At 44.5% G+C, this 288358-nt stretch overlaps 4 protein-coding genes across 8 annotated transcripts in view; 1 reads left to right on the top strand and 3 right to left on the bottom strand.

Annotated features, from left to right (window-relative positions):
* Positions 1–9970, bottom strand: part of LOC139351103 (diacylglycerol kinase delta) — a 65738-nt gene extending 55768 nt beyond the window's left edge. Inside the window, exons 1-3 of the mRNA XM_070992786.1 lie at positions 9724–9970; positions 8191–8545; positions 6762–6866 (exon numbers count right to left, since the gene is read on the bottom strand). Of these exons, the coding sequence (XP_070848887.1) occupies positions 6762–6866; positions 8191–8283 (198 nt within the window). The 5' untranslated portion in view covers positions 8284–8545; positions 9724–9970. The remainder of the gene's footprint in view (positions 1–6761; positions 6867–8190; positions 8546–9723) is intronic.
* A 22160-nt stretch (positions 9971–32130) lies between these two features.
* On the top strand, positions 32131–37860 carry gpr185b (G protein-coupled receptor 185 b). Of its 2 annotated transcripts, none has more exons than XM_070992691.1 (2): positions 32131–32320; positions 34115–37860. In XM_070992691.1, the coding sequence occupies exon 2, from the start codon at positions 34117–34119 to the stop codon at positions 35185–35187; it is 1071 nt and encodes a 356-aa protein (XP_070848792.1). In that variant the 5' UTR covers positions 32131–32320; positions 34115–34116; the 3' UTR covers positions 35188–37860. The 2 variants fall into 2 exon arrangements, with proteins under 2 accessions (XP_070848792.1, XP_070848791.1); XM_070992690.1 differs by lacking the exon at positions 32131–32320 and adding an exon at positions 32910–33189 and having other exon boundaries at positions 34115–37776.
* A 7887-nt stretch (positions 37861–45747) lies between these two features.
* LOC139351045 (actin-binding protein WASF3) lies at positions 45748–81760 on the bottom strand. 4 transcript variants are annotated; one of them, XM_070992686.1, is made up of 11 exons: positions 79872–80175; positions 63224–63365; positions 60191–60325; positions 55193–55346; positions 54772–54889; positions 53611–53679; positions 53080–53124; positions 51817–51950; positions 50861–51157; positions 49890–50305; positions 45748–49379 (listed from the first exon to the last, which is right to left on the bottom strand). In XM_070992686.1, the coding sequence occupies exons 2-11, from the start codon at positions 63354–63356 to the stop codon at positions 49222–49224; spliced, it is 1659 nt and encodes a 552-aa protein (XP_070848787.1). In that variant the 5' UTR covers positions 63357–63365; positions 79872–80175; the 3' UTR covers positions 45748–49221. The 4 variants fall into 4 exon arrangements, with proteins under 4 accessions (XP_070848787.1, XP_070848786.1, XP_070848789.1 ...); XM_070992685.1 differs by having other exon boundaries at positions 63224–63368; positions 79872–80169; XM_070992688.1 differs by lacking the exon at positions 53611–53679 and having other exon boundaries at positions 63224–63368; positions 79872–81760.
* Positions 81761–83152: 1392 nt separating this feature from the next.
* htr2cl1 (5-hydroxytryptamine (serotonin) receptor 2C, G protein-coupled-like 1) lies at positions 83153–210186 on the bottom strand. The gene is made up of 9 exons (XM_070993221.1): positions 209534–210186; positions 150040–150170; positions 118433–118599; positions 112752–113871; positions 102575–102775; positions 91086–91249; positions 90836–90989; positions 88877–89112; positions 83153–88203 (listed from the first exon to the last, which is right to left on the bottom strand). The coding sequence occupies exons 4-9, from the start codon at positions 113164–113166 to the stop codon at positions 87631–87633; spliced, it is 1743 nt and encodes a 580-aa protein (XP_070849322.1). The 5' UTR covers positions 113167–113871; positions 118433–118599; positions 150040–150170; positions 209534–210186; the 3' UTR covers positions 83153–87630.
* Between the last annotated feature and the right edge of the window lie 78172 nt (positions 210187–288358).

Here is a 288358-nt window from a genome sequence, read left to right as displayed (position 1 = left end):
GAAAGGGGAGAAAGGGAGGACGGGATGATGAACAAGGGAGGTCAGAGAGGAGAGAGACGATGTAGAGATCAAGGCCGGAGGAATAAAGCACAACCAGGTGGCAGCAATGAAAGAGGAATCGAAATAAGGCGGGACACAAAAGATAAACAGTGAAAAGAGGATGAAAAAGAAGAGACAGGAAGTGAAGTGAGGTGTGAAATCGTGCCACAAAAAAAGGTTTCCTCTTTTTTTAAATTTAACATGAAGCCTCCCAAAAAAGGACAAAGTGAGTGACTTCAGTCACTTTCACGCTTTCCTGCGGTTTGCTTTCATATTTTTGGGCAAATTTCACATCCATTATTTGAACAATGGATCCAGTGATATCTGCCGTTTCCAGCTGGAGTTTGTCATCTACATTTGCACTTTAGTCTTTGGAAATGTATGAAAAAGTCAAGATTCAATCTAAAACGTCACATATTATAGTGAGGATAAACAGTAACATGTCTGAGGAAATGTTTCAAAATCGAGTTTTTAAGAAACTGTCGGTCAGTTTGTTCGAGGAAACATACTTTCTTCATGTTGAACTGAGCTTTTTAAGGACTTCCTTCTTTCCTTGAGTGTTCAGTGGTGTGTTCGAGGACTTCCTGCTTTTCTTGAGTGCGTTAAGAGATCCCTGGTTGGACAGTATGGCGTCTCGGGGGACAATGAGGTCAAATCAATAGAAACTGAGTTGGAAGGCTCCAGTTAGCAAACGCTGGTACAGACCAACTCAGTGTTTAGGCTGTGTGTGTGTGTGTGTGTGTGTGTGTGTGTGTGTGTGTGTGAATGCGCATGGTTGAATACACTCATGCGTGTATGATTAACAGCCTGCTAATTTCATTAAAGTAAATCAATAATACATGCTGTGTCCATTTTGGCAAGTTAGCCACTTTGCTATAGATTAGCTATAAAATACATCCGTGACACTGGTTATTACTGTAACTGGGGCTGCTCTGAAGGTCAATACAGGCCAATATTAATGACAACCCCGATCCCAAAAAAATCCATTCACTGCCATACATTTATCTACACAAATGCTTCCTAATGACTGCAGTTTTTAACTATACTTCCATTTCCATCCTTTATTTTAAATCACGTACATTAAAATTTTTAAATATTCTGTCCTTTAGTCTTAAATTAGAGCTTAATCTGGGAAAATTGACAAAAAAAAGTCTAATTTTATACTGTTTCACCCAATACCTTCATGATTTGACAATGACATTTAAGTTTATAAGAGTTCCCATTCAAGTTCAGTGCGAATTTTTAAGAATTTTGAGGAAAAATCAGCAAAAAAACGTGAATTAATGTGCGTTTACATCCTCAACGATTATGCAATTATCAGGGGGTGAACTTCTGCACCTTGTCCAAGCCTGAAAACTGTATTTTTTAAAACATTCAGTGCTTCAACGCAGATTTTGCTGGATGGAAAACCACCTATTAACACCGTGAATCTAAAATTGTTTGCTTTTACTGCTGATGAAGACGAGCAGCCGCTCCAGATGGACAATAACGAATAAGACTATGTCTGACACATGAAAGGCAGCTGTGTGACCTGGCTTGGTTTCGGACGGCGTTATCAACAGCACGGCAAATAAAGCCACCCTTAACGATTTAAAACATGTCTAAAAAGGGGCTTCTCAAATATTCCACACGGTAGAAAACGTTTGTTCGGCCTGAACAATGTGTTTTATGCAACCTTTGTACCAGCCACTGAGCAACGCGTCTTAAACAGTCGGGCCGCCTCCTCGACAGCCCCGTCAACCTGTTGTGAGGGTAAATATGGTGATTAGAGGCTGCTGTTTGCTGGGTGGATTTCTTATATAACTCAGCCTCCATCTCTCTCTCTCTCTCCCTCTTCCACTTACTAATTTTCTCCCTTTTGTCTATCTCCATCCCTCTCTCCCCTCGTCTCTTCCCTCTCAGTATTGACCCACACGCTACTGCAGCTGTATCACATCAAGCCGAGGGCATAAATCAAAGCGCCCAGTGCACAACGCTGGCCATCCCACACGCTCACGCACTCTCCTCAAGCCATTTCTGTTTACCGTCCCACACACACACACACACATCTATAACTCGTCCTCATCTCTATTGCAGTCAACACCCACACAGATTTCAGCACTGGGAGCGAGATGCAGATAAAAAAGAACAAATATAGCGGGGGTTTGATTCCAGAGCGGCATGCAGGAAATCCACAGGAACTGAGTTTTTAACCGCAAAAAAAAAAAAGTGTTACCTGTTGGTCAGCACTCAAAGCGCCAGAAATACGACTGGTTATATAATCTGAAGCAGTGCTGCTATTTCAGAAGAAAAGTTATCGATCGCTCACGTCTAAAAAAAGACATCAAGGTGCCGATGATCCATTAACAGTAAAATAACGTAAAAACAGAGTGATGAGGAACAGGGAGAACAACAAGATGGCCGAGTTCGATGAAGAAGAGGATGCTGAGTACCTAAATGTAAAAAATCAAATTAAAAAGTTAGAGCAAGAAAGGACACCAGAGGAGGAAGAAGAGGTGCGATGGAAACAACATGAAGGAGAACGTGCACGTCGATTAGAGCTCGCGTGATTGGCCGTTTTGAAGTCGGGGCGGCGGGCGACAAACACACACACGTAAATCACAAAACACACACAGCTCACAAAACACACACAGTTCACAGGAGCTGTTTGCTCTTCCGCCTCATTCTCTCCCCGAGTCGCCGTTGTTTTCCGCACAGCAAATGAGAGCGAGGCAAACAGGAGGAGGAGGAGGAGGAGGAGAGGATGGAAAAAGGAGGAAGAAGAAAGAGTGTGAAAGCTTATGTAACTCAGCCTGGAGAGACAGAGAAAAACAAAAAGACGGCAGGAAAATCAGAGGAAGTCACAGGTCACTGATTAGAGGAGATTCATATGTAACTTTGTCCGTAACTTTACGTTTCGTACGTAACTGAACGCTTTTCACTGCCAGTCTTTAAAATGACCGAGTGTGATGCTAAGCTACCTCAGGTTAGCTTAGCGTGAGTTTTGTGTGTGTGAACTGCTGCTGAAACACTTCAATTTCCCTTCCAGGATCAATAAAGTACTTCTTTTTCCTCCTTTCCACCATCTTCTCACTGTCTTTTAACAAGCTAAGTATCAGTTAGCAAGCTAACAATCAGTTAGCAAGTTCGCTAGCTTGCTGTCAGTTATAAATGCTACTAGAGAGATTTTTTTCCCTGGTCTTTGGTTGCTCTTATTGAATTAAACAATCCTTAGAACGAAACACCAAATTGGAGTAAACTACACAGCAGACTTGCAGAGAAAATCGAAGCTAAGAGGTCTTTTGACTGGCTAGCACATGTTCCCAGTTGGCAAGCATGTTAGCGGTTAGCTAGTTTACCAAAGACAAAGCTTGAAGCAGGTGGAAAATTCAGGTCCGGAGCATCTTACGTCTTTGTTTTTACAGTTTTACATTGTCAGTCGTGGATAAAGCCATTAACACATAATTATTACTTTAAAAAAAAAACTGCAAATTATGTATCAAAAGAGCTTCGTACACTTAAATCAAAGGTGTCTCATACACTTTAGCATTTACATACATAATTTTAGCGAATCATTTAAGTGTTGTCCAGATAACAAAGCTCTCAGTAAGTCCTCCATGGACAGAAGTGAAGACGTCTCACTGACACAAAGTCCTCTGAAGTCCCCTGCTGTAAATGTCAGACATTTAACGTGGAAATCCCTTTTCTTAATTTATGGTATTTGTCCTGAAATGGACCACAGTGAACAAACTTTCTCCTCACATGGCGGCTTTCATGATCTGCTGCATCACCGTATTGATCACCTATGCTGGACTGTGAATTATGCCGTCCTCCGCTACAATAAAGCCTCACATATCTGGATATAATGTATGCTATTGATCGGCTGTATGTGTTATGTGTTCAGTGGATTTATGGCAATGGGCACAGACACACATGGACTTGGACTTCTAACCTTATGAGGACTTCTGGTTCACTAAAGTTAGACTATAAACTATTCCAATACATAAACTATAATAATAAAATGTTGTTAGCGTTATTGGGCATTTTGCCTTTAAGTGACACATCAGCAGAGGCAGGAAGTGTGAGGACAGGGAGGATGTAACATGCAACACTGACTTGAACGGGGGGCAATGTGGTTTACGAGGTACACGTCTTAACACCTCGCAGCTCGCGCCCGTCTTTATCTAACGAATGAAACACGAGGGCTATTTGTGTCTCGTTTCCTCTGCACGGTGGGTTGGGTTCACTTCTTGTAATCTCTGCACAGACAGGCTGGTGCAAGACTGAAAGAGGCCGTTAAAAAAAGGACAGCCGTGCACAGTTTCAGACCTCGGGCCAAAAGCTTCGACAGATTCAAGACAAGAACACACACGTTAAATCCAGTCCTGCGTCTACAGGCTGTGTTTTAGAAAGTCAGGCAATTAGCAAACCTCCAAGGTCAAAGTCACTTTCATGACAGCAGCAGCATTTACAGCGCGAGCATTTACCCATGAACCTGGCAGGATGGGGGTGTGAGTTTTGGGTGAAGGCTCAACATGACACAGCAAAAAAAAAACAAAAAAACAAAACTGCACTTTAAACCCCTTCAGTCTGAAATCACGGCTATTATTCTCAAATCTCATAGAATTAACAGCAAGGAGTGACTTCAGTGAGTCTTTCCGGCTTCTGGTGAGATAAATTTCGCTTTACTGGAGCCCCGGTATCAAAAAGCTCATCTCCAAACCAAAGATATTTAATTACAGCCGACACGGACGTCCCCCAGTCTTTCAAGGTCCCTCTATCGCTGCATCTGTACAATTATTTAGGGAGTTGTGGATGAGCAGCTGAATTAATCTAATGGCGTCAGGATGTCAAGTCACAGTTGAGGAGAATTAGCACCTCCTCGACAAGTGCGCCAGCAGACTGCTGCTCCAACGAGTACGGTAACAGGCGGGGGACAAAACGAAGGGAGGCCACGCTTAACATGCGACGAAGAGGCTGTAAACAAAACGCACACACACACACACACACCGGTAAACAAATGCTCTCACCCACATGTACAAAAGCAAACAGGGATACACGAACACGCTAATCCGCTCAGGCCATTGTTGGGCATAATCCCGGAGTCGATGACTAGCTTAATCTAAATCACGTGACCGTAGGTGCACACAGTCTAATCGACACACACGCAGAAACATGAACACACAAAGAACTAATCTGAGAAATTTGATTGACAGCTGCTGAATCCAAGATCCCGAGCCGCCGCAGGCTGCAGCTTCTTACGGCCAATAGGGAGGGAGCTGCACGATGACATCACTGCAGAAGAGGTCAGAAATATGTTGTATGGCGCTGGTGTGAACTCTACTCATCGCTTTTCAACTTCAGCGCCAAATTCAGGCCAGGAAAAAGTTTTTTGACAAAAAAATCACATTTTTTTCATATATTTACTTAATACAGACATAGACAAAACCACATGTGACACACACACCAAATAAAAGGTAAACATATCACGTTGTGGTTGTGGTGTTCACCTATAATTATCTCCCCCCATCAACCAAATGCCATGCTGCCCGTGGTGTTCTCACGTCCTTATATGGGCGTGCGCATCGCCCTCAACACCACATTACGGCGAGATTAGCCAATCAATACCAGACTGATATCCTAAACCGTGATCTGCTCCAGGAACAAACATGGCATTACGGGCTGCTGTCCCCATGACGACAGGGGTTGACGGGTATCCTGTGATATTGGATTTCAACACGACGACACATGCATGATAATCATCGCACAGTCGTGTCAAATCTGTGTTTGTGCATTGAAAATAATGCATTTCTCATTGTGGATATTAGCTCATCAATAGCTAATGAGGCACACCGAGTGTGTGTGTGTGTGTGTGTGTGTGTGTGTGTGTGTGTGTGTGTGTGTGTGTGTGTGTGTTTGCCAGTAAGAGGCCAATATCAAACAATCAATACCTTCCTGTAAAACGCAGTCCGAGGGCCAACACGCAGCCATCAGCCGTCCACTGAGAGACTGTGCAATCATGTGAGATCGGCTATCAGAGATTTTAACACAACTCGTCATCACAGCGGCGGTAAGAGGCAGATTGCACCGCCAGGCCTGAACAGGAAGTCAGCTGACCTTCACAAACACAGACGAGGGTCGGATAAGGTCGAAGGTCGGACTTAAAGGTTAATAAAGTTAGACAGGAAAGAGGCGATCTGACAGAGACGAGGCAGCGAAAGACCCTTCAGTGGGCTGAGCGATGCAGCGAGCGCCCCTCAAATGACTTCCACGCACACACATCCACTCCTCTGCGAGGCGTTTAAATGTTTATAATTCCTCCTAAATAAATGAGCAGCTCCAGTGTTTAATCAGGCTTCCCGGCGCGACCCTGACGAAAACTTCCACGACTTTCCTCTAAATTCAGAGCACTTCCACGAAGCTAAATATTTCATCCCTCCCCGCTTCGCTAATGTTGCTTTTTACCTTGGCGGAGTCCTGTTTTAATATGTATAAAGTCAAAAAATTAAAAAAAAACTCTCAAAAGGGGGTTCAAAAACGTCCAGCTGAAAACCAACATCTGAACCACCAGACGACAAGAGGCGAAGCTGTAAAATAAAATTCTCTGATGTTTCCTGATTGGATGGTAATCCAGAAGCCCCGGGAAGCCTGTTTGATGGATGAAACACTGCAGAGGCTCCACACACACACACACACACACACACACACACACACACACACACACACACGCACACACACTTTACCTTGGCCCTTATCTGTCCCGAGGTCGACACTTTACGGATCAACTTGTGCGACGTCTCCTCTTGCTCCCCGTCGCTGTCTGAGGACTCCTCTCCAGCTTCTCCAGCCTGGAAGGAGAGGAAGGATGACAGGTACGACTAATGTACAGTAACAGGAGCCTTTCAAGCACAGATTTACTTCATTATACCGCCTAGACCTGATGTGAGAGGACATCACAAACCAAACTCAAGCCCTGTCATTGATTTCAGAGAAATTCAGCCTGCTGTTCACAGCCACTTCACTGCTTTTAGACCATATACCAGCACCAACTGGGTCAAATTCGCTCGAAGCGCACAGAAAAAAGCCAAAGACGAACACGTGGATCGGTCCATGAAATGATTTTGTTGCGCAGAAACAACGAATAACTCCTTCAGATCTGCGGTGTGAGATTTTACCTTCGATAAGCCTCAGCGAAACGACTTCAAAGCAGAGCCGAAGCTGCGATGTGAGACATTCTGGGCTCAAAACCTCAAGCAAATATCTCAGAAGAGACCTTAAAATGTTCTAGTAATCTTGATATTTTTACATCATTTTAATTGTTTTGGCGGCATGGCGGTCTAAAAGCTGATTATTGAGGGATAAATTAAGATAGCGGTTAATTGTTCTAATGATTGGTGCGTTTCTTCCTTTCTTCTGCGTCCTCTGTGTCTCTTTACACTGTGCATGCTGCCCCAAAAATACCAAGGACTTGACCCCCCGAGTCATCAGCGGTAGCTTGAGGCCTTCAGAGTCCTCCGTGGATCATTTCTGGGAAATCAACTTGGTTCCTCAGCCTTTAAAATTAACGTAAATCGGGAACCACTGAATGTCTGGAATCAGCTTCTCGGTCATTTTGCTCTTGCAGGTCACTTCTAACAGTCTGACCACCAAAGATGCCTTTTTTTAGACACTCACTCGCGACTCGTTGCTCTGGAAGTGAATGAATCTCTCTTGACCTGTTCGGTCTCGCACTGTAAACACACGAGTGACGCGTTTACTCACCGCTTCCTGTGCGCTGAGGAGATCTGACTGCTTACTTTGATAAACTTTGCCCCATTTGTGGTGAAGATTCAATGTCTAACGTTAAGATGTTGTGAAATTTTGCTATTTTGCAGCTGAAATCCACGAGGCCTGTGCAGTATGTCTTATTTCCCCTGCAGGATGAGTAAGAGTTGACTTTCTGTGTGCAGGAGCAGCCGAGTGCGGGGCTGCAAAACCAGTCTTGCAATTAACATGCACGTGTAAAGGAAATCTGGGGAGTCAGGAGTCTGCGTTTATGTAGCAGTGAAACCTGTGCACACGATTCAGGCAAACACAGTAAATCTCCTCTTTCCCTGCTGCAGCTCCACTTTGCCAAACAGCCATATTTTACATTGACTTTGCAGCTTTAAAAGCAGGCTGAACAGTACTTACAATATGAGTCCTCTCAGAGTCCGCCTGGGGTGACCCCAGCGACTCGCCGTGCTCTGCCACATACAGGACGTTAGGGTTCAGCTTGGAAGCCATGACGAGCTCACGGGCGAACGCAGAGGACGGAGGGAGCGGGAGGACGCCGGCGCGGTGGACGCGGAGCTGGACGCGAAGTTTGCCAGGTGTGTGTGTGGGATAGGGGGGGATAAAAGAGGAGGAGAAGAAGAGGAGAGAGCGGAGTTTGGCGAGGTGAAAGCTTGGCTAGGAGGAGGAAAGAGAGGAGAGGATGACGAATGGGACAGCAGGCTCCGGGACGCCACACTCGTCCTCTTGCCGATCTCTCTATCCGGGGCCAACTCTGGAAAAGATGGAGGAATGAATTATTGATTAGGAGAGAAAAGAGGAGGGGGGGTGGTTGGCAGCTCCCTTGCTGGAAGTTAAGGAACATATAAACAAACTGTCTTCCCCAACTCCCTCTTCTTCTGCTATTATTAATTATTCCTCTTCCTCCTCCATGGCACTCTTTCCGTTAGAGACAATGACGGCCACTTCTCCTTCTCGGTTCCTCCTCACTTACTCCTGCGCTTGTGAGAAAACACTCAGGTTTTTACAGTTTAAAGGCCTGCGTGTTTAAAACGAGCAGCCCTTTGGGCACGGTCAAGACCACCGTGACGATGAGGATGATGAAGATGAACGATGGGCATGAAAGGCAAATACATGATGGGGGGATGATGGGATTGATCCTATGGCTCACTACAGGAAGCGCGCCCTGCATTACACATGCAATAACATCTGATACGGGCGCGCTTGCGTGCTTTCATTTCGTTAACGCACGCGCCCCCGCACGTGGAACAGCCGCTGAGTCTCATGCATTTGATCCGGCGTGTTTTAGCATGCAGCGGCATTAACACACACACATACACATGTATAAATGAGTGTGTGTACAACCTGTGTGTGTGCAGGTGGGCGCGCTCGTGTGTGTGTGTGTGTGTGTGTGTGTGTGTGTGTGTGTGTGTGTGTGTGTGTGTGTGTGTGTGTGTGTGTGTGTGTTGCGTGCGTTTCCTTGATTGCGATGTGGACACAAAAACCTGCCTGCATCCCACTTCACTCCCCGATGACAGCAAACTTGAAAACACTCCTGTTTAAAGCAGGCCAAATTTAAAAATACTAACACCTGTGCGTGCACACGTTGGTTTTCTGTGTGTTTTGTGGTGTTTTTGTGGCTTTCGGGTGTGAAAAAAATGAATAAGAAAGAAAAAACGGATGCACAACAGGCTGTCGTGCGCCTCAGCCAGCTTGATCATTCATTCCGTCCGTATCGCCGTTTAGTGTAGGAGCTCTCGGCGGCAAAATAAAGATCAATATTCAATTTAACTCCCGCATATTCGTCAAATGGGCTCAGTCGGCTCAGCTGTCATAAGCGCGAACACATAAATCAGCGACCTGGACGGCCACCGTTACCGCGCGGCCACCTCCTCCGCACAAATAAACCCCCTCTGTGCTCTCATGTGTCGATAAAATATGGATATTATTTACCTTCGCCCGTTAACGTCTCCCTCCTTCTCCTCCGGCGGGGGTTAATCAGCGGCGGTGTCTCCCGCTCCTGCTGCCCGGCCTGGGTCGCTCGTCAGCCGGCGTTGGGTGCTCGCGGGCGGCCGGCGGTCAGCAGCAGCGGCGTGCGGGTCTCTCTGGTGGTGCTCGCCTTGCAGAGAGAGACGCGGTCATACGCATAGCGTCGGAGCGGATCTGAATCAGGTAGGAAGAGGAGGGAGGGAGGGAGGGGGAGGAGGAAGAGGAGGGAGCAGGGGGCGAGGAGATACAGAGAGAGAGAGAGAGAGAGAGAGAGAGAGAGAGAGAGAGAGAGAGAGAGAGAGAGAGAGAGAGATTTGAAAGCGGCCGTGATGAGTCGCCTCGAATCGCTGTTCCGAGGTTAAACTGAGAGCAAACAACGCGCGCGCACACACGCATTCGCGCGCAGAAGAGAGCGCGAGGGAGACCGAGGCTAATGTACACACGAGACAGAAACACGAGGCTAATTATCAACCAGATGCTAACAAATATAAACGGTTGAGTGAGCAGAGCGAAAAAAGTAAAAGTTCGGTCGTTTTTTTCCATTAAATTTTGCTCCTCTGAGTGCTTAACAACATTAAAGCGCTTCAAAATAGTTGATTATGGAGTTACAGCAATGCTAAGCATCAGTTAAAATGAAGAGTTAAAATCGATTAATGTCACATTCAGGTGTTTTTTCATTGAAGCGCTATGTAGAAAAATGCTGTTGTAAAAGCTCTGGTGGTCTACCGGGTCGTACCCATGGGTGGAAAAAGTGAATCCAAACGATGATTTTTAATTTGTCACATGGACAGACCAAGATGCTGTCTTTGTGGCCAAAGCTAACATAAAGATAGGACTGTAATTGAACTTTGTTTTTTTGGTGTATAGATGTATTTTTTGCTGATCAAATCACTTACTTTATATATTCTGCATATATAAGGATAGACATACTTTTTTGGAGGAATTTAAATGGTTTTTGGCTGAATGTGGCATTTGCTGATGTGCTAAATTACGCTAATTATATCGCTGTTTGATTGAGTCAATGCAGCGTAGATGTTAAAATCTGCATTTCTTTCTCAGGACTTTGGCTTAAAACTCGAATCAGGCATTTAATCAAGTGTAGTTGGTGGCCACCAAGAGATGAATCTTAAGGGTCATATGATGTTTAAAGGCACAGCTAAGGGGTCTCTCAATCAAAACAATAACAAGCTGCATGGGATCATGGGAGTTGTTGTCTTGATCGTTAAACCACCATTGCCAATGAAAATCTGATGTAACCCAGGCAGAAATCATGTTTACAGAGGAGGTATTAAAGATTTTTGACATTACTAGCCTACATTAGCTAGCTAGCTCAGGTCTTTCCTGAACCTCTTAAGTATCATCATCATCTCCCCAGAAGTTATAGCAACTAAAAGTTATATTGTGCCATTGAGGGACAACCAAATGAAACACACCTTTACCTTGAATAAAATTATGGATTCCTCCAAGTTTGAACTGAAATATTTGGAAAACTTACACACAACTACTCTGTATGCCTTTTGCTATTTCTTGTGAAATACTGGGTACTTCTATGTCCTCGGGGGTCTTAAAACCACACAAACGAAACAAACTCAGAAGAAGAAATTGCTCTTCGGTTGCCCAGCTCACCACCTATTTCTACATCGAGGCCATAACCTGTGGCGCAGGGTCACGAGTAGATTTGTTTGAAGGGATCAGAGGCCAAGATAGCTTTTAGATTAATTAAACATCTTGGACCATGCTGGGAAGTAGGTGGCTTTGGATTTTTGCATGAGAGGGATGCAAACTGCTGCTTGACTCAAATCTGGTGACATAATACTCATGCTGCAGGCAAAAACATCTATTTCACTCCAAATTCTGCACTTCTGCACTCTCGAGTCTTGATCTGCAGCCTGATTTGAGCTCGGATTTCAGCTCCCTGAGTGTGTTGTTGTTAAGGAAAGCCCACACCGAACAGAGAGACGGAGCTCCGCAAGGAAGGGAGAGAGACACCCGCTGTAATAAGGGAGAAAGAGAGAGAGAGCAACATGTGCACACTTAACACAGATACAGAAAGACAAACACACATGCACCAACGCAACACACACACTGGCACCGCTCAGTGCTGTAGTAATTTGTTTACAGTTGATTAAATATTCATGCTGAATTAGCTGTGAGCCTGCCAACAGTCACTTCATTTACACCAAGTGTGTGTGTGTGTGTGTGTGTGTGTGTGTGTGTGTGTGTGTGTGTGTCCTCCCCAACCTCCCTCCTCCACCTGCTTTTGTGTGTTTCATCAGGTTGTAACTGTCCGTCAGTGGCGAGGAAAAGGCAGACACGTGAACACACACCTGCCGGATCCCCCCCCCACCCACCCAAGCCAATCAGGTGATAGTGTTACTGTATTCAGCTCGTTCCTCTGGTTGCCCTTGGCAACGGCGGGAAGGAAGGACTGAAGGATGGAGCAGAGGAAGGGAGGAAGATGACCAAGGACGAAAATACATCTGAACAGAACGTAATTTGTGAAAACCGCAGCTTAAGGTTATTTTCTTTATTGATTTTTCTCGGGACACTGTCCATGAAATGTTAAAAAAAAAAAAAAAACGTGAGACATGCCAATCCCACTCCTCAAATTACTTGTTTTGTCCAGTGTTAAGTTAAATTTCAACCATTTCTTTATTAGATTAACCTTTTTGCAAGCTGGCTGAAATACCTGAGCAAGCACTAAATAAAGTGCTTGAATTGTTCTGCATTTCTTTTTCCTGAAAAATCACATTATTCCCCAAATCTGGAACGACAGATAAGGCTGTGTGATGAGGCAGAGGAGAGGAGGAGTAACAGGTGAAGCTCTCTCCATCACACACACCTCCTTCAAGCTCTTCCAGGGAGCTGCTAACAGGTTGTCAAATTTCCTCTCTTTGCCATCCAAGCGGTGCGCAGTGGGAGCAGCAGTCAGAGCTCTGCAATCAAAGAAAGCGATAACAAAGAGATAATTAACGGCTCCGTGTTACGTATCAAACTGAGGGCAAATTACGCCGCCGTCGTTATCATCATGCAAATACGAACATACTGCCGCACATCCTGTACTCATCTCTCACTAGCAGTTATCCTCATACCCCCGTATTTATCTCTGTAATAATGTGCAGCTAACACTTTGCTTCTGCTTTGCATTCACACACTTGTCATGACTGCTGTTTGCAGGGAAAATATTCATTATTCAGTAGTTCTGTAAATGCAACAGTATTACACATACAGCTTATTTTCTGCCCTGGTCCATCTCGACTCATTATGTCCGTATTTTGGAGTTTGGGCTTGCATGCTGCTTCAATGGCAGATGCACTCTCATTGGTCAATGGTTCGCTTTGACATGACAAGATTGATACCAGCCTCATGTCTGGACTGAAGCTAGCGTCAGCAGCTTGCTAGCTAGCTTAGCTTGGCATTAAGACTGTAAACAGGAGGAAGCAGCTAGCCTGGCTCCGTCCGAAAGTGACAAAATCAGCCTGTTAGCGCCTCTAAAGCTTAGTAATTAACACGTTTGTTGAATCTGTGCAAAACCAAAGTGAAAAACAGCAGTTCATCATTTCACAGCTAGTTATAAGCTGGACTATTTCTTGGCTCTGAACAGTTGCTAGGCAATCAGCGGCGTATCCAGGAAGCTACTGGTCATAGTTCGACACATAAACCTCTGTAAAACTACAAATTTTTGTGTTTACGAATTGGTTTTGGTACAAATTACACAAAGGAGATAGAACACCTTGATTATTGCACTTTAGAGGTGCTGTTAAGTGGAATATAGAAGCAGGCTAGCCGTTTCCCCCATCTCCAGTCTTTATGCCCAGCTAAGCTAAACAGCTACTGCTACATGTTTAGCATATTTACATAAGAGTAGTTTAGATATTTTAATCTGACTTTCTCCAAGAAACTTCCTTTAAGATGCAGTATTAAGATGCAATATTTTGACAAGATTGTGAATTATTTTTGTATGCACTAAGAGTAATTTCAGTCTTTGTGCCAAGCTAACATAGCTAGCTGCTAACGGTAGCTTCATATCGACAGCGATATCGATCTTCTCATCTAACTCCTAACAAGAGACTCAAAGTATCCTACTAGGTCTCCAGCTAAATAACCATCATCATCATCATCATCATCATCACCATCATCATCATTATAAAGTGCGTCATCAGGGAAGCCTGTCTGGTGTTATGAAACAAACTGGGCGACATAGGCCACATCGCAGATGGAAAATGCCTGAATCCCACTCTTAATCCCACTGCCATTCATGTTCTCACCACCCACCAGCAAGCCAGGCTCCTACACAGATACCTCTTCACACACACACACACACACACACACACACACACACACACAGTCTAAACCGGCATAAGGAATGGTTACATCAGATCTTAAAATAAACCTACACACAAATATTGCAAAATGAGTCATGTAAGAGCATTCACAGATGTCTGGTAGCAGCTATTTCTGTGCGGGGGAAAAATCCTCATATTCACACAGTCATTGCATAAGTTAATGTCTCTATTTTTACTGGTAAATCCCACTTTTTTAATCCCATTTTCTTATATGAATCAAAAGGACTTTCCCTTTTTGTGCACAGGCCGGAAATGACATATCCCAAAATAACATGGTTACTGCCCTTGAGCCCTTTTGTTTACAGTCATGATTCTGGTCTCTTCTGAGAGAAAACTCTCTGAGCCTCACTGCCAAGAAGACTTATGTGATATTGAAACCATTTTACAGAGGCATAAACACGGTAGAACGTAAGGTTTTTCCTTGCATATGCTTGTCTGTTATTGCTCTGGGTTTTCTAAAGCAATCACGCTGCAAAATAAGCAACTGTTGCACACAGGCTTTGTGCTTTCAAATGACGTATACTCTGTGAAGGTTGAGTGAGGATTCAGCTGCATCCTGAATAATGCAGCGAAGCCCACATATTTGTGATGATAGCGTTTAAAATAGCAGGTTTGGAGCCATGACTGAAATTGCACTGATAAAAATAGAACTAAATACACTTTTTCTGAATGCTTGGCTGATATTTTAGACATTTAAAGCTTTGAGATTAAACTGCATTTTTTTTTTTTTTATCTGCTAGGGCATCAGTGTCTGCTCTGCAAATCACTTGACCTTTTGTTCTCCTATCTGAGAAGAAATCTGAACCTTTATTTTTGTTTTTGACCAGAAAAAGAGGAATGACTAAACGGGATTTCAGTTCGACTTTAATGGTTTTTTTAACTGACCTTCTCATTGACCGTGAGACAGGCTCGGCAAAGCCCTGATATGCTTTTAAGAGGTCGTAAAAAGGTCATTAATGGGTCAGGGGAACATTATTTCAATCGATCGGCAGTCAAACCTGGGGCTTATTGATTGGGTAATTAGAGGAGCTGAAGAGATAAATGAAAAGATGAATGGTGCAGCAGTTATTCCACATCCCCTGCTAATCTGGGATCAAGCTTGTCACACTCAATCCTTATATACTTGCCTGTCAATGTATGCACCATGTGTTACTATGCTGCCACCTAGTGATTTATTCGTCCATTAAAAAAAATTATCTTGCAAATGAATCTGGAGTGTGTAGCCTCAGCATGCAGTGTAAAATCAGAGAAAGGGGTAAATAAGAGACATTGAAGAGGAAGAGCAGCTATTGGAGGCATGAAAAGCAGCGTTGAAGTCAAACGATAAGCTGTTAAAGAGCATCAATTATTAAGTGTAGTCTGCGATTTCCCCTTTGATCAGCGAGGGGGTAATCGCTGCTCGCGCTAATGAGGCTTGGGGTGGGAGGAGGGTTTAAAAAGAGAGATGTGGAGCGGCAGACGAGAGAGAGAGGGGGGTGAGACAGGTCAGAGAGAGGGGGAGACGAAATGCCTCCTGAAGAGAGGAGAGGGTGAGACGGAGAGATTAAAGGAGGCGACGGCGACAAAGAGGGAGAATATGCTTCAGCTATTCAGCGCTGTGATGTCTGTCTGTGGCGAGGATTAGAGTGATTTGCTGGATCATTATTTTGTTTATCTGAAAACTCAATATCAACCTCTCACTGCTGTTTCCCTCCACAGACACAAGCCCTTATTAAAGTTATGTCTGTCTTCCTGCATCGTCAACAATGAAACAGGTAAAAACATAATGACGGGAAATTATTTCAATATTCTTGCAGTGAAAGGCTCAAATCGAAGACTTGATGATACATTAAGTTCTGATATATAATAAATTTGAACTAACTGTGTCCATCAGATGTTACATAAATCCAATCCCAGCATATTGTTATTTGCTATTGTTTGATATTTTATCACTGGGAGAGTGCAGAATTTGCTGCTTTGTGTTGAAAATGGAGACAAAACATTGATGGCTTGAAGGAACAGCTTGATATTTTGGGAATTATCCTTTTTTGCTTTCTTGCTAAAAGAGAAGAAGACTGATACCACTCTAATGTCTGCGTGCTAAATGTGCAGCTGTAGCCCGCAGTGGTTCGCTTAGCTTAGCATAAAGACTAGAAACAGGGGGAAACAGCTAGCCTGCTCTGTCCAGAGGCAATGAAATGCACCTACCAATAATTAATGTATCATATTTCAGTAAAAATCATCATTTTAAAAAGGCTTATGTGCCAGATTATTTTCTTGGGTCTGAACTCAGAAATAGTCCTGTCTCCACTCTTTATGCTAAGCTAAGCTAACTGGCTGCTGGCATCAAAGATTACTGTGATATTATTTTGGATATGAGGTCATTGAGATTTTTTTTAATCTATTAAAGGTGCAGTGTACAGGATTTACTGTATCTTTTGGTGGAAATGCAATATATTAATATTCATAATTACCTTTTCATTAGTGTATAATGTGCTGAAAATAAGCTCTTAGTATCAACAGAGGGAGGGAAGTCAGCCATGTTTGTACAGAAGCCCTGAACGGACAAACCAAACAATGGCTCTAAAGAGCCAAAACAAATTAGGATCTTTTGAGGCTACTTCCTGTTTCTGTGGGTCTATAAAAGCGGGATTTTGTTACAAAAGCGAACATTTCAGTTTGAAGGTATTCTACTAAAACACCATTATTTTTCTCTCTTAAGCTTGGAAACACAAGTCGACAAACGATCCCGGCCGAAGGTCCTTTTAGTAGCTGATCTGGAGCTTTTCGTATCACATGATCTTCCTCAGCTCATCCTCCTCATCATGGGAGTGGAAACGCTTGAATTTCCATTTCTTTTCTGAGCGCTTTAAGGACGCCTCAGCCGCGTTGGCTCAAAAACCATTTAGACGTCTTCAAACGACCTCTGCTGAGGACGATTGTGCATAATTGAAAGCTGGTGAACAGCCACTACGCCGACCTCGAGGCGAGATTCAGAGATTAAACGGCGGATAAGTGAAATGACACTGGATGGAAAAACAGTGCACATACCTTCACGAACTGAGAGTCCGTAATACGGAGAAAAGAGGAAGGAGAAGACGACAGCGTGAATCATCAAACACAAGAGACAGAAAAAAGAAGAGAAAGGGGTGTACAGTATTTAGGGAGACAGAGGAAGAGGTGAAATGTGAGTACCTCCAGCCCTCTGCGATCTATTGAAGCTATAAATACCCCTGTGCAAATCACAGATCAGGAACATTTGAGTCATCTGCCATTTGAAGTCTGGGCTAATGCAGCAGGTTTGCTTTGAACAGCCACAAGTGCCAGACTGCACGTCAAACTTTAATAGCTTTGACTGCACATTACAGGTGAGCGACGGGAGGGAAAAGATCAGATGAATGCACGGCGTGACGGAGCTGCGGCGCAATTTAGACTTCAACAACGAGAGCAACAGCATAAACATGGCAGCGGATGGAAAGCACGCACACACACACACACACACACAAGTGGAGAAACAAAGAGGCCATTGTGTGTCTGATTGGCCAAGCTCTTCACCATATTGGTTTCCATGAGAACACAAGACCGAGCGAGCGAACAGGTGGTAACCTCAAAGAGCACAGCAACACATCCTGTTAGCTTTTACAACCGGGCTGCGTTCACGCGGCGCAAACACTGAGCTGCTAATGAAGCGACACGCTGCAACGAGACTTTTCAAAAATCACATCCACCATCAGGATCTGTCTGTCTGTCTGTCTGTCTGTCTGTCTGTCTGTCTGTCTGTCTGTCTGTCTGTCTGTCTGTCTGTCTGTCTGTCTGTCAGGCTGCTAGTACACTGCAGTACACCGAATACTTGAAGCTGCAAGAGTAGCACTGGGAGTGGCAAGAGTACCCAGAGGAGTACTTTGAATACAGAAAACTTTAAATTTGTTTGCAGGCTGTGGTGTGAAAGTACATTTACTCAGGTTTAATTTTGAGGTACTTCCACTCGCATACTGTAATAAATCTGAGTCTCTTACCAAACTCAGCAGTGGAGTTGCATTGTGGGTAATGTAGGCAACATTTCTGATTCTCCTGCATCAGGATTTAATTTATAAAACTTTTCACATCTGATTTGCACAAACTACGATTTCCATGTTTCAGAGACGGTCAAGTTCACTCATAAAAGCAAAGTAATTACAGCTCTAAGAATAACAAAACTGATTTTACAAGTTTTTCAACTACAGCAACAATTTTATGGACTGCTCGCTCCTCCAGAACAGCACTTAAATTACTTTTATGGTTGGAGTACTGTCGCCAAGGCAGTTTACCATTTAGGGAACATTTCAAACACTCCCAAAGCCGATCCACTGTTACAGTACCTGGATTCCTGGATTCCTCGTCAGTATACAAATTAAAAGTCCTCATGTTGCAGTAAAATGTTCATATCTGCTGTTTGTGGATTAATATCACTGCTGCATTCGTGTGTTTGCTGCATTTTACTGCTGTAGATGTTTCAGGTTGAGCTCATTTGAACTCCTTTATATCCTGATGGCTGCTTTAATCTACAGCAATGCATCATAATCTATAAGATCATCATATGTTTGCAGCGCGGCCGTCCTGTGAGAACCACGTCTCTCCAAAAAGCCAACTTCTCATAAGAAAAACAGCTTGTGACGATGCATCGCTTGATTATAGAACATGCTCAAACTCCGTACAGTAATGAGAGTGAAGCAGCAGTTACAGTAGAGGCAGAGGTGGAGAGATAAGCCCAGAGGTGTTAACCACAAAGACTCGCAGCGGTTTGCCTAACCTCCAGGGGGAATTAATTTACCAAGTTTTAGAAAGAGTCTGAGCAGCGGCAGTGAAGCAGAACGAGCTTTGCAAATGACTATAAATCTCTAACTGACGATCTTACTGGGTCTATTCAGTATATGTGGCTCGCTTCATGGCATTGTGTCAGTTAGATGCTAGCTTTCAAGCTGATATTTATCTAAGCGCCAGTCAATCAGACGTGCCAGCGGTTAAACAATCAGCCTCCAGACAATAAGAGCGCAGAGATGAAGAGCGAGCTCGAAAGCTGCATCGCAAATTACAAGAAGGAACAGAGAGTTTAAAAACATCACAATAAATGAGAAAGGTGAAATCTGAAAAGACTGACGCACAGTGTGATTTATATTCAGTAAATGCTGTCTGGTTAATAATACCGTGACATTTCTCTGCGTCCCTGAGGCTGCTGGGATTGAAGCATTGTGCGCAGTGACACTCGAGTGGATCTTTTAGGATGAACGGAGTGAAATTAAGGACAATCTCATCGATCGCTGGGCCACTTTGGTGCTGCAGTGTGATAAATCCACTGTGAATCCAAAGAATGAACTCACACACGTCCACAAAAAAAAAAAAAAAATCAATGACGAGCACAAAAGCTGAGGAGGAGCCGTCTTGTTTACATGAGTGATAAACGTGTCCTGCTCCTCTGCAGACGCTTTAATGTGATTGTGAACCAGCAGAGAAAGATGCTGGACTACAGAAACGCAATTAGTTTGACATCTAACCACAGTCTGGTTCATTTTAACCATGAACCTTTCTTTAACCTTTAACCTCTTTGGACTACGTCACCTGACTTCCTCCCTTGCTGCTCGTACAACCTATATGGCCATTTCTTTTGGGAGTTTGGGCTACAAAGCCAGGTCCATAAAGAAATGTTTTTTCCCACTTTGGTGCAGAAGAACTTGACTGGCCTGCACAGAGCGCCTGATCTCAACCTTATCTGATGCCTTTGAGATGAACTGGAGCACCAGCTTTGTCTGATTTTAGTTAAGTGTCCGCATACTTTCGGCCAACTTGACCACAGACTGACTGTGTGCTTTGTAAACCAATTTGTTATTTGTGGTTTTGTCACTCATTCAAGGAAGCTATTGAGAAAAAGAAACAATGCCAGGAGAAGATGGCACGATTTACTATCAGCCTGAATCATCTGAATTCAACATTACAAATTTAAAAGCTCCACATGTTCATTTCTGACAGATGGCAGATATCAGATTGACGAGGTGGCACATGTCTCAGGCTGAATGGGCAGAATGCGGATGATTCACAGGAAAAAATAAAGAAGCCGGGAGCCCCGCTCGTACGACGCGAGCCCACGAAAAGCTCGCATTTGAATACTTTAATTTGCAATGGAGGGTCATAAAGTCATCAGCTCCATGGATCCATGGTCGCATTTCAAAGTCAGATAATGAAGTAAAGGTTGTTTGAATCTCCTGTTTGGTATTACACAACTTCCAAAGCACAGCAGTAGGTGTGCCGTATGGTTGATGCATCTGTGTTATGTAACCACAGACAGCGGGGTGTGTTTATGTGTGTGTCTGTGTGCGCATGTAAGTCCACATGGCACACACCAATTAGCAGACTGAGAAAGTTGATAATTAAAACAAAACAGTCGCACATATCCAGCATCCACTGCAGGAACAGCTGGCCTGTTACACAAGCAACAACTGTTTTGTACTGTAAGTGTGTGCGTAGGTGCACAAAGGCATGCACGACAGAGACCAGCAAAAGTGTGTGAGATCACACCTTCCTCCACACACGCTAATGCACACACACACACACACTTGGACAACAGTTATATAGGCCGAGGGATGAAGAGGTGGAGCGAGAGAGAACCAAACACCACATGGAAAAAACTGCGTAAAATATCGACATATTTGCTGGATCTAAATGCTGCATGTATTGATTTAATATTTTGTCCAAATGGGACATATTGTTGGCTGGGATCAATCCCCTCAGAGGACGATTGCATGTAGACAAAATGTGGAGTGAAAACTTCGAGATTCTCCGGATGAGTTTTCGTTAAAAGTCTCAACTCAGATTCAGTTTGGTGGATTATGTTCGATAGCAGCTACCGCTACAGGCTAACGCTACAGGCTAATGCTACAGGCTAACCCCACAGCTGTCAGCTGTCAGAGCAGCTGCAGAGGGACATTCAGTGTTCCTCTCTGATCCACTTTGTTGTTGCAGCCTCTGTGGGAAGCCACAGCCTTTTAAAGTGTACAATGCACCCGAATCTCCAACAAGAAAGTGTCCAAAAATCACTCAGCAATCACTTGCAGACAGTAACTTATATCGTTCAGCAGCATTATTCTGTATCCAGACACAAATCGAATAACTAGCATGTCAGAATTGTTTTGTGTTATCTAACCTGCAGCATGCACCCCACATGCTTCAGACGCTCCTGATCCCCAAATACTCGTCTCTGGTCCTCCACACTCTTTAGCTCTGCAGGTCATGCATCATATCATCTGAAAGCTCTGTGGAAAAACAGAAACACTGGTGTAAGATCCAGGTATTAGCGACAGTTGTACCCTACTTATTGCACTGCACTGTGGGATAAGGCTTTGTAGGATGTAACAATTAAAATCGGGTATGACGCATACAGTAAGTATGAGAATCAAAGGTCAGTTGCAACCATTCGGCTAGCAAGGCGCTCCAAACAACAAAGTCTGAACATTGATCGAATGGGTGACACCATCTATCTGTGCCTTTCAAAACCATTACAAAAAAAGAAAGATTAAAGCTGAAAAATGTCCTGATGTGGGCTGAAGTTGCTACTTCATTGAGGTAGGAAGACCTTCAGCAGCATGGTTACAGTAATAACCACCGGGTTAAGGTCAGGGAAGGTCTCAAGAAACCATCATTGACTGCTGGCTGGAAGCAGTACTGATGCTGACAGGGAATAGTTACGGCTGCAGGAGGTTGAACCACTGGTCGATACGAGCGCCGCGGATGCCTTCAAACGTGTGTATTTTACTGCACTCTGCTGTAATGAAAGGACATATTGAAGTTAAAGGACAGCACTGAAACGAAGTGTGGAGATAGATCTGGCTTTGCGAGACCAGACCTTCAGCCAACGTCTCCTGTCACGGCTTAGATTTACTAAAGCCTTTAGACGGAGCCAAGAGGAGCTGCACAGCTCCACTTTTCTCTCAGACCACTTGAATTACAACATGCTGATTTTGGTTATTGTGGAGTTTTTGCCCAGCGGTGCCAAAACCGAACCTCCTTCCACAGCTTTAATGATTCTGGATCCAGCTCCAGAGCCATCGTGGAAACCTGAGGCAGCATCCCTGCTCGTGCCTCTCGATGTGAAGCGGTCTGTTAATCTTAGGAGTCGTGAGTTTCAGCAAAATCTGAACTTTCAAAATTTTTAATAATTAAGACGTACAATGACCTGAAGAAGATTCCTCGATCAGAAGACTGAACCACATTCAGCGATGGTGCTCTTACAGGTCAATGGCTTCATAAATAGCGGCCGCTGTGTGTTTACTCGTCAGGCTAATTGATTAACCGCAAGCAGAGAGATCGACTGATTGGAAAGAAATAGCTGTGGTCGATGCTGGATACAGGCTGGGGGTGAAGAGTCAAACCAACAGCTTGCCCAATGACACAGCTAATGGTCTGCAGTAGAATTGATTTAATCCAACATACGGGCAAGTTTTAAAGAGCATATCTGATCACATACTTTCTGTTATTAGTTTTTCAAGCTGAATTATGAAACGTTAATAAGAGTGTATAATCAATACAGCCTGACTTAAGTGTTTTCTTATTTAATTTATACAGTTGATTTCAGAAAGACTGAATAAAAACAGTCCCTAAAATACAGCTGAAACACAAGGGGCACACGGAGGATCCTAAACGAGTATTAATGTTTGATTACAAGTGTTTCATATAATTTCACATCATGAATTTATTCGTTTAAGTAGCTCCATGTTTGTGTGTGCGAGCCGTCGCTGCTGATTTTCTGGTTTCTTACCGTCGTTTCAGGAGATTCACGGGCTCCATGAGCCGGGCTTCAGACCTCAAGTGACACACATTAACGTTGTCTGACACGCAACTTTGATTTTTGAAGAAAGAACACACACACACACACACACACACACACACACACACACAGACGCACACACACACTGCCTTCTTCGATCAGCTTCAATGCTGTTCATTCTATGAATACGAAGAGTACGCTATTTTTATCTGACACCCCAGTGTGGCTCTCAAGTCGCCCATGTTAACAGTAACGTGGACTGACAGGCGTGTGTGTGTGAGTCTGAGTGTGTGAGTGTGTGTCAGACAGCAGTGGTGTGGCACAGCAGGGTCTTGACCCACAGCTGCTCACAGTGACAACAGCCTGTCCGATTGCATCACTGTTACACTCTCTCTCACACACACACACACACACACACACACACACACACACACACACACACACACACACACACACACACACACACACACACTTTCTATATCTCCATTTCCATCTCTGACTTCCTGTCTCTCTCAACTTCTGCTAAGTAGCTCCTTAGCTTGTGTGCTAACAAGCTAACTTGTGTGCACAACTTGTAAACCACTAACCTCATGCAGAGCTTTAATTCTGCAAAACTGTGGACTAAAACCTCAAAAACAACATCAGTTGTTTGTCTAAATGCTTAAAAAGATGCACATTTATAGTTTCCTGACAAATCACCCCACAGTGAGTTTCAATCTGTCAGGTTTTCATCTGACAAAGATTTCATGATTTGAAGTAGTTTTAGAGGCCTAAATGTGACCAAACATCAGTCAAAGAGGTGCTAATTTGAAGGCTAATCCCTTTACTAATTGATCTGTGCATTTAGGCTGCAGTATGGTGAAAGGTGGGACAGGTTAAGACGTAAAGCAGGACACAGAGTCGACCTTCACAGCTTAATTCAGACACTTTTTGTATTGTTTCAGCCAATTTCAGGATAAATTTCTCTGGCATGTTTGCGTTTTCCCTTTGTGTCCTGTGTTTGCATCCTCTGGCAGTCAGGATGCTACAGCTCGTCTTTCTCTAAAAGTGATGAGTGGGTCTCTCCTCTTTTGTTTATGGGTGTTATACAGCCTTTATTGTATTCTCAGAGAGCCGTTATTGTGTTATTTATCTCTCTTTATGTCTCTCTCTGTCGCATTTCATTCTATTCTGTCCATTTTTATCCTGGTCTTTTTTTTTTCTTCTGTCCTCAGAGCAATATTGTTCTCAATAACCCAGTCTTATATCTCAGTCTTTCCTGTCCTCCTTCTGTCAGCACACACACACTGTAGGTTTTCATCACTTTTGGGGACATTACACAGACCATAACCATAACCAATACTTGCATAACCCTGTTATGCAAGGGTTATGCATAACTGTAGCCCCAGTCTTCTCCCGAAAATGTAATGATAATGACCTGCATTGTGTCCCCACAAGTACAGCAACTCCCCAGAATGTGAGTTACACATCGGCACACACACACACACACGCACACACACACACACACACACACACACACACACACACACACAGTCGGGTTTCCTTGCTGCATCTCAGCTCGTGACAAAACACCACTGCAGCTCTCTGCAGGAAACTCCTCAAGACACATCACTCACAACAGGACACACACACACACACACACACACACACACACACACACACACACACACACACACAGTCTTGCTTCTTGTCTCAACAGGAACTGACTGGAATAGTATATCTCCAGGCAAGAAGACGTGTATGTGTGAGAGTGTGTGTGTGTGTGTGTGTGTGTGTGTGTGTGTGTGTGTGTGCGTACAGTATGTCACTCGGCTTTGTGTGGGTTCCTTTATTTCTGCTCACTGACCTCTTTCTGACTTCACACTCTTAAATCCCTCGACAAAACGAGGCTCTGCATAGACTAAAGGCCACGTTTTGTGAGTGCGCGTGTTAATGGTCGCAGCCTTCGAGGGCTGATTGGTCTTCTGTGGTCGTCCCAGGAGAAATTAGGCAGGGAGTCCATCAGCGGTGGTTGACACCTGTGCTGGCTGCTCAGCCACCGCTGGCTTCGCTCAGTCTGTCCCTCTGTTTTGTAGACGGCATGAGCTTCACTGATACTCCATATTGTTAATCTTCTAAATACATCTGTGATGTCACGTGTGGTCTCCTCCTTTTTGTCCTTCCCCTGAGCTGTGATGTGACATTATGCATCGATGAATCACAGCGCAGAAGACGCCGACAGTACATGAACGCCTCGTCAAAGCTTTATGGGATTTATGGCAATTTGGTGGGAAATATGATACCATTAATGAAGGAAATGATTGTCAGATTAATCAATAATGATTGTCAGCTGCAGCTCCTGTTGAATAAGCTACATACAAATAAAGTATGGGCTGTTTTTGTGCTGCATATTTAAATATACCAGCTCTGTATACGCGCATAAACTTCCTACCTTTAACAAGCGTGTGAACAATAAATGGGAAAAAAGGAAGAAAAAGTCCTGGATTGATGGACTGATGGGTTTCCCAGCCAGACGGGGAGTGATGAGGACAACCCAGATGGGTCCAGAGGTGAGAGGCCATCTGGTAACTGAGTGGCCCAGACAAGAGCTACTACAGCTGGCCAGCATCTGGTCACAGTGGCCCCTGGGCTCCATCCAGAGGAGCTCAGCCAGAAGCTGGAGGGCAATCACTGAAATGCCCGGGTCTGAGTCCAGCTGCTGTGACAAAGGTATGGACGGCCGAATGGACGGCCGGACGGACGGACGGGTGCAGTTGGTGGAAAGAAAAAGAGCAGAGCCAGGACTGGAGGGCATGTTGCTCTTTGCGGACAGATGGACAGACGGAGTGAGGAGGAAGGGAGGAGCAGAGCCTTGATGTCTTGAAACAGGAAAATTGTTGAAATTCCAGTGAATTTCTACTTCAGCTGGTGCAGCTTTCCTCAAAATGAATCACAATCACAACATGATTATAAAAAATGCATTGCCGGACAATAGTTGTGTATTTTTTGTTAACTGGAGTTTTAATTTAGGGTTTTATTTAATTGTCTATGATGGTTTTACTGGTGAGAATTCTCATGTTGACCTAGTTTACATCCCATTAAAGCTACTCTATGAGATTAAAAGTAGCAATTAGCTTACGGGTTGAAGGCACATCGGATTTCCCATAATTCATTTCAGCCAGAACAACCAGTAGGTGACCTTGACATAAAGCGGACTGAACCATGGGACCATAAGCAGAAACTAAAGTCAGAAACATCAGGTGCAGATGATTTCGATCTGAAGGTTGCTAACATTAGCCACCACAAGCTAACGGTCATACCAGACCAGATAGGGCTTTAACTGCAGACAGTGTGTTATTCTAACTTTCTGATGTTACTTAGTCTCATTTTAAGTGAACACACACTACGTTTTTCTAAAAGTACACTCGATTAGGTACTGACATCAGCGTATCATTAACACAAATAAAAGCGGTGCATACTGGGCATTCATTAAAGCACAGATGAATAATACAATGCAGAAAACGTTGAAGCTTAACTCTCATTTTTTTCCTCTCTTGCACTGCCAACAGATTATCAGTGCACACCTTTCTCCTCCTCCCTTTGTCTCTCTGAATCATTCCAGTTTCGTGGTGTCGATGCTGCCGTCATCATCATTACTAAGGCCCATTTAAAGACCACTCGGCGGCACACTGTGCTGAGATAATGGCCTGCATGTGCACACAATCGTGTTCATTCCTACTCACGCAGGTGGGCTCTTATTGGTCAGGTATGTACCAACTGAACAAAGTGAGGTTTAGACAAATAACAAGCGCAGCTGTTGAGAGGTTAAATTTACAGGCTTGGCAGCAACAAATGCACTTATCTCAGCAGAGTCATATTCTAGCACTACTTACTTGTATGTAAAAGAACAGCAACATCATTATCCCTGTTACCACCACTAAATCAGCAGCTGTTTACACATCCAGCAGCACTGTTAGCATTCGTTTGGCCATTTAACAAAGGTCCGACACCCACTTTTCTTCGAGCTCTGTTTGGGTCTTCACCAACTTCCCTGAGATATATCGGGCTCTTTAGCTCCTGCTTTCTCAAAAAATAACTGCCAAGGTTAACGAGAGCGGTCAGATCCAACCAAAGCACTGATGTCGCAAGATCTGAGCCAAAGGACACTAAAAAGCTCTTTAGAACTGAGGGGAACTACAAATTGGATGACAATCACTTCTCACATTACAGTTAATTAAGCAATTACTAATAGAAAAATATTGATTAGTGCTTCAGGACATGAAGAGCCCCAAAACACTCTAGACTGCTTGATTTAGGATGAAGATGCATCTCCGTGAGTTGAAAATATTTGAACTATTTGAGGTGCTAGCTAGCTACAGCTAACACCTCTTAGCTAGCACAGTGCATTGCCCGTTTGTGTCGAATAAACTCGGACTTCACAGTCACATTTAGGTAAATAATGTGAGGTGAAAAATTGCTTTGCATCCAGTCTGAACACATCGTCAATGTTGGCTGCTTAGAAATGTAAGATTTTTAATGTCTTTTAGAGCGGAGGTGGTCCAACTACTCGTCATTATCACAGCAGACACTCATTTCAAGCTTCTCTTTGATGGTGAAGAGGGACATTTTACATTTCTATCAACCAAAGGCTCTCTGTAGTCCATCAATTTGCTCTCTGGCTCTCTTTCTGACTCCCTCTCTCTCTTGACCTTTCGCTGAGACCTTTAATCAAAGCAGAGTTATGACTCCCCGGAGCCATTGCTAACTATCGAATCACATGTCCTGACTGTGCTGCAGGGATTTGGTGGGTATGAAAAGTCGGTGTCCTCCTCTTAATCCTACAGCAGCACGCTGAATAATACATGTTTTTCTCCGCTTGGGAAAGAGACCACAGCGCCACTGGTGATTGAGTGTGTGATTCAGTCTGTAACATGGCTCTGTAAGACCTCTGCTCGGGTGAAACAAGAGGAAACAAAGGAAGCACGTCACGCGACGTAAATGACGTAGGAAGAAGTGTGACAAGTTTAGCGTCAAGAAGCATCACTGCTCTGGTTCAGTGATGCAGCAGAATTAAACTTTAAAAATGACACACTGGCTCAGGTAAAAGTACGTTTTTATTAATGTAACATATTTCGGTTATGATCATGGTTAACTAACTTTTTTAAATCTGTGTATTTAGTCAGCGTTGGGTCAAATGACGTACGTGAGGAACTTGAATTCAGGTGCATACTATTGGATCATCGCCTCTTGTGGTACAAAGCGGTATTACAGGCAGGACGGCCGCAGCTAACTGGTTAGCATGCTAACTTCAGTAGATATCTGTGCGACACAATACACAGACATGTTTGACATAACGTCACAAGTGTTACGTTTTCACACTTTGTTGCCAATGTCTTTAGTAAAATTCTGGTCATATATTAAAAATCACACCTTTAAAATGCATTTTCTCTTCTATTTTTGATGTTATTATGCAACTCATTGTGGCTGCACTGCAAATACATTTCTCTTAAGAGACGTGTACGAATACGGAAAATAAAAACACGCTGCTAAACAACACAAAACGGACTGCGGCATGGAAAGGAAATATCACAATAACCTTAAAAATCCCTCCAATATTCGCATATATAACAGTTCAGGAAACTTGCTCATGTTTATCACTTAAAAGTAATTTTTTCCAGCCTCCGCTCTCAAGAATCAATGTGAGAGAAATCTCACTTAGTAAATGCTTAACTCCTACTCTTCAAATAATAATAAAACAGTAAATATCAATAAGAGGCCTCGACTTGTTCGGTGGATTTTCCTTTAAGTGTCGTACTCAAGGGAAACCCAGTGGTTGTTGCATGGAGTGTGTAGGTGTGTATGTGAGAGTGAGGGGAGGGAAGGGGAGGGGGGGGGGGGGGGGGGCAATGAGGTGGGAGTAGTATTAGTCATCCACTCTCTGGCTGCTGAGATGTTTCCAGCCAATGTGCGTACTGTATGGAGATTCAACCCAGCACAAGTCTGCTCATCCTGATGCTTTTAAGGCACCGTCGACCCCCCGTACGTCGCCTCACTTCCCCTTACTGACATGTCAGTTTGCACATCAGACGACATCATGGAAAGACGCAAGCGTGGCCGTGCGCCACTGCCCTAAATCTGAAGGAGTTACACAACTCCTCGACATGAAACGTCTGTCCTCCAGTGACTTTCATCTCAAGAGGAGATGCAGGCTGGAGGACAGAGCCCGCCGCTGGAAATGCATCAATGATGTAATACAGTTTGACTTTGGCATGCTTTGTCACCGCTGCACAAAAGAGCGCAAAGAGTGAGCATAGTAGAAATGGAATGAGACCAAGACACTCAGGGAGAAGTGAGACGGGCCGGCTTTCTGCTACAAAGCATACCAGAACAGCCAGATGATGTAACAGCTCTCAATTACCCATGGTGCCTTGCTGGAAAGATGAATGAAGTCGGACATGGGGAGGGCGTCAATGAAGACGCGCACTCACTCGCATTTCATCTGTATTCTAATCATGTGGGGTGATTCATCGTGTAACTGAAGGGAGGAGGAAGGAGTGAACCAAAAGCTCCTTTCCTCCTTCATTTACCCGCCGGCTCGTGGGATTAACAGTGAAAGAGGGGAGCTGAGGAGTGGGTGAAGTCAAAGGCTGGCAGGGTGTAGGGCGAGCGGGGCGGCCCGCGACCCTCCTGCTCTGGAGGTGCGGTGATGTAATTGAGCTCGATAGCGAGAAAAATGTGAGCTTGTGTCGTCTTCTTCACATCACGCCAGCCAGCCCGAGCGTCACGCACCCGCTCGCCTGAGAGAAAAAAGAAAATCTCAAGGAGGAGGACGTTAATGAATCCAAGCAGAGCGTTCAGTCCTGAAGGGACCTGAGCGGACCTGTGTGTCCTGCTGGTTATTAGATATCAATAGGATTAATATTCATATTAATAAGACTATACATTTTTTTTTTAGCAATTTATGACCAGTTCTTACATTGAATGCACATTATTAGTTGAAATAAACTCCATTCAGTGACTTTTCTGGAGCTTTTGTCACATGATCCTCCTCAGCAGATGCCCTGTTATCATGGAAATGCAGATGTATAAAACACAAATAAAATTTGCTGATAAATTAACTAATTTTAAAACATGTGAAAGAAATGAATTGTTTGAGTTTTTCCACAATAAAATTACACTATCTGTGTTTTAACGTTATGTTTAAAAAGCACAAAAGCAGCTAAAGTTTATTTTCGGGAAAGCTCGCGACAGGAAATTTGAGGATTTGGAGCCGCTTTTTTTGCACTGTAGCTAAAGTGAGAAGAATATATTTTAACGGGACAATAAATCATCTTTTTTCATATGTAACACACAAAAACAGAACAATAGAAAGACAGGAAAAACACGATTTTTAGCTGCTGTTCACTTTAAGACCAGGCCAGTGGTGTCTGAGACATGACGCTGTTTAACTGCAGCGCCCTCTTGAGGCCAATCAGTGGCTCGAACCACATTAACAGTAACTGTAATGACATAATTGAAAATTGTACAATCTGAGGTGAAAATGTGAGTTTGATCGTGTTATCAGGCACTCAAGAGTAAATTTATAGTCTTACTCAAGTACTGTGAGGTCTTTACTCACCAGTCGTGGAAAATACTGCAACTACATTTAATAAAGTACTGCACTTAAGTAAAATTTTGAGGCATTTCACTCATGTATTTCCAGTTTATGCTGCATTTCAGAGGGAAATGTACTTTTTACTTCACTATGTTGATTTGAAAGCTTTAATTTCTTCGGATTCAGGTTATTCATACAAAATATGAAGAAAAAAAAAACTATTTGATGGAGTTTTATAGATTAAACTATCTGACATTGTATGAATTCGCTCTAATATAACTTCAGTTTCAGCAGCTGCAACAATAACATGATGCACAAATTAATGCATCACTATTTATAATCCATTTTTAAATTTGACATTTTGCATAACTTTAAGAATATTAAAAGCTTGCACTTTTGTATTTTTACTCAAGTCAAATTTTGAATGTTTGACTTTACTTGTAAGAGAGTATTTGTACACTGTGGTACTGCTATTTCTAATAATAGAATCTAATATCAATAAAACATTGTTTACACCTGAACAAAATTAACACCATTAATCTTTCTAGAAATATTTAATTATATGGAATTAAAATGTGGCATTACAGGAGGCCTGGGCTGTCATAATATTAATATTACTGTGAGGACTACATGTGATTACCTTTGTTTTGTTAACACTTAATTAATAACCGCTGATGAGACCTAACTTCAGTCCAGCTTTGAACTCAGCGCAGCTTCGACATCCGGCCGCCGCATCTTCACTCTGAGGCCGCAGCTGACGTGAGGCAGCCCGCAGCGGACGCGCCGCTGTGTGATCGGAGCCGGTGCTCGTGGTCGGCCGCACTCCGCCGCTCTGCCTCCACGCGTGGCGACACACATGGGCCCAGCCCGTCTGTCCGTCCGTGCGTGCGTGCGTGCGTCCGTCCGTCCGTCCGTCCGTGTGTGTGTGTGTGTGTGTGCGGGAGCAATGCAGCGCTCCGACATTGCATAACCGCCATCCTCCCCGCCGCCATATAGCTGGTTTGACTGGCTGCATGCTGCGGACCAGAAGCAAACACACACGCACGCAAGCACGCACGCGGCTGCACGTGCAAGATGCAGCACCAGACCACTGAAACGCAATCCGAAATTGTATGTTTTGTTTTTGTGTTTTTTTTTCCCCACACCTGGTGGCGCAATATTTATGGCAGGAGAAACGCGGGGGGCCAGTTTCACCTTTAAGGATATTTGGGAGGAAGAAAAGCTGTCACGCGCCGCTATTGAGTGGGTCCAGTTTGATGCACTGTGCAGCTCCGTGGGCCTACCTGAGTCCAGTGCGCGTGGGATGGGATGAAAACACCACCACATACACACTATCCACATCCAACCTCAGTCAGTCATAATAATAATAACAATAATAATAATAATAATAATAATAATAATAATAATAATAATAATAATAATAATAATAAGAACAAGAAGAACAAGAACAAGAAGAAATAACAATGAAATCTAGATTGAAACAAGATTAAATGAATTCAAAACAGACGTGAATTTCTTTTCCTAAAGGTGAATTGATTAATTCATTTTCTCCGTGATTCACACACCGACCATGATGACGGTGACTGGAGGAGCGGAGACTTCTGACGTCAGACGAGGAGAATGACAAGCGCGTCCAATGAGGGGCCGAGGATGTGCAGCGCGAGGACGGAGCTTCCGACAGAAGGCTAATAACCATGCCAACCGAGGAATATAGCGCGCGCCGCTGACTGGGGAGAAAAGGGGAGAAAGAGAGGGGGGAAACCCTAAAAGAAGAAAAAAATATATTTACACACACACACACAGTGGAGGACAAAGGACTAGAGAGACATCCTGGTTTCCTGCAGCGGGGAAGAAGAAGAAGACAAGCTGGTAAATTTCTCTCTCTTTTTTGTCTCTGTGGCGTGGTCTTCCTTCCATCCCGCTTTCTCCCTCCCTCCCTCGCGCCCTCCCTCCTTCCTTCGCTCGCGCTGGCTCAGGGACTGCACTGCTGCAGCTGAATGAAACTGATCCAGGTATTTATTGTGCTCTCTGTGGCTGACACACGCGCTCCGGGCTGAGCGGCTCGTGACGGGCCTCTCTGCACGCGCGGCTGCCGCTTTGAATGAGCGGATGCTCCGGGCTGCGCGAGCTCCCGTTACCGCAGGGATGTGCGCCCCTCAGCTGCGGGGCTTTTGGCGGTGGTGACCTTCTCCGGCCGTTTGCAGTCATTGGCGTGGTGTGCGTGTGTGCGTGCGTGCGTGCGTGCACGGGAGCATGAAAGAGAGAGAGGAGGAGAGAGATGAAAATAAGGGGGCGGGGGGCGAAGGAGGGGTGCGCGGGGAGGTTGAGGTGGGAGGTGTGTGAGGGGAGAAATGTTTTTGTGAATGGAGCTCCACATCCTTTTTGGCGCGCGCGCGCCCTGGCAGCTCGGCTGGCTGAGCTAAAATTAGCCTCGTGCTGGATTTTTTCCCCCCCCCCCAGTCCGCGTGCGGCAGCAGCATATGTGGACCAGAATCCGAATGAACGGGGGTCTACGTACAAACACACGCGCGCGCGCGCTCACACACGCACGGACGGACGGACGCACGTCTGGGCACGCGCTCATACACGCCACCAGTGAATAGGACAGCAGCTACCGCCGCGTCGTGCCCCAGGACGTCATGCACCATTTTTAGAGATGCTCTAAAAATAGAATTTGTTGATGATGGATTTGACTGTGAGGAAGCTGAGCGTCTTCTTCAGCGTCCGGCATCTTCTCGGTAGGAATGCACCAGATCCAAGCTTGCGTGGCTGTTCGGTGGTTTGATGTTGTTTGGTGGTGTTTGCGGGGGTCCGTCACGTTGCTCTGAAGCCAGAGAGGAAGGAATATCACCGTCATGCGTGCGTTACTTTCACCTCTTTGTGTGCGTCTGTGCGCGTGTGTTCACACCTGCTGTTGTGCTGCCGCTAATTACCTGTCAGCATGGCGCGTGGGAGCTGCTGGTGACGTGCGTGCTTGGGGTCAAGAGCATGGTTGTTTTCATGAATGAATGAATGGATGAATGAATGAATGAATGGACGGATGGATGGAAAATGTGTATTTGTCCCCTTCATGGAGGGGATAAATGTTAACACCTTCCTCTTCCTTGTCCTTCACTACCTGCGTCCCTCCTTTGTTTTGTCCTCATCTCTTGCCTCCCGTCCTGCTTCACTCTGCCGTCTTACTCACGCTCTCCTCTTCCTCGTCATCACCCCCATCCTCCTCCTCCTCTTCCCATCTGCAAACTTGTTCTCCTCCTTTCTCTTTCATCTCTTTCCTCACATTATTATTTTTAACTCTCCTTTCCTCCTTCTCTCTTCATTCATCTTTATTTTCTGGTCACCGTTTGTCTTTTCAACCCATTTTTTGCTCTTTTCTGAACTTTTACCCTGACCCGCTGATATTTATTTTTTTCACCCTCTCCTCTCTCCTCCCTCTTTCTGAACTCCCTCTGGCTTTCTGTTGTGCATATTTCATCGTTCCTCGTCTGTTCTCTTACACATTACTGACTGCAACTTCCTGCTTCATTTCTCCTCCTCTTCCCTCCTCATTGCTCCTTTTGCTCCTCCTCTTGTCTTCATTATGTTTTACTTATCCTTCCCCTCCTTCCCCTCCTTCCCTCCTTCCCTCCTCCTCCTCCTCCTCCTCCTCTCTCGTTTCTCCAGCTATGATTCTCTCCCTGGCCGCAGCAGCAGCCATGAGTAGCGGCAGCGGCAGCAGCCTCAACTCCTCCTCCCCCCTCGACCCCTTCGACTCCTCCACCTCCTGGAGCCTGGCGGAGGACCTCTCGAACTCCTCCTCGGAGCCTGTCGTGCGAACTCTGACCCCTGACCTCCAGCCAGCGACCACGGCTGTAGCCGTCCAGGAGGTCAGCCCTTGGGATATCGCGCTCTGCGTGACGGGGACGCTCATCTCCTGCGAGAACGCTCTGGTGATCGCCGTGCTGTTCTACACTCCGACGCTCCGCGCTCCGATGTTCATCTTGATCGGATCGCTGGCGGTGGCGGATCTTCTGGCCGGCCTGGGCCTCATCTTGAACTTTGTCTTCACCTATCTGGTCGACAGCTCGGTGGAGTTTGTGACGCTGCTGTCGGTCGGACTGCTCATCTCGGCCTTCTCGGCGTCCGTCCTCAACATTCTCGCCATCACGGTGGACCGATACCTGTCGCTGTACAACGCCCTGACGTACCACACCGAACGGACGGTCACCTTCACCTACGTGATGGTGGTCTTCATCTGGGTGTCGTGTCTCACGCTGGGCTTGCTGCCGGCGCTCGGCTGGAACTGTCTGAGGGACGAGTCCACGTGCAGCATCTGCCGGCCCGTCACCAAAAACAACGCTGTGGCGCTCGCCGTCACCTTCCTGCTCGTCTTCGCCCTGATGATGCAGCTCTACCTGCAGATCTGCAAGATCGCCTTCCGCCACGCACAGCAGATCGCCGTGCAGCACCAGTTCGTGGCCATCTCCACCACCAAAGGCGTCTCCACACTGTCGGCCATCCTGTGTGCCTTCGGGGCGTGCTGGCTGCCGTTTGCCATGTACTCCATCGTGGCTGACTCCAGCTACCCCGTAATATACACCTACGCCACAGTCCTCCCCGCCACCTGCTGCTCTGTGATCAATCCCATCATCTATGCGTTCCGAAACCCGGACATCCAGAAGTCGCTGTGGATGGCCTGCTGTGGGTGCGTCCCGTCCAACCTTTCCCTCAGACCCAGGACCTCCAGTGACGTGTAGCAGGGACGGCCGGTTTCTGTCTGGCGTGACGCTTGACGCAGAGTCGGGGTCGTAGGAGGGAGAGACGGGGATGAAGAGGAGAGAGGTCGAGGGTCAAGGCTGAGGAAGGAGATTTCCTCTACTCTTCATATCAGGGCTGGGAGGCTGATGGCGAAGGCACGGCTGGCCGCGGGGAAAGCGTCTCTTGCACGGGGAGAAGGGAAGACGGTGCATGGTCAAAAAAAAAAAAAAAGATTTAACAAAGACCATGTCCTGTCTGCGGCCTGGAGAAATCCAGCGATGACGGTGGCGGCGAGAAACCAACTGCAAAAACCTGATGAAGGTATTCTCACGGTGGTTGTGGGGAGCGCGTCAGGTGACGTTTCCAACTGACCTCCTTTAGGGCGCAGGAAGTGAGGCTCACTTCTCAAGAGTAGCATATATGTGACGGCAGGTTTGAGGAAGACACGTCCTAAATCTCCGTAGGACCTGAGCTCGGGCAGCGCTGCATGGTTATGCAATCAGAGGCAGTGAAACCGTCTTAAAATACCGTCTGTGTGTTCACTGATGTGTTTGAAATTAAGTGGCGTGTGGATAAAAATATGATGAGCTAAATATACACAATGAATGACCTTGAGTATTCTCAATGAGCTATCTTTGCAGTCTTCTCCTGATAGGGAAAACAGGCACATTTCCTCCCGTGAAACACATTTTAACAACCATGTTCCCGTGATCTGATGCAGATGAAGTAATTAATGAGTTTGTAGACAGAGAGTGCAACAATAATTAACTCTTACATCGATCATTAACGAGCCCATTCTGACTTTTCCCAATGCCAACGGCACAATCTGTATTTTGTGAAACACGTTGCAGCGCATGAAGTTGGCGAGGAATGAAAAACAACTCCTAATCTACACACCATCCCTCCTCAAACACCCAAATCCGAAAACCTAATCTACCGACCTCCGCCAGTCTGCAAAAACCGGAGAGGGATTTCCATATTTAGGCCGGCGTGCGTCGTCACCGCCGTGATGAAAGCAAACCGGCTCCCTGTCGGAGGGAACCGGGTTTCTAAGCCAGCCGCGGCGCCGTGACTGTGAAGCAGAGAGAGCTGAATTCAGCACCAAGGACAGCGCCACTGCAGAGCGCCGCTACCCTGGGAATGCTCTGTGCTGCTGGGGGGTGGGGGTGCTGTAAAGTAGGCTACGCTGTTCTCCACACCATCTTGATGGGGAGCGTTAGGCGGGCTTTAAAGGACCATCCCAGCCAGGCTTTCTTTTGCTCCTTCACAGCCCGTTCAGTGTGGACGAACACGTCTAAAGAGCGGCGTTTGTTAAGGAAAAGCTCCACATTTTGAAACCACCTCCAGGTTCTGCTTGCAAACGAGACCACCAGGGGCAGTTTTAAAGAGTAGATAAATACGGCTATCAAATTAAAGGGTGAGGCCGCATTTTACAGGCTTTAATCTGCAGATGTCTTCTGGGAGTGGCAAGGTATTCACTTAAATACAGTCAAAATGAAGGCAAAAAAAGCAAAATCATTCCCAAATTGTCCTTTAGCATTCACAAGGTCCCACTGTGACCCCGTCCTTTCTATCCTCCGTCGTCCTCTTGCCTCTCGCAGCAGAAATTATGCATGCAAAAAGCAACGTATGGCCTCATGAGTGCCGGTAAAACGAGCCTGGTGACAGGGTCAAGGTGAGAGCAGCAGGCGTTTTTTACAGGAAAAGGGGACCTCGAAGTTTACCGGCATCCACGTCACGTCTTTTTCGGCCGTGCAGCTCTAAATTTAGAGATCGGGCGATGGATTCTGACTCCACTGCCTGATTGATTATCCATTAGCTCGAGCTGAGCACAATCCATAGTGAAAAGGTCATTTTTCATCTAGATTGGTTACAGTGCACGTTGTACTTCTGCAGAAACTGGACGGTTTCTACATTATTGCTGTGGCATAACGAATGTTTTCCAAGCTGATGCTTGACGATGCGTTCAGGGGCAGAGCCTTTACGAGCCAGACGCGTGCAGAAATCTGTGCTTCTGATCTAAAGCTGTAAAACATCACATGGTCTGAATTCCTCCACGCCTTCCATTTTCACTTGCAGCCTGTCAGCAGTAGCTGGATATTTCCTGCACACACACACACACACGCACACACACCCTGCCTTGAAGCAGCTCGGCCCGGGGGCCCCTCTGAAGGCTCGGCGGGTTAATGAGAAGCGAGAGTGTCGAGGTGACGCGGCGTGAAATGGAAACGCCAGGCGAGACGCGCTTTAACGTAACCTCAGGTCACGTCCACCAGGCGCCCAATCAGGGCGAAGTTATTTCCCTCAGAAAGGGCGCAGCGCGAGTTAAATCCAGCTAATGTTAATAACATCTCGGTAATAATGGCGGTGGGAATTGGCCTAATGTACGGAGGATGTAGTGAACACTGTGAGAGCGGATTTATTGCTAACCTCTATCTGCATTTAAATGATGGACGGAGATAGTTTTCACTCCGGCGTCCCTCTGCACAACCTCAGAGACGTACCATGACTAAGCTGCTGGCATGCTGCTAATATACTTGTGTGGGAGGTGTACTGGCTTTGGGAAAATGGTTCACGGAAACTGTACGGGCTGTAAAAAAAAAAAAAAAACCAAGACACTCAATACTCGAAAATACGACAGGGAGTCACTTCCAAATTCAACGCTTTCTACCAAATAAACCACAAAACAGACGACAGCGAAGAACACACTGAAGCTAAAAATGGCGCTCAGGAGACGCAGGTATTAAGATCATGTTTTTTTTCTATAGTGTAAATTAAAACGTAGAGTAGAAGTGTTTTCTATTTTTCTCGGCAGCAGCAAACAATCAGTTGTTAGCAGGACAACAGCTACACTTCTCTGTCAAGGACTTTGTTTGATCTCTTGTGTGTTTGTTTTGTTGTTTTTGGCCTTATTGGAACAAGAACTCCTTCGCAATAACGTCCAACTGTGTTTCGCTGTGTACAAAAAAAGCCACAATGGAGAAGAAGAGAGCGAGGTAGACGAGGTGATCTGCAGGATGACTCAACTCAAACTCAGTATTTCAAAGCAACAAATAGCACATTGTATTTGAGAGAGATGTGGCCTGGCTGGCCGGGGGTTTCCAAAATACACTTCAGCTGCCGTGAATCATGGAAGTAGGACAAACCCAAATATGAAGCAAATGCTCTATTTCCATTTATAGATGGCGGGTTGCAATGCCATAATGTTTTCTCTCTAAAATTAGCTTTATTTTCATGCTAACGGTAAAAAAGGGTTTATCTGAAGGTTAAACAAGCCGACCACCTCCCTCTGCCGCTCTCTCTTTTTGCTCCATCACCGCATCGATGGAGCTGCCTAATGGTGAAAAGACTTGCATCAATTATTAAGTGAAATACATTCAATTGCTCTGAAGCTGGAGAACATGAGGTGGAGGGAGTTTGGCAAGCTTGGTGAACTGCAGCACTGTGTGTGTGTGTGTGTGTGTGTGTGTGTGTGTGTGTGTGTGTGTTGGGGGTGGGGGGTCTGAACTGATCGATCCCAGAGAGTTAATTAAATCCATTTCACATAGGAATCTGATGCAGATCCTGCTGGCACACGGCTCTCCTGTATGCACAATGATGTGTGAGACTTGCTTAGTCACCTGTGGTTGGAGATGCTAGATGGGACACACAGACCAGATTAGCCGACGTTAGCGTCACGTCCGGCTCAGTTTCTCACCAATGGTTTTCTAAAAGTTAAAGAAACAGCCTGCATAGTCCGGCCCTTTAAATGCGATGTTAATGGAGAATCTGTGCTAGCTCAGCTAACGCTAACACACTGGATGTAGCTTTCAAGCAGTCTGTCTCCTTTTAAAAATGGATCAAATTGGGATCATGACCCAGACTTGGGTTGAACAGAGACAAGCTTTCTTATTTCAATGAGATCAACGCAATCAGCGGATTCGGTCAAGCTCGATGTTAGCAAACATCGGCACGCTAATTTAAAAGAAAAACTGACAGCTAGTGAGCTCGCTAGTGTTTTCTCCCTGCTAAAACTGTATTATAGGAAATATAAATATATAACTATACTGTAAGAAATGATGTACAATCCAGAGAAGATCAGAGGAAGCTGAGGGAGTTATTGTGAGCGACTAGCGTTAGCATGTTAGCGGTTAGCTCACCAAGTGTGTGTCTTAAAGGTGAGGTCAGTTTCTGGTTTTTACTTCCATCAGTGAATAAAACGTCAAAACCTGCCGTGGATAAACTTGAAAACAGGCAAAGCTTTTTTGGCGTTTTTTCCAGGGTAAACTCAACGTCGGTACTTAAAGCAGCTGCATTTTAAACCTCGCTGACGGTCCCATCTGGCATGTCCATCCAGCGATCGTTTTAACAGTTAATAACACTCATCTGTGAATATGCCACCACTCAAGTCAACCATTCCTGGGGCAGGAGTGGAGCGACCACTCACTGTGTGTGTGTGTGTGTGTGTGTGTGTGTGTGTGTGTTCTCCACCCGGGATCATAGCCAATTGTAATGAACCATAACTCAACCAACTCTCACTGTAAACACACGCAGAATTGGTTTTCTTCAGCCGCTATACAGGACTATAATTCCATTTAAAAGAAAAAAATACTGTACAAGTGAGTGTGCGTGTTATTTTTATTATGCAATGCTGTACAGAAATGTATATTTTTGTAATGTTCATCAGGGCATGAGTTACAAGACATGGTCGCTGCTGTGAGCATGTTGTGAGTGTGTGTGTGTTTCTTCCTCTTCTTCTGTGTTCTTCCTATAAACAGATGTTCCTTTTTTGGGGGAAAAGAAGTCGTGATTTGCTGAAAAAGTGCCATATTTTTCCACTTTCTAGTGTCTTATCGTTTTCGGTTGGTGTACATACACGTTTGTCAGATTCTCACGGCAGAGTCCGAGTCAGTAAATGTTAAAAATGACGACGAAAACACGCTCGGCGCCGTTACGAGCAGCGGGGTGAGGGCGGGGAACTTGACCTTGACGTTGCTGATCAGGACAGCCAATCAGAGCCGCTTCTGTGACGTCGGGCTTTAGTGATTCAGGCAGCAGAGTGAGAGATGATATCAGTAAAACGTCCACTTCCTTAAACCGGAGTCAGTTTTTTCCATGAAGCGACGCGCAGAGCGGCGGACGTCACAGAGTCAGGTTTCCAGTGACGTCATGCTGTCTGAGTCGTGTCGAGGAGAGCAGGTCGTTTCAAAGACATCCCCCTCGCTCCTTCCTCCCACTCGTCATCCTCATCTCTTCATTCCTTCACACGTCTCGCCGCTCTCCTTCCTCCTCCCTCTCGTTTCTCTTCATCTTTCTCCACCTTCATCTCCCTCTCTCTCTTTTCGCCTCCCCCCCCCTCCTCCTCTCGTCTGACATTTTTGCCATCCTCGGCCTGCAGGAAGCTCGTCGGTCAGGCTCCGTCTAAAAATAGTTCCCCTGAAAGCAGATAAAAGGAGAGAAAGGCAAAAAAAAGAGGAGGGGAGGTAGTGAAGAAGTAGAAATCGACTCCCCCTCCCCAAACGCTCACTTTGCCTCGGCAGACAGAAACGTCCTCTTCCTCTCATTCATCTCTATTTTTACACCTCCCCTCATCATCCTCTCTTTTTTGTCTTTTTGAGCACAAGCATTAACACACAGGGTTTTCGGGGGCGAGTGGCGACAGGAAACAGGCAGCACCGGCCGCCGTCGGCCGGCTAACGCTTTCTGGCGACGCTTCAGGCGAGCAGAGATTGTCAATCAAAAAAAAAAAACCATTACAGAGCTAATTTTCTATCGGACCGAGTATGGCCTTTGTAGAAAAACGTTGTTTTATGCATCGATGTTGTCGGTCCGGATGAGGAAGCAGCACGCGTGCACGAGCATCACAGGTTTTAAAACCCTCAAGGTGAGGGTGCTATTGGGTAACGATACTGTGATGTCAGAGAACTGAAGCAGTGTCCTTGAATCATGTTTTTTGTTTTTATTATTATTATTATTGTTTTCATTTGTTTCCTCCTCTTTGTGTTGTGAAAGTCAGTTACGATTAAAAAGTACAAATGCACTTTATAAGATGGACATGTTACACATTGCACTTGTAAATGTCGAATGTAAAACCTTGAAGAGAAAGATTTATTTTTACTATTGTAAATAAACGAGACGAGAGAGAAAGAGAGAGAGAGAAAAAAAAGACTGCAAAAAATAAAAAAAGTGGAGAATAATTTGCCAAATAAACTGCAAACAACAGAAGAAGAAAGTTGCCTCATGCTGTTTTTCTGTGCTGGAATGGATGCAGTGACGTCAGCGTGTGTGTGCGTGTGTGGGCGGATGTTTGCGTGACATTGTGCGCGTGTGGGTGTTATTACAAGTGTGTGTGGGCTTCGTGAGTGTGTGTGAGTCAATACCGCGGGTCAGTGTGGTGTTAAGGAAAGCCTGGCCATGAAAAAAAGATGCTGCTGAATTATTAAACCACTCCCTGCTTGCATAACAGCAGAAACGGGCGGAACAAAAAAGTAAGAAGAAGGAAAGGGAGAGATGATGAAGAGGAGGAGGACGAAGAGGGAGAATCCGGTCAGAGAAGACGCAACACACACACACACACACACACACACGCACGCACACGTGTAGATATATGAGGCCTGGAAGAGGAGAAGGAAAGGTGTGAAAAAAATCCCTCTATGTGCAGGTATGCATCCCCAAAGGACGCACACGCACACACACACACACACACACACACACACACACACACACACACACACACACACACACACACACACACACACACACTGAAGCTTCTTATTAATTAACGTTGCAGCAGGAGATTTCGGACATGACGCAGGTGAGTGAGTGTGTGAGAAAATTTAACCTTCAATCAGCCAAATTTGCTTCTGTGTCAGTGAAAGTGTGAACTACACCAGTGTGGATGTGTGTGTGCGTGTGTGTGTGTGCGTGCGTGTGTGATGATCGCCTCCTTGAATCACCTCTATGCAGCCTGTAGATTGGAGGAGAAGAGCTCCATCATGTGGCCAGATGTGAGTGCTGCAGAGACATGAGACGAGGGGAAAAGACGCAGCATCCACACACACACACACACACACACACACACACACACACACACACACACACACACACACACACACACACACACACACACACACACACACACACACCTTTTGCGTCATTACAGCGCCAACCCTCTCTCTCTCAGCCTTCCTGTCTGTCTTCCTCTGCCCCCCCATATACTCACCCCCTCCCACCCCTCCTGTCTGTCTCCCCCTCTCTCTCTCTCTCTTCTTTCTCTATGACTCACAAGGCTCTCTCTACCATCTGCTGCAGGATGCTGCAAATCACCTCCGTGTGCGTGCATGTGTTTGAAAGCAAAAAAAACAAAACAGTAGAGAAGGTGATGATATTCCTGCATCTGTTGTGTCTGACTCACGCACACATGCACGCACACATGCACGCACGCACGCGCACACCTCTTCTAAAATCTGAAATTTTAATGACCATCTGATTGAAACCTGTGAAGATCATTTCCTCCGTGTGGGCAGGAAATGATGCATCATGATCAGCACATCATTGATCTGTCCGTGTTCAGAGCTTTCCAGGAGTTATTGTCATCGTTGTCATCGTTGTCCAGCGACTGTAAGGCCTTGACGGCCCACTGAGAGACCTCTAGCTGTGAGGTTTATTGCAGGAGTTGAAGCTGAATTGAATAGAAAGCCCAATCTTTGCTTAAAAATCAATTGAGGCTGCAAACAAAACCTCTTTTAAACCTTTTTTATATAGCTAGTTTTATATCGAACTACAGCACATGCGACGGACCTCTCCGAGCCATCCACCTGCCGCCTTGGTGCTCTGCCAACAAGCTTCTTTAACAAGGTTTTCAGCTGTTTGGCAACAGACTTGCAGCAATTAGTCAACCATGTCTCCGACAATGAAGTGATTTCCCTAATGTTTTTAGAAGCGCGGCCATCAATCTTTTAAAAAACGAGGGGACGAACATCTGCTCAGACCTGCACCGAACCGTCTTTGTGAGGAAAACAGCCTTAACGGTTTCCTCTGTGTTGAATGATGCTTGTTTAGAAACTGATTCAGGAAAAGTCCTTGTTCAATCTGACCTTTAGTTACTGCCTTTGACACAATTGTCCACACAACACTGTCTCATCTCTAAAGCTGTGATTCGGCTTTTAAACTGAGTGACATAACATGACGAGGAGTTCCTCAGGGCTCAATGTTTGGGCCTCTTTTACTTAGCCTTTACATGCTTCTATTAAGCCAAATTATGCAAAAGAATGAACCCCACGATCGTAATTATGCAGACGATACTTCGCTGTGTCACAGAGAGTAACTCGTCGCTCAACTTGATAGTTTCATGACTTACCTCCCTGCGATCTTGAGTTGATTGTCGCGTCTGCAGCTGTCCCTGGGTCAAACTCTTTCACCTGAGCTTTCATCCCTGGAAACAGCAGGTTGACATAAGGCTTTAGTGTCATACTGGACCTACATACATAACAAAGTAAGTCCTTCAAGTGGGTATGCAGGTCATGTGGGTTCACCTCTACAGGTGTGTCCTAACAGTGGATCCACTGAACTCAAATCTTCAGCAGGTCATAGCCTCCTTTATACGCAGGAGTCACTGCAGCAAAAGCACTTCCTGTCCACTGCAATGAGATATACAGCCCATTTTTTTAACATGGTCATTTTTAACCTGGTGGTCTGACAGGAAGTTAGGGTTAATGAATGTTCACTGAGACGGATTATGTACCACAAAGCTAGCTGTAGCTTAATTTCCATGGTGCAGCTGTCTGAAATGAACGATAACCAGCGTGATATCGATTCAGCTCTTTGTGCACTTCATGAAAAAGTAATTAAAGACTGTAATTTAATAAGCTAAAACATGGTTTGATCTTACAGTTAATCATTCTCAGACAGTGGATATGGTCCATAAAAGTAATCAGTTCGCCATCAGTGACTCATGTTGCGGCTCCTGTGTGACGTCGTTATCAGTAAATGAATGTCTGAGACATTTAACTCCGTGTTGAATATCTCATTTGTGTCTCTACAGAAACCTGGACTCAAGCATGAACAAGTCATCTTGAAAACTGGTTTGGATTTCAGATAAATCAAGTGCTTCTTGTGTTGAAAGAGGCTCATCTGAAGCTTTTGATTCCAAAATTAGGTCCAGACTAAAATTAGATGAAAGCAGCAAAGAAGAGAAATATTTTGGACGCCTTCTTTAAACTGTATCTGATTTTTCTGACTAACACACTTCAGCTGACGGATATTTTCTCTTGTTATTTGTTTGTCTGCGGTGCTTCTTGTACTTTCCACTGACCTCTCTCACTTTCTCTCTGCTGTGTCGCCATCTGTGCTCTGAAATGACTCCTCTCTCCCAAACGGCACCCGTCGGCTCCTCCTCCAGCCTGCCAAGGCCCCGACCAGCACGGCGCTGGAACGACCCACGGCGACACCGGTGGGCTGATGATCGCTGGATTTACATCATCATCATCGAGTTGAGACGACTGATGCTGCTGAACGAATGTTATCATTTAATGTCTGTCTATCCGTCAAAGCCCTTTGGTGCACTGGTGATCTCGTGACCCCATGTTTGAAAGAAACCCTGCAAAAGTGGCTTCTATGGTGTCCCAGAGTGCAAGAAAATGCGATAAAGTGCCCTCTGGGACGCCTGTCCAGTGGAGAAAATGTGATGCAGGGCCCCCCCAGGCTGCCCTACAGGCTGCAAGCCCCCAGTTCAAGAAAGTTGGGACACTGCGTAAAACATAAATAAAGCAGAATTTGATAACTTGCTAATACTTTTTGACATAATCTCAACTGAAAACAGCACAAAGACAATATATTTAATGTTCTCTCTGATCAGCTTTATTGATTTTTGTAAATATATTCTTATTCTGAATCTGATGTAGCGACACATTTCAAACAAGTTGGGACAGGAGACACTAAAGACTGGGAAAGTAGTGGAACGCTCCACAGACACCTGGTTGGAACATTCCACAGGTAAACAGGTTGATTGGTAACAGGTGATAGCACCGTGTCAGTCAGTGCTGGTAAACACAGTTTGTTTGACTGAATTCTGTTTTTATTTGTTTTACACAATGTCCCAACTTTTGTGGGTGTGGTTTGATTGACAGTCACCCGGCAACAAACAATCCCACAACCGTCATCTGCCAATCGGTGCAAAGGAAGCACATGACCTCACCTTTCCCCAACTGAACACGCCCACTTCAGGAGAATAAACAAAAACACAAACACGGACATTTTATTATTGCATGTTAATGACGGAGCTGATTTCTGATTAAGAAAATGTGTTTTTAGGGCTTTAAGAGCTCCGAGCTTTGAAAAGAAATACAATAACAAAAGATTTCAAATCACATGTTTTCAGTATTTTCCACCAGCGTCTTTATATTAGTGGGTATATCAGATTAGTGGGTGTGCAGGAGCTTTTGTTCAACAATGTCAGCAAGAAATGATGATTCATGGTGTTCAAATATCAACATCACAGCCTAAAGTATGCGATGCAGCACAGAGGAACAAAGAATTAAAAATAAATTAAGCGTTGATGTAAAGAAAGCACAGGGTCACACTTTTGTTCACCATTTATTGTCTAGAGTTACATGCATACTTGCTTAACAGTTGGTTTTAGTGTGCAACACAGTTTTATTTTGCTTCATTGTCTATGTTATATTACCCCAAATGGATTTTACTTTACAGGCTGCCTTACCAAAAGTCTATACAACAAGATTCATTTCTCACATTTTCAACACATAATGAAGTTTTCTTACAAGCCAGAAGCCACAGATACACGAGGTACGCTTGAAGTGAAATCTTGGCCGTTTGGCGCCTCAACATATGAGGGCGTCTATTGTCTCCCAGATTTGGTAACTGTGGGAAAGTTTCCAATTTGGACAGCCACAGCTTTGTATTGGAGATAAGTGCTTGGATGTATCTATGGCTCCAGCCGTTTTCTTCGAGTTAAATTCAGCCCAGCCCTGCGGCAGATCCACATTCTTCCTGTTCAATGTGCTTTTTTTTGCTTCAATAATAACGTCCGTAAATGCAGGCTTTGCCGCAGTTCCTTGAAATCTACACCAAACAATCAGGGAGAACAACCAAGAACACATCGACGATCCACCCATCACACAGTCCGCTCTGCAGATATATTCATTTTTATTCTGTGCAGCTATTGGCTTTGCCGTTTCTGCAGCTATCATGTGGAATTTATATACAACAAAAGATCTACGTTTGAGCCCCATCCCTCCAAAATCTTGGTGTTTTCTGCAGTAAACCAACACAATAAAAGCCTCAACGACTATGCAGTCAAACTCGGTATATAAATACACCAATGAGGTTAATTACCCAGTAAACGCTGATTGATGATTCGCAGGTCAAATCCAGGTTAACATTTTGCCAAACTAGGTTGAAAGTTTGATGTTTTTAAGAACATCATGTTTCAGCAGCATTGTGACGCAGGCTGAAACTACACATTGAAATGCTAATCGTAGCTTTTTTTAATCAAGTGCTAATTTTCACTTTAAAAGCGAGTTTCGGGTCATTTAATCTAAAACAGCGCGACTGAACTTTAAGTGCATGTTTTGTTCAGATGCTCAACACAAGGAAGTCAAATTCTCTCCAGTTAACGTAAAAATTAAACAGCATCGGCGAATACGTTTCACATTGGTCTGTACCAAAATGTGCACTACCCAGAATGCCAAAAACCAAGAAAGACCTTCAGAACGTTGAAACGCCAACGCTGCTCTAGACAGAAAATTGAAAAAAAAAAAAAAAAAATGCAAACGGCTAGCAATAAATGCTGCTGGAGTCCAGTTTCATATGGGATATTTGGGTGCTTTGGTTTGAGGTTTGATTAAGAAGGTAAAAATAAAAAAATAAAAAAGGAATCATCCTCGAACTTCTTTATTTTATCCGAAACCTCGATTCTGGCCTTGAGAAGAAAACCCTAAAAGAACCCAAAGTGAACAACTCACTGCAGCACGTTGGAAAAGGAAAAACCACGTTATAAAACACTACAGTCCAATCAGCTCATACCGAGGATTAGCCAAACCTAAAAGAGATAATATACTGAATATTACTGTCGTAAGTCTCTTACACTTATGTATTTATAGGCCAGGGGCTGCATTCACGAAGCCTCTGCTGACCTAGGGTCGCACGAAGGAGCGGACACGACCTTTGACCCCGGGTCGGCGAGCCGAGCTTTGTGAGTGCGGCTCCGGTGTGGTTAAGAGTGGAAGCGTTTATATAAGACCAAATACCACAGCACACAGTCACTGGCTGAAATGTTAGGCTTCGTGTTATGAATGACTACAACAGACCAAAAAGTAAAATGGCGTAAGCTCGCTCGCGTCAGGGTTCAACGCCGCGACGTGGACACTGAAGGATGAGTACCGCCAAACTTCAACAAGGCTGGCGGTGCTTGTTTTCCCAAACCAGCGTGCACCTGGTGGGTGGCGTCTTTTGTCACAGTTTCAGCTTTTATACATTATGTTAAAAGTACGAGCTCGAAGACGGCGCTGACGTCATGAGAGTTTGGCTTCACCAAAAACACCATCAGAGAACCAGCATCGCATGTGGACACCTGCTGTGCGTCCAGTACTCAGCAGACGTTAATTTCACCACGCATGTTGAAAGCACAACACTCCTCACAAAGAAAATGAGTTCCAAAAAGAAATTAAAATCTTTTATAGGTTTTAAAATACTATACTCGTGTATTCTGAAGCATACTTGTAATTGTTTTTCTTGATATATTAATATACATATTTTTCTATCTTAATGACACTATCTGGTTAAGTAAAGAATTAAATACAAATGTAAACACGATATACAAAACGTTAAAGACAAAAACAAAAGGAGCCTAAATTAAAAACACAAGATTTGAATTGTTGTTACCTCTTAGCTTAAATTATTAGTAAAACAGGCCTGTATTTGAGTCATAATCAGAAACACACAACACGATTTTTCATCAAAATTAACTTAAGTTTTAAGCAACTGTAGAGACTTTTATCCAAAATATGAAGATTTTCAACAAGTCAAACTTGCTGTAAACACATTTCTGCAAACAGAACCTAAATCAAGAAGTCTGCTGCAAAAAGTCTTTAGCTGTTTGGCTAACTTTGCTCACTTCCTGTTTACAGGTCTACTACAACTTAAGTGGGAAGTTTACTTACAAAATCTTTGATCTGAAGGAGCTCCAAAGACTTTCATGTCTAATTTTATGCATCTTTTTGCAATATCCAACCGGATCAGATGCTAACATCAAGCTACAGCTACAGCTACAGCTACAGCTAGCCAACACGCTAGCTATTCATCTGCTAGCACGTGCACCTGTTGGAGTTCATTTCGGCGCAGGTTCTCACGTTGGTTAAGGTGACCAATGAGCCAAACCCTCACAATGACAGCGCGGTCTATTAATGAGAGTGCACATGTTTTGTAAACAGGCACGTCCCAGTGAGGCGGAGTTATCCTCTAAGGAGCCGTTTATCCCTGATTTTCCTCACTTGTTTTCATAAACTCTGTCTCAACATTTGGCAAATAAGTTAAGATTGCACTATAATTAGTTTTTCTTGTGCTATACCATTGTGTTTTGTAAACACATCCCCCCCGTGCTCACTGGGGGCCCACCTACCTACAGTTTGAGAGCCTGTAATATTGCTGATAATTATCACTCTAATACGTAGGGAGGGAGAGGTTGGTGCGTTTGTTTTTCACAGCTGAGTGTTAGTGGTTAAAACTAACCAGGGAGGGTGTTGAAATGGTGTGAACGTGAGTGTGTGTTTATCGCGCCACACACCCCGGGTGGTGAGACACACAAACCTCGAGGGTTTTTAGTACAAGAATAGGTGTCATCAGGGGCAACCGAGCAAACTGAAATGACCAACCTGCGTAAGCATGTGAATGTATGTGTGACTGAATTTGTAATGATGAACATTAAAAGTAACCAAACCCCTTCATTTCCACCTCAGAGTCTCAGCGTTTCTCCCCCTCCTGTTCGCAGTCGTCACCACCCACCGAGCCCCCGTCTTGTTTTTTTTTTTTTGTTTTTTTTAGTCAGACCACTCGTTCTCGTCGAGCTCGGAGTCGTCGTCGGACTCGCTGTACTCCACAGCGATGCGGCGCGACAGGATGGTGGCCACGTCGTTGCCGACGGGCTCCCTCTTCGCCTCCTGCTCCCTCTGCTCCTGCACCTTCCTCAGCTGGATACCTGGAGGGGGGGACGAGAGGGTGCAGGGGGGAGGATGGGAGGAGGGAGCAGGGGCGTGACCAATGTATGTTTGTATGTATGTAATGTATGTTTGCTGTCAGTCAGAATTTAAATTTCTTACTTTGATTGCTGATAATTGCTATAATATTACTATAATGACAGAATTTTTAATGAAACATCAAATTCAGCTTTTTTTGGTAAAACCTTACAAGAATGATCACCAACTTATGTCATTTAATTATCTTTTTTTAAAACTTTTTTACTAGAAGGGAGGTAAAACTTTTCTAATAATAAGGTATAATCTGTATATTAATCACTTAATTCTTATTATCCTGCTTCTCCTAAAATATATCTGAGTAACAGCAGCAGGTGGCTACTTAATAATTTTGTTTTTTATTTAAATATTAATTAAAAATAGTTACTTTTAACAGTAAACATGATGCATAACTAACTGTTCAATATGAAGTTAACTTGACCTTTGACTTCTTAAAACATTAATTACACACTGACCTCTACGTATGGCGGCCAGCAGGTCGGAGCGGGCGTCGCTCATCGGGATCATCCCCAGCATGGTGGACTTCCTCGTCGCGGGCGCCGCATCCACGGCTGACTGGCCGACGGCGGCGTGCGGCGGCGATGGGTGAGCCTGGAGGGCTGAAGGTGCCCCGGGCGGAGGGGGTGGTGGAGCTGCAGGGGGTGCGCCTGACGGGGGGTGGGCGGGGGAGGGCACGTAGTTGGCCGGGGGAGGAGGAGGGGAAGGGGAGTAGGGGCGGGTGAGGGCAGAGGAGGTGGGGGGGACAGCGGAGGCGGCGGCAGAGGGAGGGGCCGTGGTGGAGTCGAAGGCGGTCTGGGCGGAGGGGATGGTTGGGGGAGGAGGAGGAGGGGCGGGTGGGATATAGTATTCTGGGATGGTGGAGGGCTGGCCGCTGGGGGGGGGGGGAGGAAAGAAGAAAAGTGATTGTGTTGCTCATAAACTATGAAGTCTATACTTCTCTGTCTGTTTACTTGCTTTTTGTGTACTTTTTGTTCCTTTTTCTGGAAATTGACAATTGACGTCGAGAGCTGAGGGTAAATGTGTGATTTCATTAGTCTCACACTACTTGTTTGTATGGGTGTCAGGTGCAGGAGAAGTCACGAAGAGACATTTTGAAAAGGTGAGATGAGTCTGTTTTAACATTCACAGCAGCAGTCAGTTGACATTAACTTGACCTTTATAGTTTAAAAATCATGGTCTGAAGGTAAAAGCCGTGAGACTGTTAATGTGCTGAACCACTGCGAGACATTACTCACCTTTCTAAATTTAGATAGAAAAGTTTTCAGCGTCACAAATGACATTTTAGGGAAATACAAGACTAAACTGAAATCACTGAAACGTTGATGTAAACCTGAAACACAGTTCAACATGCCATTATTTTATTCTTCAATCGCAATTTTTTAACCAGAATCAACACAAAAGTTTGTATAAATAGTAGAAAACCTACCCGTGCCCGGCCCGGTACTCCTTAACCGACTGCTGCCTCGGCCCGTTGACCGTCGGATCTCCACCACCCTGGACCCCGTGTCCTGATGGGGTCCTGCCCAGGGAGGCTGCATGCCGCCCTGCAGGCGCGGGCCCTCCTGAGGGCGGGTTGGCTGGCCTGAGGCCTCGATCCAGCGACTGGGTCTGGGCCGCAGCGCTGAGGTGGTCCCTGGCATGGTGGTCGGTGGGGTGGACGGTGCTGGGGGCCTGAGTGGAGGGGTGGTTGGGACTAGCCGGGTAGGAGTCGGACGCCATTGACCTGTTGAGGGTAATGTGAGTGGGTGGGTACAGGATACAAAATATAAAACAAGTTTCTCTTTATGTGTTTTGTTACTTTGCTACATTTGTTATTTACTGTTTTTTGCAATTCAACTCTGTTTATTTAAAATTTAACAATAATTAAAAAAAGAAGAAGAAAATCGCAGAATCCTTATAATATTGGGCATAATATCAAAATGTATGAACAAATGACACTGTGAAACCCACATAAAATACAGTATAAGCTCATATGCTCTGAATTACCTTGTCCAGTAGAGGGCAGCATAGAGCTTTAAACCATAAAGGAGGTGGGCTGATATCTCTATCTCAGTTTCACAGGTGTGTGAGTGGTTGTGTAACGGTACCTGCACACTATTTATTACCATTTATAGTATTTGCAGGACAGACAAATTTTGGACATCCAGGGGGCAGAAAACGTCACCCTGAAACACCAATCCTAAAAGTCTAGACCACGAGTTTGTGTGTGTGTGCATGTGTCCCCGTAAACCGCTTACATCAACTGTTGTTGTCCTCGGTCCCTGGAGAGACAGCTCAACATACGAGCGGGTCTATGTTGTCAGGCTAGACTGTGATGAGGCAACAGGACCCTCGAGGGAAACCTCACACATATGGGGACAGCTTGAGTGTGTGTGTGTTTACCTGCTATCAGGGGACAGGGAGCCTTCTGAGGACATGCCATGGTAAGGGGAGGGGGTGAGCCTCGCGTCTGGTCTGAACTCTTTGTCGTAGGCCAGGACGTTCCACTCCTGGCGCCGGTTGCGAGCCTTACGCACCTTTAAAGGAACAACAGCGGGAAGGTGAATAATGTAAGTGACGGCGTTGTTTAAGTTCAGACTGAAAGGACCACATCTGCTGAAAGGGTTTCTGTAGCGCGTCACGCTACCTCAGGGTTCACATGCTGTGGTCTGAGGGATTCGCACAGCTGTACCTCTAACATCCCATCAGAGACAGTGCTAACAGGCACTGGAGCGTATCTCACCGTCTTTGCTTAAGTAGATTGCTGTAATGTACTTTTATTGAAGGTGGTTTTAGAGTGATTAAGTGTTCTCAATGCTGGCAACGGTCTCTGCTCTTCAATTTTATTCATAAAAAGCTGAGTTCAACGAGTTCACTGTGGGTTTAGTATCTGCATCTCATATATTCTGAAGCACCTTTATGATCCATTCAATTCAGCCATTAGCTAATGTGTAGCACCGTGTGCACAGCAGTGATGAATGAAACACAAGTAAGACTGGGTGTCTGACATTTGGTGTACAACAAAATGAGCTTCAATAAGCATAAAAACTGGTTTAAAATCTGTCATAGTTTGAAAACTGTCTTTCATGGGACACAAGAAAACTTTAATTGCTGGAAAAGCTCCATGCGGACATGAAACTGGAGTTACAACGTTCATTCGTACGTCGTCGTGAACCAGGTGGTGCTGGAAGCTTGGTGATGGAGCGACTTCTTGTGGCAAAACCAACTTGCAAAATGCTAGCGCTAGCCAGAAAATGGATTGCCAGCCAAGCTTGCTATCTGCCTGTTAGCATGCTAGCTAGCTCAACAATCAGTTAACACGTATAAATATTTGCATCATCAACTCTTCCTTTGTGGAGTACTTCATGCAGAGGCAGATGTCACAGTATACATATAAAAGGGAGCGCAACAAAGCTAATACGCTAGCTTCCTCTGTGTGGCCTCTCTGGCTCGCCGTCCCCTCAAAGGTTAGCACCGCCAGGGCAGTTTCCTGTCTGCCAACAAAGCAAATTAGCTCACCGAAATCAAATTAAATGAGACCTGGATGGATTCACTTTGTCCATGTGAGTGTATAATCACAGCGATGCTAATTTCAAGCTAGTTTCAGGGGGTGTCGACGAGGTGGTGTTGAAATGAAACAGCTGATAGTGACATGTGGGGACTGACCTTCTTCACCTCTCTGCCCGGGTCCTCCACCTGCCTCTGCTGCTCCTGGAACAGAGACAGACGCAGAAAGGTAGACAGAAGAGTGGAGACAAAGTTAGCCATTGGTTATTGATTTCTCAGGGGCAGAGGAAGAGAACAGGACCCCCACCACCAGCTCCTCCACCATGGGGTAAATTCACACTGAGCCAACACACACAAACACACCAGTCGCTATTAGACACACCGACACACACTATGGCCAACAGAGCCAAAAAAACAGGAGGCGGGAACCGAACCAAACCAAACACAGAGGGTTAGAGAGAGGGTGAGGTGGCAAGCGAACGTGACACACACATACACAAACAGAAGGGGAGGTGTGTGTGTGTGTGTGTCTTTTAATATGTTGTGTGTGCTTCCCTGTGTGTGTCTGTGTGTCTTACCTGAGGTCGTACATCCTCTATAATGGGTGAGTGTGTGTTCTGTGTTAGTGGGGTGTGCAGGGGTGAAGTGGGGGGCAAGAGAGGGCAGGTTAGGGGTCGGGGGTTGTCTTACAGAGATGGACAGGGGGCTCCTGGGTGGGGCCTGTCTGGAGTGGGGCCTGTCAGGGTGGGCCGGACAGCCCTATGGAAACATGGGAGAAAGACAAGCTGGTGCGTTAGACTGAGCAGAGGAGGAGGAGGAGGAGGAGGAGGAGGAGGAGGAGGAGGAGGAGGAGGAGGAGGAGGAAGAAGGGTGGGGTGTGTGCATTGGAAGGTGAGGTAAGAGGAGGGTGAAAAATCCTGCAGGTGAGCTTGAAGGGGTTTTATTCTGCCAAGTCTCCAGTTTGAAGGGAGGGAACGGCAAAAAAATGTGAGCAGCGTCAAATCGAACAGAAATATCGACAAAGTGCAGCAAAGGCGTACAGCAGCAGCGGTTCAGGGTGGAGGAGAGGAGCTTTTCAGACTGACTGCGAGTCCGAGGGGAACACCGATCGGCCGATGACGGATGTGGGGTTGTTGGCGACTGTCAATCAAACGCATTCAAACCTTATCTGACTCAGAAAACACTGGATTGGGTTTAAATCTAGATGCAAAACTGTTGCTTTGCGGTCCAGGGCCTTAGTCACTGTCGTTCAATAAAGGTTTTCATATTCAAAAATCTGATTTGAACACCTAATATTAAGATAGTGAATTAATCAGCAGGTTCACAATCTAAACAACACCAGACTTGCATGTAGACATTTCATTTGCATTTCATGGCAGGTCTATGTTTCGCTCATCTTGCTGAGCTTCGCTGCTTGTATCTTACTGAGACTGAACTGCAGCTGTAATATAACAGAGTGGGAGCTGCAGCACATCTCGGTCTAAATATGCTCATTATTACTCACGGCTCATTTCATTTATTGTTAAAAGACGTATTCCCCTCAGGCCGTTTATTTGTCTGCGGATAATGAGCCTGCTCAACTGCTGCTGTATCAATAACCAATTAGGCAACAAAGCAAAGCTAAATGGAGAGTACAGTAAGAGAGGAAAGCAGAAAATGAAGTAAGAGCATTAACGAAAGACACGTCGAGGCAGGAAACAACAGATCGGCAAATTAAAGCAGAAGATGAATTTTATTTTACTGTTCTGTCAAACTCACGCACATCCAGCTCAGGGCGTAGGTGCACACAAACACACACCTGCACACAAACGAACTCCACCCGCACACGCCGACACACGCGCTCGGCCGTACCTTCTGCCGTCTCTTCTCCTTGCGTTTGTCCTCGGTGGCCTGCAGCATCTTCTCCTTCCACAGGTTGAAGAAGTACGAGGGGTCGGTGTAGAACTTCAGCGCGTCCTTCTTGTCGTCCCTGCGGGGAGGCGGAAATCAACCGAGACGAAACAACAGTTACGATCTTCCAATAACGATCCAAACAGGTGCAAGTTAAAGTGATTGGCTGATCTCTTTATCGGCTGAGGCCATGGGTCATTTCTGGTTAACTCTTCTCTGAAAGCTGCTCTTCCTGCTCTCTTGCATTCATCATATGTGCTGCAAAAACTGGCCTGGTGGCTCCTCAGTGTGACTTTAAGCACAGGGTTTGGAAGAAACTGACGAAAACATAGTGTAACTGTCCTGAACTGCCGGCGCACTGCAGTCGGGCTGAGCTGCTGACCTGTAGGGGCTGAGAATGTTGAGCGGAGGAGGTTTGTCGCAGCGGTGGTACATCTCCACCACGGGGTTGGGGACGGAGGTCCTCGACACTACCTGCTGGTCCTGGATGGTGCTGCTCTTGAAGGCCTTCCTCATGTTGATGTCCTGCAGAGAGACTGGAGGGAGAGACGGACAGTACTGAAGGTGTCCTGCAAAGTTTACGCCGCTGAGTGAAGTCCAGATGTGTGGGAACGAATGAGGTCTTGTAACCCTGTCGATCAATGAGGACACAACGGCTTAAATTCAAAGTTTTGGGCCACCAGATTCAGCTTCAGCGTTGATGAAATAGTCAAGGATAACTGCAGATTCAGCTCCAGTGGGTGAATTTGAGAGTCTGGATTTGTCTTTAATAACATTATGGACACATTTTTTTTACAGTAAAAACACAAGAAGATGTGTTTTCATTGATTTTTCATTGTATTTGCAGTGTGGGAAACAGTTCTCGTGTCACTGCAGCCTGATAAAATATCTAAAATCTTCCTGCATTATTAATCTGCCTCGGTCTCCCCGTGCAATAAAGTCAGCATACACTGTTCTGTCGTCAAATACAAAAGGTAGGAAATCAGATTCAGCAGATAGAGCGACGGAGAACAAAAAGGGCTTTTCCAGACCCTCCATGTCACGGGGGTCCCTGCGGTTTGGACGCTGAGATTTATGGGTTTATGGATGGTTGAAAGGCATTCTGGGAGTGTAAGAAAATGCTTAGAGGAGCAGAAACACAGGAGATGAAATACTGAGCCTGTAAGTCCGTCCAATAAGAAACACGTCACATGCATGTAGACGAACACATGAGACTGTGCTCGCATCACACACACACACACACACACACACACACACCCTGTACATATGCAAACACTCACACACACGCTGCACATATGCAAACACGCACACACTCACAGAAGGTGATAATAGGACAACAGGGACAGATTAGATTTAGAGCTTGTTGCACCAGTTTAACAAACACAGACACACACACACACACACACACACACACACACACACACACACACACACACACACACACACACTGCAGCAGTCATGAGTGGTGTGTGTGTGCATGACCAATACAGCTAAAATCTGTGTGTGTGAGAAAGGGAGAGTGAGAGACAGACAAAGTATCAAAGCATGTGTGTCAATCCCTTAACCCCAGAGGAGGTTTAACGCTACAGTACTGCAATGCTATCCACGATCTACCAGATGGCTAAAGACACGCACGCACGCACGCACGCACGCACAGACACACAGGTTCAGTATACATCAGGCCAGTATATAATAAGGTTTAGACCGTGTTAATGCGACATATGTTCCTGGGAGTGATTTACTTGACTGAGCTGCATATGATGCAGCGTGTGTGCGTGTGTGTGCATGTGTGTAAGTCACCAGCAGGGAGTGTGTGTGTGTGTGTGTGTGTGTGTGTGTGTGTAAGTCATCAGCAGAGTGTGTTAGGTTTAACCTCTGACTGCAAAGACTTATTCCTCAAAAACTGCCGAGCGACTGGCCGTTTGATCCGTGTGTGTGTGTGTGTGTGTGTGCGTGTGTGTGTGTGTGTGTGTGTGTGTGTGTGTGTGTGCAGACTCTGCGCCCTCCTGTCTGCTCACTGTTTGATCATGCCTTCCTAAGCTTCGGTCCCTGCGGCCAAATGAATAATCCACAAAACTAGCAGCTAATGCAACTTTCATTCAGACGTGTCTTCAAAGAGACCTCGAGCTTTCCCTCTCGCTTTTTAACACACACACACACACACGCACACACACGCGCACACACTCGTTTCCAGCTCCCTCTCTCCCTCTAACCATACACACACTCTGATCTCTCCATCTCCTAAAACTCTTGTGTGTCTGACTTTAACACTCCTGTCTGCACATTTGCATGCACACAAATACGTCGATTACAGATAATTCTTCAGATTAAAGCAGATTATGGGACCTGCAGAGGTCTGACTCCCACATTTACTCCTTTCTGTCGGGCCTCACGTTCACACGAACTCATATCTTTAAAGTTTCTATCTTTTAGCAGCAGGTCAGAGACTAAACTCAGCAGCTAATGAGAGAAGTTTTTGCTGCTGAGGCTCCGGAAATGTAGAATACTTGAATATAAACCTAATTACGGTTTAATTTGGAAGTCTTTGATTTCCCTGAACCATTCGTGTCAAATGGGCTCAAACTGAGAACAATGGTTTTCTATGTATTTCATATATTTCACTGCAGACTGAAGCAAAATGCGTGTTTTTATTTCTTTGATGTAACATTTTGCAATAACTGCTGATAAAAATCGCTGAAATTTCAACTCGTTTCTCAGGAAAATGAGTTTGTTTCAACATTATTGGGATCAAGTTTTAGTTTTTTTAAATATCTAGATTCAATTTCATTTTCCCGGCTCGACTCGTCCTCCTTCTTCCTTTAGCTATTCCTCTGTTCCTTCTTTCATTTCCTCCTTCCTTCCCTTCTCTGTTTTATTTGTCCTTTCATTGTCCCCCAGTTCCTTCACTTCTTCTTCTCTCCCTTTTCTTTTCAATGTCACTCCCTTCCTTTGTTCCTTCCTTAATTTCTTCCCTCCTCACTTCCTTCCTCCTTCTTCCTTTGTCTCTTCCTTTCCTTTTCCTTTAACTGTCCCATTCTTCCACCCTTCCTTCCTTTTTTCTTCCTTCAAAAGTCTCTTCCTTTCTCCTCCTTTAACTGTCCATTCCTTCCTTCCTTCCTTCCTTCCTTCCTTCCTTCCTTCCTTCCTTCCTTCTTCAATTAATTTTCCCTCCCTTCTTCCTTTCTCCTCCTTTAATTGTCCCCTCCTTTCTTCTTCCTTCAATTTCCCCTTCCTTTCTTTCTTCTTCCTTTAACTGTCCCTTTCTTCCATCCTTCCTTTTTTCTTCCTTCAAAAGTTTCTTCCTTTCTCCTCCATTAATTGTCCCTTCCTTCCTTCCTTCCTTCCTTCCTTCCTTCCTTCCTTCCTTCCTTCCTTCCTTCCTTCCTTCCATTTTCCATTAATTTTCCCTCCCTTCTTCCTTTCTCCTCCTCTACTTGTGTCCTCCTTTCTTCTTCCTTCAATTTCCCCTTCCTTTCTTTCTTCTTCCTTTAACTGTCCCTTTCTTCCATCCTTCCTTCCTTTTTTCTTCCTTCTCTTCTTTTCTCCTCATTTAATTGTCCCTACCTTCCTTCCTTTTTCCATTAATTTTCCCTCTCTTCTTCCTTTCTCCTCCTCTACTTGTCTCCTCCTTTCTTCTTCCTTTAATTTCCCCTTCCTTCCTTTCACCATTTTTTCTAGCTTTAATTGTCCCTTCCTTTCCTCCTTTCTTCTTCCTTTAATTGTCCCTTCTTTCCTTCCTTCTTTCCTTTCATAAAACATTCATACTGTGTCGCTTCCCTGCCAGTTTGGAGACAGTGAAAGAGAGAAAAAGGGAGGAAAGAGGAGGCAGGAGTGAGGGACGAGGACAAAGAGAGAAGAAGATGCGACTGAGAAGCGAGAGAAAGACGAGTACCATTCGACACATTCGACAGAGTGAATGTCTGCTAGGAAATGAATAACAGACGAGGCTGCTTGGGCGTAGGAGGAAGAGGCATGGAGCTGGACAGAGGAGGAGAGAGGAGATGAAAGAGTGTGAGCGAGGGAGGTGGAGGAGCAGAGGAAGAGAGGAGGGGAGGATAAGACAGAGGACTGCTGAGCTTTTCCTTTTCATCCCAGTCTGTGCTGCTCTATCTGACGCTCTGTCTGAGGCCGCCGTGCTGCAGAATGACTATGCAGTATCAGCAGGGAGAGAGAGGGGGGAGGGAGGGAGGGAGGGGGAGAGGGAGGGAGAGAGAGAGAGAGAGAGAGAGAGAGAGAAACAGATGGCGAGAGAGAAAAACAGGGAGGGAAAAATAAAGGAAAAGAAACAAAAGTGGGAGGAAATAGAGAAAGGAGGAAGGAAGCTGAGGGAAAGGGGGAGAAAAAGATATTGAGGGTGGGTGAAAAGAAGGGTGATACAGAAATAATAAAAAAGGGAAAAAAAGGAGAAATGAAACAGTCAAGAGGATGGAGAGGATGGGGAAATGAAAAGAGGAGGGAGGGATGGTGGGATGGAGGAGAGAAATGAAGAAGATAAAAGAGAGAGAGGGCAATGGAAGAAGAAAAAAGGAAGGAAATAAAAGGGGAAAAGAAATAACAGGAAGAAAGGAGAGAAGAAGAGGCAGAGGAAGGAGAGAGGAGAAATGGAAGGAGAGAAGAGAGGAAAGAAGAGGAAGAACAGAGAGAAGGGAGGAAAATAAGAAGGAGGAATGGAGGGAAGAGGAAATACAAGGGGTGAAAGTGTGGTGAAGAATGGGGACCCGGGGGAGGGAGAAAAAGAAGAGGGGTGAGGAAATAAAAGAAGGAAAGTCAGAGAGAGCGATGGAAGGAGGAGAAGGAGGGAAGCAGGGAGCAAATGAGGAAGGCAGGGAGGAAAGAGGAGAAAGGGGGAGGAGGGAAGAGAAAAGACAGAATGAAAAAAAGAGAAATAAGGAGAAGAGCAGCAGATTCAAGGTTTCTCACATTTCACGTTAAAGTTCAGTCTGAGCCTCCGGGGCCACCATAGTCAGCTCTGAAATCGTCTCGTAAGCCTGACTGTGTGTGTGTGTGAGTCAGTGTGTGTGTGTGTGTGTGAATGCCTATCAATTACTGCATTAACAGAATTGACCTTCAGTGTTAGTGAACAACTTAATGATGGAGAAAATGATTCTGACTCCCACACACACACACACACACACACACACACACACACACACACACACACACACACACACACACACACACACACACACACACACACACACGAAATGTCGCCTCATATAAACAAAGATAACGGCGTAAACAGAGCAGCTGGATTTTCCCATAAATCCGTCTGCAGTGTGTTGAAGGAACACTTCATGAAACTGTCCTCTGTTTTTACGGCCACTTGTGAGGACCGACCCCCTCCACGGTCAGACATGGCCGATCATCACCCCGTCCCTACCTTCCTCCACGGTGGAGTCGAGCTGGGTGACTTTCACGGCCAGCTGGTCGACCCTCTCCTGCAGGCTGCTCATCCTCAGGTAGAAGCTGTTGGCTTCGTTAAACAGCTCCCCGAAGATGTCCTCTGCGTGGCGACCTGGACGGACAGAGAGAGACACGCGCACGGTTGGGTTTTAATCATATTCTTTCTTCCCAGGAAAAGTGCATTCACGTTGGCCAGCTGAGCCCTGCTTCATGTCTCTGATCTTCATCATTCACAGAGTTAAAACAGCAGAGAAAACGACATTTTAGTTTAGTGTTAAACAATCTGTCTGCTCACATGACCTGCAGCACTTTCCTGTAAACAAACACAGTCATCAGGGGCTACAACTATTGGCTGCTTTCATAATCAATGAATCATCTGACTTCTTCTCCATTGATCTAAAACAGTGGAAACTATTCATCGCACCTTCCCGGAGGCCAAGGTGACGTACTTAAATGACTCATTTTGAGCTAAAATACTTCATTCAAAGTGATGTTTAACAAAGAAAAGCACATTTAAGGAGCTGGTAGCAGCATCCTTTCCCCTGATTGGTTGGCACAAATGAGTTCTGCATCACCTGCATGCTTGCATCCATGGCAAATGCTAGGAGAGCAGAACAGCCAACGATCCAAAAATAGTGCCTGTCGTGGTCAAAAACACTGGACAGAACTTAAAAATTTACTCTGTTTTGTCATTTATTAATTGAAAAGTTAATTATTGAAGCGTCCAGTCAGCACAGTTTAAATCAGCTGGCTCCAAAAGCAAGTCAATCCCCATAGACCCCCATATTAAAATACCAAACTTCACAGCAGTAATATCTCCACCCACGCTTCACCTCTCTGCCCATTTTTGATTCACAACGGCTCTTCGTGAACCTACAGGTGATGTCAGAGAGACTACGTCCATATTTCACACCGTGCAACCAAAGTGAAGCGCAGCAGCGTGGAGGAATGGGTCAAAATAGCGACCTTCCTCGCCACGGGGTGAGGCGACCTTAAACAGCTGCTTCAGCGGAGCTGCACGGTGGACAACAAATCAGACTGTGTGTTTGCGCCTGCAGCCATATTCAGGTTTGTACTTTAGAAGAGAAACACTGCACAATAACAGTGTGAGCGATGAAGAAATAATGGTCATTTTATTTGGGAATAACGCAGGAAGTTGTTATCTTGGGCAGCAGGCGTAAAAGTCTGCGGGAAACACAAATTAACAGGACTTCGACATCTCTCAGTGTGATACGGGCCAAATGAAAAAGGGGGAAAAAAATCCCAAAATAGGCGAATAAAACAGGAGATGGATGAGAAGAGAAATTCACAGGGAAGGAGGTCAGCCGACACTTCCTCCTCTTCCTCCTCCCTTCGTCTGGCTCAGCAGGACAGGCTGCCTCCTGCTGTGCACCTGTCGGGCCGAATGCTTAAAAGGCCTTTCTGTCTGCAGAGGCAGACACAGAGGTGCAAATATTTAAATGTATTTACTGAGATGTGGAAGCGCAGCCTTCCTCAATAACGCCGTCACCTCTAAACCAAATCAGATGTGCAGAGATGTCCTTCGTGTCCGCTGTCAGCCCACCACGTGACAGATGGAGCAGAGGCAAGCCGTCGCTGAATTTCATTTGGACTATGGCTGCTAATTAAATTTAAACCCTCCACGTTTCCGCTGAATTATCTCTTTTCTGTCATGGGTTCGTGCTGCGCAACCCCGCCGAAAAGGCAGCGGCTTCAGCTGTGAATATCTGCATCTGCGAGTTGTTCAGGGTGAAAAAATCCAGGAGAGGTTAATAATGGCTGTAATGACTCATCAGGCTGTGTTTTTACTGTAGGTCAACCTTAATGGCTGAGTCACAGTGAGCATTTTGGCAGTGTGTTAATATGTGTTATTGGATTTCATAAAAATCCACCTTGGATCCACCTTTTTTTTTAATGGGCTGTTTGAAATTTACTTCAAACACCGCGACAGCTGCCCTCACTGCCCTGCACAATACAGAAATACGTATAGTTAGCATCAGACACGGCCATGTTAGCACTTAAAGTACATCTCCATGAACTGTTACCAAGAACGTCGCTCTGAATTCATTAGTTTTGGGTGAGATTGCTCTTAAAATGCTGAGGATGACACCTCTGGATCTGACTGCTCATGACAAATTTGGAGGGTGCAGTGTGACTGGAAACTTTGTAGGAGTCTCCGTCTCCTTCCCAGTTCAATCGAGTGTGCAGATAGATGTGACAATCCTGCCCCCCAGCTGCATGTGTCTCTTTAGGCATGCTAGTGGAACATTTCTAGGGATGACAGCGTTAGCCAGTTGGAAGAAAGCATTAGCATGCTAACATGCTAAACTACGATGGTGAACACTGTAAACAATATGTGCCGATCATCAAAATGCTACACTGTCATTGTGAGCTCATTAGCATTTAGCTCAAAGCGCCACTGTGCTAGACCTGATAACCATTAGCATGGCTGTACTTGTCGTTCTAGTGGGTGAACTGCTTTAGCTGGCAAGCCAATGGCTAACTAACCAGCCAGGTTTGCGCGAGTCAGCCCCAGACGCTCCCAGAAGCTGGAGAAGGAAGTAACGCTCTCTAAGCTAACATGGTTGCTAATGGTCAGTTAGCAAACTTCCAACTATCATACCACTTCATACTATTGACTCTTGTCTCAAAACTGTCTGTGAACCGTTGCTCTTTTGTGTGGAGAAGGTCAAACAGCTAATAAGTTACGATAGCTTCTTCTATTTTCGCTCCGTCCCATTTAAAGTTCAGCACTGTCAGGATGATCAAAATTCACCAAAGTTGAACTCAATGCAGCAAATTTGTGTGAATTTATTTCATGCCGCGAGCAAATCAACAAATCACTGAAGTCGCAGCGAAATTTAGCAGTTTTAGTCTTTGAGCTTTGGCCTCATGTCAGCTAAAATTACTCAAGACGTGCGGACAAGCAACAAAACGTCTAAATTCATTAATTTGATATGATTTTAACTCCTGAACTGCAAAAACACCACTGAACCACAGGGATACTCACTCAGACTGCCCAGCTGTTTGATGATGGCTGCCAGGGTGCTGTTGGTGACACACTCCAGCTCGCTGGTCACCCCATCTGGCAACGCCCCGCGGCACAAGTGCCTGGGCTCAATGTTCCTCTTCACTAACGGCATGCTGGTCTACTGCTGGACAAAGAGAGAGGACAGATGATTGGTTTACGGTGAGACTCGGGCGTCCATCGCTGCTACCTGTGCCGTCCCTTTATTTAAACTCCCTGCAGGAAAAATAAGCACACTGACAACATTACAGCTCCCGCACAGACAGAAAGAAAAGAAGGAAGCCGAGGAAAATTGGCGCTCAGCTGCGAGCCCTGATGGAGACGGAGGTGTCATGTCCGCCGCGGGGCGCCGTCGCTCATCGCGCTGCTTAATGTCAGCGCGGCTGCGACGAGCCAAGAGGCAAATGAGCCAGAAAGAAGTTTCTAAACGGTGCTAACGAGGCACAACTGTGGCCAGAGAGACCACGAGGGACGCAGAGGGGGAGACAAAGAGAGAAAATGTGAGGAGTTAGACGACGAGAGAGGGAATCAGCACCGACGTCTGCAGCTCTACGGAGCTTTTTAGCCACTTTTAGCTCTCATAACAGCAGTTAAACACCGAGCATGTAGCTGCTTCTGCAACACAAAAAGCATCTGCTCAAACTGTACAAGTGTATTCTGCCAAGAGATAAGCAAGCAAGCTAACTGAACTGTGCAACACTCGGGTTAAATTGTGCAACTTATAGGTTGAAATGTGCAATTTTTAGGTTACAGAGTGCAACTTCTGGGTTTAAGTCTGCAGCCTTCAGGCACTTCTTGGGCTGAAATGTCCAATTCTGAGGTTGCTGCGGATTACTTTAAGGGATTTCTGACAGCGTTTCCAACAGTTATGCAATTTGTGGAGAGCAATGATCAAATTAGAAACAGGAAGTGAACGTAGATTCGGCGTTAAATGCAGCATTAACATGTCAGAGAGAGAAAGAGCGAGGAAGAGGATGAAAGCGAGCGAACACGTGAGGGGAAGCTGCTCGGCTCCTCTCGGTTTGGAGTGAACTCTCTATGTGGGACACGCTTGTTATTTTTGGGACGTGGTTTTGTGCGTGTGCGGCACGTGTGTCTCAGAATTAAAATATGTGTGACTTCTTAGTGTGTTTGTGCGCTCTAACTGTGTGCATATGTGCACGTGGGAGGTGTGTGTGTGTGTGTGTGTGTGTGTGTGTGTGTGTTCCCAGGTCAGCGCTCTGGAAACGTGTCATTCTCACAGTCTCTCCGACGGCTCTGATGCACAATTAACATTTCCATGATGAGACGGACGAAGCCGAGACAACGGCGGTAAACAAAAACACAGCAGAGCGTGTGTTCAGTGTGAGCGGCGGGACGTGCTAACGCTGCAGCGCCAATCCTAAATCAACACACTCGTCAGACGCCTTCACGTGCGCCTTTGTTTGTTTGTCCAGGCGTGCCCACGTTAATAAAAAGTGACTGCTTTGTCCTCTTTACGTCTCTCCCTCCCGCTCTTCCTCCCTCTGACGGCTCCTGACATTCAATTACACAAACCACCTCAGATTGCGCCGACTTGTCTCAAGAGTGTGATCGCGTCTCGCCGTGTGTGTGTGTGCACGTGTGTGTGCCAATACCCCCCCCCCCCCCCCCCCAGCTGTGGTAAATAATCTAACACCAGGGCTGTTCAATAATACATAAACACTCCTCCTCTTCCTCCCCCATCGCCTCAACGGCAGCTCTTCGTCTCTTATTTGTCTCATCTGTTCGGCCCCTCCCCACATTTTTCTCGCTTTCCGCCGTTTTTTCTCGCTCCAGATCTTCTGGTTTCATTAATAAGTGAGTAAGGGTGAGTATCTCTTCCTCTGACTCCCCTGTGTCCGACAGAGTGGGTATCCCCCGTCTCTGCGCTGATCTGAGCGTGAGTTTTTGCTCAGCGCAGGATAGCGGTGGGACGGCGTGGAGGAGATGCTCATGATGTTGGTTTACATGCATGAAATGATGCGGACCCCCCCCTCTGACACACATAGCACCGACTTCTTATTGACCTCAGGCTCTTACTCTGCTCACACAAACCCTTTCAGGTCAGCTGCAGGGCAAAGTGATGCCGACCGAGTCGGAAAAGGAAACGCCTTCATGGTCCCTGCAGGACATCAAACGCAGGTTTACAGTCTGATACGTTTCTTACTCGTCTTTTAATATAAAAACAGAGCCATAGTTATTTCAGGACCACTTATTTGCAGTCTTTCCACGGGGCCACGATGCCAGACTGAGACTTGGCTGAGACACGTCAGGCTTCAATTTGTACCCCGATCAATATCAGCTGTCAGTCTTTTGTAACCTCCAAGACGTGATGAGGAGATTGGGTACGAGCGACCAGGGACCGATTTCCAGTCTGGAGGCGTAAAGAAGAAAAAAACCAACAAAAACTCACAGAATTTGTGCTCAAATTAATCATTTGTGCTCTAGATTTAGCATAATTTATCACCTTTAAGGCATTAGTCCTGTCGTGCGTTTACCTCCACACTCACTGTGCATCACTTTGATCTAATATGGTTTGTTTTCTAATTTTGGACTCAGATATTTAAATATACTTCTGCTTTTAGTTGTTAAACAAAATGTTGTTTCCTCAAGATCCCTGAAAAGATATTTTACGTGATGATGGAGCTAAAAAGGACGATGATGGTGGAAGGTGTTCAAGGTTCTGGAGGGCTTCAAACGTCCTCAAACTTACGCGAATGTGTTGGATTTTGGGGGTTTGCTGATCCAACATGCTATTAAATCAAATGATTAAATCAAGAGGGCTGCACGGTGGCGCAGCAGGTAGTGCGCGTGCCTCACAGCCGGTTCGAACCCCGGGTCAGGCGGGGCCTTTCTGTGTGAAGCTTGCATGTTCTTCCCGTGCATGCGTGGGTTCTCTCCGGGTACTCCGGCTTCCTCCCACAGACCAAAAACATGCGCATTAGGTTAATTGATGACTCTAAATTGTCCGTAGGTGTGAGTGTGAGTGTGAGTGTTTGTCTGTCTTTGTATGTGGCCCTGCAATCGGCTGGCGACCGGCTCAGGGTGTACCCCGCCTCTTGCCCATTGTAGCTGGGATAGGCTCCAGCCCCCCGTAACCCCGAAAGGGATAGGCGGTATAGATAATGGATGGATGGATGGATTAAATCAAGAACATGATTTAGCACAACATATTGTGCTCATAAATTAGATCTTTAATTACCACAAGACCTCTGGGATTCAAACAACAGGTGTGTCACGAAGACAGAAATACTGACATGATGATCTTTCTGCTGTCTTACATACAGAATCAGTTGTCTTTCACTGTGAGACACTACAAGCCTCAGATTGTCCTCCCTAACATCCTCTATCTGAGGGATCAGGCCATTTATACGCTGACCTTATGTGGTCTGATCAGTTATATTGACAGCTAAAATCACCTCAGATTGATCAAAAATGATCACATGATGGTAAATTTCATTGAGTTGACATTTTAAATGATCATTAAGTTACAGGAAGTCTTTAGTCTTGAGACTTTTTGGTACCAGGAGACTGAGAGGGAGGCAGAAAATGAACAAGAAGAAGGAGAAGAAGCGGAAAGTGTGTCGTGGAGCCATGGGAGCACGCCGAGGAATCCACTCTGCTCAAAAGTGGAACTCGACGGGGGGGTGGATGGAGGTTAAGATGGAGAGGAAACGGTGAGGTAAAGGGAGGAGGGGGAGGTCGGACGTCCCAGTGAAAACCAGAAACTTTAAAATCCAAGTAGGTCTCTGGAGGATTTATAGCAGCCCGACACAACAGAGACAGCGTTCAGGTCGAAGTTGCTGACGCTGCAGCTGCATGAGTCGCCCCATCAGAGGCTGTTAGCCGCTGGCTGCTAGCGTCTTGAAAGACAGGCGCGTACAATGCAGCAAAACCCACAATGGTTCAAGCTAATGTCAGTAAACTGCAGGAAATAGACCAGACCTGATTCCACAACAAGGTCACTGCTTCGGTCACATGGTTGAAATAAACGAGTTTTAAAGGCTCTGGTTGGCAGATTTCTTTCCTTACGGTCAGGCTAGCTGTTCCCCCTGTTTCTGGTCTTTATGCTAAGCTAAGTGACTACTGGCTGTAGCTCCTGAAAAATGTGTACCCTCATAATGGTTCAGTTTCCAACTTAAACTTTCCCATCTTAAAATATTACGTTGCTTATATTTCCCTGTTGATGTCCTACAGCTGGTGCTAAAAAATCACATCAAACGGTAAGATTGACTCTTGTTTCCACGCTGTCTTTAACACCACAGCAGCGTCATCGTTAACGGATGAGCAGACCTCCATGTTTCCCTACATAGAAAATAATGGATGCTAAGTTCACGTTCCCTCAAAGGTCACATGAACGTCAGGCCAATTAGAGCATTTCATCAGGTAGACAGTTTTTCCAACTCTCCCAACTCTGTGTGAGACGTGACTGAACTATGACAAAGCTGCAAACTGACAAGACACAACAGTCGCATCTGAGATCCAGCTTTTCATCAGAGGGTCGACTTCCTGCGGCGCCCGCGGGGACGCTTCCGCACCCGCTGGAGGCTCGGCTACGCCACGACACGACTAATGAGCTTCTCTGGGAAAACATCCAAAGTTCACGTCTTGGTCATGGCTGTTTGTCGCGCTTCTCCCTCGTCTGTATCTACAGTTAACTAAAGACTTGATCCTTCTGATCCCGAGCAGACCGCAGCCTGTTTGTGAGGAGGTGCTAGGACGTCCCCCCTGGATTGACTGCTGCACCCAAACATCTCCCTGTGGAGGAAGGGGGCTCATGCTCACAGTCTGGTCCACTTTGTAGCACATTCATCATTTCTGACTTTTCATGTGCATTGCTTTATATTCAGGACCGTCTGCCAGAGACAGACAGATAAAGACGGAGACCGTATTAATTACTGTCCTTAAACAAACTTATCATTCCCGCAGGCGGTCGGGCAAGCGTCAGCTAATGCTATTACTGCTCCGTCTGCTCGGCCACATGAAAACACACACACCTCCCGCTGTGCTACACCGAGCCTCAGTCTGTCCTGAGAAAGGTTAACAAGCCTCCCCCCCCAAAGTCCTGCTCCATAGGAGGGACCTGCATAGTCACAGCTAATTAGCTTCCTACAGTAACTAATGGGAATGACAAGCCGTGATTGTTTATGATGATATAATTAGATGATATACTGCGTGAGGGACCGAGCTTCCCTCTAATGCGACAGCTGGCTGCTGCTGCATACTGAAAGCTAACCTGACATGCTACGTGCAAGCATGTATATTCAAGGGGTACAGCTAACGGATTAGCCGCACTGTAGCTTGTCTGAATGGCAGGAAGAAAGGCTGATCAAAACTGAAGATCCGATTGACAAAATCTCGACTTTCAGGAGGAAGAAGATGAAGACATAGTCCGTATGCTGCTCTTAAGAGCTGATCTGATGTCGATTTTTTAAGAGTTTTACATCTTTTAAATCCTAGAAGAACATTCAATGTGGTTAAAACACGAAAATCACACAAACCGAACGCAAGATTTCATGACAACATCTACACGCCAGCCGCCTTTAAGTCCCAAACAAGCTGCATTATTTAAACACCGCAACTAAATCCTGTGTCATATCTGGACCTTTCGTTTCTCTGCTCACAATATAATTACGATGCAACAATGGTCCTCAGCTGGATTCAAAATGGAAACATTTCGGTTTCTGGTCAGCGTTTTAACCCCTGGGCCGTGTGGGAGCATCAATTTTATACCTCATGAAATGAAACAAAACAAGGGTCAACAACCGACTTCTGTCAACCACAGCACACGGTCAAACCGCTGATACCATACACACTCGGCAAGCCAGTACACACTTCCAGATACATCCCTTGTAGTACTGTGTAAAACACGCGGGCTAATTAGCACGAGCAGCGCAGCTCATGTGTGAATGAAGAAGTGGAGCTTACGGATGCTAAGAATAGCGGCGGAGGGAGAATGTATAATTAACAGTGTTATTGGGTCTCTTGTTGATGTAAATGAGGTAAAGACAGCAGCACAACAGAGGCTTAATGGAGGGCTGTGCTGGATGTACTGTGACACCTACTCCCACTGTTTCCAACACATGGCTGATTAGTTCAGTCTCGGTTTTCAAGACAACGCACGGCAGCAGTGAAATGATGAAGATTCGGAGCCGATCAAGTGGATTCTGTAAAGGCGTTCATGGAGGGGTCAAAGATTTTTCACGTTCAGACAAAAAAAAGTTAAATGTGAAAATAGTTTTATGTCAATCAAGTCTGTTGTTCAAAAATGTCCACTGGATCCTACATTTCCCATAATGCAACCAGAAAACCCTTTTTTCCATTAGACAGCCTCTTCCCTCTAAATTCCCACTGCTTTCTGCCTGAACATTACAGTCTAAACCCTGATGACATCACTATGACATCATCAGAGTTATTATTTTAAAGCTGTGAAAAGCTCCTAAACGGCCACAGAGGACATTATGTAACTGTTTTCACTGAGTAATACACCTTGTGATGAGAAAATTGAACTTCACGCGAAAAGTCAGCGCGAGGCCCCTTTAATTAAAGCACTTAACTGCAAGTGACGAGCAAACAGAATTAGATCTACTGACGGTAATCTACTAGTAAAGGCATGATCTAAAGTAATCTGCTCAATCATCACTAATGAGAGGAAGTGTGTGACGGTCTCTTTACCTGCAGAGACTGAACTCTGCCTGCATTTTATTACAGTTCAGGACGATTCTGGGCTGCAACCTGAAGGCTGCTAGCGTGTAGCTCCCAGCCAATCACAGCTCGCAGGTGAGGTCGGGACTTCGTAAAATGGTAACGACCAAAACAGTGAGCAGCACACGCACAAGAGGAAGCCAGGAAAATGGAGGAAGCAGCGCCGAGAAGAGCGACGTGGCGCTGGTCTTTCGTCGGCACCGGTGGCTAGCTCAGTTAGCTTAAGAATCAGTTTTCCATTAAAGCAAATGTAACAATGCTAAAGGAGCTGCTCGCAGTGTGCGCACAGCGAGGAGGAGTGTTGAGTTTATGAACAATAACTGAATATTCCTGCGTTTTATTCCTTCAAAGAACAGAACATTTTAGGTAGCTCGTCCATGTGTGTTAGTGGGAGAGAATTTGCATAATATGGCTTATTTTCATCCTCTTACACGTCTGTTGGGTGGATTTTGACAAGCCAGAACACTTTAAAAGCCACAGGGAAATATTTCTGATATTTGATAATAGACATCACATTAGTGGCTCAGGTGAGGCCCACTAACTCTGCGTGTCAATAACAGACCGTTTGAAATCCGTGTTGGGGCTGTAAATCCAGGCCTGACGGACGGCAGCGAGCGCACGGCTATGAAAACAGGACGGTGAGCCAACACAGTGAAACAGAGATAATGTTTTATTCTGAATCAGGATTACTCTGGTTTCGCCATGCGGGCCGGGGAGCTCTCGGCTTGGTCGCGCGCCAGATGACGGCCGACAAAGGCGTCAGCGAACGAGCAGCAGAACAAAGCAGAAACAAAAAAATGTTAAAAAAATTTTAAAAACTGCGACGAGCTCTCAGACGTTGTTTTGTTTGATGTCACCGAAACGGCAGAAAGCCGGCGCCGTTTGATGTTCAAACAAACCGAGGGAGATCGTTTAAATCTGAACCGCCACGATTTCACCACACTCTGACTCTCGCCTCCTTCTTGGCCTCCTTTTCTCCTCCTCCTGAAACCCTAAACTCTCCAGCTCCCTCGTGCCCCCGCCCTCCTCCGGCTCCTCTCTTTGATGTCTGTATTTGTTGATGCTCTTGGGTGAGGAGCCATTGTACAAAATGATCACAATTACGATGGCACTTCCCCCCTCTTTTGCACTAATCCTCCCTAAAAACAAATTATGCAAAACAGAGCGAGAGGAGAGAGGAGCAGACGAGAGATTTTACACTCGCTTCCTCTCGCTATCTTTTCTTTTTTTTTTTTTCTTTGGCTCTGCGGAGTTGTTGTCATGGTTTCTTTTGGAAGTATTTTCATTTTTGGCTGCATAACGAAGCCGTCGGAGGAGGACCGAGAGGAGAGAGAGGAGAGTTTAGACTGGGGCAACGAAGTTCTACAAGAGATCTCAGTCACTTCATTGTCTCCTGTGTGTGTGTGTGTGTGTGTGTGTGTGTGTGTGTGTGTGTGTGTGTGTGTGTGTGTGTGTGTGTGTGTCTACAGTACCTCTTAACTGAGGGTGAATGCAGATGAAGTGTTATGAAACCGCCACTTTAATGAACAGTGAATAAAACATGTGAGACAAAAGAGCCAAAGGCACAATGACGGGCACGCATGCATGCACGCACACGCACACGCACACACACACACACACACACACACACACACACTCCAAAAAAACCCCATTCCTGACAGGCAAATGGTATTTGCAATTCATTAGTGGTGTTTGTTTTTATCCACTCGGTGTACCAGACGGGTGGAGTTTATCACAGAGCGCCATGTGAACCAGTTCCAGTGAGATGAAACCATTCTGTACTGGTCTTGTGTTAAACACCAGTCAATGCTCTTATGGTAACGGAGAGGATGTGTTTTTACTGGGAGGTGTCGCTCCATAAACCCCGGATTCAAACCCGCCTCGTCCTGCTCACCGCGGCGTGCAGGGAACGTTTTCCAAACTCTCCTTGGTGGCGCGTTCAAGGACAGTCTGACATCTGACCGACACGCTGTGGGAAAACATTCCACTAAAATCTCTGCTCACTAAAATGCTGCTGATTGGTTGCTGTTCACCTCAGGTCTTCTGAATGTGCTGCTTTCAATAACGCTGTATGGGTGCATGAAGAGTCAGGGGCTAACTGGAAGTAGCATTAGCTGCTAATGCTAGCCTTTTTGACTTCAAATTCAAGCTCTTAACTGTCACATGAAGGATTGCCTAAATCCATGTAAACAGGCTGTAAACGGTACATAATCAGGTGAGTAAGCAGCTGGAGCGGGTGCAGTAGGATTTAAAGGAGCAGTACGTGAAGTATTAGCATGGCAGCAGTATAAACAGTATAATGTCTGCACCTCTCTGACTCTTTACAGTCAGCACTCACTCGTTAAAGGTCTCCTGTGTGTGTGTCATGTTTTTAGGACTGTAAATGTAATGTGTCGATGTTAGGCGGTGTCACTTTAAGTGTGAGACTGCTGTGGGTGGCGTGAAGTAGGTTCGTGTTTGATGAACGCAGCAAGCTAGCAGAGAGGCTTGAGTCATGCATACACTGATGTTCCTGAAGATTAATGAGTTTAATATCATATTTCATAAGCGTGTCACACTTAGCAGAGGCACTTATTTCAGGCTCGACGGGGCGCCCAGACTTTTAAGCATTATGGGAAACCCTGATAAGTATTTAGCTTTTAGCTAAAGGGCTAAAATGTGCAAAAACACCGGTATGGTCCTTTAAAGAGCAGAAACACTCCAGGTTTTATTTTTTTGATACTGAACATCAGCACAAAACGGCTTTTCTGTCCCTCTCTATTCTCTGCTAATGTGGTTAGTAAACAGGTCAGCCACAGAATGAATGCAGTGTTTCTGAACTGTATTCAGTGTGTGTGTGTGTGTGTGTGTGTGTGTGTGTGTGTGGTGAGAACCCTCCTCATGGCCCTCTGCGACCCCGTCTCTCACAATTAAATGTGTCAGCGTCAGCACGATTGCAACAAGTCATCCGGCAGAACCATGTGACCTGACACACACACACACACACACACACACACACACACACACACACACACACACACACACACACACACACACACACACACACACACACACACACACACACACACACACACACAGCAAACTGGGTGTACTGGTGCAGGGACAGTGGACAGCGCAGGGCCCAGGCACTGGGATGAAGGCAGGGAGAGACAGGTCACATTAAAGCTGTGATGTGATGTGTCCCAGTGTCCCAGTTTCTCTGCTCCCACTTCAAACTGGGGAGGTGGGACTGACAAAGAAACCAGTAAGACACCAGGAAACGTCGAGAGGCTCGTCGGCTGGGAAAAACGCCAAAATAGATAGTCGTCAACACTTAAAACCGCACCGACGCTGGCCTGTTTTTGCCAAAGCTGTCACTTTTAGAAGCGCACTGAATGCTTATGAACAAGCTGAAGCTAGCACGCTAACAAGCTACATGCTACATCACACATCATGACAATCTAAACACGTAATTTGTACTGTCTTTCTGTCATGCTGTACAAACGGATCAAATACAGTCATACAGACAAACACTAGCTTGAACATAAGAGGCTATGCTACCTGGAAACGGTTCAAACTGACATCATCACAAGCTGCAGAGAGAGCGGATATCACAGAGGGAGGGTGTGTGTGTGTGTGTGTGTGTGTGTTACAGGTATGTGTGTGTTTGTCTCGCCTTGAGGCAGCCCATGAGTTTACTTTAATATGCCAAAGCGTACTTCCCATCACTTAATGCTCTGCGACAGCCTCACAGACAAACTACGACGTGGGATTTCAATCAGCGTGACGTGCTTTTAAAAAACGCTGCCGCAACACGGGAAGGTGGTCCTACCCCCAGAGACAGGGAGCACACACAATTGGCCGTTTTCGCCCGAACGCTGCAGCGCGGGAACCCGTCTCCGCTCGCAGGAAGTGAGGAATCGAATGTTGAGTGAAATCCAAACTGTCTGCTGAGCAGCAGCGAGGCAGGAAGCTTCACTCGCCAACGTCACAGCTTCCACTTTGTTTTCATGAGCCCGCATTGAGGAGTTTACTGTCTCGCCCCGTTTCTGGTTAAAACGGCTGCTCGGATTGGACGCAGGGCTGCAACTAATGATTATTCTCATAATTCATTCGTCTATTTTCCTCCGATTAACAAAGCTGAAGGCGATGACTTCAGACTAATTGTTTTCGTCCACGCCACAAGACATTCAGTTTAAACTGATATAAAAACAGATGAAATGAAGCTAATCCTCACATTTCAGAAGCTATGATCAGGCGCTGACTGATGATTGATCAATTATGAAAACAGTTTTTTGTCAGTCAGCTAAATGTTTATGCTCTAATTGGACTAAATGATTAGGTTGGGCGACTTGCAAGTGGCAGATCAATAACAAAAAGAAGCAACAGCGGCCAAGATATCTTGACTTATTGGCATCAAGCTGCAACAACACTAGAGCCTACATTTCCCATGATGCAATGCCTTCAAACTCCACATATTTTGTGTAAAATTGGTTAATTTGCATTTCTAGACCCAAAAAACTTGAGACCTTTCAATCCAAAGACTCAAAACTCCTGAAGTTTGAGGATCTGTAACAACCGCTCTGCCTCTGAGCAAGGCACTGAGCGCTACAGGCTACCTCCGACCTCCCGGTGGACGGAGATCGGTTTCACCGCAGGGATCAATGAAAAGCATCATGCTCCGACCGCTTCAACTCCGCTCATTTTAAATCACAGCAGTTAACACAGCACACACACACACACACACACACACACACACACACACACACACACACACACACACACACACACACACACACACACACACACACTCAATCAGCCGCTCGCTCAGATTGGCGCTAACGGTCGACGCTGGATCAATAGCTGGGGTTCAATACATCCACCAGCACGTGATCACACGTCCTCGGGTGCTGCGTGAAGATGCTGTGTGTGTGTTTTTAAAAGAAATCTCACACAGCAGCATTAAAGACGCTGTTTTTAAAGACGCGCAGCAGCTGTGCGGCGAAGCAGCCACCAACACACCGGCCTCGCTCGCACTTTGCATCATCCCACCGAGGGTAAAACAACCAAGTTACAGCAGCGAGGTCAGGCGGCCAAGGTGGATGACGGATGGCGTGCTCTGCGGATTCTGGGGCGGGCGATGATCCCGCGCTTTAGAAAACGCATATTTCCAGACGGCAATAACGGCGAGCAGCTTCCTCTTCCTGCCTGCAGCTGAGGAGTTATGATGCAGAGGTGACTTTATAATAATGGCGGCGCTGCCAGCAGCAGATACGAAGCGAGGACGGAGAGTCCATGCGTGTGGTTTATCAGCAGATCGATGCAGGAAAGAAAACGGCTTTTTAAAGCTTCTTCAACATTTACAACACGCAGTTCAGCTGCTGCATCACTTACAGAGAACAGACTGGGATCAACAGATAATGCTAACAATCATTAGCTGAAAGCTCTTCATGTGCTTGTATGTAATCATAATATTATCAAGGTTTCTGCTGCAGCCCGTCGGTGCAGGTTTGTCTCTGCTTCGTCTGCATCCAGAACATCAACTCTGCAGTTTAGGGTGAACCTTAAAACACCTGGATGAGGCGCATGCACGAACATTTCCAGCTATACTCTAAATATGCTAACATGCAGAAGAGCCAAATTACCACCTGCAACCACTCAAAACAGATTGTAAACTCTGCATCTTTAAAGTCACTGTTGTACGTTTTTATAGCGAGTTTCAGCTGGTAGATTTCAGCCCATTCATTCGCAAGTCCGACATATTCATGTTCTATACTTAGAGCCTTTCAATATAAGCATTTTTCTACAACTGCGCCGTCTTTCAAAGGGAACGGAGAGAGATACGCTGTGTGGAAACTCATGACGGACAGATTCTATTCAACGTGTCAGATGGTTATTCAAACTCTGAATAGCCCCGGAGAGGATCTCTAAGTGGCCGCATCACTCAGTCTGAGTGCACCCTGAAGAGGCTGCCGTGCATCTTCAGAGTTAATTCAGCCGCAACGAGACGCACCGAGCAAGCGTTGGGAGGAAAATCCGAAGGAGGCCAAGATCTTCCGTCCACCTGGTTCAAAGAGGAAGCTGGAACAGAACAAGCTCCTCGGGGAGGAAGAAGGGAAAACACGGCAGCATCTGGAAAATGTAAAGCGTAGCTCGCCTGCCGCCGAGGGACGGACGACTCCTGAAATACAGATTACTGTGAAAACACGCCGCTTACCTCTGGAATCCTAATCAACCTCAGCGTTTCAGGCTCAGAATAAAGCAGCAGCCTCAAATCTGCAGCAAAGGCTCTGCAAGGTGTCGGCGCACGAAAACACACAGAGCGTCAGGATGGAAGGCTGCCACCCGCTCTTTAAATGACACGGCCGACATTTTGTGTATTTACACCGCGAGTGACGAGACGAAGAGCCCGAACCTCGAGCGAGTACATGCATCGAATCAAAGTTAACATGATATTCCACCAACCTTCGCTCAGGAGTGCTGTGCAGAGGCGGCAAGTTGTGTTTACACCAGAGCAGAGAATGATGAGCGCTTCAAAACAAACCCTGCATCAGAAAGACTCGCAGATGAGACGGAAGCAGACGGCGAAGCAAAAGGAGGAAGACCAAAGTGATCCGGCTCGTCTGATGCGAACTTAAAGAACATGCTGCCCTGGAAAGGAACGTGCAGAACGTGGTCCTCGCTGAAGGACCGAGGCGGCCTCCTGATGTCCATCAATCAGTATTTAAAACTAGAAGACTCCTCTGAAACACTGCTGCTACCAAAAAGCTGCTCACTGTAAATTGCTAACATTGGGTTTCTAGTCGCTTTAAGGCGTTACTCTGGCTCTGCTGACATATATGAAAGGAAGGAAAAGTCGGTATGACTGTACAGAACATGGACGTAGCCTCCGTTAAGGTCTAGGCTAACCCAACAATGGGCACAGAGGTGGAGCACGGGTGGAGCTGACTGAAGCCTGGTTGCTGAAAGCTAGCGGCTAGCTGTCACTCAAAGCAGTCATAATTATGCTGAACTGTTGTACACATTGGCTTCACTTAGCCCTGGAGGCTAACCCATGCTAAGTACAAAGCTAGTCCCAGCAGGCGGTTAGCCTAGCCTAGCTTAGAAGCACATGGCAAAACCGCTAACCTGGCTTCCTCGACCAACCAGCACCTCTAAATCTGAATCATTCAGCTGTTAGCTTCATGTTTAATCTGCAGATAAACAGGAGCAGAAAACTAGTCGTTGCTAGCAAGCTAAGCTAAGCGCCTGCTAGCTGTAGCTTCACATTCACCGCAGAGGTACGAGAGTGGCGTCAATCTTCTCGTGTCGCTTTGATGAGAAAAACACATTCAAAAACACAGCAGCAACAGATGGATTCACGCCTCCGAGCGTTTGGCTCAATTAGCTCGAGCTAAAGCTTTTACTTCACCCTTTAAAAATGACTGGAGAGCCACGCTGTACAGAGGGTTTCGGACAAAACAGAAATCTGTTCATCAAAGCCAACTGGAAATTCCTTTGGGTGGGGGTGGGGTGTGTGTGTGTAGGGGGGGGGGGGGGGGGGGACCTAAAAAGCGCTTGAAAAACCAGGAAAATGCCCTTTGTGCCCTCAGCAGAAAACAATCCTGTGTCAACCAGCACAGCATCACTCCCGCTTTGTCTCTGCCTCGCGCTCGGTTAAGTTACTGCCTGTGTGTGTGTGTGTGTGCGTGCGTGCGCGTGGTTCTGCATACATGTGTGTTGCGCTGTGCCCTCTTTGAGCCTTTATGCTTATTTAGCGCTCAGCCTTCTTCGCCTTCCTTCCTCGATGATTCGCTTATGTAAGGAATCAGCGCAAGCTCGTCTGAGCACCGTCTCTTATGAATACAACTCTGTACTGTACAGCAGCTTCTCACACACACACACACACACACACACACACACACACACACACACACACACACACACACACACACACACACACAAAGGCAACCTATTATCTAATCACTGTTCGCCCAGGCCGCAGTCTAGACTTGAAAGGACTCAGTTGCTGTTCACAGATTGGACTCAGTACGCTCGTTCATGCCAGAGTGGATATTTTCTGCGGTTAAATGTTGAATAAAAGCACTTTTAATTAGCGAGCCGCTCACATTTCCTGTTTAGCTGCAACAAACAACAACCCCCAAACGACAACCCCCAAAACGAAGCCATTTCCAATGTGCCACAATACACTGAAAACAGTTAAACTGATGTATTTGGTGCTGATCTGCAGCCTTTATTTTGGTGATACATTCAGCTCAGTGGATGCAACTTCCTGCTTATAGCCCCACTGCACTGACGGGGTTCAGATCAGCGGACGGAGGTTTACAGATGACAATGACATGACGGCATAAAAGGATGTCACCGTCCTGCTTTGATGCCTGGATCTGCAGATAATTTGGGGTAAACCACTGACAGTTTGGTCTGGAAATAGTTAAAAAATGTACTTGTTTAGTGTGATCGATGATCTAAAGCCCGAAAACGTGCATCGCTGTTAAACAGATGCTCACGTTTGATTAATCAAAATACGGGAGTTTTGGGGCATTTTATCTTGACAAATGGCTGAAACAACTCTATCAATTATCAGAATGACTGCCGGTTAATTTTCTTTTAATAGACTAACTGAATTCTAGCGTGAACATTTCTTCAGTTTCTGCGACGATAACGATCAGGGTGAAATAACGTGACGGTTTCTAGCAGTATCGGACAACTTCCCCGCGTTTGTTTCTGCTAATTCAAACAGAAAACTGCTCGATTACACTTTAATTAGCATCTTGTTCCTGTAAAGTATGATGGAGGCTTATCATTCGCACCACAGCCAGGTGAGCTCAGCCCAGGTGGACTACAGCTACAAGCTGAGGACGTGCAGAGAATCAAGCAGGGCCGCAACTACCAGTTATTTCCACAACGATTTATCTGTTGATCAAAAAATATCAGAAAATGGAGGAAAACATTGATTTGTGTTTCCCAGAACCCAACACGACGTCCTCAAATGTCCACAACCCAAAGATCCTCAGTGTGCTGCCACAGAGAAATAAAGAAACCAGATGAAATTCACATTTAACAGGCTCGAATCAGACACTTTTGACCTTCATTTCTTTAAAAAAAAAAAAAAAAACTCAAACGGTTAATCTATTTATCAAAACAGCTGGCTATTAATCTAATAGTTGCCGGCCCATTGATTAATCCTTGCAGCTCTGGAATCAAGCGAGCAACAGGAGCAACGTGGAGAGCCGCAGCAGCAAAATGAGCCACAAAAATCAAACATGCTCATATCACAATCCAGAAGGCCTGCTATTCAGATGCACTTCACATAAATCTAAACGGGTTTACAGGCTTTCTGAATGTCCCCAAACACAGATATCTACTTGACTGTCTACCACAGAGCAGGGCTGACACATACGTGCGTGCACACACACGTTTAAAGACATCATCTCTGCGCTGAAGTCCATTTGAAAAACGTGCTATTTTAGCGGTGCGTGGACAGACAGAGTGGCACAGATTAATCCCCTGCACGCCTCCTGCATAAGCCCCGCAGCTCTCTTTCTGGTCGACATGCAGCCACAAGCTTGCCCCCCCCCCGCCAAGCCCTGTGACACATCCGACCAACCGGTGACATTTTGTTGCAGGAGAGCGGAGACACACCTGACCAGCGCGGTGGAAAACGGCGGCGGTCACGATTGCGGGGGGGAGGAGGAGGAGGAGGAGGGTGGGGTGAGGGGGAAGGGGTGAAAACCTGCCTGCCTGCCTGCCCTGCAGATGAATGGGCTCTAATTAATAAGCATGCAGCCTCTCTGTACGTGCGATGTGCATTGTTTTCTGTGAGTGCGCGCGATGCAATAACAAAAACAAACGCACCCTCCCTCCCTCTCCCGGTACGTGCGCACACAGGAGACATGTGTCCACACCATCGCTGTCACATGCAAAGCCGATTTAAAATCAGATTTACCTGCCCGCGGTCTCTCCCGTCACCTGCGGCGTCTTCTCCTTCTTCTTCTTCTCTCGCTTATCTAAACGGCTCCCTCAGCTCCTGCTCTGCATTTCATTCCAGGTCGTCCATGTTCGCAGCTCGATGGATGGAGAGAGGTGGAGGAGGAGGAGGAGGAGGAAGAGGAGGAGGAGAGAAGCCTTTGAAGTGAGGAAATCTGGGTCCCTGCTCGCAACCCAGCTGCGTGGACTGGATTTATGTCGTTTCCAAGGCAGCGTCCGTCGAGCTGACCCGCGTCAAGCTGCGGCCCGGTGTACACAAACACCACTTCCGATACGTGTTTCAAAATAAAAGTCGATAAATTGAGGGGAAACGCAAAATATACAAGAAATTGAAATCTACCCTTTACATAAAACGTTTTCAGATTATATCATTGATCCCAATGCACACAGTTTGTTCTATCCTGAAACTGTCGAAAAAATTAGCTTGTTTAACCTGAATTTAAAAGCCTTACCAGGTAAAGTAGATGCAAATTATCTTTAGCTAGATGCTCTACATATACCTAATTTGTTGCACATTTATGCATCATCTGTCAAATTAGTACATACAATTTTGTCTAAATGAATTAAGTGGACAATATAAATATTCCTAACTAAGGCCTTGCACACAGTGCGCGTTCATAGTTGTCTCTCATCACTTGAAGGCATTTTTTGTGCGCTACAATATATTAATAAACATTAACTTATTTCTATCAATACATGCTTTTCACTTTTCATTAGTTAAAACTACATTTAAGATATTCCATTTTGGTTTTATTGCAACTATTCACTAAATTGTCGGGTTTTTAGGTACAACTAAGTCAACATAACGCAGTTTAATACATCTACATGAAGCTTATAATGCTCAGTTTTCGTTAAAACTGTATGACGTAAACGTTTTAAACAGCCTTTCATTTTTTTTAACCATAAACCTCACTTAACCTCTAAATCTTCACTTGTTTTATTTGGTGCAGTTTTACGGATTTGTCTCAAACTAACTTCGCTAGCCCACCCACGTAGCGCTAATGCTAACGCTACGCATAATGCTACTGCTACACGTAAACTTCTAAAATAATGACATTACTGCCATGTTGCGCATTTATACTTCTGTACTACTGCACAACAGAGAAATTAGTCGTTTAAAGAGACTTTATGTTGAACGTTAAATGCCTTAACTGCTGGTGTTTCTCGTGGTACCTCCTGCTAGCTTGACGCAGCTCAAACGCATCAGGGAGATGCAGCAGATCGGTGGAACCGCGCATGCGTGTCCGAAGCACTGCGACTTTTGCCGGTGATAGCCGAGACCACCACCCACTCCGCCGAGCGGCGTGTGTGAGCGGGCAGAGGCGCTTCTGTGTGTAAAGGCAAACGCATGCAAACAAACGTGGAGGCTCGTTTCGATCAAATTAACCAAATGAAGGTTAAAAAAATAATCAGCAGACATTTTTTTTCATCCCAGATAAACCAGGTAATACACTGATTCATTCAGAAATAAAGTCTATGTTAAAGAAATGTCACACAGTCTCTGACATATCTAAAATTAATGATGCTTTTGAAAACATGTATCGCAAATATGCCGACATGCCACTCAGCAAACCACCTGTGCAAACGAACAACAAAGCAATTTTAATATCACCTTTGTCTGTTAACTATCAGGAGAAAAGCTGTTTTCAGCGTCTCACCTTTGGATCTAGGCCTGTTTTTCAGGCCCACCTCTCACACCTGCTCACCCAGCCCCGAACGTTTCGACCGCCCTACTACACATCAACAACTTGCAGGAGTGTTAAGATCCCGGGAACGGCTGTCACTGCATTTCTTCCTTTAATAAAATCAGTGCGCAGTGCTGTGCAGCCACTGTTAGGTCAGGGTCCTGCTATCCTGCAGCGTCACCACACGGCGGCGCTGTTGCTTCGTGTTTGAAACTCCTCCTCGCGCTCTGTCGCTGTCCGCGGTGCTGATCTAAGAGAAGCTGTCTGGACGCTTTCTGAGGTGGTGGTTGAGACCTGTGTTACAGATTAAACCCTCCACCACTCTCTGACTATTTATTCCATTGTTTGTTCCATTTCAGAAGACTGTTCAAACCAGACTATTTTGCATAGAAAAACTAAAATAAGACACAAAGAACTGCATTTGTGGACTTCCTGGTTCTCTGTGTTGTAGTTTACTGTTGGTTTTTCTTGTGATGTCTGCTTTGGGTTACTGTGATGCCACCTTCTGGCTGCACGTGGTAATCACACCTGGTGATGAGGATGAGAGGGGCTGCACAGCCGCAGGATCCCTGTGTTATTTAACATGTAATTTATGACCTTTATCGACTTCAGTCCACATTAAAGCAGGGAAAAGTCATGTTGCAGACATCTGTGGCTTGTTAATGACTTAAGTTTCACTATAGCTTCACTGACCTGTATATCACAACACAGAAATATAACAATAGCACATTTAATCAATGCCCTTTGGCCATGAAGGCTTCGTTATCTCGCTTACATCTCCGTCATTCATTATTAAGTGGCTTGAAACGCATTTGAGCCTCTTTAAGTGTTAATGAAGTGTGTCCTGTAAGAAATCCCAGGTGATCGCTGGTCACATGCAACCCTGCAAATTCAATTTCTACGGTCATTTTGTGCAATTAAGCTCTAGCTATCACACGTTGCGCCTCTTTAACCAATCAAATCCTTTGAAACTCATGCAGTGCATGGGCTGTATGTTTCATCACTTCATTTACCTGCGTGTTATTAAAGCGAGCAGCTCATGTGATTTGCCGGTGTGGGTATGGCGCTCATGACATGAGGGCTTCCTGCAAGGCTCAGTGGGTTGAGCACAGCCGAGGCTAACGGTTCAATTAGCTCCAGGTTCAGCTCTTTTCACGTCACCATGCAGCACTTTGGATAAAAGCTCCCACTGACGGCAAAATGTTTGCAGCAGAAAGAACGTAATGGTGGCCAGCACTGTTATTATCAAATCCCCCAAATTACACAGCGAGGTGCGTAGCTGCTAATCATCAGCTGAGCAGTTCAGTAACTTTTACCCGCACAGTTGTTGTAGTGCTGCTCTGGGGTTTGGTTCTGAGGTGGGTTTAAAGAAATGTCCAATCAGGGGAAGCTGAATCCAATTTAAATGCAGCCATTCGCTTCACCTCAGCCACTTTTATGTTTAAGCGCTGTTTTGCATTTACGAGAGAGTCTTCAGAGACTTCAGAGGGAAACAGCTTAAAGCTTAAAACAGCAATCTTGTGGTTTGTGTGCAAATAAGACAAGTGTCCACACATTAGAATAATATTTTAATAAATAAATAGCAGCATCACACAGAAAAAAAAGAAAATATACATTGTGTGGATGATGGCGTATTCTTTGTATAAACTTAAGGTGTCGTAGACAAACATTCACAATTAAAATGGTATAAAAAAAAACAGCCACTGCGTAACAGAAGAAGGTTCAACACATAAAAAGATAGCTAACCCACGAGCGACGGGTCGTACAAGAGCCAGACAAACCAGAGGATTCACCCGCGTCACAGGCCGCCGACGCCTCGTTTAACACCGTTCAATGCAGGGAAGCCGCTCTGGAGAAGGCTGGTTCGGCTAACTCTTGAACGACGTGCAGCTCGGGATGTTTCTCAGAGCTGTTCAGTGACAGAGTCGCACGTTTGGGAAGTTAACTGCCGGGTGAAGACAGTTTGGACAAAAGCGACTTTAGCTTCAGTCGGCATGATGAAGTTTGCATGCCACACCTTATGAAAGTCAGTGTTTTGAGGGTGTTTTCACATTTAAATCTGAAAACTTTATCACTTTTAAATCATGTTTTTAACAGAGAGGAAGCTCTGTAGCTTGCTGTAAATGTTTTCTACCTTTCCCACTGACTGAAGATTTAGCTTAGCATAAAGACAGGGAATAGGTGGAAACAGCGAGCCTGACTCTGTCCTAAGCTCACGAATTAATGCGTTAAATCTTGTCAAAGTGTAAAAAAAAAGAGAAGTTGTGTTTTACAGAAGTTTTTTTACATGCAGGAAATTCCTGCTTCTCACCAAGAAACGGCACAAAACTCCCCATAAAACCACAACTTTTTGGTGTTTGTGCGGACAAAACAAACAAGATTTAACGTGTCTGTTAGTGAGCTTTATTTTAATGTTAGATAGAGCTAGGCTAACTGTTCCCCCTACTTCCAGTGTTTATGCTAAGCTAGGCTAACACCACCTTCATATTGAGAGCAGACATGACAGTGGCTCTTCTCATCAAGCGCTCGGCAAGAAAACAAATAAGTTTATTTCCTAAAATGGGAAAATTTTCCTTGAACAAACTGAAAATGATCCTTTCTGGGGAACAAAATATGTCAGAAGAAAACACAAACTGCAGTGCACATCAGCATTTCTGAATGTCGTGCTTGCACGTGTGCTCAGCTGTTTGATTATGAAACATCTCACTCATAGAGTTAGACGATATTCGAATTCACCACATTTTCTGGAGTAGCTCTTGCTCAAAGCATTGTTTCCTGGCACCTGGAGAGGAGGAAAATCCCAAATTGACCCTCTTCAAATGCATTAGAATAAAACTGTGTCAATGAACGGCTCCAACTATTTCTATACACACCAGACCTGGACCGAGTTACCAGTTGAAATCCTTCCAGATACTTTCTCCGAGTGATTGCTTTCATCTGTCTGGGCCGCGAGCCGGACAGGATTGGCATCTGCAGGGACAGCCCGATTCAATCCATTGTGCCAGACGCAATCGATAGAAACCCAGAAAAGTTGCTGAATCAATCTCAGCTGGCAATTTGAGCCAGGCCTGGTACACACACAGGAACACGGGAAACATATAGCTATTACATCGCAACATACGGAGTTGGCCGGCCTGGCTGTTGCTCTTTCCTACACCTGGATGGATCAAACGTGACCCATTGGACTAAGTTCAGAGAGTCCTCTCTTCTCCATTGTTTTCTCTCTTATTCATGTTGGTATTTCGATAAAGCTGGAACGCCTGCAGGAGCTACAAGCTGTCTGCAGTGTGCATTTTGTCGATTGCTCTTTGTTTGTTCTTCTCTCTCGCTCCTGCGCTGTTTTCAATCCTTCCGAGTTTTAACGAGAGAACAGAGAAGTGAGGCAGAGAGGACCTTTTGAACGTCACTTCAAACATGCACGACGTTAGCAGGCCAAACCTCGGCGCCGGCTCGCCAACATTAGCTCATGTATACCTCTCCTCGTGGAGAGAAAAGTGGCGTGAGTGACCACTGTGTTAAGTCTGTAGCATACAAATACTGGATGAATTATACAGAGGTGCACAGAATTAGAGTGAAGCGACTCCCAATTCTTATGCTTCATTCTAATTGAATGCAGAGGTGGCTGCAGACCTCAGGCTCCGGATTCGATTGGTCCACTGCAGGCTGTGACCTTTGCTCTTTGACCTTGAAGGGGGGATTGCGGATAAAAAAGGGTTTGTACATTCAGGTGTTTGTAATTCTGGCTGTGGCTGAAGGGATTATTAGCAGAATGTAATATCGATCACTGGAGGAAGTGACAACTACTCTGATGAAATAATAGCTCGGATGGCAGGAAAACTCAGTAATTGACTGTGTGTCATTGAGTATCTTGCATCTAAAGGGGTACCGCAGCAATTCAGTATCACACTTTCATGTAAAAAGAGACAAATTAAACAAATATTAGTTTAAATCGAAGCAGCACTACAGCTCCCATAATGCAGCTCAACAGCATCTTTCATCAGACTGCCTCCTCCTGCCTCCGAAATGGCCACATCTCTCAAAGCTCAGACCTCCGGTTTTAAAGGCTTTCTCTTTAAGATTACCCCAGTGACATCGCTATGACATCATCAGGGTTATTTTAGTAAACTAGATCTGATGTGCAAAGTAAGTGATTGCTTAAAACGTCACTTTTCTCAGTGTAGTTCCGAGTTTCAGGTCTCCTATATTATCTCGTAACAGGTGAATTTGTTGTTAAAAGTAAACTATGCAGGACTTTCTGCAATTTTTGCAAGATGCCTCGTCACTCAGGTGCACCACCCTTGAGTCGCTGCCTCATGTTGGTACGTGATGCTGCAGGTGGTGCTCGAATGCTGTGTTGGCATTCAGACGATTCCTGCGTCGTATACCTTTAAGATATCTAAATTTGCCACCATGACCTGTTCCCTTTAAAGTCCTCACAGCATGCAATCCTTTTCTGAGGCAGTACACTGCAGATATTTCAGTGGATAGAGCTGCAGTGTGGAGGAATTACCCCGCCTGTTAGCAGTCAATAGAAAGTGGGAGGAGGGAGGGCGGGAAAATCAGCGTGGCAGAGCTGTGAACGGTGGCCACCTGTCGTGATGGAGAGTCAGGGGTCTGTCTCTTAGCGGATCGACTTCCTGTCCATTTGATGTGATGGATGACATCTAAAGGTGTTTTGTCTTTGAGTCACACTCTGAGTTATGGCGACTCGAGCTGAACAGATTACAAAAAGAGCCGGAGATCAAAGAAAAAGATTTAGAGATTGTGGCCACGAGTTAACATCATGCATCAATTTCCTCCGTTTTGGGAAAATAAAGGTGTGATTTGATCACTGCTGAGGGAGATCTCGGAAAGGTGAGTTTGATCTTGTTCTTTTGAGGCTGAATCTGTGATGACGCTAATGATAGCAAGCTGTGGCTGACGTCATAAAATCTATTTATTTTGTCCCTTGTAAGAGCTGAGCAACTTTTATATTAAAAACCTTCTATTTTATTTTTCACTTTTAGATTGCTCCCTTTTGATTAATTGGTTGCTGTCATGAAAAACCTTTAGAAGATGGGACTTGAACCCTTGCCATAGTGGCTGTACTGGTCAACAGAAGCAGGAGCCTGACAGTTGGACCAAAGGTCTGCACCATTTTTTTTTTTTTTTAGCTCTTTTAGCCCCTGGTTCAATCCGAGGGAAGCAACCTCTCTGCGTCATGCCACCACCAGATGGCACTGTGAGTCCACCAGAGACCAGTGGTCGTTGTACATTCCTTCATCTTGGTCCCCTCAGTCAAACTTACGACTGCAGCCTCAAGAAAGTTTCCTTTAGAGAAAAATCCCATTTCTGTCGGCTGAATAGTTTGATTATATATGCTGCAAAGGTTCATTCAGGTGTGTTTTATGACTGCTGTCAAGCTTGACCGGCACAAAAATAGATTTGGTTTAGCTTGCTTGGTGTGGAGGGAGAGTCCACGTAAACCAGAGCTCAGACTGCATTTGGACTGTGTGAAGGCTCGAAGTCGCAGTTTGACCCCGTTGACCTCGGCGGTCGGCGCTTGATGCTGTAACCTGGATCAGTGGGACTCCAGCGAGGGCCGCTTGACTTCATACCAGGTTAACAACGAGAACAAGCTCCTCACTGACTGTCTCTAATCATGTCCACTTTGTCCCTGTCTGGATCTCAGCTGGTACCTTCGTCCCCATGAAGTACACCACATTTTATGAGCCTGACAATTTATTTTCCACTTTCGGTATGAAAACCAACATTTTGACACCACATAGAAAACAGACACGTCTGAAATATTGGCTTTCATTCCAAAGCTGAGTTGGAAAATCACTCTTTCATTTGACTTGTCTTGCAATCTGATTTCTCTTAAGTTGTGCACTTCAGTGCAGGGATGAGGCTCCTCACCTGAGACTCGTCCTTTCACAATAAGAGCACCCACTCACAGCCTACAAAAGGCTCCCAGCACCAGCTCGTTGAATCGTTGCTCGGCCCAGCGTCTGCAGGTTAAAAAGAAGACATGAAACCACAGAAAACACCCAATCACACGCTGCTTGTGTGTTCTCTGGAGGCGGGGCTGTAGCTGACGAGCGACAGCTCCTGCTCCACCTCAGTTTCCGGCTCCGTCTCCGAGAGCATGCCGATGTTGTGGCATTCGGAGAGGCTCTGCGACACTATTCCGATTTGTGTCTCGTCGTCTGTCATGTCATCCGGGTCCACCGCCAGCCTCCCGTTGTCCCCCCTGCCGCCGTTGCGACAGTTACTGTTGCTGTCTATGCCCGCTTTGCCATGACTGCCCATCAGAAGAGGGGTCACGGCATGCGATGGGCACGGCGGGGGGACCAGGAGGGTTTTACAACTCTGTCCAGCTGCGTTGGCCCCGACTTTGTACTGGCACCTGATGTAGCTGGAGAACGCTCTCCTGTAGGTCTTATTGAAGAGGGTGTAGACCAGGGGGTTGACTCCGGAGGAGATGTAGCCCACCCAGACGAAGACGTTGAGGAGGTCGTGAAGCAGCGACTCGTTGCAGGAGCCCCGGCACAGGACGAAGGTGACGTTGGTGATGAAGAAGGGACACCACATGATGAGGAAGAGGAAGAAGACGATTCCCAGGACCTGAAGATAGAAAGAGAGGAGAGGAGAAAGTAAAAAGAGGCAAAAAGGACAGAAGAGGAGAAGGAGAACAAGGAAAGGACGGAAAAGGAGGAGAAAAGAAGCAAAGAAAATGACCCTGAGAGAGAGAAGCCAAACAAGAAAGGAAAAAACAAGAGAAGAAAAGATAACAACACAGCAGAGGAGGATCCTTTCAGCGGAAAACAGCAGTTTTAAAGGTAGGAGGTTAACATAATGAATAGAAACATGCACTTTCTTCCATTTAGTTAAATTAAAATACCTTTTCTCAAGTGGCTAAGCTTCCTGAATGCTCTCTAATTGAAATGCATGCTTTGCCCATAGATAGATGTTTTTTAATATCCTTGTTAGTGTGCTTCTTCTACTGGGATTTTAATTTTTCATATAGCTAGAAGAACGCTTTGGTCTCCGTCCAGCAGGAATTCGGTGAAGCCAGTGCAGGGCGGTCCAGTGTCTCACAGTATGAAACATACCGAAGTAGACTAAACTTCTTGAGGATTTTGATTGGTTCGTCTCTGTACACTGCTAGTCATATGAACTTTTTAACTAAGATTTAGCTAACTGAGGCTCAATGCCCAGCCCGACCTCTGAGTGCACGCATGAAACCAGTGCACCTTAAACCACCTGACAAGCACTCAGCCCCACTCTTCATACTCACCTTGGAGGCCCGCCTCTCGTTCTTTATGGCCTGCATCATCCCTCGTCGCCCATGGCAGCCTGACGTGTCGCTACGCGATGGCCCTGCGGCTGGCGAGCTGAGCTGAGACGCCGCCTCAGAGCTGGGAATGATGCTTATGCTGTCTGGCGTGGAGGCACTGAGCAGTATGCCGGGCTCGGCTCCTTTCAGACAGCTCAAGGTGTTTCGTCTGCTCTGAGGAGGCGGGGGCTTTAACTCTGTGGGAGGGGAACAGGAAGGATCAAGGATGTGATTGCACAATAAAGAAAAGGACCAATTGACTAATATAGGCTATGAAAAAAGAACTCATTTGTGTGCAAATGTATGAGTTTGTTTTGTCTAAAGGTGCAAAACTGAAGGATGTGATTTGTCTGTTATCACTATGACTCCCCCCAACTTAGTAACCAAGAAAAATGGTGCAGATGTCACCCAGGACAACAACCAGCGAAAGCATGTCTGTCCCTGTGTTAACAAGGCTGCTGACATTTTGTAGGGAGGAGGACATACTATGAAAAGGTTAAACATGAGGAAAATGTTTCACACTTTTCTCTGTTTGGGCTGCCAGAGGACGGATAATGGCGAAAGAGCGCCACATCATGCAATTTCATCTCTGCTGGAGAAGCTAAGGCTTCAGGAACCAGCTGGCGTCTACGTGCTGTCCGACCTCATCGGACAGATAGCCGCTATCTGCTCAGCACCACAACCAGTACTCTGCTGGGGAATTAGCTGATATGTAGTCCGCTTTTTGCTGTTTTTGGTAGCTTCAAATGACCGTTCTTTGCTTATTTTCCTAGCTGAAATGACCTGCTGACAGATTTCATCAGCTGTGGCTAGCTAGCTAAAGAAGCTAACGTTAGCTACTTGTCTTGTTTAACAATGTGGTCTCCAGCTAACAGGTAACTCATTTTAAAACAAAAATAATGTAATAGAGGTTTTGAATATGCACTTTATGGCTCCATTCGCTGTACTAAAACACAAAGGATAAAGCTAAATATACAAAAAAGTGACTAGTTCATGATCCGCTAACATTAGCCCTCACTGTGATGTAGCCTTTTAGCATCCTGGCTTTCACACAGTGGGGAAGTAGCTACTGCACAGTGAATGTGCTGGTAGTGATTTTAATTAATGTGACCTGCAACCCCACAAACTAATGAAAACTAGTATACTAGCAGTTGTGCTCTTTAGGTGTGGAAGAAACACTTTGTTGTAGGTTGTATGCTAGTTAGCAGGGCATGCTAATGGTTCTGGCTCATTTTGGAGCAGAAAATATCACTGTTTAAAAAAATACACCACCCTCAAAGTGTTTAATTGCAGAGTATCATCACAGCTCTGTGCACACTGTTTTAATATGTGGAGAAATGTTAAGCTTGACAGGTGTCCTGTGCCCACAGTTATGGCTGCTAAGCTACGATTAGGCTCAGGCACAGCGTGTTAGCTAAAATAGCACATTCATTATCCTGTTTGTCTTTTTACAATTACACAATTTCATGCTGAATGGTTTTTTGTATAGTCTTACACTTGGCACACAAATGCCAAATGTGAAGCCAAACTGAGGCAAATGGGAAAAAAACAACACAGAAGGATTGGTGCTGGGCTTTGGTTGAACCATTTTCATTTTAAAAATGAAAACTTTAAAAAATGGAGCAATAATCAGACCTCAAGAGTTGATTCAATACAGCGAAGGCATCAGTCTGTTCAGTGCTTGCTTTAATGATTTTTAAGGCTTGTAGAGGTGTTAAAATCTCACATAAGGCACGACAGAAGGGTTATAAAAACCACCACTAATAGCTGTTTTCACCCTTCATTAACAAAAATTAAACATATTGGTATCGCTGATGGTTTATGACTTTTAATAAATACACATCTACGATAAATTCCTTGATTGAAAATATTTGTATTGGTGATTTATGGTTAAAACCTAAAAGCTTGGTCAGTTTCTACCTTGTGATTCTGACGGGGAAAGTGTGTTGATCTGAGGAAGGTGGAAGGTGGTGGCCGGAGGCTGTAACGTATTTGTCATTGCTGGTGTGTGCAAAGGCTGCTGGGAGGAAGTCTTTGCCTCGTACAGGAAGACAGTGGCCTGCCTCTGGAGCACCTGGGGAGGATAAAGAAAAAGAAGGGGGTGTCACAGGAAAAAGAAATGTGAAGTATGGAAGTAAAGTGTGTGGAAGGCACAAACAGAGCAGACTACCTGTATGGTGAGGCAGTATGTCACCACCATGATGACCAGTGGGATGAAGAAGGCCACGAAGGAGCCAATCAGCATGAAGCGCTCCTCGTTAAGGACACAGCTGCCATTGACGAAGACCTTGTCCTCGTTGTGGAGGCCGATCACTGGGATAGGCATTGACACACCTACAAAGAAGAAGAGAGAGGGTGGGTAAAAGAAATCAATGTTTTCCAGCGTGAGCTGACAGCAAACACTTTATTTACGAGATGTCTCAGGGATCGGAGGGTAATGACCTTAAGTCCTTGAAATTAAAGAGTAAAAAATAGGGGGTAATATAAAGGTGTTATCTAGAAAGAGAGGATATTGGGTTAAAATAGGGCAATATACAAATAGTAATGGTGTAATATTACGGTCAAGGTTTCACAGGCAAGAAAACAATGCTTAAATCCTTCTTTCAGCACTCCTAAAGTCCCTTTATTTGTTTTAAAATAATACTGTATTTCAAATGGTGTGATTTCCTGTCTGGAAACAGATCAATTTAACCATGAACCATGAGGGTAATAACCATGAATCAGAGAGGAGAAAAACACCTGCTCCTACTTCATTTTCTGGTTAAATGACTTCAAACTAAACACAGAGGGTCATTTTAGAGTAACAGTCTCTAAATGGTGGTTGGAAAATGCAAAATAATTTCTTCATGACCAACCAAAAACTCATTTGGTGGCTACACGACTTCATTATCCACCAATTTTGAAAAATTGGGCACGCTCGTGGGCCTCTAGTCCTTTTTATTATCATGAGAGTGAACAGACAGATGCAGAATAACACACATTAGATGGGAACTGAGAGCTACACCTGTTGTGAATCAATATGCTATTTGAGTTCTTTAAATCTATCAGTCTGTAATGGATGTTCATGATTCAGTGCAGTTGCAGGACGTCCACCAACAAAAGAGCGAAGTGAGAGGAGCCTTTAGAGGACGAGCTGATTTTCTGACCTCTGATAATAACACTGACTAATGTGCTGCTTCAGATTTCAAAGCCCTTTCATGTTGAAAGTGCTTGCTGACCTGGGAACTGTTTCAGGCTGGCAGACGCTGAGGAGAGAGGGGACTCCAGGTCCTCAAAGCTCTCAAGCTCCTGGCAAAAGGAGTGTTTCATAGACAAGTCAGGACATCTCCGTCCCCTCTGAGCGCCGTCCTGCCCGCGGTGCCGGCTGGCATAATCCATTTAAGTCATAGGTACATCATTTTCTCTTGCACAGCTGGTGACCAGGCCAACATCAAAATGCAATTTGGAGCAGTGGCAGCTCCCTGAGTGTAATCGTTGCATTCGGTTGCACACACAGAGCCAGGAGGATGAATTTGTTTGCATTAATTGTAAACATTTTCCCTCTGTGAATGTCCAGTGATGTGCAAATTGTTCCGACTGTCCAGCGGTCTGGGCTCTTTCACGCTGTCTCCAGCAGCATGTGGTGGATGCCTCAAAGGGCTGGTTCCTGATGTTTATGATACCTGTCTGAGATTTCTGCCTCTGATTATCCAGAGCACTGGGGTCACTGTTGAAAGAGATGTTGATGGTTTTAAATGTACATTTTGCATTAATGTGTGAGGTCGTACCAGACCATTGTGGTGAAGACGGAGCAGAGCTAGACGATAAAGCTTTGATCGACCAGACGGTCTTTGTTCCAACCCTCCCTGACAGTCATGAGTCAAGACTGGAAGAATGAAATCGCAGATACAAGTGACTGAAGCGACTTTCCTCTGGTGGCTTGGCTCACCCTTAGAGACGGGGTGAGGAGTTCAGACATCCACAGGGAGCTCGTGGTGCACTCCTTCGCTTCAAAGGAGCCAGTTGAGGCGGTTCGTGCGTCTGATCGGGATGCCTCCTGGGCTGCTTCCTTTTGAGGTTTTCCAGGCACGTTCACCTGGTAGGCGACCTCGGGTAGACCCAGAACATGCTGGAGAGGTTATATGTCTCATCTGGATTGGGAACACATCAGGAGGGACCCCCCCCCCCAGGAGGAGTTGGAAATGTTGCCGGGGTGAAGGACTACCCTGCAGCCTGCTGCCTCCACAACCCACAAACGGCAGACAATGGACGAATGGATGACGAACACCACAAACATTCACCTTCAGTAAAGCCACAACTACCTGCATTGCTGGATGCCACTGGTGGGAAGTGATAAAATATATCTATTTGTAGTTTAGATGGGCCAACTCGTGGTGGAGCAGTGCCTCATGGGTAATTTCTGGCTTCTTTGTGACATAATTCGCGGTGCAACTTTTGGCAGTCACACAGCGGTTATACTTCACGCTGTGCTGTTTAAACTCGAAATTCAGCAGATTTCACTCCCTCGGGTGATAACGGTTATCTGCCGAAGCCAAAGCTGCTCGCCCACTCTGTAAATCCACAGAGCGCACGGCCGACACGAGCATCCTCACACACTCGCTCCGTGGCGGACCGCGGCGTGGCTCGGCTACAGCGCCGTGCTGCTGGAGGAAGATTATTGTACCAGCAGAGGGAGAGCTGGAAAATCATCACGGTACGAGCTGCCCTAAAAAAAAGCCTCACGAGCGCCGCACGCCTCAGTGAACCCAAAGAGAAAACACCAGCAAATGCGGTGCAAGGCATCAAGCGTGTGTTTGGGAAATGACTTTGCATGCTAATGCTGCATAGCTCATTGAAAAGCAGTGCAGGGAATCTTAGAATTAGCAAATAAGAACAGAGAGAGAGAGGGGACACAATGAAGAGTCAGAGGGATCATAATTAGAGTGCCACAGAAAAGTTTGATGCCTCCAAAATCACATTAATGTCCATGAGTGCTTTCTCTGGTTGACACAGACAGATAACTATTAACAATAAAAGCACATTTTATAGATGTTTGCAGAGGATTCTGCATCCAGGCTGTAAGTAAACATGTGCATGAATGTGAAGGAAGCAGCCTCAATCAAACTCACAAATCCATAAAACTAAAAACCACGAAGCAAAACAAGCTCATTTTTCTCTGCAGAAAACTTGTGGATTTGGGAATATTGACGCTTTTAAACTGCAAGATAAGACGCCGCGCAGAGTTAAAACCAGTCGAGGTTGTTTACTTCGAGATGACTGATAAAAACTGGGATTAGTGCTTATCTCCATGAAAGATGACTGTTTGGAATAGTTTGAAGAGGCTGTTTATTACAAGAATCGACGAGGAAGTCGGGGAAATAAACGCACGGATGCTCAAATATGCAATATGTGTGGGCGTAGTTCCTGCTTTGTTGACGAAATCTGACATTTTGTTTTTATCAGGAGGGGTCATGCCTCGTTTTATCCTCCTCCACAGGACTCTTTACCGGGTTTTCAGCAGTGAACTGTCTTGGTAGCTAAGCTAATAGTAATAGTCTGTTGTCGCAGAGCCTTCGTGTGAATTGAAAAGGAAGCATGTGCAGCTTCAACATGCATTTGCATTGATCATTCTCCCAACAGATATTCCCTCACTGGCGTTCTGATGACGGTGGTGGAGAACAGTTCCCCAATCTCCCATAAGTGTCCAATTGTGTTGAGATCTGTTGACTATGAAGGCCATAACATGTGATTCACAACATTTTCAGACTCATCAAACCATTCAGGGACCCCTCGAGCCCTGAGGTAATCACTCAGATCAACTTTGTATTGATTTGCAGTGACCCTTCCCTCTGAGGGAGCAAGTGGGTCCAAACCATGACAGCAGCCTAGCGGACCCCCTCTAGCATTCAGGCCTTTACCGTCCTCGTGGTGAACGCCACACATGCACTCACACACGTTGAGAACATGCTGAAGGATGACTCATCCGAAAACAACCACATCTCTGCAGACCAGTGCTGCAGATGGTTTTAGCACCACTGAACTCCCAGACGAACATTCATCTTTGTAATGAGGGTTTATGCACTGCAGCCCGACTATAACATCCCTCTCTGTGTAATTGTTGACAGACTCCTCTCGCTGACAGTCTGATCACGTCCTGCACTGACACCCTCAGTCACCTGAGGAAGAGCTGCTCTTCAGTTTTTCCTTACACATCACACTAATGCACGAGCATCACGGCCATCATGTCACCATGCTCCCAACTGAAGCTCCTGCCATCTCAGCCCCGACGCTGAGCCCTCTTTCGAAGTCACTTAGAACCTTTTCCTCCAGCCATCTATGTTTATAAAATCATAATCAACTGGGCCTGCTCAGCATTTTAATACCTGTCACAGAGCAGATTGGATGCTAATTGCTTAATTGTATCATGCAGTGCACCTGTGCAGAAGCATCTGCGTTTGTTGTGTTTCTCTACTCATTTATTCTGTTTTTTCCATCAATTTGTCGCCCGTCTGTACATTGAAAGTCATCATTTAGTCAAAGCAGGGCTGAAAATTAAAGGGTCTATATCAGGTTTATAATATGCCACGAAAAGTAATTTGATGTCCTGTTAGTTAAGATGCTGTCCCTCCAAGTCCTGATGGATGGAAACACGACAAGCAGAGTGTGTTATTACACCACAGAGAATGGCTGCAAGGACCTTCTGTCAGATGTTTTGCTGCTAATCCGTCAGCATTGATCGCTGTAAGCCCTCTCAGACCTCAATCACAGCAGCATGTAGTGGTGCACAAACCGTCAGAGGGGTCAAGGAAATGCCAACAGGAAAACTGGGGATTTCTCCAGATTCAAAAGCAGCCGGTCGTGAAGGACTGCAGAGGACGAGAGGAGGATGTAAAGCTCTGGTATCTGGAGGCGTCAATCAGCTTGATCTGTCAGTGCTGCTTTTTGGTTTTGGTTAAATCCAGCGACGGTGTGTGTTCACTGTGATATGCAAAAGCTGCATTCCTCGTTTTCCTGCATGCATTTTTTAGTTGTCTCTGCTCTGATAACACCGAGATGAATTCCTGTACACTTGTTATACGCGACCAACACAGTAAATGTGATCTGAGAGGAGATAGCAGGCGTAAATATTTGTTTAAAGCTGCAGGGAAAATTTAGGGACTGTATACAAATGAATACAGTGGAGGTCAGAAAAGGAGGAGTTTTTTTAAATTTATTTATTTATTTAATTTTCCTTGGTGGGTAGCCTTCTCCTGCGTAATTAATAATCAGATGGTTGCAAATGAGGATTCAAGTGTGCATAAAATCAGTCAACAATCTTGTCTGTTATTTTTCCTATCATATTAAATGTTATTTCTAAAGTTGTTGCTTGTTTTACTTTCTTCTGCTGGATAAAAAGTAAAAAAAAAAAGAAAAAAAAAAAAGTTGGTCTGTATTATATTTTAAGTTCAACCTTTCTAATTAATTCATTTGGTGGCTGTTGGGAGAATTATTGTTCCATAAATATTTAAGGTTTAAATTAGATTAAAACATCTTTAATTCTTTATTCTCTTCTTTTGGGTTGTTAGTGCTGGAATGAGTTGTACCGATGGTGCTACATTAAGGAGAGTGTTGCTGCTTATTTATGAATCAAGGTTATAGTCAGAATAAAATATGAATAACTCTGAGGAGGGTCTTGCAATTTTAAAAACCGAAATACAAGTTTTAACCGCCTCTCCACTGCAATCATTTTCATACAGTCCCTTAGCGGCTCAAATGCTGGCGCTTTCACTTCCTGTTGGATGAAAAGTGCGCTGACAGGAACTGTACCCAAAGCCCACCTCGATGTTTGTCTCCCAGTTCACTGTCTTTTTATTTAAAGCACCGTCTAACTGTTGCACAGCAGCCACTGTGGCCACGTGTCACAATAAGGACGTAACCACGTAAAGTTTGCTAACAGTAGCAGCTAACGTGAGCTAACATAAAGCTAAAGGTCAAACCAGAGCAAGTACGACTGTAGGAGAAACACGTCGAGTGTGTTTACTTAATTTCTTCTTTCAAAAGTTTCAAAATCTTGCTTTAAGGCCATTTTGCAAAGGTTTGCTGACAGATGTTCTCGAGCTAATAAAGACGTCTGCAGGCCGCGGCGGCAACGCTTCAGACTGGAGAGAGTAATCCTCAGTGTTAAAATGCAAAACACAAAGTGAATAAAAAACGTCTGCTGTTTTCCTGATTTAGACCAGCCAGGTGAAGCTACAGGAAACAATGATCCACCTCGCTGAGTTCATCAAACCGTCTGGGTCAGGAGGGGGAGATGTGAATAAACGAGTGGAAAAAATTATTTCCTGCGGTGGCTCCGCTGAGACGTGCCTGTTGTCCGCTGTGGGCCTTGATGTCAGCTCTAGAGGGGCCCGCCAACTGTCCCTGTGGTGATATTCAGCCACCGATAAGCTGAACCGTGGCGCTGATATTAAAAACATCAGGGTCAGAATGGACTAATGCAAATGAAGAACTGAGACTTTGCATGAACTCGACTGACGACCAATAATTAGCGTCCAAAGGCTGCAAAGCAATGAGTGTGCTCTACTAATATGTCGTCCTTCAGCTGAGAAGCGTATTTCTGCACGTACATCCCCTTTTCACCCTGACTTGAAACCTCGCCTGCACTGAAAAGAGCCACAAACAGCTCCTCTAATGAGTACAATACGTGGTAATTTGTACAGGACCGCTGCTCTGCCTTTCAAATTCATCACAAAAGAGGAAACTGTTGTGTCTAGATTGGTACTTCATTCGAGAGCTGGTGCATCAGCTCTAAGTAGCCTGAAGAGGAAAAGGGGGGGAAGCAACACTGCAAAGATAAAGAGAGGCAGAAAAGCTCTTCATGGCGTGTTAATGCGGTACGCCTTCTGTTGGATGTTACCTTACTAATCCCGGAGCATTGATCTCTCTCAGACCTCGATCGTGGCTGCGTGCTGTGATGCAGAACCTCTTGAGGGGGTCAAGGGAAAGCCAAGAGGAAAACTGGGTTTTCTTACGATTTGAAAGCAGCCAGTAGTAAATAAGCACAGAGCGAGAAGGGAGAGTGAAGTAACACTGAGGCTGGTATCTTGAGGTTTCAGTCATCTCCATCTGTCAAGGCCGCTTTCAAGAACTAACCTCTCGCAGGGAAAGCAACTCTACAACAGTTGGAGGAAAAGTACTTCAGAAGGAAATATCTCGGCTTTGTAGAGGAGAAGCTTCAGTTTCGCTCCCAGTGACTGCTTAACATCAAATATGGCAGATTAACGCACTCGAAAACTACATTTTATTAGCAAGGAAGCAGAAAAGTCAAAATTAACTAACTAAAGTTGTGGATCGCCGCGAAACAAGACGGATACGTTATTTACGTTCGCCTGTCTTACGTGAAACTGTTAACGCTGATTTAACAAGTGTTAGTCGTGTTGCTTGTAGCTGTTACTGTAAATCTATCACCATATATTTAAAACTATAGCTAATGTTACACCATTTCCACCGTTATCAGACTCCTCTGGAACGTAGACCGTCATTTTTTGGTCAATTTCTTGCAGTTTTCACCCTCATGAACAACACCTTTTGGTACTCAATAAAAACTCCTCGTGGTTTCTTGGTTTGATCATTCTGGGCATCCGTAAACGACGCAAAACATCAGCATTATCGGTGCGTGTTATCGCGCTTCCTGTCCAAAAAATCCAAATGCAACCACAAAACAGTAACGTGACGCAAACGACTTATTTTATTCTCTGTTTTTTAACTACAGCCTATCAGCAACAATCCAAATCTCTCCCAAATGAAGGTCAGCGAGTTCACTTGCATTAAATCCCACGTGAGGATTAAGATTGTAGCGATATCCTAAATATAAGATGTGCATTTCTTCTGGAAGGACGTTTGTTTTGCACTCATTACACGCAGGAACAATCCTCTGTATCCCAAGGGGGCTTATGTGCTAATGCAATGACTGAGTATAGAGCTGCATATGTTAGGACGGTAGGCTAACGATACGTGTGCTCAGACAGTCTGTGCGCTTGTGTGTGTGTGTGTGTGTGTGTGTGTGTGTGTGTGTGTGTGTGTGTGTGTGTGTGTTTGTGCGTGTTAGACATGGGAGTCCTCCTGGGTCTTAAAGGGCACGAAACAACATGAGCAGAAGCCGGAGGTCAGACAGACAGAGGGAGGGCTGAAGAGAAAAGTTCTAAAAGTCATCTGATCCCTCAACACTTTGCTCAGGGGGGGGCGTGACCCCCCCCCCCCCCCCCCCGCCAGAACACACACACACACAAACACACAACAAACTGATTACCCCAGGCTATTATACAGCTGAAAAGATCGCTCTAACAAGGGAAGGGAGAGCGAGTGATCAGGGAGTTTGGAAACAGAGCAACGAGGGAAATTAAAGGGAACTTTTCCTCTCGACTCGCTGCCTCCAAGGTCAGGAAGGAAGTAACTTTACTGACGGAGGAAACATGGACGAAACGTCCTTAAATGCTCAAAATTTTAAACCGGTCTGCTGACGAGGATCATGTGACGTGACTAAAAGCTCCTGAATGGACATCGTGGTGAGACTGTTTAATCTGTTTTCTTGTTGGTATATTCCAGCTTGAAATAAATCATCTGATGAGTTCCTGCTTCTTAAAACCAGTTTGTTGTTTTTACAGTGTGGACGCCTTGAGAAGAAACGAGAAAAACAAATTAAACTTGAAATACGAACAGAAGGCCTTGAAATGATTCGTAAGACCTGCAGAGCTGCAGGGCATTCAGGCTGTTTTTACACTTGTTCCTACAAGATTCGACTAAAATATGAAGCCAGACAGCTTCTTATTCTGCTTCATTAATCTGGGGTTCCTGTCCGATTCACAGCATCAGCTATTGAATCAAAAACAAATTAATATTGCAGCTACAGTGAGTGTGTTTTTACACACACTGGCTGGAGGTGTGCAGTGTTTTCCATAGATGCTATCTCCTGGCTACTGCTCCTAATAGTTTCCATAAATTTACAGATGACATAACCCATTCATCTGCATTTTTTTTGCTTCTGATATAGATGAATATGAAAAGTGCTGCGACCACCTCTGGACATTAGAGGAGTATGTGATGCAAATCAGATCCAAGTGTAAGAAAGAGCTGCCAGACGCTCTGAGCGTCAACAAACCGACGGCGTTCCCGGCGTCTCTCAGGAAGTCAGTAGGTGATCTGAAGGGACCTTTGGAGAAACTGCCGGAGGATCCCAAAAAAAGCCATTAAATTGAATCACAGTCATCAATCTGGGAGGCCTTTAGGGATGGACACATTAACAGAAACACAAATACTGTGTACAACACCACAAACCCAGCCCTCAGAGATGACCGTGAAGCTGAATCAGTGCCTCTCTGCTGTAAACGGACCAAAAATATTAACTACAAAATGAAAATCTACACCAACCAAACGGAAGTATACTCTAGTCCTGAGTACCACCTGAACAATACTTGAGTATACTTGTAGTGTAAATATGTTTAAGTGGCGCAACTTCTTACAACTTTAAGCGTCCTGAAGTACACCAGTGAAAATCACTTCGTACACTTGTACACACTTGTAGTACAATTGTAATATATCACCAATGTGCTGGAAATATACTTAAACAAACTTCAAATTGAAGTACACTTTAATTAAGCATGTTAACAGTGCATACTCTTCAGAAGTACACTTTACTACTACTAAAAGTATTTGTAACTTCATAGATTTTTTTAAAAGTACACTTTTTTATAAATACTTGAAATACCACTTTAAGTACTGCAGAATTAGAGGGTTCATTTTTGAAACGTTTACGTAGAACTTGTATTTTGAAGTACACTTTTTAAAAGTATATGTCAGCCATTAAATTTAAATTAAACACAAAAAGCAAAAGTGTAATGACTTCACTATACTTAATATTTCTAATAAACTAAAGTACACCACTACTGGAGCGACTGGAGTGATCAAAAACAGACATATCTGAAGAATTACATTAGAAAAATGTGATAATTCAACTAACATAAAACAGATATTTTAAATAGGGCGTTTAACGCGTTAATTAGATTAATTAATTATGCTGCAAATTAACGCGCTATAAAAATTAACGCAATTAATCATGAGTGGCAAGTCAATGCGCAAGCATTTTAAATTTGGCCCTTTGAGTGACCCGTAGGCTGCAGTGGCAGGTTGCATCCTACCTGCGGCACTAGTCAAAAGCAGGGTGACAACAGACATGGATGCGACACCGGAGAGCAAAGCAAGCCTACTTGGACCTTTGAACGGCAAGTTTATTTATAAAAAGAACAAAGACGGGACTATTAACAAGAGCGCAGTGATTTGTACCTTGTGTAAAAAAGAATTTTCCTATCACCGTAACAGCTCCAGCCTGAATTATCATTTAAACGCTCCATGTAAACATGTAGTTGCTGCTAGTGCCGCTAGTGCGACCGTGAGCTCACTCCGCCAACCCACACTTGCTGAGTTAGGAAAACGAATGAGCAAAGAAACGACAGAAAAACTGACAAACTCAATCGTAAAGTGGGTTGCTGCTGATTGCAGGCCGATTTCAATCGTGGAAGACGAGGGCCTAAAAGAGGCGTTTCAGATAGCGTCATCTGACTCTAATTTCCAGCTACCGTCGAGAACTACAGTGATGAAAAGAATTCACCAGCTGTATGTTCGGTGTAAATGATTGATCTCTGAACAAAACTGAATCTAAACTTCCACAAGCTGAGGTTGGGTGTATGGATGCTATGAGATGAACTGATAATAGGTGTGGTGATTTTGAGACAAACATAGATTATGACTGGAGATACCCTTTTAAAAGAAATGCCTGTTGGCATCTTGCTATTGATGTTGCCTTATTTAGAGGCATGTTATACTATTATTCATTTTGAATTGCTGTATTGAGTCAGCTTTAGTATTCCTTTTGATTGAGAGTCTGCTTATGTGCCTATTTGAGACTTAGCCTTATTTTATTTCTGATTTTTATTTATTTTATTTAACTGTATTTTTATTGCATTTTTGAATAATGCACCTGGCCTAATTGGTTTGCTGATGTGCTTGACCTTTTTTCTTTTGAATTTCATTTATGAAGCACACTTCACCAATAAAAATGTGGATATCAAATCTTCTCTTCTTGGTGTATTCAATTGATTAGTCATGCACTACAATTTTGTAATGTCCTAGAATTCAAATTCTTTATTTGGGGACCTTTAGCAGATATGAGATTAAAATGCGATTAATTAGATTAATTAATTACAAATCCTGTAATTAATTAGATTAATTTTTTTAATCGCCTGACAGCACTAATTTTAAAATAAAAGCAACATGAGCTGCCTGGCTACATACCAGAAGATTTGGGCGAGCTGGCCCTTTAAATCTCTCTCCTGTCTCACAGAGACTATAAATCTGAAGTTTGCCTCCTTTAATCAGCTGAGCCCAGCTGTCTTTATGGATTGCTATGAATTTGAAGCGGCGCTATACTGGAAAAGGTCGTGAATATCTCCAAAATCAATAGCTCTCTTCCTGTTGACAGCATGAATGTGGATGGCAAATTCATGCAAATCCAGCTGTTATTGATCTCGTCTAATCCTGCTGGTTGTGCTTGGAGCAGGAGTCTGCAAACTTACTCCATAAAAGTTAAAGTACTCTTAAATCTTTCACATAGCTCATACATTAAATATGCGTGTCATGCACTCTGACCTATAGATATGGTCCAGACGGCGGCGATCTTCATCATGGCTTTGGTTCTGGAGTTGAAGCGGCTGTGCTCTATGGGGTTGCGGATGGCGACGTATCGGTCCAGAGAGATGGCGCACAGGTGCATGATGGAGGCGGTGGAGAACAGCACGTCCAGGTAGATCCAGATCGGACAGAGAGCGCTGGGGAGAGGCCAGGCGTAGTCTGGAGTAAGGAAAGGCGAGAAGGTGAGGGGGGAGAGAGACGGGCGGAAGAAAAGGTTAGAACACCTGATAAAAGGGTAAAATGCTACTAATACCACAATGTGGAAACACGGCTGAGAGTCCTGCAATCAAACCTCGACTATTATCAGGAAAACAAAGTACTCGTACTGCAGTGAAATGTTCCCTGTCAGTGTTTTTCTGTCTGCTGCATTCATGTGTTTGCTGTAGATGTTTCAGGTTGAGCTCATTTGAACTCCTTTATATCCTGTTGGCTGCTTTAATCTACAGCAATGCATCATATTCTAGAAGATCATCATATGGTTGCAGCGCGGCCGTCCTGTGAGAACCACGTATCTCCAAAAAGTGTGACGAGCTCGGAAGAAGCAGGCTGTTTTCAGCTTTGTGACGATGCAGCTTCAGCTGATCCGAGAGGGTTTGATTAGCTGAAGAAGGAGGAGAAGAACACTTCATCCTTCAGTTTGTCAGAAGAAATATAAATCACCAGCTTTGGAGATACATGGTTTTCATTGGACAGAGAGGCAGAAATATAATAGCATAAATTGGAAATAATCAAGGACAAGTGTGTCAAATTTGTACTTCATTCCAATACTTGTAACTGTACTTAGTTACATTCAGCCATTGTGACGTCTTATTGTCCTTTATTTGTCTAAAAAGTGTCAAATTCACTGTTTTATTTCTTCAAGGATTACTATGCAGCCCACTCTGGGATGACAGACGGAAAAAAAAACCCGACTGGCCTTCATCTTTTCTCCTCGACAGCTGCTGCTGAAGCACATCTCTCTTTGAAAGAAAGTCACCGGGGTCAGCGGAGTACGACGGCTTCAGAGGCAGCGTGCAGAGGCCGGCTGAACTTTAATCAATTAGAGCACATCAAAGCACGAGGCGCTGCACACTTCACATGCGCTAAATTACCCAGCTCCCATGTGGAATCAGGTTAAGGCAACAGTTTGATCAGAGCGTTGACACAGTTTACAAGCATTATACCCTGATTATTATGATTAAGATTAGATGTGTGGACCGATTCTATCGTCGGAGGGCAGAGATTAAGATTAGATTTGAATGCCGCCTGCAGGGAGGTAAAGCTCAGGCTTCGTTAATGTTTCAGAAAGACTTTGCTGCTTGTATGTTTCTGTGCAGGGCTGCTCAACTAATTAACACACTGCATGTGGATGGATGAAAAGAGAGTGAAGCTTTGCTGGGCCTGAGGGCAGCTGTGCAGATTCAAGCCTTGATGCATCCTGTTGATTCTTAGAAAAGCTGGAAAGATAACGAAAAGGATTTGACAAACGTGAATTAATGAATAACAATGTTGATTAAGGCTGATTGTAAAGATAAGGAACGATCTGACAGATTATTTTCCATAACACACCGGGAACAAACTGGGAATTATTGTATACTTTAACACTTCACCGTGAGCTTGTTAGCCTGCTGACATTATCATTTAGCTCACACAGCTGCTAGCACTGCTGCAGGCTGTTTATTCCTCGTCATTGTAAGCGAGTCCTTCGCCAGCTCTCCCGTCCTGGCATCATGTTTCCTCTTGGTGGATAAAACATGATAAAGTGCCCTCTAGGGCAGGGGTGAGGACCCTTGTTCCTATCAAAGACCCATTTAAATTTTTACAACATCCTTCGAGGGTCACACTAAGTTACTGAACACATATATCACACTAATGTCTGCAATAACTGGAACTGCTTCTCCTTGACTGCTACCCCTGAGATGGTAGTGACGATGATGATGATGATGATGATGATCCAGGTTTGGGTCAGACTTGAGTGGAAACCAGAACAGAGCTGCTGTCAGTCGTGGGTTGTCGCAAAGAGAGATGTAAACTTTGATGAATGTCTGCTCAGAACGGGACAATCCTCAAGAAGTACTTATGGTTTCTAGAACTGGAGCAAAGGCATGTTGAGGAGTTGCAGGAGTTTCAGGTGTTGATGTTCAGGTCTGAGAGGTTCTTGGAAATGTCTGCCACGAAGGCCAAATCACACTTGCTATCAGCGAGTTTCCATGTCAGGTTTTCAGTTCATCTCCATGAATTATTCCAGACAAAAAAACACTTTGGAGCGGTTTTACTTTGTCTTGTGCTAGCAGCTCTGGAGCAGCATCAAGGCAGTCCTTCACAGAGTCTCCTGAATGAGGTTTTAGCTTCTTAGCTATTAGCTCCCTCACCACACGCCACTTCACATAAAGACCACGTGGTCTTTAGGTGAAAGCTGCTTGTTAGGCATCCAAACTCCACCAAAGAGCACTAACTGTGTCCTTAAAGTGCCCTCTAAGGGGCTCGTCTAGTGGAGAAAACTTGATGCAATGCCCTCTAAGTTGTTGTCTAGTGGAGAAAACCTTCTGCAGTGTCATAAGCTGCCCTACATGCTAGAAAACCTTCTGCTCCACCACATGCAGCTGGTGCCTTTCTCCTTTTTGAAGCTTTGCCGCTCAGACAGCCTGAGTCCACCAATGATGTAACGGCTAATCAACTGTAAGTAAAATGGTGATTTAACTCGCAGCAGGAAACAGAGCCCAACATCAGATATGCTAACAATGACCAGCCGTTTTTCTTTCACTGATGCTCTGTTGATCCCAGAGGCTGAAATCCTTCTTTTTTGTCCCCCTCCACAGGGAGGTCAAAGGTCAAAGGCAGTGACAGCGACACGCCCTGCAGCGCTCGTCACAATCTTGGCTCACTGCTCTGCAGGGTGAACAGTTTGGGTCACGGGGAACAAAAATTAGTCTCTATTATCTCAGCAGTGGGCCACCCGGGACGCCAACACAGCAGCTGGAGTAACTAACAGAAATCCAGCAGGGAGCAATTTGGCAGAGGGAGAACGAAATCAATGGGTTAAGTTTCGCTTTGACTGGGTTAAATGAATCTGATTGATCAGCGAGCCGGCTGCTTAGCAGGCCAAAAGGATCTCCTGGCAGTGTTTCACCCAGCAGCAGGGAAGGCACGCTGCAGAAAAGGACAGATCTTTTCTCCATGTATGCTCCCTGAAGGTTGTCCTGTCTGGAGTAATGACAGAGGAGCATCAGGGGAAACTGATGGTGCTCCTGTTCACCTCTGCTCGGCTTCATTTCCAGCTGTCAGCTTCCTAAATACTGCACAGCGTGTCTCTCCGCGTCTTTCAAATCCTGCAGCTGTATGAACACTCCCTTCAAGACCTGCAGCCAAACACACACACCATAATTTCATCTGATTCGCAGGACAAGCAGCACGTATGTGATGCATGTGAGTGAATCACACGCTTGTTTGTGTGTGTGTGTGTGTGTGTATGAGAGAGTGGGAGGCAGCTTGCATAACTTTTCAGAGGTCAAACACTTATTGGGGGCACTGCATGACACACACTCACACACAAGGTGTTACTCAGCCGGCTCGCGGGCGCTTTGGGTTTTCTGGTGAATACACCGAGACTCAAGTCTGCTCTCGCTGCTAAACACGGTTTATAAAGCGCTTAAACTCCCAGTTATGAAGCAGCCTTTTTGTTTCTTTAATAAGAGGCTGAACGAGTGTGTCGGCGGAGGAAGATTACCATTCAAACGCAGATCAGACGCTGGTCAAGGAGGGATCTGAGGCGCGGATTTATCACAGCGCCACTAGTTTAACTGGAGGTCGAGTTGACTTCCGACACTGAGAGGCTTTTCTCAGGTCGAGGTGTGAGAGCGCCTCGTGAGCACCGGCCGATTGCTCAGTTGCATCAGGCAGGCGGATGATCTCACAGGCTGTTAGATGGAACAGCAACACTTATCGACACCCGGCGCTCCTGATGTCACGTAAAAGCTCTTAAGCGGCTGTTCGAGCCACGTTTACGGCATGTGCTGATGGAAAATGTGGCTTTAAGGAGTCGGATGCGTCAGTATTTATTCTCTTTATTTATTTCCGTGTTTCACTGCCCTGCGGTCGCTCCAGAAGCAGTGACGTTGAGGGAAAAAGGGTTTGAAGTTTTCAGGCTGGATGACAAACAGATCGAAGGACTGCAACGCCTTCATTTCTGCCATTTAGACTGATTATTGATTATGATCATTATGCATTCTGCCTGAGGATAATCACTGAATAACTGCAGTATCTACCAGCAAAATGTGCTCTTTCAGCTAATGCTAATCCATTTTATTACATTTATTATGCATTGTAAAAGTGCAGTACCTGAGTAAAAGTATATGTTTATATATATACTGTATATAGTATATAAATTCATTTTTAACAGACACACCTATCACCCCAACACTCACCAAGTAAGTACATTAACTCAAGTATTGTACAAATATGAAGTACTTTCAGTCCTCCATTGCACCTTTCTACATCTACTTCATTACATTTCGGTATTAGTACTTGTAGTTTTGACTTCACCACATTTATCTGAGGGCTGTAGTTACTTTAAAATCAAAATGTTTGCACACAAAGAGCTTCTATAATCTGTTATGTTTCACACATGTGGGCATTGCTGCTTTCTTTCTGTAATTAGCTGTTTTAATGTGCTGTTAATGATTTTGAGGTTTGGGTGGATACAATAAGCACTGTGAAGGTGTCACTTTGGGCTCTGGGTAATTGTGCTTTTCACAAACCAAACAATCAGTTGATTAATGAGGCAAATAATCAGCAGATGAATCCATAATGAAAATCATCATGAGCTCCACTTCAACCAGCTTTGACATCAATGCGTAAGTAATAATAATTTAATGATATACGATATAAACATTTAACAGTCACAGGAGACATGTTTATGCTTTGAGTACTTCTAATACTGTAAGTACATCTAAGGCTCATCACGTCCTGCATTGGCACTGAATGTTGGTGCTGGATGTTTATTATCTGTTGCAGATGGATATGACCACAAGTCAGAGCGCAGTGAGGAAACCTTTGCAGGATTGTTCTTAAGGTCTTTGAGTTTAATGAAAATCACAGAAGCAAATATCATTTTTTATTAAAGATGTCCACTTTCAAATGTGTCCTCTGTGGAGTTAAATGTCCAGGTCCATTCTGGCTCTCGCTGCATTTCATATCACAGACCCTCAGCTTCTATTTCTCTCCCCAATTCATTAAAGCGGAGGTGACACATTTCATATTAATCCACTGTCAGGAGTCCAGCATCAACGAGTGTGTATGTTTTTGTACATGTGTGTTTTTGTGCATGTGTGTTTTTGTACATGTGTGTTTTTGTGCATGTGTGTGTGCGTGTGTTTCCAGGCTGGGCTCCATGCAGAGAAATAGCCTTGAGCGCTCGGCTTTGATTGAGTTGGCCTTGAAGGTCATATACTTTTAGGCTGTGTGTGTGTGTCCTAATTGAGTCCATGAGATCTCTTCTTCCTCTCTGCGGCTCCTCATCCGTCTCATTGTCTTCATCACTCCTCCACCCTGCCCTCTGTGTTCAGATCTGATCTTACTTTACAACACCTGCTTCCTCTATTCTCAGAAATCGAAGATATTTGTGTGTTTGCTTCACGTTTGGAGAGTTTGAGGTGAGATACATTCTGCGCCGCCTTCTTCGTGTTTATGTCACACACTTGCAAACGTGAGCAATTTCCTCACTTCATATATTATCAGTGTTTAATTATCACTTCAAAAGAGGAGCCGAGTAAGGAAACGAGCCAGATGAATCTGAACTGGTTGGTGTCGAGCAGTCAATGGATAGAAGGTTGTGTGACGAATGAGTTCATTTGCAGCCAGAATGTCTTTGAAAGTCAGTCTTAGATCTAGATTTGATGCTAACGTGCAAACACACACATACATATTTTCACTTCCCCTTTATGGTTGCGTGTTCCAGTATTCCCAGTCCGACTCTGCGAACCATCTGAAGTTCCCAAACTCGTCGTACATGTTTGCGTTTGTCTTGCAGGACCTTCAGCCACTCTTACGTAATCCGCTCCTGCCATACACGCTGCGTGTGGACATTTCCGCCCATTTACATCCTTCACAAGACACAATGAGGTCATGTGTGTGTCTGATGACAGAGGACACGGCGGTGGCGTGTGAACCCGGTGGAGGTTGACTGGAGTTACGACATTTGCAGAGATTTATTGGACAAACATGACTTCATCAGCATGTTTAGATCATTTTTCCTGTCTAAAAATCCTTTAACTCAGGTTGTTAATAGCTGGCCTGTGTGTGTACTTGTACGTCTATCTTTGTGAGAGCATATTTGAGATTCAGGGTATTTTTGGAAACGTTTTGGCCGGTTCTCGCTTTCAGATGGTCCTTCAAAGAGCTGTTTTCAGGCTTGGTTTTAAGGGTTAGGTTGGACTTAGGTTTAGGTTGGGTTTAGGTGAGGCATTTAGTTGTGATGGTAGGTTAGGGTGAGGGGTTGGGGAATATATAATGTGTAACGCATGTGGGGGACTTGCCTTCCTTCTGGGGACAAATGCGTGTGTGTCGGTGATGCTTGCAAGCCGAGCCTCCATCAATTCTTCCAGTTCAAGAAATTCAAATGCACTCACCAAAAGCTGAGTGTGACAGCAGACAGAAGACTGCGTGTGCGTGTGTGTGTGTGTGTGTACGTGGACAAAAAGTTGCCAAATTACCATCCACATCATCTTTTCTCATGCTTGTCATCGTCATCATCATTGTCATTGTCGTTATTGCTGGATCGCGAATGATTCATCGACGATTTAAATCCTGTGAGAACATTCTGTGACGTGCCTGCGTGTGTGTGTGCGTGTGCGTGCGTGTGCGTGCGTGTGCGTGTGCGTGTGCGTGTGTCTGGTCTATCACTCAGCCAGCCGTGGGGATCAATGCAGTCAAGTACCAGTGTGACGGGTAACAGTGCAGACAGATCCAGGCTCTGTGCGTATGTGCTTGCAGTGTATATAAATGACAGACAGGGACAGAAAAAGACTCATCACTGTTTCATTTTTCACCGCGCTTTCGCTTGTTTCTGTGAAACATTGATTAACGTCGGAGCAATCAGCGGCGGCAGCTCGGACTAACAGAGTGAGCGAGCGTCCGTTGGCCATACGTGGCCCATTAAGCAGCAATCAGCCTCCAGTCCTGCTTAGTATTCCCGAAGGATGCTGCGACAGAGCAGACATGGATAGTTTGGACAGAAACGAGCTGCAGGGCGAAACGAGACGAGCTTCAAAATGTTAATATTGATCCACAACTTCATTTCTTCAGCTCTTAACGATCCATTTCTGCATAAACGTATCTGTTGATAATTGCCTTTTCTTGTTTTGAATAGCTGATTTAAAGTGGTAATCCAGTGATTCAGAACTGCGCTTTGATAAATCCGGGGGATTTGCAAGAGACAGATTTTTAAAAAATGAAGTCAGACGCCGAGATTTCCTGACTTTTAATCCCTTGTATGAGTCAAGCTCCAAAAACTCTAAAAATCTTCCGTAACGCAGCAGAGTCCGGTCTTTCTTCAGACCGTCTCTGCCTCAAAGTCTCAAACAAAGTCTATATACAGCTCTGTGGAAGTTCTGCATGCTGAATTTCTTGTGCACAGACTCGACATGGGGCGGCTTTGGCTCAGGAGGCAGGTAAGAGCTCGGCCAAGGTCGGTGGTTCGATCCCTGGCCTCGGTGATCTACGTGTTGAAGTATCCTTGGGGAAGATATTGAACCCCAAATTGCCGCCGATGCTGTGTCGTCGTGTGAGTGTGTGTGAATGGTTAAAAGCTGCTGCATGTCATATAAAGGAACAAGTTGTGTTGAGGGCTGTGTTTAGATTTCAATCATGTCTGCTAGCAGAAATGGAAAAAAAAGAAAAGAAATCCTGACAGGTGAAATCATCGTAATGTGCACAAAAATCCCCCAAACTCCAGCAGACGACATTTTTAACCTGTCGAGATACCGTCTCTGTTGACTTTTCCGTGTCTGTCTTTCTCAGCTGTCACGCTGCTAAACTGACACACATTTTCCTCCCAGGCGACTCCGTTTGGCTCATACGCCATCGCCGTTTGCACCCAGTTAATCAAAATGTTTTCTCAGGGAGACACAAAATGACCACATGTGACGCCGGCTGATAAACGAAAACACCTCTCACCTCAACATCGCTGTCAGCCGCGCGACAATCTGAATTACACCGCGAATCACTCAGCCCAAGCCGAGAATAAACATCTATTTTCTAAATTTCTCAGCACAGCCAAGTCAACATATTCATATGTGGCCGTCGACGCTGTCAGCGGACGAGAATGGCCTCCACCTCTGACACATCACCCAAAAAATTTAGACAAACGATGGAGCAAATTAACCCAAATTCGCATGCAGGTTTTTAGGCTTTTAAGATTTAGCTTAAGTGGCTATAATCAGTATTTCATAATGAGAGTGAGTTTGACAGACTTCAGGTCTGATTTGACCTTGTTTCGATTGACTTTGCCTTCCCTTGTTGCTCTTTTCTGACCCGCACTCTCCCTGACCATGTTTCAGTGGTGACGCTACCTCTTTTCTATCAACACGTGCCATAAATGAATCAGGTTCCTAGAAGTAAAAAAAAGTGGGCATTGACGAGGATTACTGTCGCAGAAGGCTGCAAAGGCCAGCTCTCACATTTTCAGGTGCACGGTAAGAAATTAACCTCTCCTTTGTGGTGTTAATGTAGAGACATGCCTGAAATGTGAAAAGACGGCAGCCTCTCTTTAATTTATGGTTGAAATGTAACATACAGCCTACCATATAACAATCAGACATTTTATTAATCTAATGCAGGCTTTCATGCAGAGTCCCGCAGGGGTATTGTAAGCAGGGTGGCGGGTATGATATTGCAATTATCAAGTCGGCATCCTTGAATCACTTGAAGCGTTACAGTGTGCAGTGTCTCAGAGAAGCAATACTCATTTCAATAATTGCACTGAGAAATGTTTTGAAATAATGACAGGGTGCATGTCACAGTGCGCTGGCAATAACTGGCGAGTGGGTGGGTCGCTGCCTGAGATTGATTAAGAATTGGATGAGCTTTATCCGCGTGATTCTGTCTTTTTATGATTAATGGAAGAAGTTGTAAAGAACTAAATCAATGCAAGCACTTAGAGCACATCGGAGCATCTGACTCGCCTCAGATGCTCTGGATCCACTGATGGATGTCGAGTGGACAGATCCTATTAGTTTTCTGTGGAGAGCAGGAGATCAGGTGCGTGATGGATATGACAAGGCGAGCTGACAGATCCATCACTGTATCTGAATTTGCATAACCACAAACCAGTGGTTTAAAACCTGCACTGATGACTGATGACACCGCAGACATTAGACACTGCTGATCCCCATACGATGAAACCCTCAGACTTTGGTGATCCCCTGGCTTTTCCTCTAGTGCAAGTCACCAATCTTTGTTCAATGAACTGTCAAGTGCTGGATGATAGCCATGAAAGTGACATTCATGCCTCCCTCAGGAAGAACTGTAATACTTTGAGTAGGATCTGATGATATTTTGAAACAAAAATACCTGCAAAACTAATGAGATTCCCATCAGTCACAGCTGTGCTTTGTGCTCAGTGCTAATTAGCACATGTTAGCATGCTAATATGATTCACTGGGAAGAAGAACACGGCAAACATTACCTGCTGAACAGCATCATGTTAATGGTGTCACTGCGAGCCTGTTAGCACGACCGTGTTCAAGCACAGCCTCACAGAGCACTGTTAAAAGTAATTTTGTGTTGATGTGAACACACTAAATTTAATCTGCTTCCATTGTGTTGGAGCGGAGGCAGAAATCTCAGAGGCAGATAGCACAAAAGCTAAAAAATGAAAATCAATAAAAGTATCTGCACAGCTAGATACCACAACGGGTAAGTGAGAAAATACATTCGATTTGGATGGACCGACCCAAAAAGTATTTAGTTATGAAACTACATTTGCAAAAGATGTATTCTACAGCATCTTTTGTTCTCTGAGGATTATCTTCCTGCTATTGTGAGGAGAGATCTGTAATTTTGTTCTCTACGGGGGGGAAATAGTGTTTGTTGCTTGCTGCATGTGTCTCCTACCTTACATGTCAACAAAAGCAGTCGCTTTCTGGGTTGCAGCACTCACCATAGAGGATGTTGATGAGGGAGATCGGCATGACCAGGATGCCCACGAGCATGTCCGCCACCGCCAGTGACCTCAGGAAGAAGTTGGTGGCGTTTTGGAGCTTCTTCTCCAGCGACACTGCCAGGATCACTAGGATGTTGCCACCGATTGTCAGTGCGATGATGACGAGTATGAGCAGCGCCGGCCAGTTTTTCTCTTTCATCACCGCTCTGGTGACGGACTCCTGGGTAAAATTGTCCAGCCCGGCACTCATGGCTGCCGCAGCCCCACCGCTGCCTCCAAGCCCGAGCCCCCATGGCAGGGTCTGGTTGAGGTCCAGGGGGTTGTTGCTTGGCCAAGCCATCCGACTTCCAACCTCCAGGGAAGAAGTGGTGGTGCTGAACCCGCCAAGAAGAGCCCTCGCTGGGCCGCCCATCCCAAAGAGTGACCCTTACCCTATCGGAGGCTCAAAGGGGAGTTTTAATTCACCTTCTTCTTCTTCACCAGCAGAGCGAAGAAGAAGGTGGAGAGAGAGATGCGTTCAGCATTGAGAGACACTTACTTGAAGAGTTCTGTATCTTCCAAAATGGATTCTTTCTCCCAAAAGGAAACCCTTAATAAGGACAGACTGATGAAACCAGGGTCTGGGGGAAAGGGAAAAACAGGGAGGAAGCAACTTTGGGCATGGGGAGTGACAGGGAAGAGGGGATTGGGTGGAACTAGCTACAAGTGTTCTTGATTATATTCCAGTAAAGTCTTGCTAGCTGCAAACAGCCTCAAATTGTTCCCTGGAGTTCGTATCTCTCATTTCTTGCCAATAAGTCATTGGCAACGAGTTCTCAAGGTGTGCGCTGAGCCAATGCGTCCCCTGCTGCTTTGTGGTGTTCAGTCACATCCACGCTTTGATGGAACTGGGAGTTTAAGAGTTTCTGATCGAGAGCTGAAAACTGGTTTAAACATATCCATGGCTGGTGCTTACTGACTGCTCCCGCTGCCGGATCGTTGCGAGCTGGTTTTCCGATGAGAATCAGTCAGTTCTAGCAGCTGCGTTCAACTGACGGCCACCTGCCGTTGTCAGATGTTTCCAAGGTGTTGCAAGAGGCTTTTCTTCGTTCAAGTCAGAGTTGATGATCAGGTTGATCTGTAGAAGGAATCAAATAAAAAAAAAAGATCAGATCACTTCTTTTGAACTTCCTGTTTGTACAACTTGCATTCAACCAGTCATTCATCATCAGTTTAATCAATCAAACCTTCCTCTCTTGCATCGTCCTAACAATCTAACCTCAATGCCTGCATTGATCTTTCCAGCCTTCCATTTAATCTTCTGGATCCCTGCTCAGTTTCCAAGCTGCCTTTCATGCATCTCTAAATCTTTCCCTTCACTTTTCCTGCATTTCTTCCTCCATCGCCACCAATCCGTCAACACAGCCGCTCACCTCTTCTTCTTCTTCTCTCCTTCTTAGTTACTTTCTTCCTCCCAGCGATTCTTCCTTTACTGGACTTATTTACGACATTGTCCGCGCTCCCAGTAAAAGTGTGGGAGCGAGAGTGACTACCAGTGTCAAACACGGCACTCGTTTAAGATAAACTAAAGGAGATAAAGTGAAACAGAAGCTTTGATGTTTACACCTCACATCACAGTGTGTGTGCAAAGCTACCGGCTGTCCTCTCTATTTACCTTTAGCACTCAGCTGGATTAGTGATTTAGCACCTCATAGATGTTTTCAAGGACACGTGGTCAGATTGCACTGTGTGTGTGTGTGTGTGTGTGTGTGTGTGCACATGCGTGTGCGTGTGTGTGCATGTATGTCTTTGTAACAAACAGCTGGACAGCATGAAAGACGGTGAAAAGCTGAGATTTTTCTGAATCTGTGGGCGCATGTTTAAGAATGAAAAATGAATGGGTGTGTGCGCTTCCTTCTTCGTGTGTGTGCATGTGTGTGTGTGTGTGAGATAAAACACCAGCACATCTTCAGACGGACTCAGGCCTCCAGCTGAGTTTAGTGGGCGGCGAGCCTTCCATACTATCAAGCCGAGTACACCAGGCACTCTGAACGTGTGTGTGCTTGGTTTTCTCATTGCTGTACGCAGAGTAATAAAATCCCTGCTTTGCATTTTTGTCAGCCTGTGTGGGCACGTTAACGTTTGTATTGTTTAATGTGAATTTATTACATCTCATTGTGTGCTCGAGTGCATTCATTCGCCTCTGTTTTGCTTCCGTTTGGGTGTGCATAAATTAATGGTCTAGGTGTGATTGTGTGCAAACACAATGCTTAATTCAGATGATGGATGCGCGTGTGGGCAGGTTCATTGTGTTATCCACAACAAATCCTCATACCTAAATGACAAAATAATAACAATTACAACAGTAGATACACTGCATTTAAAATCCTAAAAGTACAGTATTACCATCAAAATATACTTCAAGTAAAAAAAGTAAAACATGATGTAGTTGTCACTTCAGAATGATATAAAATGTAGTTAAAAGTACAATATTGCTTCCAAAGATGATGAAATAGCAGCATAAAGTAGCATTAAATGGAAATACTCAAGTAAAGTACCTGAAAACAGTACTTGAGAACTCACATTACCCCACCGCCCACATGACCTGTGTAAAAGTGATTCATATGACTGTTTCTGAGCCTCTGTGGTTGCAGGAATAATTAGATATAATTAAAGGAACGCACTTTCTTGCCGAGAGCGAGATGAGACGCTCACAGCCACTCTTGGGTCTAAACTACAGTTTATCATCCACGCAGTACCCGGCCGCTGAGCCCAGCTACTGCAAACATACAGTAAAGATATATAAAGATACAGTTCAAGCACACTTTGGGCATCTGCGCTTCATATTGTTGAGTGATGGATGGGCGACTCCCTCCGCATTGACGTGGATTGATAAAACAACAGCGGCTCTCTTCCATCTGCTCGTTTATTAACGCGTTAACGACGTCGGTGCGACAGCTGTCTTCTTCTCTCCTTTTTAAAGGTGTGCGGCGGCAAAAACTTGAGCGTTCAATCTTCTATTTACACCAATCAAACTGAGTTAAGTGTCCAATATTACTCATTGGTATTCAAAATGTCAATTCTTCACAATGTTTTTAAAAGAAAACTGTGTCTCATCACGTTAGCCTTTAACTAGCTTTTGTGCTACTTCCGCACTGCTGCACCTCTTTAAAAATGTTGTATTTTACTTGATTTTATGCGCTTTATGTACTCTGTCTGTCTTTATGTTATTACCATTATTCAGTGGTTTTATTTTCATCCTTATTCTCTCTGATTTTTACTGTCATCAACACTGATGTTAGACAACAAATAAAGATATTTTCATCTTTCTTACTGCTTCACGGTTTCCTCCTCTAGATGCCGTTTTGAGATTACACTTGCACCTTTTGCATGTGGTTTCTTTGTTGAAAAGCACTTTGAAGCGCATTTCTTGCATAAAAGCTGCTAAACAAACAAAGTTAATTACTATTATTATCATTATTATGTCGCTACCCAATTAAAGGAGGCTGCAAACCACGTTCTATCAAGATTTATTGATCATTTGTTGTGGGCTTTGTGCAACATAAAATCGATGAAACAGCAGAGCAGCGAGGTCAAAACTAAAGCTTTTAATGAGATTGCATGAATCTAAATAACGGTAAACAACATTATAATGAGGTCTGGGTTGAAGATCAGTGAACCTGCACTCTAAAAATGAAAATGAAAGAACAACAGATGATGAGAAATGGTGTGTGACGGACAGGCGGCTTCCTATCTATGGCCTCGTATCAGCACCGCAGGCGAGTCATTAAACTGGTCTGATGGAGCAGCCATACGTCACCAAGAGGAGGAAGAGGAGGGAGGTTAGAGGAAGAAGAGACAGAGGAGAAGTGACTGAGAGTCAGCCAGGATTCAGCCGAACCTTGGACTCCACAGGACGGTAACTTGCTATTCAAAGCATCCTTTTCTTTTGAGTCATAGCCTCAAACCTGGCATGAAAACACACAGTTCATTAGTTTCAAACCAGACATTAGACGGGCCCCGCCGAGCGAGCGCATGTCTCAGCTAACCTATCGCATCATCTGCAGATTATAATTGGTGTTGTGGCTGCACAACGCTCTGCAGCCCACTTCTTAGAGAGAGTCACGCCGGCCCGGCTGGAGACTCACAAAGGATCTCGCCACGGAGGCGCAGATGTCGCCGCCGCCGCTTTCGCTTTTCACCGCGGGGACAAATTGCTGCTGCACTCGTGTTTGTTTAAGCCATTTCTGCTCCGCGAGATAAAACAGCGGAGGGTGGCGGCGAAATGGGATGGAAGGATTTTCTTCTTATTAAACTGCCCTATAAAGGCAAACAGCACTAACTGCTTTTATTTGTGTGGTTTGAAGCTTAGCGTTCAAGGGTTTATGTTTCATATCCGCAAACACCACCTGTTATACATGTTGGTACATTATTAAATACCAACTTCTGTGACAACAGTGTTTTATAACGGGACAAAGGATGAGTTTTGAGTCAGTTTCACTGCTCAGACATTTATAAGACAAAATTACCTGCAGATAGTAGCTCCTGCTGCAGGTTTTAATTATATCTCATTACTTCTTGGTCTTTACGTCACTCATTTGTGTTTCATAATTAAGATGTAAAACCCCCGATTCTAAGGACAGGAGCACAAAAATGTGTAATGTTAGTGTAAAGAGTGCAAATATAAAATACAACAAAACATTAAATATTAAATCTGAAGACTTGGAAAGGGAAACCTGATGTGAAGGGAGGGACCAATACAACCAGCAAGCAAAGGTCACATGACTGACTGAGCTACCGCTAGTGCTAGTGGGCTAATATGTTAGCATTTTACTGTTAGATATCTACAGTGCAAAGGCTGTGTGAGCTAACACTCCAACACCTAACAGATCACAATGACCGCGGGTTTGACAACATTTCTAATGGATTCATTTCAGTATGAAGTGATTACTGTAAATGATGTTTGTTGTTCTTTTTAGCATTGTGCAGCGCTGTAACACACAAACGGCAAAGTAAAGTCTACACTGAAGGGATCTGTAAACATGTTTTTCACACTCTGATTAACCAGAAGTTATGCTTGCATTGGACACTCATTACCTTCACAGCATTAGCCTAGCTACCAAAAACAAGCCTCTCTGTGCCGTCCGTCTGTCAGGTGAGCCTCACCTTGCAGGTAAGCTGTTCCTTGCGATTCCAAGCCTAGAGAACCAAAAAATCCTCTGGTTTTCATTTCTTTACCTGCTCGGCTAATGCTCTGCCCGTTTTTATTCCAAACAAACCACCAAACCCGCATGAAGTGTGAAAAGCATCACTTCAGGAGGCCAGAAGGAGCCGACGCACAACAGCAACTTAAAACAGAACGAGCTGATTGCGCCGACGGTGCGCCGAGTCACCGCTGTGGTCGGAGCACGATGCCGTAGCAGCACATCTTCTCCAGACGCAAACTTTAAAGCTAAGGCGACAAGGCCTTCGCGGAAGGTGCTGCGCAGCGTTGCAAGTGCAGCTTTGAGGCTCCTTCAAGTTTGAGCACTTGCAGGCGTCACGTACAAAATGTGTGTTTTACAAAGCGATGGGATAGAAACGAGAGGCAGCTACAAGGAGAAAAGTTGAGGCAGTGAGAGGAAACAGAGGCAGACTGTGAAGAGAGCGAGCGAGCGAGAGACGCCGTCACCCCAGTATCAGTAAATCTGGTCACTTACTTCTCCTCGCCTCCCGATCGATGTGCCTGACCTTTGCCGCTGCTTTCCATTACCGCCGGCGGCGACCCTTTCCGACGTTACCGCTCCCTTTCTCTCTCGCTGTATCAATCCCTCTGTCATCTGTCACTCCACACCTCCGGAGCGAGGGATCAGCATCATCCATCTGCCTGCAGAGGAAGAGGGAGGGAGAGGGAGGGAAAAAAAAAGAGAAGAGACTTTGACTTTTGATGCTGTTTTGTGAAGCGTTTCAGATCAAAACTGAGGTTAAAAGTGACTGAAAACCTCCTGAAACCACAGTGGCTCCTACACACACCCACACACCGGCAACAGCAACAACAACACAAGTGAACGCACCATTAATCCTCAGTTTCTTTCATCCAACACGAGCACGCCGACACTGAACAGACACCCTTTACTCCATATGGTTATATTAGACGGAGCTTAAATTAACTCTGTTGGTAGCAACAAGGCAAACTGAGAGATGACAAACTGAGCTCATGTGTAGCAACAAAAATTTGATATTATTTCTTGGATTATCATAAATTTTATCCCTCATGCTGTTTGGTATGTTAGCCTGTGTACAAATTTCATGTTTTTCTGACCTCAAATTACAATTTCCATGAAATAAAACCCAATTTTTTCTGTTTTTTTCTGCATTAGCATTTGTTGTATTTACGTTCTGTCATCACTCCATCAGCTGCTCTTCTGTAGTCCAAATCACCCCGTGCCAACAATCCTAAAGGACTGCGACTTTAAAGACCCTCAAGGTCGCACCAGCGGTCAATTAGAATGAATTAATGCTGCGTTAATTGAGCTTTGTCTCATTTTTCTCTTTAATCGTGACCAAATTACTCGCTTCTTTCCAGTGAACGTCCTGAAAGTCAGGAAGCTGTTATGAAATGAGTGTTAAGTGTAAATAATTAGAAAAAAATCAAAAATGGCCTGACTTTAGGAATCTAAGATTACATATCTTATATTAAAGTTCAGGGTAACAGTCACTCGTTTGACTGGGAAATTTGTTCCTCACAGAAAATGACAGACAGCAGAAAAGCAACACGAGGTGGGATGACTGACAGAAGAAGTGTAGTAATTTGACATAAAAGTCGGCGCCGAGGTTGATTTTTTTCACGTTTATCTGCAGCACTTTCATCTCTGAACCTGCTGCATGATTTTGTTTATACAACCATAAAGAGAACATGCTGCCATGAGGGATTTCAGAGCAACGTTGCTGCCGACATTAAAACCTGGTGCACCCTGGTGCGTGACACTATCCGATGCAGGTCTTGCACCTAATGGAGTGCACAGATGGAGCGGCGCACAGGAACGAGGGGGGTGGACTGGGTGGGGTTTGGTGGGAGGACGATGGAGGAAAAGACAGTTAAAAAAATCCCAAACTCAAAGGTACAATGCAATTTAAAGGACAAAATAACAAGTACACTTACAGTAACTAGACTTTAAAACCGCAAACTCTGACTGCACAGATACAGAAACGCAGTATTCAGACAATAAAAACGCAGTAATTCCATCAGCTCATCCCATGTAGGGTCATCATAGGACACACAGAGACATGTATGCAGTATATTACCCTCCCAGCTTCAAGTATTACAGTAGAGAGAGACAAGAAAATTAAGTAAGATCATTAGTAGCAGTAATGTAATAAAGAACAAGAGCAACAAAAAATATTGTTAATTCTGCAGGTTTGTCTTCTTGGGTTTTATTATACTGCATACAAGTACTCAGAGGCCTGTAAGCCTCATATTACTGCAAGTAAAGTTGATTGCATGCAGTTTAATTGGATGATTGGTGTATTTACAATGGCCTGTAAAGACGATGGTTGTTGCAGGTGATTTACAACCTCAGACTCTCTCATTTTTCAGCTTGAACGCAGATATTCTTCAGGTGATTTAGCCTCCCTGAACCTCAGTTATTAATAAAAAAAAAGGAAAAAGATGTGGAATAAAACTTCAGGTTGAGCAGAGAGACGCTCAGATGAGAGCAAGTGAGTTAATGAGAGGAGGGATTGTGAGCGGGGAACGAAACAAGCGCAGTGTCGTAACTTTTCATTAGAGCGCAGAGGGAAAACCAGCCTCTTCTGCTTGTGATGTGAGGAAAGAGAGATTCGATTTGTGCAACAAGATTTTCAGTAAACAGGCGAACAAATATGTTTAGTAGAGGTGTGAACACTGAGAGGCTGTAAAAGAGCTTATTATGACTGTGTAGCTTGTAGCTTTAGCTGCTAATTAGCTGATATATGTGTGGATTTACAGGCAAACTGATAAAGAAAACAACAAATATCTTATGTGGAAAGCAGCCATGAAACGCAGGCCTGATGAATATGTTCACGTTAAGGTGGAAATTTCAGAAAAAACAGTTTCAGGGAAAAACACAGGAAGTGCAAAGATGTGCGTGAGAGAGTGAGACAGGAAGAGAGTGAGACAGGAAGAGAGTGAGACAGGGAGACACACCGGGAGACGCACAGAGAGAGAGACGGAGGGTTGAATGTGTTTAAAGAGTCAAAGTTTGCTCTCTGCTGGATGATGTGAAGGCCATTAACAAATAACAGCACTGCTAATGTGATACCACATAATCCCTCCATCTGCGTGTGTGCGTGTGCGTGCGTGTGTGTGTGTGTGCGTGTGTGTCGGAGACGAAGAGGGGGATGGGTGAGTCAAATATGTTGAGTGTGTCAACTGCTGTGAAGGACTGTAAGAAAGAAGGATGCAAGTAAGATAAAAAACAATGTGCAGCTCTGGGTGTGTGTGTGTGTGTGTGTGTGTGTGTGAGTGTGTGTGTGTGTGTGTGTGTGTGTGTGGAAGCATTCGCGATGCAGCGTGTGAAATTGGACAGGCAGATAACAGATCGCAGCGCGCTCGCTCGCTCTGAGACACAATGGAGAACAGAACAGAGCGTCCTTTAAGTCGGCCGAGAGGCTGAAGATTACACACAGGAAGCCAGAGAGGAAGAGGAGAAGACGAGCCTTCGGGCGCCGCGGAGAGAGAAACAAGAAGGGAGAAGAGAAAGCGGCAGAGTGCGGGACTCAGATTCAAAGGACGCGGACGACATTGGCAAAGCTAGAGAGACGGCGAGATGAATGGATGCCAGGGGACGACAGCGCCGAGTGAAAGAAGGAGAATATTCATGGATCAGCGCGACGGCGTTTCACTGCCATTATATTCAAAAAGAATAAGAAGTGAGGACGGACGCAGAGACGGTGAGACCTGAGGAAGAAAGCTTCAGGGCGCAGGCAGAGAGATGAATGATTAACGGGAGAATAAACAGCGAGAATAAAGCCACGTCAGCCCTTTAGCATCTGAGCTAAAGACGGATCATGGATGAAACTCAGAGGCTTTGTGGGGTGTAGGGGTCAGCTGAGAGTCTCATAAAGACGCTAAAGGGTACGATGGGGCTAAACATCGGTATTCAATCTGCAGGCACATCAGATGCTTTACAGTCCATTGGTTTCAGCTTAGCTACTAGCTACTAGCTTAACGGCTACTCTTGGTATCAGTCTAATACTGACGCTGAATCCAAAAGCAAACTGGTCTATTGGTCTGCTCATTGTCAGCTGTTTTTTTAAGCGCTAATTAGCCTACGTTAGCATGCAGGCGCGATAAACTAAGATTGTGGACCAAGTAAACACTGACTGCTGAATATCAGCTTTGCGAGCATGTTAGCGCACCGACGTTAGCGTTCAGTTCAAAGCACGTCTGTGCTTAATTACAAGGTCGCCGAGCTGCTAGAGCATGGCTGTAGACTTACTGTATTGATTGATTGATTGATTGATTGATTGATTGATTGATTTATGGATCACTGGACACAGAAGAGGAATCTATAGGAAAACACTTGTTTCCAAAAGGGTCCCAAGATGGCAAAAGAAGACACAAGGGAGGACAATGACTGCTGGAAATAGTCCCTCACACGCTGCTGCTTTGTAATAAAATGCACTTGATGTGACAGACAGCAGCCAAAGGTGCCGAATCCATCGAAACAGAAGCTTTCAGTGGAGGTTCAAAGGTCATCGTTGATCTGGGAAACAGCAGCCGAGGTCAGTTCAGTAGCTGGAGCTTTCGATCGTCTCACCCGGCTGTCAGGGAGTCAGGGATGTCTCAATTCACTTCCTTTCCCGAGCGCTTTAAGCGCTTTAAGTGCAGCTTTTTCATTCAAAGGCAGAGCCGAGGTGAGATTCATTTTCACTGTCACTAAAGTCAAGGACGAACTCTGACCCTCAGATTTTGAGCCGCCATTGACGAGAAGTCCGTAAAATGTTATGAGAAAATGGAAATCTGAATGCCTACAATTACAAAACGTGATCAAACACTCCAGAATGTGCACTGAATGGCACTGGTGGAGGAAACTAAGTAGTTACTCAAGTAAACTGAAGCATTTTTACTGAAGAATTTCTATTTTAACATATTTTACACTTCTACTCCACTATATTTCAGACGCAGATGTTTTATTTACTTAACACTCATAGTTACCTCTCAAATTACGACTTTACTCACAAAACTTTTGTACTTTTACTTCAGTAGAATTTTTGAATAAATGTGATATTGCGCAATGGAGTATTTCAAAGGTGTATTACTGCTAAGTTTACTTGATGATTACTTCTTCGACCACTGTAAAATGGCCCTCGTGAGCAAACTGTCTGGGTTAACATTAAATAACAGGATTGAAATGACACTGAGTACACCTTAAAACACAGTAACAGCAGTAATAATACCACTACAATTAGACACAGGCTGCAAATTGCCTCAATTGTGGTCCTGCAGGTAATTTGACAAAGACATATTGATGTTTAATTAGCGCCTTAAAGTTCATACAGCTGGAGTCTCACGGTGCGATTTGTATTCTTAACCCCACAGGGAGCGCATGGATGGAGGGGGAGGGGAGGTGAGGAAGGAGGTGAACGGAGGAATGGAGGAGGGATGGGAAAACGTCGCTCAGAGTCGATAAGCGAGTTAATGAAAATTGAGCATTTTTCATTGCTATCAGCGCTACTTAAAGGAAAAAAAGGAGCTGCACACTCGCAAACAGGACCACTCGACCATGCGTGGCGCACACACACTTCAGCAGGAGAAACTCATTATGTTTCCTGAAAGGCTTCATGGCTATTCATCAGAAACAGACCCCCCCTCCCCATACATTAATCAGCCGGTATCACTCAACTGAGAGAGCGACACACATGCTGTAAAGAGTGAATGAAGCACAAAGGGAAGAGGTATTAAGTGAACATGAAGCAGGAATCCTTGAAGCGCCCTCCGGTCCAAAGAGATTAATTAAAGCACAAATAGAAAGAGACAGAGGACGGATTACAACTGAACTTTAGAAATGTCAAGAAAGAATCGAGATGGCCTCCGTGAGCTGGAGACGTCCCGAACAATAAAGAAAAGGTAAATTCCAACGATCTGTTATCATAGCTCGAATGCTCCTCGCTTAAAGGTTAGCTAACATACGGATTATTTATGAGAGGAACGATGCGCTCTGCAATGTGGTGATCTGCGACCTGACGGCGATGCAGCAAGTGGGAAAACTTCTGGAGGTCGTTTCAGGAGGAATTTCGTGTCTTTAAAGCCGTTATACAATTAGTCGGATCCATTTGTGAAGCCGACGGCTGCGAGCCATCGTCATGGTTTATTTAGCAGCTGCGCTTCCATCGACATTTATCATATAATTTATTCATTGACCAAAACAAGTTCTGCTTCGAGTGAATGTAAACGCTGTGTTCGCAGCGTTTCGGGGAAAATGGGCCGAGTTTTGCCGCCCAGCTTTTCCAATTTGGTGTGTTATAATTAACGGCAGAAATGCTGAGTGTAATCTGAGGAAATTGGATTAATTACTGCGCCAAATGCTTTATGATAATAAGAGAGAGACAGACGGAGACGAAGGGGGAAAAGTCCCTGAGCTTCACCTGCATCCTTTGGGCTCTTTGCTCCGTTAAGTCGTGTGTTCAGGTGTTTGGTCTGGTTTTTTAATGACTGTCCTCTCTTGAAAAATGACAAATTACCCTTGGCCGTGGTTCACAATCCGTCTTCCACCAACAGTCAGCTTTTTATTTTCATTTCACCTCTATTTGGACGGGGACTCTCAGTGAGACGCGGGGTCTCATCCTCAATAGAGACCCGTCAAGACAACACAAAGCTGCAGGGAAATGTGCTCGACACCTTCAGTTCGTGCTGTTGCATGAACGGACTGAAGAGATGGAGGCAGCGATGGAGCCCTGGGAGTGTAGTGTGTGTGTGGGTGGGTGTGTGTGTGTGTGTGTGTGTGTGACATGTAAGTGGATTGCAGTCCAGGGATGGATTTGCAAATGAAATTATACGGGCGCAAAGTTCTGCACATGGATAATGATGACCAGCGCGTGTGTGTGATTGGAAAGCTGAGACGTTCACGACAAAAGATCGCCGACGAGGAGGAGCTGAAATTCTACTTTCCTTGTAGTATTTGTACACATCCCGATCCATTTTTAGGTGGCTTGCCTTGACATTTCTCTGCAAACACAATCAGACTCAACACTCAACACGAACGCTCATCTATCATGTGGGATACACTCTAGTGGGATCAACTGCACTGGATCATGACAATACACAGAGTATTTGTACATGGTGTTGAGGTCGTGGATAATGGAAGAAGTGCTGGTGATGTTATACTATGTAATACTTCATCAGTGGTACTGCTTGATGGTTTCCAGCATGCCCAGCACACTTTACTCCACTGCACACACTGGGAGGCTTAATATTTCTTCTTTCTCTGCACTTTCTGGCTTTGCTGCGTGAGAAACCTTTTCTTTTATAATTGCAGCTCACAATGAACGGCCTTGTTTTCCAAATGCCATGAGGGGTCTGGCATCTTTTCTTTGACCAATAGAAACGCAGGAGTAAAAAGGTGGCTGTTGTTCGTTGTAGTCATCCTTGATGTTTTAATTTAACAACCAGGGTCGTTTCAGTCACACTGACGAGACCCTCCTCCACCCCTTTCACTCCTCATCTCACATGTACATCTGATATCTGCTCCACATCAGCTCCATCCAGTGTGTCACTACTCTTGAATCACAGGGTCATAAAAATAAGTTAATTTGATCATTTTACGTTTCTTTTTCATTCGAGTCTCCCCTGATTGAAACGCTGTCTTAATATTTTAGATCTGGCTTTGCATCTGTTTCCCTCTGTATCTTCTTCTCTGTCTCTCGCTGTGTTTGCCAATAAAACAATACCGACTTTTATTTTTGCTTTGATTAAAAGTTATGACACCCCGGCGTTGGAGGGGGAGCGGGAGGAGGCTCTTCCAAACAACTCCTCTGTGTATTTGAGTGTGCGCACGAAGCTCTTTCTATTCCACGTCAACTCTTTTGTAAGTGTGTGTACTTACATTTGAGTGTGTGTGTGTGTGCGTGTGTGTGTGTGTCCATATTCCCCTCCCTGCTGCTGTCAGAAATTCCATTAAAGCACTGTTGATGTGTCAACAGCAACATCATGAGCACAACAACAATCGGTGCTCTGGGTGCGCCGAGTGGTGAAATACAAGCAATCAGAGAGAAATTTCACCCTCTCAAAAAGGGTTTTAGAAATGGTTTTTCCCTTGATGTATGTGCTGCTCGGCCAATATTCCTCTAAACTTCAGAGTCCTGAAGGGAGCGTGAGCCAAAAACTTGTCCTATGGGTGTTGCTGATCCACCAAACTTTGGCCAGCCTGTGATATATTTCTGGAAAACGCTTGTTTGAAGCTTCTGAATTTAAGATTTGAAGAATGTTGCACAATTTCACCTTCTTCTGATTATTAACTAGTACTCGCACTAGCACTAAAAGTTGCACTAACGGTCAAATTTATGTCAACAGTGCATTAAATAACTGTAATTTGAAAGGGGTTGCTTGCGGTGATGAACCCATGGAGAATTATCAGCCAACATTTTAGCATCTTTCAGCTCATTGTTTTGATTTTGCCACCTGCAAATCAGCACTTTCAATGCGCTGTGAGCAGCTGTTTTCAGCAAAACAACCTCTGATAATGCATAATATGCTACGTCAGCACCACGCAACTAACAGACATATTTAGCAACTAGCGGAGCACATCTGCTGGACGTGTAAACAGGCAACTATTTGCTAACATGTTGACCATATTAACTTTATGTGGTTGTCTGTGACTATTTTCTGACATTATTTTGTTTATTTATTAGATTAAAAAAGCTAAGAGCGCTTATGAGATATAGCAAACTATCGGACGATCACCTATTGAGGTACAAAGTGGTAACATGAGACAGGATGGGCTGCAGCTAGCCGGTTAGCATGCTAACTTCAGCAGTTACTTCACACTTTTTTGATAGTATTTATTCTATTTTTTTTTTTTTTTCTAATGTTTTAAAGCAAAATTCGGGCCATATCTTACACATTGTGCTTTCAGTTAAATGTTTGTGAAATAGTTCCTAAATTTATTCTATAAAACACAAAAACATGCACATGTACACAAACCCTACAGATTAAATTTTGAAACTATTGCACCGTGATACTTGATTGACAACTCCCTTTCTATCCTGTTGCATCTGTTAAGGCAAGTTACACCTTTATCCTTCTTGTTGGCAGGTTGATTTTGGTGATTTTACTTCCATCACGGCTCTGCCCAACCTCAGCTGAAGAGGCGTTTGAATCAGAATAACAGGAAGCACTTGTGTGGCTGAACCAGGCCTTTAAATCTTCAGGTTTTCATCCACATGTGTTGTTTTTTCTTTTTTCTTTTTCATCCCGAATTCATCACAGAGAATGAAACAGCCTACTGAAGTTTAACCAAAGGAATCATTGCTTTCCCTGCTCAGGATTGTGAAAGTAATAAAGGCAGCTGTCCCTGTGGGAACTACATTGTGACTAACACTGTGGAAAATGAAAGAGACTGTTGGATGAGTTGATTTCACACCACTGGGAACATGTGCAAAAAAGAGAGAGAAAGCGGGAAAGAAATAGTGTAGATGTGAGATTGAAGGTAAAATATGCTGCTCAAGTGTGGTGTGTGTGTGTGTGTGTGTTTGATGACTCCTGCGAATAGCACTATTATATTACTACAGTGTGAATAGAGATAGCGCTTTTAACAGCATTTCTGTCAACAAGATGTCGACTCCTTCTGGTGGTTGACAATTGGATTGAAACACATGGGGGGAAAGAGACATATTACATGCGCACACAGGACAAGGATCTGCCTCTCAAACATGAGATTTTTAATTAGATTCAGTTTGAATAGACAGCCTTTTCCGAGTCACTCCATGTCCCAGGTAATGCGAGCTGAATGGGACTTGAGGGCTGGTGTCAGCGAGAGGTTTTATTGGTGCAGAGATGCTCCAAAAGGATCGAGGATGCCATAACTTCACAGTAGGAAAACCTACTGTGAAGCCAGGACACCAACTATTTATAAATCCATCAATTACTTTGCTATTAAGTCATTATTTGTAACCAAAAGCAATCAATGATGTAAACAGGAAGTCACGAGCATCACTTTTAAATATAACCGTTTTAAAGACCCAAACTACGCATTAAAACCAGAATCTGTTGGAAATGTAGGTATTAACTGTAGTTGAAGTATTCTTTCAAACCAAGCTAAACTAAATATAGCGTGGCTTTGTCCGAGCAATGTGATTGGTCAAAGACATCTTCCAGCTGTTCCCATAATTCCCACAAAAGCATGTTCTTTCCATCCTGGAATGTAAATACATTACATTTCTGACGGGACCAGATGGCGCCCAGTCGTGGCTTAGGTACATACTGTACATGTGATGTGTCTGTGTATGTGTGTGTGCGCGCGTGCAATGGGGGGGGTTCTTATTGGTCAAACCCACATCCCAGATGTGCTGCTAATGCCTGCGCTGTGCGGCCAGTTGCATTTTATTGGCTGCTCCGTCAGATCTTCCAATCAGGGAGTTGCTCAGCTGCTCTTCTTGGTTTTTGCCATTTTTTAGCATTCATGTCTTATAATATTTCCCTTTTCCTTTGACTGTAGGTATTTCTGGCTTACTATGTGTGTGTGTGTGTGTGTGTGTGTGTGTGTCTCTCTGTGTGTGTGAGCCCCTGCAACCCCTCCTACATCACTGGCTTATACTTTATAGCTTAAAGTGTCAGAGGTGGTTTTATCACAATGAGCCTTTCATTCATCCAGAAATCCTCTCAGCCTTTACCTTCCTCTCCTCCCTCCTTTTAAGCCATTTTTACAGTTATTACTGAAGAAATCACTGTGTTTTCCTGCTTTCTACTTATGGCAGATGATGGAAAATTGGCAGTTTGTTGTACCAGGACCATCATTAGGTGGTTGCAGGTGAAAGACTAACGTTATGTTTCTCAGTTTTGGTTGATGTGGCACCATCCAGCAGGGACCGAGCGCTCCATCTGGACAGATGCTCTGATGATCTCCACCCTCACCGGCAGCTAAAACAAAAGGCTTTTACAGGTTTACAGGTATTTTTACCATAATCTTAAATTTTGTGACCTGAATGTCAAGTATACACTCACAGACTGTTCCAATGCAGATCCAATCACACAAATATGAACTGTGTCTAATAATAGAATAAGGTACTGGAAGCCAAATGAAATATTGAGCATTTGTGTTCTGAATTGAATCACCGATCCTCCTGAATGTCACAGATGAACCTATAGTTATTGGGATGATTAGACAGGTTTTAAATCAGTGGTGAATCAAATGCAGTCGCACTAAGAGTGTCATTAATATTCCATCGTTGCAGAGGAAAACTGTGATGGCAGTTTGGATGGTAATCCTCTGAAAGAAATTTGGCTTAGCTGGAGATATCCCTGAAACCTAACCTTAATTTTAACCTTAACCTTAACCCTGACCATCTGGCTGCTCATGTTTCTTGTACTGTGGAAGCTACTGTACCCATACTGCTGATATTATTGACAGGAATGGTTGTCAAAACGACAGAAATGAAAGCCAAATTGTAACAAGCCAAGTCGATCATGTAAGAGCGTGATGCATTTTCAGGTGGAATCAAATGAAACAGATGCCTGATGCAGCGAGTGATACAAACTGAAGTCACACAGTTCAGCACAGCCTGCAGATGACGCACATCTTGGCTTACACAACCTTCAATTCAGCACAAGGTGAGGCAAGAAGTCCTTGGCTTTTATTCAGTGATAACGTAATCAACAGTGAGCAAGTGAAAGGATGCAAGTATGTCCACAGTGTGTGTGTGTGTGTGTGTGTGTGTGTGTGAGCTTGTGTTTTGTACAATTTGTTCCAAGCGCATAGAAAGCTTTTCTTCTGCAAAACAAACCACAAGGATACAAGCGCTTTGACTTGGACTTTCACAAGACTGCCACGAGTTCATCTGCATTGTGGCTGCGTTGGGTGTGTGTACTTGAGTTTGTGTCGTGCACGTCGTGCAGGGAAAGCTCATCTGCTCACATATGAGGTTGCCAGGTTAAAGGTTTTTTGCGCGCTAACTAAGCTAACATAACTAACATGTATGCAGACTCAATGTGTGTATGGCACACAAATAGGTCAATAAATAAAGCAGAAAAACTCTGTCTGAATTAAAAGGAGAGTTGTCAGTATACAGGGAAATTACACACACACACCCACACACACACTGGCTGTAGGTAACACAATAACAACATCATCCCCGGTTGGTGTGATTATGTCAAGCTGTAAGACGATCAGTTATCCTCTTCTATCCCCTCACTCACACCCTGAGGTATTACGATGGATTACAACTCTGTGTGTGTGTGTGTGTGTGTGTGTGTGTGTGTGTGTGTGTGTGTGTGTGTGTGTGTGTGTGTGTGTGTGTGTGTGTGTGTCACCCTGCATTAAACTGTGCCTGGACTTGTATTGTACAATGTATATGTGTGCATGTGTTAATCCAAATAATTCTTCTTTTATGTCTGTCCTTCCTGTTGCTCCATTTGTCTTTCTCCCCTTAGTTTTTACTTTCTTTCCTTTTCCTCCTCTTCTCTTGCTTTGATTCGTGCTCCTGTCACTTCCAGCCTCTCCTGTCCAGTCCCTTTCCTTTCTTTTCCATCTACTTCCTCTTCTTATCTTGGTTGTAAAATGCTCCTTTTTGCAGATGACACTCTTCTTCTATCTGGAGCCAAACAGTGCTTTGAAACAAAGGGCTCTAAAACCTTGTTTTGACCCTTTGTTTTTTAACATTTTGTACATTTTAAAGGTCCAGTGTGCAACATTTAGTGGCAGCAACAAGGCTGCTAAAAAGAGAAAAATGTGAAAGCCCCTCTTCAGAGCCAGTGTTTGATTGTCCACTCTGGGCTCCTGGACTCTGTTGAAGAGAACCCACTCCCTCTGTTACTGATATAAACAGTGGGAGCTGACATAAAGAGCTCACTTTAAGGTTATTTTCAGGTGCATATATGCTAATGAAAACAGAACTGTGAATATTATACCACATTTCTGCCAATAGATCACCCTAAATCCTACACACTAAGCCTTTAATTACAGGTTTTGACAAGCTTTTTAAGCCCAGTCCTTTCCTATTTTTAAAAACACTAAAGTCAGAAGGTTTGGCTTAACCCCCACTCAAAATCTGAGAGTGATGTGATGCTACTAAAGTAAACACAGCCCTAAAAACACCGTACCATCTGCATATATGAGTCATGTGGAAAAACAAACAGTACATTTATTATTATGAGTATTGTGGCAATTTTACTGCCATTTAAAAGCAAAAGCTACCCAAAAAAACAGCTGGAGAGCACCACGTTCAGATTCAGGGGACAGCTCATGAATATTGGCAGCATCGAAACCAATCAACCGGCAGTCATTGAAATATCGAGCCTGTCTCTCAGCCAGCTGGCATCAGCCCTCAGCAATGTGTGTGAACAACAAGCAACTGAGCTAAACAGCAAGAGCCTGAGTACAGTGGAAAAGAAGGCTTTTATTCGTCGCAGAAATTAAAATTAAAACTCAGATTCTGCTTGAAAAAGAGTGGATGAAACAATATCACCACAAAGTCAGATTAGTAGCAGCTCTGGAGCTTTCAATCATATCACATGGTCTTCATTGGTGCAGTGTTTTGGCAGCTTTAAAGACTTATAGTCCTCAATCATTAATATGTTTGTTTTCCTCAGTGGCTCTGGTTTTCTTTTCCAAGGTCAAGAACGAATATTAAGCCTCAGCTATAAAAGAGACGCTCAATGACAAAATTAAAAGAAACATCCACAAAGATCTTTAATTGACAAATACCGCATTGAAGTAAGGTGCAACCTTTATTCTGTATGATTAGTTGCTTCATTGTTCTTTAAATGATGATTTAAGACATATTCTTTTTTAAATCCATCAGACTCGCAACACCAGAGTTGGGTTTGAGGAAGAGGGTCTATATTGTGGCAACTTGAGGGAGATAAACACAAATTTCAGCCCCCTAACACAAAAATATAAATGTACAATTCTTCATTAAGGCTCCATTTTTTATCAAGTTGCTCATAACTCAATAAAGTTGCCAAGTTTTTCCACTTTAATTATGTTGTTGAATTTTCTGAGTTGATGTAAACAAGTGTGGGTGCTGGTCAGACTTGATTTCTACATGATTCATCTTCCTGTTTGGACTCATGAATATGGATGTGAGAAGGAAGGGGAGCCACCAGGGGAGAAGGAAGAAATAAACCGACAGGAAATGAAAGTACAGCGAAAGACAGAAATGAAGAGAGAGCGAGGAAAAGGAGGCCGACATGACTCGTCTTTTTGCGAGGAAGGCTGTCAAGGTGCTCTTTGCCCTTGAGTGGGCAGCGACACACTCCTCCGTCTCTCTGGCTTTCTCCCTCTCTCCATCCATCCAACCAACCCTCCCCATGCCTCCCAGTAAATTTGAAATGAAGGAGAAGAAGAAGAGGAGCAGACACTGGAGGGGCAGTGACACATCTCGCCCTCTCCTTCCTGCTCTAGATATTTATATCTCCACCCCCCACTTCCCTCTTCTTCACTCACTTTCATCCTTTGCCATCCACCTGCCTGTTATGTGCTTTACATGGAAGAGATGTCCGGGGGGGACTGTATAAAATTTGGCACTTCCAGAGTATTAAAAAGTCTTAAATCCGGTCATGAAAGGTCAGAGTTTTGAACCGCGCATTGACAGATTTACAGAATGTGCCTGCACATTTTAATGGAACAGGGACAAAAGGACAACTTGCAGCATCTGTTTACTTCCTGTTGTCCTGTGTCACACTGTGACCGCTTCAGTAGGTAAACTCAGTCCCAAACAGGTCCATAATAATGAGACCACGCTTTGGTTTTCACTTTGCTAGAAGCTTTGAGACAATTGTTAAGGGTCTCAAACGTGTTTAAGTCACCTTAAAACACATGTTTATTCCTTGGCTATGGTATAAACTTATATGGTAGCCTGGAGGTGCCAATCCAGAGAGAAAATGAGCTAAATGCTATTTATGTTAACCCTGAGTATAAAACAGCAATTAACAATGAGAATAATGACGGACGCAGTTATCCTGCACAGGAGGTGCTACATCCTCCACCATGCTCGTAGCTCTCAGGGAAGTGGTCGGGATGGATGTTGGGCGCACAAGCTGCAGGACTTATGCTAGACACTGTGGTGCTGAGTCTCCATGGATGTTTAATTCGAAGTGGATTCAGCTTTGGAGCTCCGTTCATTCCTCTGAATGTCGCTCAGTGGCGCATGAAGTCTGCTGTAAAGGAATTGACATGCGTCAGTCCTCAGCAGGACGCTGATTAACAGCAGCAGTCCCGCCAGTTCTTCTGTACTATTACGCAAGTCAACAGATGTGGGTCAAAAATAGCCCAGAAATGGTCCACGTACAGAGAATTCAGTCGACAAGACAAATCTGTACATTAAGAAACGCCATCTGTTGTTTTTGCACAAGAGCTGCTGACTTCCTGTATGGCTGCTAGACGGTAGACGATAGCGGTATTTTATCTGAAGACCAGTCCAGAGCGGCCACAAAGAATACTGAACAGACAAAGAAATGCTTTCCCAAAAATGACCACAACTGTAACCCCCCCAGGAGAAAACACCTGCTGTTTGAGGCACTAATGAGGATCTTCAGTTTCATTAACAATCCAGAAAATCACATATATCACTTTTAGCTTCAAGCCTAGAAGGACGGCCTATTTTTCACAAGGACTTGCTGCACTGGAGGAGGGTGTGATTGATTTATGATGGCATAAACACACACACACACACACACACACACACACACACACACACACACACACACACACACACACACACACACACACACACACACACACACACACACATGCAGGTACTGTATATCCAAACACACCGGGGTGGAGGTCAGGCTGTACTGATAGATGTTGACGCTAATAGGTGGAGGAAATGGTTATAGCTGCACGTGCTCAGACACATTTAGCCTCCATTCAACCATAACTCCAGAACCTACGGCTTGGATCCTCCTCTTGCTCTTTCCCCCTCTTCATCTGACTCTTCGCCACTGAATTCTGCCCCTTTAACCTCCTCCTTATTGCCTGCATTGCATTTCTGGGCCAATTCAATACTGCTATAATTTTTCATGATTGTGTCAGGTTTGACTGTTCAAGCGTCTTTCTTTATCATTATTCACCCTCAGTGTCTGTATCTAATTGGCCTTTTCACCCATCCACCTCTTTTTCGCTCCAGTTCTCTCTTTTTGCCCTTTGTCTTGTCTCTCCGGTTCTGCCTTCGCTCTCTTCATCATTCCTTCTGTATTTGTTCTTTAGCCGTGGCAGCAGAATGGCTTGAGGGACGGAGGCGTCAGTCTGTCGACTGCTCGGTCCACCAGTTTGGTCCAGACTGAAACATATCAATGACAATTATATAGACTGCCGTAAAATATAGACATTCATGGCTCCAGGAGGTTGAATCCTAATGACTTTGGTGAGTCTTTTGGTGACATTTTTGGCATTTTTTGCCATGACATCTGTTACATACATTCATGGTTGGCATCAGCATGTTAGCATGCCGATGTTAGCATTGAGCTCAAAGCTGCTCCTGAGTAAAGCCTCACAGGACCTCTAGCATAGCTGTAAACTCTTGTTTTCGTCCTTCCTGTCATCTGACGCCGTGGACACGCAGGAGGCAGAAGCAATGTGGATTTTTGTGCAAGCAAAGCTCTAGAAGCAAATTTCTCTTTTCTAATCCCACATAGAGCTGATCTCTACAACAACCTCATAAATCTATAACATAAAGCTGATAGATAAGCAGGGCGTCACTTCATTGGGAACAATTACGCTAAAAGAACAGGGGAGTAAATATAAACAGAGAAGAACTCAAATTAAATTTAAATGGTGCCATTTGCTATAAAGTCTGTGCCCTTGAAAAAGCAAATCCATCACTATCATATTCTTATTTTTCTTTGGGTTAAACAGTCAGTAGATATCTCATATGCTAGTCTACATAAACTATAAAAACTATTGAATTAAATAAGTTCTCATTTTCTTTGGTGTTTCTGTCAAATACAGATACGCAGTGATGATTGCTGGGTAATGTGCATGTTGACGTTGTCCAATGTCTCTATTTGATCATGTGATGAAACAATGTGTCTGCTTCATAACTAGCACACTGTGAGCGCCAAGGCTCGTCATGATAGCGTCTCGACAGATTTTGCATAGAAAATAGTCTGAACAGCCCAGTTGGTCACCATGGCCTTCAAAAGGAAACTGGTGGTGCTTCTTGGGCTTAAATCACAGTACACTTTTATCTGAGACCTCTCTTCCACTATTCATTTCTCTCGCCTTCCTTCCATCCCTTCATCCTCTTTTCCTCAGTTCCTCCTTCGTCTGAACTTTAAACCATCTTGGCCTTTCTCAGTCTCTGTCTCCATCTGTCCATCCTTCCCTCCCTCTTCATAATTTCTTCCATCCCACCATCCCGTCTCCATCCTGCCTTCTCTTAATGTCATCCTCTTTGCTGCCCACCTCCCCTCAATTCATCAACCCTTATCGCTCTTTTTCCACTGTGTATCCATCACTCCTCTCTGCATCCCTCTCTTTAATTGGTCTCCTGGAGGTCTTCAACCATTTGGACCCCTCCAGACCCCTCTGATTGCCCTTGAATGTACTCAACCTAAAATCCTCCAGCAGCTCCAACTCCCACTAATCAGGCGGCGAGAAGGATGACCGATGGCGCTGAAGAGCCCTCATGCTGAAAGTTATTAAGATGCTGGGATGTGGGCCTTAAATGCACCATACATAAATATACAGAGACAGAAACACACAGACACTCAAAGCTGACTCATATACAAACAAAGATCAGGCTATAAATAATCAGATAATGGAAAAATAACACACACACCAGCAGCAAAGTGGATTTCTACACACACAAAACGAAGAAAAGGACACAGATACAAACAAACACATAATTAAAAGAGCAGACTGGCACACACACACAGGTGGGTGGAAATCAGGTTGCAAGCTGTAATCAGCAGTGATGGAAAGTCAGAGAGCAGAAAGGAGACGGTGGGAAGGAATGAAAGAAGGTGATGACTCAGATGGAAGAAAGGAAGAGAGCAGCAAACAACCTTATTTGGGCCGAGCTCGAAAGAGATGAAGGCGCGAAGAGATAACATTCGCCTTTGAAGCGTTTTTTCTTGATCATACCACACGCCAGTTTCTGAAAAACCGACATCAGATAGGTTTACCCTGCATGTGTGTAATTGGTCAAATGTTTGTGGACACCTGCCGTCCAGTTTCTGCCTTTGATCCAGGTTCGTTTTCAGCAGCCTTTTACTTTGTAGCAGGAGCTTTAGCGTGACCGAGCCCTGTTTCGACATGAAAACACGCACAAAGCGACGCTTCTCCCGGAGCTTGAACGGCCGGCACAAAGACGCGACCTCAACCCCATCCAGCACCTGCAGGATGAGACTGAAAGCTGGGGAAAAGCCCTGTAAGTGGACATTGTGATAAGAAACTTTGACAAACTGCTATTTCAAGGTCACGAACGTACCTTCATTTAAATTCCTTCATTAGCAAATCAATCAACAACTACATCTTGGCCTTTACAAGTTTCCTCTTCGCCGCAAACGACCTGTTTAATCTACTTGGTATCAGTCTTTTCTTGCACTCAAAACTTGCATATTTTCATTCCCTCAGATGTTCTGTCATTCTTGATATAAGCAATATTTCGGCTCATTGCATCACACAAACTGCCACCACCACTGCTCTGCCAGCCAATATTAGTTAGACAACAACTTCAAAATCATCAAATAATGCAAATGCACGAGTTCAACTCAGTTAGCTGTCACTTCTCTCACCCTGTGATCTTTGATGAATTCAATTTTCTCTCTCCCAGCGAGCGCTTTGTTTCTGAGCCTCGCTCGGTCTCATCGCTGTCTTATCTGCGTCTTGGAGGATTCGATTTAATTGGCCTTTATTGGCACGAAAGACACAACAAGATGCGATCCAGACAGCAAAGTGTGGCACGGGATATGTCGAATACTAATAGCGAACCCATATCTGAGGCCGATCTGTTGAGGAGTCTGTTTGTGCCTTAATGTATCACAGAATGATGATATATGCTGTGCAAACAGGAAAACATAAGGTCGAAGGTTTACGTTTGTATTCGCATAAACAGAGACCCACAACAATGCATGAACTGGCACAGACGTGGGGGGTAATGCACCATGAAATGAAATGCACAGCAGGGTTCTGGCTTCTCAATCAGTTGGAGTGCTGTCACTCCAACCTGAAGAAGTGTTTACTGTTGGACCATCAGTCTGTAAATACATTTTTTCCTACTCTGTCTTCCTGGCGTGCATTTGTGAATTTACTTAATGTCTTCCTCGCAGTCCGCTAACGCCAACTTCCTCTTTTTTGGAAGCTTAAGTCATCGCAGTTGAGAAAAACTGAAAAAGTTGTCATCAATATTCAAAGATTCCTATTCTTGTTTCGGCTTTAATTCAGAAGTCTTTAGGGTCGTAGGGGAGATGAGATGGGATAAAGGGACCAGGAAAAGGTCAGCTGAGTCTAAAAAAAAACAGACTGCAACCATCTATTACTAATTTGCAGGACAAGAAGCAAAGAGGAGAGTCGTGAGGCAAAAAGAAAGGGCACAGATCCAGAATTTTAAATGAAGATTGAGGAGGATTTTATTTTTGAAAGAGATTTCTCTGGAATTTCCTGCCCTTAAAAATTAGCATTCTTGTCACATACAAAGGGATTGGTCACAACTGTGGCATTTTTAATACGACCTGCCCGGTTAAATGCTCAGAATGAAGGTTAAATTGGAAATGAGAGAGGGAGACTTGGAGGAATTCACCTCCTTAAATATATCTATTAATGCTGTCATACGCATCGAAGATCCTGAATAGGGGAGGAATGAGGAGAGCTACCGAGAGAGATGGAGTGCAATGTGATTAAAGAATGCAAATACGTCAATTATGGCAGTTGTTTGTATGCCCCTAAGGTAAGTAAACAGCAAGTCGGCTGTGATACATCACTGTCACTCTGTTCTCCATAATTCAACCAAACACTCATACAAGCACTATTTGTACTTGGACTCAAGGCTGCACAATTACAGCTGAAATGATAATGATTTGACCAGATACTGAAATCAAGACAATTTAACCAAAACTAGCTGCAATGATTCGTTATTCTGATTATTTTTTCCCACATACTGTCAATCTGTTTCTTGTCTCTGATAGTTATTTGTATTGTATTTGATGATTGCTACCACTGAGATTTAATTGGCCACCATGGTGTAGCCCCCTACCTGCTAAACCTGCTAAAGCTTAGCTAGCTGTTGAGCATTTGGTGCTACTGGCAACCCAGAATGCAACATGATTCAACATTCCCTATTGTTAAGATTGCTGATTCCTTAGTCATGCTAAAATTAGGTTAGCTTTCTCACTGGTTAGCTGATGGTAGATTGTAAGAAGTTTAATAGTGCTAATATCACGTTAGCTTCCTAGCCTGTTAGCTAATGTTAGATTACAAATGGCTTATTTGTGAGCGGTTATCTGATGTTAAAGTGCAAGCAGCTTATTCATGCTAATGTTAGGTAAGCTTACTTGCCTGTTAGCCAATGGCAGACTGCTAGTAGCTTAACAATGCTAACATCACATTAGCTTTCTGGCCTGTAAGCTAATGTTAGACTGCAAGCAGCTTAGTCATGTCTTGTTAACTGACGTTGGATTGGAAGTAGTTTAGTCCTATTAGTGTTACATCAGCGTCATGCTTAAGCTGATGATGACTACGAGTAGGCCTAGCTTAGTCATGCTAATATGATGTCAGCGTTCCGCTCTGTTAGCTCATTTTTTAAATAATCAGAGAATACATTGAATGCAAGCTTATTTCATGTTAAAGTGAGACATTTTCTCACATGGAACCAAGATAAAAAAAACAATAAACACCCAAACGTTAAACTGCACAATAAAATTAAAACTTAAATTAAAACTAGATTTTACCTTTTTGCAATTGTTGTATGTACTAATTTTTAATGATAACTTGGTGCCCTATATGTTTAACTGTATTTGAGTCGGCTATCTTAAAAAACATTCAGATCGTACTTTGGAAGTCAATTGAGTAGCTGTAGAGATTTTGTTCACGTTGAGCCGTGATCTTTATGGGCAGATGAGGTTTTCCCAGGTGTCACAGAGTTGCAAAAGTTCAAATTTCCATTTAATTTCTGGAGACTTTAAGACTTTTACTTATCATCAGTGCTGTCTTAAAAGTTTAATGTCAGTTTTATCCTCCGAAAGTTTGTGATGTCCCACTAGAAGCTGCTATTTTAACTACTGCTCATATTAGCTGATATTCTCGAACTCAGAGTCCAAGAAGGAGAATATATTAAAAGTTAAACCCCCACACTTGGGCCCCCTCATAAAATTGGTCTGGAAAGACCATAAAGTTGGATATAGTGCAGGTTTAAGATGATTAATTGGACAGTTTTCTAGTTTTTAGTTCGCCTAGTGTAGCACTGATTCTGTTTGTTATTCTGTACAAAAGGGAAAAAATAATCAACTCCACAGCGTAGCAATAAAAAAAAATACAATACAATATTGAAAGTCTTATTTTTTCTACCCTGAGGACTTCAAACTGCTTCATGCATTTAAAGTTGTTTGATTGCACCATAAAAAAAATCACTACTTCCAGGAGCACTGCTTCCAAGTCTTTGCTTTCAATAACCCAAAACAAAGGAAACACATTTGACCAGAGGACATGTTTGGCGCAAATCATTGTTCATAATGGAAATAGACGTGCAGGGAAAAAGAGAAAAGCATTATCTGCGAAACCATAAGCGAGCACATCAAACAGATTACGCATCAGTGATTCACACACAATAATGTGCACACACACACGCGCAGAGCAGCTAATTTGTGAGACAGCTTGCGTAGATAAATTCTTGCAAACACTATTATAGGATGCAAATGATTTATGGCTGGCAAACATGAGCTGTACAAACCGTCAGTCTGCGTCTCTCTCATCCACGTGCACACGCAGTAACAGCTGCACAGGCCGAGCACCAACCACCAGTCTGCAGCAGCCGAGAGACAGGAAGTGTACCGAATGCCGTTTCACGCACACAAAAGCTAGAGGTGACCCCTCCATGCAGGACAAGAGAGACCAAATTAAGAGACGGAGAAGAGATGGATGGGGTGACGACCAGCATAATGTTCATATTGCACGCACGAGTCACACAGGGACGACTAAGCAATAAAAACGTTCATTACAGAGCAGTTTTCGGAGGCATCCATTAGCTCTAATGAGGGTCTTCCTCGCTGTCATACAGCTGCTGTACTTTCTGCCCCTTATCTGCCCTCGTCTGTTCCTATCCATCAATTCATATTTCTTAGCTTTGGCTGATATTAGAGGAGACTCACCCTGATTGTTCAGACTGAATGGGCACATCAGAAGTAATGTTGATTTCCAGAAAAGTGGCGGAGAGGCGAGACGGACGCCGGCTGGAGTTGAAAGCGTTCAATTTAAATGATGTATTTTCCCAACACAGCGAAGCGAAAGAGGTTGTCTTCAGAGTGGCTGCACATTTTCTCACCTCCTCCACTCTCGCGTCACATTTCACAGAATTTCTTATCAGTAACTATCAAGTTCAACTCGACTATCAACAAAGTAAATATTCAGAACTGGACTGAGCCGCCCAGCCATGATATGATGCGTTTTGTCCAATGGTAGGATGTAACAAAGTACTTGAGGTAACTTTCTACTTCTACTTTGCTACATTTCATAGGAAAACAATGTACTTTTAACGTACATTGTGAACGTTCTGGGTAATTGTGAGAGCGTTTCTCAACATTTTCAGTGATCAATCAATCAATGGAGAAAACAATCAGCAGGATAAATCCATAATAAAGACGATCAATAGTTACAGTCCCATCCTAAATAGTTCAAAATACTCCACTGCAGTAAAATCCTGCTTCTGCACTGAGCACTTTGAATACTTTGACCAGATTTTTCTAGTTATACTTACAAACTTTTTCTTAAATAGAGGACTTTTACTGGTGCAGTATTAATACTTTTACTACAGTGAAGGATCAGAATACTCTGCTGCTGCTGGTTGTGTCTATTATCGCTCATAAACAATTGTTTCAATAAAGGAACAAAAAAAACTAAAAAACAGAAGAAATCTTTCCATCACGATGCAGCTCAAGTCGAGAATCGCTGGAACTGATTCAAGTATTTCTTCAAGACAATGAACAATGCCTGGAGGCTTTTCGTTGTCATTGTCACACATCGTCCTTCATTGCTGCCGTCGTTCCAGATGTTTTCTTCAGTTTTACTGCTGTGACGAGCCTTTGGCTTCCAATAAAACGCTGATAATGGAAGAGTTAAGGTTGGAGCAGTTAAATCCAAGGGGAATTTACTGCGTCCAGTGTGTGTCGATAAACTACTACGACCATTGAGCAGTTCAGATAGAGAGAGCAGGTGAGCAATGTGGATAAAATCACTTACAAACAAGGCGTAAATTAATAAAATCAACTCTTTTCTTCTATTTGGTTCTTACAGAAACTGTGTCATATTAAAAGTGTTTACTGATATTAGTGACAAATGTTGTTTTCTTCATCCACTTTTGGTAATTCTCACCCTGATGCTGTTGGTTTTCGTTCATGCATGGCTCTTTTCTGCGCTCCGCTATCTTTACATTTATTTTTGCCACAGCCTCTTGCGTCTTTGAATGCGTATAAATATGTATATTTATTAATAAATGACATGAAATCCATGTCCAACAATGCGTTTCACTTGTTACTGACTGGCTGGACGAAGAAGGCGAGAACAACAGCAGTGACTTAAAATAAGCTTATTTTACATAATGTCAAAGGAAATTCAGATCAAAACCTCATCAGCTTCAGTGATTTTTGGAAACTTATGTTTAATCTGAATTAGACGCAGCGACTCCTTTTAAACAAGTTGGGACAAGAGCAACAACAGACTGAAAGATGTGGAACGCTCCAAAAACACCTGTTTGGATCATTCCACAGGTAAACAGGCTCGTTGGTAACAGGTGCCTTTGCTGCATGCCCGAGTATGATGAGTCTTACTGGTAACGTCTTTGCTCAATAAAGTTTTGCTTGAGCCCCAGACCCCCCCCTAACCCCCACCCCACCCCCGTCCTTTTATCTAAAGGGTAGCAGGTGACAGGAGGAGAGAAGTGCGTCTGTGTGGTGATGGGCATGACAGTGCTGGAGCCTTCACCTTCAGTCCACCTCTTTATACTGTTATACACACTCACACTCACACTCACACACACACACACACACACACACACACACACACACACACACACACACACACACACACACACCCACAATGCCCGGCGTGTGGCTGGCACTTGATGACTCAGTGACGTGTGAAGTTTTATTGTGTTGGGTCCTGTCACGTCGAGGAGGGAGGGGACGAGAGGATGATGAGAGGAGGAGAGGAAGGCAAAGATAAATACCTTTACGACCTTGGTGAGCAGTGCCGCCTCTGAAAAAACTGCTCAGAGCACAGAGAAGAAAGGAAAACGTGAAGGTTTAGCAGAATGCAGGGACACGAGACTCCTCACGATGTTTGTGTGGAACCGTTATGTTTTCAGTTCGCACATAAACACCTGAGTGTAAACGCCTGGAATGAGACAGATGTATGAAGCAAAATGCAACTAAGTCTGTTCGGATCTGAATGATTAATACATGCAGCAAACATGGATATCATGTTTCCATCATGCTCTTTACATTTCCATCCCTCCGTTTGAGGTTTGACTTCCGCTCTTTTAATTAAATCACCTAATTTCGCCCTGTGCGTCTAATGGTTTAATGGCGTTCGCAGTGGAAGATCTGTGCCACAAGATGTTAATCTGGACAAACCAACTCCTAATATTGTTAAAATTTGCACTACATTTGTGTGACAGTATGACGGTGTTACATGTCTACATGTAGACTAAAGAGAGGCACATTTAACTGCACAATGCAGCCATTATTTGAGCTTATTTGAGGGTTTATTTTGATATAAAACTCCTTATTTGTGCTTCCTGGCAGCGTGTTCTTCCTGGTAGTTGTATGTCGCTTTGTAGCTTTGTCTTCTGCTCGACTCATCAGACTCCTGAAGCCTCGTATTAGCATTTAAGCCCTTTCACGCCAACCAGCATAGAGTTCAGAGGTCAGCGGAGTTTCTTTTTCCCCCCACAAATAACATTCAAATCTCAGCATTGGTGGTGAGTTTTCACCCCTGTGCTGTTTGCATTTGAGATGAACAACAAGATCCAACAAATGATTAAATATTTATTTACCAAATCATAGCATGGAATAGAAATTATTAGGCAAACAAATAGAAAGCTTGCATACTGTATATCAGGACTATGAATAGCTGCAAAATACATTTTCAAGGTTGCTTCAGAATTTACAACCCTATAAATTGGTGTTGTCGAGGAAATATTTCCCTGCCAGCAGACGTTTTTCTTGACCTTGGACTTGATTCAGAAACTTTGTACAAACACAATTTTTCAGGACTTAGTTTTGGAAACACTGCAAGAGCAGAATGCTCATGAATGCGATTCTTTTAATGCGGCCGCTGCCCTGACAAATTTGCCGGCGAGGCAGATTAAGAGCTGAGAGTTCGTATGGCTGTAAATCTCCTCCTGACAGCTTTGCCTGTTTTCCTCGGATGAGCGATTCGAAGCCAGCGCTCGACAAACACGAGAGCCTGTAAGATTTTAGTTTTAGTCTTTCAGAGATGAGACAATACAGCCAAACAGGGCTGCCGGTGGAGAAAGGCAATGCGAGTGTTGGGAGAGCACACAGATGTTGCTTTAAACAGACACTGCAGCTTCTTCTGAGGTCAAAAGCAGCTGAGTCATGGTTCTGGATCAAAACTTTACTCAACACCAGTGACAAAAGTGAGTCCACCGCGAGGGCTTCGCGTCCATATTCACCGCTGAGTGGGTACTTCGCTGTTTGGATCAATCAGACAGTCAACAGCGTTCGCTAATTTATGCAAATGACGAGGAGACGCTAAACTCCTTCATCCCACTCGAACCGGACCATCTCCTCTCCGTCTCCCTCCCCTCTCGTCCTCCATCCTCCCCTCTCTGCTTGATTCGAGTTTTCAGACCTTGTCCTTTTGAATTATTGCAAAAAAAGAAAAAAAAAAAGACTTTGAAGAGGAGAAGAAAGAGGAAGGAGGAGGAGGAGGTGCGCGCAGCGTTGTGTGTGTGGGAAGCCCTCGGGGGAGTTTCACTCAGCGCTCTGACACAGCCCTCCACTCTTAAACAGAAACATTATTGGAGATTAAATAAAAAGACACACTTTCTCCCACTCGTGCACACACGCCTCTTTAACTGACACTTTCTTGATGTGCCTGCCTCCATTATGAGGACTACTTAAACTGAGTAAGGCTGACAAAACACCCGGGCCCCCCTGGGGAGGAGCGGAAGGGAGGCAGAAGCGAAGGGGAGGAGAGGAATTTTCGGTCATTTTAATTGCAAAGCTTGTTAGCCTTTTTCTCCGTCGTTAGTGCCTTATTAGCATGTCATTATGAAGCCAGACGGTGTTTGACAGACAGCCTGGAGGCGAGCGATTACTTTGTGGGTATATGTGCATGTGCACGTTACGCAGACAGCCTTTGTTTTGTGTTTACTACATATTAAGATGAAGGTGTGAGCGTCTATCGAGGCATCTTTGCAGTTTCTCTCAGCAGCTTTTGCTCCATCCTGCAGTCATTCACATTCATGCAGCTGAAGCACGTTTAATTATAAGGGACTTTTGGTGCTTTGCTCAAGTGCACAGGAGCTTCTAGTTTTTCCTTCCCCAATCAGATACTTCTGCTAGGTGACCTTGTGTTCCTGACATTTGTTGAGGATAATGGACTGTGTGCGCTTAGAATAACCGCACAACTTGTGTCAGCTATTTGATGACACACGCCTGCCCTCTGCATAAAAATAGAGAGGGTGTGAGGAGAGTTAATTTGGGTTTATGCACCCAGCGGGGGGGCGTGGTGATGGGTTGTCAACTGTGTGTCGCAAAGTCAAAAAGCCCATGCACGCTGATTACCTTTATTTTGCCAATCAGAGGCCTCTTCCGAGTGATTGTTGTGGCTGCTAATTAACACTGGATTGCCGACTCTAAGAGTTATTAGCAGAAGAAATCTCTCAAAATGCGAGTGCTGTAGCTGTCCTCGGGTTTCAGCCCTGTCAGGAATGAGCAAGCTAAATGGGAATCTGTGTCCGTGCAGCCACGTATACGTTTGAGCTAAAGATGGAGAGTTATTCTCGGACCAGTGGCAAATAATTGCTGTAATGTTATCGTTACTTAGAAATCCAGCCAAGGCAAAATGTATGACTGTGCACCGACAAGGCTGGAAATACTGGCAGACACCGGAACAGCGGTAATTTACTTAATTACCAGCATTTCAGACAGAAATATGTCACAGCGCTACAGAAAAATAGAGCATGGACATTGTCATGGGGTGGAAGTCCGAGACTCAACATGACTAAACGCGACTGTTACAGCCAAATTTGAGACCCCAGTGACGCAGGCTTGTATTTTTTATATTCCCGACCATTAGCTCATTAGGCCAAAACAGTGCTTTTCCTCTTTCTACTGGGCCCTGCATATTTACTTCCAATGAAAACAGGCCTGGACTCATCGTGAAACTCTAAGAGCTGCTACTGGCTAAAACAAAAGTTTAGTGCTTTTAGTGGGATGGTGTTATAACGTGTTGGTGCTGCAGAGCCACAAAGAGTACATCAGCTCAGAGGACAGCGTAACTGTTCACTCCAGGCTGGAAATGTTCAACAAGCTAAACCTGAGATCGGACAAGTATCCGTACCAGTACTGAACGGGCTGTTGCTGCCAAATTTGAGAGCAACACATTTTGATTTGTCTTTTTTTTTGTCCATTACTGACAATCACTCCTCGGACCAATGCAAAGCACAGGTGAGACTCTTCTTTCCCAGTACTTGCTGGGAGCGGTTGGTTTGAGGTCGGGAAGCAGAACTCTACTCAAGGCTAAATAAAAGTTCACTTCTGGTCCAGTGTGGGTTTTAAGGTGATAAACCTGTTGGGATAGGAGCGTGGATGCTGTTTCAGTGCTGCAGAGGAATACACCTGTCACAATTTGTGTCACACCAGAGCCACAGGACGTCCTCAGTTAGTGAGCCTGTCCCTGTGACCTCTGATAGACCTCCACATGCTTGCAAACAGAACTGGCACTTGGGCGCAGTGGCGCTTCACTCCTAGAAAATACCACAAGTGTGGATATTACAACAGGATCATTTATGAAAAAAAAAAAGGCTGTTGCACAACATTAAAAGCTGCTGAAGGACAGTTACATCAAAGGTCTCGGTCCTCTCATAATATAATATAAGAGCAGCTGAGGGCCTCGAAGGCGACAGCAAAGCATGAAAAAGACACTTACATCAATCTTTTAACTAGTCAGCATTTCTCAGACAGTCGAGTCAAGGCCCAGTCATTAAGTGTCACTGCATTAGATGCTGCTCTAAACAGGAGTGGGCACAATTTATAGAAAACTATCTCAAGTGCTGCATACCATAATTAAGCTGAGTGCGTGAAGAGGACACAAGTGTCTCTGTGCTAACAGAGCGAATTGGCTCCTTGATGGCGGCGAATGCCAAACAAGCTAATAGAGATCGAGAGAGACGGACGACACAAATGAAAGTATAATACAGGGAGGATAAATATAGCTTCATTTATATCTGAATTACAATTGAAAAGTTTCGGCTGGCAAAAAAAGTCCTCTGTTACCTGGCAACAGGAGAGTGTAGTTCACGATTATGAGGGGCCGCTGACAGCCAAGGCCTGACGCTTTGATGGTCTCAGATAAAATCATGTGGAATACACGACACACTCTGTTCTGCTGCTACGAAATCTCTGCCGTTAAGCACAAATACATCCCCAGAGAGTCAGTTCAAATGGACTTCAGAAGCACACCCTTACATATATTCTCCACACGTAAAGACGGCTGCTGAAGCCCTGAAGTTGTCCCCGTCGACGTCAAAGATGGACCGAGAATCGAAAAATGACCAGCGTTTGAATCAATGAGGAGGTCAGAGAGGACGATGTCAGAGACAAAGCAATAGAGTCTCTGTCCTCCTTAACACTTCCCCTTGTTTTGCAGCTGGTTTCAGTTTAAAGAGACGTCTGTGGGTCAGTGGTAAAATAGATCCATGATGTGACGGGACCATATATATATCATTGTTGTAAAGCGCTTTGATTTGCAATCCTTGTATGAAAAGTGCTGTGAAGTTTTTACTTATGTACCCACAAAACCGCATGCAAATATGTCCTACTTTCCATAAAAACGCTCAGCATTATAAAGTGATTAATTCTCATTTTGGTTACCTTTAACATCCTCCCTAGTCCTAATCGCTCTGCGTTTCAGTCCTTCCCAGTGCCACATTAATCTATTATATTAATACATTAATACGCAAGAAACAACCTTGAACGGGCCTTGAGCGGAGCTTGAACATGTACCTGAACATCACATGAAACCAGAACTACCCTGGAGGACATTAAAAACTCACTCAGACCCAGAATTTCTAGACTAACTCGATATTAGTCCGCTGGAAAGTTTAATTCCTGGCCATGTGGAGAGAGCTTTGAAAAGGAGATCAGACATGTTTCACTTTATTTGACAGGTCGATTATTTCCCTCAAATTTTAGTTTTCCTGGAAAGAAATGCAGTAAAAAATGTGCAAAGCCTCCTTTTAAATATAAGCACAACTGCACGGCCAACTGAATAAACATTACATGAAGTGACTCACCATTTCTAGAATCGCGGCTATGACCCTCATGAAATAGAAACTGTCCGAAATAACCCCGCAGCACTCCGCACATGTGCACAAAATCAGCAGCTTGGAGAGAAGACGTTCTGAAACACACGCTCACACAGAGGTAATCTGTGGTAAAATAGTGTGTTTGTCCCTCGGGGTAGCTCACACACTTTTTTATCAGATGTATTCACACTTCATTATGGCTGATCCCTCCGGCTGAAACACACCCAAGCACACATATTTCGCCCCTCCAGCTACAGTGAAGAAGTAATTAAACTTCGTAGCTCCACTGTGCTGACAAAACAAATTGATTCTGGCTTCAGGATCAAAGACGCGGCGAACACATCCAAAGTGTGTGCGGTGATGTGTGTGTGTATGTTCTGTGTACAGCATGTAGGGAAGCGAGGAGGCATGGCAGAAACACATGCAAAGAAATGTTAAGTGAGGTCATCTGACCTTCTTCGCTCTGCCGGTAGACTGCGGAGAGGAAGAACGAGGGAGGAGGAGGAGGGAGATACGGGGAGACGTGAAGCGAGGAGTGGAAAGGGAAGCTCCTCCAGACCTGAAGGCTGGAGAGACTAATTAACTTGAGAGACATGACCTTTCTCTTCGCCTCCCTGAGAGAGAACATGTGTGCGTGTGTGTTTTTGTGTGTGTGTTTTGAATCTATACAAGGACATAGTCATCACAGCCAGATGGACCCAGCACATCATGTCCCATCATCATGGAGAGTTAGGACAGCGAGAGGCAGCGAGGAGGAGACGGAGCAAACACCCAGAATCCCATTTTAAACCCTGCCTGGCCTGGAAACATATCACATCTTTTAAAGGTGCAACACCTTGAGAAATAGGACATTTTTGACTGGTTCGTCCACTTCAGGGGGCAGTTTGAGGGCATGCTTTTTGGGTTGAGGTTGTAAGGTTTTTGGGATAAACCTGGGATTGGCTGTAGGGTTAGGCAGATTTGTAGATGAATTGCTTTATTTGACAATGAAAAAGGGAAATACAAGACTCCCAAAAAGACATGTATGACTACATATACCACCATATCATCCACATACAGGCCTATAAAATGTCACACCTCTTCTTACTCCTTTGCTCTAAATGGACGAGTCATAATTCCTACAGCTGCCTCAAAATAAACCCATGCAGACCTTTCACATCTGGTTTTGGTGAACGCCGACATGCTAAGTTTACTGACCAATCGGAACCGCCCTAACAGTGCTGACCTTTGAGGGAACAGAAAACTGCCCAAAATGGAGAAAGCTATCACATTAGCTGTGACACGACATCCACGATAACCTTGTTCTGTCAGCATCAGACAATACAAATGTACATCTCATTGACAAGCTGTTGCTAATGTGGCTATAATCAATATTTCTATAATAGACGACATTGAAAACAAGGTGACAGTGTGGAAGGGGAACGACCTGCGGCTCACCTTGCTTTTACAGAGCTTTATAGGCTACTGCAGTGAATTTAAGGTCATTATTTAGCTCTCTGGGGTGCAAATCAAGCTTAGGTCCATTCTCATCGCTCTCACGGTGTCGTTTCCCACTGAAGCAGACAAAAAAAACCTACTGCTCACCACCAAACGGCAGACAGAGAGGACACAGAGGAGCATTTAGCAGCTAAAGAGATAGACATTTCCCTCAGGAGCTGGAGACCAAAAACAGAGCTAATAGACAGTCAGTTTAAAAGGTGATAAAGTGTCAGCTGGGCTCACAGCTCTCAAGTGATCAAAGACAAACAAAACAAACAAACAAAAAACAGTTACTGTAGGTTAAATCTGTTACAGACCAAGCTATAGATGCTAGCAGGCCACAACGACTCCGACCAGATACACAGGAGCAAAGAAATGCACTGTCAACCTGTGTGTGTTTGTTAGCCACTTGGCTAACTCGCGCCCAAGCAGGAGCACAAACAACTGAGCTAATTAATGAAGTGTCAAAGTTGGACAGAGAGGCGCTGAGGCAGGGAGGAGAGAGTGTGTGTTTGTGGTGCGATCCCCTTAAATAGACACCATCGGATGCAGTGGGAGACCGGGAGGAGACAGAGTTGGAAAAAGACGGAGAAGGAGAAGGGAAACCAAGCATCCACTGGAGGGGGGGTGTTTAGGAAGTGTGTGAGAAGGGGAGCATGTGAGTGCATTGTACATGCTGTATGTCTGCCTGTGTGTGTGTGTGTGTGTGTGTCTGTGTGTGTTCATGCCCTTGTGTGGGAGTTTTCCCGCTCAGGGACAGATGGTGGCACACAACACTGAACGCTGATGTTCCCGGTCTGAAACAAGCCCACAGCTCCTCCGAGCTCTCAGGGCTACTGTTCGACACTGGACGGCGTGTCGTCGTGTGAGAGCAGGCGTACACTTACTGAAGCTAATTTTACCTCAGAAGGAGAAGCTGTGTGCGGAAAACTGTTTTACTCACTCTTGCCGAATGCTGGTTTGGTCTTCATGTGGAACAAGCCCCCCTTGGACGAGCTGCCTCGGTGTTCTGTTGCACCCACGTTCGCGCCGGTCGGACTTTCTTCAGCAACATCTGACGTCTGCTTTTTCAGTCTGAAACGGAAAGAAAAAGCTCCTGAATTCAACTCTATATGGATCCGGAGGTGTGCTAACAAGCTAATATTTAGCGTCCGGTTTGGTTAAATCGCAAATATCCACACTTGGTCATCTTCATCAATCACCAAAATCCATGCAAATCCAGGAAGTCCAACAATCCCTGCCTGGATGGCAGTTGGCACATAATTTTGTACAAGTATTCATGGTTCCCACATGATGTGCTCTACGATCTTTAATGATCCACTGACTTTACCTGTAGCGCCACCAGCAGGTTGACATTTGTGTTTTTTAGGATAGTCTGACATCTGGTGGGTGGATTGTCACTGAATTTGGCACACACACCCCTGCTCCTCTCTGGATGAATCCTAGTAACTTTAGCACTCACACATGGTTTTATGTGGCACCGCCTTCGGGTTAAAGCTTGAATTCCTGCAAAACTTCACTTCATGACTAAATATTGATACTGATATCAAAACAAATCACAGTTTCATCAGCCTCAGCTGCACGTTAGTGCTAATTAGCAAATGTTAGCATGCTAATACACTAACAGAAGTCAGTGATGATGGTAAACGTTATAGCTAAAATTGGGTTCAGGTTTAAAATGCACAATCAAACAAATTTAATATTAAGATAAAGATGACACAGCACTGATGAGGAAATTTCCTTCTTTTTGTCACTTTTTTTGTCTTTTGTTCTTTAGTGGTTGTGGTACTTTAAGGCAAGTCAGTTTTGTCTTATTGAGCAGCTGATATAAAGATTTTGTCTCTCTGTGTGACACTTGGTTAACTAATAATTAAAGCTACATTACAAACATTTATGTCTTCACATTTACAGCCAGTCTGCTGCTGATTAATGCTTCACAATGGAGCAGCAGCAGATTATACTAATGTGAAAACGTGTACCAGCATCTGCGTAAAGCTTTTTGTATATGAGCGAAGGTTTTGACATTAAAACATCGACTTTGGCCACTGGGCAGCGTTCTGCTTGAAAAATCTAGCTGGCTGTCGGGCGAAAATGAATCAGGCTGCGTCGGCCTCTCGCCAAAATGTCAGGCCTGTGCTGTGCTCTTGTTTCAGTCGAGTAGATTGCCCCTCTCCTTTACATTTACAACTCATTTTTCTGCCTTCAGAAGAATCCATTTGCAGCCATCCATTCTTGTTCAGCACAATAAACAGCCTCCCACAGACTGAAGTAATCCATCACAGTAAACATGAAGCACTCATTTGGTTTAGTCAAAGTGCTGGTTTTATTGTTACTCCATTATCCCCGAGTTGAATGTTGTCTTATGAGTGTGCTTGTTATTTCACACTCCACTTACTGTCAGTCACCTGGCATTCAAAGGAAGCAATAGAAGCGTCTGAGAGGGTGTAATCCATCGCCAACATGTCGCCTCACAAACTTTGTTGCGTCTTCACACCGAGAGCCTTTGTTAGTCTGGCCAGCAGCTCGTTTCAAATCAGCCACAGATCTAAATAACGTGCCAAGGCACCGTATTCATTTCAAAGTGATTAAGGGAGATGTTAACGTAATGCTTGTTAATTGAATTGACTGTTAATATGTGTAATATAATCTAACAGCGTGTCAAAAAATGTCCGCCTATACAGCAGAAATAAACATGTTTACAGCCTGCTACAAAAACAGCTTTGGTCTCTAGAGCTTATTTCCCAGCTAATGACGACTGCACGGGGGTGACTCTTCATATAAATCACTCGTTTAAATTACATCGAGGCTTAAAGTTATGCATTATTTTGGGCATGGCTGCTTTGAGTGACAGCTAACTGTTGGGTTCATTCGGCCCGCCTCTGCTCCACCCACGCTCCACCTCTTTGCCCATTTTTGGATTAGCTGGGACTTTGATGGAGTGAGACACTGCCAAGACGGAGACGGCTGGAGTCGCTGTCACTGAGCTTCACATCAGAAACTCACGCGAGACGTCACAGAGGAAACGTCCATGTTTTAGGTGAGGCAAACATCACAAAGGGCTTGTATTTAGTCTCTTCTTTGATCATGTGTGTTTTGGCTGTAACATGAATTAAACCAGTCTGAGTGCCATCTCCCATTCCCCTGAAAGGTGCGCCTGCACCTGGCACATTGCTATCCACATAGCGGATCTGTAAAGTTAGAGAAGTGGACGGTTTTCTGCTGAGACAACAGATCTGTTTCTACACAAAGTGGACGCACACCACACGCAGGAGCAGCAGCACTCCACCGAAGCTCCCTGACATGAAGCAGGTGTGGGAGGATCTTATGATCTGATTAATGCACCCTTCAAACGGCAGGAAAACGCTGCACCGCTGACCGTAGACCAGGGTTTTGTCGGTAAATGGTGCAATCGCTCTCAAGATAAACTTTAACCTCAAACAGCTTCAGAAACTTTTGGGTTTGGTGGTTGTTTAGATCGAGCTCTTTCGTAATGTTTGGGGCGCTCTGAATGTCCTAAACTGACCCAGCACCTACACAGATTTTAAAACAATCTCTCTCACACACACACACACACACACACACACACACACAAAGGATTTAATAACCTCAAAAAGACATACGTCTCATTATTTAAAGAAAAAAAAAGCTGCAAAAACTCAAACCTCTGTTGGTGCTCGGTCCTATTTGGGAGTTTGTGCATTCGCGTGTGTCCCATGTAGCTGGAAAGCTTTATATTTGTATTGATTTCTACAAAAACAACATATATCGATTCTCCGTCCTGCCTCCCCTCTCTCTGCTTCTTTTTTCAGCTAATTGTTGAAGGCCACGCTGAAACTGAGTGAGTCCAGCTGGGATCCCCCCCCGGCAGCCACCTCAGACCCAGAGTATTATCACAATAAGCCACCATCACAAGCAGCCAAAATAAGGAGCATGAGGGTTGAAGCCACCGCAGCTGATAGTTGGAATAAAACACATTGCAGTGACACTGTCAAATTTCGGTGCAGTGGAGAACTTCTCGTATGGATTTCCAAGTAAACTTTTAAACTTTTATGTGTCTGGGGAGATGTACACCCTGCTTAACATTCACACAGCAACACGCCAGGGTGCTGAAAAGTTCACTCCAAATACATATGAGTAAAAAGGTCTGTTAATTGCTAATTCGCTAATTAGATCCCCTGTTACCACCAGAGCTGGCATGGCTGTGCTTTTTGGGAACGGAGCGTGTCGCGAACCAATCAAAAAGCTCGGATGAAACAATGATAAACAGTAAACACTGTGCGCTCTCCGCCGGGCAACACAAGCTTTTCCTCAATCTTTAAAAAGCTTTTCACGCCCTCAGAGTTGTTACATAAGATCTCAAAAAGCAGCACTCAGGCTCTGATGTAACGGCTCCAAAGGGTGGAAATCTGGAAATTATCTAACTTGATTTAATTTTGCTTCTGCAAATGATTGGGATGCGATCAGTCTGAAGGTAAAAGCGAACACTTGCTGCAGCGGGGTAAACACTTGGCCTGCAGCCCCCTTTGGGAGGAAAATAATAGTTTAATTTATAATAAATTACATCATCTAATTATAGAAACCTGAGTTGAAGCTGAGGTCACATTAGATGCATAATAGATAACCTGCTGCGTGTGGCTTTCAGGAAATTAAAGGAGCGTTCTGGTGTTTTTGCATTAAACGACAGTTTTGTACTTTTTTGCCCAAACTCGGTTTGGTCCTTTATTTTCAGTAGGCTCACACTAAGAAACCAACGTGCAGACTTTTGCTTGTGATGCTTGAAATGCATTTGCTTTTCCTAAAGGTTACCTTCTCACTGCTTGTAATGCAGATGAAAGCGGTGTCAGGCAGTGTTTTGATCCTGTTTCTATACATTTTTCTGACTAAAGACTGACTGACGTGTCAGATTTTCAGTGCTTCAGTGATTGTAGACAATACAGCAATCGTCTAACTGCAGCGGCTTTCAGTCAATGTATAAAGTAGAGAGATCCCTTTTCAATAAATAACCCTAAGAGCTTTAACCTCGCAATATTCATTGTTTAATCCAGGGGCAGTCTGAGGACTAGATGTGACAAGGCGTCTCCTTTTATTCCTTATGAGAATATCCTGCCATGTTCATCTCAGTCCAGCGCGTCAGCATGCTAACATTTGCAAACAAGCCTTAAACACAAAGTACAGGCAGGCTGGGAATATCATCAATATGCAGGTATTTGATCTTTGACTTGGCACAGGGCAAACTCATTTTGACCCGATGATGCTGAAAGATGAAATTCCAGTGAATCACTGAAGTGTTCAGGATTCATCCTGAGGGGAACATGAACGCACCAGATATCACTGCAATCCATCTCATCATCGTAAGGGTCAACCTTCATTCTTTATCCACGGAAATAACATCAGTGTTAAAGGGATTAAACCATCCAGGCATCACTCGAGTGTGTTTGTGCATAACTGCATCTCGAGGTAACACCTGTGTATAACACCTGTAGCAATTAAATCAACAATACAGTCACGCTGCGCAGCATAGAGACCACTGGTAAGTGCTGCAGCCTTTCACCAAAGGTAAAGAGAAGTGTTGATCAGAGTCAGCGTGCGTCTGAGATTGCTGGATGCTGTGGACGTTATCTCTCTGCTTCTGCAGCACTGCAGAGGGGAGAGGAAGACATGGAAGAGACAGTGAGCAGAGGCTGGAGAGGAAACACAGAAGACAGACCGAGCGAAGGAGACAAAAGAGAAGCAGTTTGGTGCGTTTTGCAATGATATGCTGCACAGTCCGATGTTGCCAAGAGCAGACAGACAAGAGGAGACGGAAATCAGGCTGAAAAACAGATGGGACCCCCCCCCCCACACACATACACACAAGATGCATGTCTTACTGCCCACATGTAGGATACACGGTGGAGCCAGCACACATAAAATAAAACACACAGCACTCATCCAAACCACTCGAGCAGCTTTCTGCTGATTGCACTGCTCTCTCTTCAGGGATCTCTCCTCTAAAGATGCAGTTTAAGTCATCAGTGCACAATCAATACAATCTCCATACACAAGGGCAACGCATGCACACACACAAGGAACAGGGAGTATTATTTACTTTGCTGGCAATCGTTGCTGACATCCCCTTTAACCTAATTTAACGCTTTCAGTCGCTTACCCGACAAAATTCAATCAGCTTTGATTCAGCAAATCAATGCCGGACGTCACCTTTGCGTGCTCTATGTTTCACCAAAATGCTAAGTCACGATTTAAACCTACAAGATCAGATGTTGTGGTGAAGTCAGGCCACGTCAGTCTGCAAACAAATCAGTTTCGCTGAGCAGCGCGAGGCACGACGTAAGGAAAAGGCGACTAAGCAAAAGAACTCCGGTTTCACAACCATAAATATGAAGCACTTAAAGCAATATATAGAAAGGGCTTCATTAGTGAGTGAGCTCGGCCTCACAACTAACGACCTGCCATTTTCTGAGCCAATAGGAGCAATTACAGTCACACAGTTTTAAAGTCTTGGCGAAGTGGCCATTTCTGAGCTGATCTGAAAACAGTCCATCACTGCTCATGTGACAGTTTGTGTGAGCGGATGCACGACACAGGTGTTCAAAAGTCAGCTGAACTGACAGCTTGGTCGTAAGGTGAGAGACAGGTGGTGCAAACATCCACTGCCTGTTCAGCTTTATGGATTATTGTCCTGATTATAACAATAATCCATATGAAGATCGTCCTTTTTGACCGTAAATATACAAATTTTTAGCCCCAAGAGGCTTCAAATACGCAGGAATGCCTCCGTTATACACTATATAAGTATTTCCTTATTTTTTCATGTCAAAAACTGTGATATTAAACTGCGACAAACATCCAGCGCTGTTGTTAACATGGTCATCTGATGTGGTAAATAGCAGATCCAGGTTTACAGTTATGATGTGGATAAAAATAATGGTGCTGTTGAACCATATATGGGAGGTCTTAGGTCTAGAAAAGAGGAAGAAAAGAGCTCGCGTGAGATATTCAATGCACACACTGCCCATTTGGACGTTGAACTGGGTATTAAAATGCACCGCGGAGCAAAAGGCCAGCTCAGCTCGGGAGATTATCATTTTTATAAGCAAACAGGCCACTTTCAGGGTTCCCTCGGGATTCGGCATGCTGTGGATCATCTGAGCTTCAGGGAAAAAAGAGATCAATGATTTCACTGAGCATGCGCGGTCAATAAAGACTTAATTCAATCTATTTATCATCTCAGATAATATAAAATGATCCCGGCTTGGCTTCGGTGAACTTCACAGAGGCTACACGCTTACACAAACGCCGGATATCAATATCAACTCAAGAGTCCACCGAACATCTACCTTCTGAGTAACTGGAGGCTTAAACGGCAGCTCTGACATACATTCATTAACACCTTTTTTCATTTCACCTCACCTCCTCTAATGTCTTCTTGTAGTGTGTGTTGGCACGAGTGTCAGTGTTGGACCCCGTTTGCGCCTTGTGTTAACATGGATCTCCTTTCTGGATACGGAAACACGCACGCAGGACGAGCCGGGCGAACCAGACCACATCTGGAGGTGGTCTGCAATGTCCCCTAACTCCCCCTCTTCCTGCTAGCTTTAGCTACAAAAGCAAAGTAGCAGAAGTAGCTGTCATGTCCACTTGTGTCGACATGCTGGCCAGAAACCCAGATGACTTATTTGCATAACGGGATGCTGTCACAATACGGGCAGATAATCAAGACAACAGGCGCTTATTGATACCAGGCTCAATGCAAAAAGCCTGGACTGAATGTTATGATCTCAGATAATGCCGTCGGACTGCCTACCTAGGTGTTGGCGTCAGCCTGCGCAACATCCGAGCTGCTAACCTGCAACCTTCTTTGTTGAGTTTTAAATTGTCATGCAGCACAAATGTGACTTCTTCATGTGAGGCCATTACTCCTCTTCGTCACAGTCTCTCCCCTCTCTCGCCTCCCTCCCTCCTGACTCTATCTCTATCTGCCATCCTCCAAGTCCATTATTTCTCCATTAAAATCCAAGATGACCCATGTAATTGCCTCCAGCGACTGGGTCCTAATGAAAAAAAAAACAAAACACATTGCATTAGCGGCGAGACGCCGTGTGTGCGAGCCTGTGTGTGTTTGCATGTCGGGCTGTCGGGCCTTGACCAAGCAGATAATATTCTGCCTGTTTCACCCTTTAGACCAGCATCTGTGTGTGTGTGTGTGTGTGTGTGTGTGTGTGTGTGTGTGTGTGTGTGTGTGTGTGTGTGTGTGTGTGTGTGTGTGCCAACCTTCAGGAGCCTTGACCAATGCAGATAATCGTCTCCCAGACCCTCGTTCCACCCTTTTAACCCGCCTGTGTGTGTGATTGTGTCTGTGTGACTCAAGCTGCATTCACTGACATGCATAAATATGAAGTCCAAAGCGCCGGCGTGAGTCAGTTGATGACAGAAGAAAGGGCATTCGAGCATGCTACGTGTGTGTGTGAGTGTATGAGAGAGGGAATATGAAACGAAGAAGAGAGCAGCGGGTAGAGAGATTGTAAATGCAAAGGAGAGAGGGGAACAAGGGGGAGAGACTTGTTAAACAGGCATGTCCTCCACTGTATAGATGCACCAAAGTGTCTGTACTGTGGCTCAAACGCACCCAATCAGGCACATCAAACACTCCCTCTCTGATTTGAAGGTATGAGAGGAGAAGAAATGCACAATATACACAGCAGCAGCAGAGTACTGTTCATCCTGAGCAGGCAGCGAGGAAACAGAGGAGCAGCCTGGGTACAATCACTGCAGCCGTGTCACAGTGATAAAAATGTCAGCGTCGCATTAACGCTGCTGTAAAAACAGTTTCACCAAACAGGCTTCATCGAATGTGTCTCCTGCGTGAGCGTCGGGCGCGTGCAGACGTATTATGATCGGTGTGAGCGTGCAACCAAACCCCGGGATTTGTCTGAAGGTGAGCAGGACTGCAGCCGCAGGAAGACATGAAACAATAAAACACCCTGAAAAACCACGAGTGATATAAATCTTCTGTGTGAAACCTGCAGTGCTGGCAGGTAGCACGGCAGTCAGCTGGACAGATTTTCTAAATGGCGATGATGGCAACTCCTGCCAGGGCGCCCGCCGTTTGATGAGCTCTTTGAGGGGGGCTGTGACGCCTGATTAATTGCCCTGAACATCAACAGTCTGGCTGCCTCACCATCGGATCAAAGACCAAAGATGTCAAAAAAGCTTCGGTCAGCTGCCACGGTTTGACTTCCCACATGGCTGCTGTCAAAGAATCTGTTACAAACACTTCTGAGCCTGTTTTAATATTATGGGAGTCGTGTTTTACATCTTGTGACTCACTGTAGTCTTGACAAAAACTGTTCAGCTCAGCCATGAGTTGCACTTTTCCGAAGGTTGTCACTGCCAGTATGGTAATAATTGCATTTTGCTCATTTCTGAGGTCGCAGTGGGTGTTGGCGTTGCATTGGAATGCATGATATAAAGAGGTGCTGCTCATATTATGTATGTAAATGAGGTGGACAAAATATTAGGAACACCTCTTAATACAATGCAACACCACTGCAAAGTACAACATCAATAATAAATCTGTGGTTGAATGAATATCTCTAACAGTGTCAGTCAAAACTGAGCATTATTGTCTTTGGCAGGTTGTTTGCAGATGACATCATGTTGTTCTTTTGTCTGCAGATGGAGGGCAGGAAGGGATTTCATGCAGTGTAAGCACTAAAACACAAAGCTGATGTTTTGCATTGTTTATTGTTTATGGTTGACCAAACCGAGGAACTATGAGGAGCTTTTATTGAGTACCACCGTTAACCGTCTGCAGACGAGAGGAGCTGAGTCGGATAATGGTGGAAATGGTGCAACGTTAGCTATTGTTTAAAATCTGCAACATTTTTGAGGGAACAGCCGTCTTGTTTGGATGAAGCCGTGTTGGACAAATGTAATCAGGACTTCACTATTACGCTCAGTGTGAGGACAAAAGTGGTATCTTTCTGCCTTACGGAGGGATAATTTAAGAGTGTAGCGTTAATAAAGTCATGCTGCGCTCTCCCTGCTTGAGCTGCAGAACAATCAAACTTTCACGATACTTGCGAGGAGATTGAGCCCCTGCAGCAACGAGTATTAAGAGGATACAGTAATGCACCAAAGGACATAAAACAGAGCCTTCTGTCTGTCTTTTTTATCATCACTGTATCCATTTCTAGAAGAGAACATCTTTATTGTACATCCACGTGGAAATTCATGGTGATGGTTCGTACACGTCGTCTGCCACAATATGTGAATTAACAATAAATAAGTGGGTCTGTAATGATAAACAGTTGGGATGAAGGTGATAAAACAAACAAATACATGTCTAATGTCTCTGATAAAAAGTCTGTAATGATGTCTAATAAAGCAGCAGTGCGAAAGAGAGGCCGGGTTACAGAGTGGAAGTGAATGAAAAAGACTTTTAAAGAGAGGTCAGATCATGACAATGAGAGGAAACTTCATGTCTTTACTTTTTGTCCAGAATACGACGTCGTTCAACCCCGACTCTTCCTCTCCCGGCTTTCATTTTCTTCATTTTTTTTTCACCCTTCTTGACTTCCCTCTCTGTTGCTCCCTCAGGGGTGGCGGAGGGAAATTAATACTCTCCTCGCCTTTGCTCCTTCAACCGTTGTGGCATCTAGTTATCTATCGTCCTCGTTGTGTGGATGTGTAATATGTGTGTGCGTATCCATTGATCGCCTCGTCTGAAGGTCATTTTCTTACCTTTTCACTGCCTTCATCACTCGTTCTACTCTTTGGGTAAAAGTGTTGGTCTGATAATGCATCATTAAATCACTCCTTCTTCTTCTTTCCTCTACCTTTTCTGTCCCTCCTCCACCCTCCTGCACCCCAGGACTGATCCATAAATCCCTTTATTATTCGCGTGTCACTTTCTCTTACACTTGACACCTTTAAATCTCTCCGCCTCCTCTTCCTCATTCTCCCATTTCTAATTTCTGGCACTTTTCTGACATTAAATTAATCTCTCGCCATCCTTTAAATCTCCCTCTGTTTGGTCCATTCACTCCACCTTCCTGTAACTCTCTATATCTCCCTCTTCCTAAGAATTGCCCTGTCATTTCTCCACCGCCTCGCCTGCCCTTTTTGTGTTTATCGCCACATCTTCGCAGTGTCAACTTCTCGTTTCCCCGAGGGAGTGAACAGTTTTGCTTGAAGCTGCGGTTCATCTTTCGCGTCCCAGCAGACTGGAGTGCAGTGATCACAACAGTAAATAACACACAGGAGGCGCTCGGTGCTTGTTTAAAGCATTGCATGAGATGTTGTTTTTCTTATGTGCTGACTCGTCCCTCTCTCGTCTTATCATCAATGCGCAGCTTTAGCAATAATCTCATATCGCATAGTTTCCTTTCAGCGAGTTCTACGCAGCCATATTTATTTCTTCTCCACTGCTGTACCAAAGAAAGATGTACATGCGGACAGATCTGCACAAGCCATAGAGAGCACAGGGAGAAATCCCAGTGGCATGGCCAGTGTTGAAAAAGCTAAATGAAACAGGTAAATCAAAGAGAAACAACACAGGCCGGCTCCACCGCGGACCGTCAGCCCCCCGCCTGCTTTTAACCTGACGCTACCACCGCTGTCTGTCATCACATCGACACAACGTTCACGGGACTGAGTGGCGAGGGGGCCGAGACCGAGCGCATTAAAGCCTGGGAGGAAAGCGCCGCTTAAAACTGTAAAACTACAGGTAACTTCAACGAGCGAGGGACGTGGTTAAAAAGCAAAACAACATACCAGCACGCCACATCGCATCCACCTTTCACGAGATATGTTTTTAAATACTTCATCAAGCCAGGAAGGCAGGAGATGCATGGAAATAACCTGGAGTACACTCGTTTCTGTCAGGTCGACGCATCTCCAGCAACTGGAGCTTCACGATGATAAAATCCAATCAGAGCTCTGAGGAAATGCAAAACAAACACAGCTAAAGTGCACAAAATGATCGATATGAATGCTGTTGGATAATTATGGAAGTACAATTGACTGAACCTTGAAGCTGAAACTGACGCTTGGCTGGGCTTGGAAACTAAAAGTAAAAGATATCTGACTGAATTATCATCGCAGTCCACCACCGCATGCGGACCGACACATCCGACACAATATGAACAAATGGGCCTTCTTTGATTTAGTCTCGGCGCACGCTGCCATGCATCACCTCTTTGTTCGAATAAATGGAGATCTGGCATGCCAAGACTCGTCTGACTTTATTTCCTCTGCTGACAAATGTCTCCTCTATTCTCCGCTGCGCCATGGTCTGAAGGCCCACAATGATTGAGTCGAAACAGTTCGGAGAGTTTTGTGTGAGTAACGCCGTGGCCATCTGCCATTTGCTAAAACGCGTGCTGGCACAGAAAGAGGAAGGTTCTCACTTTGCACCGGGGAGCCAATTGTACTCCAGTTAATCAGGACATTTTGTGAGGATTAAAAATGACCAGAACTGCCTCTGCAGGGTTCTTTGACAGGACTGATGTGTTTGACTCTTTCTGCTTCTTGGGTGACGCAATCAAACCACAAAAGCTTTGATAATTGTAGATCAACAAATGACAGCGTGTAGAAAAAAAGCTCAATTTACCGAGGACGGATGGCTGAATTAGAAAAGAATAGAGCAATTTTTATAATTACTATACACAGCAGAAGCTTTGTGCCGTCTCTAGTGCAGGTAAATCAGTAGAGCAGGAACAGATCACTGAAGGGTTAACTGATCAATTGTCACTTAGTCATGTAAACACAAGGCTGCACACATGGTTTTAAAGCACTCAAAAAGCAGTACTTGTGGCTGAAATGTACAGTTTCAGTGTGGATATTTTAGGCTTTTTGGCCTTTTTTTCAGACATTCTGCCCCAAACACATGTGCTGTGTTTATAAAGCAGATGGAAACATGAAATTTTAACCTGTTGATGAAAGGTTTAGGGATCACCAAATTCATCCTGAGGGGGGCGTGAGTCAGGCGGGATTCACTCTCTAGGGACCATGAATATCTGCACAAAGTTTCATGGCAGTTCCCTCAAAAGTTGCTGAAAATTTTTCAGATTAAAAGCCAAAACAATTAAAAGATGTGCTCCACGAGTCCTTCAGAGTACTTCAAAGTCATGTTCGACTTAAAACTGCTCAGCCACACAGAGATTCAAGCTAATGGGGCATTCAGGTGCTCCTCATTACCCTGTAAATTAGACATTTGTGATTTCATAACAAGGATTGCCCTCAAAGAACCAACAAAGCGTCAGTACCAACAATCAACTGGGATGAGTTTACTGCCGAAATATGCAATATTTCAACACGCTGTCCACTCATAGTGGCAGCAGCATTATTCAGCTTTGTTTCATAAACCAAACCACTGACGGGAGTCTGGACGTGAACCTGGACTCTGGTGTTACCGACCTGCACCGTCCCAGCGACTCCAGCACCGTCTCTGAGCGGATTACGTCATCACTGCAACGTAATTATGGATTCAAATTAGCTGTATTTCAACAAGTGACTGGCTCACAGTGAGTTATGGGATGCTGAGCCCCAGGAAGGTTGCGCAGCGTTCATCTGGAGCGATGTTTGACTGAAAGATTGAAAGACTGGAAACAGCAGTTGATAGAAGAATCTCCCCACAAGACGCCGGAGCTTTAAAACGTATTAAACAAAGCTGCCTTCAGTCTAGAAATCATCCACCCAAACCTTCACTATCTGTGCAGAATCTGTTGTGAAGAATCAGCATCTGCATCTTCGCCAAGCGTAAACTTTTAATCTGGTGACGTGGGGCCTCGGCACCCAGCGAAGGAGATGACGCACCGACACACACGGAGTTAAGTTAATGAAAATCAAAGTGAAGCCACGGAAGGGGAACGGATTCTTAGCGTGAGGCGATGAGAGACAAAGATGAAAGCACACATGAAGAGAGACCAAGGTGGAGAAAGGCACCAAAGGAGAGAGGAAGAGGAGTGGGATTATTGCTCGCTGGATCAGAAGATCATACAAACAAAGCTCAGATTATTGTAAGTGTGATCAAAGGCAGCAGTTTCACGCCTCCCCCTGCAAACCGTGGGTCTCCACGCGTGTGCGCTTTCCATTAATCTGCTCCTCGGAGCGTCCCCGCGGCTTCACTAATGTTTGAAGAAGCTATTTGAGACTCGGCGACGGCAGATTGCCAATAAGGAAAATTACACTGTCAGAATTTTATCAGCGAGGAAATCATCCCAGCGTGCGTCATCATGTGTGCGCTCGTACGGCGGCAGACAGAGGGTTTTCTTGCTCGGGCATATGCGTATCCCCCCCCCGCTCCTCCTCCTCCTCCTCCCTCTCTGGGGAGACCCCACGCACCGTCTGTCTTGGGCTGATTCAGTATTCCTTGCCATGGAGAGACGAAGTGAGAGGGAAGGAGGAGAGGATGAGGAGGAGGAAGGAAGAGAGGCGATGAGATGCAGGGGGAGAAAAAGCCAAAGACAGAGCGAGATGACACAGAGGAAGGACAGGAGATATTTATGAGGAGAGGAAAAGGGTTTTTATGCCAAGAGGTTAGAATTTCATTCACTCTTCGACTGTCTCAGCAGATGTCTCCACTCTCCTTACAGCAGCTCCTCAAATGCAGCAATCGCATATCCTGAGCTTCGATGTCACCTGCGCTTCCAAAATGACGTCTGCAGCCATTTTGTAAGAGCAGGTGCTGCAGACTTTCTATTTTGTTTTGTGTCTCTTTCTTTTTTTTCTTTCCTCTCTTCCCCAAATGGTGGAGCTCGCTGTGAGGACAAAAAAAAAAAAAAAAAAGAGGAGCGAGCAGCTGAAGAGGTGAGAGGGGCGTAGGAGGGAGGCGGGGAGGCGAGAGGAGGCAGAGGGAGAGGCGGGAAATGAAAGGATGAGGTGAGGTGAGGAAGAAAGGAGGAGAAAATGGAGGCTGGAGGAGGAGAGGGGAGGTGTGTGTTGTTCATTAGGGATTTCAAATCTAAAGAGAGGAAGACGGAGACAAGACGGAGACAGAGCGAAAACGGTGCGAGGTAGACGCCACAGAGGGACGTTACAGCAAATATGCAAACCTGCAGAAAGTTAAGGAGACACAGAAAACATCCTCGAGAACAAGGAAGACATAACAAAAGAGGGGACAACATCGTCTTAGCTCTGTCTACATTTCCAAACAGCATCTCTGTGTGTGTGTGTGTGTGTGTGTGTGTGTGTGTGTGGACAAGTATTACTCACACTGTGGGGACATTATCTGTTTGCAGAGTTTACGAGGACTCTTCCTCATGGGGACGAAACGCAAGTCCCTGCAGCGTAACTCTGTGGTCAAGTCCACATAATGTCCCCAAAAGCGATGGAAACATGACTCAGTGTGTGTGTGAGAGAGAGCGAGAGACAAAGACAGACAACTGAAATGTCAAAGCAAATGTAGAAACTGTGAAACATGACCAGCTCACAGAGGACACAGACGGAGGTGAATGACTCAAGGAAACATGTTGGCTCCCGTGTGTCACTTTGGTTAATGCGTTCTGAGGCCGCGACATGTTTTATTCAGCGGCTACCGGCGACGAGGGACAAGGAGTGAGGGGACGACACAAGGCAGGGGTCTTGGGGTCATACAGAGTTTCAGTACTGCCACGAAAAATGCATCAGTAAGCTGCACATGGTTCATCTTTGCAGCTTTAAGCCGGGCTCACCTACAACATCCTGCTGGCAGAAACACTCAGAAGAGCACTAAATGTGTATTAATCCACAGCTCAAAGTAGTCCTCTCAGTCGATTCCTCTTTGAACGATGTTTACAGTAGCCGGCTGTTTCAGGACAATGCTGACGCTTGTTTAGACAAAATGAAATCATGATTTTATGATCCGTTTTAAAAGGTTTACGTCTTCAGCAGAAATGAGCTGGCCTGGCCTGAGATAATGCAGGAAGTCCTGAGAGACGAGCTGAGACATTGTTGGTCTTTTCATTGGATTTTTTGACAATAACAACAAAATTCAATGTTATTCTGCAAATAATAATATATAATAGAAATGTGGCATCGACAAAGGTCCAAAAGATCCACTGCATTAAAAATATTTGCTCCAAATTCAATGATTTGTTATGCTAAGAGTTTAGCAATTCCAGGTAACACCAGCTTGGAACTGGACCCAAAATGGATTCGGCTGTTTGTTGGAGCCCAACCCGACCTGCAACTCAAACCAGGTAACTGAGCCAAAGTTCCTCATGTGACAGATCATGGGAAGGAGGAATGAGTAAATAAGCAGTTCCAAACAAAAGTCATCCATAGCCTGGACTACCTCTGATTTTATCATGAAGGACAAAGTGTTTAGGATGCGTCTTCTCTCCTTTGTCTTTGACTTTCATCCCTTGACTTTCCACAGAGGCGGATCAATAGACCCTGCCCTCGTCCTCTCCACATTCTCAGCTAACAAAAGATCGAGGAAAGAGACAGAGCCAAGGGCGAAAGGATGGGAAATGTTTTGGCCCGATCACTTCTGTCTTTGTTGTGGTTTACAGCCTTGAACAGTAGGTCATAACACAAACACAGCTGGGGTTGGAAATTAATTCCTCACCAGCCCTCAGAGAGGAAACTCATGGACTCGGGCTATTGTGAGGTTGAGCAAAATCAACCAGGTGACACATAAAAGCGGTAAAACTTTAAACTTAAAGTTTAATTTGAGAATCGCAACTGCTCTGGGTTTGCCAGTGTTGAGTCGGCATCTGGAGGAAAAAGGAGCTACAAAGATGGCCGATAACTGCAATTTGAAAGGTTGAAAGGTTGATGAGCCCTTGAATTCTCCTGCAGGAGAAACAATCGTTTAGGTACATAAATATAATAGAATGGCCGGAATGGATGGACGGCACACCTTTTTTCTTATTGGAATATGTTTAATAACTTTATTTCAGGACATGTGAAGGATTTGCATGATACATGGTTTCTATTTCTAGGTCCAGATTGCAACCAACCCTCACCTCATCCTCCCATCCGGTGGCTGCTAACAATGCTAAAGGCGCTTTCTAGAGCCAGTGTTTGTTTTGTCCATTCTGGCCTACTGTAGAAACATGGCGGTGCATTGATTATCAAGGCAGTTCTACTGTTGAAGTGTCAATATGCTCAGAAAGAACTAGTTTGCATATTCAGAACTGTTCTGAATGGCTGATCTCAAAGGCAAGGCTGTCACAGAGATGGGACAGACACGATGATCATATATAATAAAGACAGTGCTGCAGTCTTTCCCTGAAGACAATGATGGTGTTGCACATGGTTGAATACACAAAGAGTGACGGAGGAGCTATTTTTGGGTGCTTCTGGTTCAGGAAGTAAAATTCCCATAGATGTTTCCCATAGACAACAAGACTCACAGATGAGTCACTAGTATAAATGTCTGGTTCTAAAAACTAGAAAGTGCAAGCATGTTCTCTTAAAAACTACAACTCCCATGATGCATTCCATGGAAAAACTCCAATCAACAAGCTTAAAATTCTTTAAATGTACACGAGCTGCTAACAGTTGGAAGATGCTAAAGGTTATGTTGTTGAGAAAGCTGGTACGACCATCTACAGCTCAAACAAATGTGCTGTATCAGCCAAGGCTCATGGGTATTGTAGTATTTAGAGCTGACTACCATACCCAGCTGAGAGACAAAACATGATTTCGCAGAAAGGATGTTATCTACAGGCAGAATCAAGGGAAAACCAGAAGACCCGATCACAACTCTGTTCCTGTGTGAACTCAGCATGTATGTCCAATTGTTAAGCTATTGGATGCTGCTGTTTGACCATCCGACAAGCGCTGCAGTTAAAGCATACTGACGCCTTTAAATGACAGTCATAATTTGAGAGACGCAGTAGAGCTGCCGTGACGTGCGACTTGTCTGGGATGTGGTAGTAATGAAGTCTAATAAGCGTCGGGCCGGTGTGTAATGTGGTGCATCCTCCTCTGTGAAACATTGTCCACAGTCTGTTGAAAAGGTGACTGCACTGGCCATTTACACGCCCAATAACTCATTCAGATGTGGTAAATGGAGCGTGGGCTGGACCGGTGCAGGAGTATTTCTGCAACCTGACTCAGCCTTCTCTGAATAAATGAATAATTTGGCTTGTGTGTGCGATTGCGGGGATGTATATTTGCATATGTGTTTCTGTGAATGCCTGAGTGTGGGTGAGGGATGGGTCTGTTTGTGTGCATGCCCTCCTTACACGAGGCAGAGTTTGGACTTGCCCGAAGCTAAAATGACTAAGTGAGTGTCCCAACCTGTTCTCTGTTCCATCTCTCTCCTTATCTCCTCCTCACTTCCCCCCTCTCTGTCAGGTTACTTAACATGGAAATGCATTTGAGAACCGCCAGACGAAACCAGATGAAACAGATTTCGTATCAAGTTCTGGTATTTTTCAAACAATGTGCGACTGTGATTTAAAATGTCTGGTAGATCAAATGCGCCTTCCTCTCTCCAAAGAACAATCAGAGGATATTTATGTGTGTGATGCGTCGCAAAAAGAAGCACGACTTCTAGTACATGTAGAATTTAAGAGCAACCATTGGTAAAACAGCAGAATACATCGCCTCAGTTTGCCTTTGATTGGCTGCCTCTTTAGCGATTCCGTTCCCTCTCCAGATGTGCCTGTGGTTCAAAGACAGCTGCTTCCCACTCTACCATCCTACATATCTTACCAGCTATTCCCAGCTTTTACCAGCCTCTTATCATCATTGACTATACAATATTCCTCCCACATGGTTAGATTCCTCTTGCAGCCCGGCCCTTGAATGCTTTGTATTCACCACGAGACCATGAGAAATGAGCCCCACTCCGGTGAGACCAGTCATTTGAGGGACCACCGAGCAAAGAATGTCAAGACGGCTTTTGTTGTGGGGACGTTTGTGTCTCTTCCTGATAATTCTCCTGGAAACCACTGTGCACACCAAAATATAACCAGCAAACAACATGAATCCAGCATGTCAGGTTCCTCTTTTTCTGAAAGCGACTCCCAGCAGGCTATGCTTTTAGGGCTATCACCGCTGTGCGTCCCCACTGTTTCTGTTGGGCAACCCCATTGAGTCATGACACTAGCTGGTGTGCAGTTTTTTAAAATATCCCTCAGCTTTCTCCACCGATAGAGCTGTGCAGAGACTGTGCAGGAATAATAAAGATAATTTCAACATTTATTTATTTCATCCCTGCAGGATTCTGCCTTCTGTAGTCATGATCAGCTTGACAACAGCACGCCTGAGGTGAGGCGAGGCGTTATGAAGGAGAATGCACTCAGTGTCCAGTTTATTAGGTACACCTAGCTAAAACTCATGCAGTCTAATACAAAAGCCCTGCAACAAATCCTAAAATCTTGGAGGTTATAATGTTTTAGGGAGGTTGATTCAACTTTGGGATCATTCTGGGGGATGTAGTTTGTCTCACTGGTTTCAATTTGGGTGGACAAAATAATAGGAACACCTATTACAGCTATGAATGTGAAGGTTTAGATACATCCAGCAGTGCCATGCTTCAAGTTCAAGTTTAAAGTAGTTAAAAAAAACAAAACTAGTAGCTTCATAGCTTTGCAGTTGAGTAGATTTATGCAGGGGAGAAAATCTCACACAAATTAAGCAAATGTATATCAAAAGGTATGAACATGGTAGTCTTATCATTTATTGACATGCTGCAACCAGGTGTAGCAAATGGATGTAATGAATTTTAGGGTTAAATTGGTCATATATTGTTGAATAGTTCAAGTTAGCATTGTGCTAAACTAGCCTGTGACTGGTGTAACTGACCTGTGCATGCATCCTGGTCCTGTTTTCACGCTATTTTATTTGTTAAATCATTTATTTTGTATCTGCAGGTTCGCGAGAGAGTGATTTTCTCCGCCACGGTAGCTAGTTCCAGTGATGTGCAGCATAACTGCTACATCAAATTACATGAACAGTCCTTGTAACTGCTTTTTTCCTTATTCTATCTCCCCACTGCTTCCAGCTCTTATCATCTTCCACTCGCCTCTCAATTTCCTCCCTCCCTCCCAGCTCTTTAATGTATCCCCTCACACACCCGTACAACATCGCAGCAAGACCCACCAGAGACAAACAAGTGTCTGGATCCAACTGCAGGTCTCCACTCTGCCTCCCTGGTGCCACTGCTACGCCTATTAGCCACGAGCTAATTACCCAGTGGCACTCCCTGTGGGATTGGCTAGCCCCATGCTAAGATAATTAGCATGCACCTGATTGAACAGGCAGGGATGGCTGAGCAAGTGGAACTAAGAATGGCAGACGTGGAAGCAAAAGTAAAAATAGAAAAAGTGGGAATTAGAGGGCATGGCAGCCGGCGAGGTGAAACACTCACTGTCATCAGAGGAACAAGCTACATTAGCATTTGAGCTAATTAGGAGTACAGGAAGTTGTTTGGGAATCTCTTAATTGTGACATCAAGAAAAGGCTTACAGATCAGCTGGCAGATCTTGGTGGCTGTTAGCATGAACAGCCCAGTGGGACCGGGCACCAAATTGGTTGCATAATTCAGGATTATATTACATAGGATGATGTGTTTTTCTTCATCAACCACAGCAGAATCACAGCTTTGTACAGCTTGTCATCTGTGTAGCACTAACTGAGATCTTGCGAGGGCCATTATGCTGCCGAAGCTCCGTGGTGCCGCTGCAGTGCAGGAGTGCTGCAGTGGATAATAAGCAGTACCAAAGATGGCTTCAGCTTCCTGGATTGCCACAGAGGAACAGGCCCGTCGCTGACACCACCCACTTGTGTGGAGATTGCCGGAGGAGGGGGACACTGCGTTGACCTACAGACAAAGTAAACGCCACTTGGCTCACAGGGAAGCTCATGTTGACGTTGTTGCTCAGTGGTCAGTCAATATGGGACTCTGTGTACCTGTGTGTCACTGTGCCTGCAGGTCTGTGTGTGCAGAGTGCTACATGGTCAAATATGAGATTATGTAGCAAAACAGTATTGAAAGCTAAATGTCTGCGTGCATATGCATGTAAATACAGTACGTGTGCTAATGATGAGTGCAAACAAAGACAGCTTGCTATTTCCTTTGTGTCGCTTGTCCTTGAAAGTCAAACACGAATGTGGCAAGTGTGCGTGAGACGTCTCTGCGTGTCTCAGCCTCCACATTGCAGGCGCTGTGTGATACACACTGAAATACACACAGCATGCACAATGAGGAGGCCTCAACACGCCATTTCTTTGGCGCTACTACGGGCTAATCAGTGATTTGATGGACTAACAAATCAGGATGACCTGCTGGTCAACGAAACAAAAAAGGAGCAGCCTCTCCGATAAGGAGCAGAGAGGCCACAGATCGCAGACGGCAGGACCGGTTCCCCCGATTGTTTGCTGCACTGATGTCGAGCTGATATCAGACCTCACGTCTTTCTGAGTCACAAAACTAAAATTATCTCAGTTATTGCTCTCTGCGGAGCCCCTGAAGTGTCTTTTTGATAGTTTTGCTTCTGGGCATTTTGTGATGTTATTAGCTGAAAGTAGAGAGAGAGAGACAGGAAATGAAGGACGCGAACTGGGAACGGTGCGCTTCGTGGTCAGCAGCTTAGCGCGCTCAGCACGCTCTGATCAACAGATTTCTGTCCTGGAAAATATGTGTTCTGGTGCACATTAGAAACTATGGGATTTTCGATGCTCAGAGCGAGGTGAAGAAGTAAAAACTATCTGTTGCATACGAAGAAACATCTGACAGAACTAACAAGTGCATAAGAAACATGTAGTTTGCATTAGGAGCTCGTGTACTATCTAATCTCTTACTGATACCCAGTTCATGATGGTCCAGAATTATCCAAATGAGAGCGGTTTGTCCATAAAATCGAATAATATAAATTCTGTCTTCATTCAATTTTACCTTCGTGTCTTTTAGATTCTCTCCACTCCCTGAATTTTAAATAGACTCATCAGCGCTCTCTCTCTGCTTCATCTTTCACAATAAAAAATGAGCCGACAAAAGAAAGCAAAGTTACACTGCACTTATTTTTTTTAATAAGCCCGGCGACAATGGCTTCTCATAGACCCTTTAATGAGCCACATGTGCCAGAGTGTGAGCCTGTGCTCACTTTAGAGAAAATACTGAGCATGGTCTGCTGAGATATGTTGAGGCCTGAGGTTCTGCACTGCCTAATGACTTGTTCGTGCTCCTTCCTGTGCACAGATCAGGCAAAAATCACATTTTTTACAGCACAGCAGTGCAGTCCACTAACGCTGAATTTACCTGACATTTATGCGGGATTAACAGCATAAATTCTTCATGCATTCATTTTGATTTCCTTTCTGAATTTCCCCTCAATAAATCAATAAAATATGCATGAAACATATTTGATTTACCCCAAAACCTTTATAATTCTAACTTTAAATTAGAGGATTTGCATATGACAGTCATACTATATCTACTATATACTCTACTATCTATCTCTATCTCTACTATACTATTTCAAATTATGGATGCAATTATGCACATTTGTGCATTAGCTTTACCCATGTGAGTCCCCCTTTCCCTTAAAGTAAACTAATGATGCATACCTACATATTCACACACTGCGCTGTAGAGTACATCCTATCACAGAGGAATTAAATGTGTAAATGCACACTTACACCGGGGCCACCGCACATGTGCCTGCTCCCCACTAACAACGCCTACACTGTGACAGGTGGGGAGATAAATTCCCCGCCATGTCCTGAGCTGAGGAGGACCACTTTCAGACTAATTGGAGAGAAAAGAAGAAGAGCGTTGGCTGCATTGTGACAGGCAGGGACAGCTCACCCTTGTTAAAACTAAACTTCAATGGTCCCTCTCATTTTTTACCTATAATGGCCAATTTCTTGATAATTAAACCTATAGACAATACAGGAGAGCGTGGTGTGAGGAAAGGCGGTTAGACTGCGGAAAAGCGTATACTGTGCAGGAATTATTAAAGGAATACACCACTTCTCACTCATTTCCATATACTGAATATTTCAGACTTTGTTTCCTCTGCAGAAGTCACAGCAGGGTTTGTTTGGAATACATATATCGCGGCTGTTTTGTCGAACAGAATTTAAAACGGCCTTTCCCACCGGCACCTCCATATTTTGTACCAAACTTCACAACTATGGTCTGCGCCTCGCTGACACATATATATAAAATATATGCATCTGCATTTTGCATTAATAATTTAGACGTGTGCCACGGCAAAAAGGGAGCAGGTAAGAATTTGATTTCTGCTTTCTAACATGCAGCAGAAGCTCCACCCGGCTTTGCTTGGACGGGACATACAAAGCATATTAGCATTGACACACCTACGCTGCGTCCACATTCAACAGTGGACGTGTTCCTTATGAATGCTGGGTCGTCCCTCTGGGCTCATCTTTCAGCGTCTTGCACTGCTTGCTCTTTATTGGCTGAGAGAATAAGTGAACAGGAGCAGATAACTCAGTGGACCTGCTGAAATGAATTTGGCTGACAAGTAATTTAATCCATGTCAAAGATATTAATAATCAAAGCGATGGCTCAGATGATACTGAGCCTATATGTTAGCACCGGAGTCTCTCATCAATTTAGTGACATAAGCAACAGCTAGATGGATTTTCTGCTCGTCTTCTGTGGAAAAGTTAACTCGTTTGATGCCAGAATTGAGACACAAATAAAACGCCACTTCCCTCATTCATAAACTCGCTCACTTCCTCTTTCTCCCTGCTCATCTCGCCCCACGCCATCCCAGCTCCTCCTTCCACCCGCTGACTCAAGACTCCCAGACGCCTTCCTGCAAAGCTCGCCGGCCAAGGTTCTGCTCCAGACGTGGAGGGTGTGGGCGACGGAGTCTGAGTCAGCATCATGACTGCGCTCGAACTATTGCGCGTCGTATACATAACGTGGTGAAGCCGGCTTGAAAAGATACGTCTGTAGACTTCCTTTGGGCCAATTAGAGTGATTCTGAAAAGGCTGCATGTTTAGTCAAACTCAACAACGACTGAATGTGACACCTGGATGAATAAACAAACAAACGAATGAAAAGGAAAAGACGATAGCGGTGGCTTGGATCATTACCGCTCTGTGGAAGCCACAAAAGAGCTTCATCAAAAAGAAAAGATGCTTCATTTCCATAACAACCAACTGTCACTGCCAACAAAGAGTACTTGTGTCCAACTCTCCAACACTCCCACAGCACAGCCAGAGAGCTTTATATTTACTTTTTATGATCAGAATAGCTGCACTGTTTCAGCATGATCTATTATCTGTTCTGGTGGTTTGAGCCATGTTGGCAGCACAGCTCTAACTCGACCCCGACAGCAAGAATTATACATGCAGTCGCGTCTGCCTTAAATATTTTCAGCAGCACAGATGCTGCTGAATGATCTTAGACTTATTATAGGAAAACTACTTTGATGATGAAGGTGACGCTACTTTACAGAGCCGGGGTCCAAGACTACATTTGTCAAAGGGCCAGAATCTTAAAGCAGACACCGTAGGGGCCAAACGTTCATATAATGAATATATTAAGGCTTAATTAGCCTATTATTGCTTAATATTTTCACTTAGTCCATAATGTTGATTAGAAAATGCTCTCAGTCAGTGCTCACAGCTCAACCACCAACGAGCAAGTCCAAAACTCTTCTTCAGGATCCCAGGAAGCAAAAAAAAATACTCCGCTTGAGACTCGATACAACAGTTGGCCGACGAAAACAAACCCAAGTGACACCTCTTAGGTCTAATAGACAAGCTTAGTGAATCTCCAGCAACACTGAAAGGGTTTGATTGAGGGTCTACGAGTAGAGGGCACCGAGGTGGAGAATAATCCAATTTGCTGAACAGGTGATCTATGAATTGCGGACTTTCTGGCTCGCTGCCAGAGGTTGGCGAGCTAATCACTCTCAGGACAGACTGGGCCTCTTCCGCTGCTGAGTGGGTACACGTATTTTCTGAATTCATCAATATTCGACGAGACAGATGGGAAGCTTTGGTGGGTCAGATGTGGCCTACGGGCCACCAGATGACGATGACTGCCCTTTAGTCTTTGCTGAGTGCAGGCAACATGCAAGGCAGTTTAACATGGGACATGTGCATCTGCGACTCTCATTGTAATCATGCAAAACGGGGTGAAAACTGCTTTCCCCCTCAGCATGGATTGTACCGACTGGTGATCTTTTGGCTTGTCATCTTGCATCACTTGGTCCCGCACTGATCAACCACATGGAAGACCATGACATTCCCATCAGCCTCCGCTGTATTTTGTGCTATAGCTAGTTGCTAAACGTTAGCATGCTAACGCACGTACCTAAAATGGTGAACATGGTAAACATTACACGAGCTAAACGTTATACCTGCTAAAGATCAGCATGTTAGCATGCAGATGTTAGCATTTAGCTGACTGCGCCTCTTTTTCTTCTTGTTTGTGTTAATTTGAATGCACAGTGTGTACTCAGGACTCCCTGGAAAGCGTCGACGCAGAGCGGATTACTGCGGTGAGCGGTGGTCTGAACAGACTCCCAGCTCTGCCTCTGTGAGCGTGCACTGTACATGCTGTTTGGTATTTCAACACAGGGTTGGTACTGTAGCATCTCGCTAACCTTTAGCGGAGGTGGATGATGAATCCAGCAGCGTTGAGAGAGCAGCACTGTGGGTGTTTCTGTCACTGCTAGACTTTAATTATGCGTCAGCGGCAGCTACAACAGGATAAAACAGCATCCTTCTGTCTTTCACACTGCATATAAAACAACTGTGTCAGTCCTCATTTGTACCGATATCTCAGCGCTTTGAACCAAACCTGTGGAGACCCTGAAGGACCGCTCTGAATTCATTTACATTCTTCTGTCATTCTCAACATTTACTCAAGTACTGTACTTAAGTAAAGCTGCGACATACTTTTACACTTTAAGAGGTAAACATTGTCCTTTTTTCTCCACTACATTGATTTTATACTTAAAACTACTAGTTTCTTTTTACATTAAAAAACATATGATATGCTTCTACGACATCAAAATCCTCTTACATGTTTTTGTTAAAAAAATGAATAATACAATATTCTTTAATAATGCATGCAGAGACTTTTTTCCAATAATACTTTTACTTAAGTAGCTCTTTGATTTCAGGTCTTTTACTTGAAACTAGGGCTGCACGTAGTATTTTTAGATTATACTATTTGTACTTTCACTTCAGCGAAAGATCTGAGGAGGCGTTCGTCGTCCACCGCTGTTTAAACTGACCTCATCTAATCCCTTTTATGAAACTTTAACATTTTGCACACATATACATTTTGTCCTCCAGCAGCTTCGCGCTTCCAGCTCAGAAAGAACAGTTACAGTTCATTTATAGACCTTCAGGCAAGCCTGCACTCGCTTCAGCAGTTTCCTTCATTAGCTTTGGAAAACGGGTTAGAGGACACACAGATGCGTATCATTCAGAGGACATGCGTCACGTTTAAACTTCACATGTGTACAAGCGTGTACGTGTGGCGTGTATTGCGTGGAGAGGACAAGCTCTCCCAACACAATCAGGCCTTCGGGGCGACATCATCGGATGAAAGCAAACGAGCGCTTTTGAATACATGAATACGTAAACTGGATACATGTGTATGTGCGCTGGAGAGGAAGTGTCAAACAAAACGAAAGCCGTGTGCAAAAAAATGAGAGAGCAGACCCTGGAAGTGTGACAGTGTGTGTGAGACAATTCTCCCACCTGACCTACAGGTCAGCAGGCTAATAGCAACACGCTACGAAGACGTGGCTGAGTCATTCTCCACCTCCGGGCTTGTGTGGCATCCCTGCACTGATTTGCAATTATATTAAAAGCTGCGTCATGGCACTAGTTTCTCTTCTTACGTACTTCTTGAATCCAACCTGGAACAACTGAGTCAGTGCTGATGGCTGAGTGTGGCAGATCTTAGTTTTAGCCATTATTCATCGCGGTTATGACGGCGTTTTAATTAAAGCAAACACTGTGGTTTCAGTTTCTCAAGAGGCTGATTGGCTGATCTTCTCTCCATCTGCTGTTCTGACAAAACAAACAATAGGAAGACACATTTTTTTGACATTTTAAAAATGAAATGGTTCATCGAGAAATGATTAACTGATGAAAACAGTCGTGAGTTGCAGCCTTGAAGGTACCAGGACGCTCTGAATAGATGTTTTCAAAGGACTGATGGGAAACACTTATGACAGTCGCCTTCGTTTACTCTTCCACCTGAGTTAAGCTTACGACCTGTAATCAGACCACTGTCACTGTTGTCCTGTTGGATCAGCGGAGGTCAGATAAAGAAAGAGATCTGCATGAAGAGGCTGCCAGCCTTTCGCATCATTCATGGATCAACAAGGTGTCACACGTGGAGAAGTGAACCCAGCAGCTAATGAAATGCTGCTCAAAGGGGTTAAGGATGTGTCATGACAACAAAACACTATCTATCACAGACACAGACACCGCACGCAGACATTCACGCTGACGACATCATCACTTTGAAGGCTTCAAGGGAAAAACACGCTGTTCTGTGAGTTCACCATAGAAATGCATTGAACCACACGTGTGATAAAAGGTCAAAAATCATCTGTTTGTTCACTATAAAGTGAAGGCTTCATGTTAGCTCTGTAAGAAGCACATTCAATCAGCACTACAAGGTGTTTAGCTTTGGAGCTTTTGGGTTTGAGGGACCTCTATCGTCAGATGATGGTGGACGATATGAGGGAGACTGCACACACACACACACACGCTCACACACCTCCACCTGCTGAGTCACCCTTCAGATATGTATAAATCTTGGCAGAAGTCTGCCTGTCATCCAAGGACCTTTCAAGAACCTTCAAGCATATTTATGGCGTCTCTCAGATTTTGGTGTTCCAGACGGGCCGATCGAGCCTCCTCTGAGTCAGCAGGTCTGGAACTTTACATCATCTCCTTGACTTGACACCTCCTTGTCAGCTTCAGAAAACTGGTGTCACTATTTACTGCAAAAGTGAAGACACACACTGAAGGGGTGTCAGATCTGCATGCCTTACAGGCTTTTCTCACAACCAAATTTAACACCCTGACTGGTAAAAGCCGTGTGCTGGTCTGTGTTTTTGTTTGCGTGAGTGGGTGGAGGTTGTGAGGTGGAGTGTTCTCAATATATGTGTAGAAAGGACCTGTGTGTGTGCGTGAGCCTGAAAATCCTCCGGTGTGCTTGTGGCAGAAGATCAAACACGTGAATTGTCTTTGTTGCGCCTGCAGCCGATCAGTTTTCGGTAATGTGCGCATGTTCAAGAATGGCTAATTGATCCTGTTACCTGTGAAGAATATCAAACATGTCTCCGACACATACAAGCAGCTATTTGTGCTGCCTTTGATCATCGAGGCAGCTCAGGAGGTTCGTTTCAGGATGACGCTGTCTCGACAGCAACAATGTAAAAAGATGATCCTCTTTGCTTATTTTAGCACTTTTACTACAAATCATGCAATTAGCATTACTACCAACCGATTTCCAAACTAATGCAAATCTCACTTTGAATTTATGCGACAAACGACTCTAATTGGACTGTAATAGAGTCGATTTGCGTGAGGCTAATAATTTGGTTCATGGTGCATGCACAACTGAAACAAGTCACATAAAGCTAATAGCCTGCACTCAAGTGGCTCCGGATGAATAAATATGGACCGACTGATGCTGTCACACAAAGCAGCCTTAAAAGATAACATGACATTACATTCAATTAGCTGCTGCAACTCACAATAAGTGCATTTATTCATGTTGATACCACCCCAAAATTGTAAGACTCATGCAAGTTTCATCAAATATGCTGAAGTGCTTCAAGTGCGACAATTAGAAACAGATAAAGAAGAGGAGGAACAGAAAAAGGCAGAGGTGTCCTGACTTTTAGCCTCGTTCAACATAAAACATGCTGGCTTTCAACAGACCCTCCCTGCCTGGCTCACACGCAACACAAGCTTTCTGTTAAAAAGTCTCCGAGCTCAAGCTGAAATAACCCTGATGACATCACTATGACATCACTTGGCTTATTCTGTCAAGTTTGACTTTAAATATGTAAAGTTGCACTTTAAAACATGCATATTTACTTCAATATTCTGCAGAGTGCGTCTTATTCTGCACACTTCAGGTGTTTCACACACTCAGATATGCTCATGCTGACAGATGACGGGGTGTCACAATCTCTTTTTTCATAGCATCTACCTGCTTTTCTCCCTCACCTCTCTGAAACTATACTTCCCCATTTATCACGTGCAGTAAAAAGAAAGATTCTAGTCAAACATGTGATGATATTCTGCAACATTAATCCAGTTTCCTCGCAAAATGCACAAGCCGTATGCTAAAGCTAGCTAGCTAGCATCACTCATTAGTTTCTGGACGAAGCCACAAATTTTGATCTATCTCCTCCAGAATCAATAAGCTTGTTAAGATGCACCCGGACACACCTGAAGACCATCAACCTGCTCTGTACTCACACTTTTGCTTCTGCTTTGCAGCAAATAGAAAGAAAGTAGAATTTTAAGGCTGATAACAATCATTTTCCTGTCTGCTACAGATTAGAAAAACTGTTTTTGCTCGTCTGAAAATGTCTGGATTGAAGTTGCCATTTCAAAACGATTTTAACAGTTCGTTGATACTTTACAGAGGAAAGCGTTGCTACAGTATTTCCTGTAACAACGCCAATTCTGGAAAATGATTCCGGCCTATTTTGCTCCAGCTAATTGTTATTAATCACATGCTCAACTAAAGCCAAGCAAGTTGGCGCTGGTTTCCTTTGGGGCGATGCAGCGTAAGAAACCACTGAGTGCAAAGCTGATAATTGTGGTTGAGTGTTTCCAACTCAGAAAAAGGAGAAGTGATCACAAAGAGGCAGCTTTTTTGGGGGGTAAAAACCAGCGGTCGCGCATATATCAATAGTCTGAATGTGCAGATGTCAATAACCATTTTGTTGCATTATGTGCGGCGTGTGTGCACGGCGATTAGGGATGAGGTATTGGATTCCATTTACAGTAGCTCGCCTCAGTGGAAGCGAACCAGCTAATGAGCCTCGATGTGCGCTTTGAATGCGACTTTGTGTGCTCGCTCTCTCTCTCACACCTTTTGTGGCTGTTATAAAAAGCCGTTATCACAGTTTCAGTTAATCATCACACCTTTAATCAGCGATTTGTCTGCTTGATGTTTAAGCAACTCCCAGGGTAATGGCTCGAGATCAATGAAGACTCTTAAACCAAGCCGACAAGTCGATGAAACCGCTGCAGAGACAGACCCCTCGACTTCCAGGTAGAAACGCAGAACAGACGCAGAGGCGAAGTTACTGACCTCTGGAGCACCTGAAAAGAATCCAGGAAACGTCAGTGAGCTTTTAGACTGCAGCAGATCTTTGAAGGAAAGCTGTGGCTTGCTTCAGTCTGCAGCCAAACACCTCCAATATGGCTGCCAGGGGCCTGAAGGTGATCCCTCTGAAATGAGTTTGAAAGTAGAAGACTGTTCGTTAGCTCCAACATGGAGCTTCTCCCAGAATCCCGAACTGACATTGTGTAAATTGGTTATCTTTAGAGGCAGACTAGGCTAGCTGTTTCCCTCTACATCCAGTCTTTATGCTAAGCTAGGCTAACTTTTAAATTGTTCCTGTAATGATGTTAAAGCCCTTGAGAATTTGCTTTACACTCCCTCCTGATCCTGCCTGGTTATGTCAACCCTATTACATCACTTTAAAAAGGTGACACTGTTTCTGCTGGGCGCGCGCACGCACGCACGCACACACGCACACACACACACACACACACACACACACACACACACACACTTTTCATTACAGTCTTGTACAAATAATTGAACACACACGTACGCAGCATTGCGTAATTGCAGAGCAAAAACAAACAGAGGTGATTTGCATGACTAAAAACACCTCAGGGAAACCTGCTGTGTGTGTGTGTGTGTGTGTGTGTGTGTGTGTGTGTGTGTGTGTGTGTGTTTGCCTGTATGATCACTCATGCATGTACGCAGGTCTTGCTGGCACATGCAGAGGGGAGTGTGATGAAGAAGTGATGAAGGTGTATGAGCTGCACATATATCTTGTAAAGGGGATCATAGCCCACTGTGCACAGAGTCGGTGCTCGTTGCCGGGATGAAGGTGGGACGGTGGAGGAGGTTGGAGTTATGACAGGCATGAGAGAGGGAAAGAGGAGAGGAGAGGAAAAACAGGTAAAGGTAAAAGTACTCACGGTGCAGTAAAAATGTTTTCTATCTGTTTCAGGTTGAGCTGCTTTAATCCACAGCAGTGCATCATTTTCTATAAGATCATCACGTTTGCAGCGTGGCCGTCCTGTGAGAGCCTCGTATCTCCAAAGAGCTAAAAAAAAAACAGGCTGTTTTCAGCTCTGTGACGATGCATTTTTCCGGCTTTTAAATACAAGATTTGAAGGTTTGAAACACTTCACTCTTCAGTTTATTAGAAAAAGCATTCAAAATCACTAAATTTGGAGATACATGTTTTTACTGGACATGAAAAGTATAGAAAATTGTAGTCTAAGAAATTAACAAATTAAAAACACAGCTGAAGTCGACCTGAAACCCTCCAGGTGACCATGTGACCGTGAGCTTTGAGGCTCGTTTTCACGAGAATAACTGTGAACGTTAATTCAATTACGAGAAGCATCAAACACATCTTGAATTTGCCTGTTTGAAGTTGGGAGATGACCAGAGAAGATCATAGAGAGAGGATGAGAAACAACGTGAGAGGCAGGAGGAAGAGGAGGAGGAGGAGGAAAAAACAAAAAAACAATCTGCGTCTCAGTGTCACACCTCCTTCCTCCTCATCGCGTGCTGCCAGCGCAGTCTGCTAGTCCGCTACAGCACACCACGCTTTGATCGAGAGGGAGACGGATACACAGCAGGGACGTCCATATGGCGGACGGAGACATAGGTCTTGTATATAAACACAGGGAGGGTGAGACAGAGAAGGTGCTGTCGTCTGCAGAAACACACTAACTGAAGGGGGCGAGGAGGAGGAGGAGGAGGAGGAGGAGGACCGACGGCTCTCCGCTCCATCGGCCCGAGCCGTCTCCCCCGAGGTCAAAGGTTAAACTTGTTCATCTCCATTGATTCGCTAACTGCAGAGCTCATCAGCCGTTATCAGGCGACCTCCCCCTCCTCCCTGACATCGACACACTGAGTGATAACAGCGACAAACTGAAGAAAGAGAGACGGAGAATATCCAAAAACCAGAAAACATTCAACCGCAGAGCAGCGTTTTCTACCTTTGGTTTATCTTTTACGACATTATCCTGCTGCCTCCTCTTCCTTTTTCTCGTCGTCTGATCCTCTCAGCAGCTTCCTCTATGTCTCTTTTTGTTTCTGCTTGCACTCGCCTCCTTTTGATTTCTCCTTCCCTTCCAGTTTATTTCTGCTCCCGAGCTCCTTCTGCGTGACCTTATCTCTGTTTGCCGCCTACGCTCTCTCAACAGATATATGTTTCCTTTGTGCGTGTTTTAATACAATTTCCAGCTTGTCGGGAAAGCAGATCGGAGATGAAAGTCTGTTTTCATCAGGTAGCTTGAAGTTACAGTCCTTCACGTTTCAGCTCCGGTTGAAACCTGTGGTTACGGTGTTGTGTGTCCAGACGTCAGGGAGCAGCAAACGCTCCTTCAGCTGCTGCTTTGTCACGAGCACAGCAGAGGAGCAGCTGGTGCGTCTGTTTACAGCGCAGCCAAACAAACTCATGCCGCTTTAATAAAGAAATGATCCACATTCAAAAAATGCTGAAAATGTCACGTTTTCCAAGGTGACTATTTCAAAATAAAAGCCACCCCACGCTCACCAGTTAGATGCTTTTAATGTGTTGTAGCAGCAGCAGCAGCAGCAGCAGCAGCAGCAGCAGCAGCAGCAGCAGCAGCAGCAGTGAGGCTGGTATCAATTAATCCAAATTAAATAAGAGTAATGGTGGATTTCACGCCGCTTCGTGTGTAATCGCAATTTGGAGCTTGCACGGGAGGGGTGGACCCTGCCACAAAAAAGGAAAACCTATGATTACAGGATGTAAACCCATGAAAAATGGCTGACTCTGCAGAAGAAATGACTGTAAATTGTTTCCTAAATGAGGTCTGATTTCAAGGGTTATAACGTCAAAGAGTACAAAACACAATCTAAGTCCTGCTCCATCGGATTTTTTTTTTCGCTTTGCCTCTTTTGTTATTTTCCTAAATTATTCCGTTTCCTCAGGTGTTTTTTTACCCGCTGACATTTTTTAATGGATTTTCCTGTGAAATGGAGGCATGTAACGCAAACATATCGATTCCATGTCCACCGTTTTCATCCATCCGTCATCCTTCTGTGCGTTTTCTGCTTCCCACTGAGGACAGTTTTATTCTATTGTTCAGCATTAAGGCTTTTTTTCTTACTCCGCACATCAGAGCAGGTGAATGGAAACTCCTTTCACGACTTGTACTGCTGCACGTCAATCTCTTTTCTGCATATTTTCAATCCAACTCTCCTCTCGGCTTTTATCGCCTTTCATTCCCTGAGCTGCTTCCCTGAGCTTTCCATCCAAATCCCTCCACTTCTCTCCTTCATCCCCCTCCTCTGTCCTGTCATCCTGCTCCTCTCATATACATTCAGCTCACGTGCCGTCTTTGCAGTCCTCCTCCATGCTCTTCCTCTGCCCATCATTTATTTCTTCATTGACTCCTGAATCTCTCTCCTCATTATGTCCTAAGGGTGGCTGCCTTTTGTCCACCAATCCTCCTCTGGTGGGGCTGCAGCATCTGTTAGAGCTGGACTAAAAGATTTTGATGGATGATTTGAGGCCATGCATGAAGGAGCAACACATTTCTCCCAATGCACATTAAACACATCGCATATGGACGCCCAGTCAGGACCCCATGGCGTCACTTTCCAGGGGACTGGATACCCCTTTAGTGTAATTTTTCAACGTGCAAGCCTCCATGGTCAAGTTATCAACAAATATGAAACATCCAGTTAGACTTTCAAAATAAAGCTTGCTGAGAACAACAGTAAACATGGTGAAACAGTCATGCTTTGGTTAACTTTAGGAACAGATCGTGGTTTAGCTAAAAAGGTTCACACGGGACACGGGCATGAGAGTCCTGTGCTTAAATGATCCAACCATCCCAACATCCAAATACAGACTTCTTACTTTTAATGCAGCATTATTTGTCGTGTTGGGAGAGCAGGCTGTCCATAGAAGTCTATTGGACTTCCCTGCATGTTAAAAAATGATGCTAAAGGGGTACCCAGTGCCTTAAAAGTGGTCCTAACCAAGTATCTGTATGTGATGGGAATGAGGATGGGTTGGAGGGGGAACAAATGTTGCATTAAACAGGAGATTTGAGGGTAAAGATGTAGATGAACTAAATCTGTTTGAAGACTCTCTGTATAGGCCTGAAAATTTAAAAAAAAAAATCAATAAACTGGGGAGAATAGAGCACAAGTTTAACTAAAAAACAAAGCAAAACACAAACTTCTGTCAGGCCCTCGTTTCCATCACTGTGTGACAGCTGCTGCTGCTGATCTGTAGGGGACGGAGGCCTCTAAACTGTTTTTAATACTAAACATCCGAGTGCGTTTCACCAGATCAGCACAAAGGATGCTCATCTTAAAGTCTGCAATCCATCATGGTGACACAGTGAAGGCAGAAACGTGTAGTGGAAGCATCAGATGCATACCTGGCAAGCTGTTTTCACCGGTTCAGTGCTCACAAATGGACAGCACGTGTGCTTTGGCATAGCATGTGTGCAGATATGGACCGACCTGAACCGTCCCTGCTGTGTACGCTACTTGGCGCTCACTCAAACAGAGATGGGAGAACTCTTCAGTGAAGTCAGCAGGTCTAATGGTGATAAGTTGGCAGGAAAACCAACGCGCTGCACTCTTGACATTCAGCAGCACATTCTGATCAGTTTTTTTGTTTTTACAACTACTAACACAGCGCTTTCAGTAAAACAGCCCAGTGTGCCGGGGAACTCTGCTTTTAATGGACGAGGACATCCAATGCCAGCGTCGACTGAAAAACAGGAAGTAATGTGACAGTTATACAGTGAGGCGACAAGTGGGGGTCGGTTTGTCGGGTGGTGGGTCAGATCAGAGCTGGCATCCAAACTGTCATCCTACAGTTAATGTTGTCTTGACACAGACTTCAGCTGTGTAACCCTCACCACATTTTTGTTTGCATCGCCATAAACTGTGGACAGACTGCAGAGGACAAAGGGACAGGTGCATCTTCTAAAATAACTAAATAATAAATAAAATGCAGTTTGGCCCACTGACTTGGCACTTTTATCGACACCGTCAGCAGCAGCGGCTGTAACACGTAGCCGTAATTAACTGACAACATTATGCACTCTAGCTTTGCCTGAGAGGGGCCCACCATGCACAGGGTCAGAATCTGAGAAATTCAAGCAGACGTAGTTCCTGAACCATGATGATACCTTAACCCGGATGTTTCCCTGTACAGATACAGTAGTATCTGTGAAATAAACAGCTGAAAATCCTCAACTAATTTGGGGTTTTGTAGAAGTGTGATTCAGGTGATTGACACAGGAAGTAGGCAGTTTGGTCGAGGTCAGTCGGGCTTAAAGTCGCCTACGGCTGGCAAGTTGGTTCAGGCAAACACTCTCAAGAAGAAGAAGCAGGGTGACCATAAAGGTGAGGTTTTCAGGCAAGATAAAGCTAACAGGACGAGCTGGAGCATTAGGACCGACAGGGAATCATTCAACAAACAAGAACTGCCCTGTTTGTCTACACTCAAATGCTAATCAGTCATTAACAGCAGAGGATTTTTAGAAAGCTACCTTCAGCTGAAACAGCGTCTACTTGCAATAACTTTCTGATGCATACAATCTGGTCGAAAATGTGTTCAAACCTCCTACTTCTGATAGTGAAAATAGGCAAACTCAGCCTTAAACACACCGCAGTGCTGTGGAGATATGCTTCTTAGATCGGTTTCCTTAGAGCTATAAAGCTGTAATCAAATAAATCCTTATTAACCGGCTTATTATACAAACTTAATGTTACAGCCGCCTTGAGCTGATTACTCCCCATAGCGAGAGTATTGATGAACACATAAACATACTTCTTGATGAAGTCCTCCTCCATGTCTTTATTGTGCATCACTTATGCAGACAGTAGTAATCACCGTGGAAATCCGCCTTCCTGCATTTATCCCACACTGTTGACGCTTTTTCTTGTTGGAGATGAAGCCAAAGAGCAAAAGTAATTAAGAAACTGTGCAGCCGGAGTTGCTGATTTGCATTTGTTTATGCAGAAAGACTGCAGAGGCAAACATAGGGCACCTTTATGTCTCCGCAGGGGGCGAGTGTCACTTCCCATGAAGATAGGCAGAGCTTTTATTAGACTGGAGGTAACACATTTGGTGTGCAGAGCTCCGGAACGTGATATCCTCAGAGATGTATGGAGAGGGGTCGAAGTTGTACAGAAACAGCTGCTGAATGTTTTTTTTTTTTTTTTTTAAAGCGTGTGTAAGGTCAATCTGAGAAGTGGGAAGAGCAGGAAAAACATGAGGCAGGGGGTCAGCCAGTAAAGGTGGAGGGACTAATGCCTGCAGGCTTGAGGAAGCAGCGCTCCGAGTGGATTTATTGTCGGTTTATGTGGCAAAACACTGTCAAATGCGAATTCGTCCTTGCTGCATTGATTGAGTGGCAGAAGAAGAGGACCATGAGATGTTGCTGAGAGCTCAGAAAAAAGCGAAGGTAAAGCCTGAACTTCCAACGTCTTTGAAGGCAAGTTCGTGTCAAATCTCAAATCCTCAAGACGGCAAGACAAGTCCCGTCAAAGCAAGTTTCAAGTCCAGTCCTTGAAGCTGTTGTGTCTTACATAACGAAGAGCAAGTCTTTCGATGCACTCACTCAATTATTTTGGTGTCAAAGCTCAAATCAAGCCTTTTGTCCAATCACAGCAGCCAAGCCAGAGCCCCTGGTCCTAAATACAAGTTCCCCATATAAGCTATACAAGACATTGTTTACCTGTTTATTGATCTTGGATGAGAGTAAGGCTTCGTGCCGTGGTCCCATTGTGTTTTCCAGCTAATAAGGCCCAGATAAAGTCATCTGCAGGCATCTATCTGCAAAATAATTTGGAGAAATAAAAGCCTCATTTATTCAACACAAGTAGCACTTAGTATTTCTGACTGCGGGGGATAAAATGATCAATTGACTTTGGGTATGCCTTGGATGGGCGTTTTAGGCTGCTTGTACAGGAACGGGAAGAGGGTTTTAAAAACATTTTTTGAAGCTCACAACATTGATTTTCAGTCAAATCATTTCTTCAAAACTTTTCCGAACTTACATTCCTCTCCTTACTTCTGCTCCCTCATCTCTGCACTACTCTCCTTCCCCTCCTTGTGGCATCACCTCCCCCTCATCTGTCACCGCCTCCTCTCCTTTCTGAACCTCGCATCACTCAATTTATCTCTCCAACCGTCCATACCTTCATCACTTGAGCCGTCCACTCGCTCCCTCGTTTGTTCGCTCCTCTTTGAGTCATAGCTTCATTGTAATTCCCTCCCTGCCCCCATCCCTCATTTGAGGTGTCCCTCCTCGATCAGTCGTCCCTCGTCCCCACTGTCGTTACTCACTTCATTCATGAGCTTTACGCCTCACTCACTCTCTTTGCTCCGTCTGCTTTCACTGTCAAACCATAATTTTGTTTTTCGATTACAAGCAGAATTAGAGTCACTTTGTGGGCAGAGGACAATAAACAAAAAGGAACTTGTCTTGGTGTCATAATGACAAAATATGTGGTGAAACTTGATGCATTCAGTGGAGACTAACAGCATCACTAATTCACCCTCCACCTTTCTCCACAAACCACCTTCATACGTCTCTCTACCTCTTTGCTTCTCCCTTCCTTCTTTTTGTCTTCAATGGTCCATTTTTATTTGTTGCCTTCGCTTCGTCCAATCATTCTCCTCCAAAGATTATCAATCATTTTATTCACTCTCTTTCCCCAATCCCATTTTTTCCCCATTTACACCCAAGTTTGATGTGTTTTCAGCCCTATCTATTCCCCGGTCGAGTGGTTCCGTCAGGAGAATTCATCATTTTGGTAGTTATTTATTAATGGTTATGACAACGTGCTAGGTGTGATTTCTGCACATTAACATACATATTTCTCATGTGGGTCACTGCTGCACTGGCAAAGACATTGATCATGAGCACATCCTCACTTTGCAACATAAAGGCAGTAGGAGGCCGGTGAAAAGGCGGCAAAACTCTCCTGACGGCACAGAGTGACAGCAGACACCCCAACATGACGGAGCGTTAACGAGCAGTAAGTGTATGTTGCTAAATCTCTAGGCAAGCATTTCAGTTGGTTAAACATGAACCATAGTGATCAACAACACACAAAATGCACTTCACTTTCTTGTCCAGAGTTAAATGAGAGGGTCATTATCATTTTCATATCTGCCTGTTAAATATGGGGCCACAACAGTTAGCTTCGCTTAGCTTAGCTTAGCACAAAGACTGGAAACATGGGTAAACTGCTAGCATGGCTCCATCCAAAGGTTGGCCAGACAAAACCTCCCTATCAGCACCCCTAAACCTCACAAAAAAAACACATCATATCTTTGTTTAACCTGTAAAAATCTATACTTCATGGTAAGCTCAGATAAGTGTGTGCTGGCTGTAGCCTTAATGGACAGATATGAGAGTGGTGTCAATTTTCTCACCTGTCTCTCAGCAAGAGAGAGAAAAAGTGTATTTCCCAAAATGTCAAACTAATCCTTCAAGTCTCTATAAGAGGAGCAATTTTCTGTCAGTTAGCCCACCGTGGCACGATTGCTCATGCTTATTATGCAGTTTGTCTGTTTATTGCTAATGAAGAAGCAGGAGAGGTCAGAAAAGCAAAAAGTGCAGCTGTCATTCATTATGACTCTGTTTATTTTATTTTATTAACAATAAATAAGTCCAAAATGGATGTTTGACTGGGTGATATTTTTTAATTTCTGCTTAAAAAACTTTACTAGTTCCAAAGGAGTAATTTGAAACAAGCTGGTTTGCAGACACAAACAATTCATTCAGACACATGAAAAGTCACAGAATACAGGGTATGTCAAAAGAGAAGAGACACAATGGTTAATGGCAGCCAATCCATGGCTGATCAACACTATCCAACACCACAATGGCTCATTATGTGAAAAATGGCAAAGAGTGCAAGTTGAAAACACTGAAGCCGTTTCATGGATGAGCTGGAAAAATAAGAACAACTGTCACCTGAAAATTCTGAAGTGGCTCAAATCAATACTCCTGCAAAGGTACAACGACAATTAGCAACAGCAGTTAGCGATGAAAGAGGTCTGGCAGTCAGTTTTTGAGTTTTTAAAGCAACACAAAAAAACTTTATCTGTACGCAAACTGCAGGAGCATCAGTCAGAAAAAGCTCAATTCTACAGTCACAACGTAAACCAAATGCAGTCAAACTGCTTCAAGCTTGCCTGACAAATGGTGTTAATATGGTGGAAAACCTGCTAAAGCGATCGGATTACTTCAAATTTAAAGTCTCTTCTTAAATGAATATTTTGTTCTCTGCTCAGGAGTTACTGAAGTGCCCTTCAACAGGACAATGACTTCTCCGTCTTGTATCCCCCCGAACGCTGGCCTGCAGCTCACTCTGACTCTTCCAGAGACAGAGATCTGTTTGTGCTGAAGGTAAATGTGAAAAGCCGGGATCCAATTAGCTTGTGTAAAATTGCTAATAAAATGATCCGCCTCTACGGTGTGAAGGTGGGTGGCGTTAAGAGCGTGGAGACAATCACAACAGATAACGCTAATCCACAAAAAACACTGAAACAAATGTGAGCATGAGCATGCATGTCCTGATAAGAGGAGGGGATTATGGAGAATCTTTAAATCCATGTATTTGCTGCTCATCATGTCAAATTCAATGGTTTCGCCTTATTCAGTTTTCTCTGGTGTCGATAACATCAAAAGCGTCCTTGCAGATGAGAGCGAGCGTGGGTGTGTGCACACTGTAGGACACGGCTCGCTGAGCTGAAGTGTGTCAGACGTCCTTGCGCCATAATTTGTACCATAAAGTATCAGAAAGTTAGAGAAGAACAATCAGGGTGGAGGTACGGAGAAGGCTCGTGCAGGTGAAGACAGATTAAAGAGAAAGTAAGCAGGAGAAGAAGAAGAGTGACGAGAGGATCTTTGATGAAAGGACTGTGGGGAAAAAAATGGATGACTTTGAAGTGAGGCCGGCCTGTCCAACACACTAATGTAAAGTAACTTATTATCACAATGTTGGCTTTTAGCACAATTTTGTGTCACAATCTCTGAGAGGCATTCAGCTGCTGTGGTAAATATCTGAACCTACAGGAGATCAAAGAAGAGCAGGTGAAGAAGAGGAGACGACAGACTCATATTAAGTCACTATGACAAATGACGCTTTGTTCCTATCAGTGGACTTTACATATTTAAAGGAAAAGGCTGGCAATATTTTATATTTTTGCCGCTGTCAACAAATCCCATGACAACAACATCACTCAAAACCTTCCGACTGCTCAACCCTGTGAGCCCAGTGCCAGTGAAGACATCTCGAAAATTGAACTTTTGAAAAGGCTCAGTGAAATCCCAAAACATCTGGCTGCTGTAGATTTCAGCAAAAGTTACTCGAGCAGGAGTCCATAATGCATTCATAGGGGACTATTTTCTGCGGTGGATTAATACACATTTGGTACTTGAGCGAGTATCTTAGCACCACCTTTGTATCTTTACAGCATATGTAGTGTAAGCAACTGAACAATGTTAAACTTCCCTCCATGTTTCCTGCACCCATAGCTCCTCACTCATATGCCAGCAAAGGTTTGGACCAGGCCACCATTGGTTGAAACTGGATGAACCAGAACCAAGCATCACCCAACCTCCAACCAGTCCATCGAGGCACAGTGTATTCTAATCATTTTTTTGTTTTTCTGGCACTGCAGTACCGATTTAAGAGTATTCATGGGATTTGTTAACGCCAAGAAAAACATAAAATATGAACAGATGCATCCTTTCAAATTACAAAGACTCAACACCCCGGGATATGTCACGACTACTTACATGAGCGTCAAGAGATTTTTTTTTTAGTGTTGATAGTCAGAGAGCAGCAGATAATAAAGGACTGTGCAAATACAGAAGACAGACTGTCCAAGAAAACGCAGTCTCACATATTTTTAATAATCAATTCAAGGGAAGAGCTGGAGGTGACTGAAGCGAGCCTCCACGAGCTGAAGACTATAAAACAATGGCCCCTCTTTCACTCACTGGATTCTGGATGTTACTATTTAACATGTTGAGAATAATCCTCATCAGAACAATGGGCTGCAAAGGGATCAGAAGACAATTAGTATTTTTCAACACCTACAACTGAATGAATTTATCTGCCAACTGTCAGCACCAACTGGCCAAAACTACAGCGGACTCAATCCAGCTCGGTGCCGTCACTCGTCAAAATCCAGACTATAATCACCTCAGCAATCACAATATGTGTCGCTGGCTTTTGTTAACACGCCCGACATGCCATGCGTGTTTGTGTGTATACGCCGGGGGGGGGGGAAAGACTGTTTTGGACTCGACCCAGACGGAGGGCATACGGCGCACTGACGACTTAATTCTCCTGTGACCAAGTATGCAGCAACACATTCCAGCGGGAGAGCCGAGCAAACACTTTGCTAAATCTCTCAGATTAGAGCGAGAGTGTGGATTTGACCGCGCTTATCAACGGCAGAGCAGAGCAAATGTGAGTTTGTGTGTTTCTCACCGAGACAGATGGACAAACAATCACATGCACAGGAAGAAGGTGTGCAGCTGCCTGATTGACTGCGCTGTATTGGGAAAGTGTCCGACTTGTTTTTCCTGCTTTAACAATTTAAGTAACTAAAGTAACGACTGTTGGAAACGCTGCAAGAGTAGACGTGACAACATTTTTCCCCATATGTTTGTTTCTTGGCAAATTTAAATTCATTGTCTTTCATCCACCTGCCATTTGGCCCCAGGTGATTTGGCCGCTCTGGAGGTGTTGCTCGACAGTCTCGCAGCTCCAAACGATGATTGCCAAACTGCAGTGATTTCCAGACTTTTTTCAAAGCAGACAAAAGCTGCTAATTGACATTCAAGCAGAAATGGCCAGGGTGATTGTCATTACGTTAGCGGCGCCATCTGTATTTTTGGCATGAGGGGAAAAACAATGGCGGGAAAAAGAGGAAAAGGGATGACAAGGCTGTAAGAACTGGACAGTTCATGCACTTTGTTAGCAATTAAATAGCCACACACCCTTACTTTTTAATGATCTTTCATACACCTCATATGTTTTTGCACACTTGCTCTCAAAACATCATCGTATGAAGAGAGAATACCAACAATACCTTTGTTGAAACTTCTAAATAAATTTGTGTTAGCTCGGTCTGTGACACAGCAAAATTCATCTGTGCATCTTTGCAAAGCACATGGTTCAAGGTGGCGAGCTAGCTTCTTACATGCTAAAGCTAGTAAATCTCTGGGCTTGCTAACCGTCAGTTAGCTCGGTCGCTAACACGCTCACACCATTTATTCAAAAGACATATTTGTACCATCAGCTTCCAGAGCGAACCCGTCGATTGAAGTGAAATGTTGAAATGAGTCGATTTTGCTCTCTGTCAATGTTAACGTGACTCTTTTAAGCTGAAATACTCCTTTAAATCCACTGAATTTAGCAGCGCTATCAACAGATGAGTAACGCTGTAATACTGGAACACACACACAGACCACCCCGACTGTTTGGGATGCTGGGAAATGTATGCACATGAACTGGAAGTCAGTCCAAGTTTTCTTGAGTTAAAAACATGTGTCCCCATACCGCTGTATACCGTGTGTGTGTGTGTGTGTGTGTGTGTGTGTGTGTGTGTTTCTCGCTGCGTTCGCTTTCTTCACTACATCTCTGCACCGGAGGCGCCTTCAAAGTGGCAGTAGGGGGCAGGCAGCAGGCATCTGTTCACACAGCCAGCCTGCTGAGACACACACCCGAACACACACAGATGACGGACAGAGTGAGAGACGAGAGATAAAATTGGGTTCATGTTGACAAAAACACACACACACAGACTAGAGTTGAACCCCATTCTCCTGTTTGACAGGGTGAATCTGACAGGCTAAGACCTTTCCTGTCTTTGCGTGTGTGTGCGTGTGAAGGTGTGTGTATGCGCATACAGGCTGTTATTAGTCATGCCACAGCTGGGGGGGGGGGGGGGGGGGGGGGGTGACAGCAAGAATAATTACACCAGACTGGTCATGTGGTCATCTACACCTGTCCTCTGCAGTTAGCCGCATGTAGCTTGTGTGCATGCGTGCGTGCGTGCATGTGAAGCCTAAAGTCTGGCCACGTCCTCTCAAAGCTGCTTTTTAGCTAATGTTGCAGGAAAAAACTGTCTAGACAACACAGACAGGAAGACAGATGCATCGGCATCCACACACACACACACACACACACACACAAACCTAGTGTATGTATCTCGGTGGCGAGGGCCAAGCTGAGAGCGCAGAGGGGCATTGTGGGAACTTGGCACCAGGACTGGGATCCAGAGCAAGGCGGGAGGCTGCAGAGGACGTGACTTTAACTCCCAGCCAAACTCATCGATCAGCGCAGACAGCGTTACTGAGTATATTGACGTTTTGTGCGCTGACAGTTCCTACCGGCCTCGTCAATACCTGGAATATTATGAGACGCTATCGAGTCAGCTGTTTCACATATATTATGCTCTTCTAATAATATCTGTTAAGAAAACTTAAGACATTCCCATCACCCTCAGCTGCACTGTTTAGTGCTAATTAGCAGGTGTTGGCATGCTAACATGCTGCACATAGTAAACCCTGCTAAACACAACATGTTAGCGTCATCACTGTGCGTTTGTTACTGATGTTAGCCGTTAGCTCAAAGTGCTGTTGCGCTTGTTTTCTGAAAAAAAAGTGACACACCCTTTGTTGTTGTTTCAGGCCAGTTTCTTTGGTTGTTGAGGTTAATAAGTTTAATCACAGTTGGGATTTTTCTTATGTTTAAGTTTGAATACACTGCTCAAATACTGATAATGGCATTGACTGAAGGATGCAGGAGAAATAAACTGGAGCCTTATTTCACCTCTGTGTGAGGGATGATGCGAGTTTCATAAAGCAAACATCTTAAGGTTTAGCATCAGCGTTGATCAAAGTTTGTTTGTTTGTCTCATGTAAACATTAATTGCTGCAGCCGGTGCACACACAGCTGCAGAGGAGATGGCTTTGGGAGCATAATGAGCCCTTCGGGAAACGAAGAGTTTTGCAGGAATTCTTGACCGATTTAACAGCAAATCCCTGCTTTTCTGGAAGATATAAAGGATGCATCTCTCGAGGTGTGTAGTGTACTGTAGGTTTGAAGCTGCAACAGGCCTGCAGTCATCTGTCAAGTCAAAGCGAAGCCCTCCTGTTGCAGTTCAGCTCAACTGGTCAGACTCCTGAGCCACGCAATTCATTTTGAAACGAAACAGCGGAGAGCCTCCTTCAACACTGCCAAGACTTATTTCCTTACCGATTTATGAATTATTTCTACTGATGTCAAACAAAATGTCAACCCATAAAAACTCCCTGCAGGTTTCAGTGAGGTTGATATTGAGTGTAGTCTCTTTAAATCAGCCAATAATTGGCGTCTGGATCCGCGGTCGTTATCCGGTGTAATACAGAAACGCATAAGCAGCGGCGGGATGGGGTGAACTGATAGTAACTGATCGGATCAGACAGATAATTTTGTTAGGGCAAGATAAACGAGTGTGAATAAGAAACTGACAAAGAGTAGACCAATTTCTCTTCTCTTCCTCCTCGCCTCCTCCTCCTGAGCTGTCTGTGCCTGCGGGCGAGCTTAAGTAGACAATCCCAGAGTGACGGGAATGAAAAGAATGATTCAGCCGGCCGGCTTTCGACACCTGGTCTCTTATTCCCTCACAGGCACCAGGTTAGGATTTATAGACTGGCAAAGACAGGGGAAGTGAGGGTGAGACGGAGGGAGACAATAAGGGAATAAAGTACAGATACAAAGTGTGGAGGGAGCTCGAGTCGAAAGTAAGAAGTTGGATGGAGTTGAGGAGTGATGCTGAGAGAGAAAAATCGATGCCAGAGAAAGCAGGAAGGAGGGAAAGGCTAGCATGTGCTGATTTTGAATCAATAAAATCTTTATTCCTCCACTTCCAAACACCAAACCATATCTTCACGGTTAGCCGAGAAACGCTTTGTGCCGCTGTCACCCGGAGCGGTTTCATCTTACCAAGGCAGCTTCCCCCAGCAGCTGCAATGACTGGATAAACAGAGGAACTGTCACTGTGATCAGGAGAAACCACTGCCTATAGAAATCCAGAAGAACCGAAGAAGATCGCTATATAAAAGCTGTTTGATTGGCAGTTAAAGTTTGGATTTGAGGTGGATAAAACCTCAGCAATGACCTTCGACTTCGTCTTTTTCATATACTCCTCCTGCCTCCACCTCTTTGTTTATAATCTCTTATAGCCAGAAACTCATCTCCTCAAGTAATGGGAAAACTGCATAGGCTTGGAGTCATGCTAATACGACTGCGCTATGGAGGACTCAACAAAGGTTTTATCTGCCGGGGTAAAGAATTCCTCCCATAGCTGCTGAATTTTAATCTAGTATTCACCGTTATGTGCATAATTAAATGTAATATATCACCATACCCTTGCTGGACTCTTGGCTAATTAGCCCACTTGACGTTCTCAAGTTCAAGCCACCCATCGTAGCCTTTAGCCACCATTAAGCTGACTTTGCAAGACAGTTTGACTGACTTGGAAATGAGACAGCAAAAAAACTTTCCGGACGCTGCACATCCAGCACCAAACGGCAAAGAGACAAAGTTAGAAAGTAGCTGAGCCGCTAAAGAACCACAACAGAAAAGCAGAGGAAATACTAGGCTAAGCTTGTTTCTGCCGCCCAAAATGGCCCAAAACATGCAGTTAATCCAGGTTTAACTCAAAGTACATTAATATTAATGGAAACATGCAGCATGTGCTATCAAATTTCCTTTTTCAGAATGTGATTCAAGGGAGATGCTATCCACCTTGTTAGCAAAATGGCTAAAATGCATCCCCCTTCTCCATCCCCCAGTGGTAAAGTCCAGTGAGGAAGTCTATTCTTTTACATGCATTTTTTTTTTGATTTCATGCCATCCTGCAACCTTCGTCGCCAGCCAGTCATCTTGCTGCTGTCTCTCTCTGCCAGATTCATCAGCTTCATCGGCCTCAGCAGAGCCACCAGCACCACTTCCAGCAGGCTGATAGCGAGGCCCTCATTCGGAGTGGCTGATAAACTCGTTGGGGAGACGTCACTTTGAGAAGACCTTGTCTGATGTTTAGTTTCATCCGTCTCCATTTCCCGTTTTATCTTCTCTTATTTATTGTTATTTCTTTGATGAATCGCCCTTGGCTTTCTCTCACAGTCGCTCTCTTTTCTCTCACCATCTGTTGCTTTTTTTCCTCTTTCATTGATTCCAAAAGAGTCAATTACAAGACGCTCTGAGCTGGAAGACAAATTGCAAAGATTCTATGGACTTTTTTGTCGTCTTAGTTCGGTTTACTTTGTCTTTCTTTCCTCATATTCTCCTTCCTTTTCTCCACATACACCTAAAGTACATGCAGACACACTTACTGTACAAATTACGGCAATCATTAGCGACTCAGGTGTAAATAGTTGATAACAGGACAGAGCATAAAGCATAAATATAACTAATGTAATACACTTCAACAGACTTGTGAATATACATGTATAAACAGGTGAGCTTAATGTGCATGTGTGGTCACTTTTTTAACTGACTGACGGTAAATGGGACGATGCCACTGCACTGTGTGTGTAGTGTGTGCGCAGTCTTGGGCGCTAGCGATGCTAAAAGTGGCGGCAACATTTTCCGAAACATTTCTGAGGCTCAGACGCAGCAGAGGATCAGAAGCAGCCATAAACAGATACACAATGTCACGTACCAACACTTGGGCTCATGCCTAAAACGTCTCTGCTGCAGGGGGATACAGTGCGCCAGCCTGAGTTTATTAATGGAAATAAGGCAGAGGGTGAGGATGGAGGGGAACTGATCCTTTCAGTCTTTTCTACAGAGGTTTGAGTTTAGTTATTAAATTTTATTTAACTTAAAGTTTGCCCTGCAAAGGCGCACAAGTCTAAACTGAGACAAATTGAGCTCTTGCTTAGCGTTCAGAAAAGCCAAAAGCAAAATATTCTCTCTAACACACACACAGACTGATGCAATAAATTAACATTTCCAGACTTTCTCCAAGTAATAAGATGGAAAAAGCCTCAAAAGACAAATAAAAACCTACTTTCTGTTTGTTTCTGGAGTTTGTAATTCCACGTCAGCCGGATTTCAAGAGCATGTCCGCTTCATCTTCACGCATCACAAACCAAAGAGCAGAAAGCCTGAAAGTGCGGCAGACTGCCAAAGATCTGAAGCCACACCTAAAATCTTCCTAAGCCCTTTCAGATACTGTCTGAGCGTTTGCTTTGGTCTGGCGAGGGGCCAGATCACGGACGGGATTTGACTTGGGAATATTAGCCAGCTCTGCGCAATCGATGCTGGAGAGACAAACCATTTCAGAGTTTCAAGCTTTTTCTGAGATGTTTAAGACGAGACAGCGTTTAGAAAGACAGCAAGTTAAACCCCTTAATCCACCATTCGAGCTTAAAGCACCGCAATGCTACATGCTAATCTTGGGGTTTTAAAACTTTACCCAGGGATGGCTGCCTGAACACAAATGCCCTTTTCCTGTAATTCCCTGCTGCGCCAACAACACTCTGCCGTAGCGTTTGGCAGCTCTGCAAGAGCAGCAGTGGACCAAAGGGGGAAATCTACCCTAAAGCACAGCCGCTGGCGATGTCGACTCATTTGGTCCATTTTTTGTTTGCTCATTTGTTTTCACAGCCCCTTTCAGACCCAATCGTGATGCTCTCACCTGTTACCAATGAGCCTGTTTAGCTGTGGAATGATCCGAACAGGTGTTTTTGGAGCATTCCACATCTTTAGCAGTAAAATGAAGCACAAGAAATGTATAATTACACGAGACGTCAGAATGAGCTCTCGCGAATCACGATGACAACGTCGAGGCGGACACCAGTCGCAGTCAGGTAGGGCCAAACTCTCCACGGGAGCTCAAAGCTACAGCTCTTCCTGCTCCTCCTAAAGGCCCCATGATTAACATCCACCATGCGTCCCACAGCCAGCAGCCGTATGTAACGTGCTAGATCATCTGCTAATGCCTGGCTCAGCTATATTTAGCCTTTCTGAGTTACCGAACCAACAACCCGCAGATCTCCAGGGGCCAGATGCGCGAACACGCGAACGCCAAGCACACATTATTCCCACACATCGACTGGCATTAATAAAAGAAGGATGTGCAGACTTCAGATCAGATTTCTGGAGATAACTGTGGGTGAAATGATGAGGCTAGAAACTTCATTTTAAATGATTTGTGATGAAGTTTATCGTTGATTTAATTCACATTTGAGTCATAGTTTCACTGTGAAGCTCTGAACTCAATGATCTTCCTTCTGATGATGAATAATGAGGATACGTCATAGGTACGTGCAGTGAATCAGTGAGTTTTGGGTGCTTTAAACAGCCACAGTGGTGCATAATGACGTGTTGTGGTGCTGCTGGAGAACCTCGCCGAAGCAACACAACTTCTTCTTCTTCTTCTTCTTCTTCTTCTTCTTCTCATTGGTTTAACGAGTGGTGGAGCGGGAGTCAGAATCAGTCTACAAAATGACGTTTGAGAGCATTTCTTCATGCCTTTATGGCAAACTGCAGGAGCTGAAGCGAGGCTCACGCACAGTTTAAAGCGTCTGAAGCCCTGGACTCCTCTCAGCTGCTGCCTCTCTCTCCTCCACCATAATCACCCCTTTAAATCTCAGCATGGCAACAAACAGCAGCGCTGTTTTCTTCTTTACAGACCGGCTAGCATGGCTGTGACAAGGGAATCAATGCAAAGGCTAATTAGACTGTGGAGCGTAGCAAGGCGGCGCTGGCCTCCACCAATAAATCGGCGAATGAGAGCGTGCGTGTGAGTGACATCATCAGAGGTTAAGCACCTGTGATTAATGGACTCTCTAACGTGGCTTAATGGAGTTTTTATATCAAGGTTTAACGTCGCTGGAGGTGCTGCGTACAGTCGGGTTGGCACTTTCACTGGGGAGTGAACCCCTCCGAGGCTTAGCTCCCTGCCTCGCACCTTGAGCGACACACACTTTAATGAGTGTGTGTGTGCGTGTGTGTGTGTGGTGGAAGAGAGGAAAAATAGAGGGTGAAAGAGCTGTGAAGTCGATAAACTGACAAGCGAGGGAGTATTTTAGCTGGTAAAATGCACTTGGCAGCATATCTGGTAGTCCGAGTGTGAGTGTGTGTGTGTGTGTGTGTGTGTGTGTGTGTGTGTATGTCAAACTGTCAAACAGCAGTGGAACAGACAAATCCCCAAAGCGCATCACCTTGAAAGGGAAGACTATCCAGAGATGTGTGAATGGGAGAGGGAGTGTGTGAGTGTGTGCGTAAGAAAAGGAAAGAGTGGTGAAGGGTGTGTGTGTGTGTGTGTGTGTGTGTGTGTGTGTGTGTGTGTGTGTGTGTGTGGGTACTATATCAAACACAGTCACAGTGCAGGACCGTTCCTTAAGGGTTCAGAGGAGAGGTGGCCAGACTACAGAGCGAGAGGGGAAGCAAAGGAAGGAGAGGAGAAAGAGAACGGACTTTCAAAACAGGATGTAAGAAGGATGAGAGAGGAGAAGCAGGAAGAGAAAAGGATGAATGAAGGAGTAGAGGTTGAGAGGAAGACGTGGAGGATGAGGGAAGGGAGTAAGAGATGAAAGAGGGAAGGCAGCAGTGAGATGGATGGAGGAATCAGGAGAGAGATTCAACAGAAGAATAGAAAAAGAGAAGAAGGATGGAGGATGACAGGAAGGGGAGGATGGAGGTCAAGGGGGAAAGAAGGAGAGAGGGGAGAAAATAGATGAAATACAGAAAGTGAAAGGTGGAAGACTTGGAAGGAAGGAGGGAGGCAGTAGGGAAGGATGGAAAGAGGAGAGATGGCAGGAGGATGAGGGGATCACAGGAGGAAGGAGACAGAGGAGATGGAAAAAAGATGTAAGATTGTAATAAGATGAACGAGAGATGAGGAAGGAGGAGGAGTAAGAGAAGAATGAATGGTCTGAGGATGAAAGAGAAGAGATCAAGCACTGAGAGAAGGAGGGAACAAGAGAGATTTAAGGACTGCAGGAGGCGAGATGAGGGATGATGAGGAGGAGAGAGAGGAGGGACGGGAAAAGAAAAATGTCCACTGCGGATGACGCAAATGAACAAGGCAGGAGGAGTAAGAGAGGAGGAGATGGGAAAAGGAGTGGAAAACAAGGAGGGAAGGAAGGAATGCACAAGGGGGGAAGAGCGAGGACACAAGGAGCAAGGAGGAGAGGAGAGGAAGCAAAAATATGAAAGCTGGAGAAAAGATGGGTCATCAAGGCTGGAGGGATTTATTCAGCACTCAAAGAAAAAAAAAAAAAATCACCATTTTGATTAATGTTTCCTCCAGCCAGAAGGTTAGCAAACACAATCACTCTCTCCCTCTCAAGCTGATCACCTCAGCACGAGCTACAATCAGAGAGGAGAAGAAGAAGAAGAAGAAGAAGAAGAAGAAGAAGAAGAAGAAGAAGAAGAAGAAGAAGAAGAAGACAAGGCAACACTGAGTGTGTGTGTGCTCATCTGTATTTTAAGCTCCTCCAACGGTTGACAAATGACATCAGGGAATTGTGGGAATTGTCGACGCTGCTTAGCCACCACACACACACACACACACACACACACACACACACACACACACACACACACACACACACACACACACACACACACACACACACACACACACACACACACACACACACACACACAGGTGCGAAGCAAATCCTTTCCTGTGATGGAAGCTCCGCGGGGATGCACGCGGGGATTTGTGTTGAGTGTGTGTCCGCGTGCCGCCGCTCGCCGCCGGCTGACGGCAGGAATAACAATTACGCTGGAGTTGGTCTGCATGTGCACAGGTGTGTGAAAGCTTCTGTCACGGCTGCCTTGTTAAATGACAATCTTCCAACTTCTCCTCGGAGCGAGCGCGCGGGTGCGTGCAGGCGTGATGCGCAGCAGGAGCACGCCGAACACACGCCGCACCGCTCTCCACGCCGCGCTCGCGCTGGGGAGTGCAGATTAATGACGCTCTGGGGGGAATATGTATGCGGAGCGCTTGTTTGCAGGCGCCGTGCTGTATAGATAAACACGAGGCGTCGTACAGCCGCGAGGCGACAGACGCTGTCACACACCTTTCTGCTTCACAGGTCCGATGCAGACAGGCTCGTGTCTGGGATCCGCCTCCATCAGGTAGACTGTACCTGCGTTTGCCAGCCTGCTCTCAGAGGATGAAGCTGCTCTGAAAGCGCCGGATGTCCCACAGCATTCAAATAAACGACAGTCTTTGCAGATCTGTCTCCTAAAAGATTAGGACGCTAACAAAGCAGCCATGACTTGAGGCATTTGCCAGAGGTCACAGTCTTTCTTTAACCTTTAGTGCTTCTGTGGCCTGAACCAAACCACAGTCTGGATGTGAACCCTGGATGGACTCTGCTGTCACCGCAACGCAAGTATGAGAACAGTTCGGTCATATTCAAACGTAATTTCGAGGAGTGTCACCTGTTCCAAAAAGTGAGGTTTTCACGTGATGGTCTCGACTTCAATGAACTAATAACTCAAGTTTTACTGCAAGTTGACGGAAACTGAAACCAAAAGCTGCTGGAAGGAAGAAAATCCATCTAAAAACATGCTTTAAATCTGACTGATGTGATCCTCTAGAGTCATGACAGAGAGGCTGACTTCATCCGACATGAGGCTCAGCTTATTTGACTGGATCAGACACCGGCTTCAGCGGCTGCTCAGGTACGTACACCTGAAATCAGAAATGCACATTCGCGTACCAGGAAGCAGCTGTCACGAGTCATCAACATGCATTTCCTGTCTGCAGGTGGTTCTCCTCGATGCGTCCCAAAAATGGACACATCTTCATCATCTACAATGCAGGACAGCGTCTAATGTGTTTTCCACCCTCTAAAAGAGTTTTCTCTTAAGGTCTTCCTCTCTGAACGTGTCGTGTTCGTGCACTTCGAAAGCCCGTTCCTCTAAAATGCAGATTTGAGTTTACAGCGTGGAACATCTTCCGTGATGTTGACTTTCTTGAAACGCCGTCTGTTTTCCCCGCCGGTTTGATCCGTGTGGATCGTTCTGCTTACATAATCATTTCCTCGACTGGTGTTTGGCTGGTTGGCGCATTTAACTCCCAATCTTGAACACACACACACACACACACACACACACACACACACACACATTCATCTTACACAATCATTAGGGACCCTCTTAACCCCTCACATATGCAAGCACCTGTGTTTTAGCTATTTATAGCCGAAGCTCTTATCCAAACACACACACTCGGTCATGAGTGGCCATTATGTCATCGGATTTAGCGCCGTCCTCGACTCTCACTTGCAGCATAAGCAGGAAGCGTACGTATAGCGCTCTCAACCCACCTCCCTCCACTTCCCACCTACTTCTCACGTCTATCTTCACCCCTCCTCCGTCCCTCTTTATTCCCCTCTTCACTCCCTCGGCTCCTCCACATCTGTCTCCACTGACAGTCCCGCTGAAAGGAGATCAAACGGGATGGAAATTGTAAAATATCTGCAGTCAGAGAGGAGCCTGTGTACGAAAGGAGATAGCGGTAGCCACAGCGCAAATCTACAAGGAGCCATATGGGATGTAATTCGCACTTTACCTCACGCTTACAAATGATTTCAAAGGTGGGGAGCAGGAGCAAAACAATGCGATGGGAGAGTATCACCTCGGAGTTCATATCGGAAAACATCCTGGCAGGGATATCATATGTTTCTGGGCTTCGTTTCACAATAAAGGAAACTGATGTCACACTTATTTTCTTTCATATTTCCTTCAAGTATGTCTCTGGAAGACAAGTTAAGGAAGAAGAAGAAGCAATAAAGGCAGAATATATGGAAATATGCAGTTCTAACAAGGCTGGGATGTATTAAAGTGTCTTGTTCGAAGGCTGTAACATATCAAAGGATCTGGTTCAAATAAAGGTTCAATATGTTAAAGTATGTTGTTCTATGAAAAGTATCCAGTTACAGTAAATAAAGTAAGAAATGATATTCGAATGAAAAGTATCTTGTTCTAACGTGCTGGAACATATCAAAGCTTCCTGTTTCACTCATGCTGCGACGCACTGACGCATCCTTTGCAGCCTGAAGACTGAACCTGCCTGAACTGCTGTGTTTCATTGGCTTTGCTTGATGTCTGGATGCTTTTTGGTAATAAATGTTTGCTTTATTTCAATTAGAAGAGAACCAAGAGAGACAAACAGGAGTTTAACAGAACGCTGAACTGCAGAAAGACAAAGAAAAAAATGCTTTTGAGGATATTCAGTTTATTCCTCACACGATTCTCACATTTTCCATTGAGGTGCATTCATTGTTTCATTATACCTGAAGATGTAAAATGATAAAAATGTAGAGCGCGGTGCCGAAGCTGGAATTTGAATGAGCCGATCGTGTTATTATTCCACAGCTGAAGCGTGCGAGAGACGTTCAGTACATTAACGAGCCGAGCAGACGGAGAATACTGAGGTTAAGCTTTATTCCGCTTGTCTTTTCAATTCATTTTAATTCAACACGGAGAAATTACATCTTACAGTTCAGCGTGCCTGCTGCAGAAAAAGCATTTAAGCCTCACCAAAGAGCCACGTGTGCACCTGATTCTCAAGAATACAGACTGTTTTTCAACCGTGTGTTTGGAGCATTTCGTACAAAAAGGTGATTTCTGTGCAGATATCTGATATCACTGCACATGTCCCAATGCTGTTTACTGGCTTGTCTGATCGTCCCGTAGCTTGCACTGGACAGCTTCAACCTTAACTTCGATGGAAGAGGAGAACGTGCTGCAGAGATCTGGCAGATCTCAAAGTTTTTCACAAAAAAAAACAACTTTGAAAACTGCTATCATAGCAGAGTTCGGTCCAAAAACAGCACCTGCTGCACATGTTTAGGCTGTAATGCATTACGTAACAAGTAGCTTCGGTTGGTGAAATCCCGTCTTTGTACATCACTCTTTGTTGTGGTCAGCGAGGAGGATTCACATAATCCCTCATCATATCTATTGCAATACAAACACATGAATATAGATTAAATATGCACTAATGGAATGAAGGCTGGGGTGTTTACAGAGCACAGAATCTATACATAGAGATTGGACATTGGGATTAAAGTGGATTATAACTTCCTCTGCTGACCTTGTGATATTAATTATCAAATTGAGAGCAAGCTGTACATCCTCTGGTGCAGAAAAAACAAAGGTCAGCACGTCGAGTCCCGCTTCTCTTTTGTTCTGTCGTCTTCCTACTCTCTAATTCTTCTAGCTTTTATTCCCCCCCTCCTCTCCGTTCAACTTTCCTAATCACCGTGCCGCATGTTTACTGTTCTCTCGCACAGATAAACCTTTTGAGCTCTCCAGAGGTTCACGGTATGAAGCCGCTCAAGGCCCCCGCGATGAAACGTTAAAATGAGCTGTATGTACTGTAGGTCGAGCCTGGCTCCGCTCGCATGCAGCTGAAGGTCTCTGCAGCGCTAAGAGAGCCTTTTATTCACAACCAATCGTCAGCGCTGACTATTCAGAGCCGTTAAAGCGCGCTGTGCTGATGCAAACCTGCGAACAAGGCTGATAATACACGGCAGGATGGGGTGACTCGGGATAAAAGAAAAGTCTAAAGTAGAAGGATCGAGGCAAAGAGAAGAAGAGCTGCTAATTTAGTCGCTTTAGTCTGATTTTCATGCATGTTTGCTTCATTTTTACCGTCTCGCCAAAAGCACATTTTTTAGAAAAATCAAGATTTTTCTCTGCCCGTCCACAAAGGTTTGTTGTTTAAACTAATATACCAATTTAAATTCATTACATGCTTTCTCAGTTTGTGCAGAATAAATATGTTACGGGGATGTTTTTCAGTCAAAAGGCTCTGGATAGAAAACAAGAATATCATCTCTTAAGAGGGCAAAAAAAAACTGCCAGTGAAATCTTAACGGGGAAAAACCGCCTTGGCAAGGATCAGGAAAGAGGAAAAGCCCACGCAGGGGGAACAATGCCAAGCTGGCTGCAGGACAAAACAGCGAATAGTTGATACAATCAGAGAGTGTGCAGGATAAACGTGTTAATGGTTTCTTCAGAAAAGCCCAGAGAGCAAACAACGCTTCTCCCATCATCCAACCACACAAACCGAGGACGCCTGAGCCTTATTAAAGGCTCTTCAATGCACGAATGGACGTCAGCGTCTTGGAAAACTGCGGGATAATCTGATCTCAGTCCTGACGGCCCGCTTTTGTCTTGCTGTCACTCATTAGGCTCTGAAGGCTTTAACGTAACTGCCGGACAAACCTGAGAGAGACAGATGAGCTCTGCAGCTCCACAGATCTTTAATTATCATCCCATCCTTCCATAATCCCTCCGTCCATTCATTTATTTCAATCTTGGACACATTAAAGCAGACAAAGCCCATCCCGGTCTAACCCCCCCCCCCCCCCCCCCAATCAGGAGCCGATGAAACCTCATGTTTAAGAGCTTCAGACAGCGTAAAAGGTTTCATTGTAAAGTGCTTCCATTTCCTGAAAGAATGAAAAGATCTCTCATGTTCACTGATCAATATTTAAAGACCGTAGATGACTACACCTCATAAAATGCTCCTCTTTCTCCACAGCTAACGGCGTCTGGACAGTTAAACTCTGCCATCTAATTAAAAGTCAACATTGAGAAAAAGCAGGTGTCTCATTTTTCAGGAGGCTGATGTCTCATTTCGAGACGAAACTCTCTTAAGTGCTGCTTTCGCAGCGGTTCCCCCGTTTTTGACTGCAGGCGATGAGCCGTTTCTGCTGACTCACAGAAGCAGCGCACTTTGAATGCCTCTTTTCTTAAATATCAGAGAGGAACAGGTAGACGGGCGTTTCGAGAGCGCAGGAGTTTTCTCAAATTCGTTTGAGATGCCGGAGGGAGCGTTAGACTCATGCTGAGGGACTTTACAGATCACTTTTTTTTTGCTCATTTTGAATTCAATTCAGGCTTTTTGAGGCCGTCGCAGCTGGCAAATCCTGATTTACACACACAAACCATCCCCTCACCATTACCAGAAAGATGTAATCAGACTCATGAAGCCTGTTTTTTCACGTCTGCTTTGTCTACGGCCGACCCACCACCCGAGGTTAAAGCTCCGATACACGATCAGTGTATCCCCCACCGGACAGGTCAGTTGTTGTTGTCTCACATGACTGATTGTCACTTTAATCTCATGGGTCTTGACCAGGAGAGACTGATTGAAATCCTCTTTCTGAGTCGAGGCTGAATCGAGCGCCGCCATCGTGTCCGAGCACCCACAAACGCACCGCGGCTCTAAAGCTGAATGAACCTGATTCATGTGGGAGCAATGCAATCAAGATTCAGGCTGTGAGGTTTTCCAGACCTGGAGAGGATTTTGACAGGGATGAGAAGAAAGAGCAGGTGTTCCTCGTCACGTCTGAATAAACTGAAGGCAAGAAAATAAGTCGATCTCGCTCTGAGGTTCACTGTCAGCACGGCGGAGGGCGCCGATGTTTGTGCCTTAAGACTCCTCCACCCTGAACAACGTTTGATGAGCAGAACTCATTCAAAGGTTAAAGAAAACAAGCGCTTCACGTCCTTCATCGTGTTACATCAATGTGGACAAACCACTGAGCAGGAAGCTGTGGTCAAATTCACTCATTGGTTAGATGGGTCCAGGGCGGGAACAGCAACGTAAACACAGGAAGAAGGTCCTGAAGGAGGTCCACGGGCCTGGACGGAGACCTCTCAGCTGACAGCTGTCGCACAAACCCACATGAACCTCAAGAACCGGGTGAACGCACCAAGGTTTGTTTAGCCTGAGTCAAACGCGTTAAGAGTGAAAACACCCTTAATAACAACAACAGTTAAAGACTAATTTACACAAATGATACTGTGAATCCAATCCAGAAGAAGAGGAATCATTTAAGAGCTATGTAGGCAGCTGATTTCAGACCAAAGACCCAGGGCAGTAAAATGAGCCGGGTCAGACTGAGTATAATTTGAACGGGGGTCCCGGGTCGTGTCAACCAAGCACACCTGTGAGTACCACTAATCCCAGTAGAACTATGCAGGTTCACCCATACGAGGCCTGACAGAAAAAAGCTTGAAGGTCAGGGTCCACTTGAAACAAAGCAGCTTGTACAAAGTTTTGTCCAAACACGTCTCAAGACACGAGTGTTTACAGCTGTCCCAAATGGCCACACTCCAGCCTAAAGCCTTCCATCGCCAAGAGGGTTAAACCACGGCGAATCGCACAAACGGGGATAAAAGCAACACCTTCGGACGGTCGGACACTTTCATGAGGTTGCACACGGTTGCACAGACAAGTGACAGAAGTAGTTGTGTTAGGAATGAAGAGAGCCTGGACATGGTTGGTATTTCGGGGGTTCAGAGACTGGTCAATGATCGGAAAAGCACTTTAAAGCACCAAACCTGAAAAAGAAACTTGAAAGACCCAAATCAAAATCATGTTTTTAACCTTGTTATCGTGTCCATGGGACGTTTTCTGTATACAACAAGACATAACAGTATATGTGGCTTCAGCATATGGCTGAGCATCTCTGCTTTAGAACTGTGGTCAACCTGTACGATTCGCTCCGCTGGGATCAACTTAAGGTTCGAACACGCTTGGTTGAATTACTCCTGTATCATCACCCGCCACCATGTCGCATACAGTAGCAGAAAATACGAGGTTTGTTTGTTTGGTGAGCTGCAGGCGAGCGGTGGAGGGGTGGGTGGAGACAGAGGGTTAGGGTTAGGTTAGGGTTGGGGGGGTTAGGGTTAGGGTTAGGGGGGTTAGGGTTAGGGCGAATCCACGCTCAGCTGTCCCCGCAGACTGAAATGCACCTTCTTGCGCAGACACACAAAGATAACTGCACGTTAACACACAAACAACACACACGCCGGTGCATGCACGCTTGCAGTGACGAACACTCACACACCCCCTTAAGCCCACCACACAATCACATTTCATTTCCCTCCCTGCAGTCTCCCCCTCCACGTCTATTTTCCTGCTGGATTCCAGCGCTCTGATCTCATCTTCTGCACTTATTGTTCTTTCCTGTGTGGCCATTCAGAGCGAGTCCCTCCTATGGAGGCTTTTTTCCAGTCGGCGGCGATGTGTCAAGCCCGCTGATCCGATCTGCTTAATTCTGTAAATCAAATGAGGGCTGGGATGGACAGATGTGGCATTTTCTGAGGGGCAACCTGAGGCAGAATGTGTGTGTGTGTGCGACAGAGGAACATGTTTATGTGTGTAACGTGTGTGCCCGTGTGACTGTTTGTGGTCGGCACGCTCTTACAGTCTCATCTAACATCCCCGCTCCCTCAGGCCATGGAGCTTTTCATTTGCCTGAAAAACAAACAGCCATAAATCAACCTGCAGTTTTTCAGCCATTATCCATTTGGTGGGCATCTGTCTTTCAACATGAGCATGAAACGGAGGTGAGGAAAAGAGAAACTGCTGTTGAATCATTTAAAACGTCCCTGATTGTCAGTGTTCGGCGAATGCTCGTGGGAAATGAATGAAAATGTATGCCGAGCAGAAGCTTAAATCTGCCTAAAAACACACACATGCTCAGTGAAATCGCCTGTGACATGCTGAGAATACCAATCACTGAGCAACAAAAACCTGGAACTGCACACCCCCCGATGACCAGCGGGAATCAAACCCTCACCCTGCCAAGCCAACAAAACGACGCAAGGCCGAGGAAGGAGGGCAATGCAGGGATGACGAGAGAGAGAGAAACACAAGCCGTGTCTCCATCCTGACACTTAGACGATTCTTCTTTCCATTTTCATGCCAATAATTTTATCTGAACTGAGGCGGAGAGAGGACGATGGAGAGGGAGTGTGCGTCTGTGATAAACGACCAGCTCCAATGCATTCAAATGAGGCTTAAGGACGTGTTTACCCTTCTTCTAACCTGCCTGAAGTCCTGCTAACTCCATCAACCTCTGATGCATTTCCCAATGAGCAGATAACACGCTAATTGTTCTGCCACAATGCCTCCCAGCTGACACGTGTCAGAGTTTGACATCCCATCAGTGGGGCCAACCAGCCTTGGCCATTAGAAATATTTGCACTGCAGGCACCGCCGGGCGCTTTGGCCAAACGCCTCCACCTAATGTTGCACTTGTGGCTCCATCTCTGAGGTGTAACTGAAGGAATCAACGTTTTTGTCTCGCAGATTATGTTGTTGAAAGGCGGAGGAGAAAGGGGGGGGGGGGGGGGGGAAACACCAAAATGTCCCAGGCGCTCTAATCCTCCCTGGAGACAGGTGGATTAGCGGGACGTTCATTGAAAAAACGCGCACGCGCACTCTCTCTCTCACTCACACACTCACACACACACACACACACACACACACACACTGCTAGATGATTTAATTCCCAGTTTGGTGCAGGTATTTGCTGCTGAATTCCCCTCGTGAGCTTCGCTGAGGCGCAGAAAACCATCAGCAGAGCGGAGCGCAGCAGGGACGGACACGCGAGCAGCCACACCCTCCGTGAATGAAGCCCAGCAGCACCCATCCACAGACCTGAACACACCCTCTGCGAAACCCACCGCGTCTTGACAAGTCTTCTGATCCGGTGTTAAGCCTCAAAATCATGTTTTTTGCGCTTCTACCAAACGATGAGAAAATCGCTCTCAGCGCAAATAATCCTGAATTCCTCATAAGTGTGGATTTGTTTTCTACAACATACTAAATTTCCACAGTCAGCGCAGGAATTAATGAACTGTGACGCCCCAGAAAACAGAGAAAAGAACATTTAAAAACTCAGAAGCGGACTGAATCACTCATCAGGGGCGTTTTGCGGCGCATTGGACGATGCGACGCGTAAAAACGCATTTCTCCACCACAGCTCAGCTGCTTCATCCACCTGTAAATCTAACGGCTCAGTCAAGTTTCCGCAATCAGACAGAGTCCCTTAGTGAATCCCTTCACTCGTCTGCCTGCAGATGATGGTGCGCACACGCACACCTCAGTGCTGCTGCCTGCTCAGCGCCTCCAAACCTCAGCATCGGTCTGATTCCCTTTACACTGTCCGGGAACTCGATTTCCTCAAAGTTTCATCTAATCCAAACGCGCCAAACCTTCTGGATTTGACACTATCACCAACTTTCACCCCCAAATTTCCCCACACACAACTCCGCGAGCAGCCCTGACCTCCATCCACCGACCGTCTGTGTCAGAGATGCGAGGGCGCACCAATCATTCTCATCTTTCGCGTATTTTTTATTTTTTTTTTCTCCTGAGACAAAAGCAGGTTCACTCACCCCTGAAGACATCCGCTTGTTCCTTCTGCGTCCTTGCAGTTTGCGATGTCCCTGTTTTCATAGCAACATCCTCCTTCTCTCAGCGCTGGCTACAGTATGTCCATGTCCTCTCTCCGGGCTGACGGATGAATCTCGATGAATCCTCTGTTTCAGCTTCTTCTAGAGGACAGAAGAAAACGGACAGTGAGTCTGTGCGTGTCTTCAGTCCACCTCAGTCAGGATTTTCTATCAGTTCGCCCCGGCCACAGCGGCAGGAGACCAGGGCGGACGCGCCGGACACGTCCTGCGGTCCATGTTGGTCCGATGCGCACCGAGACGCGTCCTGCACCGACACAGCAAACAAAATGACAACAACTCTTCCTTTAAGTTCCAGGCTAAACAACCGATTAACGCATCTGAGCGGACGTTGATCCGTCTCCTTTGAGGAAAGTTTTAAGAGCGGAGAGCAGAGCGCGGTGGGGATGAGAGGGAAACAGCATAAAGGAGTCCTGACTGACTAAAGCCGAGAGAAAGGGAGGGAGGGACGGGGAGAGAGAGAGAGAGAGAGAGAGAGAGAGAGAGAGAGAGAGAGAGAGAGAGAGAGAGAGAGAGAGAGAGAGAGAGAGAGAGACTGCAGACTCCGACTCGCCTCACTGAGTTCAGTCCTCGGCTCTGATGTGTACGCACAAAACCATACGTACGCCTTTTGTCACGCATAAACCACCATTTCTAACCGAGGCTGTGTGGCGGGAACGTGCGCGCCTCACACTTCAGAGCGGGTTTTCAAGAGGTGGCGGTGAGAGCTGCAACCTTAAAGTAAAAGATGCAGTCAAAATGTTACTCTGAGGCGCTTTTGTAACTTAGTTGCGTGCACACGGGTTCAGTGGTGAATCTTCAGAGTTTTAAGCATCAAGCAACAAGGAAACAAGCTCTTCCAAACTTTGAATTACAAAGAATTCAAACGAGCTGCATGGTAGGCACAGGCAAATATTTGGTTTGGTTGTTAAATATTTGTTTATGATGCTGGAGGATGGTGTCGGCGTGCGCAAAAGGCTCATTCGTGTCACTTAAATTTCTATGTTTGGCTCGAAAAAATAATTGTTGCTCGGCTCCAAGAAGGAAAAGGTTTTTTATTTATGCGTTTCAGGGGTGGCCAAATGTACAAGGAGAGCCAACAGCCTGCAGGCTTTCAGTCTATCACCTCTGCAGGTAATTTACTGTTGAGTTCTTCCTTATTTGAAGGAGTGCTAATTAGTGCATGGAGCCTCTGATTGGACTGAAAACCTAAAGACTGTTTGCTCCGTGGCGAAGGCTTGTCCACCTACTTTTTCCTAATTAATGTTGTTGGTGTTTGCACCATCATTGACATAATGAATCCGCAAGCCACCGACCATCACAGGGCCTCGACCCGAAAGCTGAAACCAAGTCTGAAGACATGGTCTCCGTCCGCCTTTCACTGTTACTGAAGCCTGAACAAATTCAGCTCACAGTTCAAAGCTCACCTTCGTTCAGCTCAGCCAACCGAGACACTGATGCATCTTATTTGCTTTTTCATCGCCGTGTCTGGAACAATAATTCACTCCCAGACTACACCCTGCAGTGTCACTCTCATACTGCCAGCAGTTTGGAATCACGCCCTTCAATATTTACTTATTTCCTGCATTGAACCATTGAACTGAAGGCTGAAGCGAGCTTATCTTTAAAGACCAAACGGACTCATGCTTCAATGCAACAGGTGCTTTGACTGCAAAAAGATATTACAAAAACATTTTTATGCTCAGCTGAGGTGAAAAAACACATGAAGCATGTGACTTAAAACACCCAATGACGAGATGAAACATCAGATTCATGCAGACGTGACATTCATCAAATAAATGCATGAAACAAACTTAAAGTATGGGCGGCACGGTGGGGCAGCAGGTAGTGCACGTGCCTCACACCAAGAAAGTCACTGGTTCGATCCCCGGGTCGGTGTACCCCGCCTCCCGCCCATTGACAGCTGGGATAGGCTCCAGCCCCCGCGCAACCCCAAAAGGGATAGTCGGGTGTAGACAAACTTAAAGTCCAGATGTCCATCATGCTTTCTCCATTTCATTGTTTTTGGGTTTGACTGGCGTTTGCACTCACTTCTTATGCAACAGTTCAACCGCACCTGACATTAGAATAGAAAAACACATTAATTCACGTCTTCTCTTGCCAATGTTCTTGAAATTCACTTCAAATGTGTGTTACATTTGGATGGAAACCTAACTCGTGTTTGATGGGCATATTCCTGACATCCAGGCCTTTTTCACAGCAGATACTGATGCGTCACAGCAGGAAGCGTCCAGGTGTTACTAAACACATTAACAATAACCATAAGCCTCTTTCACAATACACACAGGACCCACTAACGATGCAGTCTCATGCGTTTATTGACTCCAACTTGGGCAGCAATGGAAACATGACTCGCTAATTTTTGGAGATGACGTGTGAAGTTCTGGACGTTGGCGTGTAAATGTTGGCTGACATCAGACAGAACCGCCAACTCGTGAGACTTCATTTCCATCTCATTGTCACAATTTCATAAAAGACAGAAAAAACTAACCACCATAATATTGTCACTGGCCTCCATGCTGCTTTCAAACAAACGTTAAACATGAAACATCAGAAAAACTCGTCTATGGCAATGGGAAAAGAGTTGATCGCCTTGTTTTTAGCAGGTTTACCCACTTATAAATAACCCTGCATGTGTGTGCTAATTGTGGTATAAAAATGCTAAGCTAAGCTATGAGAGTAAGCCGGCATGCACGATACCAGGACCCTGAAACTGAAGCAGCTGAATGGAACTCAGCCATCAATGTTATTTAGATCTGTGCTGTTCTTGATAATGTAATAATATAATATTTAAACCTACATTTTACCACACACACATTCAGCATATAAGACTCTTTTCAGGGCGACCCCACACGCTAGTCCTCAAACATGCACTGTGACAGGTGCAGCCATAAATTTCCCTGCATGTCCTGAGCTGAGGAGCCCACTTTCAGACTCCCCCCCACGTCTCACTCTGAGCACTGATGCGTTTCACTTTCTACCCACTGCGATGCATCAAATCCCACCACTTAAACCCTCTGTCACGCTGCTCTGGTTCAACGCTTCATCCTGTTACCTGACATTCTGTTAGACGCTATCGGCCTGTCATAAAATCCACTTCATTGCGTCAAAGCGGGCGGTGCGCTGCACCATCACGGGGTCTTCACTCCATCAGCCATCCTGCAGATAACATTTGGTTAATGCTGCTGAACACTGCGTGTGTCTCAAAAATGTTTTAAAACCCTTTCCCAGAAACACATTTCAGTTTAATGCATCGCACAAACACTTGCATGCACGACCAGGTTCCCGTTGCATTTTCAGGTCTCGGGTTAGTTTCCTCATGATGACGATGTCATCTTTGCATCTCATAGTAATAAACAGGCCTCTTGTGCAATTATCTCTGTTTCTGCAAATGTCACACATGCAGAGTGCCGCCATGAATTATGCAAAATACACACATACCTTGTGTTTGCCCCAAAACCATGGCCAAAATGTCAGCAGCTACTCACTGTATTTACCTCTTGCGTGCAAGGCCGGAGCTGCAGGAGATTTCAGCGCAGTGCATTATTTAATGGGATATTAAACCGAGGAATACGACATAAAGGTATGATCGAATGCAGTGTTTTTAACCCTTGTGGGCTAAAGGACTGCTGGTTTCTCTCCTGCCAGCTAGCTGATTGCAATTAACTGTATTCACCTGCTGCCTGAGATGTAAATCGGCTCCTGATTCAAAGGAGGTCTTCAGGAGGTAGTATACAAGAAGGCACCATAAATCATCATCCGTGAACTGAACCACGGGATAAATGGAGATCCAGCCACGGCAGAAGTCCCATTTTACATTAAATACTGCTCAGCTTCTTCTCCACTTTAAAAAGGAAATTACTTTATAAATCAATAGTTCTGTACTGACATTAAAGAAAGAGCCCTTTAATTCAGTGCGTCTGTTACTTTTTACTAATTTATAATCATCAAAAAGGACTTACAACATGATTCATCTGCTATCAGAGTTTCTGAGGCGGAAAGCTGCATTAGAGAACTTTATATTTAATGACATTAAATCGTTTTTAAGAGTTATCCAGAAATGCTGCATCCAGATGAGCTGCTGTGAGAGGCTTCATCACCAGAGGACCAAAGGCATGACGAGGAAGGACAGGGTCTGATGTGGGACTCTCTCCTTCGTATTTAACTGTCTCACCAGCAGCTCACCCAAACCAACTTAACGCCCAGCATGGCTTTAACACACACTGCTCTGAGATCAGTTTTGGTGCTAAATAGTGATGCTGTGAGGCTGAATATGAGCATGTGAGCATTGCCAGAAAAAGAGTGGCCGCTCTGCTAATGTCACACATTGAACCAGGGGCGTGTCCAGACAGTTTGTCGGCCACCGTAAGTGTCGCCCCGTGGTCTTTAAATATGATTGGCCATATGCCCAGTGAGAGGCGGGACCTAACTGTGTTCATTTGTATGCAGCCTATTTTGAAGGCACGACTTCAGTTTGAGTGCTTAAAGAATAAAGTATGGAGGCTTTATATCACTCCCGGTGCTGCTCTGCTGTGATTGGCAGGACTATTTATCTTTTAAATGCACTTAAGTCGATTTGGATAAAAGCATCAGCTCAGTGAATGTAATCTAATGGTAAATTAATGCTATTATGACCCCTGTGTGTGTGCGTGCGTCCACTCGGACCATCCCGGTCAAAAAGCACAAGTTTGCTAACTGGAAAACTTCCTGGGATCCTTTCATACTTCTTCATGACCACAAAAGTACAGCTGGCTAGCAAGCGTGTGGAGATAGCCATAAGCTAGAAGGTGAGATTCAACACGTTTGGAGTTTGTCGGGGGGCTCAGCTTCAGATACTCCCCCTCTTTGTGTTTACCTTATCTCTGGGCTTCAGACCAGCACTGCTCTGCCATAAAACCAGTACTCTCTCAGTACTCAGAGCGACATTTCTGACTCTAGAGCAGCTTCGCCATCAAGAAATGTTTGCATAACTAAACTTCCCTCGATAAATAAAGGTTTGATTTTCAATCGGAGGGCATGAGATTGGATGAAATATGCACAGCGCTTCATTCATACACAGGCTCATCACAGCAATCTAATTTGAAAATGCAGCTCTTGAATCGTGTTAACACAATATTTATGCTTATTTTTCAGTTTATGACCAGCGATCTCTGCTGTTTTCAGCCTGTTGCAACCAAATTAAAATAACTCTGAAGCTGTTCTTTGTGACCTGCGTCTGACCTCGGCACCAGTTGATCGGGTGTGTTTCAGCCAGCATTGCAGAGCGCCGCTGATCAGTTTGATTTCCCCGTGGACGCCTGGACGACCTGAGGACCTGCTGACCTTCTGTCTCCTCACGCCTCTCTCTTCACACGATGGAAGGTCAGCCTGGCTGATTTTTTCCGTTCAATGGATAAAACTGACACCAGCATTTTTGTAACTGAAGCTTTTCTCATGTCTGTGCAACAGTATTTCACAGTTTCTGGTGAAAATACCACTGAAATGCCATTTAGATCATCTGATGGATAAAACCCACCATTAAAGGTAACCTAACCTGGACTAGTGGATTTATTTTATGGATAAGGAATCTAGAAAGGCCCAATAATCCCATCTGAACCCTTTCCTGAATTATGAAATGCACCAAAGTCAATGTGCAAATAAAGATTAAGTTCATGAATCAGCTTTTATTGAGCTGATTATAGATACGGTAACTGCAATCATGCAGGGAGCTGCATCATGAGTGACAAGCATTTCAGAAAAATGCAATATGAGCATTACAGATTTATACAAGCCAATCAATATATGCAGACACTTTGGATTATATATGAAAGTGGGATAACCAAGCTCACTGAATTATTCATCTGTTGACGCATGCATTCATTTAGACTTCCTATGTAAGATCACAACTGAGACGTCGTAAAAAGAAGGACATGTGGCGTCAAAAGTCAACTGATTGCAGATGAAGACATTTCTTAACTCCATCACATGAATCTTATAGATCACATATCACACTCTTCTCACTAGCAACGCACTGCCCTCAAAATAAACTGGAGCCTGTCCGGTCAAACAGAAAGTCAAGCTCCGTTTGTGCACTTTCATCCATTCATTGTGTGGGAGTCCCAGATGTTTCCCATTGAAAGCTTATGGGAAGCGGCTCAGCTCTGGACTGGAAGTGGTGAAGTTAAACAACGTTTTTCAACCTGTTTTTATCTCCAAAGAACTGTCTGAAAACGTGCACATGTTGAAAAAAAAGGGGTTAAGACTGAAATATCTTGCATCACATATCAAAGTTTCAAAGGCGATCATACTTTGTACGTAAAATCGAACTTCTCGTATGTGCTGGCACGTCCGTAAAGCTTAGTCGTAACTACGTTTTCCTCTAGACAACAATTTTACTCCCTCTACCGTGACCGAAGCAAATGGGGCGTTTGCTTCTTTTGTGTTTTTAGTGTGACTGATGGGGTCAAGAGATGTGGAAAAAGTAAAAATAACAGCATCATATGTCATAAGACGGAGCTTTCAGAAGACTTCCTCTGACAAAGTCATGAATATATAAGCTGATCATCCCCAGTGGACTCAGTCGAAGGCTCCAAAGAAACCCATGAAGCCACAACTGCTGCCAATATTGGCGTGAACGACCCCAAGCAAGCCTCCATGTCAGCGTTTCCGCCCATCAATCTTTCATCCATCCTCCTTTTAACTCAATTAAGCCAGTTCGACCGCGAGTCAGCTCGCAGCCTTCAAGGAAACCTTTTCTGATTTCCTTTTCGCTCCATGTTTTATGAGGAGAGTGGGCAGGAGGCAGAAACCTCCTCCTCCATGACACCTTATTAGGAGCTTATCTGTAGGCAGACGAGAGGACAGAGGGGTGGAGAACACAGGGGAGAAGGGTGGATGAGATAGAGGCTGGTAGAGACGCAGAGAGGGAGGATGGCTGGCAGCCTGCTGTGACTCATATTTGAGCCTGTAGAGTTCAAATACAAAGCCTGCTTCCTCATATATTAGTCCACCTACTGGGATAACACCATGTGGTCTTCTCAGAGCCCGACGCGGCCGAGGCATTATCATCCTGTCCGGTCTTTATCTTCACTTTCCACAGGTCAGACTGGCCCTCTTCCTCTGGATCGCTTACAGAATCGCTTTATTTTCTTCGCTTTAAATCGGCTGAATTGATGTATTCTTCTACATGCGTATCCATGTCTTACATACACGTCCCTGTATCTGACCACAGGGCGTTCACGCTGGTCAAAAGGACTCCTATCCATCATCCCGGAGTCGGCGTATTTTCCACGGCATTGCTTTGTCTTTGCTTTTCGTCCCCGTCTCTTTAATCGAGCAGCCTGTCTGAGTCTTTGAGCAGATATTGCTTTCTCTCGTTACAGAAGCCAATCACCCTCGCAGCCACTCCATACACATCCTTTAATAACGGTTTCACCTTGACTCTGAAGGCTGGTGCGTAGCCTTGCTACCTGTTTGTGACGCCCGTAATGAGCTGCTTCTGTTTTTTACTGCATCCAGTGGATTTTCTTTGCAGGCGGAGTATTTCTTTTGATGAAGCTCAAGGCTTTGGATCGAATTTCTGGATGATGGGCTTGAGGTCGGAGTCATTACAGCAAATTCTGAGTCGTGACTTGAATATTTTCTTTGAGGAATGTTTTACTCTCTGGCAAACAAAAACATGCCACATCTCCTATTCCTTAATCAAGAGACTGCAGCCACACGAGTGGCTCCGCTGCTTTGAATTAAATGCTAACGTCAGCATGCTAACATGCTCACAGTGACAATGCTACCATGCTAATGTTTCACAGGTCTAATTGTTACTCTGCTTAACAGCATCTAAGCATGCTAACATTTGCTAATTAGCACTATATTTTATCCATATCTTACTTGCGATATTATTTTGTATTCCTTTTGTACATGAATCGTTTATTTGTATTTGTATTTGTTAGCCATGCTGTGTGGCTAAAATGTTTGTTTTTTCAGTCATCATCCAATGGTCATGCTGCAGTCATCAGTAAAGAGAAAAAGAAAAAGCAACATAGTTAAAACAGAAAGTTTTCTTGAAAGAAAAATCTAAATGAACTCCAAAAAGCAGGACATTTCATCTGTACTCTGCACTGTACTGGCATTTACATGCACAGAAGAATAAATGAGCAAATAAATATTTCACAGAAAGAGTACAGGAAGACAATATAAGACCATGAATTAACAGGAACAGAAGGAAGAGCACAGTGCCGTTAATGAAAAAGGTCAGCACCAAAGTGATCTGGGGAAATATGATAACCAAAGACTCAATGTGAACAAAGACCAAACAAAAGGTGTTCTCCTTCAGCTGCACAAAGGTTACATAAGATCCAAGAATGACCAGCAGAAACACATTTTGCAGGAACATGTGGTAAATATTTACAAGACGCGTTAAATGCAAACACACACACCTTCAGAGTCTTTCAAGTATCAAGCGCACTTCTTTTTGGTGTCCATCTGGACTTGAATGTGTCCTTTGCCGCTCTGTGACTCTGTGATCAGCCCGTTGCATCAAAAACAGCTTCATAAAACCGCTCCGTCAGTAAATTTGTCTTGACAAAAGAGACGGAGAGGAAAAAGCTGCAGTGCCAGAGGTCAGCTTGCAGTCCAGAGGCAGCTAATGTAATGGAGGAGGAGGAGACGCGCGAGGGTAAGAGCATCGGGAAATGAAAAGAATGAAAATGAAATGAAGATGTGTCTGCGTTTCCGTGATCTCAGCCGAGACCTCCTTTACACATTTTTCTTCCAGTCTGATGTACAAACTCTAAAACAGGAAACTCCACTGGTCCGTGATTGGATTGCTGGAGGTGAGCCTGAGACCATAAAGGTTAACTGGTCACCTGAACGACACCTTAATCTCTTAATCCCTCAAACTGTCTCAACTGAAGCTGAAAGAAAAAAGGCAAACTGTAAGATTTACTAGATTCACTAAGAGCATTCATGCTCCCCAGAGGATGAACCCAGATGAAGCCATGCTTTCCTGAGGGGATGAACACCTTTGACTCTGCCACCTTAACTTATTATAGCACCTGATTATAATAAAGAGCCACAGACAGAGCAGTATTTAGAAAAGCAGTTTTCTCATGTGCAACACTTTTCTTTGGGTTGCAGCAAACCCTTCAGCAGCAATGTGTCCGCTAATGACAGTGCCAACATCAACTTGTCGCCCAGAGATTTTAACTCCCTTCATGCTGATTTCTCTCATCTTTTATATTTGAGGTTAACAAGCAGCACTTCAGAAGGAGTCTGACGCAACATCAGGCTGATTTTGAGACAGTCTGATGCACTTCTGGCAAGGCTGATTTGACGTCTCTTTTCTAAGCTGGGAAGGATTTGAGACGTCGGCGCGCAGAACGTGGACCAGGATCTTTAAATGCTGCCTGAGGTTTTAGACGGCATTAGGATTATCCACATTGTTTTCATCTCATCAAAGCAGCTGTCTGAAATACTAATGTGTGACATTTAAATAAATGATCGTTTTGCTCTGTGTTGAAAAGGTGTTGGACCGAAAACATCAGCAGGCAGAAGACAGCAGTCTCACACCTTTACCTTTGACAGCGTAGTTTATTGCCAAGCCCAGGACTTTCAGTTAAAGCATCGAGGCTCCGAATGTACGATTTCCATTGTCTTTCCTCTGAACTAGAAATCCAAATGGTCTGTTAGGAGCAAAGGAGGAAATAATGTCCATGCAGTCCATGAAGGAGCGAGGCGAAGGTGGATGCTTGGGTCATCAACAGCGCCCGTCGTCATGCATGTCCTACCTACAGTCAACATGGGTTTCTACCTTAATAGCAGCCAATCCCTCACCTTAACCAAGTCGCCATTATTATGACAGCGAAGGCCTCCAAGCTACACAAAGTAACATCCCAAAGCACGATGTAGGTCTTTCCTATTTCAGCCCAAAACGTGACCTTCCCCAAAACAAGTTATTTTCGTAGCTACACCAAACCAAAACGTTGACCACGTCACATGACAATGCAGGTTTGTTTGTCATCACTTTTAGAAGGCAAAAACAAATGATATTATCCTGCCGATCAGTGCGTTCATGTCTGTGTGTCCTTCTAGAGGGCCTGGACAAACTGTACAAAACTCTGAAGTTTGAGGATTTGACAAAACACACATTTTCCCCTATTTTCAAAAAGGTTTTCAGTTGCTCTCAATGGTGCAGAGGTACATAAATCTCTCCTCCTCCAGGTTTGACACCTCTCAGAAGCTGTTGACAAGTGTTCTACATCGCTGAAAGATAAATGTATTTTTCATCCAGAGAAGCACTGCAAACTGTTTGTCGCATTAAACATACCTGAACACATTCATTGACAGGTGATATCTGTGAGGTAAAGATAAAGAAAACAAATCCCTCGCTCTCGCACGCGGCACAAACCACGAGAACAAAATGACTTTGGGTCAGGCGCTGACGCATGTGAAGTCTTTTTTGGGACCATTTGTCCTGAAACAGAAGCAGCCCGTGTCCACGCCATCAAACATGGCGCAGGTGCACAGGAGCTGAGGCGGCGCAGGTCAGCGGAGGCAGCGAGCGGCTCCATCATGCGTGGCCTTTTTAATTGACAAAACAGACCTCCTGATGCCGATGTTTGACTCGGGCAGAGTGAGTGCTCAGTCTCACCATCACTCGTCACCTGTGACACCGTGCAGCAGGTTCAATCGAGGGTCTGCACGCTCTTTTCTAGGGTTGCACTAAACTTAGAGCGTCGGAGGAACGGGATGAAAAACTGAAGGGACTCAGATGTCACATCATGTGTGGCTAATGTTTAAAATGTCACCCTCACCTCTCCAGTGTCGCTCTCTGTATGTGGCACAGCAGTGTGGGGGAGCTTTAGGGCACATGAGGCGACACGGAGTTTAGAAGTCAGATGTTTCATTTAAGAGCATAAAATGTTCAAGAGCAGCATCTCTCAACTCGAGCACTAATGGAGCAGGGTTTGAGACCAGATGGGGCTTAGAAAACCACTGGACTGTACAAAGGAAAATCTCTACGTTAAAAAATAAAGCAACAGCTGCAGCAGCACCCCCATAACTACAAGGCGGTCTCCATCCACTAAGTCAAACCAGCACCGGAGGACATGGTAGTGCTTCAAGTCTCGTTCCACTCACCTGCCAGGGGACCCCGGACCAACTGCAGACACTTCCCGAAGGACGTGCTTGCAGGCCACCAGAGTCAGGGTCATCTCCACTTCACCCGGTGCCTAAGAAGAAACCCAGAAAGTGAACATGGTGAGTATTATACCTGCTAAATGTCAGCGTGTTAGCATTGTTAATATGCGCACGTTACCGTGCTTTAGTACAGCCTCAAATAGCCGCTAGCGTTCTGTTAACACCTTTCAAGTCCGGTGCTGAAATCTCGCAGCGGTTTCATTTTCACAAAAGAGCTGCAGGATCACTTGTAGGTTGAATGCTTCAAGGCCATCTGGCTTAAGAGGCTGCCCGGACTCATGGTTGATAGTTCAGAAATAAAACTGCCCTTCAACACCAAGAAATGGAGATTTTGTCAGTATAATATCATATCGCTCTAAAATGTACTCTCTACATTAAACACATCATAGGTTTGTAGCCAAAACCCTTCACCCTGACCCAAACTTAACTTAATTGAAACCTTAAGACTAAAACCAGGTCTTAACAGTCCTTTGAAGACCAGCCAAAGTGACCTTAGACAAATAGGAGCAGAAGAACACGCACAGCTCTCGTCGGCTTTCTTTCCGTGGCTCCTGTTTGCATTATCCACTTTCTTTTTATCTATTCTTCTGGACGAGTCAGCCTTGATGGCAACAGGTAAACAGAGAGGTGTTTACCCCATATAGTTTCCATCCAGTCAACAACACACTGTACGTGCATCAGCGAGCACGGAGAAGAGACGAGCAGAGGGATGTAACAGAGAGGAAGATGAGCAGGCGGATCTATTGCAGTGGCCTTTTCTATTGTGCAGCCCTCTTGGGGGGGTGGGGGGGATTTTCCTCCAGTCCATCCACCCATGCAGAAACAGTCCATCCAGCTGTCAGTGCACCATCCACTCCTTCAGTTAGTGTGGCTCAAAAGTACGAATAATTCATATTTATGGGATAGAAAGGGAGACGCTGAGGAAGAGGCAGACAAGAGAGCGAATTTTGTTTGGACTCAAGATTATTGATAAGAGAAGATTTTATCGGTGTTTATGCTTGCAGCAGAAAACAGCCGACATCTGGACACCAAACGTGTGTGAAAACCAATTTGATCAACTCATTTCAAAAAAATGTGGGTACTTTCCTGCAATGATCAGATGGAAAAAAAATAGTGTCGCCATCTAATTGGGAATGGTGATTTAAAACTTCTGTGGAGCCAACTGGGAATTTCATGAATAACATACAGGAAAAACTTCCAGTGAGTCATTTTCCATCAGTTTCTGAAGCCCGCGAGGAGAAACCGTAGTGCACAGCCGTCACGATGACGGGATTTCAACGTATCAAGCAGTCGAGCATCCAGAGCGAGTAAATCACTTACCATCATGCAATGCACTCAGCAAGACGGCGATGGAAAGGGCAAAGGGCATCTGGTGGAGAGGAAAATAATGGAAGTCCGTGGATTTGAGGAGGCGGGGATGCGGCTGGAGGACGGGACAGAGAGGAAGAAGGTGACAGATATTTGATTCTTTGGATTATATTACAAAAATGTTCATCATGGTAATCAGAAAAATCCTATTTATGTAGCCCAATTTCACAAATTTGCCTCAAGGGGCTTTAAAATCTGTGAAATCTGCAAGCTGCCTCTGTCCTCAGACCTTGGATTTAGATAAGGGAAACTCAGACACCACAATTAATGACCCAGCTGGTCTGTGAGGCTTGAAGATTGAAGGGGACAAGAGACAAAAGGTGGCGCATCCAAATTTCTCCAGACTTGCTATTTGCTGTTTGGCGTTTGGGATTTTGTGTTCTCATTTTGAATTATCATCTCTTGTGAGTGGATCCAACATGGACAAAAAAAGAAATAGTCTCAACGGAGGTGAAGGGTTCGCTGATAAAGCCAGTTACAAGAACTTTGGCTGAATCCCTCGAACATTTCTGCGAGGACGCTGAACTGTAGATAAACATGAAATGACGTTCGGCATAGCTGCGCTGAAGAACAGCAGCAGAGGAAGTTTACATTCGTCAGCCGGCCTGCAAAGGTCACTCACGCAGGCACGTCGCTCGGACACAGCAGAGCAAGAACCCGCGGTGTCCTGGCCCCTTCATGCATCATGCAAATGTAGCCTCGCAAAGTTACCGGTAAAATGAGCAGAGATGGTATTTATGAAGCCTGAAATGGCAACAGTTCTTTTTTCATTTGCACGACGTATTTATGGTGCTGCTGGCTGTCCCCGCTGTCATGACAGAAGGGTTTTTAATGAGCAACCAACTCTTCTTTCCCTCAGAATAAAGGCCAAATGTTTCTTGTTTGTGAGATTTTGAAAATTGAACTAAGAACTTTCAAAACAAAGTCGCTCATTATCGCCTGTGGTTGAAACGGGATTTGTGTTTCTGTGGCTGCGTCGTCTCAGACAGTTCGTAACCTGTGCTGTTAATCGCCTCCTGCGGTGCCGCGGTCCATAATCTCCGCCTGTAGGTAGAGAAACCTGCAAAGAGATGAGCGGAGGGCGCGTGACTCAGCTGCTGTTGAGTCACAGGAGCGACGCAGGAGATGTGGAAGGTGTCTGAGCTGACTGCGACTTTGATAGGACAAGAAAACCCAACACAGAAACTTCCACTGCGCTTCTTTCCCCATCACCTCAGCTGCCATGTTTTCACCGTGCTGCTGTTGTTGAAGACTGGAACATTTGGTGACAACTCACTTTTTTAAAGTGACTTCTTTTCTACAAAGGCTCAAAATTAATCTGATTTATTATGGAGGAACTTTATTGCAGCAGAAATTAAACGTCATAAGTGCCCGCTGGCTTAGTCCTCCTGTCAAGCCGTCAGTCAGTCCATTTTATTGGGCTTTTAATTAAAGCCTGATATGGGGCTTTAATTAAAAATCAGATTCGACCATCAGTGTTTCTGCTTGAAATGTGTGAATTTAGCTCATTTTTAATTGAAAGTAATTAATTTCGGTCGTTGGGACTTCAAGGTTTCACTTTCACTTGTTGAGTTTTCGGGTGTTTTCACACCTGAACTGTGGTTCATTTGGTCCAGACCAAGGAAAACACTGATACTGTAATTATGTGAGGTGTATTTGAAGCTAAAAATGCTCCACAGAAACAGTCAGATGCAATGAAGTTCTTACTTTAGGCAGAAGCCAAAAGGTCAGGAAATCAATCCAACAAGAAGCAGACAAGAATCAGACGTCCAGGTAATCAGGCAATGGTCCAACAGGTGGGTCAAGCACAACAGAACTGGTAGGAGATGAATGAAACTGGACCAGTATATATACTGAGGGACTAATGAGGGAACGAGCTGCAGGTGAGGAAATGTGCAGGTGAGGGGAACAAAGTGATCGTAGGAGCGGCTACAATCCGATTTTTTAGTCGGTCAAACCCAAACCACTGACTCCTCTGAGAGTCCATGCATTGAACACTGTGGTAGGTTGAATGCACAGAGCGCAGAAATGAAGCAGTTCTGACATCTCCTCGGCCTTGCTTTTCCTTCCAGCTATCTAATCACTCAGACTGATCTGCACCTGGTGGAGACAATTAACCACCTGGCAGGAAAGAAAGGTGGTCTGCGAAAAGTACTCAGCATTGAGAGTCACTGATGTATGAAGAACTGTTTCCGATGAGCGTTCGGATCAGGAGAAAACGTTATTGCCGCTCTTCAGACGCTGAGGATGCTGTAGTCAACCTCGCTTACATTACATTGCCAAATGTTTTCTTCTTGACTTTTTCTTGAAGATATCAGTAAAATGAAAAGTAAAATATCATCAAATGGAGTGAGATCTGTCAGACAGCCTGAAGGAATGTGGACCATCCAGTTGTGACCAAACATGGTGCCGCATGTCTCCGCCCGCCTTTCAAGTTCAAAAGCCAAGTCTTTGGAAATTTTCTGGCAGACCCTTTAATCCAAAGCGCCCCAAATGGGTGCATATTTTTCTAGTCAGGGAAACAAAGGCTTGGTCGTGTCTGAACTGAGCAGTTTCCAGTGGAAATTTAACCCCCAGCTCTGGGACTATTGGTCATGCCTTGATTTCCAGTCTGGTGTTCCAGCTCTGCACTATTCCACGGCCAACTCTGCGGGAAAACCTGGGAGTTTTTACTGGAAATCAATGGTTGAGTCATTGCAGCAAGTGTCTGCCCGCACTCAAACACACACCTATATCCACCGCCCAGTAAATCACCCATTAAGCTCCAGCAGGAGTTGAACTGGCTCACGCGCTACTTTGCCTCGCTGTTAAAAGCAAAATTAGACAAACAACCTCCGGGCGATTGTGGATAAACATCATTGCTGCATAATGAGCAGGTGTAGCTGAGTGTGAGAGGATTTACAAGGACTTGTGTTTCCCACACGGCTCTGTTCATTCAGTCATGAACAATATTATTGGATAAAAACTTGGGTTAAATCAGCCCTTCATTATAACAGAACCATCTGGGAAGTCGTCCTTCGAAACTGTTCAGAAAACTGCTGGCGCTTTAAAAAACAAAGTGCTTGGCGGGTGATCGGATGAACCATCTGTCTATCAACATCTATGACAAGCTAACGTCAACCAATCAGATCAAAATTGCTCTTCTTTCAATAAACAAATTCTCTCCAATTCTGCAATAACTGGTGCTCCAGCAGCATCTACGTTAACCTCTTGTTTTGTTTTTTTGTTGTTTTTGAGCTAACGGTTGCACACACCTAAACCACGCCTGCAGCTCACAGTCGCTCCTCGTAGGACGCCGATTGGTCCGATTGGTCAGAAGTGCCTAACTTAAAGCCAGCCAAGATGGAGTCTCACTTTGTGTGATCCAGCTGAAAATCCAGCTGCCTCGCAAGCTGACCGTCATCACACGTTGTTGTTGAATCCTTTTCGTCTGCTGTCCAGCCAATATTTTAATCAAACCCAGATTTTCAGAGAGGACAGAGACACTGAGGTCTCAGCTGGGGGGGGGGGTGATTTTCCATCAGGCCGTCCATCTGTACAGCAGTCAGGAAGCAGTGAAACTGGACGCTGGTCCGACCATGTGTCAATACATGTTTCCCTGCAGCAGAGATGTTATGTTCAAGGACACATTTTTCAGTCGTAATTTGGAGCAAATGGAGAGGAAAGCTGCCTAGCCCACATGCTGCTTAAATTCACTATAAATCGTAAATCTGATTAGCAAGGCTAGCGTCCGTCGTTCATTCTTACCACCACAGACCAAGAGGGGAAAAAATGTTTAAATTTAGGTCGCCAGCAAGGTCAGAAATATGTGGTTTGCCTGGGAGTTTACAGTATGAGGTTAGAAACTGTGTGTGTGTGCAGTCTGGTGTGTCTTCCTATCCAGCTCAGAGCCGCTGGTAAACGGAAAATAACACAAGATTTCCTGGAAATCAACAGGGTCCAATTCTGAAGAAATCTGCCATTTTATCTGCAGCACAGGGGGACGACACACACATAAGCACACACACACACACACACACACACACACACACACACACACACACACACACACACACAGGCGCACACAAGCAGAGGCGTTAAAGTACACGAGCACACACAGACAAAAGAAGACAACTTGGTGGCAGTCCACTTCCCTCGGGAGGTTTTATTCACTGTAAAAGTGCGACGGCGGGGAGGGAGGTTGAGGAGTTGTGACAGAAAAGAGGAGCTTCTGCTGAGTTTTGCTCCTGAATCAGAAAAGAGAGGAGCGAGTCTTAACCGCTGACAATTTCTTTTTTTTACCCATTTTTTCCTCAACATCTGCAGGTAGGCTTTTGTTGGTCTCACCTCAGCCAAGGATTCCAGGTTACCCCTCGTCAACATCCTTTGGCAGCGTGTGACAAAACCTCCTTTTCTGCCCAGCACCAAACCACGGACACACAAAGTTAGCAACTAGCTGCTGCTAGCAATGAAGCATTTTAGCAGCTAAAGAGCCAGATTATTTTTTTTTTAGGAGTTGGTGGAGACCAAAATTGAGCAAAAAGGGGAGTGAATATTGGAGTTACATTTGTGAGGTGGCCAGAAACTCCAAATTAATGCTAACATTAATGCTAGCGCTACTGCTTGCTAACGTTAGCCGTATTGATTTTAGAAGGTGATAACGTCGGTTTTGTATTTACAGCTCGTTCCGTCTGTAACATCTGTACCCCTCATCAATTATTTGTGCTTTTTTTCCTCTCGAATATCGCAGAAACATCACAGGAAGTTGCAGTTATGTACTCTGGTGACATTTACAGAAGCCACAGAAAAACCTTTCACCTCCCCCCCCCCCCCCCCCCCCCCCCACACACACACACCCACCCACCCACACACACACACACCCACCCACACACACTGAAACCATGCAAAATTAAACACATGCTGACCCTGAACTCACACACACACATAGATTAGAGACGCAGATGTGACACACTTGCAATGAATCACACAGAGAGTGGCAGCGAAAGCAGAGATACTCATTGGCACACACACACTCCTACAATAGGAGTGTGTAGGGGCTGATTAATACTGTAATAGGCATTTACGCCAGCCGGGTAACGGGTGCCATTGCATTGCGGGGAATTACAGTAATAACGGCGCGGACGACACCAGACGTAAATTTATTTCCCTGGAATGACGACAGACTCGGCAGCACGGAGTCCATAATGAAGCACGTGTGGTGGCGTCTGGCAAATGATTCTCATGCAGCGCATCATATCGGATGTGACTTACAGTAGAGGCCAGTGGACACCTGACAGCATTTATTACAGTCGGTAGTAATTGTGCTCTGCTTTATGGGTCTCGACATTATGGAAATACGAGCCGCCTTTCAAAGCGGTCTTTAAGCATTTATTACCGTCTCCTGTAAATCGACTTTTAGCTGAGAACTGATGATTTCAACCAAATATCTGAAAAACCTCGACCTCAACTTCAAAGATTAACTGGAAACGGTTTATTCTGCAGATACTGAATGACCTTTTCATGATGAGGTAATTGCACAGATTCTCAATCAAACTGCATAATTATGTGTTTTGGATCTAATGTCACATTTTTAAAGGACCTTTGATAGCTAGAACTTTGCATATTTATCAAAACGTATACGTTTGGGAAAGTATGAAGTGCTTTATCGCAAGATCTTCTTTGGACAGACAGCTTTGAACAGGCAGCTCCTTATCAAAACTCATCATAATTGGGCAAATTTTAAGTAGAAATTATGAGTCTCTGAAGAGTAACCAGTCGTGCAGCCATCAGTGACCACGTCTGTCTTTGGGAAAGACAATTTCCTCTTTCTCTCTTCTTCTGTTGTCCTGAAGTTTCACTTGTTCACTGACGGTGCAACTCTAAGGATGTTACATGAATGGGTGAAATGCATGTAGCAGTAATTAGCAAATATTAGCATCCCCGCTAAACATCAACAAGCTAGCATTGGCACTATGAACATGTTAGCGTTTAGCTCAAAAAGGTTCATCAAGAGATCAAAAAATGTCGTTATTTAAAGCTCTAAAAGTTGAGTTTGATGTCGCAAGTTCTCTCGGTTGCAAATAACCATTAAACGAATGAACAGACTCGTTCGCAGTTACATCGACAACAACCGGATCTCTACATGCATGCTGAACCACACTTCCCCCGTCAGACATGTCAGGATGTTGTACTTCAGCTCTTTCCTGAGATCAGGGCCGAAAGTCAGCCAGTGTCTGTCGTGAGCCCGGGGGGAGCTGAAGCTACCCAGCCCCCCCCCCCCACCGAGCTGACATCATCTGTCACACTTCACATCCTCCAAGCTGCAGTATCTCTCATACATAGTGTTATTTTTACGAGGTTGGAATAACCAGAAGATGAACTGGGTGGTTAGCATGACAAAAAAGAACTGATATTATATCTATTCATTACACTTCTCAGTGATGGATTTAACAGTCTTATTGTTGAATTATATTGTTATTTTTTCCATTTTCGTCCACGTTTTGAGGGTTTTTCCTCGTCTTCATGGAACAGCTCAGGAACTGTTCCTGCTGTAAATCCCTCAGAGATGCTTTATATGGTTTTTGGCGGTGTAGAGAACACACACGTGCACACATTTAAACATTTCTGGACCATTAGCTTTGGATTTATGTGTGAATGGACTGACTGTATATTCCTCTTCTCCGTGTGTAGACAGCTTTCCCGACACAGGAAGATACGGGACGCTGCAAACACAGAATGTCTGGAACTCAGACAACATTGCAAGGAGTGATTCACCGCCCGGCTTTGGATGTACATGCCAAAGACTATAAGAGCATGCACACAGTATAGACACACTGCTTTTTGGGTATAATTCTTCCCTTAACATACCTCAAATATTGACATTACCAATATCCTGCCAATGCTGCTCGCCATGAAATTAAAGACAGCTAGTATACATTGTGGATAACATATGAAATAATGGATATATGAAATCACAGTAATACAAAAATACTACAGCACAGATGATGCAAAGCTTCCTTTTCTGCTGGAGATACAACAGAGCAGCCTCCAGCGTCATGTATACATGATATTAAATGACAGGTCTGTCAAGCTTTGGATTTCTCCACATGCTGAATACTGTGCATGGGACTGAAGTCAGACGGATAATCAGCCTTTATGCTTTCAGTCAGCATTTCACGTCTGCTGCATTGATCATTAACTGGCAGAAATGCTGACTTTTTGTTCGGGACCTGCAGCTTTTTACTCTTTCAGCCTGTAATATATGTATGCAGCAATAAATCTGAAATATTTAAGACTGATTTAAAACAAAAAAAGTCACAGGGCAATATCAAAAAAACCAGGAGGACATGGAGCTTTCCACCGACTCATGGAGACAACGTTAGCTCAGCTAGCTAGCAAGCTACAGCTAATAAAATCAGTTTTCTTTTCCGATGGTGAAACTGAAGCAGCTTTTGTCTGCCCCTGTCTGAACGAGGTGTCAGCTAAACATGACGTCACCCGTTGGTTTGTGGACTACCATTTTGAGGCCTGTAGTTTGGCATTATGGTCAGCGCCATCTTGGTTTTTTGGAGGGTGGAGCTGGGGATGACACGTATTGCTATTCCTCTATCCTGATTGGATCTGAGTGAGAACCTGAGAACACTGAGAGGTCAATCACAAAGCAGCTAAACCCTGAAGCAAACCCTCCTTTATCGTCCATTTTACTCTAAATGAGACGAAAAAATACAAAATGAACATTGTGGTGTATTAAAGAACACTTGAAACCAGCGACTGACACCATAAACTCATTCGGTATCTGTTCACTGAGGTAATAAATCAAGCACAAAGTCGGGTCATTTTCTCATAAGCCTACATACAATCAGAATTCTTTTTGCAGCCAGTGGAGTCGCCCCCTGCTGGCCATTAGACAGAATGCAGCTTTAACTTCTTTCCTACATGTTTGGCTGCACAAATACCAGAAAAGAGACAAACTTTTTTTTCTGTGTCTGGCCATCTGCTGCATCGTGTCACCAACGTTTTCTATCTTCAATGGTCCTGAATTCATTTACGATGTGCCCGGATGCCTTTTTGTTCAGAGGCAGGAAGGGGACTGACAGGACAACAAATGAAAAATGGCTGTGGACCAGCAGTTCATAGCATCAGTGTTCTGCTCTTCATTTGACAGCAGGGAGCTTCAGTTAGTGTCAGGCCACAGAACTCTGTTTGAATTTTCAATGAAAATATCACAAAAATAACTCCAAAGCTTTCCTGGTAGCAAAACCGCATTTTTAATTTAGAGGATAATGAACGGAGGCTTATCAGGAGTTCAAAGGCTGGTTACAACACAGGCACTTAGTGTTGATTAAACAATGAAAATATCAAATCATTTGCACAAAAGAAAAAGGTGGTACTTCAATCGCTCAGCCTAAAACTCCCTTATCACCCAGGTCTAATTGTGAGGCCAGTGACTCTTTATAAACATGTGTTTTAGCTTAAGAGGGTTTGAACTGCAAACCTTTTTGGTTGGGAAGAAACAACAACAAGCAACATGCACCAGTCAGCTATCAGGACAATGCTTTGGGTAAGGACAGCATGACACAGCAGCACGCCATGAAGGACCACCTGTAGAGCTTTGGACTTTATCAGAATATCATTGCTGGTGTATCTCGGCCATGGGCCTCGCTCAGAGCACAACTAGTGTAAGTAAGACCATCAAGCAACGCGAAGCTTCTCATTTGCCTGCCTGTGCACAATTTCCTTTTAGAAATCCGAAATCAGCTGGGAATTGTCTGCACGTGCACAAGCCCAACACACCATTTCGTTCTCCCCAAGTTACCTATAAATGGTTACAAATGGATACAATAAGACGTAACAGCAGCTCTTTCCAAAATTTGAACTCACCCATTATTTCACAGACGATGCATCGCATCCACTCGCAGTTGCAGAGCAGCATTTGGCTGACAGTCTGGTGGGTGAGGGTCAGCGGGCACATTGAAGGAGGGTTATGGGAGTCCACACATGCCCTGACAATGCGGCAGACTTTTCTGGGGTTGTGCAAAAGGCCCGCCGTCTGTCGCATTCAAGCATCGGCACCACCCTTTCAGCAGCTCGATGATGCGCGCCACCCGACTGTGGACGTTGCATCTCCTCTGCGCTCTGTGAATTGGGGAATGGGATCAGAACAGCTGCTGTCGCCTGCAGGAAGTTGGTTAAACAGTCTGTAAAACACACAGAAGTTAAAAGTCAGCAGAGGTGCATATTAGCTGACTAAGCCTCATTTTACCAAGTAGCCATCCACGCTGCACAGCTCCGGTTTCAGCTCTGTTCCCTGCACCGATGAATCTCAATGTAAATGAATCATGGGTTGAGTCAGGCCATAGAGCAACTACATTCATCCAAATCAGATTCATATCAGTTAATTTAGACACTGATGGAAGGAAAATGCTTTAGATAGAGAAGAGCAATTTCATCTTTGTGTGCATGTTGCTGCAAACTGTTTAACTGCATGTATCGCTGGGTCATCCCAATAATCACGAGCTTCAGGAGACATCTTTAATATACCAGCTGCTGGCACCAATACATACAGGCTATGGATCATATCTTCACAATCCAGAAATATGTGAAAGGGCTAAGCTAGTGAACCCAGGTGCAGACACAGGTAATAGATTTAAGGTAATTTGATTTCCCAGGGAAAAGCAAATGGGATTTGAACCTGGACTCAGCCGACCAGAGAGACCAAGGAGCGGGTGGCAGAGCCGAGCAGGTCCAGAGCAGAATCCGAGAAGCTGCTGGGCTTAACAGAGACAGTCTGAGACGGGGGGAGCAGGACAGATGAGACGAATGGGCAGGAAACAGGGTCCAGAGTAGAGGGAACCGCAAGGAGACGAGAGACAGGATTAGTCAGGGTCAACAGGCGACGAGCAAATACAAAGAGGACCGACTGCGAATGCAGACCGAGCAGGTGCTTTGATCTGGGAGCGTGGACGCAGCAGAGCTGAGTCTTTGTAGGAGTTGTGATTACAGGAGAGGATGCTCAAGCTCCGGCACACCTGTCTCCACTCGGACAATCACACACCACACACACACAGCGAGGCAGAAGGCAAAAGACAGACACGACACACAGGGGAAAAACTGGGACACTGGACAAGGTTGCAATGAACATTAATGGCGTATTTTGAAAGCAACGCAGATTACAGCATCGTGCACTGCATAAAAACTCAGGAACTCACTGCCAGGCTTTATTGGATGTGAACAGGTGATCAGCCCGCAAGCCTCCTCTCTCCTCTGGATACACTTTAGGAATTGAGGCATTCGTCAAGATGGCGCATTGGGGTCGATTTCAGGGTCACATGTAGGAGGACGGAGGAAAGAGGAGGCAAAGAAATGAAAACAGCTCATGATGCCGCGACTGTGCAAACAAAAATGGCAACTCCCGGTCCGGCTGGCGACCCCGGTGAGCATGCTCAATGTGAGCGCTTACTGAGCAAACAAACGTCCGTCTTCAAGGGGGTCAATTAATCTCACATGGACCATATTTGTACCCTTAGCCAGCGACCTAAAGGGATAATTGTGGGCCTCTATGTGATGCTTGGTCAGCGCTTGTCCCACAAGGGCAGGTCATCATCTAGGTTACATTTTTCTTGTTACATTAAACAGAATGTCCACATCTAAAAGGACCTTTCAGAGGTGTAAGTCAATTTTAATGGACAAACTTTTGGAAAGATTTAGCTTATAGGTTTTGAGAGAGGGGACCGTCAATAAGAGAGGAGGCTGTTTAGTGCACAGGCTCAGCAAACAGGACGTGTTTATGTCTTTAATTCCTGCAGTGATTAAAGTCAGCAACAAAACATGCATTTGTTTCTCTGTTTTTTATGGGTTAGTTCGGCGCATTGAAAGGCAGCGTCAATCACTGCTGAAGGGTAACCTTTATTTCTGCTCACATGCATCGAAGTCAGCAAAAAGTGGCCTGTGGGTATATTAGTCTTCGTGTGTTTTGCATGAGTTGCATGTAGAAGAGTGTTTTGGTCAGTTGGAAGTTCGTATTGGAAGAATATATGTGATTTCCTGTCAATACCAATCACGATCAGGCTCTGCAGGCTCTGCTTTGATGGTTTACCATAGCTTTCCTTTGGTACCCATTTACTCTTAGTCACTTCATGCATGTTGCACCAAAGCTTAAGTTTCATGCATGAGGCATTTCTTTAGATGCATCCTAGCATCTAAAGTACAGGCACCGTCTTCTGAGTCAGTACTCAACTTGTCCTGCACTTTGATTGGTGTCAAGCTTTCACTTTTGCCCACACATGGATGATTATATCATAATGTTTGTTTGTTTGTTTGTTCTGACCAACTGCTGCAGCCTCTCATTTCCTGTCAGATCAACACTGGCAGCACCGTTAACTCAGTCTCAATGCCTTTCCCATCAGACACGGGTCCGTTTTTTTGCATTTGCAGTTGCTGTTTGGTAAGGTCCAGGTGAGATTGTGTTCAGACAGTGAAGTTGTGATGCTCGTTTTAACATATCGCACCTGATTTTGTACCCAATCATGAGTAAAGACTAAGCTAGGGATACCTTCAGTTTGTCTATATCCTCACAGAAAAGCTAATCTGATGTCTTTTTCTGTGTAGTTGTTGTCCAAAAAGCCTTGCAAGTGATTTCCAGATTTAGATCTCCTTTTCTTGCCTTGAACCTGTTAATTTCTCTCTATATCCGTAATATTCTTACACGGTCGTATGGGCAAATAAATAAGGTTCAGAGTTTATATAACACCTCCTATCCGTATGAAAAGAGACAACTGTCAAGTGTGGGGATGATATAATCACAGTCTGTCCAGTCAGCGCAAGGATGCAGATCTATTCAATGCCACATCAGCTCGATCGAGTTGTCTCGAGTGCATTTTGGCAGAACATAAAAGAGAAAACTGTCAAACAAAGATGTACCTGCATTTCTAAATAATACGTAAGGAGGTGATTAAATGATTGTGATTCTGTTTGAGTAGCAGGCCCTGTGCGGCTTTATTAGGACTGGTTGTCAAAAAAATAAAAAATGAAATAAAGTCCAAAAACCTCAGGTGTTCACTTAATGAAAGTAAACCATTAACAGACGTCAGCAGCTGCTGGTGATGTTCTGTAGGTTTCAAATACACCTTATGTAAAGCACAGCGTCCATCATCGTGTCACTTCTTTCCATTTAATTAAAGGAACATAAAGAAATCTTTACAGACTCAACAGTCAGGACAGAATAAGTGAGCGCAGTGTTGTACAAACAAGGGACAGTTGATGGGGATAGTTCATATGAGGCTGACTCACAGGTGGAGGCAGTGATGGATGGGAATGAGCTCCATGAACCCACAGCTAACGTCAGCATGCAAATCTGAAGACACCACACATAAAACATAGAGAATCTGCTGACTCAGCACTCACTGCTGCCCAGCACCAACTCTGTCTTTTAAACAAATAAACATCTTCATCCTCTGTATCCTCTGACTGCGGAGGTCTGACCCCCCACTCCTTATAAACCATTTGTAAACAGCTAAATTCAGATTATAATCCTTTAAGCAGCACAATAGAAGGCCGTGGCATCCGTCCAGCGGTCAATACTCTCTGCCCTAAAGCCTCCACATCATTCACCGAGAGGGCTGCCATCTTTACTCACACAGTAAATGTACAGAGTGGGGTTTTAAAGAGTCTCTAAGATAGATTTATGCTTTCCTCCAGCGTAAAATAATTAAAATTTATCCCCAGGGGCTGATCAATAACAAATGACTCAACAACTGCTTTGCCATAATTATGCCGAGACTTCTGGCTTCCCAAAACTGGCTGGCAGCGTGCCAGACGAGCTCCAACGATGATGAAATCCCTGCAGAAGTCAGTCATTAGCTCAGACTTCTATACCAAAATGATACCTTTGCAGTCTGAATGTTTACTGATGACAAATACTGACGGCAAGAAAGATAAAACAAGCAGCAGAACCAAGAACCCTCGAGAGTTCGCTTCTCTTCGTGCGGCCTGATTCATTTTCTGTGTTTAAAGCGCTCGACGTGCCGGCGTCTCCTCGAGACACGAGGTGAATCCTCTGCAAGGCGGCTCCATCGTCAGAAGTGATGCTGAATTTCAATTGAAGTCTGGGTTTCCACAACGCTGTGTGCACAGAATTCAAAAACCTCCCGTCCCGCAGCTAATAATGTCCGGGACAGTGACATATTACCTCTTTACAGGCAACAAAGATTATCAGCGTCTCCAAGAATTACACCCACTTCTTGGAAAGCATTAATACTCCGTCTAATCTAAGACCATTGTAATTATTTCAATCAATATTGGGCCTTCAAGTTTAATAATGTGCTGAAAAGTTGGATTAAATATTGGCTGAAGCAGCAGTTCAGAGGAGCTTTTAGCTTTAAGGCTTAGCTTTAGCTTCAAGCTGAAAACTGAAGAGGTTTATACTGTACACACATAAAGGCGTTTTTAAAGGCTTACGCAGAGGATTTCAGTCGCATTTCGACTCCGTAGAAGAGGTCTGAAGTGAGAAGTCATAAAGAGGAATTCACCATTTATGTCAACAGTAATTCTCTGCTCCTCGCAGGAGCTCTCAAAGGATCTCAGCAGCGACGTGGATTCTGCTGCGAGGGCTAATCCTCCTTAATAAACACGCTGTTTGTGAAAAGTCTACAATTTTAGATTAGTCCTGTGTTCGGTTTCTTCAAGAATATTAGTTTTATTTTGGCGTCACGTCTGCGCTTCCTCCGTTTGAAGGCACTTCAGCATTAGTTTCTGTGCTCCTTCCAAACTTTCAGCTTTTTGTTTTTGTACACAAAGAAGCATTAAATTCAGTATTAAAAATCTGCCATCCGGTGAAAGACATTCTGGAGTTTGTTTTGGGAAAGGTGGCGATGATTAACGAGGCCTCGGAGGAGAATTACAGCTGCAGCGCACCTGTACGCTGCTCTGTTATTGTTTGACTCGTGACAGGATTACAAAAACAACGACAGAGTAAAGACAAAGCGAGGAATTGGTGAAACACTGGGGTCATTGTGGCTGAATCCAGTGAGTCCTGAGGCACCTTTCAGGATGGGAACTGTTATGAATAGTTATCAAGGCAGGACACATACGGTGCGACCTGCTGAGTAACCTCCTGCTGCTGAAATGAAATCACATTTCTATACAAAGACTTTCTCAAGGACATAGTTCAGGAGATGACGCCCAAATGTAATTGTATTCGCCATGCATTGGGATTGGATGAAAAAAAAACACTGTGTGTGTGTAGTCCTATAATCCAACACAGGAGAGAAAGTGATTTCCAGGAATATGTCGTTTCATCTCATCTTACGTTCCCTGTGCTCGTGTGCGCTCCCACATCTTCGCGTTGAGTGGATTAAACAATAACCCGGTCTGACACTGGCAGTTTCTCGGTTTCCCTCTCGCTGTTTCTCCATCTCTCCTCCTCTCTCGCTCTCGTACATGCAGTGAAGTAACAACTGCTAATCCACAGGCAGGGCGAGTGGGCGGAAAATAGAGGAGAGGATGTGAGGGAAAGTCTGGGTGTTTGTGCGTGTCACACAAGAAGCTACAGGATGAAACCGCAGCCCGGGTCAGCCTGCCAGACGCAATCCTTGACCGAAAGCAACTGCCCTAGTTTCCTTGAGAGTAATCCCTCTCGACAGAGGCTTCATTCAGATAAAAAACTCTGCCGCCGCTGCTGCTGTGTGTGCTTTTGGTTGCTTCGGAGCACCAGGCGGCTCAGCTCGGCGGCTGCAGTCGCTTTGGCAAAATCACAGTCTAGTGGGCGAGGACTTCCCCTAAAGCACACAGGTAAACAACACCCCGGCAGCGCAGCAGAGGCACAGCAGAAAGACACAGTTGGTGTGAGGTGAAGTACAAACTAAAGGACATTTGGTCAAAAAGGAAGGTTAGAATCTGTCTCTAAAGACTGCATAGATACGTAATGCACCACGTTACAGTAGAGCTTTCATGCTTCAGTGCTAATCTCATTCACATTCAGATCATCTTTTTGAAATCATAATGGTAACACTTCCATGCTTTTGAAGAACACAACACATCATGCACATGCTTCATGAAAATCTTCCTCCGCATTTAACCCATCCTTGGTCCGTCCTTCCTCCGCGGCAGACCAGGAGCGGTGGGCTGCCAGCTGACAGCAGCGCCCGGGGACCCAACTCTGTTGTAACCATTGGTCAGGGGGTGATCTTCATGCATGTTTTTAGTGGGGGTTTTTAAGGAGGATACCTCAGGTGAACACGGGGAGAACATGCAAACTCCACACAGAAAGGCCCCTTTTTCCTTGAGCAGCAGGCACCGAAGGCATGGTGGAGGACACGCCCCCAGCGCCCACAGCAGCATTCGAACCGGGACCTTCTAGCTGTGAGGTGACAGTGTTACTACTTGTTCCACCGTGCCAAGGTCCAGTCTGCAGGATTTATGGGCTGCTGTGGCTCAGGAGGTAGAGCAGATCGTCCACCAATTAGAAGAAGGCTCCTCCAGCCTGCATGTGAAGTGTCCTTAAACCCCAAATTGCTCCTGATGCTGTCATCAGTATGTAAATGGGTGAATTTTAAAACACTTTGAGGGGTAAAATTAGACTTGAAGCGCTGTCTACTCCGCATCTATTGGTATAAATGGAATATAAGGTTCACGGTTATGTTTTATGAGTGTATTATCACCTTAAAATGAGCTCGTCCTCACCACAGCGGCCATTTGCAGCGTGTCAACCACACAGAAAAACATCAGAATGAGGTTATGTTTCTACAGTAGCCCCGAGGGGACACACCAAGATCATACAGACAGCATGAAAATGGGACAGATCTTTGCACAGAGAGTCAGAGAGTCTACATATTTTGCTTGATCTGACCTTAACTAATTACTGAAGGTATCCAGGTGCACCGAGCAATCAATCAGCCAGTTTTCAGCACAATCGGCTCTGATTGGTGACCAGCCAATCAGTGTCAGATATATCCGATTCTGTGTCGGTCACATTTATCAGACATCAGAATCTCCCAAGAAATACCGCAATCAGTGCAGCTCTAACATACAGATTAGCTAGATAGTTGACTAGCCTGTGAGCGAGCTAGCAAGCTAATTTGCGCAGGCAGACGAGCTAACTCTTCTTTCCAACAAAGCAACACGTCTTCACGTCTTATCCAGCAGCGTGCTTGCATCTTCAAATGCGCTGTAGGCTTGTGGTCTCGCAGATGTCCGCTGAATGTCAAGAATGACAAAATGATGGTCCAGAGCGAAACCGACGCTTGAAGCCAACATGTCCACAGATTGCGCTGCCCACAGCCTCAACCTGCCACTGCTAGCGTGGCTCAAATCCAGTGAACGAGAAGCGAGGAGCGGCACAGTCTTCAGAAATGTTGGATTTCAACTGAGACTGTCTGTCAGAAAAGACCTTTGATGATGCAACCCACTGCTGCATAACAGGTAAAAATGAATAATAACTATGTTTGGATTTTCCTGCTGAAGTTTGCGGTGGGAAAGCCACGTGATCGACGCTGAGGTGACTTTCAACAACCTTTCATGGGGTGAAAGCTTTGCACTCCCTGCACTCGAGGACGCTTCCTTCATGAACCTCTGCTATAAAGAGATTTCCGCTTTGGCCTCAAATTCAAGGATGCGACTGTATTTATCCCTTTGTGTGGTCTTTATTTGAGATGATCAAAAGTGATGAAAACACCTTCTGGCCCCGTGGATTCACATAATAGATCTGCATTCACAGCGCATCACATTGGGTATGTGTGTCAAAGAGACAGCGTGGTGCTCTGGCCCTTCACCTGCAGCCTCACGCTGTTTCTCTCTTCTCAAAGGCTTGATGAAGTGATCAAAGGCTTTCTGGCCTGTGAGTGTGACAGGATTATTACGTATTCATTCTCACCCACTCCGCCCTGATGTCTCATTACGTTACAGTGACCCGCCTGCGAGCCTCTAGAAAATGATGAAATATAAATGAATAGCAGTATTTTTCGAGTTTGAAGGTGTGGTTAAACGGTCACACCGTCGCTGCTTTCGAGTGATGAACTCCTTTGAAGTTGGAAAGGGCGCAGCAGGGATATGTTCTTTTATCAGCCTCTGACTCAGAATGGAGTGGACTTTTTTCACAAAAGACGGGCCTGTTAATTACGAGCATATTCGAGGCGGAAAAATGCTTTTAGATATGTTCAGTGAGATAAAACAATGCTGAGAGGGCCGAGGTGAAACAACAACTTCGCACCTATTGTTTACGAGCACGCACAAGTGGGAGCAATTACTAAACCTGAAAGCAAAAACAGATATGGAGAATGAAAGTGCGCCGGCAGAGATCCACAAAGCGGTGATGAATTTCTCTTGATAGGATTCTGTGAAATGTGTTGTTGTAGTGCAACCAATACGCAGGCACACCTGTCTCGACCCCACACGGAGATAAACAATGATGGAGGTAAAATGAGGCTTTGCTTTGCTCCAACAGCCTCAAGAAAAGAGTGATTATTTCAGGAAATGAAAATAAAAGAGATCTTGTATAATAGCACATTTTTTCAGAATGACAAGCCTGAAAAGCCTTCATCTTCCAGTTTACGCTCTAAACAAGCTAAGGCTGAAAACCTTGTTTTTTCTGACCTCTGCTGCTTTATGATGAAGAGGTGTACTGCAGGGTGTGTCAGTACACTGTGACATCACTGCTGGGTGTGGCCAGACCAAGAAAACAACAATTAATCGGTCCTATTAACAAGTATCACCTGTTTGGATGCAGCTTATCCCTCTTTGACGTGTCCTTACATTACAACAAACTGAGTCGTCCCACATAAACCTTCATGGTGCACAAAGCATGTGTTAATCCGCAGGTGAAAGTAGTCCCAAACTGATGCTCTTTTTACTCCTGTTTCAGTAAAACTTGCAACAAACTACAGCGCCCAGGTTTTTAGGATATTACTGAGACCTTTTCTAAATAGAAGTGACGTGTTTGTAAGAACTTGCATCATCCTGTGAACCAATGGGCTTGCAGCACAGAGCCACAGACAGACTGCAGCATTGTTGGTTTTGGCCTTTTCATCTGGATTTCTTAACAACAAGATGCATAACAGAGACCACAGTTAAAGGTCTTTAAAATGAAGTGGTGGGAATTACGGCTCTTTTCAGAGATCATTTGGCTCTCACAGCTCCCAAACAGCTCTTGATTTAACACTTCTGGCTTTTATAGTTCTTAGCTTTGACCTATGATTATGTGAGCGCTTATATTACTTGAATTATTCAATGTAATTATACTAAACCTTATAATTTCCAGAATACCATCATTTTACATTATGCTTACCATCAGATGATATAACAACATCCAAAACTACAACGTACAAAAGTATCAGCAAGTTTTAATGTTATTATGCTGCTGTTGTGTTATTATATGTGTAACATTATTTATCTAAAAGAAGAAAGAAATGTCTTTGGAAATGTGAATGAAGTTGAAATACTGATTTAGCAAACAATGAATAGAAAATGATTTTGGCTTTTACTATGTACTACTGCAGTCCGTGTAAATGAGTTGACAGCACAAGATAAGGTCTGCATTGCATTAATGGCGCGTCTACTTTATTAAATATGGCACACAAGGCAGAGAAAGGAGGAGGCAGGGGAGTCATAAGGGACCACATGCAACATATAGTCCAGTTTTAAAGCTTATACCTGGACCTTTGATATAAATATGGTTTGTTAAAAGCATAATGTTTTCTCATGCTCTAAGCTACACTTTGTGTATTTAGGGGTATATTCTGTGCAGATGTGTGCACAGACCTGGGTTTGCACAGATTTCTGTGTTTACTCCTTTCTGAGTTGAAGTCTCCCTCGTCTCCCAGGGAATGGGCTCGACTGCTTTCAGGTTGTGCTTGAAAATAACGCTCAGATTAGCTAAGAGATGTGGACCCCGGGACACAGAAAGAGACATGAAGGGAGAGAAAAAAAAAAACACAACAAAGCAAGGAGAAGAAATGGAGGTGAGTCAAGGACAGAGAACCTCGGAGATGAGGAGAGAGCGAGAGAGAATTGGGCAAAAGGAGACAACGCTGAATGAAAAGATGCTGCCACACACACTGAGAGCAAATGAAGTAAAAACAGGAGTGGATAGGCGAGACAGATAGACGGCGCTGAAAGCAGATAGGAATGAGCATGTTGCTGAGAACAGGCTGTAAGGCAGAGACAAGACGGGGAAACCACAACAAAACAAGAGAAGAAGAGAGAACGGCTTCAGCCTCTGATGTGAATGGACACAGGAAACCGCCAGAAGTGACAAATTCTTTGTTGTACCTCTCAGATGTGTTTTTTCAGGGCAAGTATTCATAAAAAACAAGCTTTGATGGCATTTTTTTTCTTATCCAGACCACCTTCCTGTGCCACGAGTGCATACATCAACATACGACGTCGCGGTGGGAATTGAACCCTTTGTCCTTGCTCTGATTGTGTCAGAATCCTCTCTTCGCAAAGCGAAGCTGAACAGCACCAAAACCTTTGAAAATGCTTCTAAAAATACTGCAGTGTCCTGACCTTTTCGTAATCCTTGGTTGCCTTGAAGATGCAAACGGTACCTCAAAGACTCTGATACACATCGGCCAGCACCTGAGATCCTGGGAAGGGTTCATGAAAACAAGTTTACAACACAATTTTATGTTTCTTGGCAGACGATCCAGAGAAACTGGGACAGACTGGATGGAGAAAATGAAAAACCGCCTCCTGCACTGACCTGAAACATGTTGCTGTGAAGGAGCGGCCAACAAATACCTCCCAGTTGTGAGTAATTAGCAGAATGTTGCTAAAGAAAAGTGTTCTGTGTCAAAACAAGTCTCCTTAAAGTCCAGATAAAACTGCATTAGTATCACACTGTAACAAACCTTTTACCAAGAAATGTCTTCTCAAATCCAGTCAGCACTCAAACTGTAAAGTGAGCTTCCCCTTGTTCCAATAATTCTCCATCAATGAGAGCTAAGGTCTATAAACAGGACTGAGAAGAGTTTGTTTAGATATTACAATTATAAAAAGTCCAATTACCAAAAAAAAGTAACACGTTACCGTATGATTTCGGGCCTGAATTTAACTTATCATCAATCCTTTTTTTTGGATGAACCAATTATTGTTTGATTCAAAAATCACAAGTTCCTGTGGTGTAACATTTTCTCTGACCAAGAGTACAAAACCCTAAAATACGCAATTTATACTAATATAAAACAAAGAACACTGCGAATCCTAAATCTGAACAGTCAAACCAATCGATGCATTTTTAGCTAAGCTAGCAGCATGGATCCAGGGTTGGTCCAGATTGAAATATCTCAACAGCTGCTGACATTCATGGTCCCCGGAGGACGAAACCTATTCATTCATGGCTCCTGGACAATAAATGCTAATAACTTTGGTGATCCTCTGAATTCTCCTTTAGCGCCACCTGCAGATTTCTAATTTTAGTGACGTGTCTCTTCCCAAGAAACTTCGTGCACACATTCACGTTCCCTGCGGGATGAATTGTAATATCTCTGGCTACTTTTTATCTAGCACCACCGTGCTACCATGCTAACATGCTAAGCACCAGCTTGTTAGCATCGCCGTTTTAAAATCGTTTTAGCACAGGTGATTTACATAACGTACCTTCCTGTGGTCACTTTAAACGCTAACATATGTGTAGATCAGGATTTCATACAGCTGTCGGGAGTCATAATTAATCCCACAACATGACTGAAAGATGGATCCTGTGGAAACTAGTAGAGACTCCTCTGATTCCTCACTTTTAAGCGCTTCAAAAGAAAAAAAAAAGTGAAACTGACAAAAGGCATCATGTCTGAAATGAAATGCGCTCATCATTCTCTGGAGTTCCTCTAACATCCTCCTGACCGATCTTGGCAGCTTCAATTTGGGAAATAAAAGGCATGTATGAAGTTTTCCCTGAAGTTATAATCCCGGCTCTTTGCACAGCGCAGCGACCGCCTTCTTCACGGTCTGATTCCACTTCCTGTCGGGGGACTGACGGAGGGGAGAAGTGAGGGAGAGTGAGGATGACAGAGAGGGCGCAGGAAGCAAGGGTGAAGACATTAGCAGAAGACAACAGATTGAGGGCAGAAGAGAGGAGGAAGGGGAGACAAGGGGAGATGGAGACGCGGGGAGAGTTAGAGACTTGAGAAGGAAGAGTTCATCATTTTAACTGGCAGCCAAACTAATTTCTCTTTGTTGGACGTGGCTTCTATCTGTTTTACGCTCCCTCGCCCGTCTTCATCCTCCCCTCTTCTCCTTCCTCTGTCATTTCATGTCCATTTCAACTTTTCTCCTCCACTTCCTGCTACATTTTTTCCTTTCTCCACCTCCTCCTCTCATGCTCATTTTCCTCTGTCCTCCCTTTTTTTTTCCATCAATGCTACCCACCTCTGGTTGTCCCCTTCCCTCCTCCACCCTCTCGGTCTCGCCTTTGAGTCATTCAGAATAATTGCTCTGCGGCACTCTCCTTTGCTGGGTGCTTATCAAGCTTTGGCTGCTATCTGCACACACAGCGTGCCCTGACAACACCGAAAAGTGTTTGCAACCACACACGGAGACATGCTCGCACACCCGCACACATCGCTGTCGAGGTAAATGGGGTAGCTCTCACACAGTGGGACCAATCACACGCCGAGAGCTACTTATGGTGCACCAATCAATGGCCCTGCAGGTGTGCGGGCTTCCTTATGCACCTCCTGAGTCATACTTATCTTTCTCTCCCATTAATCCATCCAACAGTACATCGATCACTATTACCCCAAAAGGATGAATGGGTGGTCAATGATTCATTTTGCTCTTACTTGCCTCTCCTCTATGCTGACTTTCCTTTTCTTTTTTAAAGATTTTTTTTGCCTTTATTGGATAGTGCAGCTGAAGAGAGACAGGAAGGAAAGGAGACATGAAGCAATGTGCCGCAGGTTGGACTCAAACCTGAGCACTAAGGACGCAGCCTCGGTATATATTGGGCACGCGTTCTACCAGGTGAGCTACCAGGCCGCCCCCAATCTTACCTTTCTGCCCGTCTCCCCACTGTTCTTCCTTCCTACCTTGCTCTTTTCTCCCCTACACCCACCACATTATAGTTTTATTTATCCAAACATTTCTTCAAGCCATGCAGAGCCTGTTCAGGAGCCAGAAGGAATTTGATAGAAGAAGATAGAAATAAATCTCAGTGAGCAAAGCCAAAAAGTCTAACCAGCAAACTTGAAAAGCAAAGAAACTTTAGAGCAGAACATAAATAGAAATGCAAATAATGGGGTTTTTTTTGTTTGTTAAAACTCATGCAAGTTTGAGCCCTGACAAATCATTTAGAAATTCAGACTAGTCAGTCTCCTGGTCTGTTAAATTGTATTTTCCTGCAGTTTCAGGCAACTTTTGGCATCAATTTCTATACGAAAATCAACTACCACATATGTAGTTGGCAGAAATTAGAGCAGACTTGCTCCACAGCTCAAGCAGCTTTAAATAGACTGCTGAACGACTGCCACTTGGTACAAAAATGAATGGAAATTAATAGTGCATGGAACAACTGACATAATTAGAATATCAGCAGTAGCAGCAGAGGTGTTTAGTGCAGGTACGACTGAAACTTTTAACACCTAATCTTCAAACTGTACCTTTTATAGCCAACTGAATCACTGTGTCATGGACTGAATCAGCAGCTTTTAGCACTGGAGCTCCCCTCACTGATTACTGAAAGCACTGTTAGCTTGGCCGTGATATGGTTTAAAGCCCTGGTTTAAACACAGCAAAATCCACAAAAACGACCAGACTGTGTTGCCTCAGTCAGTCATTCATTACAAACCTTTAAAAAGAACTGGACAAAACTATTTGTGTGCAAAGCGATTCATCATTTCCACCTCTATTAGCAGGTTAGCTAGCTAGCTTGCTTGTTGTAAGCTAGCATGGCTAAGCACAGATGGTAGCAAAATGGGAACATGGCACCCAAGACATCAGGAACAGGCTGTTGGACAGATGTATCTAAGCTTGGATTTGAGTTTAGCATGGCTGGATTAGCGTCAGTATACAGTAGTAACTGCTTGGCGTAAGGCTAGGTGGCTGCCTAGCTAACCGATTGCCAGACTTTTGTGCCGCTTTTGGATGTTCTCACAAAAGAAACACCAAAAGAAAGCAACAGGAAAACATTTTCCAGGTGTTTTACAATATTTTATTGTTATGAAGGTGTTGAATTTGATATATCACAATAGCCAAATGCTTCTTTTAAGCTAACATAAAGTTTCCTGATTAAGCTATGTTGCTGTATGTGCAAGATTATGGGAAAGCGACACTGAGATTTGCATGTGAGGGATAATTGATATCATGCATCTACTCGCTGGTATGGTATTGAGACTTATTAAAGAACTACTATCATTTGTCTGGGAGATATAAATGCAATAGACACAAGATCTGATCTTGAATTTCCCTTCACTATTGGATGTCCAATGAATACCAGCAGGCAGTATCTACACATATCTCTTCGTATTAGTTACTACCTTCCCCTTCACTGTGTTTTTACCATCTCTGAGAAGCACCACATTCTACTTCAAACACTGAAATCAGCATCAAAAGCCACAGATGAGACAAACCACAACTCCATGAGCTTCATAACTTCTCCTGAAAGTGTTGCGTAATGCTCTAAGCAGCGCCGAGCACTCCAATCGCCGCGTGCATGGTTTATTCTCAGCTCCTTCATCTTGAAAGCGCTGGGGAAGCATCAGAGACCAGAGCAGGCGCTTCAGAGACAGCATTTAGCCTCAGGTGGTCAGAAACAAGTTGTTCGGTCTACCCACTCACACAGAGCATGCAGCAGAACTGTCCAGTGGCTGTAGCTGCTCATTTTTACTGCTATTTTAATCACGTCTTTAAGGCAACTGTTATTTCATTGTGGTTTTTATTGCTATGAAATGCCCTCGGCCTCTTATGCAATGACCGTTTGCAGGTTTTAACAGTCTTAACAGTCTCCTAAAACAGGAGCGATTTGATGTGTAAGAGCACTGATGTTTGATGGGAGAGACCCAGAAAACAAGCTTGACAATGTCTTAAACAATAAATCTTTACTGTTTTCACGTGTCTTCCAGTGTGAGCTACTCAATTTCCCGTTGTGCCCAAGACATTTCTGATGCAGGTAAAAACTCTATATTATAAAAACATCTTTAAGTGTGACTGTTTTCTGATCAAAATCAGGTGTTTTAGGTTGTTTTAGGGGGTGTCTCTGACCCTAACCCAACAGTAATATTATAGGAGTAGTATAGGAATATTAGGAGTACTTCTGCAGGATGGAGAGGAGGGATGGCAGGTTAGCAAGCGGGATGCATTTTGGTCATTTTGCTGAAAAATCACCTACTGGATTCAGTTTCACACCAGCATTATTAATGACTTTCATTCATCTAGCATAAGCGACTTACATTTTTCTCTAAAACCTGCGATTCTTGTTAAGGGACCTGTGGCGGTAAGATTTTGAATTTGCTTCCTGCCAAGAGTTAGATGAGACGGTCAATGTGAGGCTAAAGCCAGCAGGTGGTTAGCTTAGCCGACTGACTGGAGCTAAGCTAGCCGTCTCTTCTTGTTTCCAGTCTCTGCACTGAGCTAAGCTAACCAACCGCTGCTCTAGCTCAATATTTTCCATACAAACATGAGCGTGGTACCAATCTTCTCATCGAACTCTTGAGAATAGAGCAAATACTGTGTGACCACCTACACCTTCAATACCTCTAATTAACCTCATATATCCTTGACAAAAGCTTTGAAACCACCATTCAGAGATAAAAAACTTTCTACAGTCGATCAGATGAATGAATAATTGAAAGACCCTCCATCTGAAAACTGTCCTTCTGTTTCCCTCCATCCATTCCTCTTTGTCTGTTTCGTCTTTCTTGACTCTTCTTGTGAAAGTTTGAGTCCCACGTCAATAAATCTCTCAGCGTTCCTTCAAGGACGCCACAACTCATTACAGACAATAAAGAGCCTTTCATCGGCTCACAAATGAATTGTTAGCGAATTGTTTGTTTCATCCCATCTCTTAATACAATAATGATTTTTGCCCTTGTGAAAACAGCAGATTTTAATTATCCTGGCAGCAGAGGAATGAAAAGCCCACCTGGGCCGAGAACACACTAACTCACCTGCCCACACAGTGAAACACACACTCGTACATGAAAGTGCACAAATGTGCTGCGCTCCGTCTCTCTCACACAGTCAACAATGGATCGATTTAATGAGCGAGAAAATCTCTCTTTACTGCGGTAAATCTCTGCAGCGTCCTGGGAGGATTTATCTTCAAGGCTTTGTGTTCAGGGTGTTAACAGCCACTTCGCCGCAGTGTTTTCCACTGGCTGAGCTGGACAAGCTTGACTGATAGATGTAACGCCAATGGGGACGGAGCGATCCTGACTCCTGCGATCCAGACGGCCCAGTTTTAAGGGTCAAAATTACAAAAAAATGTGGCAAGAATTTAAAAAGTAGCTCCTAAAAGGGAACTGATAAAGCTTTCTGTGGATTACCTAAATCTTTTGTGCTTTGCCTCACACTTAAGCACTGCTGCACTTCTTTTGAAATGTGCTATTCTATTTGATTTTATGCTTTTTATGGACTCCACTTCAAACTTGATCACTGTTATCCAGCAGCTTCATTTTCCATCTTATGTATCGTCCCAATTTTCATCCTTTTTCTGCACTATTTTTACCATTTCGATCAAGTGGGATTGAGCTGCAAATTAAGTTTTTTATTTTTATTATTGTTGTCTATAGTAATGCTTTTGGAAATAGATGTTGCTGTGGGTTTTATAGGCAGGTTTTAAGAATGTAAACATCTGTCAGCTGTATGCATTTAATGTTTAAGATAACATCTTATGCATGTCTCACACTCATCCACATGAGCGTGATAAAGGAAATCAGGGTGCCTTTCCCTGAATTTTGCCTCTCAGGCACGCCTCAGACCTGAAGTTCTGAGAACTGAAGAGAGATATCATTTGTATGCAGCCTGAGAGCAACATGTGCATCACTTGCATTGGTGCATTTTGTTTATTAATGCGCTCTGTATGAGGGTCAGAGCCATTACGATTAGTGTGAGCAGGTAAAAGGAGGCTGATGTATCTGTAGATTTTTTTTTGTACCACAACACATGCCCAGAATTGGCCTTTTTGCAGCCCACAGGAGAGTGCAGCTGAGTGCAGATTTCAGCTGTATGGGCTGGGGAGTGGGTTGAGCACCCATGTGCCTCAGGCTGATAGAGTGCTCGAGGGGGCAGAACAGGTCTGCCTTTTTAAACCTGCACTTTTCAGCTCAGCGCATGAGCGCGATGCATCACTGCACACCATCATTATCAGGTCCTTTATAACCTGTGTAACAATAGGGCCAGTTGTTCAATACCTTTGAACAATTCTGAATTATTCATAGCTGATAATGCAAAGTACATTTGTCTGCGCTCTTACCTAGAGGTGCGTTCAGTAAACATATTGTAAAGAGCGTTTTCAGTGGAGCTAAAGGAAACTGGCAACCTCCATCGAGTCACAAGTTAACCAACAGCGCATAAGAAAACCGCCAGCAGGCATTTATTACATTTCAGTGCACGTAAGGGTGAAAAGACTGAAAAACAATCTGCTGACAGAAATTTAGAAATAGTGCAAAACTGAGTCATCACCAACTTCAACTGTATCTTCCAAGCTCAAGCCGAGTAGTCAGTGCACTTTTGAACTGAGACGACTTTGTTAGAGCTCCCGTCTGGGAGGCTCGTCGCAGTCCGAAATCCTCCATGCAGACAGATTTACTGTACCACTGTGTTTTGTTTTTTTGCTTTTCAGAGAGTCTGATGTGTCAGTCACACTGGACTGCCTGCAAAGAAACACAACAGAGCCCTGAGTGCTAATGATGGCACTGAAAATCACTCGTCTACGCAGCGTTAAAATGTTTGCTGTGAATCCAAGAGTCGACCAGCTCCGGCCAGTTCTGAGTTATGAGGAAACAAAGCAATCATGGATCAAGGTGGGGCTTGCAGGGGCCAAATCTGAATCTGGATGAGTCAGGATCCTGGTGCTGCGGTGCCCGAGCAGTCGGTTCATCTAATTTTGAAAGACAACCGCAGTGACAATCACCTCCATTAGTCAGAGCACCGGGACTTGTTCTGTGTGCTGCCTCACCGTGCGACATTATCTAAGTGATAGTAATCTACAGTAAGTGAGCTGCTGGAGCGTAGCGGAGTGATTCTTCCATTCCCCCAAAAGATGATTATAGTGTTTGTGAACGAAGCCGGAGTCAGTGTTTGAGAAAATTACAGACGCCGCGTACGACTGGGTGAAAAAACACTTAATTATTTCAGCTCGGTGACAGACGATCAGTTCAGAGGATGAGGTCTGTGAATTCGCACTCCAATCAAAATCAGAGTGTGAATTTAACTGTCAAATACTGCTTGATGGAGGTGCTGCTGTGCGATTTGTTAAAGCGGAAATACTTTTGTTCTAACTTATTAGAGTGGTGTTTACCATCTGCACTGTCAGGGACAGGTTTTTAGGTTTAGCTTTCCGCATCAAGTCTCTGTTTTAAAGACAATATTTTGTTATGAGTAATGGTTAAATGGTGTGATGGTGTGCTTACAGAGCGTTTTAGCATCTTTCAGCTCTTTTTATTTTGGTTTATTTTGGTTTTCCGTCAACTTTTGGTGTCTTGGTTCAGTCTCAGCTCTCTCATTGACGTCACATGTCAGATGTTTGTCAGCAAAAGGCTTTGATAAAGCGACTGGATGCTGCCTGCCTGGCACCAAAACAGCAAACCAAGTTAGCAACTGGTCCGAGCAGCCTGCTGGATATAGGATGCTAACACATTAGCTACAGGAGAGCAGAGTGGCGCAGAGGAAGCGTGCTGGGCCCATAACCCAGAGGTCGATGGATCGAAACCATCCTCTGCTATTCCCACATTTCCACCATGGGGATTAATACAGTGTTATCTAATATTAGCTGCAGCAATACCAAATGTTTTGTGACTGACTAAGGCTGCTTTAACGTGGCCACTATCTTTAAAGGCGCGCTGAGTGTGTGTTTCTTTAAGGTCTAACAAAAGTGTTTCTGAACACATTACCGCCACCTGTTGAATGTTTGTCTTGTCATGCATGTGCACAAGAGTGAACAAAGTGGGGAAGGACTCATAAAAACACTGCTTTAATGACTTCAATATTAGTCGAAAAAGTCAAAAAGGAAACCTTGAAATAATGACTGAACAATGTTTATATTGTTTGCCATGACTGCAACCGTGTTTATGTAATGTGTTTAGCATTAATAATAAGTCTGTATGTAAAAATGTGATTTACAGCGCAAACTTACTGATATTTGGATGAAAACATAACACAGTATTACATCTTTCAACACTAGTTCTTTTTTAAAATAGTTCAACATTACATTCGAGAATAAAACAATAAAGCAATAACAGACAAATAAGCACAAAATGTCTTTTTATATATTTGGTGATGACCTAAATCCCCCATTAAATCATTAATATTTCATTTTATCTCTGTCCTTTCTTAAAATGTTACTGTACATGACATGGCGGTGGTTGGACTGATAAATTATTTTGCTCGATTTATGAATTATTGAATGAGAGAAAGTGTATTTTGGTCAAAGTTCCCTTCTTTCTAAACGTAAACCTCCTGTCCAGTCCTGTAAGGTTTCTGATACATGCCATGATTCTCTCTAATGTCAGCAATTATTTATAGAGAGTAAACACAACATGTCCGTCCTGTAGGTGTTTTATTATGGAAGTTTGGTAAAAACAGGACAGAGGAGTCACAGGGGCAGATCACGTCATAATCATGTGCCTTAATTGAGATAAATATAGGAAATAAATAGGTGTGTTTGTGTGTGTCTGAGCCCTAAACCGAGCCACAGGCAGAGACAGATGGAGGCTGCAAACGAGGGTTAGAGACAGATGTGTCTCTGCGAGTGTGTGTGAGAGAAACAGAGGGCGAGACAGGGAAGACGTCCTCATTAATAATGGACAACACACCCGTGGAAGAGGACGGTAATGAGGAGGGAGAGACTCCAGCAGACAGCGAGAGAGAGACGGACAGCCTGAGACAGAGACACAGAAAACAACAGACGACGCAGAGTCAGCGTTGTTTGATCAGGATGTCCGACGGGATGAAAGAGAAACGAGGAGAGTGTCACATGTTATGTTTCCAGACATTAAAACATGTGGAAAATATGAACTAACTGCACCTGAAACTGTCCAATATAATAATCTGAGGTCAATTCTGTACATTTTGGACCAAATTAAACACATTTTTACACATATCTGGAACAGAAAACAGGAAATTATTACCCAGAACTCCACTGACTATAAACTAAGTAGAATTACTCAAATACTACACAAAAGGACAATGTTTTCACTTTTCAGAGGGAAATGATGTATTTTTACTCCATTTTTGTTGGGGCACAGAACAGATTTGAGCCCATAGGGTCAACAATAGGAGAAGAGCAAGAGTTTCAATCAAAGGGCCAAAACCAGGAGATGTCAGAGAAGGTTAACCAGACAGGAAACATCAAACCAGGAAACCGGCAGCAGGTCAGCCAGGAAGAATCAAAGATGGCTGGAAAGTTAGAGCGGATCAACACCAGATGATGAAGGCGTACTGCTGGAAATGAACCGGCATTGACACGTCTGGGCTGACGAGAGGAAAGGGAATCAGGAGAGTGAGTGGGAGGTCTGGGGGTGGAAATGGTGGGAAAGGGGCAGGAGGGAGTGGCTGAATGTGGACTGACATGAGAGTTACTGCAGCAGAGAGAATTCAAAAAACTGTTTGAGGACAAAATCATTCAACAGAATTCAGTTTTTTCCTCTTTCCAATCACATCAATTATCTCACGACCCCTCAGATTCATCTTGTGACCCTTTGGAGGGACTCAACCCCTAGTTTGGGAACCACTCGACTGAATCAACCAACTCCACCTCAATCAGCTGTGGACAAATCAGAGCAAATTAACATTTTTTAAAATGTATTTTTCCCAACACTGTCCTCAGAAGTGGCCTTTAAACCTTTAATCACCAGGCTGAATTCAATTGATAATATTGATTTGAAGACAGACAAGTCAAGGATGTTCCAAGCAAATCTAAATGGAAATCTCTTCTGTCCGTGTGTTTTAATTACCAACTCATCTTTGTCTTTCAATTTAAAAGACCTTTCAATCATCAGATTATATTCTGGTCCTCTAATTTTCGGTGACCACTTCGCTTACATTCAAATTACATTTTGGAGCAGAGAGGGTCTGATTTGACTCTGCTGCTGGTGACCGAGGTCACTGCAGACCCCCTCCAGCACTGCAGCCTCCTGCTGTTATTATTTAGTGTAAACACTGAATGCAGTGGAGGCAACTTCTGAATTAGCCCCGACTTTCTGCTGCTAGTTTCATATTTATGGAATAATATATCCATCTCGGCGATATGGTATTTATAGCTCTCCGTGTTGAATCTCTGGCTTTATTTGCAGAATGATGCGCGCCTGTTTTCAAGAGATGTGACTGCAACCTTATGCTTATTTCAGGAGGCTGGAGGAGATGTCGAGGGAGAACATGCAGCAGACATGGATCAGACACGGACGTTGCGTAAGGAATCTTTATGAATAAGTGAAGGATGTGAGAGCGGAAACAAGGCGACAGCTAATGTCACGAGGTTTGTTTCCAGCAAAGGGTCTCGTCCAGTAAAGAATCATCAGGTGGGCTCGATAAGGATTTACTGTGACAGCATTCATTTGCTTGTGTAGCTCATATAGAGGCATCGGTATTAAACTGTTTCATACCCAGCTAAAAACAGACTGTAGTGTAAAAACAATCAACAGCTCTCAGGATTACACAGACAGTCTGACTCCAGCATTAAATGGCTGCTCCAGAAACATAAATATCATCACGAACGGCTTTGATTTGATTAAAATCTTTAAGGCTTTAATTGGCTGCAGGCTGACGCTCAGTCCTAAAAGGGACCAATCAAAGACCATCTTAGCTCCGCTGCTCGTTTCCACTTTTCTTCTGCCTGAAACTGTCGATCGTCTCCGCGTGTCTGACTCCACGTTTCTCTCCTCTCTTTCTTTATATCACGCTTACACACACACACACACACATATATATATTTACACACACGCTGGCAGCAGACTGCTGTGCTGGCTCGGTTGGGTTGTTGAAAGCCTTTGGGGAGACTTGTCAGCTCTCATTGGCTTTTGGAGCACACCCCTTCCCTTCCCTTCGCCTTGTCCCAGTGTGCTACAGCCCGCCTGTCACTACCCACACACTCTATTCACGCTGCCTGTGCGTGTGTGTGAATGTGTGTTACTCACGTTGTGGGGACACACATCTGTTTAGTAGAGTGTGGGGACTTTTCCTCCTTATGGGGACAAAGCACAAGTCTCTGTAATGTAAATGACTAATTTTAAAGTGAAGGTCAGGGTTAGGCAAGAGGTGGTTATTATTAAAGTTACAGGAAATGAATGGAAGTCAATGTAATGTCCTTTGAAGTGATGGAAATCAGCGTGTGTGTGTGTGTGTGTGTGTGTGTGTGTGTGTGTGTGTGTGTGGTAGAAGAGGCACATTCAGCCTGCTGCTTGTGCTTCAATGTGAGTGGGCATGAGCAGCGCTGAATGTGTGTATTTATTTTTTGTGAAGTCTGTCACGGAGGTAGCAAGTGTGTAAAGAAAAGATGTGTGTGTGTGTGTGTGTGTGTGTTGGGCTGTGCGTGGTGTGTGATGCATGTCAGCGCGGTAATGTGTGTACGAGCGAATGAATGAAGTCCGTTTGCGTGGTTCTGTGTGTGTGTGTGTGTGTGTGTTCCTTTCACACCCAGCGCTCTTCCTCTTTCTCCTCCTGCCTTCGTCTCCCTCATTTGGCCAAAGCAAATTCACAGAGACGTGCCTTCCAACCACATAGACACACACACACACACACACACACACACACACACACACACACACACACACACACACACACACACACATATTCATACGTAAAGTTGAACCATGCGATGTCCCGCCATAACTGAACAGACAAGATGCCGCTTTTTGATTCGGGAAATGCGGCTAATTAGCTCTTTAGCTAACCTCAGTGGTCAAACTAGCCCTCGTCAAAACGTTCTTATTTATTTTATGTGTTTTGTCTCTTTAGTATTTAAAAGCGTAACTTCTGTGCGGTCGTACTTGAAGACATTAAAGTCAAGTTTAAAGTTAGCTACAACTAGCTAACATGCAACTGTATGTGTTTGATGGTGTTGCACAAATGAAAGTAGATAATATGATAATATGTGGTAATACATGAACATTTATTTGATTTCTGAAGGCCTGCTTTGCATCAGAATTCATATTTTCTCCGACAGGATATGCTAAAGAACGGCCATCATGATGAGGAGAGAATTATAGTGAACTGTGATTGTTGCTGAGCTTTCAGCGTGCAACCAGTGAGGAAACAGTCATCTGTGATGTAACTGAAAAGCAGGAAGGTTTCACGCAACTGTTCTTGACCATTTGTACTGGCTCAGCAAAGAGGGGCTTTGGTTGGTTTTGTGCTCGTCAACCACTTCCGCTGAGCTTTTAACACGCTCTGCTGATTGAAGGCGTTTCTCGTGTGCGGCTTCACTTTCAGTATCCTGACATCACCATCGACAATCTGAGCATCTGTTCCTCTGTTTGTTCCTCTGGATCAGCTTGATTTCCTGCGATGGTCTGACAAACGTCACAGGGACGAGCAGTCAGACCTTATTTCCTTAGAAAATTGACTTGTATTGCATTCATTTTGCAGATTTTGTTAATGAAACAACGTGGAGGGCATTTCTTTTTCTGAGCTTACGGATCTTTTTACTGGCCTTTTATCGCTCTCCACTACTGAGCGGCTCGCCTGTTGAGCATTTCCAGTCACTCTGTGTGTGTTTAGCTCCTGATTTAGTGAATCACAAGTTGGGTTTATGCTGATTATGATTCCTAAATTATGTAAATGAAGTATTAAAGCTGCTGCAGAGCAAAGCCACATTGTAACAGCGGCTCATTTCAGGAAACGTCGCCTATTGGACTTTTGCTTGCTGGATTTTTGCAGCTAATTCTCTCCCAGACCTGCATGAAATGTAATCCGTTGTGTTCCCTGGTATTCTTTCATTTGTTGTCCATGCTCAGAGGGAGGAACAACAATAATAAGCATTAAGGATTTCAGCCCGGCATCGCCTCCTTTTAATCAGCGGGATCTTCAAGTCAGTGGGTTATTCATGAAGCAATTTTTGCCAAATCAGGTTTGTCACAGTGAGATTTCCGTCTGTGTGTGTGTGTGTGTGTGTGTGTGTGTGTGTGTGTGTGTGTGTGTGCATCCTTTCCTCTTTCACGCAATCCATTTTCCTCCATGTGATGCAACCAAAGAAAGCAGTCGAAGTCATGTGACCGCTGCAGCTGTCAGTCAGATGGGATCAGACTAATGACGGACGGAAAAGAGGAGAAGCAGAGAGACTTAGAGGAGGAGGAGGAGGAGGAGGAGGAGGAGGAGGAGGAGGAGGAGGAGGCTTAAACTGTTCTAACAACAGGATTTATCCAGGGAGACTCTGATCCCGCACTTCAGCTCCAAACCTGAGTTGTATGACAAGTCATCAGCCTGCGAATAATTTAAATTCATGCTCAGGCATCTGGTGTCACCCTGAGGGAGTGGAGTTACATGAGAGAGAGGCGAGAGTGATTGCAACAAAGCACATTTGTCACAAAGTGGTTTTCAGAGCAAATAAAACAATGGAGAAGAAATCCACTGTGAATATCAACACAGCCCGAGTGTTTGTGTGGGCCGGGAAATAGCCGGAGAGGAGGCGCAAAAGAGCAGAGGACAAGAAGAGAGGAGGGGAGGGGAGGGCAGGAAGGAGGAGAGACATCTCGGCAAAATGAGGAATACGTGTTCACATGCGTCTTTGTTCTCAAGCTTGGCTTCATTCACCGTTTCCGTCCTTTCCCTGCCTCCATCCATTATTCAACAAATTCATCCTCTTTCACTGGCGCAGTGGCAGCGGCCTCACAGCATGAACGTCCGGGGTTCAAACCCACAACAGGCCTTTCTGTGGAGTTTGGGCTGCAGGTGAGGTTAACCGGTGGTGGTGGGTGTGGTTGTCCATACGGTCGGCACTGTGAAAGGTTGAATCTGTGTTTGTTTGCATGAATATACCTATAAATATAAATATTTCCTCTACATTTTCCTCTACATGAAAACATTGTTTTGATCAAAATACACACAAAGCAAATGACGTTCATTCAGCCTCAGCTGGATTTTGCTGCTATGCTAGCATGCTAACAAAAACGGAAAGGATAAACATGGTAAACATTATACCTACTTGAAATATCTGCATATTAGCATACTGGCATTAGCATTTAGCTCAAAGCGTCGCTGTGGCTGCAGACTCAGGTCAGGTAATGCTTCTTGATTACTATGTAAATGTATCCGGGATGAAATCTGAGATTCTGTATGTTGAGAAGGCGTAAATGCATCCTTTTCTCCAAGATGCAGGTGTAATCTGTGCTGCTCCCATAGTGCAACTACGTCGGTGGACGGTCTGCGGGAATAGACCATAGATGCACTGAGATAATCAAACAGTTTCTCCTCTAGCTGCTGATAGAATTACACTGAAATTAGCCATCGTTCTCTGTCCCATTAAAGCAACGAGGAAAAAGAGCCTGAGCAATTTCTACACACAGCACTGGATTCTGTGGTAGTCGTTAGCTTAATTGTTATTAGGCTTTTCTCAATATGCGTTCTTCTCTGTACTTGTGTTCTAGTGTACTTGAGAAACGTCATCACTCTCAGTCCAAGTACTGCTCCAATTCAAAAGTCTGCATCACGCCAAGTACAGTCAAATACCCAGATGTGTTCTTGCACCTCCCACTTTATCAAGGATGCATCGGGTGGTGACGTGTGAGGACTTGGGGCAGCCACGTATCCCAGAATGCATTTTGTAGCAACGATGTTGGAGGAGAGGACTCACAGCTATAAGTTACAAGTTTGGAAATACTGCTGTTTTAGTAGTACAGAATGTGGTTTTAAGATTATTTTATGTGAGATGTTAAAACTTAAAATCTGTGGTCGATTCATCACGATAGCGTGTAGTTTAAAATTTGCTCCAAAGTTTTCGGAGATGTGTCGTTCTGCTAACGTCATCAAGTACGCTGCCGTCCCAATTGCAGAATGATGGACCTGCGTCCTCCCGTCCTTCAGAGACTGCACTCCCAGGGGAGTCCGAACTTGGTATTGAGAAACGGTTTCATCTAAACTGCTAGTTATTCCTATTCTGGTGTTTTTGTGAGTTAGCGCACAGATTTAGGTGAATTACCACCTCCTTCTGGACCGAAGGGGACATGAAGGCGTCTTAAATCTCCTATGAGGCGTTTGACATGACAAGTGTGAATGGGTCCATTGTCTTATCATCTTCATGTCCATCATATTGATGAAATTGTGCTTTTTGTTTCACTATTGTCAAAGGGAAGTGGCTACGTTGCACCTTGCCCAGAGTATTTGCTTTTAAGTACTGCCGAACACGGCGGGCTCCCATAAAAGCCTGGTTTTGCTCCCAGTCAACAGCCGAGCGCACACACCTCATGTTTCTGCGTGGCTGTGCCCTCGTACCTGTGCGCTGACACCTCCAGTGTCAGTTACCTAAATGCAGAGACAGCGTGAGGTAGCACAGGCTCCTCTGCCCTCTCATTACAAACACACACGTCAGTCCCTTTTAGCCTTTAAAAATCATGTTTCCTCCTCGACATGCTGAACGCCCACCCGCCCACACAGCGCACACAAACACACACACGCTGACGTTAGCCGCGCGTGTGCTTCCATCTGACTGTCAAGTGAATTTTATGCAAATTCTGCGACATGCAAAATGTAAAAAGTGATTGTTTTGATCAGGTGGGTTGAAGAGCTTAAACACAACTCTGAATGTCAGAACATCCAGAAGAAATAAATGTCTTGAGCAGCAGGTGGCTAGGCTAAGTGTTTTTATTTTAGACGTCCAGGTTATATAACTGCTGTTTCAACAGTGTTTAAATAACTGAAATTTTGTGGAGTGAACCTGCTTCTGAACAGAATAAAACCATTTAATGCTGTGGAAACAATAGTTACATAACCTATACATTAAACAAGTTTTTACCAGCTGTATGTAAGCTAGAGGCAGCTTTAACATCTGCAACAGCTGTAAAGGTAAAGAGTAATCTAAAAATATATGCAGCCGTTTCCAGCAGTGGGAAACTGTCAAAACGATATATGAAATATGATATGAAGCATGCCGCTGAGAGCCACCAGGACTACTTTTCCCGTCTCTGAGGACACAAACTTATCACAAAAACTCCTCACGTTGAAAGGCTTTTTGGTGCTCGCAGAAAATAAAGCACTCGTGAGGTGAGCTCACACGAACGCCGCACGGTGTTGCATGGAAATGTCAGCCTGACCTCGCGCTCCTCACGTGCTGGCGGTACAAAAACATGGCGTTCCTCTTGACGCGCTGGACTCCAAACCGCGCTGCTTGTACGACCTTTAAGACATTTGGTCTCAGCTGGAGGAACAATACGACACTACGAGCATTCATGCGTGACCACATGAGCCACACCTCATCCATTACTCCTCCCTCCCTCTGCGTGATTCCCGCTCTGCACCTCATTACACCTGATGTATTGCTAAAGGTCGCTAGCATCCCTTCACCCCCCCTCCCCTGCATACAAACGTCCAATTATCACATCATCACATCTTTCTCTCTCACAATGTTTTCCGTTTTTTGCTTCCCGCTTCATTTCCCTCGCGTCCTCCTCATCTTTCTTTCTTACTGTCCCTGGATGTCTCCTTCATGACTTCAGGTGTCATAATTAGCGGCGCCATATGGCACGCGGAGTGTAAACGCGTCAAACCTGCGAACGCACGCGATGCAGATGGATGACGCACCATATGTTAGCTGACACGGCCTTTTCGGTGCCTGTGTGGTTGTGTGCGTCAGCTTCTGTGTGTGTGTGTGTGTGTGCGTGGAGCTGGGTGATGCCCTAAACGATTGTCCTGTTTCCTGTCAGTCGATAGCTTAAGTGAAACTGTCAGCTCAAGAACACATCCTTGCCATTTAACGCCCTTCTAGTGACACCTCGGCTCCAGAAACATCACACCCACAGCTAAGTTGTGCGTGTGTGTGTGTGTGTGTGTGTGCGTGCGTGCTGGAAATGAAAGCGAGGGAGCAAACAGGTTATAAGTTAATCATTTTCTCTGTCAAGGCACGTGTAAATAGCTGAATAATAACTGCTAAAAATTAAAGTTCAAGTCTGTAAGTGCATTTAGCGAAGAGTCACACACACACACACACACACACACACACACACACACACACACACACACACACATTCACTCCACCGAGGGATTTGACTCTCCTACATTTAGCCATTTAGGCGAAATGTCAAATTTACCATATTGCCCTTCATTACATGGAGCTCTGCTTCATTTCCCTTCCGCAAAAGTTTCCTCCCGGCGGGGCGAGGAAAGTTCCCTGCTCGAGGGTCCTGCGCAGACAAGGCGAGACTTCGCTGCAGACCCTGACGCCATTTCCGAAACGACTCATTATTCAGCTCGTGTGGAAGATGCGAAATGTGGTCTGTGAGTCGAAATGGAGAGTTTCTTCCTCACCAGTTTCCTGCCTAAAGGTGTAATTCCCGCTGTTCACGTACATTAGGCTGTAATGAGGTTTGCTCTGTAGGTGCATCCTGTAGTCAAACACACTCCCGTGCAAAGAGTGGTGGAAAGTAACTCAGGACAAAGTACAGTTTTGAAGTTCTTGTACTTAACTTGAGTAACTTTAAGATCAGAATGCTACTTAGCATCATCATGTATAACATATTTAAATCAGATATGTCAGCAGGGACAGTTTTCTACTTTACTTTGATGCTTTAAGTCCATTTTGCTGATGATGCTTCTGTACGTTCGCTTGGCTCTGAGGGCTTCTGCCGTCACTGCTCGCAGGTTTTCCATCTTTTCACCACAAAACTGCAAAATCCGACCTCCATCCAGTCACTCAAACGCCTTCCTTTTGCTTCTTCCTCTCTCGTTCATCTTCCTCTGGGCGCTTCCCTTGCTGCTGTATTGGCTGTTTTTAGACTCGGCGCTGACAGGCTCTGTTCCCAGCCTGGAACTCGACTGCGGGGTGATTGGCGTGTAAGCGTGTGCTGACATCCTGACCGTGCATGCGTGTTTGTCAACACTCTCGGAGTTGTCGCCGCTCGTCACCGTCAAAATCTCGTTCTTCTGGTCTCCGTTCCTTCCTTCAAATGGCCCCTCGCCTCCCCGCTTGCCTCGCCATCATATCCCCGAGTCCTTAATGGTTTCACAGCAGTGCCTTTTACAACCTTCCCTCCTGCTATTTCTCTAATGACGCTTCTGTCAAACGCGGTGACTCAGGATTCAACAAAACCTCCTCTTTTCCACTTTGTTCCACGCAAGTCAAGACGTCGCCCGCGTTTTTCCAACCGGCGCTTAGAGGTTCTTTTATGCTAACTGTCAAATCATTAAAATCTTATTGCCCACATTTCCTTGTTTGCAGAAGACAGTCTTGACAGATTAAATGTATTTTTGGTCGTCGTACATGCAGGAGCTGAGCGACATCATCTTACATGTGACAGTTGCTAAAAGGATGTCTGCAGCTATCGCCGCTGTTTGTTTGCGCAAGTTCACAGTGAGTCACTCTCTTTATATAATGAGAGCTTCTGTTTGCACTCAGGAACCCTTAATAACATCATGTCAGTTTCCTTAAATTCCTGCTTTTGTTGTGGCTTGAAAATTCACCTTAAAAGCAAGCAAAATGAAAAACCTGTTGCCTTCAGTTTTATGGGAAAACAAGCAAACACTGCGGTTGCTGGCAGTTACTGCATCATTTATTTTCAGCCACACTTTGACAGGTTTGACAGACAGCCGCACAATGAAGGTGACCACATGGGAGCTGATGGAAAAACAGCCACATCAGGATGAAAAAACCAACAAAAACTGTGGATGAAACCTTTATGTATCACAGAATCAACATTTCTTTTAAATCAATTTAACTTATTAGCGTAACACCTTTGTTAAATTGTATGTTATTAATGTAACTACAGTTCTCTGAGTAATGAGTAGCTCACACTTGGGAACTATAGGCAGTTATTACATGGACAGATGTATGGATTTAAAGGTCCAGTGCGCAGGATTTAGGGATATTTAGTGGCAGAAATAGCATGAAATATTAATATTTATGTTTTGATCAGTGTAAAATCACCTGAAACTGAGTGCCCTTGTTGCCTTAGAATGAGCTCTTTATCGCTACAGAGGCATCGAGTGTAGTGTTGCTTTCGTCAACGAAAATTATGACGAAATATCGTCGCCAATGAACCTTTATAACGTGACAGAAACGAGACGAGACACAACATAAATGCTGGTCATGTGACGATAACTATAATAAAATATATAATGCAATATTTTTGTCAAATAAAAAACGAGACTAAATGTGGTTTACAAAATAAAAATAGCTAAAACGTCTCGTCGTTTTCGTTGACTAAAACGAGTCTAATGTCTAACGTTTGTGTGGAATTAGCTGTAGCTGGTTAGCTTGCCAACTAAGCACAGCTGGAAAAACAGACATTTCCAAAGTCGTTTTCGCTATTAACACTACATCTTAACCTAATAACCTTATGCTGATTCCTTAGATTTGCAGGAAAATATCATATTTCATTACATTTAATTGTAAAACACTTAGAAACCTACAAAATAAAAGCCCTAATCTAACTCTTAAATGCTTCCAAAAGACAATGGTACAGAGTTTTTATACTCAAGTATAAAAACAGGTCTGTGGACGGCAGTCAAGTGCTTTAAAGTCATAACTGGAGGACAAAACGTGCTCGTCAACAAACACCAAAACAAACTTTGCTTGCTTCCTCTTTTCGGACGATTTGAATGGTTGTGGGTTTCGCACTTCCGTGTCACGTTTTGGAACAAGAAGTCTTGTACGACAGCGATGTGACAAAATAAGAAATTCTGTTGGGGAAGGCGGTCGGGACAGATGGGATGATTTCAGTGATTTATTATAAATACAGAAGGGAGGTCCAGGCTCAGGTTACTGAAGCTCGAAAGCAAACAGAAGACGAGAAACCAACACTGCAAAATTTCCACATCCCAGGTCATTTTATTGTCTTTTTCTCCTCTGCGCTCACATCTTTGGCCTTTTTCTCATTTTATCTCCCTGATCTGGTTTTATTTTTTCTTTTGTAAAGCATTTTTTAACATTGTTAAGAAAAGTGTTATATAAATACAGTTTATTATGATTATTATTATTATCTTAAGGGGTCTTTCAAATGATCTCTGCTCATGAAGACTAATACTAAATACTTGAGGGCACAATAAGCACCAACTGACCAAAAAAAGGGTCTAAAATCAGACGTTTCGTGTATTTGAAGTGAGAGCCAACTCAGATATTCTGTAACGAGGGGCTGAACAGTGTTTCATTGAAACGTTTATTCATTATTCATCTCTTCTTTCACTACACGCTGGGCCCATTCTTTCTGTTTTGCGACTCCTCTTTTTGTCTGTCTGTCGTACTATTCATAGATTTTAGTTTCCTAATTTGGTATGTGACAAAGATCTGCAGGGTGTGTGTGTGTGTGTGTGTGTGTGTGTGTGTGTGTGTGAGTGAGTGTGTGTGTGCCTCCCGGTCACTGATCAGTCTCACGCCCTTGCCCAGAGTCAGCTGTTAATCATGAATCTTAATCAGGTGTTGGAAAACACACACACAGATGTTCACGCAAACACATTCAGATGCACTGACAAAACACACAAACAGGCAGGCACGCACACACGCACCCTCAGGGTCATGGCTGCAGCAGGGGTTTGCATGCAAATGACTGGAGTAGCAGCACTGTGGTGGCATGCAGGTTGATGGGGAGCGAGGGCGTACGAGCATCATGAGGCCCGGGGTGCACGCCTGTCACGCACACACATGCACACACACTAACTCTCCCACCATTATGTTGTCTCCGGAGTGTCACCTTATCAGATTGTGGGATGTGCTGAGGGCTTCATTAAAATCCCTCCCCCCTCTCCTCACCTGCTTCACTGTGTCACTCCAGCCTATCACTGCACTCCTCTCCTGACTCTCTATTCTGGTTCCCACCATCGCTCCTCTCCCTCCGTCTGTCTGTGCAACTGCTTTTTCGTCCTCACCCCGATTTAATGCTGCAGCACCAAGCCTCTCTAAACGTACGTCGTGAGGTCGAGAGAGATATTTTGCACGGGGCTAAATCAACACAAGCCCAGCTCGTATCTCTTTTAATGAATAAGCTGCAGGATGCACACAAAATAAATGTATGAAATGTGACGTTAATGTTATTCTGATATCGCCAATCGTTCTGGACCTCCCGTCCGGAATAAAAATCTGATTTGAGTCATAAGTTTGAGACCCTCGGATATTTAATAAGCCTGAGATTGTTGGATGGTGGAGACTTAAACTGAGATAAAAGGACAGTGGCTGCTGGAGGGAATCTGTCAGGTGACCAGAAACATGAATGTTAATGTCTGCTGGATGTATGAATCAGCAACAAGTAACCCACACAGGGTCAAAGGTCAGCAAATACTGCTCAATCGTCATCTTGTTTAGGCAACAGGCCGACTTAGCTCGGCTTAGAAAATGATAATGAACGTTTGGTTTCACACCCGATATGAACCCTGTGAGTGTCGCTGGCTGGTTCTGCTTCAGCGGCGACTGCTGATATCCTCCACGGCCGTTTCTCTTCCAACTTATAATTCAGACTAATATGAACTCTGTTTCGTGTAGGAAGGCTTCATGCTGATGTCAGAAAGGGTCTATCATCTCTATCCCAGCTGAAATGACCTTTATCTCGAGGAAGTGTCTGCTGAGGGTTGCAAGTCTAATAAACTAACTCAACCTAAATGTAATATTTTCCCTCCTCTCTCTCTCTCTCCCCCAGTGTTGCCCTCTCCCTCCTGCTCTCTATTACCCCTGAAGTCATTTTACAATAATGCTGCGCCACACATTATTATACACCGAGGGCTCCATTAAAGTCATACTGCAAACTAAAGTGAACAGCCTCACTCTAATAGGCTGCTGTACAGCTCCAAACAAGTCCTCTCCCACATCACGCACTCTCCACCACATGGCTATAAAAGAAATTGAATGGCCTTAAAGCTGCAACGTGTGAATTTGAGTGATGAAAAAAAAAAAGAGATCCAACACATTTTAGGAGCGAAAAGCTGACTGTTGTGTTGCCTCGTGGGGGACGGGGTTCGTGCATTTTACCGTTCTGGTGTTTATTAGAAAAAGCACATTTGGTTAAACCTCTTAAAATGTAGATATTTTGCAATCATTTCTTCGGGGTTGATAAAACATTTCTGCATCATTTCAGAATGGAGGAGATTTAATCCTCTTTTTTCTGTTGTCATGCTGTTTTTTTTTTCTTATGAGTTTCTCAGCACAGTTGTCGCAGCCGTAAAGATGACAGAGCTGCTGCATGCAGACGTTTTTACTCCAGCACAATGTCATGTCATGTCATGTCTTCCACAATGTGAACAGTGAAGGTAAAGAGGTGCCTCGAAGGGGTATCGTATGAAACTCATAATGCAGCGTATGTTACAGCGTGGTTACGTTACAACGTTAATATGACACAGGGAGTAAATCAGAAAGAGTTCAATAACTTTAACTGCAGACTGAATCAAAGTGCTGCATTACTGCGATGACATTACATCGCATGCCTTATTATTAGCTTCCACGTCTATGGCTTCTCTTTCGAGGCAGCGTGTCTTTGTTTTGGTGAGTGACGACGTTGCTCCCCGAGTAATGTTTTCCTTTGACGAGAGTGATGATAACAAATCAGTGACCATTACATGGAAATAAATAAACATTAAAGGACCTGTGCGTAGGATTTAGCAGCACCTAGCTGTGAGGTGCTAATTAGAATAGACATACAACATAATGCTTCAAATCTGGTTATTTTGCATGAACGCTCAGGAGTCAGAATAATGTGAGGTTTGAGCATGAATGCAGCACAAAGGCCCGGTCACACATGGAGCAAAGTTCAGCTGAACATGCTGCCCAGAGCTTCGCGATTCAGGGACTACTCTCAGGGTTAGTAAGCGAAGGAAAGCAGCTGGTAGGCTGACCACAAAACATGCTAATCAACGCAGAAACATGCTGCTAGTCAGTCACAATGACTCCAATGCAGCTTCTGTCTCACAGTTGCCACGCAGTCCAACAGAACAGATTTACAGTGTATGGAAGTGGACCGTACAACCCAGCTAACAGGCTATGCTAGTTTTCTTTGGTTTTGGACTCCATTACCTCAAAGGTCAGTGCTGCTGAGATGGTTTGCTATTGCTCAACAGTGTAAAGTTGTGTGTTATCGTTCATGTCGGCGTCTTCAGTGCTGGTGTGATCTCTGCAGTTTCAAAGTTGTCTCTTTATGTGCTGCATGCCAGCATCCTGCCTCAGCCCACCGCTTACAGCCTGTTGTCTACAACCCGTCTGCACCCATCCCTCCATTACTCTTCAGCTGCCTTCGGTCTTCGCTCAACAAGCTCATTCTGGTCTCCTGTGCATCTCACTCTGGTGCCTGTTGACCTTCTCCATTTACCTCCAGTCCCTCATCTCCGCTAAGTGACTCTCAAATAATGCTTCCTTTGACTTTTCACCTGTCTCAGTCGCTTTGGGTCTGCTGTTGCCGTGTGGGACTTATTTGACATCTGCTGAACTTTGTCGTCTATCTGATAAGTGAGCTTTGGAACAGCTGATCGCTGACAGCTGACAGATGCTGCTAATCGGCATTCAACCTGATGCGACCCTGTGGCACCCAAAATGAACCTTTCGCTCTAACATCTGCAGCTTAGTTGCACCGAAGTTTGCAAACAAAGCAATGACACCATTTAACTCTGTGAACTCATCTACTCTACATTAGCTATCTGGATATAGATATGGTTATGCTTCGGGACAAGGCTGAAAATTGTTGTTTCAATCTGCCACATTACAGTGTGGCGCTCTCAAGTGCCAAATAGCTTTCCCATTTCAGCATAATAGGACAGAAGCTCTTATCCTCTTTGCACAAAATAGTTTCCTGTTTGCCTCTTTATCCCTGTGCTATCTGTATCAGTGGGCCAGACAGAAGAGACGAGCCTGTCCCAGATGGTTTACAATGTGGGCTTAATCTTCATTTACTCCACACTCTCAAGTTTCCACATTCGTCTCCACAAAGTGGCCTTAAAAGACATTATGACTTAATTGTAGCCATCTTTGCCAGGACAAATTCAAATTTGCCACTTAATGTAGTTTGCTGTTTATGCTGCTAAATCAGGAACGTTTGAGAATCCAGTTCGCTAACTGTGCTGCATGAAAAGCATTTTCACGGGTTTGAGCTGCACGAATGTGTGCTTGAAATGTGCGTGAGGATCTGCTGAAGTCATGCGAAGACGTGATGCTGCGCTGAGTCGGCCTCCTTTTCGTAGCTGCAGACATTTCCACGGTTGCATTTCTTTCTGCAGTGCTGCTAGTTAATCACAGATCAATGGATTCCTGTGAAATAATCAAATATTGTTGAACATTTGCTTGATTCATCTCTTCTATTGGTCTCGATTTGCAAATATTATTTTCTCCTTACAAAGTGGCTGCTAGATTAAATCAAATCAGCAGTAAGAGTGTATTTTTTAAATTAGATTTTAAAAGGGAAAAATAACCCATTAGCCCCTTCTAGCATGTTTTTATGTTCTCTAACACACAACTGAAACCCAAAATATTAAAGTTTTGATTCAACAAGTGTCACCTCCCAATATCTCTTTAATTACAAATAACTGTTTTCATATTATTTAATATAACGCAGGAGTTTTTAAAGACTGAATCTTAGAAGCAGAGATATTTGATTCATTGTCTTCTTGATCAGGTTTCATAAACACAACAGTGCTGATCTCAAACAGCGTTAACGTGGAGGACATCAGAGAGTCCAGTCCCAGCTGCTGCCTCTCATCTGCACCCCTTAAAAAAAGGGTTTAGGCATAATTACAGCCGTGTGTGTGTGTGTGTGTGTGTGTGTGTGTGTGTGTGTGTGTGTGTGTGTGTGTGTGTGTGTGTGTGTGTGTGTGGACCTATGCTATCCTCTGAGTGCTTGCTTAGGTGAGTGCTTTGGGTCTGATTCGCTCTCCCCTCCAGACTGCGTGGAGAGGGTGAATGTTTTGGATAATGCTGCGCTCCACAGCCCGGCTGGTAATTACCTTTCTGAAACCGGCTGAGCAGGATCGCTGCTGACCGCGGCCTTTCTGTGATTGTTCATTTAACACGGCGAAATATACCGATACCGCGTTTCACAGCAGCTTCTCGGCGTCGTGCTCCCCTCTTCCGTTTCCTGGTTTTGCATTAAGGCGCGCGGCCTCGTTTGGTTACGGTCCTCAAGAGCTCACTGATACAAGGAAATCTGGAGAGTTTGCTTCATTGTCGTTTGTCAAGCTATGGTTCAAAGGATAGAATCCATCCAATCATTGCTGAGATAATCCACTCTGGTCCAGAATTTCATGGTCCCCAGAGGATCCATCTTACTAACACTGGTGATTCCCTGCCTGTTCATGTAGCACCAACAGCAGGTCAAACCTTTCACTCATCCAGTGAAATATGTCATAGATGGACCAGCACAAAAATTCATGGTCCTCAATGGCTTTAAATGTCCCCATGATGTGTCCTCCAGCACCACCATCAGGTTGTGGATTGAAGTAAAACATCTTGAAGAGCATCGGGAAGATGGCGTTCATGTTGCCCACAGGATGACTTTAATGGCTTTTTGTGATCTTCTGACTTGTGATTCAAAGTCCAATCAGCCTCAGTTTTACGTGTTTATAGCTCTATTTAGCAAATGTCAGAACGGCAACACATTCAAATACAACAGAGGACATGATAAACATTAGGCTTGCTAAAGATCAGCAATGTTAGCGTTGTCATTTGGAAAGTGTTAGCTCAGAGGACTACTGTGCCGAACTGCAGCGCGGTAGCATTTCATTGTTAGAGACCGTGTGTTTAAGCAGGCTTTAAATGTGCTACAATAATAAGTGCCACTTTTATCCATTTTGTGATGGATCAGACACTCCAAAAGGAAGATTAAATGGATGATATTTGTCTGTTTTGGGTGTTTTTTCCTCACTTTCAAGACTGTTCAATAAACAGCAGCATTGCGCTCGTTATGCTAATCAGATTGATTTCATTCCTGAGGATTCGGGCTTGGCATCAGAGCCATTTGCATACAGCTGGGGGCCAATTTGGGCAAATTATGAGTGGTGTGCTTTTTGTGGTTGAGGCCTTTTTGATTAAAATTGATTGCTCAAGATATCGTCCTCCAGGTCATGGTTATCCAAGGAGGGTTGAATCAAGGGCAACTGGACTTGGCTGTAGAAACTATGAATTTTATTTATTATGTCTTAAATCTGATATACATTAAGATTATTAAAGGGTATTAAAGGGTTTGTGTGTTTGTATTGAATTTGTCTCACAAAGCATGAAGAAAGGGCATTTGAGGCTTGACATTGACCTTCCTTCCTTCCTTCCTTCCTTCCTTCCTTCCTTTCCTTTCCTATCATGCCATCGCATCTCTCACATTTAAGTGTCGTGTCTTCAGCTTCAGACTGTTTTCACCTCCTCTCTTCTGCAGTTTTATGTCCTTTCACTTTGGTCAGCTGAGATTTAAAGAGTGATCTTTCTAAACTGAACCCGAGCTGCCCCTGAGGCAAAAACATGTAGGTGTGAGTCTTTAATTAAAATCCGGTGGGCAGATATTTGGAGGACAAGTCGGCTAGCTGGCAAACATGACCGCCAAAAGGGACTCTGGTCAAAAAGCAACAACCTCCAACTCTAACAGAGATAACTTTACTGTACTTTTTAGTGGCCAGGGAACAGTGTATAACTTTTAAGATACAGTAACTGTGGTCACTGAGACCAGATATTATCAATTTTAAAAAAAATCTTCCTGTTCTGTTGGCAGGTAATTTTGCTTATTTTAAGTAGCATCTCCCCATTTTATCGCACCTATCAGACATCTATCAGACTCAGCTGCACTTCGCGTTTAGTGCTAATTAGCCAGTTTTAGCATGCTAACATGCTATACTAAGATGATGCATGTTAGCCTGCTGACATTAGCACTTAGCTCAAAATACCTCTGTGCCAACATACAGCCTCGCAGAGCTGCCAGTCCAGCTTAAATGAATGAATTTCCCACTCAGGATTATCTTACCTTATATTACTTTTACCCCTTAATTCAACCAACTAAATGTTCATTTCAACAGAAAAAAGGCTTCATTCACTCAACTTGGATTTGTTCAGATTTGATAATTAATCCACATCAATGGCTTTTCTTAACCAAATGGCATTAAGTTGCACTCTGCGTATCAAACCACCATCACCGTCGGCGCAGAGCCCACGTGCGTCTCCACTGTTTACATTTCACTTCCTGCAGCTTTGCTCCGACTCCGCCTCTCTCTCCTCTCCCCGTCCTCGCTCGACAGCCTCCCTCCATCATTATTCAGAGCTCGTGATGGGCAGCTTAGCCGGGCAGTCAGAGTGACAACTTCCTTAAGCCCCCAGAAAATAACAGACTGATACTCGGGACGCTCAAACAACTAATATCTGTCAGGCCGCCGAGTCCAAATAAAGTCGAGTCGCCCGGGACAAAGGAATTTGATGCCGCTGATAAAAAGGAGGCTCGGCTCAACAGATCGCACCTCTGCTTTTCTATGAATATAAAACAAAGAGGAAGGACAAGATGGCAAGGATGGATTGATTTGTTTCTTTTTTCCCTTTTAAAGGGCCACTCTGGCTGACAGAGGCTGGGGTATGAGACACAGGGGAATGCTGGCGTTGCGTAGCAGGATGTGGCTTCTGGATCAGCTGTTGTGTCAAAGTTGTAATTGCGGCTCCTTTTTGTCTTGCTCCTGTCGTTTTCCCTCACTCTTGGCTCTCGCGCTCTCGGCCATTTTCCTGAGCTGCTTTCACCGCCTGTCCGACGGCCATATGGACTCCACTCGTCAGTGTTTATGTGTGCTGTCGTCTTCTGGCCTGGTGTGCTGTCAGCCCCCCGTTGGCCTTCCAGTAATGGAATTAGCTGGAGTTGCCAGCCACCTTTTGGCTGGGAGATATATTACCACAGCGAGAGCAGAGAGGACACGAGCCAGTGACTTCCTGGAAGTGCTTTTTTTTTTTTTTTTTAATGACACTACACCAGTTCACACACTATCTTTAGATCATGAGCACATGCTCACACACACAGTCCTGAAATAGGCCTGAAACCATTTTCTTTCATTCGCTGGAAAACCATTAAAATGTTGTTGATATATTTCAGATTTGTCCTCCAGGGAGAAAGTGTAAGTATTTAATTCAGATCTTCAGCTCTTTTCTTCCATAATTTACACTGAAAAGTGATGATTTAATGGCAAATTTGGTGTTTACACACTATGAGACACCATTAGTGCAAGAAAAGCTTCATGTCTGCAAACACTTACTCATGAAGTACAAGTTTTTTTCAGAAATTACAAATGCTGATGTTTTCTTGGCATTGTCATGAACAGATCAAAAGATTTAAAGGCTTCAATCTGCCTCATTAGTGGGAAGTAAGGAGAATTGCTTTAATACTTGGTTTCAAACCTTTAATGCATTTAACATTAAATATTTATGACTACATAAGCAACAAAAAACATCTGCGGAAATCAATTATTAACAGTCAAAACTCAGCTAATCTGCTTCATCACAGCTGTGTGGCCGCGATCTGATCAACAGCGACCTGATTCTGATGTTCCTGGATTGCAATTGGCTTACTGAAATTCACGACAGCCCCGCCCACTTTAAACCAGCCAGAAGAGCACAGATAAAAAACGCAAACTCATTAATCTCTCATAAAACTGTCTGCACAAGCATATAAAGTATTCAAAGACCTCCACTATAAAGGAGCAATTCTAGAAAATTAGTATTTTAATATTTATATTTAATAATTTTGTTGATATTTTTTGCATTTTGGGGAAACACTCTGCCTGTAAGTTAAACGTGAAACTACAGTCCGCAGTCAATTAGCTTAGCATAAAGACTGGAAGCAGGGGGAAACAGCTAGCCTGGCTGAACATGACACGTTCTGGTTCTCTGGTTATTTGCACAGATTGAAAAACTTGAATGTATTTAACTAACTCTGCAAAGACGTGAATGTATATTTTCCCACTATTTGAAAGCAATTTCTTGTAGTATTTTTGTGTATCGCCACATGTATTTAAATGGCATGAATACCCCTTCTATCACTGACCGTATGTAATTTCAACTGACAGATGGCTATTGGCCTCAAGCTTACCTGCCATCTGACAATCAGCTGCTCTGACCCCAACTAGATCATTGTGTACGTGCAGCTGAATGAGTGAATGATGCTAATCTCTCCTCTTGGGGTAATCTGTGTAATTGCTCTCTTCAGTGTGAAAGTGCTGTTTCTACAGCGGGGAGAGGAGGCCTGCCGGTAGAGAGGTGTGGAGTGGACACATAGGATGCACAGAGGAGACGAGAGGGGAGCTATTTGTGTGGGATAGCTGCACTAGAGGTTGCTCTTCTGTGCGTCATTTTGCTCCAACAGCTGAATTACGCTGAGTAACACCTGCTGGAAAATGTGGAAATGGCCATGTTTCTACATTTGTGCAACGTTGTTTTAAACCTTTTTTATCAGGCGGGTTGACTAACTATTGTGGCTCTCAGCAATGTGACACATGTGCCTTAATGCCCTTTTACTGGAAAGCTAACCCTAACCCAGGACGACAACTGAAGGCATCCAAAGAAGACAACTTATAAGTTTTGGTTAAATGCTTTGGCACTTTCAGGTGCAGGTTAAAGAACAGTAAAGGGGCATTTTTCCTGTCATATTTTCTACTGACGGGGGCCAATCAGGAGGTTTGCTGGGCCTAAGGTAGGCCGACAAGGTAGACAAGTCCACCTGGGCAGGGCCTAAAGGGCAAAGCAGAGCTGGTAGTAGACATGGGATAAAGGGGACAAAAAGGATGAATCCGTGTTATACTGAGGTCTATGGGGAAAAAACCGAGGTGATGCATGAAGCACCAAGTTATTAATAAGAAACACTGGCTTCAGGGTGGGCAAACAGCAGCATAATAAAATCACCATCCACCCCAACAGATCCCAGCGCTGAAGTCAATAATACACAAAACACCATGTCACTGTACGACCTCAGGGTTCACTCACAAGCAGGAAGTACATCAATCATTTGGTATTTGACACATTTTCCCCCAAAACCAAACAGAACAAGGATGTTCTTACCGACCATCACTGACTGAGCAGTGATCGAGTGAACAGCCACAAACACTGCTGGTCATGTGCTCATTTGATCATCCGAGCTTTGACGTGCTGACATTCATGAGGTAAAATTCATTTAGTCAAACGCTCCATATGAATAATATATGAACTGCACCTAGAAAGAGTCATTTAGTGAAAGAGAGAGAGACAGGAAACATGCAGCAAAGGTTCATGACTGGAATCCAACCAGCAAAGTTACGTCTATGTCAGGCATCTTGAACCACTCAAGTACCAGGATGCCATTACTTGGGAATCTTACTTTCCATCCCCCAATAACAATTCCAATACCTCAACCTGGAGCGTCTGCCAATATTGATAACGGAAACAATGCACACTAAAAAAAAAACAAACTCTGGCACAGATGCCAAAACGGGCTGACATGTTGGTGTTAATTTCATATTACTGTTGTGTCACTGAATCAAAGAAACCCTTGGTTGGTTGGTTGGTTGGTTGGTTGGTTGGTTGGTTGGTTGGTTGGTTGGACCCCTACTGAGTCATTTTTAACCCAGTATTTTAAGTGTGTACTAGTTTTTCCCGATTTATAACCTGTATTTCACTGCGTAGGACTCACTGGAATCATTTCATGTGCGGTAGCAGGAGGTCAGAGATTGTTTCAGTTCTTTAAATGAAGGCCATATCTGCACCAACAGTCCTCCAGCGTATAAGACCAGTGCTTCCCTAATTATCTCACGCACCTAACTGGAATCTGGCCGCACCACCTCTTCACCTCCACAATCGCCTTTGTCAAGGTGCTGAATGTTCCACTTGGACTGCGACCCCGGCTAACCTGCTGCTCAGTTCATCTTGATTTTTCAGCTGCGCACTGATGCTGCAAACATCCTGTTACACCTCATCCCAGCAGCGCTCTGCAGTAAACTGTAATGGTCAGGTCCACTGAACCATCCCCGGCAGAAACCGTGATTCACCGGACCAGCTGATGTTTTGCCATTCTTAATCTATTCTGTTTTCCTGAAGTGGGTGCCGCAGCATTGTCTCCTCTAATCCCCCACATGGTCAGACAGGTTGTGCACTGGTGAGCTGAATATTTGTGGCCAGTCTTGAAACTTTCCCAAGCCCTTTGCATCCTCCTTGGCAATCTGGTTTTGATCATTGGAGGTTCTGAAATGTGTCTGGAGTCACAACATTATTTAATTATTTATGCTTTATTTGCTTTGTGCGCAGCTCATTGGGTGGAGCCGTTCTGCAGCTGCTTTCGTGAACCTCGAGCTCAACATAATAGGATTTCACAAATGAAGCTGTCAAAGCGGCAGATGTTCACACGTTGCCATTATTATGTCCATGTCAACAAGCTGGGAGCTGGGAATTGAATTAGCGCAAAGGACAACTAGTGTTAAGGAAAAGCTCAAAGGATAAAGTCGCAGGGTCAAAAGGGAGACACAAGGAGAGACAAGAAGCAGAGGATTTACTTTGAGCTGAAGCTTAAATGAATGTAATTACGTGGTGGTAATGGGCCTGCTCTGGCCTCACTTCCAGGCTAATTCAGTTTGGAGAATGAGAAGAGGACATGAGTGTGAAAGCACCAGAGGTGAGACAGATACTGTGTGTGTCGAGTGCTGAACGCTGAGCATGTTTGAGGCTATTTCTTTATGTGTGCATTAAAGAGAGTGAGAGAGTGAGGCTGTGGAAACTGTGCCCGAGGAGGATTCGGGTGGGAGGTGAGACTGTTGCTGGACTCCTTCAAACTTTGAGTTACCTTCAGGTTCGTCTTCCAGGAAAAAATATCCAATCAAGCTCCCAAACAAGGAGGCTGCTTATATCTCTCACCTTGCTGCTATTAATGGACTGCAATTATAATTAACCTGAAATGAACTGAGCAAAAGGTCCCGAACAAGGTGAGCACATGCAAACAAGACACGTTTATAAATACATACTCGTCAGGTTTCTTTCTAAGACTTCAGTGTTTGTGTGTATTTACACAGTTTCTGTGGCACCACTGCAGCCACACATGCATTATATTATCTTATTAATGTCTGTTTGCCTGTGGCGTTGAAACAGCACAGGAGATCAGTCGTTTTCTGTAATGGGGGAACCACAACACTTCCTGCGTGTGTTTCAAAATAAATGTGCCGTTGGAAGCCTTTATTGTGAAGCAGTCATACAATACTGACCAGTGCTAGCAGAGTGTTAAAGAATGTTTATCTTATAAATACATTTTGATGTTTTTCTGCAATCTTGTGGTTGGTTTGAATCTTTGAATGGATGAAATGGATTTATATCACATCTCAACAACGCATGTTAAAGAAGAGCCAATAAAAAAGCACAATCTGATGAGAAAGTGCTTGTCCTGCCACCCAACACCACAAATCCCAACCTGCTCTAAAGGTCACTTCAACACAAATCTGACATAAAATAAATGTGTCACATCATCTATGAAGCCATTTGTGTTGTTTGAAGGTAGAAAACTATGCAATATTGACCAAATATATGTAGTTTATATATGAGGTAACTGCTTATTTTTATATTGATTAGACATAAATTAAATTACTTTCAATACTTACTAATTTTAACTTTTCCGGCTCCTCATTGGTCACTGTATCTACCTAATAAAAGCCAATAATTGGCCCCAAAGTACTTCAAATACTGAAAAGTTGAAAAACCTTTTACCTGATGAGCATTCTTTTTTTTTTTTAGCTCGGTGATGGGGTTGAAGCTTTTTACACTTCTAACTGCCAAACGTGATGAAGTCGACTGACGCCTGCTGTCTGGCGTACCTGTCCTGTGGACGTGCAGAGGGCCGCCTGCAGCCGCTTAGAGGGTCTGTGCAGTATCTGTTCACAACACCAGATGTTGCATGCAGATACGCAGAAGTACAATGTTGGTCATTGGTCATTTTTATATACACACGCGTTTATTTTTCTCTGACTTCTGTGCGCTGCAGTTAAATGTTTATCTCTTTGTCCAGCTTTGTTCGTCTATTTCTGTCTTGTTCTTGAACTGTGTGTAACATTTAGAGCGAAGTCCTTAAACTTGACCAATAAAGCAGATTCTGAACACTGTGCTGCTGCATGTGTTGAACATGTCAGAAGCAGATTAACACAAAGAGAGCTGAATTAACAGACTGCCATATTAATGTATTAATCATGGTATTAACCCACAGTGATATGTATGCACAGTGTAACAACGACTGCACACAAATTTGCACATAAAATTCAGCAATTTGCACAAACACACATGCTTTCTGTCTCACACATACCCACCCACCCACGCACACACACACACACACACACACACACACACACACACACACACACACACACACACACACACACACACACACACACACACACACACACACAAATTCACTCACTCACAAGCCCATGGCCAAACTGAATACCGATCATTACATGTGCTCAGTGGAGGCAAAACAATCATTAAGGGTTCAAGATTGATAAGCGTACACGTGTACACACACACACACACACACACACACACACACACACACACACACACACACACACACACTTTCATCACTTTTAGGGACATTACATAGACTTACATTCTGTCCTGGACATTTACCCTGACCATAACCACTACTTCCAGATTCACTTCCTGGAGACTTTAGACCCTAAAATTTGATGATTTACCTGATTTACGGGCATTTGGTTTTGAGTCCCCACAATGTTGACAATACACACACTCACACACAGTAAAACAGGCCTGAAGGAGACATTCATTGTTCGTTGCTGGCTGAGAGGCAGCGTGCAGACAGACGGTCGGATGGCTTCGTTAACACACACACACGATGACAGGTCAATGCACTCGTGGATATAAGCAGTCCAAATATGGAGCACGCCGGCGAGCAGGCGATGACATTTTGTGCAGCGCTACTCTCAAAATGTTGTTGTGCCTGTGCAGCGAGTGGGCCCGAGTGTGTGTGGAACAGGTTATTCATGTATTTGACTGTTTCCTTCGGTGTTCTGACAGAAGTTTGAACATGACACCTTCTGGTCTGGAAGAAACCCCAGAGATTGAAATGAGTGATAGCCGAGAACATGAAGGGTGCAGTGGAAGTATGAAAACTGTGACGGTGAATCCTCCTCTGGGCTGCCGCAAACACTTATTGAGAAAAAGGAGATTTTACTGAGACGACAGAAGCCGTCATACAAGTTCTGTCTGCAGGGTTTGTTGCATGTGGCTTTGTCCTCCTCTGAAATCAAGCAGAGACACACACGCCAGCAACACGTGTCTCCCGCTGAGCCGGGAGGTGACAATGTCTGCTCTGTACAGGGTTCAAATACCTGAACCACCTCAGATATCATGTGGTCAAAAAGAATAGCAGGCAGGTAGATCGATGGCGGATTATTCCAAAGGAGGAATGGCTTGTTGTATCAGCCAGGACTGAGAGTAAAGGCCAAAATAAGTCAAATGCGGATAACAAGTCCTTCAGTTGCTAAAAGAAATCCATCCTCAACCCCAAGACTGCTGCACTGCTGGTGAGCATCATGTGATACAACTCACAGCTACAGAAGTGACTCTCAAACACCACTGATGAAGAAGACTGTCATGTTTCTGATCAGAGCGGCGAGATGCATCGTTTCCACGACTTCAGTATCGTTCTGCTCAGCGGAGATTTCCCGAAACTCATTGTGGGAAATTAAACAAGGTGAGCGTTTCCACAGCTGCTGCGGAGGGAAGCTGCAGCAAACCAGCAAACGCAGGATCTGCCTGGAGTGAGCCTCGAGGCATCTCCTCCGCTGTCATGTGAAACCGCCGCCGCCTGCCTCCAACCACTTAGCCGCCCCGCTGCTTACATCTGAAACGACTGCAGCCACTCCCAGGCTGTATCTCTTTCCATCAACTCCACCCATCCGTCTCATCCATTAGCAGATCTTCCCATCTCTTTCTTTCCCCCGCTTCCTTTATTTTCTCTCCCAATTAATTCACCTTAATTAAATCTCTCCCCTCCCCCCTCACGTCTGTCTCTCTGTCCTCCCTTAACCCGTCTTCTTGTCCTTCCTGTCTTGAACCTCCCCGTCCGCCCTCACTTGGAATCACACTGCCAAAAGTATTTCATGAAGAAAAACAACATTGCACTAAAAATGACATCTTTTATGCGACACAGAGGGTTTTAGCTTGTGATGCTTTTAGCTTTCAGTGCGGTGCTTTGAAAGCTAATTTGGATTGATTGCAAAAATTTTAATAAAATCTGTTTTCACTTGCTCTTTGAGAGAAAAGCAGCGTTTGTTAAGTGTGTTCAAGGTTTCGGTCTCGGTGGTCGGGACGCATGACGCACGAGATGTGACCAGCGCTCTTGAGCTGCAGCGAGGATGAGAAAGAGACACATGAACTGTGCTGGAGTGGATTTAAGTGGACTGTAATTTCACCATCAGCAAGACCTGAAAGTACCCCCCCGTCGCTGCCTCTCTGTGGCTCCATCAAACTGTGCTTCTGTATTAAACTGCCATCAACAGCTACACATGAATTCTTTAGAAATGTCCCAGGACATGAGACATTACTTAGACGCTGTGAAAGGATGAAACTGGCAACCTTTGCTCGTCCTAGATCTGCAGATAATGTGTATTTCCATTTAATCTGTCAGTAAGTTATTCAATTATTCACCATCTCTATCTTCAGTTTGCCCAGTGAACAGTTCAAAACCTCAAAGGTTCGGCTCAGAAAATGACTTCATCAGCAATCAAAACTGTTAAAACAACCATTTTTTTTTCAGCTCAAGTCAATGCATGCATATGCATACGTGATGTTGGCAGCCATGGTTTGCAGAAATAGCTCACTGAGCCTCCAGCACCACATTACGTGGTCGTTGAGGGAAAAGCTGTTAATCTGTGCTCATTAGAAGGAATTCAACACAATGCTTATTTTCCTCAATTCCATAATTAATAAAGCAGATAGCCCGAAACATAAGCATTAGCCATGCTAATCCTCAGCCTGTGTCTTGTGGCTGTTCATATTTCGTTTATAGATATAGAAATGTGGGTTTTAACACAAGCTGCAGAAACATCACCAGTGATCCCTGTAGCATGTTATACCCCTCTCCCTCCCCCCATTTCCTGTCTGCCTCTGCTGTCCATAAAGGTGAAAAAGAAAAGCAAAGTGTTGTTTGGATGACAACCTCTTTGGTTACTTGGTCCCTTGTGGGCGAGTTCGGAGAGTCATGAGTAGAATACTGTCTGGATCCACTTCTGAAGGTCGTGCCTCAGTACTTGTGTCTGGATGCAGAACATCCATCAAACCAAAAGATAAAGTAGTCACCAGTATAAAAAGCCTGATGGATATAAACAAAAGCAGCAAGAGGGGAAGGAAAGGACACTGCTGGCTGCTTCTGCCTTTCGGCTTTGTGGATGCTAATGTTGTTTTGTCATTTGGTTGATCCACAACTTTGTTCCACACTGATTTTAACACCTATTGGATGAATCACCACCAGAGGACCGATCTTAATCAGTATGATGATCCCTTAAAAGCACGCAAAACGACAGTGTACCTGCTAAACCATCAGCATGTTGGCACCGTCACTGTTAGCATGCAAGCATGCAGTTTCAAGTCCCTGAGAGTCCACATATCTGCGGACCTGACCTGAAGCCAAAACACCCCCCGCCTGGTCAAGAAGGCCCAGCAGCGCCTGTTTTTTTCTGAGGACCCTGAGGCGCAGACTCCCCCAAAACTGCTAATCAGCTTCTATCGCTGCACTGTGGAGAGCATCCTGATGTCCGAGCCTGAGAGACATCCACTCAAGCCGTCTCCACAAACGGACCTCGAACATCATGAGACCCCAGACGCCCCCTGCTTACCATCCTCACCTCAGGCAGGCTCAGAGCCATATGCAAACAGTCCAGCAGAGAGGGAAACTCAGCACCGTGAAGTGGGATTACATTTCCTGATCACTGCAGGTGCACTGTCACATCCAGTTCCCTCCTCTTCCTCTGTTCTCCCCAAGACTCCAGGCCCTGGCGCTCCAGCTCTGTACTTGTTCCAGTTTGCAAGTTTGGAACAGCAACTCTGCTCAGTCTCTCAATCTGTCGGCACTTTTCGATCCTCTGACATCTCCTGGCAAATGTGACAAAAAAGCCTGCACGTTGATCATCCGTCGTTTCCTCAAAGAGTCGCCTGATGGGAAAGAGATCATCCGATGAGCAGATCACGCTGCGGCATGTTTGACGTGATCAAACCAGATTCCACCGCATCTTAAAAATCTATATCTAAATGTCTCAGGTTTGTATTTTAAAACAAGCATTTGCGTCACTTCTTCCCTCCTTCCTCGTCTCCCCTCCCTCTCCTCTTCCCATTCTTATCAAACCTATTATAATAAAGTAACTGACCAAATTATTATAGATCATTTTAATGCTGCTCTGTAATGAATATGGCCAGACTAAATCAAATTAACCTTTTTCAAGCCCATCGCTTTCCAGATGCTCCGGATAGCTAAGGAAGATTCATATCTCTGCGGGCTCTCTCGCTCTCAGCCTGGCGATGACGCAGGTTTGTGCGTTTTCCATCTTGCCTCTTTGCCTCAAAACAATCCTCCGCCAAGTCGGTGATTTTCATGTTTTAATGAAGCACTTGAGACAAAACCAGCCCAGTATCAAAACTCGTCCTCCCCCGTCTCCCTCGTCATCCCTCTTTTTCTGAGTCACTTTCTACCTTTTCTGCCAAACAGAGGACATCCATGACACTCTTTCCATGACTCTCTGTGGCTCTTTCTGAGGTTTCTTCCATTTTCTTCGAGGGTCTAAAGATTGAGGGTGCGGTACAGATTGCAAAACCCCCTGAGGCAAATTGGGTTTTGCGATTTTCAGACTACATCGATAAATTTTGACTCTCCTGCATCACCTTGTTTCCTTTTCTCTCCCTCATTTTTCCCTCTTTTCATTTCATTGTCTTCACCCTTCACTCTTCTCCATCTTCATCCTTCATCTCCAATTGAACTGACTCTCCGGCGCAAATGACCGACTGCAGCAGGAACTGCAAGAAGAGGCTTAAACTGATGCAGACAAGAGTAGAAGCTCTGGGAAACATCAAAATCTGGAGCAGAGGCAGACAGAAAGGAGAGTCTGCGTATGCACCATTTCTGGTCATTTGCTTCGGCCAGGTTTGACCCCAGATGTACGATACGAAAAAGAGGTCAGGTGGAGGGGGAAAGGCTAGACAGGTGAGGTTAGGTCAGACCAGACAGGCAGAACAAAAGGCTTGAAGGCGAAGGTGTGACCATAACAGACAGTGTTTTTCGTTGGTGTATCTACTGCAGGGCTGATGAAGGAAAGTGGGGGCAGGTGAGCAGGTAGGTCAGGTGATGGGAGGCTGGCAGGAGCTGTGAAGAGGAATCCAGCGAGATATGAAGATTCTCCTGTGAACTATCCCGCAATTATTTGTACTGCATGGCCGTTAAAAACCCCCAGCGCACGCATGGATAGACGGACGCTGAAGGATTCTGGCTTCCAGCACTTGGAACGAAATCAGACAACACTTTCAGACACTTCATTAACTTTGCTTCATAAGCAGCGTTCGAGGAATTAATCAAAGCGCTGGCACCGAGGACGAGTCCAAAGCACCAGTTCTGATCTGCTAATCTGTGCGCACATGCATTTTGCATGTGGAAGTGGGAACCATTTGCACAACAAAGCGATGAAATTGGCCACTTTCTCAAAACCCTTTTCATATGAACATAATTCATAAAGAGACTGGGCCAAGAAATAAGGTTGAAAGTTAACATTTATCAACTTACTTTATACATTTCTGGGTTTTTGGTCCTAAGACTTTAGCTGTCTTTGGCTGCCGAAGCTCTAAATCAGCCGTCACTGTTCTTGATTGACGACCCCTAACCCTAACCCCAACTTATATCTGGGGCAGCAGTGGTTTAACTGTGCCTTTACACTTATTGCAACCCAAACTGTCACTTTCGCTGCATCCAGGACTTGAAGAAAAATCAGAAGGGCTTCGGCCTTCGGGACAACAACTTGATTTCATTGTTTTAAGGGATTAACGAAGCAAATTCAGCCACCAGAGCTCAATGAACACCTTAATTCCCTCAGGCAGGAGCGGGGGACTCAGTTTGGAGGATTTTTAATACCTTTCTAGTGCTGTGCCATCAACACACACACACACACACACACACACACACACACACACACACACACACACACACACTAACAGATGACTACAGGCGTTAAAATAGAGCTGAGTTGGGCAAGCATCACTCCAGTGACTTCAATGCTGCATTTAGTCAAGTGCAGACTAAAACTGCTCTGGGTGGTATAGAACTGCTTCATAACGGTACATATAGTGTGTGTGTGAGTGTGTATTTAGGAGTGTGTGTCTTTCTGTGTGCCCCTGCAAGCTGTTTTCATTCAGGCTTGTTTGGTGGGTGTATGACTGAAGGGAATACTGGCGGCGTTGGAGCTGATCTCATTTACAGCGGATGCAGTTTTTGCTTCGATAAGATATCTGACAAGCCAGTTCATCTGCTGGAACATTACATCCTTTAAAGAAAACACCTTAAATGTTGCTCAAAACACCCACAGCTACAAAACGTACATTGATAGTGTGAAAAATTATTTTTATTGGACCTATTCCGGGAATCTGATGTTGTAATTTTTTGGCCAATTGGCGACATATTATCGCCTCAAATAGTGGATAAGGCTAGCTGTTAGCAAAGAGCTGCTTATTTACACATGCAACAGACACTGAGCAACATTAGCATTCATGTTTCAGGCCAACTGCTGAATGCAACGCCAGTATTTACAACTTTCTATCACTCTTCATGTTGTATTTGAGTTGTATTTATGAACTGCCTCGGGAGGCGGATCAAACTGGCCGGACGTCCCCCACCTCTGGATCGGAGCTGCTTTTCTGATTAATTTGATTCAGCGCTGGATTTTAAATGTGTTTTATTCACTCAGTATCAATACTGGGCGGTCTGGGGAGCGACGAGGTGCAACAGGTTGTATGAAAAAACGATTCAAAAATGCAACAAAGTCACAGGAAGCGCATGACTGCGTGTCTCACAAGCCTCATTTGCCGCCTCAATCAGCCTCTGCACCTGCTTCATTCAGCCCTCTGCACCTGACTCGGATCAAACAGTGACAGCAGTTCATTAAAGCAGCCTTTTGACCAACGGAAAGCTGTTTTCCACAGTGTCACAGACAATCTGCCTCCAATTATGAACCCTTGCGCTTTCATGACCTCATCAGAGACCGTCAAGAACGCTCATCGGGATGCAGAAAATGAATGAATAATGCATTGAAAGAACGCTGTGCCGATTTTCATTTTGGATTTTAACTGTTATTCCTTAGATTAACCATTTAGACCAGTGTGTCCTACTCTAGTCTGAGGGGGTCACAATATGATTAAAGCGAGCAGACCTCAGACCTCATGTCCACAAGACTAAGAATTAGTCGAGGAGATTGATACCACTCTTATATCTTTCCATTAAATATGAAGCTACAGCTTAGCGAACCGTTAGCTTAGCATAAAGGCCAGAAGCGAGGGGAAACAGCTCATCTGGCTCTGACCTGCACCAGAAAACTTTGTGTTTTGGCAGTGAGTATGTCCTCATCTTTTTCTTTCCAGAGGACAGCAACTGATGCGCCTGATCAAGATCTGCTCCAAAACCACAAACTCTCATTTTAAGATTTTTGTATGAATGAAACAAACAAGACACAATGTGCAGTGATCTTACACTGGCAGATGGATTTTTTAACTTTGGACTGAGCAAGGTGAGCTGTTTCCTCCTGCGTTCAGTCTTTGTGCTAAGCTAAGCTAACAGGCTGCTAGCTGTAGCTCCATATTTAGCGTACAACCGTAAGAGCGTCAATCCTCTCGCCTAAATCTCAGCAAGCAAGCAAATAAGCACATATGCCAAAATGTCAGATTCCTTTAATCAAAGGATGCTTTTTAAATCTGCCATTGTTTTTAGTGATAAATCGCTGTTGCCAGCACCTTCATTTCATCATATCAATATCCCTGCCTCAGCCGGTCCTCTGGGGGTCTCCCATGCTCCAAAGCTGAGAGCAACTTTAGATTAAAATATCCACCAAATGCTGCATTCTCATGTTAATGCACATATGTGTAATTACGCTCAGGCCTTTTTTCCCCACTCTTCGTCGTTTAAGCGTGGAGCTGGCACCACTTTGACGCTGACTGATTGTCCCTTCTTCATACCCGTCAGGGAGACCGGCTGTGAATTCATCACAAGTTTTTGGGCTTTGTTCCACCGGAGCTTGGCTTGCTCTCCGCCTTTGGATTCGAGTGTCTGTGTTTGTTCCAGGTAGAGAATTAGAGATCAGAGTGAGGCGCTCCTGCACCTGTATCCCCTTCACGTCTCATCTCATCTCCTCTCGCTATCGCTAACCCTCTCTGCCTCTCAGACACACTCGTGATGTTTCATTTGCATGCGCTGAATTACAGCTGCTTCGGGGAGGATTTTGTTTTTTTTTTTGTGAATGTATGTGCAGAAATACACCTGTCTCATCTGACTGAATGTGAAAACAGAGCATCACCATGGCGCTGATTTATATGCTCAGAGCCAACCCTGATGTCAAAGAGAGGCTGATCTCTGCAAACAAGAGGTGAGGAATCAAAACGGTGGAACTCAAGCTGAGCGAGGATCGGTGTCTTTTTGCGTTAACAAAACAAATTATTGACATGCATCCCAGCTTCATGTCTGTCTCCGACAAAACATGCAGTGACACACAGTACAAATATTTTGTGTCAACACAAGAGCAATTTAGGATTTAGAGACACCCGCTGTCTCCAAGTTTGCTCGTCTGGTTTGTCGTTCTGTTGCACTGGAAGGCTTGTTTCTTGTATGCATTACTTGTATTACACACAATAAAAAATTCTCATGAATATTCTAACTTGCATTGAGAGATTATTGCCAATGCCAGATTGAGATTTATTAGTGTGTTCCAGCTGTGACCCACAGTTGTTCCATGGAAATAAACATCCAGATCGACCTTCTCCAAACATTTGCGGATCCGTTTCATGCTGCGTTACATTCGCCTTCATCAAATCGGGAAATTATCACCTGACCACGTTATATTTACCTCCTCTTCCTCCTCCTCCTCCTCCTCCTCAGCTCAGCTGTATGTTAGCTCTTATGTGTATTAGACGTCAGCATGCTGTTAATAGTTTTCTGACTGAAACAGAAAATGCCTGCGGGCTCTCTCGTGGACTCTTTGAGCCTTTTATGTGCTCTGTGCAATGCTGCAGACTTTGCTGGAGGGTTCAGGGTGCGTCTCCTACGAAGGCACCATGTTAATTCTTTGCAGACGTGACCAATAACATGCCACAGTGTAAAAGGTGACAGCTTACAGTACAGCCCAAATATGGACTCCTGTCTCTTAGAAATCATCACTCAGCTGTTTTCTTGGCGCTATAATAAGACACAGTCACTTTGTTTATGCAACAAAAGCGCTTTAAGTTTTTGGAAAGATGGTGGTTTTGGTCAAAGTTGAGTCTCAAATCAATTTTAACTCCAGACCAGGATCTTTTGCGAACATGAACCAAGTGCTGCCAGCGCCTGAATGTGACCATGAAAGGTCTGCGGATGCTGTGTTGCAAGACTGGATGTTTAGGCAGAAAACAAATTAAACACTCAATTAACATGTTACTGAAGATATGTGTGAAGTTGTTGAGCTTGACTGAAGTGTATATTGTTAATATTTTGGAGATCACAGCTGAAATATGACCATAATACTACGAATTTTGAGGTGCTGCATGCCAGAATATACTGAACGCTGTAGATAAGCAGTACTGTCGCTAACAGTTCGAGCCTTTGAGCAGGACACCTGACCTTCAACTGCTGCCCCGCATCTGCTCAGCGTGCTGCAGACTGCGTCGGTGCAGCAGCTGGCAGGTGTGAACGAGTCCAACGTGAAGCAGGGCGCCACTGATCGACAGCGTGCTGACTCAGCAAAACTCTCCGAGAAGAGCAAACGGAGCCGTAACGGTTAAAATGTGACAAAGGGAGAAAACACGATCCCACACACACCGAAACCTGGCTGTTACACGAAGCGCCCACTCATCACAGACGGCACTGAACAGGTGTGTGTGTGCGTGTGTGTGTGTGTCCTTTGTTTTTCATTGTTATTGTTACAAGCGTCTTCCTGTGTTTCTGATTCAGCAGAATTTGCATTACACCAAAACTTCTACAGGACACACACACACACACACACACACACACACGCACACGTACACACACACCTGGAGTCATTCCAGGTTCCCTCTCAGTATGTTCAGTATTTGTTTCTTCAAAGCTCCACAGCTGTCTGCTATGTGCGTGATGTGATTTCTTTTGAGTTTCTTCGGACTTGGACCAAAAAAACACTTTATTATGAGCATTTGAAGCCTCGATTTTGGCATTCTGGCCATCGCCATCTTGTTTTTTTGCCACCGTGTGAGCATGGCTACGCCTCTATCCTGATTGGACCTGACCGAGCACCCGAGGACACACCATCCTAAAGCATACCTGTTTTACTTTAGGTTGCTGAAGACGAAGTGTTCGGAAAACTCCTTCCTGGGTGAACACGTTCAGAAACTGCTGCTAATCTTGCTAACGGGACTCTTTGCATGTAGAAATGTACAGCTACTCTTCTGCTTTTATTGAGGAACAAAGGTGTAAATGTGTCATGGAGGTGGTTGCACAGACAAATCTTGTCATTGCTAATTTACAAATCTTATTATGGGAAAGGCGCTTCATGCCTTCACCATCATAGGATTTATAATTTAGTTGGGCAGCCTGCTGGTAACACGCCTTTGTCAGGCTTCTGATTGGCCGACATGGCTTTAAGGTTCGCATTGCATTCTTGCACATTGCACATTCTTCAATTGTGTTTTTTGTTTTTTTAATGGAGGGAATCTTTTTCTTTTTTTAAGATAAGATAAAACTGTTTTGATCCCACACAATGAAAATTCAGTCATTGTAGCCAGCAAGTATTAGAAAAGCAAAAACAGTGGGATAAAAGGGTCAAGATAACAAAGTGTACAGGATCCAGAATAGAAAAACAACAATGCATGTGTACATTTGTACAGATTATAAAGATACTAAATACCATAAAAATCCTACTGCCCATAAAAAGTACTATTGCCAATATTCGTGTGAGAAAACTACTAATGTCATCACTCAGCATAAGTGTTAACGTACAGGAGGTGGTTGGGAATTCAGAGAGATGTTTTCATGGAGAAAGACACGTCGCTCTGAAGAGGTATGTGTGTGTGTGTGTGTGTGTGTGTGTGTGTGTGTGTGTGTGTGTGTGTGTGTGTGTGTGTGTGTGTGTGTGACGTCGCCCTTCCACCCTCCTCATTATCAGAACATCGCAGCACTGTAATTACTCCACCTTAGTCGCCTTGGAGCTTTAATCACATGCATTTGGACGTAACCGTTATCGACATGAACGAGCTGAATTAAGGCGTTAGTAACGAGCACGAGCTGCAGTTTTCCTTTTGTTTTTCTAACCAAGTATTTGTGTGACAAAGCCAGTTTTTTGGAAGATGTCTCTGATTTGTCTTCAGTGACGGTTGTGAATTGTGAAACTGTTTACATACAAAGAACTTGGCCAATTATCCTGCTTTTATTTCACAATAAAGTAATTAGGGGCTTTTTTTTTTCTATAACCGCAGCCGTCCTGAATATTCATCATATTTCTGTGGGAAAAGCACTTCGACAGACCAGACGGCAGGAATCACTCTGGGCCCGCTCCACAGGCAGCGGATAAGAAGCTTACACTCCGAACACAGAAAGTTTTTACACACAAATGGGATTAATTTCATCATAGCGCCGAGAAGCATTGTAGCTTAGAAAATCTGAGCTCTCTCATATCCTCAGAAAATCATCCAGGATATCTGTCAGAGTGCACGCTTTCAGTCCGCTGGGTGCTCTGGACTCGGCTTCTCCACTTCATTCAGTGTTATATACGTACGTTTGCACAAAAATCCAATTAGCTGAAATCACCGGTGACATGGAAATACCCTGAAGAAAAGTTTACGCCAGGAAGAAATCAAAACCTTCGTCTATATCCTTCAGCGCTGCTGCCTCTCTTTGCAACAGAAGGTGGAAAAAAAAGTCCTGCATTGCAAAATAAATGAAAACGAAATGCCAATCTTTACTTTTTGGCTCCTCAAAGGGAACTTTAAATGGATTCTGGAGAACGGTAATAGTCGCCTTGTGCAAACAGAGCTCCAGACTAAACAATCCAGTTTTGAGTCAGCCTGGATTTCCATTTTCTCCGCTGCACCATCTACGGCACTGCAGCTGGAAATAGTTTGGCTTCGTCTTAATCCTGAACCTCTGTGCAGCGTAATGCTTGAGCCTTTGTTCAGACTCTCTGAATGATTGAGATAATTTAGCGTAAAATGTCGAGTGACATTTCAAACAACAGCTGAAGGGATGTGCCAGACAGCCGTTCACAGAGGTAAAAACACAAGTCTGTGAATTGAGCCGATGATTCGGCTTTGTTGCCTCTGTTATGTCGTGTTGCCATGTTTGTTTCACGCTGGCTAACAGCTAGCTACAGGCTACTCCAACTGTCGCCATTATATTCTTTTTGAGCGTTGACGAGTTGTAACCAAAACCACCGCGTCCTGCATTGACGAGGTGTGTTCCTGTTACGTCCTCGTCGATTGTTTAGCATTAGCATTAGCATTTACTCTACAAATGATATGTGATCGTGTGTCCGAGACCACCTTGGCGAGCGGTTTGAGTGATCAGATCACAGTGCGTTAACACTTTTAGCGCTGTCCACTCGGGAATGGATCCCCCAAAGATGCTTGTTAACGGCCTTAATGGGATGCTGCCACTTAACGTGACATCCTTGAGTACGACAAAAGAGGCTAATCTAAATGTACAAACTGGACTCATTTGGAAAATTTCCTTGCTTTTAGCCGAAAGGTGTTGCCTGAGTGCCTAAAATCCAACCAGTCATTGGCCAGCTCTGATGGCCGCAGTGCTCCCGCCTCACCTTCGC

The sequence above is a fragment of the Chaetodon trifascialis genome, chromosome 23, assembly GCF_039877785.1.
Source record: "Chaetodon trifascialis isolate fChaTrf1 chromosome 23, fChaTrf1.hap1, whole genome shotgun sequence".
Taxonomy (NCBI): Eukaryota; Metazoa; Chordata; class Actinopteri; order Chaetodontiformes; family Chaetodontidae; genus Chaetodon; species Chaetodon trifascialis.
This window is presented reverse-complemented; position numbering and strand designations above follow the sequence as displayed.

Excerpts from the sequence above, each read along its gene's own strand:
- gpr185b (XM_070992690.1), top strand. The coding sequence starts at position 33,132 with ATGATGGATTTGACTGTGAGGAAGCTGAGCGTCTTCTTCAGCGTCCGG. Across the intron at positions 33,190-34,114 it reads CAGCGTCCGGCATCTTCTCG|CTATGATTCTCTCCCTGGCC; the intron begins GTAGGAATGCAC and ends TCGTTTCTCCAG.
- htr2cl1 (XM_070993221.1), bottom strand. The coding sequence starts at position 113,166 with ATGGGCGGCCCAGCGAGGGCTCTTCTTGGCGGGTTCAGCACCACCACT. Across the intron at positions 102,776-112,751 it reads CCTCATCAACATCCTCTATG|ACTACGCCTGGCCTCTCCCC; the intron begins GTGAGTGCTGCA and ends TCCTTACTCCAG. Across the intron at positions 90,990-91,085 it reads CATACTGCCTCACCATACAG|GTGCTCCAGAGGCAGGCCAC; the intron begins GTAGTCTGCTCT and ends TATCCTCCCCAG.
- LOC139351045 (XM_070992686.1), bottom strand. The coding sequence starts at position 63,356 with ATGCCGTTAGTGAAGAGGAACATTGAGCCCAGGCACTTGTGCCGCGGG. Across the intron at positions 54,890-55,192 it reads AACATTCTCAGCCCCTACAG|GGACGACAAGAAGGACGCGC; the intron begins GTCAGCAGCTCA and ends GCCTCCCCGCAG. Across the intron at positions 53,125-53,610 it reads GGAGCCCCCTGTCCATCTCT|GAGCAGCAGAGGCAGGTGGA; the intron begins GTAAGACAACCC and ends TCTCTGTTCCAG.